This window comes from Hemicordylus capensis, chromosome 2, assembly GCF_027244095.1.
Source record: "Hemicordylus capensis ecotype Gifberg chromosome 2, rHemCap1.1.pri, whole genome shotgun sequence".
Taxonomy (NCBI): Eukaryota; Metazoa; Chordata; class Lepidosauria; order Squamata; family Cordylidae; genus Hemicordylus; species Hemicordylus capensis.
Window position 1 is genome coordinate 47088105 of NC_069658.1, and position 260969 is coordinate 47349073.

At 44.1% G+C, this 260969-nt stretch overlaps 3 protein-coding genes and 1 long non-coding RNA gene across 11 annotated transcripts; 3 read left to right on the forward strand and 1 right to left on the reverse strand.

The window, feature by feature from the left end:
* Positions 1-5797: 5797 nt before the first annotated feature.
* OTP (orthopedia homeobox) lies at positions 5798-17065 on the forward strand. 2 transcript variants are annotated; one of them, XR_008317777.1, is made up of 4 exons: positions 5798-5981; positions 6627-7036; positions 14965-16087; positions 16643-17065. XR_008317777.1 is itself a non-coding variant. In XM_053303036.1 (3 exons), exons 1-3 carry the CDS (start codon positions 5945-5947, stop codon positions 15493-15495), a joined length of 978 nt encoding a protein of 325 aa, XP_053159011.1. In that variant the 5' UTR covers positions 5798-5944; the 3' UTR covers positions 15496-17062. The 2 variants fall into 2 exon arrangements, 1 of the variants encoding a protein (XP_053159011.1); XM_053303036.1 differs by having other exon boundaries at positions 14965-17062.
* A 202-nt stretch (positions 17066-17267) lies between these two features.
* LOC128342245 (uncharacterized) lies at positions 17268-73418 on the forward strand. Its single transcript, XR_008314858.1, has 3 exons — positions 17268-17336; positions 69096-69181; positions 73201-73418. It is a non-coding gene; the product is annotated as an uncharacterized LOC128342245 (long non-coding RNA).
* A 20724-nt stretch (positions 73419-94142) lies between these two features.
* Positions 94143-136755, forward strand: WDR41 (WD repeat domain 41). 3 transcript variants are annotated; one of them, XM_053300018.1, is made up of 13 exons: positions 94143-94439; positions 101829-101941; positions 115509-115557; positions 116363-116494; positions 117084-117146; positions 119166-119277; positions 120113-120175; positions 122637-122744; positions 126670-126851; positions 127754-127875; positions 130047-130135; positions 130593-130726; positions 136476-136755. In XM_053300018.1, the coding sequence occupies exons 1-13, from the start codon at positions 94389-94391 to the stop codon at positions 136626-136628; spliced, it is 1371 nt and encodes a 456-aa protein (XP_053155993.1). In that variant the 5' UTR covers positions 94143-94388; the 3' UTR covers positions 136629-136755. The 3 variants fall into 3 exon arrangements, with proteins under 3 accessions (XP_053155993.1, XP_053155995.1, XP_053155994.1); XM_053300020.1 differs by lacking the exon at positions 94143-94439 and adding an exon at positions 96796-96878; XM_053300019.1 differs by lacking the exon at positions 94143-94439 and adding an exon at positions 97232-97279.
* Positions 136756-139676: 2921 nt separating this feature from the next.
* Positions 139677-235609, reverse strand: PDE8B (phosphodiesterase 8B). 5 transcript variants are annotated; one of them, XM_053299244.1, is made up of 23 exons: positions 234769-234884; positions 231236-231386; positions 199513-199569; positions 191229-191419; positions 189666-189725; positions 188399-188456; positions 180248-180336; positions 175473-175551; positions 175103-175243; positions 173771-173859; positions 171847-171907; positions 171283-171331; positions 167870-167947; positions 166086-166162; positions 164071-164235; positions 161322-161367; positions 160793-160916; positions 156467-156665; positions 154516-154733; positions 148653-148788; positions 145542-145709; positions 143789-143918; positions 139677-142430 (listed from the first exon to the last, which is right to left on the reverse strand). In XM_053299244.1, exons 3-23 carry the CDS (start codon positions 199537-199539, stop codon positions 142309-142311), a joined length of 2307 nt encoding a protein of 768 aa, XP_053155219.1. In that variant the 5' UTR covers positions 199540-199569; positions 231236-231386; positions 234769-234884; the 3' UTR covers positions 139677-142308. The 5 variants fall into 5 exon arrangements, 4 of the variants coding, with proteins under 4 accessions (XP_053155219.1, XP_053155217.1, XP_053155216.1 ...); XM_053299242.1 differs by lacking the exon at positions 231236-231386 and having other exon boundaries at positions 234769-235609; XM_053299241.1 differs by lacking the exon at positions 231236-231386 and having other exon boundaries at positions 199513-199572; positions 234769-235609.
* Between the last annotated feature and the right edge of the window lie 25360 nt (positions 235610-260969).

Consider the following 260969-nt stretch of genomic DNA (forward strand, 5'->3'; position numbering starts at 1 on the left):
CATACAAACAAAAATATGTATGTTTCTTATTATAGCCAACCCGGGTAATTGGCCAGATTAACAGGATGGTGTTCAAGGGAGAAGCGAGGGAAACTTAAACGCGCTCTGTCAAGCCGGAGATGGATATTTTTTTCATGGTTGCGTCTGATCGCCTATTTAGTCAGCCGGGCTGGGGTGGGATGGCTTCCTCTCCTTAAAACACGCACAGGAATGATGGTCCTTCTGCTGGGGTTCACACCTCACCGCCGCTCCAGAAAAATGCTGGCTTCATATTTGTATATCCAATGGCCTCCTATCACGCGCGATATCTGGTAGGAAAAGCATTTCTTGTGCAGTAAGCCAAGTGTCATTATTTGCTGCCAGTGGAGCTTCCAAAGAGGAATAATAATAACAGTAGTAATAGTAATAATAATAATAGTAATAATACTTTTTTAAAAATCGTATTGGCTGCAGCTTTGGCATCCCCTGTATTTTGTTGGGGGTGGTGGGGCGAGCGAGTGAGACGGTGGCTAATGCAATATGTCTCCTATTAAAACAGTTGGGGTCCCCCCCCCAAGTTAAAGAAACAATTGATGAGAAATTAATACTAGCCAGTCTCTTTTTTAAAAAATTACAACTGAGTCCAGATTTTGCACACACTCTGGCAAGCAAGTTGCAATTTTGGTACATATCCTATTCATTCAGGCGGAGGCGTCTGCAGAATAAGACGAGGGACTCAAAATACGAGTAGTTCGGAGAAAGAAAGAAAGAAAGAAAGAAAGAAAGAAAGAAAGAAAGAAAATCACGACCTCTCCCTTCTATGTGTATCCTTCCCTGACCCACCTTTACTTGGTGGGCGTTTCAACTCTAGAAAAAGTTTCACCCTCATAAGATGCTACAAGGTGCGCTGACTCCTACGGTTGCCCCAGGATCCCGCTCCTCCTCCTCCTCCCACCACTACTAGTGCTACTAGTAAGTACTACTAGTACTAATAATACTAGTACTAATAGTATTGAGCTGAAATTAAAACAAAGAAATCTGGGAGCCAGATTGGGGAGTTTCCAGTTTGGGAAATTTGGAGGAAGAGGCTTGTTGAAACCCACCAAGACCTGGCTTCACTCTCGAAGTGTTTCCCATGCGCACCTCCTTTTTCGCCATTTCTCGATTTGAGCTGGATTTGTCTGCAACTCCCCAGGCCAGAGGGGTGGAAGCCCGCAAGATCCTAAGAAGTGGCTTCATTTGTTTTCTGTAAGCGAGTGGACCCGCCGCCGCCGCGCGCGCGCAAACCCGCCGACCCCCCTTCCTCTTCCCCTCCCTCCCCAAAAGCGGGTTTGTAATTTACAAGGAATTAAAATTGATTCTTTTCATCAGGCAAAGAAAATAGGAAAATGTGAGATCGTTAATTATTGAGGGAGGCGCTTTCTCATTAGAGGCAGCAATGTTACAATTCACCATTTAAATAGCGGCAATGTGAATAATAATTATCGTAACAACCCATATTTCAGCCCTGGAAAGACGCACGAATACTTCCATCCCTTTACAAAATTTAAAAAAAAGGAAAAGAAAAGAAAAAACCACACACGTCAAAATATACTATAAAAACAAGGACACAGAGATGGTCCAAAGCTGGAGAGACACCCAAATCCGAAACACCTTTATTTCTAAGAGGAATTGCCTACACCTAAGTTTGCTTTAAGGGCAGAACTAAATGAAGGTGCAAAACCGAACACTCTTGATACACTTTCCTTTGGAAATCAGTTCCATGGACATCCGTGTATATTTGAATTGAACAACAACTTCTTCTTCTTCTTCTTCTTCTTCTTCTTCTTCTTCTTCTTCTTCTTCTTCTTCTTCTTCTTCTTCTTCTTCTTCTTCTTCTTCTTCTTCTTCTTCTTCTTCTTCTTCTTCTTCTTCTTCGCAATTATTCAGCCCCGCAGATTCATTGCCACTTTCTCTGCCCCCGCCCCCAGCCTGCCGCCAAAGGCAAAACCCCGAAGACACAAATGTGGAGCGATCAGATGCTTTCCACTGGTAGGATCGTGTCCTTCAAAAAACAGCGGATCGGGCCCAACATGGAACTCTTCTTCCTCCTGGCGCAGCAGCAGAATCGGTTCGGATCCTCTGGTGGCCTCTTCCCTTTCTCCTCCTCCTGGTGGGAGATTTTCGGCTCCTTTCTATTTCCAACAGTTTCTCTCTCTCTCTCTCTCTCTCTCTCTCTCTCTCTCTCTCTCTCTCTCTCTCTCTCTCCCTCTCTGACTCTGTCTCTCCCCCCCCCCCAAACTGCCCCCTTTCCATCCCCAGATCAAGGGCCTTGACCAAATGAGACCCCCAGGATCGCCCCCCGCGAGGCTGCTTGGCCGAATCGAAGGGGGGAATCAAGCGCGCGTGTGTGGGAGAGAAGGTGGAAATGATTTTCCGGCGCCCAGCCCTTTGGCAGGCGCTCTTGTACAAAATTCAATCTCTATTTTTTATGAGGAGTAAACCGTCTAAATAAATTTTATTAGGGGCAACCAATATATTCTCTGGTCGTTCCCTTTGTTCCAGCCCTACGTGTGTGTAACAATCTAAAACCTATTTATGGAGGGAAAATCGCCGGATCCGTCATAGAAAATCCTTTTACTTTCCTCTGAAGTGATTTTCTGGAGAACACCCTTGTCATGGCTGAGATTTGGGGGGCGGCCATTGTGCTAAGCCGGGCCTTGTTAGGAACTTCACTTTGCCTGATCAGGTGGGAAATACCTTCCATTATCCATGGAATGGGCCTGACTGGCACTTTTCGGGCTTGGGGGATGGGAGAAGGAGGAGGTGGGGGGAAGCGAGAGAGAGAGAGTAAAGGAGGGAGGCGAGCGATGGCAAAGATGACGAGGAGCTGAGATCTTTGGAAATACATCTTCGGCTCTGCCCAGGTGGAAGCAAAGTCTCCCCCAATTCACTTGGATCGGAGGAGGCCGAGGAGAGGAGAATACGCGCGCGGTCCACTTGTGTGTGTTTTACACAGGAAAAAAAAATCAAGAATGTTTTCGTTCCGACAAGTCTTTGGTCCCTGTGTGTCACCCCCACCCGGCTTTCCCCTCCATCCACTTTTTCCTTCTCCCCCGCCCTTCCTTTTCTTCCTTTTCTCTCTTAGCAAACCACCGCCCCCCCCCATGGCGCTTTGAAGTCTCGGAAGGAATGATTTAGTTTGTTTATCCTGCTATAAAAATCAAGAGCAATAGAAAAGTCATAAAAGGGAGCGCACCATCCATCACGCCGCAGCCTGTTTTTGCAGCGGCTCCTAAGCGAGATGGATACGCGGCGGGTTTTCAGCCCCTTGTTAGCGAGATGATGGGGCTGCCCATTAACTATTACGCCCCTTATTTATCGACTCGAACGTGTACAAGCCGAAGGCAGCCTAGGCGAGGAGGATCCGGAGGTGAGCAGGAAGGGGCGACGGGACACCCCTCGAACGCGAGCGAAGCCTCACTTGGAACCTTAGGCCCCCGAAAGTCAGTGGGGGGAACATAAAGCAGATGGCACGCCCCCCCCCCAATTAGCTGGGGAAGCGGCTGCAGTGCTTCAAGTCTTTCCGCTCCTCAGATGTACTGTCCTAAAAATGTCAGGTGATGCAAAACGAATCACACGGAACTCTAGGCGACTTGCTTCCCAGAGTGGCCACCTGTCGCTTACGCCAAGCAGGGACACCACACAACTCGCAGCCTTCCCCCCTCCGCTTCCTGCCAGGCTTTCCCTTCCTTTGACATCGCGGTTTTCCTAACCGGCTCCCCAACCTCTTGCAACGGCGGGTACCGTCTTGAGTTTGTATTCCCCGCCCCCTTTGAGAGAATCCTCTCTGCCTTCTAAAGGGGCGGAAGAGAGAACCCGAGAGCCAAACTGGAAAGCCACCTCTGCCCTCGCCTTGCCCTTGCTAGAATGGGGCCCGGCTGGGCTGTTCCCAGCGCCAGGATGAGCGGAGACGCCGTTTGGCTGGGATGTGTTGTGCAAGGCCCGCCTGCGAGACACCTGAACGGGAGCATCGACGCAGGAGCACCAGGGCCCCCATCTCGCTCGGCCGCCTCCTTTGTCTCCCCGCTCAGTGGCAGCCCGCGCCGTGGGGAGCAGAAAGTCTCTCGCATCTGCTCGCCGGGCCAGGTTTGGTGGGAGCCCTTTGACAGCACCGCCAGCAGCCGCCACCAAAGCCATTTGCCCGCTATTTAGCACAGATTTTCCCCAGTGAATCCCACACCCTTGGATTCCATGTGTATGTAAGCTTTATTTGCACTAAATGAATAATCTTAATTGCATCACTTTCGAATTAAAAATCAATGTTAATCAAGTTGGAAGGAGGAAATATCAGTTTTCATTCCGCCTGGCCTAGATGGTATCTCCCCCCTACCCCGCCTTATGCGAATGAAAGAGGGGGGAAAGTAGAACCAAATAACTTTAAAAGGCCGTTCTGTTCTGCTACAAATACAATTGAAACGGATTGTTTAGGAGCGGATCAGAAACGGTACAGAATTTTGCACTTAATTTCCTCCGTTATCATTTACAATAAGAACCTCTTGCCTTGACAGCCAAGTCTAAACAGTAGTAAATTAGTACAAATTTATACTGATTTTACTCTAATAATCGTAATAAAAGCTTATAGATTTGGCACTAATTACATAAATGCCTAATGATCTTGAAAATTACTCTGGTTAGAAATATATTACTAATCTAAACTTTGTTGTTGGCTGGCTTTGAAAAATCAGAACATTAGAAATGGTTCGCTTCCCTTGTGCAAAGCACTTGAAATTGTTGGGATAGTTTAACATATTCAAGAGGAAAATAAAAAAAAGAAGCATTTAGCTTTATTTACTGCCTTAAACTGAGTTTGGAGACAAGCTGAACTCGGAAACTTTCTCACGCACCCACGAGAATGGGTGGAGGTGGGGGGCGCCTAGGTTTTTCTCCAGCGTCCGGTCTTTCCTGAGTCAAGCCAACAGTTGGACGACTTTCAGCTTTAAACAAATATTTAATACAGCGGATTCAGATCCTTGGCAAGTGGGAGGGGGCGAGAGGAAAGCGTGGTAGAAGAACCCAGATTCGTGTTTAAATTTCATTAGGGTCAGGCTTCGCTTTCTGTACATTTATTTATTGCTGCCTTTCCCCATAAGTAGCTGGAATCAAGTTTGCCGACAGGATTAAATAAAGTCATCCAAAACGATCTGCCCCCTGCACAAGAGCAGAGCCCCCCCCCACCCGCTGCTGCAACTGCAGCTGTACAGAGCTGCCTCTTTCCCACACAAAGGCCGAACCTGTGGCCAAATCTACCACCACACCAGTCCAAGAGCATGAGAAAAGTGCTCGCAAATAAAGGGTGGGCGCGCGCCTGTAGGGAGGGGAAGCACCCTTCCCACGGGCTCAGCAGGCCAGCCATTCACTCCCCCGCCCCCCCCCCGCCCCCACCCCAATATTCCTCTCTGGGTTGGCTTGGTCCGTCATTTCCAACTAATTCGATCAGGAGGTCACTTTTGCTAAAAAGAAAAAGGAGGAGGAGGGTTGTGCGGAGCGGGGTGGGGGGGAGAGGTGGCTTCTAATGCAATCAGTCAGCTTGGAGGGAACCGAATTATAAAGGGGGCTTTAAAAGCCCAGCCCAGCCCAGCCGGGACTGCGCTGGGCTGCTGCTGCGGCGGCTGACGGTGCTGAGGCTGCGGGCGGGTGGAGCGGGGACTCTTTGGGTGCTGACATTTGCAGGCTGCCCTCCTGATTGGTCCCTTCGCTGAGCTGCTCACGGGTTCACTGAAGTGTTAAGCACCTCCCCGTCTCTCTAAAGGACATTATAATGCAAGAGACCCCCTTTTTAACCACACACCGAATTTTCTTTCATTTAAGCGATCTATATATATCTATAAGCTTTAGAGAGCTAGATCTATTTTAAATAACTTTTGGGGCCAACAAAATCGCTAAAATTTGGGGGGGTACAGCTTTCGCCCTGGAGCGGTGCGCGATGCTATCTCACGCCGACCTCCTGGACGCCCGGCTCGGTGAGTTGCCCCCCAAAGCCTCTTCCCCCACCGCTCTCTCTCGCTCTCGCTCTCTCTCTCGCTCGCTCTCCCTCTTTCTCGCCCCCAGCAGCATCTGCAGCCAAGGAAGAAGCCAAGGGCAGGAAATTGACAATTTGTGCCTGATTTTACCTTAATGCGATCTAAATGGGCTAATTTCTTTAAAATTAATTGTACTGTATTAAAGTTTAATTTGATTTAACATCGTCTCTAAAAAAAAAATCTATGGAATATGTAGATCCAAAGGCGAATGTGGGGCCATTTCGTTTGGGGTTTTTTTGCCCCCTTTCCTTCCTCCTGGTATTCTTTGTCTTTCTCCGTTTTGTTTTCTTGATTTTATTTAAGACATGGTTGGGTTTGGACAAGGGGCTGTCGGAGCCTTCCAAGCACAGGAGCCAGACTGAGGCGGGAAGCGGGCGGCCGGGGCCCCTATCCACCCCTCCACCCCGGGGCTACCCTTTAAGGGGGATGGCTCTCCAGGGCCGGGCAAAGTTGGCTGGCGCGGGTGTGCTTCCAGCCCCGGGGCAGAGGGCAGAAGCTGGGCTCCAGCGGTGCCAGGGCTGGGAGGCAGCCGGCTCTGGTGGATGCAACGCTGAAGCGCGGCGGGCCGCTGCTTTGCCTCCGCAGGGATGAAGGACGCCGCCGAGCTGCTGGGCCACCGGGAGGCGGTGAAGTGCCGCTTGGGCGTCGGAGGCTCGGAGCCGGGAGGCCACCCGGGCGACATGGCTCCCAACTCGGACTCGGTGGAAGGGGCCACGCTATTGCCCGGCGAGGACATCACCACGGTGGGCTCCACGCCCAGCGCGCTGGCCGTCGGCGCTAAAGACCCGGACAAGCAGCAGGGCCAGCCGGGAGGGCAGAACCCCAGCCAGGGCGGGCAGCAACAGGGCCAGCAGAAGCAGAAGCGCCACCGGACGCGCTTCACGCCGGCACAGCTCAACGAGCTGGAGAGGAGCTTCGCCAAGACCCACTACCCGGACATCTTCATGCGCGAGGAGCTGGCCCTGCGCATTGGCCTCACCGAGTCCAGGGTCCAGGTATGATGAGCCCAGCTCGCCCGCCACCTGCCACCCCTCCCTCCACCTCCTCACCTCCCAACTAACTTTCCTTCTTCCTCCCCTCCCCTTTCCCCCAACTACACAACATCTCTCTCCTGCTCATGGACACCAGGGGCCTTTCGGGCCAAGGCGGGGATCCCCCACCCCCACCCAAAACCCAAACGCAGGGTAATTGAAAAGCCGCGTGACGTCAAATTACTACCAAAGTAATAATGATAACTAATTCATCAGGATCGTTAACCTACTCAAGCAACGGGCAAAACAAGTCTTAATTCGACGGGATTTCCAAGCAGCAAAACCCATGGTAGACGGTGGTCTTTTTTTTAAATATTAAAAGTTATTTAAAGTGAGAAAAAAGATGTTTGCATAGAGGCGCGAATGCAGCCATTGAATCAAAAGGCACCGGCAAGAACAAATGTTTTCCACACCAAAGATGAAGCTATTCCATTATTATTATTCATTATTATTATTATTATTATTATTTGTTTTGTTTTAAGAAGGTGCCCTCCCCTCTCCATCACTGCATTGAACGGCACAGGCGCGGCTTTGCAAAAGCTGGTTTAGTTTTAGCAGGCGGGGAACTGGGCTACTGAACGTTCAATGAACACAGCAAGGCTTGGAGATCGATTTCGAAATGCAGCCGACGGGCAGTCGGATCCCAAACACCTTACTTGATTTCACCGCCATTGATTTCAACCGGACATGCCTCCAAGTAAGGCGTTTGGGAAAGCTGCGTGAAATATATTTTGAAAAAGTCTTAAACGCCGAAGGCAGACCAAGGCTTTACTAAAACTACGGCTTTATTTATCTTTTTGATTTAAAGGAGAGTTAGGAAGGAGATTTCCCTGTTTACGAATGAATGTGTTCATTGTATTTAATAACGGATAAAATAATTTAATTTTGGTATATTTGGAAACAATTCTTTTAAATTTGAGTCGGTGATACTGGATTTCTGTATCAGTTGTCCTGATATTTAAGAAAATGTATTCTTAATGATTAAGGAAAAAAATGTGTAATGTTCCGGTTTTCATACCGGCTGACTTGAACGGCTTTCAATCCAAGAATTGTTAAAGCGTTCATGTGCGCTGTCCTTAGTCCTGAAGTTTCCTAGGCTCTTTCATTTAGAACGATTCTATTTGAAAGTTCCACATCTCAATAGAACGCATTGGATCTATTTTTAAAGGGTGTATCGGAAGAAAATTTCCGTGTGAGCTTTTGTATTTTAGATCTTTATTCTTTTTTTAACAAAATAAAACTGTTCCTTGAACCAAAACTAATCACTTTACTTTGTTGTCATAAATATATTCATTTAATTATTTGGAAAACAATAGAATAATTTAATTAAATGAATCTATTTTCAAATAAATGTATCGAGGATCAGGGTTTAAAGTGCATTGTCTAACTTTGTGCAGTGGATTCCTGTTTAATTAATTTAGCCAAGAACGGGAGAATCCCAAACAGGTCAATCCAGAGGAATTTTTATATATCACTTTTAAACTCCCGGAAGGACTTTAACGGGTGTTTTCTATGGGTTCTCCTCCATCATATACCTGCTTATAAAAAGTTCTTAACACAATCTACTAAGATCACCATATACCTTAATAGAACTCTTCCCGAAAAATCGTCATACGAGTCCCAACCAACTCCAGTTAATCTAATCCTAACCAAGCCAAACCAATTTAAAAATAATAAAATTGAATCTAAAAACCGAAATCTACCGTTTTATGGACAACAGTAATTGTCCTTCTCTACAACAAAACACGCAGAGATTTATTTTACACAAGTAATACAGATTTACTCAACCCGTACACAATGATAATTATCTTAAATTAAACCAGAAATTAGGTTCTAAATAATATATAATTGGATAACTGACTTCAAGGTGGGGGGAGAGAAAATAAAACGAGGTCTATTAAACTCCATTGGGTTTCCCCAAAGGTTAATGATAGCAATTTCATTATCAGAAATTGGTGAAGGAAGTAAAATGAATAATACGGAATGGAAGTAGAGATTATTCTTTGGTTCTCCCCCCACCCCGAGGTGGCAAACCACTGGAAGTAAATAAGAGTGGAATCCCGCCCCTAAACATATTACTGATAATAAAAACAATTGGAGAGAACCCGCAGGTTTATAAGATTTTATTCTGGATTAATTAATTCAAAATGAGAGTCTCTGATTCACAATCACTAACACAAAATAAAACATACACATTACAAGACCATGCATTCAAAAACGTACCCCCTTTTACCGTTTTTCAACGACCCCAGTTGTGAATACAAAGCGTGATTAAAATGTGGTCGGAATTAGTAATCCATGTTAAGGAATCTTGACTATGCACCTTTACATCCAGGTAAGAGCGCGTTGGATCGCTACCGAAAGACATTTTCAGCCGGATCCTAACCATATTTACTAAGAAATATGTCTTACTGCTTTCAGGCTTAACCTGGAAATGAGTCCAGTTGATATCCAAAGGACTTGCCTCCAAGTTGAATATGCTGCGATCTACGAAAAGTATCTTAACGACCTCAGCATAATCCTACAGCCTGCTAATGGCTTCAGGCGGCTGAATAGAAACAGTTTAATCGAGTGGCAATTTAAATATTCTTTACAATAATGTTCTGCAGTTTAAAAAGTAATCAAATCAACATAAGCTTCTTAATTAACACTTCAGAATGATTAACATTGTGTAAGCTTGTGCAAAAATAAATTATGGGAAATGTATTTACTTCCCAGTTCATTGTATTCTTGCTACTTGACCAAATGGAAACGAAAGAGTAATGGATGGCTTTATGGTCTCGTTTACACAATCTTTTCGGCGAGTAGAGGCCTCCACATTGATCCAGGAATGCTCCACACGCCCGCCTTTAGAGCAGCCCTGTGCGTACCATTATATGCAAGAATAAATTATCTCCAATCCACTTTCCCCGATTCTACATTTTAAAAAGCGGCTCCTGCTTGTCAAGGCGGAGGCCTATTCCACGTCTAAGCAACCGCTCTGCTTCCCCCCTCCGCCTCTTTCCAGACCGGGTGTAATAAAACCAGTCTTTTTATAGCATGCCATTATTAGAAACCAATTTCAGTATTATTTATAACCTGGAATGGCTTATTAAGCAGCAATGCGAGAATCATGCAAATGACAGCGATCCAATGCAATATAATAAGCATAATCATTAGTCTCTGGCTCTGATTAATTAACTTTCAATATTTTATTTACATAAAAAGCAAATCAGTGGAATAACTTCTGCACAGCCAGGATTGCCTTTCAATATTTTACACCAACCTAAAAATAATGTGCTGGGACTCCATTGACCGTGTCCCCCGAGCTGGCCGCGTCAGCTGCCACATCTTAATAGGGGACAAGCTGAGAGTATTTTCTAGTTTTCTAATGGAATGAGAAATTGCATTTTCTTCCTCTCCCAGCAACTATTAAAGCGTAATGAATTCGGCCTAGAGTTCACGGCTGGCTGATCGAAATGAACCTGAGATCTGAGCTTTAATGCAGCTCCCCAGATTTCCTACTAAATCTTCGCATTAATCATCCGCAGGATTCCAATGAGATCTTCATAAAGCTGAGAGAGAGAGAGAGAGAGGGAGAGAGAGAGAGGTAATATCCTCTCCCCTCTTTCTCCCCCATTTATAGCTGGGGAATTAAACGGGCTATATATTTCCAAATACATTTACAGTATGTCTATATTACTGTAACAGCAGGTATCATGAAAGTAGAGTTTGAAATTGCAAACTCCATTAGACTCTCAGTGTTGTATTAATAATGCTGGGCGAGGGGGAAGCCGAGGGGGAGTCGCTGGGTATTCCGCTCGCGCGCCGTTGTTGCCCCAAAGCCTGTGGCTAATTTATTCCCAGCGCCGAGTTGTCATGTGTGCCTTTTCAAAGCTCCCCTCAGGTTTTCGCTCCCTTTTAATCTGTCATGCACCGGCTTCCAACTGGATACGTTCACATTTTCAAAAGCATATGTGCCGTCGCTCTGAAGTGAGGCGATGAAGACCTGATGGAGATTCTTTTACAACCCCAGTAAACCATGACACATAAAAAGATTTTGTGGCCGCCATTTAACTATTAACCCTAAAACATAATTGAACACGGCTGACTCTCCCCCTCCCCCCATCTTCCGATTACTATTCCTGTAACATTTAGGTCCTTATCAGCTGTTCTTTATCGCTAATGGCCAATCGCATTTCCCTGTATGAGTAGAAGAGATGGAAGGACTCAGTGAAATACTCCAGCGTCTGGTTCCCAAAATGGAGCAGAATCCAGAGTGGCTCTAATCATGGGCGGGGGTGTAGTGCGAATTCACCATTCTCCTCCACCCCGAAATTATTAAACTTTCAACCCAACCACCTTCTTACCTAAACAACAAAATCCGCTTCTTAAAACAAGAGGTGTTCAACCAATTCACGAACTGGAGCTGTTACGGAAGCTCCCAGTTTCAAGTCCTTTGGAATCCTGCGTTGGCCCTGGAACATTTGGCAGCGGGGGTGGGGGTGGGGGACAAGTGTGATGTGCAAAATTTGATTCTTTATCGGGCCGGGCAGACACTAGACTCCTCCTCCTCCTCTTTCTACTTTGTAAAATTGCCTGCTGTTTCATGAATCCGTCACGCAGTAAGTTGTGGGGTGCACGAGGAGCGCGGTGACTGACGTAAAAACTAGAGCAGATTGAGACAATAGGCAGAGATAAAGAGCCGGGCCAGAAGACAATAAAGTTGCAGCCGGGAAAGAGAACCCTAGAGGGAGGGAGGAAGACAAGGCCAACTCCCGTATTAGGGATCAGTAATATTTATTTATAAAAACGTTTTATACGCACACACGACAGATACATTTATTTAACTGGCCAACAAAACCGGAAGCAAAACCGATCAAGATTGTCTCGCAATGCAATCCTAAACTTGTTTATTCCGAAGTAAGCGCCACTGAGTTCAATGGAACTAACTACCGGGTAGGTCTTTAAGTACAGCCTTAGGGTGGGAATTAGCCCCATTTACTCACGGAGAGGCTTACTTCTGAGTAACCATGCTTAGGTGCCCGTTTCAGCGAACGCTGAGATCGAGCAAGGTCCTGCTTACTTCTCTGGGAAGACTCGATTAAAAAAAAAAGTTTGAGTTCAAGGGCTTAACGGCAATGAAAAGCCGGTGATGTGGGCTCAAATGACATCAGAGTTCATCAATAGCCGATACTGATAAAAACTCAGTCGATTAACTAAGGCATCAAAATGAGTACCTAAAACAAAATGCTTCTCGATTAATGCAATGCGGAAGCACACTTGAGGTAATGATTTAATGCGAGATCCCCTCCCTGCATCTCTTTAATGAGGTGCTTGTGCCTAGTCCCAACTTCACTACAAAATAAAATTTTTATCTATATAACTGCACACGCGCACACAAAACTGTGGTTCATTAGCTTTTTCGTTCGCGGTAATCTGCTGAGGGCTTAATTCTTCAGCTCCATTTCACTAAAAAAGGTTGGTTTCAGCCAATGGAAATTTGAAATGTATCACACCTGGTATATGCAAACGTTTAACTTGTTCTTCCCACTTGCAAATGTTGAGAAGACACTTCTACTTTTACTACGGCTGAGAAAAGTAGGACTTATACAAGGCAAATCAATGTGGCCCATATTAAGGAGGATTCTGCTGGAATCTCTTTCAAACAGGAGACTTGTGGATATCTGTTAAGCAATTCCTGCACTGATCTCCCTTTCTTTTCAAACCAATCTGAAGATTCATTTCAATGTAGTATACTGTTTCTAAATAGAATTGGGTGGATTCTCTGGTTAGACTGTATGTGTACCTGGGCACTTTCTTCAAGTATTTACTAATTAATCTGGTTTATTTCCAATTGCATTAATTTTTAACCCATTATCTTGGTCCTAAGTAAGGGAAATCCACACTCACAGAAGCATCATTCTGTAGATTCCCTTGGTGATCTGGCATGCATGCATGCAAAAGGATGTTATGTGTATGGACTCCTAACTGACTTGCATCCCCTGCCAGAAGTTGCATGTGTGAATCCTAATCTTGGATTGTGAACTATGCCCACAATGCCTAACAAACAAGCAATGCGGGTGGAATATGGATGTATAGTACAGATGACTATGCACCCATCTGTCTTTTGATGTGGGTTCAAATGCAAATCTGCAGAATGCTAAGCTAATGCAGCTGTCCCTGGTTCACCATGATATACATACATATGTAAAATATAATCTACAAGAGTAATTACAAAGGATGAACAAAGAATGCACTCAGGGTTCTCTGATTTATGTATTGACTGACCAGTTGCAGTATATGGAACGAATACAAATGACAAAAAGACATACTGGGCAGCATCCAGACTAGTCATGTCTATGCACCAGTTTTTATTTATTTTATTTATTTTTGCATTTATATACCGCCTTTCGTTAAAAAGACAACCCCAAGGCGGTTTAATGAATGGGACACATTAGTTATGACTAACTTAATTTCAATGGGGCATAGTAATGACTACTTAGTCTGGATGCTGTGTGCATTATATGAAACACATAGACATATTCTAGTACATTAATTAACATACATAACATATGCATCTTTTGCTCATCTTGCAAAGACATATTTTCCATACTGCAAACATAGGCTAGTGTATCAATGTGTTTGCATTTGTTATATTCCTTGCTCATCTTTCATGTCCTGTTAACCAGTAACTTAACAGTATTGTAGCCCCAGGGGTAAGCAAGCAGTTTTCTTACATTTATCCAAGAAGAAACTTAACCTGAATTCTTAAATTGCTTAAATGCAAGAGCCCACACTGAACTGGCTTGTGTATACAACTATTAGTGAAATCTTAGCCCATCTGAAATCAAGGGGAAGTCTTGCAATTGGCTTCAAGGAATAAATGAATTTGTATATTTGGGGTTCACCACCCCACCCTAAATACATTTACTTTAGCTACAATTATTTCAGTTAACCTCACTACCAAGTAAATGTGTTTATGAGTGGGGTTATACAACTATGAAACTCAGTGAGTTTTCCATAGATCTAAATCCCAAGTTTTTCTGCACAACTGGCTTAAGCATCAGGGTAATAGACAGCAAGCAGAGAGAGTATTACTGGATTCTTTTGTTGTTGCAATTGTATTTGTGCTTCACTTAGCATGGCCTCCTGAACCAAGTGGAATCCACAAGCAAATAAATAAAAAGGAATAACGAAAACAGAAAGGATAACAGCAATTGCAAAATCGTAACAATGAGAACAGATCATGTGATGAAATCCACAATAGTTACACATCAAGAACTTTGAGAGTTGTATTTCCCACCAATAGTTACATTTAAGGGCGTTGTAAATTTAATAATATGCTCTGGGATGTTCCAGAGTGTGTATCTATTTTATCTGTCAGGCCATCTGTGCCTAGAGTTGGCAGATGCCCCTTAAAAGGATTCTTTCTTCTTATACCAAGTCCCAATGGGAATAGAGCAGCCACCCTTTTCTCCCATCACTATGTTCCATAGTGCTTAAATGTCCCTTATTTGTTACTGAATTTTAGTCATCTGCACATCTGGTCGTTGTCAGGAGTAGAGAGATAAAGCAGCAGCACCGTAAACAACTGTAAGGCAGGTTGCAGATTCAAAGAGTTCGAGAGATGGTTACCATTTTGGTAACAGCTCATCACTGAGGCACAGCAGCAGCAGCCGCCTTAGAAGGAGGACTCCCATATTACAAAGGAAGCACATTTCCATCTGACATCTCCATCTCTGCCCTGATGGTGGAAGCGGGAGGCGGGGGGAGCGTTGAAGGACGCTTGGGGTACGACGGCTCTGCTGGGGCCACCGCAGCCCACCCTCGGCGCCGCTAACCCGCCTGTCTTCTTCTCTCTTTTCTCTCCCCGACCCCCTCCGGGTCCTCTGTTCCCGACGACCGGGCAGGTCTGGTTCCAGAACCGGCGGGCCAAGTGGAAGAAGCGCAAGAAGACGACCAACGTGTTCCGCGCCCCCGGCACCCTGCTGCCCACGCCGGGCCTGCCCCAGTTCCCTTCCGCCGCCGCGGCCGCCGCGGCCGCCATGGGCGACAGCCTGTGCTCCTTCCACGCCAACGACACGCGCTGGGCCGCGGCCGCCATGCCGGGGGTGTCCCAGCTGCCTCTGCCGCCGGCGCTGGGCAGGCAGCAGGCCATGGCGCAGTCGCTGTCGCAGTGCAGCCTGGCGGCGGGGCCTCCGCCCAACTCCATGGGCTTGTCCAACAGCCTGGCGGGCTCCAACGGCGCCGGCCTGCAGTCGCACCTCTACCAGCCCGCCTTCCCCGGCATGGTGCCCGCCTCCCTGCCCGGCCCCAGCAACGTGACGGGCTCGCCGCAGCTCTGCAGCTCGCCGGACAGCAGCGACGTGTGGCGGGGAACCAGCATCGCCTCCCTCCGCCGAAAGGCGCTCGAGCACACAGTCTCCATGAGCTTCTCCTAATGGCGCGTCTCTCTCTCTCTCTCTCGCCCGCCCGCCCGCCTGCCCCAGCCAGCAGCAGCAGCAGCCGCGCCTCCCGCTTTCCCGCCCTTTCCCTCACCTCGGCCCTGCCCCCTCGCCCCACCCGCCCCCCGGAGCGCATTGTTCCCGCCATTTTTTTTACTTAAAAGAGGAGGGGAAACAAAGCAAAGCCAAACGCTTACCAGGGAGTCGACTCAGGATCTGAAAAGCCAGTGGACTTGGTTTGTGGGCAGAGAAAAACACAACACAACAACACAAGCAACCGTGCGCGCACACACGCACAGACACACACAGAGAGAGTCACAGGCAAACAGCCCCCAAGCCTGCGGTGCTCCAAGGGCGGAGACACAACGACCAACGTGTGTCTAAATTAAGATTTAAGAAACACCTAACCTGACAAAGAACTCACTGGACCTCGTTTAATTTCTCCCGAAGATCCACCCCACTCCACTGCACACCAAAATTCACCCATGAATGATCCAGCCGTCTGTTGGGCTTTTTTTATTTTTGAAAGAAAGCACAACGAGAATCCACCATATATCGAGAGATAGTCTATATATAGATATATATATATGTATGTATACAAATAAAGATCCAAGTTTGTTGCAGGGGTTTTGATAGAAGGTTTTCTTAACGGGCATGTTTGGGCTTTGGGAGGCACGAAGGCAAGGGCCGTGGAAATTATGTGACCCGTCCAAGGGAAATGGAACCCATTTTGATAACGCATTTTTAAGCAATTGGGTGGGGGGGCGGGATTCAAACGAACGGTGTTTTTTAAATTATTATTATTATTATTATTATTATTATTATTATTATTATTATTATTATTATTATAAAAAAAACCCTTCCCCCCGCAAGGACTTCTCTTTTTGTCAGCGTTTTTATTTGGACAATTTAATTGGAAATTTGGCCGACTTTTTGCTTTCAATGTATTTGTTTCGGCCGCTGTCCTTATAGCATCTCCTGCTGCCCTCGCCCTCTCGGAGCAGGGGGCAGATAGACAGATGCCTGGCGCACGTGGAGGCATCTCCAACCTGGCAAAGACTTTGTACAGAAAAAAGACAAACAAAGAAAACCAATCGGCTATTTTTCTCTCTCTCCCTTTCTGCATGTGCTGGTCCAATCCCAGAGAACAGAAGCTATTTCGAAGAATGAACAAACAATGTGAAATAGGATGTTTTGTGTAGATAAAGCATTCTTGTTACCTACTGGTCGATTTGTGATATGTTAAAAAAAAAAGAAAGAAAACTTACTGTCTGTGCTTATTTATTATGGAATTTTGGGTTTCTTAATAAATGTTTGAGGCTACTCTAAAGCATATTATTTGACTTTTCCCGAAAAGTTTATATCAAGTTAATGTAAATGGATAAATAAAATCATTTTCGATATGTGCTAATGAGAATGATGGCGTGGCATGAGATGAGAGGCGTTTTAAAGAAGAGAGGGGATAAAAGGACACCTTTTTAATTTAGAATCCAGGAGGACTTGCCGTACCTTTGGAAATAGCTTGCTTGAACTTTGCGATGAAGCATTTCACTTCTTACAGTTTGGATACTTCCGATTAATAAACTTTTTCACCTCTCTGCGTAAATGACCCTTAAACTCTAAGAAAGAAGCGAGGTTATCAGGGGAGCAGCCGCCAGAGAGACGACTGAGGTGGAAGAAGCAGATCACTGTATGTGGGTGGGGAAGGGGAAGGCCTTGGAGAGAGTTACTGGGAAGGTGGTCAGAGCCCCAAAGCCAAGCGTCCCTTTGTGCGGGTGAAATGGTGTGAAAGGAACATGATTTTGGTTCTTAAATCAAGAGCGCCATCGATGTATCCGGTCAGTAGCTCCTTTCACGGGGGATGGAACGGCTCAGTGCAAGAAAATCTGCAGCTTCCTTTCGGCAAAAGTATTTTGTATTTTTGTCGAATGCAATGTCTGTGAACTTAAACGGGGCGGGGGGGGGGGAGCCCACATACACTCATAGAATCCTCATTTTCTAACTATATAAAGCCAAAGAAATCTGCGAACAAAATTCTGAGAGAGTGGGTGGGGTAAAATTGTGTCCGGGTGTTTTCTTTCATTTCAGCTAACTCAAGGTTGTAGGCAGGGTGAAATGAAATTGACATGTATTTGGAGAAAACAGAAGGTGGTCTTTGCAATAGATCTTTTTTTTTTTTTTTGCCGGCTCTGAAATAAGCGGCTGCTATTGTGGTGACTCACTAGGCTGATCTCTCGGCAGGGAGAACATTCGCTTCACTTGCCTGAGCTCTTTGCAAACTTGGGCTTGGGCGCAGTGCAGGGAGGTTGCCAAGCATCAGGCAGAAAAGGATTCTTTCCTTTTTTAATAGGATTCACTCAGTTCGTTTTTGTCTGCACATCAATTACACATCTTTTAATTACACACCTGAGAATGCCCGGCACCTTCCACAGAAGGGCTCTTGCTTGCTCCAAAGTGAATATTACAGATGCTTCTTTAATTTAAAACATATAAAAAGGGAGGCGATGATTAAGGATCCAGTCTGGGAAGGAAATCACTTTGGTGAGCTGGAGAAAGAGCGCTTTGGATAACTTTGCTACCCCAAATGCCATGTCAACGAAGCTCTCATTTAAAAGTGGTCACCCTCCGGGGTTACATGAGAGGAGGGTGCCATTCTTTAATAGCAGTCTTGAAATGCAGCGTCCACGCAGGAGGTAAACATAATCAGGCATTGCATGCAGATTACACTGATAATGCTCAAACATATGCAGCCATTTTGAAAATGAATTCTTAAAGCCCTCTTTGCGTCAGGCAAAAATATTAATCATCGCTCTTGATGGTACTCTAGAGCTCCACTGGCCCAGGAAATGACTACTCAAGAAAATTTTATTATACTATTTTGTAAGAATATTTGTTAGACTAGAATTCCATCTTCGCCCAAGCAGTGAATGGAATGTTTACTCATTGACTTAATTAAACATGCTGCATCACATTAGTTTCAGTCTTGGGTATACATGTAGGAGCACTTTCTGGTTCTCTGCTAAATTTTACATTCACTTCTAACTTCTGCAGTGCCAGGGTCCCATCCACTAATGCTCATGGCCTCTTTTGTAATCTCAGTTGGTTCTAGAGATATCAGATAGATTTTACAGGATGGTGCAGGGGCGTAACTATAACAGGGCAAGGGGAGACAGTTGTCTGGGGGCCCACTGCCTTGAGGGGCCCCCCAGAGGCAAGTCACATGACTGACTCCCCCAGCTGTGCACCCACCCGGGCTTCCTTCAGTTGTATTCATCCTCCGAAAGTGATGTGAGTGTTAAGACCTGGAGCTTCCAGAACAGCATGTCTTTCTGTAGTACCATTAAATGACTTGCTTCGTCCACAATTTACAAAACCTGTAAAAAAAAAATTTAGGATGATGTTCTATTGTGGCACATAGATTGTGTGTGTGTGTGTGTGTGTGTGTACATTTTACTATGCTTTTTGTTACCACTATTTAGCCTCATTTAAGATTTCTTTACTTCATGAACTGAACTTTAGTGAGGGGAGGCCCATTTTAAAATCTTGTCTCTGGGCTCACTCCAACTTGCTACGCCCCTGGGATGGTGTGTATTTGCTATTTAATCCAAAACATCATAGTAGCTTCAGAATATATAACAGAGGTCCCTTATTTTAAAATTCCCCGGTCTGGCATCCCTCTACACAGATATCATCCTTCCAGAGTGTCCTTTGGTTTATAGTACTTTTATGATGCATCTCATGGCATGCCTTTATTTCTAATTTTTTAATCTGCCTCATAGTGTATTTTGAAAATAATAATAATTCCTTCCTCTCCAAATCTTGTTCTTTGTTGCTGAGAACAATGAAGGCCATATCTCTGAGCATCTTTCTTCTCATTTGAGTTTTTTTTTTAAAGTACATACTCTGGCTTCTGAAAATTTTGCTGTGAAGGCCGATTTAGATGTTGGAGAGCTGGTGTAGTGTAGTGATCAAGAGCAAGGTGGTCCTTAGAGAGCCCTGGTGGGGTGTGGGGATGGGGGCAAATCAGCCAATGTGGGGCCCCCTTCCAGTTAATTCTAATGGGGGTTAAAAGAGTGGAGCCTCGGGTGGTCACCCTGCTTGCCATGCACTAAGGACAGTCCTTACCAAGAGTCCACTCCAGTTCTAACCATGTATACTCAAAATTAAGTCTCAGTTATTTCAGTGGGATTTGCTTCCTAGTAGAAACATTTAGGACTGCAGCCAAAGGCAAATTTTAGCACACTGACCTGGGAATAACCACACCATGGGACTTACTCCATTGGACTACACTTTACCAGAATTAGTTGGGAAGTCCCAGGTTCACTCCAGCTATGAATTCACTAGACTTACTTCCACAAACCATTGTTCCCTAATACATTTAGCCAAGGCAAACCCAGATATATTAAACAGAGAGCTGCGACAAGGAAGGCTCACTGATGAGTGTGTACTCATATATGAGCTCTGTTTGCAAAACATTTGTCACATTCACACTTTATATTTTAAATGTGTTCTTGAAACATAATAGGTGTACATCTAAAATGATATGTATCATGTATGAAATGTTCCCCTCAGTCCATCTATTCCCTCAAATTTGCAATATTTTATTTTATTTTTTTCAATTTATTTTCAAATTTGTAGACTGCCTCCGAAAGCCATCTCTGGGCAGTTTACAACAACATAAAACAGTTTAAAATGAAAACCTTAAAACAATTTAAAACCACTGTCCAGTTAAAAACTTTGGTGAAAAAATAAGTCTTTAGAGACTTTTAAAAAGTTGTCAGAGATGGGACAACTTATTTCTAATTTGGGGATAATAACATTAATTTACGTTGCAGAGCTATGTTAAATTACTTAAAGCATTGTTAAGAAATGCTTTTGAATACTCACATCTCTGCCTCCGTATCTATTGTTTGAACCACCCAATTTACAAGCCAGTTAATGCAAACACAGTGGGTTTTATTTTAGACAAAGTTAGGCTGCACTCATAAGTAAAGCCCACTGAAATGAATGGACATCTGCATGGATTGTACATCTGAGGATTGAAATGTTAGTGACATTGGAGTCAACTGGTTTACATTTGAATACTTAGTTTACCTAGGTCTGAAACTGATTTATCAACCAGCTAATCCCTTAGGTGGCCTTCTATGGAATAAAAAGGGTAATATGGCAGGTAGGCTGCAATGTTAAGTGCATTGATTCAAGAGTGTGTCCCATTGATATCAACAGATAACTAAATATTAAGTGAGTTTAACAGTGAAATGCTGATCTTTCTGTTCTCATTCTTATACCTTTCAAAGGGTGAGCCAACGACCACCAAATGCTGATGGTGTAATAATCCCATTACTGTAAATGCAGTCACAGTGGCATAAGGAGGTCCTTAAGTAACCCCATTTTGTCATTCTGTTTGGAACTATGGATAAGAGGCATGACTCACTTCACATTCAGGTGATTTGTGCAAATCCCTATTACTTCTTCCCAAAGTGCAGCAAAGGTTGTTTACAAGCATGTTAATTTTACAGCCCCTTTATATAGCTTTAAGTGAGACAGGTTTATGATGTAGGCATGTAATAAAATAGAGTCTACAAGAGCTTTGGCGGCGGGGGGCGGGGGGGGGCAGCCCATGTGCTTTAAAGAGTTAGGGGGAAATGGGCTTTTAGGTTGGAGAGGGGGAAAAACAGCAAGCCAAAAGATGCAACTCCTCTCACTAATGGAAAAATGGTAAAGCGCTGCAAGGACTCTTCCACTTAATTACCTTTCCCAAAATATCTATCATGTTCTCGAGGGTTTAATGAAAAATGTTGTCTCGATTCTGAACAAAGATTCTTGGCCTGGCTGAACCGGGATGTAACACTTGTTTCCATGGCGATAGATTTTTGCCTTATATGAAGGCTTGGAAATGTATGGACCCAGGTGGATCCAGAATACCTGGAGATTCTGCCAGCCACCTAGCAAGGGGGGATTGATGCACTTGCATCTGAAATGTGGTGAAGGAAACACATGTGAGTGCAACAGATTAGCAATCATGTCTAGAGCACTTAGATAGTGCAAAGTGCTTTACAAACTCTACCTCATCTATCCTCACAACAGCCTTGTGAGACCCTTGGTTGAGTGGTCATTAATCTCATTTTGCAGAGGGGGAACTGAAGCTGACAGAGGCTTGCTTAAGATCCCTCAGGGGGCATGGCTAGGAACTGGGTGACTGAATTTGAATCCAGGTCCAAATTCAACTGGCCATCTTGAAGGATGCATCACAGATTATAAAAAATCCTCCACATCAGGAAATGGGTACTTTCCTAACAGCTTATGCTGTTTTCATGTATTCATTGGCTTTTGATCTTTGTTGATGTAATTGTTGCAGTATGTGTTTTACTTTTGGATTTTGTTAGCTGACCAGATCCTTGGAAGGGCTGGTTGAAAATATTTTTAAATAAATACATGACATCTTTATTCAGGAATTGGTACATGCACAGATATATACATTGGATGAAATGGTATGGGTTTTTGGGGTGTGTGTGTGGGTTTGCTCACATAGATGCAGTGCAAATCACGACTGGCCTTGCCTTCTCACAGTGTGTGTACAATGCATGTGCATGCAGCAGAGACCCCATATATTACATTGTCATGCATGATCATTGGCAAATGTGTTTCACACATACTTTGTAATGTGTAAAGCGACCACGAGTTACAGGCTTAAAGAGTGTGATATACTTCCAGACTGGTGTCCCCATTAGACGTTCATAAACATGTTTTTTGCTGTACTGATATTAATCAAATAAATATATAAATATATAACCCTCACCTCTACCTTTAAAGGCTTGGATGTGGGAGACCTGAGTATACATCTCCAACCCATCCATGGACTTACTGGGTGGCACTGGGCAAATTGCATTCTATCAGCCTCAGTTCCCCATCTATAAAGTGGAGTATTGTGAAGGCAAGCAAGAGGAAGATTCTGACACAGTGCATAATTAATCTATTTTCACACAGCACATAATTAATCTATGGAATTCTTTGCCATGGAATGTGGTGATGGACACCAGCTTGTATAGCTTCAAAAAGGGCTTAGACAAATTCATAGAGGACAGATCTATCAATGGTTAATAGTCTGAGGGCTATAGGCCACCTTTAAGAGGCAAGACGCTTCTCAATACCAGTTGCAGGGGAGCAAAAGCAGGAGAGAGGGCATACCCTTGCCTGTGGGCTCCCCGGAGGCATCTGGTGGGCCACTGTGTGAAACAGGATGCTGGACTAGATGGGCCTTGGGTCTGATCCGGCAGGGCTGTCCATATGTGCAACAACTAGTGGCCTTGGATGGAGATGGGAACTCTTGTAAGATTTAAACCACACATCCAACACCATGTGTGTACATCAGCTTAAGGAGCATTGGTGTACAGATATGAATATATATTCTGATGCAAATATGCACCTACATCAGTTGCACATTTGGTAGCCTGACTTCACATGTATCAATCAATCAATCAATCAATCAATCAATCAATCTTTATTATGGTCACAGACCAGCATAAGCTCTGCATATAGATCCCCCTTGTTGGATTGGGTTGAAAGTTTAAAGCACATTGTCTATTAAAAGTGCAGTGAAAGTGACTTTGAATATTACAAAACTAATGGATGCATGCATTCACTACATGGCACTTATATTTAGTCTACGCTCAGCTTTTTCAAAGCTTTTAGCAGTGATGCTGTGTAATATTATTTGACTCAGCTTGCAAAAGCTGGACATATTTGCCTACTTGAGGTTTAATATTTGTAGAACTTTAATCAGATTCAGTTATTAGCAACTGGATATTGATTTACAGTATTTCCATGCCAACATGCCCACAAAATATGTTTATTCTCTTTTAAATATTGCCTCACTCCTAATACCTACAGATGGTGTATAATTAGGAAAATAATTTTATTTATTTTTATTAAAATGGTACATTACTTTATTTCTTCTCCTCTTCCTCAAGGGAATGCAAATATCCTGCTCTTTCTGTACCATGGAACTGGTTGTGATTTATTCATTACTATTGGCTGGTGTACTGTCCTGCTGTTCCTCTTGGTCTTTTCTTGGCAAATTATAATCCAGAGGATCAGCAAGGTAAAGCAGGGAGGATTGCACTAAATGAACTTCCTGTTCATCCTACTTCCTGTTTTATGTTCTGTAAGCCTTTGCTAAGCAATAATTAACAGTTCCAGAAACTTTGGGAAAGGGATACTGTAGACTAGATTATGCTACTTTAGTATCACCAGAAATCACCCTTGCAACTGGCAACAAAAAATGTGTATTAATTTGTGTTGTGCACTTTAAATTTTCATGTTCAGTATAAGAACCGCAGAACACAAAAATGTCTCTTGCGATAATGGAGTGATGGCAGTTAACCTGTCAGATGAGAGTGCGTAACCTTCCTTTTCTCCTTTTCATGACAAAGATAATCTCATCTGAGGACATTTATGGGAAGAAATAGAACCATGGCATGGGGAGACCCCTGGATCATTAATCCTTGCATCTACTTCCTGCAGAGTTCTTTCATTAGTTAGATTCATTCATTGGATTTTTCAGCAGGTTTTTCCTCCATTTGTCACTATTGGCTAAGTTCACCGAGTTCATGCGAAACTGAGACAGAAGCAATGTTTATTAGTAATTTGGTAATAGAGACTACCCTAATAACTCAGTACAAATATCTCATTGCGGGTGGGAGAAGCAGCAGCCATTTGCTCTTATAGCTAATCTGGGTTGCAGCCATATTCAGAGAAAATGGAAATAACACAAGTGACTATACATATATTAATATGACAGTTAACAACATAGCCATCTTTGTACCCAAAGAAGAATACACATATGTGTGTGTATGTACAAACACACACACACATCATGGATTGCCGTAAAAGATCCATCTTCTACATAAGAACACAAGAACAGCCCTGCTGGATCAGGCCCAAGGCCTATATAGACTAGCAACCTGTTTCACACAGTGGCCCACCCGAGGCCTCTGGGAAGCCCACAGACAAGAGGTGAGGGCATACCCTCTCTCCTGCTGTTGCTCCCCTGCAACTGGTATTGAGAGCCATTGTGCTTCTGAGGCTGGAGGTGGCCTATAGACACCAGACTAGAAACAATTGATAGACCATGAATTTGTCTAAGTCCCTTTTAAAGCCATCCAAACTAGTGGCCCTCACCATATTCCATGGCAAAGAATTCCATAGATTAATTATGTGCTGTGTGAAGCAGTACTTCCTCTTGTCAGTCCTAAATTTCCTGAGCTTCAGTTTCATGAGATGACCCCTGCTTCTAGTGTTGTGAGAGAGGGAGAAAAAATTCTCTCTGTCCACTCTATCTACTGCAGGCATAATTTTATATACCTCTATGATATCTCCCCTTAGTCACCTCTTTTCCAAACTAAGGAGCCCCAGATGCTGTAGCCTTGCCTCATAAGGAAAGTGCTCTAGGCCACTGATCATCTTGGTTGCCCTCTTCTGCACCTTTTCCAGTTCTACAATGTCCTTCTTAAGATATGATGACCAGAACTGTATGCAGTACTCCAAATGTGGCTGCACCGTAGATTTGTATAAGCGCATTATAACATTAGTAGTTTCATTTTCAATCCCTTTCCTAATGATTCCTAGCATGGAATTTGCCTTTTTAAAAAAACTGCTGTTGTGCACTGAATTGATAATTTCAATGAGTTGTTGACCACCACCCCAACATCTCTCTCTTGGTCAGTCTCAGATCCCATCAGCATATACGTGAAGTTGTGAAAACTGTCCATTTATTCCTACCCTCTGTTTCCTGTCCTTCAACTAGTTACCGATCCACACATGAACCTGTCCCCTTATCCCATAACTGCTAAATTTACTCAAGAGCCTTTGGTGGGGAACTTTTTCAAAAGCTTTTTGGAAGTTCTGCTTGGTATTAACTCATGTCCATGTAGGTTAGTGAAGGAAATGAGGCCTATTTAGTATTCATTTTTTTTAGCTGACAAAGGACACAATCCTCCAGGAAGTTCTACTGCACAAACCCATTGAAATGGGTTATACAAGTGCTCCCTTTAATTTCATTGGGACTTGCACTAAAGAACAATCTAAAGGATTGTGCCCAGAAAGAGGTTTTTGTTTTGCCTATCACGGTGAAAAATGTAACGCACATATGTCATGATAACAGAAATAATTACAGTATACCCAACTATACTTATTCATAGTCAACAATCTCTCTCAGTATTGTATTTAGGAGCTATAATTCATCCATTGAGCAGCTGACACACAACAAGAATAATATTAGGTTTCAATTCTGCATATACTTGCACAATGTTTATCCCCCCCTCTTCTTTTGATTAAATATCAAGCCCAACCCATTCTGGGGGCTCGAGGCTCAAGGTAACAATAAGTAGGATCCTGACTAGTGTTGTGCTTGTGTAATGAAAGAAAACACATGCTTCAAAGAGGTTTGTGCTACTTTACAGTGCTATGCTAAAGGTAAAGTGTGCCGTCGAGTCGGTGTTGACTCCTGGCGACCACAGAACCCTGTGGTTTGTCTTTGGTAGAATACAGGAGGGGTTTACCATTGCCTCCTCCTGTGCAGTATGAGATGATGCCTTTCAGCATCTTCCTGTATTGCTGCTGCCCGATGCAGATGTTTCCCATAGTCTGGGAAACATACCTGCACGGATCGAACTGGCAACCTCATGCTTGCTAGGCAAGTCATTTCCCGCTGTACTACTGCTAGTGAAAAACCTTTTCCAGGCTATGAAATGTGTTGGGCAGCAATTAGCAAGTGCCCAGTATTGCACTTCTAGGTCAACATCTTCTGCTCATGCAAGAACTAACCCAACAACAAAATTGGGGACTCATGTTTGAGAAACCTGAACTTACAATTATTTTTATTCTTATTTTTACATTTTGTATCCCGCTCTTCCTCCAAGGACCCCAGAGCGGTGTACTACATACTTGAGTTTCTCTTTCACAACAACCCTGTGAAGTAGGTTAGGCTGAGAGAGAAGTGACTGGCCCAGAGTCACCCAGCTAGTATCATGGCTGAATGGGGATTTGAATTCGGGTCTCCCCGGTCCTAGTCCAGCACTCTAACCACTACACCACAGTAATTTATTTGAGAATGGATATTTATTTAACATTTTCTTTTTTGAATAACAGTGCACCTCTTTCTCCAGCAACCACAGAAATGAGATCTGTATGTTCAAATGTGGTTGGTTACTAATTTTTAGATGCATTCTCTGGCACACCTGTGGCTGGATTGTAAGTTGTGCTGATGAGCTGCAGTTCCTATCGATCATAACTGGAGTCACAATGCCTGAAAGGAGGCCTGCGGTGCTTCAGTGGGACCTTTCCAAGTCCAGGCACCAAGTCTCAGCACCCTTGCTGAGTTGTAACACCTGATCCAAAAGATATCTGCAGTTCTTTGACTGTTTACGAATATGATGAATATTTATATATTTCAACAAAAGTTCCCAAAGTGGGATAGATAGATAGATAGATAGATAGATAGATAGGAATAAATGAATGAATAAGTAAGTAAGTAAGTAAGTAAGTAAGTAAGTAAGTAAAGCAAATAAATAAGTCCAGGAGGGGTTGCCTGAGAGTTTTTCAGCTGGAGCTATTTACAAGCTCAGTCTACCTCTGGCTACTCCTGGACCAGCTTAGCTTATCCCTCGGAGCTGTCTGTGGTACTGCAATCCAGCTTGCCTTGCCTTGCCTCACTTTGCCACCTTCCAGACTTTGTGGGCTCTTGTCTGCAGAATGGGACAAGACACTGACTAACATCAGACTTATGAAGCACTGGTGCTACAAGAGAACCAGTGCTTCTGAAGAGTTCCAAACTAATGCTGCACTAGTGCGTGTGTGTGTGAGTAAATTTTATGACCTCCCCTTCCCCTAGAAACATTCCAAGTTACCAAAACATATGTCCCTGAGGACTGTGCAACCCTCAAGAACATATCTTTGGGTGGCAAAGAGCTGTTCCAGGGGAGGTGGAGGTTGTCAGAATCTCACTCCCTTCTGCTGCATGAGATGTGGAGCTGAGTTAGTGGGATACTTCAGAAGCAATTGTGCTTCTCATGCAGCATCAGTAAATTGTTGTTAGTCTAGATGTCAGCCACTGTCTGTTGAGTCAGACCATTGGCCCACCTAGCCCCAAACTGTCTGATCAGCCCCTGCCCAGAGCCTCAGGCAGATAAATGGCTTTCCCCATCCTGTTTCCTGAGAGTTTTTCAGCTGGAGATGCCACGGACTGAATCAGGGAGCTCCTATAAGCATGTGCATGCTCTGCATGACAGTTTTTTCTTTGAACAGAGACTCTACCCCATGCTATCACACAGACTGCTTTTTAAACTCCTCTCAGCTTCAAAAGTGAACCTGTCCAAATCTTTGCTTTGGGTGCACAAGACAGTCATGCAGTTCTTTGAATCCTGGACTGTGTAGAATCCTGGACTCTATCCTGTGTATTTGATGGGAGGAAACATTTCCTTTGCTTATAAAGAAACACAAACATTTTATTTTCGCCAACTTAAGCATTATTAGAAAATAAGTGGTTTATCATTTTCACTTGTATTAGTCCTTTAATGTCTTTGGAATAAGGCCAGAGTTATACATTTAGCTTGCTTGGGGAGACATTTAGCTACAGATGCATACTAAAGGTGCAAAGTTCAGAAGCTGTTCTCTTACCCACTGCACAGTATGGTAATTGCACATTCTGAACAATCATACAACTTCTTTAATAAAATGAGGTAATATGAAATTGGCTAGTTTCCCCTCTCCCTACTTTCAACTTCAGTGAAAATACAATAATTAAACTCTCGGTACAATGATTTTCAAACCTCCCTGTACCTTCGCACCCACACACCCCTCCCCTTGCCTCTGCTCTCTGGATAATAAATCCTTATGAAAGCTGCCACCACAACCAAGATAGGTTGTGAAATTGTTTAATAATGTTGGCTTAGGTGGTGACATCACTTTGGAGCTGGTGCTTATTTATTTATTATCACACCATGCTTCTATATGGTGTCAGGATGGTTGAAATGAACTTCAGTGGCAGAGAAGTATTATGTGGAAGTCAGGAGAGTATCTTTACCCATGAGAAACCAACATCACGAAACAAACCGACAATAGCTTCCTTAAAGGTAAAGTTGTGCCATCGAGTCGGTGTCAACTCCTGGCAACCACAGAGCCATGTGGTTTTCTTTGACAGAATACAGGAAGGGTTTATTTTATTTATTTATTTATTTATTTATCACATTTATATACCGCCCAAACTTTTGTCTCTGGTTTACCAGTGCCACGTCCCATGCAGTATGAGATGCTGCCTTTCAGCATCTTCCTATATGGCTTCTGACTGATATAGGTGTTTCCCATAGTCTAGGAAACACACCAGTGGGGATTCGAACCGGCAGCCTCTTGCTCCCTAGGCAAGTTCCTTCTGTGCTATAAGCCCTATTCAGATATAGGGCTGTTCTCATGATGATCACCAGGGTAGGAGAACTGTAGAATTCTCACGATGGCCAATTGGGAGCACGCACAGCTCCTGAACTAGGAGAAACATTGAGTTCTGGAGCTGGGGGCACTCCTGATTGGCCATCATGAGAATTCTGTATCAAGGTAAGAAAGGGGGGAGATGCTCAGCTGCAAGCTGGGTATGGCAGCAGGTGGTGTGGGGAGAGCTTTTCCTCCATCCTCACTCTGGAGCTGAGTATGAGATCTAGGCTGGCTGCTGCTGCCTGCCTCTGTACCCAGCTCGCAGATGAGCATTCCCCCTCCTTCCACCTTGATTGTATAATTCTAACGATGGCCAATCGGAAGTCTGCACAGCTCCCAAACAAGGCTAGGAGGCTTCTCCTACCCTACTAATCATTCTGAGAACAGCCCTATAACGTTGTTTGTGCACACAGATGTCTGTATACATGGACATGTATTTGTGTGAATGACACACACGCAAAGTGAATTCGGGTACAGCCCGAGCCCCCACTTAAATACACAGTACAGATAGTAGGTATAATACTGGACATGCATTGAACATAAAGTGTTTGTCATCATACATATGTTCAGATCTGTATGTGCATTCACTGTAAACATATTGTACGTGTATTGAACATAATGTGTCAATAGGGATATAATCACATACTGTATATATATAAGATATAGTCACTTGTATAGTCACAGTAATAGTGTCTACTTTTCATAACTAGTCTACTTCTAATGCACGGAAATGGGGCTATAGCTCAGTCACAGAGCATCTGCTTTTCATGTAGAAGGCCCCAGATCCAATCCCTGGCATCTCCAGGTAGGACAGGGAGGACTCCTGCCTGAAGCTCTGGTGAGCTGCTGCCTGTCCGTGTAATACAGGAGCTGTCCGTGCAATACTGAGCTAGATGGACCAATTGTCTGACTTGGTATCAGGCAGCTTCCTATGCATTATAGTTCTTCTATAATGAGAAGGAGAGAGCTGGTCTTATGGCAGTAAGCATGACTTGTCCCCTTAGCTAAGCAGGGTCCACCCTGGTTGCATATGAAAGGGAGTCTAGAAGTGTGAGCACTGGAAGATATTCCTCTCAGGGGATGCAGCTGCTATTGGAAGAACATCTAGGTTCCAAGTTCCCTCCCTGGCAGCAACTCCAAGACAGGGCTGAGAGAGATGCCTGCCTGCAACCTTGGAGAAGCCGCTGCCAGTCTGTGTAGACAATACTGAGCAAGATAGACCTATGGTCTGACTCAGTATATGGCAGCTTCCTATGTCCCTATGTTCATTATTCTCTCTCTCTCTCTCTCTCTCTCTCTCTCTCTCTCTCTCTCTCTCTCTCTCTTCATGTGCCTTCTCCAATTGGGGCCTGGCACTGGCGGCCAGCAAATGCCATAGATTGCCGTCCCTAGAATCATGCATAATATCTTCTGGGTCCATTTATAGCCATTCTTTCAGGTCGGCTAATCCTATATGTCTATAGGTTGGCTACCACTATATGACTTTTTACCCAGGCTTTTATATGATTGTCTCCACTGCTGCTTCTTGTATTTTGTACAGTTTTTATGCTAGTGTTTTAATTTAATTTTTAAAAAATCAGATTTGTTTATATATTTTTAGCTCAATATTTTAATGTGTCTTTTTTATAATCTTGTTTTTAAATTTTATTGTGAGCCACCTTGGGATTTTCTTAATGAAAGGCGGGGTATAAATTTAATAATGAATGAATAAATAAATAAATAAATAAGTCTATAGTGGTATCTATTTTCCGGGCATTATTTTTGCTCCATCTTTACTGCAGTTTTTCATCACTGATACTTCAAGGATATAAGGTTGTTCTTCTTATTTATTATTATTTATTTGATTTCTATAACACCCTTCCAAAAATGGCTCAGGACGGTTTACACAGAGAAATAATAAATAAATAAGATGGATCCCTGTCCCCAAAAGGCTCACAATCTAAAAATAAACATCAGATAGACACCAGCAACTGTTGCTGGAGGTACTGTGCTGAGGGTGGATAGGGCCAGTTACTCTCCCCCTGCTAAATAAAGAGAATCACTATGTTAAAAGGTGCCTCTTTGCCCAGTTAGAAGGGGTTCTTTAATCAGAGGTGTTGGGTAAGTCTGAATACTTCAACCCTTGCCTTCCCACCAGTTCACACATTTCATTGTGAGTCCATATTCTTCTCGCTAGCTCCATGCACTCCCCAATACTTGCCCATATTCCAGTTGGGACTTGCCAATCGTTAAGCTGAGATGTGAACAGCCTAGTTTTGTGTCTTTTTTGTTTGTGTGATGAAAATCTACAGGGGCAGGGGCATAGCCAGGGGAGAGGAGGCCCATGTTCACCCCTCTGCTGGGCAGCCCGTCAGAGTGAGGGAGATAATGGAGAAAATAGGGAGGGGTCGAGCTAGAAGGCCCTCAGGAGCTGGGGCCCCCACAGTGGCAGAGCCAGACCATGAGCGGCCTGTGCCCGGCTGCCGCCCCATTCACCCAGCCCCCGGGTCTGATGTCAGACCCGGGGGCTAGCCACTCCCCACGTCAGACCTCAGACGCGGAGCCACTTCTGGCCACGCTGCGAATGCAGCATTGGTCATCCAACTCCCGAACGGGCCAGCGCTGCGTTCGTGGTGCGTCCAGGAGCAGCTCTTCCCTGTGAATGCAGCGCCGGCCATTTAACTCCCGAATGGGGCCGCGCGGCCCCGTTCGGGAACTAAATCAGCACCCCCCATGTCTGACATCAGATGCTAGACATGGGGTGTGTGTTGGGTTTGTGAGGCACGGCCCCTGAGGGGCGGTGGTCCGGGTTCTTTGAACCTGTTTGCCCAACAATGGTGGCTTTGCTCCTGGGCCCCTGGGTTCTTTGAACCTATCTGCTAATTTATAGCTACACCCCTGCCTTTGAGACAAAGGAGTACAGTGAAATCTTGTGTTGTGCCAGACATTTTCACATCCCTCACTGCTGAAATGGCAAAACAAAGGGCAGATGGACATTCTGTATTCTGACCAATTTATTAGCCCTTGAAAAAGAAATCAAGCCTCAGAATAAGGCTTTGCTTGACTGGTTAGCTCAGTTGGTTAGCTTCCTTGCTGTTGCCAGTAATGTGTGAATCAGTTCTCAGAGTCACTGGCTAATGAAGCACCGGGGCTATGGGAGAAGTGTAGCACCAGTGCTTCTGAAGAGACCCAGACTAATGTTGCACTGGAGCTTGCATGGGTATGAGGGGAATTTCTATGACCTTCCCTTCCTTCAGAAGCTTTCTATGACACTTGAAAATATCTCCCTGAGGGCTGTGGAATCTCAAGGATATAAAATTGAGTGGCACAGAGCATTTCTGGCGGAAGGGGAGGTTCTTGAAATGTGTCCCCTCGCCTAACTTAGTTGAAGTTTTCAGAAGCATCAGTGATTCTACCATACCACCCGTGCTTCATTAGTTTGGATGTAAGCCACTGATGGGACCTTTAATGGGACCTTTTTTTAGATAAGTGTGCTTAAGATCACATCTCTATTTAAACTATATTTATGAACCTGATCCGAACACCTACTTTTGCCCAAGAAGCACCTGGGAAGCACCATTTCCATTTCAGAATTAAGGGCACCTTTTTAGGCCTATTGATCTTCTTGTTTGTGTTAGGAAAATATATACAGTAACAGGTTCTGTTGACTGCAGCGACAACAAGAACTTTGTCTAAAAACCAGTCTTTCTAGGTTTTTCCTGGTGCAATTTTGTCATGATTAAACTGTAACCAGCATCTATTTTGTACTAGCTCACTCTTTAATATGTGTGTGTGTGTGTGTGTGTGTAAGAGAGAGAGACAGACAAACAGACAGACAGAGGCAAAAACATAGAATAGGTAAAGTGTATTATTCAATGATGGGTCATAGCTAAGAACCAACACAAATTACATGTGGCACTCAATTGGTCCCTATGTCCTGAATAACCCTTTCTCCTTGTGGTAGTATTCCCCCTCAGCTACTTTTTACCCTGCATAGAAAAAGGTAGAGTGTTGGACTAGGACTAGGGAGACCCGAGTTCAAATCCTCATTCAGCCATGAAACTCCTGGAGTTGACTCTGGGCCAGACACTTCTCTCTCAGCCTAACCTACCTTCCAGGGTTCTTCTGAGGCTAAACATAAATCATGAACATTACCTTGGGCTCCTTGAAGAAGGAGCAGGATGTCAATGTAAAAAATTAAAACAAACAAACAAAAACAAATAAATAAAAGCCATTTCTTTTGAGGGGCAAAAAGTAGCTTGGGGTAATTTTTAAGAATCCTGTTCCCGTGCTGGTCCTCACTTTAGTTTCTAGGCTCCGCAGATGCATTTTTGGCAACAACAAACCCACATTGGAGACAAATGACATGTGTAGCTAGCAACTCCAGTTAGTTGAGAAAAAGCACCTTTTAAAGTGGTGGCTCTCTTGTCTTTAGCAGAGGGATAGTAATTGTCCCTGTTCATCTCAGCATAGTGTCTCTGTAGTGGCTGATGCTTGTTACATAGGAACATAGGAAGCTGCCATATACTAAGTCAGACCATAGGTCCATCTCGCTCAGTATTGTCTACACAGACTGGCAGCGGCTTCTCCAAGGTTGCAGGCAGGAATCTCTCTCAGCCCTATCTTGGAGAAGCCAGGGAAGGAACTTGGAGCCTAGATGTTCATCTCAGAGCGGCTCTATCGCCTAAGGGGAATATCTTACAGTGCTCGCACTTCTAGTCTCCCTTTCGTATGCAACCAGGGTGGATCCTGCTTAGCTTAAGGGGACAAGTCATGCTTGCTACCACAAGACCAGCTCTCTTCCCTTTGTTTCTCCCTTGTGTTTCTTTTTTAAGATTATGAGCCCCTTTGGAAGAAAGAAATCCTTCTCATTCTTTGTGTAAATTCTTCTCATTCTTCTTATGTAAATTGAGTCAGGAACTTGTTTATTTAAGGAGAGCCCTTCAGGAGAGCCCTTAAAATGTATATTTTAACCCAGTTTCAGGGTTTTTAATTACTGCAGTTGTTTAATTCTTGTTTTAAAGTGTTTTAAAATTGTTAATTGTTGTTATATTGTTTTTAATTTTTGTTTTAGCTCTTTATTGTTTTAGTGGTTTGTTTTTAATTGTAAACCGCCCAGAGCCATTTTGGAAGGGTGGTATACAAGTCAAATCAAATCAAATCAAATCAAATCAATCAATAATAATAATAATAATAATATGGTGATGATAGCAATAGCACTTACATTTATATACCGCTCTATAGCCAGAGCTCTCTAAGCGGTTTAGAATGATTTAGCATATTGCCCCCAACATTCTGGGTACTCATTTTACCGACCTCGGAAGGATGGAAGGCTGAGTCAACCTTGAGCCCCTGGTCAGGATCGAACTTGTAACCTTCTGGTTACAGGGCGGCAGTTTTACCACTGCGCCACCAGGGGCACTGATGATAATGTTTGGTCTACAGTGGTAGGGCACATGCTTTGCTTATTTAGGGCCCCGAGTTCAATCCTGAGCATCTCCAGTTAGAGCAGGGTTGCACAACTTTGACCTCAATCAGTAGTTGATCTACAACTCCCATCATTCCTAGCCACAGTGGCCAATACTAAAGGATGATGGGAGTTGTAGTCCAACAACAGCTGGAGGTTCAAAGATGTGCAGCCCTGTAAGAAGATCCACGTTCTAAACAGGTGCTGGGAAATATATCTGCTTGGGGCCTTGAATAGATGCTGCCAGCCAGAGCAAAGAAGAAGACTAATGATCTGACTCTGTATAAGGCAACATCATATGTTCATATTACTTCGGTTAGTGTAGGTGTTTATGAGCTTTGATTTACACTGAACTGTCTGTCAGGCAGAAGCAAGGTAAAAAGCTATGACATTGCTCTATAAGTAGCTCAGATAATTAAACGGACACTACTGTTGCAATATTCAGAAAGCAAGATGTGTGGTACAAACACTGCTTAGTGGGCTTTTTTACATTACAGGGGCTTCAGCAATGTACAAGGATCTAATAAAGCTTTATCCTATTTTCCCAGATTAAAATTGCATTAAAAATAAATAAATGTGGCACATGCCTCATTTAAAACCTTATCTTGAAGCACATCATAAAAACTTAGTCCTAATTCTGAGAACACTAGGAGTGGAAAAAAAATTACTACCACTAGTAACAGATGTGAAATTACATTAGATAAATATAATCATTAGTTTCAGTCTCACCCTGGTTAATTTGTTTGTGGAAATGTGCAACCCATTATTCATTAGGTAATTTTTCACACATTGATTAGAAAGCCATGTCGAATTGTGATCCCAGCACATTTGGGTTTACCTATCTTGCAGTGAACTGTACCGTTTACAATAGTGGAAATAGGGGACAAAATGTTTATCTCAGGCTGATTTTGTGCCAATAAATAAAGTAAATCAATAGCCAGTGAAGTGTGAACGACATTTCTCTGCTGTATAATATGGTTTTGGGGGCAATTTGACATGCTACAAGGGGAAACAAGGGTCTTGAACAGAAAGGTAATAAAAGCAAATCATGCTGGTAACTGTTATTGAAGTCCTGTGTTTTTCTATACTTGGACAGCTTTAGGATGTGGAAAATAATGCACATAAAATTATGAAAACAATGAGACACTCCCCAAATTTATAAACTTGATGGATCTTATTCAGACATGTCATGTGCAGGTGCAATGAAAAGGATTTATATCCACTGGGACCAATGCAGAATCCTTTTTTCAATGAACCTATTTCTTGAAGAAGTATATTAAATCAGTCCCACCCCACCACCCCATAATATTTCATTCATAATTTTGCATACTCTAACGGAGGATCTCTGGAGGCAGTTGCTTGTTAGTTTGATCTTCTGTAAATTCTGAGGGAAGGTTGTTTTGGCTTTGGAAACATACCAGTGGATCCCAATATAGAGCTAAACAGAAGGCACTCAACTTAAACTTTCCATTCTGCATGTGTAAACTAACAAGATTTCTGTGATTTCATCCTCATAAGAACATAAGAACAGCCCTGCTGGATTGGGCCCAAGGTCCATCTAGTCCAGCATCCTGTTTCACACAGTGGCCCACCAGATGCCGCTGGAAGCCACAGGTAGGAGTTGAGGGCATGCCCTCTCTCCTGCTGTCACTCCCCTGCAACTGGTACTCAGAGGCATCCTGCTCCTGAGGTTGGAGGTGATTTTCAGCCCTCCAACTAGTAGCCAATGATAGACCTCTCCTCCATGAAGTTATCCAGACCCCTCTTAAACCCCACTTAAAGCCTGTTCCTCGTGGAACAGATTGACATTAGATGAGACAATGAAGCAGTAATCACACTACAGGTAATTTCAGAATGTGTTGTAGCATCTTGCCATTTATCTTTTGTGAGTTGTGGACTGGAGAGAAAAGGAGGCTATGGGTGGGTTCACCCAACCCACTGAAAATCATGAAGTCGTCTGGGAGAGGGAACCAGAGGTCCACACATTGCATGCGCACGCTCCCATTCATTTGTTTGTGTGGCCTTTGACATGTTTTTTTTGTACTTTTTCTGCTTCATGGTGGTAGCATGTGCTCATCAAGTGATGACCTACATGTGTGAAACAGCCATAACAGATTAAAACGCTATAGAGTCAGGCCTGCTCAACTTTGGCCCCTTAGCTGCTTTTGGACTACAACTGCCATAATCCCCAGCCACAGTGGCCAATAGCCAGGGATTATGGGAGTTGTAGGCCAACATCTGTAGGAAGGCCGAAGTTGAGAAGCCTTGATAGAGCTTTCTTATCACATCATATCAAATGCAGCACTTTACAATGGAAGGTACCCACACAGTCGGCTGTGACTCCTCAAGTGCTGTGACTCTAAATGGTGTGTTATAGAGTGATGCATGAGCATCAGAAGGTCAGTGTTTTGTCTCTAAAACTGGGTGCTATGATAATGTTTATTAATTTTTCTCCCTTTCACCATCTTTTCAAGAGTTAGCAGAACCAAGGCAGTGGACAATGGAAGAGAAGCAGAACATTCTGAGGTGCTGACATTTTCCTCAGAGTTTTGTAAAGCTTTAGTTTGTTTACATTTAAAAGAGCTTCAAAGAGCTTCAAAATGTTTACACCCCCCCACACACATACCCACCCACACACACCCCCCAGACAGGACTTAAATTTCTCATTTAGTTCTATTAGCATCCATTAGGATGTTATTTGTAAATAATAGAGACATGCAATCAAATGCCAGCAACCAAGACATTCACCTAATTGCTTTTTAAAAACACATTTCCCCCATACTCTTTTTATAGGATTGTTTTCCTCACATGAAAAAGAAAGAAAAGATCACAGCCATGTAAGATCTTGCTTGGGATGCTCAGGTGTCAAAGGCTTGCATAGTTAGAGCTGGTCTTGTGGGAGTAAGCATGAATTGTCCCCTTTGCTAAGCAGGTCCACCCTGGTTTGCATTTGAATGGGAGACCACATGTGAGCACTGTATGATATTCCCCTCAGGGATGGAGCTGCTCTGGGAAGAGCATCTGCATGTTTGCAAGCAGAAGGTTCCAAGTTTTATGCAGCTCTGTTGGGGCCCACCCTCGTAGGTGAGGCCTGTAGAGGACAATTAGCCAAGGAGCTGGCCCTGTCAGCATTCAAAGAATCATACTAGTAATCCTGTGTGTCTAAGCAGGGCTTGACCAACAGCTCCCAGTGTGCCACATGACAAACATCATTTTGACACTGAAGGGATTTTCAAAAACAGTTTAGAATATAAAGTGGGACAGATGGGGAATCAATACAGAACAGCCAGAATCTAAACACTGGCAAACTAATATGTTTAAAGGCATTTAATGGCATTAAATAATAGAACAAACTTTAATTTAATATTTAAAAAAAATAGTCAGTCATCCGTTGTCTCTATGCCTTGCGTTCATCAGTCAAGTAAAGGCACTGGAAGGTGGGAGAAAAGTTGCTTCTTATTGAGAATTGAGTGCAGAATTCTACCTGGACTCATTTCCGCAGAGCTCCACAAATAAAAGGGTCCAGAAACTTCTTATAAAAACAGAAACTAAAAATTCAGGGAAGGGATCTGGTATATCCTTACACAAGAACATAAGAGCAGCCCTGCTGGGTCAGGCTGCAGGTCTATCTAGTCCAGCATCCTGCTTCACACAGCAGCCCACCAGATGCCTCTGAGAAGCCCACAGGCAAGAGATGTGGGCATGGCCTCTCTCCTGCTGTTGCTCCCCTGCAACTGGTATTGAGAGGCATCTTGCCTTTGAGGCTGGAGGTGGCCTATAGCCACCAGGCTAGTAGCCATTTAGACCTCTCCTCTATGAATTTGTCTAAGCTCCTTTTAAAGCCATCCAGACTAGTGGCCATCATCACATCCCATGGCAGAGAATTCCATATATCAATTATGCACTGTGTGAAACAGTACTTTCTTTTGTTGGTCCTATATTTCCCAGCTTTCAGTTTCTTGGGATGGCGGGGTGGCTGGCCCATTGTTAAATAAGAACATCAGAACATTCTTGAATGGGCCAGTCCCCTAAAGTCTCCCCCTGTGGCTATGGCCCTGGGCATAGGGGTCTGAAACAGTGTTCCCACTAAGGTGTGCGCATGCGCATGCACAAACAACTTTTTAAATGTCAGCTCAGCTAATTTTAGATCTCATTTAGGCTGAATTGGGAAGACCCCACTCTGAACGCATGTGTCTTGATACTGCCTTGACACGGACACTGCCTTGATACTGATGCCCAGAACAAAACACATTCCACACACAAATGGGGGGGGGAAAGAAAGAGAAGAAACACTGATCCAAAGCTCATGGAATGGGGTGGGGAAGTCTAAAATCCCACTAAGCTTGAAGGTGCTTTAAAGTCGCTCTTTGGATTCTGGCTCTTATAAACTGCTTCCTGTGGTTGCTTGAGGCCTCAGATGTTTTCTTTTAAATCCAGATTAAAATAATTTGAGGTTTCCACATAATGCAGGCTGCATTAAAGCAATTAACATTTAATTAAAAACAGGTTTTCCTCAGCAGGTCAGATTGTGAAGGGCTCGGCGCTGTTGCCATAGAAAGTGGAGGCGGTGGGGGGCAGGGAGGGTTGCGTTGTTTGGTTTCCAGAGAAGGAGCAGCTGCATTGTAGCTTTGACAGGCTGAAATCACTGTTGGAAGGACCTGTGGATCCAAAGGATGAGAGGTTGTCATTGTCACAGAGACCATTTCATACTGCAGGAGAATGTCATTTTTTTCTTTACAAATTCTGTGCATTGATGTTAGAGGGTTTTTAATTGCCCTGACTGTAGAGATGTAAAATTCATTCTGGCACACAGAAAATTAATTTAACTCATTGATTTCTGAGTGGTAGAAATAAAGGTGTTATTTCTTAGGGAATTTATCTTTCACCTTTCATTTGCTTTTTTAACCTACATTTTCCACTCTTTCCTCTCCTGATGAGCTTTGAATATCATAATGTAAATGCTGTCATCCTCAGTTGCTTGTGGAGCTCATCATCAGGGTCAAACTAGATGTGATGAAATGCATGATTGCATTTCCAGGTTTTGTGTGTGTGTGTGTGTGTGACTGAACAACACCCAAAAAACAAGCTGTTATGGTGGCCTGATCTGGATTGGTGTGTGTTTAAGTCTTTTCGCCATGCTGTTTTCTGACAAAATTAACCCTACACCAAATGCTGAGTCTTGCATTTTGGGCGGTATATAAATTTAAAAGTGGGTGGGTGGGGGGAATTGCTATTTGTCTTAGCAATAAAACATGTGGGCATCTATATTATTTATCTAAATTTGTTGGTCTTTGAGGTTCCACCGGACTGTAACAGACTAACATGGCATTTTGTTCCAGGCAGGGGCACATAGGAGGTACTGATGAAAGAGCCCAGCATAGGTATCAGCAGCAGTTCAGACAGGTGAACAGGATCATGGAGTCGGCAGGTTTAAGCTTGATACAAGGCAGCCACAAGCAGCAAGTTAGGATTTTGTTCCAGCAATGATCTGGAGCCAACGGAGAGTTTAAATCAGGCCTGCTCAACTTGGGCCCCCCAGGTGTTTTTGGGCTACAACTCCCTTAATCTCTAGCCCTAGTAGCCAATAGCCAGGGATTATGGAAGTTGTAGGCCAACATCTGCAGGAGGGCCAAAGTTGAGCAGGCCTGGTTTAAATAGATCTGCTGTCACATTGGTGTTTTCAGCTTTGCTCCCTCTGAGAAAATTGTTGGAGCTGGGGCATAGCAAGATCAGCGGGCCACTGTGTTCAATAAACAAACATTAGGGGCCCTCCTTTAAATTATTTTTGCAGTGCCAGAGGCACCATGAAAAGTCTTTACTTCATTTTTTTACCTACTGCTGCCACCACCACCACCACCACTACCGCCACTCCTCCTCCTGCTCCCCACCCACTCCACTTGCCTTCTGCCCAACCACTCTTTGCCCCAGCTGCTCAGTATTTATTTTATTTTATTTTATTTTAATCCTACTTTTTCTCCAAGGAGCCCAGCGGTGTACCTGGTTATGTTTGTCCTCACAACAATAATAAGAACATAAGAACCCTGTGAAGTAGGTTAGGCTGAGAGATATGCGACTGGCCCAGAGTCACCCAGTGAGTTTCATGGCTGAATGGGGATTTGAACTTGGGTCTCCCTGGTCCTAGTGCAACACTCTAACCACAGCAGGGAAGAGAAGCCATAGAATCCCTTACTGCTGTGTGGCCAGCTAGAAAATGGGGCATACGCATGCACCTTGATTAGGCATGAGAGTACATGCACGCCTTCCATTTCTTAGTTGGTTTGGGCAGTGCTGAGGGGTTCTATGGCTCCTCTCCTTGTTCAAGTAGGAGAGAAGTCACGGAACACCCACCACCACTGTGTGAACCAGCTTCCGAGTGGCTGGGGTGAGGAGCAGCAGGGCAAGAGGCAAATAGCGTAGGCTAAGGGCAGCAGGGCAGAAGGCAAGTCACAGTGGCAAGCGGTAGGAATAGGGAGCGGGCAAGAAGCAGATGGCAGGGCCCTGGGGGCCTACCATCTTTAAACACTGATAGCTACACCCCTGGTTAAAAAGGGCTTAAAAGGCCCATGCCTTCCTTCAGAGGTACCTGCTCCGTCATTGGACATTTTGCGGATTCATAGGAACATAGGAAGCTGCCATATACTGAGTTGGACCATTGGTCTATCTAGCCCAGTATTATTCTTCACAGACTGGCAGTGGATTCTCTAAAGTTGCAGGCAGGAATCTCTCTCAGCCCTATCTTGGAGAAGCCAGGGAGGGAATTTGGAACCTTCTGCTCTTTCCAGAGCGGCTCCATCCCCTGGGGGGAATATCTTACAGTGCTCACAATTCTAGTCTCCCCTTCATATGCAGCCAGGGTGGACCCTGCTTAGCTAAGGGGGCAAGTCATGCTTGCTACCACAAGGCCAGCTTTCCTCCTGTCATTGCAGGATGGCAGGGAGATCTCTTCCATCCATGCTGGTGCAGGATCCTGGAGTGGCGCCTTCTGAGGCTCTTGCTGGGGCTTGTTCCTGGCTATCCTCTCTGCCCTCAGTCCCATCTTCTGATAATAGGGGTTTCCTGGTCCATCACACCTGGCTACTCCCATAGAAGCAGTACTGGAAGAGTTAGGAAGGAAAGGAACACAAGGTAGGGTGAAACATGGGAATGTCAGTGACCCTGAATGCACAACCTCTGAACTTCTCCTTACTGTCTCTTGCCTGATCTGTTTTCTGTGCCTGTGTGTCAGGTGGACAACTGAGCTAACTAGTTGATGACTCATTCATGTGGTGAATAGCTGTCATAAGTATATCATGTGTGAGCTTCCCTCCCAATGGGTAGAAGTTTTATTATTCCTGTTTAGATGTTTATGTGTCATCTAAGGCACAGGCTGTGGCCTGAAGTAAAGTTGTGCCATCGAGTTGGTGTCGACTCCTGGTGACCACAGAGCCCTGTGGTTGTCTTTGGTAGAATACAGGGTTTACCATTGCCATTTCCTGCGCAGTATGGGATGACGCATTTCAGCATCTTCCTACATCGCTGCTGCCCGATATAGGTGTTTCCTATATAGTCTGAGAAACGTACCACTGGGGATTCGAACCAGCAACCCTTGCTCCCTAGGCAAGTTACTTCCCCAGCTGGCCCCATCCACCCCCAGCACAGTACTTCCAGTGACTGTTGCTGGTGTGTGTCCTATGTTTCTTTTTAGAATGTGAGCCCTTTGGGGACAGGGAGCCATCTTATTTGTTTTATTTCTCTTTGTAAACCAACCTGAGCCATTTTTGGAAGGGCGGTACAGAAATCGAATTAATAATAATAATAATAATAATAATAATAATAATAATAATAATAAATAAGGTGGCTGGGGCCTCAAGTACCACAGGGAAATTTAAATATATTTTCAAAACCAAATTTTCAGATATTTAAGAGTCTAGAACAGGGAACTAAATTCAAAGAATCTCAGCTGACACACACCATCTAGTCTACCTTCCACCAGAAGGATATTGCTGGCATGTGGTGAACCAGCTCTATTCACGAGAGCTCCGAGTGATGGAGCGGTTAAGTGCCCAGCTTGTCATGTGACATTTATGATAATCATGTGGAAAAAAACATGCCTGTATGAATTTCTCCACCCACGTAGAACAATGCACTGTATATTTGTCCTAGTGAGATCTATTTCAAAGATGTCAAGAGTGCCCCAGGACATTTAATGTTGCTTGTAAACTGACTATGCTAGGCCCATATGCTGTAAATTGGCTACCATGGCTTTCCCTCCACACTTCCATTTTTCTTTTGTTTCAGCATTATTATAAAAAATTGGTAGACTGATAAGATTACAAGTCCAGGGCAAAACTAATCATACGTTTAGTGTAAGGACATTTAAATATTTAAACAGATGGTTCCCCGTGACCTTACACGTCTCCTTTATAAATGTATGTACTGTCTTATAGAACCATCTGCATCCTAATATGCAGGTCATATGTTTCCAAGTGTTTCCTCGTTAGCCAGCAGAAAACTCCAACTCCATCTCCTGCCTGCTACAGGTTCAAATATTACTCTCCATTATTTTGGTGTGACTTCGATTGACAGCATGTGGAAATGGACACTGTAAATTATCCCAAAGTGTCATATAGCTCACATATTTTATAACATTACTTATCCTTTATTTACCTGTGAGTCAATAACTGGTAGAATCCCATGTACATTATTTTCTGAAGATGATATGGGAACATTGTAAAATGAGAACAGATTTAACATTTCATTCTGAATTTGAGAAAAAATATTGGGCAAGATTTTCCAGATTTTCTGTTTGGAGGAACTATGTGGGGGGCAGTCACCTGCATATTTTACCTTTATTTTTGCTTCACAATAACATCACACATCTAAAAATGTGTAATGTTTTTAGAGACACACAGTGCTAAATTATCTTTTGCTAGAGCATTTTCACACTAGGCTTAAAGTGAATATTGCTTCAGTTAGGTTTGCAAAGTGAATGTAAATCCCAAATTGGCCAGAATGCTCATTCTTATTACAAATACCTTTTTTGAGATATGATCAGATACTTAAATATGATCTGACACCCATATAAAATAGCGTAAGAAAAGCTCAGAGGTAATTTAAACCTCCCATATGAAAACATGTCAGAGTCAGCACCTGATATGCAGCTAGTTCCAAACTTAAAGTTAAATTAAAATATTTGGATTTATTATATATTCACCAGTCCTATAATCTGAGGTGCCAATTCAGAGACACATAGGATTGTCCTAGCAATGGTATATTTGGCTGACATTGATGTACCATTAAGTTACTCTATAAGATAGATGCCATGGAAATTGAAGATAGAACAGCACTTATCCACTTATTTAGCATAGGATGCAGCTTAGGTTGCAGTTGCTCAAACCTCTTACATTTGAAATAAAGTAGACCCTTAAGAAGGTATGAAATGGCCATATACTTAGAGCAGTAAGTAGTAGCAGCTGTTTTAGACAGGGATCTATGCCTTCCCAGACCTACCTGGAGATACCAGGGAATGAATCTGGGACCTTTTCTATGCAAGCATGTGCTTTTCCATTAAGTTATGACTCTTCCTCTGGGCTATTATCTCAGGTAAAGTCTGGGCTGTGTATTTCTGTGTTTTAGACTGAATCACCATTGCTGAATGCTTAAGTGCATGCTTTGCATTCATATGGTTGCTAGTTCAGTTCCTTCTTAAAGGGTTGAGTAAATATGATAAATATACAGTTTGGTCTTTCTTTTTAAAAAGTTAGTCAGCAGTATTGGGGGTGGGGTGATCAGATTTGCACAGTGCACAGGGAGGGAATCTTAAACCCTTTCCTCCTGTGCCGCAATTTTGCTGCATTTTGCTGTAGATTTGATAGTGTCACACTTCTTTTACGATCACTGTACTGGTTGCCAGTTCGCTTCTGTGTCCAGTTCAAAGTGCTGGTTCTCACTTACAAAACCCTTATGGGCTTAGCACCTGTATATCTCTGGGATTGCCTCTCTCAGCTGGTTGTATCCCAGCCTGTGAGGTCTTCTCAGCTGGCCCTCCTTAGTGTCCCAGGCCCTGGTATAGTATGTGGTGCCTGGGCCCATAGGAGGGCCTTCTCTGTGGCCGCCCCTCTTCTTTGGAATACTCTTCCCTCCCAGATTTGTTCAGCTCCTTCCCTAGCTGCTTTTAAGGCCCTTCTTAAGACCCACCTGTTTCGCCAGGCGTTTGCCCTTTAATAATAACTGTTATTGTTATTGTTATTGGAATTCGAATTCTTGTTGTTCACTGCCTAGAGTCTTTGGAGGAAGCGGTATATAAGAAAATTTAAATAAACAAATAAATAAAAATGTTAATGTGACTAAAGTAAGTGTTGCAGTATCTCAGTATAGCTAATATTTCTGATGATATATAGTGAAGTTAACCATTTCTCATGACTAAATAATAGTTTTTAGATAGCTCACAGTTCAGGAAATCACCTTAAATGCATTGCCCAAATAAAGGCCTTGATGTGGGCGATTTACAATAACGCTATGGAAAAGCATTATAGTTGCAACTCTTCATTCTAAATCCCTAATTAGTTCAGGCTTTGCCCTTTGCTGCTCCTGTGCTCTTTCACATTTCTTCATGGTCTTCTTTATATCTTTCTTCCAACCTATCAGTGATGATGAGGGCAAATGACAATATGAAATTACCGTGAAGAACTGTCTGTAAAATATATGCATCTTCTGTGCCGAGTAAGGCTCTGAGACTAGGTGAGTGGAAATTGGCATACCACTAATTTATACTTCAATTAGAAACAAAATGCCAGAAATGTGTCACATGAGAAACTGCCAAGAGTTGTGCAGAATATTGTGTTTTAAGGCTGACTGTAGGTCTATGCTGGTGTCTGTGAAAGAGAGCATAATTAGCACCCATATTCTCAGTCATATCAGACTAAAGGTAATGGGGTGTAAGAAATGGTTCATTAGGCTCTCTCAAGTACTTTTACTGTGTCCATACTATTTATACCAGCAGGGGAAAAAAAATCAGTGTCTTTAAATATCAAGTGAAAGCATTTGCTTCTGGATTTTTTTTAGTTCAAGACCTAACACTGAATAACCAACTCTTTAAGTCAAATGGGGGGAATGCTCATTGTTGAAAATGTAAGCATTAAAAATATATATATTGCTACATGTCACTCAGGTAGAAAATACATGCGGATGCAAAACCTCTCTCCTTCGCTACTGCCTGCTTGTTTAATATGCACACACAAATTGGTGGACATTATTGGAATCTAGTTCATCAGCAGTCCTCATAATGCAAAATTATCTTTTTAGAAAGAGATGGTAACTGACATCCTAAATTTACAAGACGAAGTCCAACTGATATTTAGTCATCCTTTAGAGTAACTCCTGAGTACTAGTCCACTATCCTTTATTTCCTTGGGGTTGTCTTTTGTAGACAGCAATTATGGGAAGAGAAACTAAGAATGTCATGACGTTGATTAAGGCCTAGTTGTGACTAAGGTTTTGAACTTGGTCTGAGCTGTATCACCATAGACTGGGGGTGGGGGGGGGGGCAGGGCTCATGTGATTGAATGTTCCTTGCTACAAAAACATTTCTTCACACTGGAAACAAGTACACTAGAAACCTTCTTCCTAACCTCTAGTTTTGTGTGTGGAGGGTTTAAAAGGTCCCCCCCCCCGTAAAGAGAACACTCAGTTATGTGAACCCCTACCTATAATCTGGATTAGTGCAGCCTAGACACCAGTTTACCATCTGTGTGAGATGCAGGCCAAACATGCACACTCATAGCCAGAAATTCTGAAGAGTGGATGATGGTATTGGTAAGTCAATGTATATCAGGCAGAACTTTTTTAAAAAAAATGTCAGTGGCTTAAAGTGATTATTTATTCAACGGTATTAATATTACACACTGTTTTAATAAAGTGCTGTGCCCAGATACAATATTGTTCTAAGTAAAAGGGATAGTAAGTTACTTCAAAAAAACGGTAAAATGAAAATACTAAGTTGTGGCCTAGAATGTCTCTGAAGGAACAAGTTCTGCAGGCTCCCTTTGGCTTTGGACCCATTAAAATGATTGGTGATGGTCACAAGGACAGACAGCATATCACTTGACCAGGGTTGTAGCAAGACATTTTTTCACTGAGGGAGCAGAGAGAACCACCGAAGGGACTGGCGAGCTGGGGGAGGGGTTGTTATAAAGGAAGTTTTAAATTTTGGCAAAAGGTTTTGATAGGTCACAATGATGAAAATAAACACCCATTCATGTTATAATGCATTTTAATTAGGAGCTATGATTTGTGAAGTTTAGCAGAAAGCAAATCAGTTTAAAAAACAATAGGCTAGTTCACACATTCCTAATTAGGATAGGTGATGCGTCCAGCCCAAGTTCGGGAGCTGCATACACTCCCATTTTCTGTGAGTAAAAAACAAGTTTCCCATTGTCTGTGAGTAAAAAACAAGGTAAGATGGGGAGGAAGTGATCATCTGCTAAGCAACAGCTGTGTCAGAGGGCTCCCTCCTACCCAGCAGCTGTCTGTACCCACCTTTTTAACGAGATGCAATGAAGCTGCCGCTGGGCCAACGTTCACTTCCTTCCCTTCCTACCTTGCTTTTTACTCACATGATTGGAAAATGGGATTGCACACTGCACCCGAACTTGGATGTGTCTCCTGTCCACATTAGGATCATGAGAATAGCCCTACTGACTGACATCCAGACAAATGAAGTGCGTGTGCAAATACGTGGCACTAGTGCAAGGTCATTGTACGGACTGCTTGCGTACCAGTGTTGAACTATCACAAATGTTTGCCGTAGCACAACAAGCTGCACAAGTTGCGTCATGGTTCATGTTTTGCAGGGAACTTTTGTGCAAAAGCGGAGTTCCAAAAATGCCTGTGACTTTCTGCAGGTACATGATCATCTTGCGCAAGCACAACTTTGTTGCACAAGCACTTTATTAATCTGGATGTCAGCCAGTATTTTCTACATATGAAATAGCTGTGTATATGAAAAACACTGGCAAGGGGAAGCAATGGTACGGTGTGCGAGTTATCCTACCATAACAATCTGAACTGTTAATCAAATGTAATGTGCTGTGATTTCTTTGCAAACCAGGAAAGCATTTAAGAAGTTTCTCCTTAAAATTAAATTAATAGCTATAAACATTACCTTTCACAAGCAAATGCTTGATAGCATGTCACATAGGAACTATATCTCTCTCTGAATACAGTTCCTAGAATTAACTATACAAACACAACCAGCAGCACTACATCCCCACTCAGAGAGACTGCTCTTAACTCTGCCATGGACTTCCTGTGTCTTATGTCAGCAAAGTGCACGTAGGGGGAAGGGATTTTTGCTGCTCTCTCCTGCCTCTGAAAGTGCTCTTATGTCCCCGAAGGTCGAGCGTTACTGCTCTGGAAGTTAGCCACTGCTTCTCATTGGCTTCAGCAATAAACCTCACAGTTTAGACACTCTGCTTTGGTAACACACAACTTTGCATAAATACCACCAAGCCAGGAAGGCAAACCATTAATTTTTTTTGGTTGAGTTCCAGCTCAGCTTCAGCTGCAGCTGAAATTGTTCTGGTTTGATTCCAGTTCAGGCAAATAAAAGCTCAGTGACCAGTTTAGCATACATAAGCAATTGAATTAGGTGCACTATTTATAATGATCATTTGCGCAGTGGGGTAGAGATCTAAAACTGTTGCAACTAAGGCTTGACTCCTTACAATTGTTTTCAACTGGAACTAGCTTGAAAGTGCTCTGGGAATTGTAGTTCTATGAGAACAGGCTAGCGATTTTCAGTACCTTAGCCAGTTCCCAGAATTATTTTAAACTGGTTCATCTTCAAAACTATTTTCAAGAGTGGACTGTGGCTGGAGCCTGTGTATCAGTAATGAGTAGGGATGTGCATGGAACTGTGGCGGGGCGGTTCGAAGGTGGTGAGGGTGCCGCTTTAAGAGCAAGGGAGGGTGCATTTACCCCTCCTGCCGCTTTCCCCCTGCTGGCGTCCTTTGTTAAGAAAGCTGATCAGTGCGGCAGCGTACCTCCCTGCTGCCCCGTTGCCCCCCGTTGGCCGGATATGGCCAGAAGTCCCCTGTATGGGCCTCTGAACCAGTTCCATGCACATCCCTAGTAATGAGTGCTATGAAGCATGCATAGTACTTAACAAATACATGTTGATTTGATTTATATTGTTCAATTTTAATGTTACAATCAGCGACATGTGTAATAGGTCAGGAAGCAACCAATGCAATCTTAAAGAAGAGATTTGGGAGGACTAAAAGGAGGATTAAGTAAAATAAATAATTACAGTACTGGCCTAGTCTCAGAAAAGACTACCAATCCCATGAGTATCCTGGGTCACCAAAGGAAAAGGTTTTTTAAAAAGTCCCTTTTCAAGTAAAGCCCTTGAAGGCAGCTGATTGATCTCTCACGGCAGGGAGTGAAGACTAGTGGCATTTTTCCTTGCCCTTGCCAGTCCTGATAAGTAGTTTGAGGGGCATGGGGTGAGGAGGGAGAAGGGGGACTGAAGTGAAGCTTAAAGTTGCTAAATGGTTCAGTTCAAAGCAAAGAGGATCCCTTTGAAAGGGGACTGAAGTGGGAAAGTGGACAAACTGAAGACTCTTCGGAAGCCTGAAGTGACCCTGCCTTTGCACAGGTCTACTAAACACCAAAGATGCATTAATAACATCCACCACCTATAGGGCCTGGCTGAGGGTGATATTCTGCGTTACATAGCAATCGTTTCCTCTCCATTTTTGCTTCCTCCAGTTGCAAAGCCTTAGGTTTGTCAACTCCTCCATCCATCCATCCATCCATCCATCCATCAAGATTTGTCTTCAAACTTCATACTTATTCATTTAAATGGACTCTGTTTGATCCTACCTTACTCTGCTTTGCCTGTCTTTCTGAAATAATCTCCCCATTTTCCATCCTGCCCCCATTTTGGATTCACAGATTAACCCCTAGTTATTTGTTACAGTTAACTGTATGTTTTCATTGTGCTGTGTGTACACATAAAGACACAGGAGCACAGGGAATGGCCTTAGAGCAAGTTAGACCCTTGGTCCATCAAGTTCCGTATTGTCTATGCTGACTGGCTGCGGTTCTCCAAGGTTTCAGGCAGGAGTCCTCCCCAGCCCTACCTGGAGATGGCCGGGGTGAACCTGCACCCTTCTGCATGCAAACATGCAGATGCTCTTCCACTGAGCTATGACCCCATTCCCTAAGGGAATAACTGCAACAAATCTTACAGCAGAAAGCACTCACATGTAGTCACCCATCTAAATAAAAACTAGGGGAACCCTGCTTAGCAAAGAAAACAATTCATGCTCACTACTGCAAGACTGTCTCTTCTCCATATAAAAGAAACTTTCATATGCAAGGGGGGGGCATAATGGTCATATTGTCAGATTCCATAGGGGGGCACTGCCCTGATTTGCCCCCCTGTCGCTATACCCCTGTGCTTGGCTAAGGCATGTCTGGCTTCTCAGTCCAAAGTAGTGAGAAGTATATCCCATTGATGTAATTCACACAATAGCACTATTCACACGTTACGTTCAGCACTCATGCAATCTAGGTACAGAACACACACACGGAGAGATCTGAGCGTAGATACAGTTAATCACGTGTTATGTTGAATCTGAATGGAAGTACAGCACTACATTTCTTATCCGTATCCTGCATTTCAGGGGGTCTGTACACAGGTTCACTTTTAAAGTGAAGGCAGGTGCAGTCATTCACACAAAAACCAGTACATGTGTACAGATATCCGAACACAAGTACAACATAATGTATGAAAAGGGCTTCAGTTAAAATCTGTGTATAGATTTTGTTGTATTTGTACTCTCCCTTCCCACATGGAACTTGGGTGGCAAATATGGGGATTCTGGATTAGCTCGGATTCTGGACTAGCTCTGATTTCTTCTGTCAAGAGGTGAAAAGGTACTATATACATACACACACCTGAGTTTTCCCATCGGTTTCCTTTTTGGTGATCTCATGCCTTGCCTCACAGAGGTTGTATGTGCTCCAAGTTCATGCCCCGGGCAGTTATTTTGTCGGCCTTGTGCAGCCTGCTGTCCAATGGATTGGGGCTAATGCATTTAGGACTGGGACAGGAGAGAGAGGAGAACATGGAAACGGTCCACAGATGTATGAGAGGAATAAATAAAAAATACTGGAATAAAAAATGATAGGATTAATTATGCACAACAATTGGGCTCAAATATTTGGATTTAAGATGATTTGTTGTCAGTTGAGCCAGTGTGGTGTAGTGGTTAGAATGTTGGACTCAGACCGGGAAGACCCGAGTTCAAATCCCCATTCAGCCATGAAACTCACTGGGTGACTCTGGGCCTGTCACTTCTCTCTCAGCCTAACCTCCCTCACAGGGTTGTTGTGAGGATAAACATAACCATGAACACCGTTCTGGGCTCCTTGGAGGAAGAGCAGGATAGAAATATAATTAATTAATTAATTAATTAAATGGGGCAGTTTCCTCATTCTGAAAACCATGGTTTGGAGTCATGGGTGTCCAAAGGGCTTTTCTGGGGTGGCGTGAGGGACAAAATATACAGGTATTCTAACTACAAGTATATAGTTAGAAATCAAAATACAGCAGGGTTTTATTCTATCTATCTATCTATCTATCTATCTGTCTATCTGTCTATCTGTCTATCTGCCAAATGTATATACTGCCTTTCATTACAGAATCCCAAAATGGTTCATAGCATGTTAAAAACAATAAAATCTATAAAAAAATTAAAACAACCAATAAAACAGTAAAAAATACAGCACATAAAAAGCAGCATCAATAATAGCAAAGAAAACATAAGAACATAAGAACAGCACTGCTGGATCAGGCCCAAGGCCCATCTAGTCCAGCATCCTGTTTCTCACAGTGGCCCACCAGATGCTGCTGGAAGCCACAAGCAGGAGTTGAGGGCGTGCCCTCTCTCCTGCCATTTCTCCCCTGCAATTGGTTCTCAGATCCATCCTGCCTTTTGAGACTGGAGGTGGCCCACAGCCCTCCAACTAGTAGCCATTGATGGACCTCTCCTCCATGAAGTTATCCAAACCCCTCTTAAAGCCATCCAGGTTGTTGGCTGTCACCACGTCCTGTGGCAGAGAGTTCCACAAGTGGATCACACGTTGTGTGAAAAAGTACTTCCGTTTGTTGGTCCTAGACCTCTTGGCAATCAATTTCATGGAGTGACCCCTGGTTCTAGTGTTATGTGAGAGGGAAAAGAATGTATCTCTCTCCAAATTCTCCAAACCATGCATGATTTTGTAGACCTCTATCAGGTCTCCGCGCAGTCATCTTTTTTCTAAGCTAAAAAGCCCCAGGTGTTGTAGTCTTGCCTCATAAGAAAGGTGCTCTAAGCCCCAGATCATTTTGGTTGCCCTCTTCTGCACCTTTTCCAGTTCAACAATGTCCTTTTTAAGATGTAGTGACCAGAATTGTACGCAGTACTCCAAGTGTGGTCGCACCATAGTTTTGTATAAGGGCATTATAATATTAGCCGTTTTATTTTCCATCCCCTTTTGCCTTTTTCACAGCTGCCACACATTGAGTCGACACTTTCAACGAGCTGTCCACCACGACCCCAAGATCCCTCTCCTGGTCATTCACTGACAGCTCGGATCCTATCAGCATATACTTGAAGTTGGGGTTTTTCATCCCAATGTGCATCACTTTACACTTGCTAACATTGAACCGCATTTGCCATTTTGTCGCCCACTCCCCCAGTTTGGAGAGATCCTTTTGGAGCTCCTCACAATCCGTTTTGGATTTCACTACCCGGAAGAGTTTGGTATCATCTGCGAATTTGGCTACCTCGCCACTTATCCCTGCTTCTAGATCATTTATGAATAAATTAAAAAGCACCGGTCCCAGTACAGATCCCTGGGGGACCCCACATCTTACTTCCCTCCATTGTGAAAACTCTCTATTTATACCTACCCTCTGTTTCCTGTCTTTCAGCCAGGTAGCAATCCACACATGTATCTGTCCCCTTATCCCATGACTGCTAAGTTTCATCAGGAGTCGTTGATGAGGAACTTTGTCAAAAGCTTTTTGGAAGTCCAGGTATACTATGTCAACTGGATCATCTTGATTCACACACTCGTTGCTTTCCATCAATTTGCCTGGAACGGACGTTAGGCTAACTGGCCTGTAATTTCCCGGATCGCCCCATGGTCCCTTTTTGAAAATTGGTATTACATTTGCTACTCTCCAGTCCTCTGGTACAGAGCCCGATTTCAGGGATAAGTTGAAAATTTTAGCGAGGAGGTCGGCAATTTCACGTTTGAGTTCTTTGAGGACTCTTGGATGGATGCCATCCAGCCCTGGTGATTTGTTAGCTTTCAGTTTTTCCAGACAGTTTAGTACACCTTCTCTTGTCACTACTATCTGATTCAGCTCTCTAGCCTCCATCCCTAAAAAGCCTGGTTCAGGAACAGGTATATGCTCAGTATCCTCTGCCGTGAAGACAGATGCAAAGAACTCATTTAGCTTCTCTGTAACCTCCATATCCTCCTTAATAATCCCTTTCACTCCGTCATTGTCTAATGGCCCAACCGCCTCCCTGGCAGGTTTCCTGCTTCTGGTGTACTTAAATAAGTTTTTGTTATTCCCCTTGATACTTTTGGCTAAATGTTCCTCAAACTCTCTTTTTGCCTCCCTTATTGTCACCTTGCATTTCTTTTGCCAGAGTTTGTGTTCCTTGATGGAAATTCCTTGGAAGTTCCTTGATGCAAATTGATGGGAAGCAGCACCTCTTAAGATAAAAATGCCTGAGTAAAAAGCCAGGGCTTTACCTGCCTCTTAAAAGCTGTGAGGGAGACTGAGAAGTGGATGTCCATTGGGACAGCATTCCAAAGCCTGGGGCCATTATTGAGAAGGTCCTGCATATGACAATTGAGCCTACCTCATTTTCAGCACATGGCGCAGAGCCCCGGCTAATGACCTTTACAGATGGGCAGAAACCTTCAGGAGCAGATAGTCCTTCAGGTATGCAGGGCCCAAACTGTTAAGGATTTTAATTATCAAAACAGGCACCTTGAATTGGACCTGGAAACAAACTGTCAGTCCGTGCAGCTCGTGCAGAATGGGCATAATATGATCCTAGCAGGCAGCTCCGAACAAGCCCCTAGGTGCCGTCTTTTGCACGAGCTTCAGTTTCAAATATCCTTCAAGGTCAGCCCCATGAAGAGTAATTCATGAATTGCCCCCTCTCTAGATGCCCATGCCTGGAGGTAAGTCCCACTGATTTCTTTGGGATTTAGATTCAGGTACATGTATTTTGATCATGACCAAAATAAGTTTTTGGTTTTTAAAAAAATCAAGGGAATTCAGTATAGCAGCGTTGTGGATCAAAGTGTGCGCCTGGGGGAAAATGACCTAAGTAGGAGTAATGGCATAAAATTAAGAAAAGGAAAATTTAGGTTAAACATCATGAAAAGCTTCCTGACAGTCAAATCTATACAACTGTGGAGCCATGTCTCAAGGGAAAGTGTGAAGCCTCATCACTTAAGCTACTGAAAATGAGAGTGGACATAGCATTGGAAAAAAGAAGAAAGAAAGGAAACATACAGCACAGGCAAGATGGTGACTTCATGTGGTCTAATATATTTGTGCCTGAGCTTCCTCATATTCTGCTGCAGCTGTGATTTCTGGACCAGTAAACAAAATAACTAAACAAGGAACCTTGGCCCATTAGCACTAATAATGGTGCATCTCCATAAAGAGTATATTGTTAGGATTCATTTGAGCCGGGGAGTACCAGTGTTTCACCCTAGAACCATCTTTCCATCCTAAGATTCAGTCACAAACAGGTGAAGGCATAATACAAAGAGTGGCCAAGATACAGACTAACACAGCACTTGTGATACTAACACTGTGCTGGTCCTAGTGGGGAGGAGAAAAAAATCAATTTCCCCTTGCCTCTGAAGCCCACTGTGACTCCTGAAAATATAGGCTCATTTACATGATCCTCATCTGGGCAAGAAGAGCTCAGCCAGGGTAGAGAGCTGGGTGTGCTCCCGACTGGTGGTTGTGAAAACTCCAGAATCAAAATAGGAGGAGAGGAGAGTGCTCATGTGGGAGACAGGAGCTGGGTTGGACGGCTTTTCATCACCCTTGGTAAAATGCTGGCGGAAGAACCTGGGCAGGGCACACCCATCCAACCCAGGTCCCAAATGATCCTTCTCCCACTCTCATGCCTTGATTTTGGAGTTCTCATGACTGCCAATTGGGAGCGTGTCCAGCTCTCTTACTCTGGTTGGGAGCGCCACCTGCACAAATGAGGAACATGGGAACAAGCCTTATGTCACTGAGGGTTGCGTAGCCCATGGTTGAATTCCCCATGTCTGTATACATGTTACATAAGTGCACCTGCAAATACCCACAAACTCAGTTTCCAGCTGTATACATTGTTTACCCCAGCACCAGAGTCTAGGCTGAAAGCCAAAGAAGGCAGCTCGATTGGATGTACTATGTCAACAATGCAAGGATAAGGAATATAGTACAGTGCAATGTGATGTAGAAGACAGAACTTTATCATTGTGATTTTTTGGGTCAAGGGAGGGATCTACATCAATAATTCAAAACTCTTCTACGATAAGCTATTTTTCAATTGATCTGTCTAAGAGAGTCTCCGGGTGGTCATACTGTATGAGGAGAGGTAGGACAGCCAACTGTTTAACATACAGACAATGAATATCCTCAACCAGAATGAATACATAATTAAGGTATCCTGATTAATCTGATATTCCAGAATGGAGAGGTAATGGCAACACACACCTTCTGAAAGACGTACAGTGTGACCTAGCAAGACATAGAATAAAGATCAACCAGATCTCAAGGCTATTTCCAAAGTAACTCACGGGTTGGCTTTTTAGAAGGGTTGTGTGAGTTGCATACTAGGGAGATGTGCCAAACCAGTTCATGATTGAACCGGTTGGCTGCAAACTGGGCTGGTTTGAACAGTTCGGTCATGAACTAGTGTGAACCGTTTTGAGCTAGTTCATTGGTTCAACCAGCCAAGCTGTTCAGTCCAAATCTGGACCGAACTGCAGCATCTGTCCCATGCACACCTCTATTGCCTACTAGGGTTGCCAACTTTTAAATTGGTTTCAGCTCCTGTGCCTTTAACAGCAGCTTCCTCTGCAGACTTTAATAATTGATCATGCTTACCTCCATGTTGAGAAAAGTTTCACCTGCAGAAGAGAAAGACAAACCTTTTGGGGGGTTCATTTGAAAACTCTAGTACTTACATGAGGTATGAGAGTTAGTAATCCCAAATCATGTTTCCAAAGCTGATTCTGTTAATAGGAACCACAGTGGTGGATTAACGGAGAGGCAGAGTAGGCATTTGCCTATGGTGGCAAAATTTGAGGAGCAGCAAATTTTGCCCCTCCTCAAATTTTGCCGCCCCTCTCTGTGGGCAGCGGCGGCTGCAGCAAGGGTGGAGTGGACGAGGAGAAAGTCCCCCCTTTTACCTTTTTTAAAAAATGCAAACTTTTTAAAAAAACCAAAGTAAAAGGGCAGCAAAAGCCTTTTTGCCTATGGGTGGCAAAAAGCTTAATCTGCCCCTGAGGACCCATCAAGAATCTAGGATCTTGTTCACAAATCCATCTGGGACATGCAGTCTCCATGTAATATGCTAACCCGATTTCTTTGAAAAGCCAATACATGGGCACAAAATAGCATGTCAAAAATTATCTTGTCAGTTGTTTGAACGTGACTGTCACTTCTTTTGAAATTGTGCCAGATTGGACTCAAAGGCTTGCATGGCTTTGAGTCCAGTATGGCGCCTGACCACTCCACCTTGGAGGATAAAGGGTAGATGCTGGCCCAAGAGCATCTAGGAAGCAGTAAAAAGCTTCCATGGATCATCCATGAGTCCTGAAGTTATCTTGACCATGACAATTAGGACTTAGTTCTGCATAAGGTGGGATGACACTCTGGACTCTCCAGGCAGAGGGGAGAGATTGTTCCAGTCTGTGTCACCATGGAGGCCCAAAGGCCTGAAAGGAAGGTGCTAGAAAGGAAATACCCCTGGCAGGAACTGGATTTGTCAGGATCTAGCTTTAGCCGTAGCTACACAAACCACTGTTTGTGCCTCTGGAGTGAAAATTGCTTCATAGAATTGTGCTACCAGATAGTACTGGAAGTTGGGATTCTGATTCTCAGGAAGGAGGGACATCTGGGGTACCTACCAGAATATGCCTTAGAATTTCTGGGTGCTGTTCCTTAAATTTATTCCAAAAATATGCTTTTTCCTGATTTCCAGTGCATGGAGTAAAAATTGCCATATAGGAGCTTTCTCAATCATAAACCTTCTGGTCATTTTGACAGAATTTCTTAGGCAGTACACTTTGTGAATAAAAATCATTTTTATAAACTATTTCACAGCTTTTATTAGCTACACTTTCCTCCTCTTTTTCTTGTCTTTTCCAAAATTCAGGGGAATTCCAGCACATTTTGCAATTAGTTAAGGATTATATTTCCTTATTTTTATTAATTTTATGTAAAGTGGGATTTATCAGTGGAGCATTCATTGACACTGACTTCAATTTATTCTGATGAAACTGACTGACATCTGTGTGTGCTGTTCATCAGTCATAATTTAAACCATTCTTAATTGCATTAAATGTAAATTAAGACATTCAATTTCAGCCATTATTTTTCATAAAACACTGTGAACTGAATTTTAGTGGGTCATGAGATCTTACGTTCAAGATAAATAGGGTAAATTCAAAACTTACCATTGATGTTCATATTTCACCCTTTGTCGACTGTATTTTTTTCTGTAGCTTACTAGATTGGAACAATTAATTTTAGCTGTGATGGAAACATATTGGTAAAGAATGATGTAGCTGATTTTGTTTCCAAAACAAATGATTTTCCCATTCTTAAACCATGTTTGTTTCTGAAGAATGTTGCACATTTTAAGAGACAACAAAAATATTTTTAAAAGAAAAACATAAATTAAAGCAGAAATCATCATAGTCCATGATCTAGTTTGGAAGTAAAAGTGCTTTAAAGATAGGCTATTCAAGATAAAACAAACAAACAAAAAATACCACTATTTTGAGAAGAGGTGTAGGTCCTGGTAATATTATGTTTTAAAATGACAGTCAAGTATGTCCATGAATAGAATCCAAATTGGCTCAGATGACATTTTTTATTATTCAATATGAGTAGAACTGTGTTGCACAGGACTGTGTAATCCAAAAGCTCTTCACATTTAGTATCAGAACTTTTAACATGCTCTCAGCTGTGACCATTTCTTGTGCCCAAAATGGGGTGGGGTGTGGGGGGAGAAACCACTCAAAACCATATGGGAAGACAGATTTGTCCATAACTGCAAAATATGATTGACTTCAACAGAAGCATTGTATAGCCTTCAGTTTGCCCAGGAAGAACTGGGTACACAGAAGAGGTGTATTCCAGTAAAGTGGAAGAACAATTTTAAAAGCGATGCAAAATGGGCTGTTAAAAAGAGAGGATTGCTGGACATTGGTGGCATTAGTTCAGTATTTAATTTATCATGACTGTGGGCCAAATATTCTATAGCTTTGCCAGATTAGTCTTATGGGAATTTTACCTGAGAAAGAATTCACAGTCCTATCTGCATAGTGTACAATATTAACATGCACAAGAACTATCTGGGTCTTTAATGACAATTGGGATATCTTCATGCATGTGTTGTTGAACATGTTTGGGAATTATATTGAAAGCTGTCTGTGAAAAGTATGTGGATAACTCTACTGATTAGATGCAGGTAACTTGTTCAGTCCGGAATACCATATTAAAAACATATCCTGATCTGAAGGCTGACAGCTAATTTGCATATTTACTTACATGGCATAATATAATTTGCATGATTGTATTTCTTCTAAGGCACTGATGATGACCCTCAATGTTGCATTTAGTCTGTGGAATTTACGTTCTGGGATTTTAAAATCTAAATGGGGAAATCTTCAGACAGCTTTTTAGATCTTGAAATGGATTTACTAACCATAAATGTTGGAAAAATGAGTTTGAACATCTTTTTTTACTTGATTCCTTGTTTGTGCATTTGGAACATATTGTTGACTTTCACACCATCCAAATTATAAAATGCCAAAGACAGAAAACACCACACTAGAGGTACTTATAGACAAAGTTCTGTTCATTGATAGAAGTAATGCCCATGTGCAAAATGTGGTGGTGTAGCACAGTTTGGGATCCTGAAAGTATCAGCCACTTATTTCCAAAGCTGTTTTGATTATGGAGGAAGGCGTCAAAACATAGGAATATAGGAAGCTGCCATATACCGAGTCAGACCATCAGTCCATCTACCTTAATATTGTCTTCCCAGACTGGCAGTGGCTTCTCCAAGGTTGAAGGCAGGAATCTCTCTCAGACTCATCTTGCTAGTGCTAGGCAGGGAACTTGGAACCTTCTGCTCTTCCCAGAGCAGCCCCATCTCCTAAGGGGAATATCTTAAAGTGCTCACATATAGTGTCCCATTCAAATGCAACTAGGGTGGACCCTGCTTAGTAAAGGAGACAATTCATGCTTGCTACCACAAGACCAGCTCTTGATAATATTTCAGAATCCAGAGAGGGACTCAGCAGATTAGCAAACAGGGCATCAGGACCATGCACTCTACAGCTGTTTCTTCCTCCTTTGTAGCCACAATTCCTTATCCCTCACCCCAGCTGTTCAGCTGTCCCAAATCTTCATACACTTTCCTCTTTCCATTCTTTCAGTCTTGCTAGAAATGCTAAAATCATTGGAAATGAAGCTTACGTGCTTTGAAAACCTGGAACCAGGAGCAGAATAAATTTTGCAAAATAAACAAATATATGCAAATTTGCCACATCTTACTTGTACTTCTACCCTCCTTACTAGCAGGAGAAATCAGCATTGTGTTTCACTGGTAGCTCCAGTTCTGGGCCTGTAAAACAACATCTACAGGCCCATCTCCCATTTTCACTCATCCCCTGTTTTGTCCCTCTGTTGTTACTTGCATGGTACAGCCATTTTATGTAGAGGAAGTGGAGGAGTACAGAAAGACATTACTGCGCTTGGGCTTGATCCCTGTTGACTGGTAATGGGACCTGTACACTCCCTCCTATGAGCGGCACGCTCAGTGCAGTGCTCTGTAAGACTGGGTTGTTAGTTGCACACCCATAAACATATAGCTTTGGATCCCAAGGTTCCTTCTTCCAACAGAAACTCCATCAGTCAGAGGAAGTGAACCTTTGGATCCAACAGAGATATAGTCCAAGGAAGCAAGTCACACCATATGCTGTAGCAAAGGTCTTACTCCCTGCATCATAATCTGCCAGTCTGAATGGTGGAAAAAGATCGTCTCAGAACAATATAGAATGGTCCTCTTGACCTGAATGCATTCAAAATATGTCTCTCTTGGCCTTTTATCACAAGTCCATCCTGCCAACGTCCCATCTCCATTTGTGACCAATAAGACAGGCTGCTTTTTTAGCCAAACCTACTTTACAGTAAGTCCCATTGAACTCAGTGGGCTTTACTTCTAAGTAAACATGCATAGAATCATACTACATGAGGCACTTCACACACTGCCAAGTTCCAGTATGGAAAGCACACATAGAAAATAATGGGAATTCCACAGCCGCCCTAGAAGATAATGGGGAACCTGAGGTGAACTCACCTCGGGGTCACCCACCATGTTGATTGGAACCAACCATGGTTCTTATTTCGCTACCAAACCTCGGAATGAACCCTCCATCTGTAGTGAGTTTCACTCACCCATCTGAGGGCCCATTACCTCCTCTGTGTTGTCTGGATTGGGATTTTACCCCAAATCAAAGTTAATGGAAGAAGGTCTTCCCATGGGCTTCCTTCCCATTGTCCTTCCAGGGTTGGAGGAAGCCTGTGAAGCCAGTCCTGCTCCTGTTGCCAGCTCCCAAACTGGGATTGTGATCATATGGGATCGCGCAGGGGAGCGGGGGATGGAGGCAAGCTGCAGGTCCATAATGTGCCATTATGTGCAAAGGGCCCCACATGTAGATTGCCTTTTGTAATGATCAGACACTATACATTAGCTCCATGTTTGTACTTAAACAATTGACTGCATGTAACATGTAGTCTACAAATACTGTGGAACCAATGGCAAAACACGCCCCCAAAAAAGCTATTTACACACATGACAATCCACATATGTGACAACATACACCCAGGTTTCATGTTCGTCTTCCATGTAGGAATTTTGTAATGGGTGAGGGGTCCCTTATTCCAGGGCCTGTGTGTGAGATGGGTGTCTTGGACTAACTTGGGCCCCAAAATGTTGGAAATGATGCATCTTGGCTTCTTCCCTTCCTGTAGTAAAAATTTTATCTGACTATTATATACGACATTTACATTCCCATGTCAGTTGAACTGATGGAGAATGAAGTGTTGCAATAAGTCTGGAGATGGGTAGTGATGCAATCATCCTCCCCGTTTCTTGCTATTAATATATGTCTCTTACTCATTTTTAAAGATAGCCTAAATGAGAGTACTGAATATAAATGGCTTTTGTAAGTCATTCAGGTCAGTGAAGCATGTCATTGTTTGCATCTAGAGTTCTGCGAAAGCCCCGGCTGGATGATAGGCATGCTATATATTTTTCTCATAGATAACACACACACACACACACACACACACACTTCAGTGTGTTTAATGAAAATTAGAAGAGAATATTGTCTACAGTGAGTTTCCAAAGGCAGAACTAGTTGCAAATGTTTTCATGGTATGACCTTACTAGATCATCTTGCAAAGAGGCTGTGATGCCTATATGCCAGCAACGTATAAATTACTTCATTGCCTGTGCATTAGTAAATGTTTGATTATGATTTATTTTGGGGTTCCCTGAAAGATGAAGGAAGTTCTTCCTAATATTAGCATTACTAATGATTTTAATGAGGCATTAAAATGTTGCAGGATTCTAGGAACATTTTTCTTTTTAAATATTATTTCATTAATAGTTTACATGAACATTTGTGGAGAATTGATTAAGAAACCCAAAAGCATAATCCACAAACTGTCAGTGCCTTTAATAATAGTAATAATGACGATAATTTTAAAGGAATAGCCATGTTAGCCTTCTAGTAGCAAAAGCAAAGAGTTCTGTGGCAATTATAGACTAACAACTTAAGTCTATACTTGTTTATTTGAAAGTAAGTCCTGCTAAGTTCATTGGCATACATGGTGTGCAGCGTTATGGCTTTGTAATTCTGTGCCCCGAGGCTGCTGTGGACTTCAAAGCAAGCCCTGATGCTGTTCTGATGCTGTGGTTGCGAAAGCAGTGTTCCTGCAGGTTTCTTGATTTGTGACAATGGAGACATCTGTAGAAACATTGCTTCCACACTCGCTGCTTCAGAACAGCATCAGAGGGCAGCGTTACAAAACTGTGACCCTGCACATCATATAAGCCAATGGGACTTGCTCCCAAGTAAGTGTGCATAGCATGATTACTCGACAGGAAGTCCCACTGACTTCAGTGAGATTTACTTTCTGGTAGACATAATGGGGAATAATCCCCATTGAATTCAATGGAAGTTACTGCTGAGTAAACACGTGTAGGATTAGGTTGCACCAAGATGAACACAGGAACTGAGGCATAAGCTTTTGTGAGCTAGAGCCAACATAATCAGATATATTTCACATGAGAGCTTATGCCACAATCAACCAGTTCACCTTTAGGGTGGCTTTGGACTCTTCTGTTGTAGTAACAACAAAACTATCATCAAGTACCTACCCTAACCACCCTGAGCCATTTTGGAAGGGCAGTATAAAAATCGAATAAATAATTAATAAATACAGCAACTAGGTGCTGTACAAAGAAGTGATAGTGCTGGTAAGTTCTGACCTGTGGTGATAGTTTCTACATTGTGATAGTTTCTACATTGGTGATAGTTTCTACATTAGAAGACCTTTCTTGAGAGCTTGTCCACAGTTCTAGCTACAACCTAATAAAAACCATGCAAATATAGGGCTAGGATGTACACACCCAGGGATGAGCCTTTCATGGTGAGGCCGTTGCCTCAGGTAGATTACTGAGGCACTAGCCAGGCAGCAAAAATGGCCACAAAATGCCCTCCGCCCCCCGCTGTCATCAGAACAGCTCTTTGAGATCGATCTGTGCCTTGCAAGCCTTGCAAGGAATGCCTCTCCTCACACTCCTTGCTGCTAAGCGCATAAGAAGCCTGCTACTTGAGTGAAATGGCACCCTTTTCAAGTGGCAGTTCTCTTAAATTTAGCAGGAGCAGAGCAACTGCCCAATCCGACCATAGCACAGCACTGGCGGTTGCTGGTGTCTATCTTATGTTTTTGTTTTTAAGATTGTGAGCCCTTTGGGGACAGGGGGCCTTTTTATTTATGTTTGTTTTTCTGTGAGAACTGCTTTGAAAACTGTGGTTGAAAAATGGTATATAAACAAGCATAGTATTAGTAGTAGTAGTAGTAGAAGAAGAAGAGGAGGAAGAGAAAGCTGCTGGCAACCCTCCTTCTTCTCTACCCCCTGCATCACTTTCAAAGCTTGCAAGGCTTGGCTTTGGGAAAGGCAATATTTGATGCCTCCCTTCAGGCACTGCAAGACCTTGAGTAGCTTCACACGATTGGTGTGAAGTGCTGTCTTGGCACCGGTGGCCAGCCGGTGTCCAACAGGTTTCTTTGGGATCCGAAGACAATAAGCTCAAACCAGTGTAAATGCCAAAGAGGTTTTATTAGACAAAGCTGAACAATGTATTAAAGAGGATTGCAGAATAAAAGATAAAGCATACATCCCTGGTCTGACGCGATCTCTTTCATCAGAGAGCCCCCTTGATGACGAAAAAGGACATGGCCCCTGCCAGCTGGTGCCGCCGTAGCATCTTCCCGTATCTCGGTCTACACTGAAGCTCCAAATTTACTAAGGTGTCTCTGTGTGCCTTTCTTACACTGTTACAATTGTCACAAGCCACCACAAGAAAGGGGCTGTGGGCCCCGCTTATCGGCAGCCCATGTGAGAGACCAAGGGGCTCGGCCAGTAGCCAAGTACATTCCACTCCCAGGCAGTGCCTCTTTCCATCCTCCCTGCCCCAGGTGGATAATTAACGCATATGTTTTAAGTAAACCTTATCCGGGCCTAACGGTACTAATTGGCATAGTAATATCAACTCAAAATATGGGTACAGGAATGCAGCTGGTCACACAGTTTTCAATACAAAACAGTACAGGGTTATTAAAGTTTAACGCTAGATTGGCCTAAAATGAAGCCTTTAGATACATGGATACAAGCAGTGTATAGAAGTTTACATGGTAAAAGTGGATCACACCACTAGGCCTCCTTGCCAATATCTTCCGCAGTGCCACTACAAGTGCCAGACAGGGTTTGTGTGGGGTGAATGGGCTTAGCCCGCTCTTCCTGCACACCAAGCAGTCGCTTGTTGCTGGGCGGCTGGATCGGCCACCCGGATGAGCAGCTGCTCCAGTCGGGTGCTCCCGCACCCACCCGCAGCTCTGTTGGGAGCTTTGGGGGAAGGGGAGCGCTGCTGCGCGGCGCCCCAGTCCCCCGAACCCCAGGAAGGCACCGCATGCCTTCCTGAGGTCCCCCCTCCTTTCTCCCCCAGTGTGTCAGCCGCAGCTGCAAGCAGCCGCGGTTGACACACGATCAAATAAACAAGGTTAACGGAGCACTTGCTTATTAACCTCATTTAGGGTGAGGGGTAGTTAGGTGGGCTAGCTGCCAGAGAACCACCGGGCTCACCCGTGAGTCTGGTGGTTCTCTTGCTCGAAACTGGGCTAAGGGAGCCGGCCCAGTTTTGAGCAATCATGTGACTAGCTTCCTTGAGTCGCTCCTGCATATACCTGCCTACTGACAGTGCCAGCAACAGCACAGGTAAGATTCCTTTGCAGGACCCTGCTCTTATACATTTGCATTCAAGTAAGGAAAAGGCAAACACAAAGTTGGCTTTGTACAAAAGTCGGCTTTTGGCAAGGTAAAAGAAAAACACTAGTACCTGAAGGTCTGAAAAAACATTTATTGTTGCCATTCTTCAACAGATCATTTTCCAATGACAATTACAAGAGGATTTATCAGTTCAACTACTATAGTAAGAGAGGGCATGCCCTCAACTCCTGCCTGTGGCTTCCAGCGGCATCTGATGGGCCACTGTGCGAAACAGGATGCTGGACTAGATGGGCCTTGGCCTGATCCAGCAGGGCTGTTCTTATGTTCTTATTCTATTCATGTTTCATGGGGGATTTTTTTTCATGGGGGGCGAGGGAACCACCACCACCACAAGTTGCAAAGGTAGATTGAAATGTCTTTTCCGCAATTATTATTATTATTTATTATTTTTTTACATTTATATCCCGCTCTTCCTCAAAGGAGCCCAGAGCGGTGTACTACATACTTGAGTTTCTCTTTCACAACAACCCTGTGAAGTAGGTTAGGCTGAGAGAGAAGTGACTGGCCCAGAGTCACCCAGCAAGTATCATGGCTGAATGGGGATTTGAACTCGGGTCTCCCCGGTCCTAGTCCAGCACTCGAACCACTATACCACGCTGGCTCTCTCCAATGATAAGGGGGTATTCTGTTATTTGCTTGTATTACTGCATGCAGAAGGGACTGGGGAAGTCGTATTGGGAAATGTGACAGAATGCAATGACAGGCAGGCAGAAGCGGAGCCAACACAAACTTGCCCAGGTTTTACACCAGTTCACCAATATGAAAGGCAGAAATGTTTTCAGAGACTTTGTCCCACAGCAGCTTTAACCTAAGCAACTGGCACTTATGCAGGAGATCTGCCTGACCTTGGCAGCATTACAGAGAAGAAGTTAATGGGGGAAAAATGATCTTGAACAATTTCACCAATACATGCAAGGCAAAAGAAGCATTTCACTGTAATCTGTGCACATGCCTCAGTATTCCAATGATAGCCCTTGGTAGTCAGTGTTAGCAACTATCCCTGCCTCTCTTTTAATTGCCTCATATTTTTAGAAAGTTCTGCCAAGATATTTGAATCTCATAATTCTCTTCTTGACCCAATTCAGGATTTCATGGATAAAAAGTAGTTATCTGTTACAGGTGTTTTTGTCCTTGATTCTCCTATGTTCAGTTTTGATTCTGAATATTCTAAAATAGTATCTTGGAGAATATCAATAATGGAAAACATACTGCACTGTTTGTACTGGTGTATAGATTTCATTTCATAAATTACAGTTTCTTGTTAAAAAAAATTAGAATAAAAGACAATGGCTGCCATCCAGACTAAATTACTCATGATTGATTGATTGATTGATTAAGTGCCGTCAAGTCGGTGTCAACTCTTAGTGACCACATAGATAGATTCTCTCCAGGATTATCTGTCTTCAACTTGGCCTTTAAAGTCTCTCAGTGGTGCATTCATTGCTGTCGTAATCGAGTCCATGGGTAGTCCCACTGAAATTAATAGAAGTTGTCATTAATTTCACTGGGATTACTCATGAGTAATTTAATCTGGATTGTAGCCAAAGTTTTCAAGGATGTAACTTTACTTGAACACGAGACACCAGCAACAACCACTTTAGAGATGCTGTGATGGATCTGGTTAGGGGCAGTTACAGTTAGCACTTGAAATAGTATCTCTTCTTTGCCCAGTAGCAGGGGGAATTCATAACTTTTGAGCTGTTTGTTTGCCCATGATAGAAAGAAATGCTTCCTTTCTAGAAAAAGAGCAGAAAACTCTGGGATATCGTCATGACCTTACTTGTGGATGAAAACTGAAGAATGTACTCAGCACAGCCGAGAGTATGAACAGCACAGAAATAAATACTCACTCCCCAATAAACCCTGTGTGTATGCAGAGCTGTGTGAGTGGGAGGAGGCTCATTCAAGGGAACTTCTCGATGCCTTGCCACACATGGAAGACTCTGTGCCTCCCCCAAAACATCTGCTGAGGATTGGAGAAACCTTGGGAACAGGATGGCATGTGGCGTGGGGGCTGCAAGGGGAGCAGAGACCAGTAGAAACCAGGTAGAGGCACTTTAGGTGACATAGGAAGTTGCAGCAAAAGTTCTTCCACTGAGCTGTGGTTCTTTCCCCAGACTCACAGAAGAGGCTTCCACCTAATTTTAGGAGATCCTGACCTGTTGCTCTGAGGGCCAAACTATGCATTATGACACGTAGCTTGGCCATGTGTGTTTTCTGGTTTCTTTTTAGTAGCAGCTCTGTGTGTAGGGGCAAACAGGAAGAGAACTAGCTGAATTTTCCTCCTGTTCCAAAGCTGCAGTTTGCTTTGGGACAGAAGCTTCCATCAGCAGCTATACATGTTTCCCTGCAAATAGCAGCATTGGGGGAGGGATGTTCATTGGGACCATGGTGCGGTCTGAAGGGTTTAAAAACCTCTCCCACATTGCTGGGGTTCTAATCCTGATTAACACCAGCCTGCAGGTAGTACTCAGTCACCCCTGCTGTACAGCATTTAAGGGGATAGGAGCCCCAAGCCTTATGAGTGAATATGGTGAGGCAGCAGTGGAAGCAGTGGGTGACTGGGTGAGCAGTTGGGCTGATTGGCCAATTGCCTCTTCTGCCTTACAAAAATATGTTCCCGAGGATCACAGAGCCCTCAGGGATATATTTTCAGGGGACACAGGTGCCTGTAGAAGGAACGGGATGGTTAAAAAAAAATCACACCTCCCCTCAATGCATGTGCAGAAATGTTCCCCATGCACAACGTTTACTCAGTATGTTGGTCATAAACAGTTAAATGGTCCTTGGAAATAGCTGGCAAAGGTACAACTGCATTTGCTTTTTAAAAGGGGATGATTATTTGACCAGTGCTTCCTGAAAATATGTCCCTGAGGTGATAATATTGCTATATTTATTATGATTAATAGAAAGGATCAGCACCACTGCTCTTAAAACATGCTGTCATTATTGAAATTTAATCTTGAATATATCCAAGAGCTGCTCTTGGATATATGGCCATGAACCTTGGTCCACCTCACTGAGCTCTTTTCACCTTGCTCCCCTACTAAAATCTGAAATTAGTCCTGGGTGAGATTGCTTTATAATGTGTTTGGGCTTATCTGGAGATAGGGAGAGAGGGCACATATCCACTGATTATGGGGTGGCAATTCCAGTGGTGGTGAGGGACAGAAGAAATAACATTGGGGCTGAAGCGGCAAGCGAGCACAAGTGGAGAAAGACTTGACTCAAATCCGACAGATTGCAATGTAGAACACATTTGAAGATCTATGCTCAGGCAATACATATGGCAAAGAAGCGATTCCTTTCTGCCCATATTGCATCCAGATGCTCATGTCTGGCAGAGTTGTTCAAGCTTGTGAGAGGGCTAGTATGTGCCCCTCCTCCCTTGAATCAGAATTTGGAACCATCGATTACCTGCTGTGACATGTTTAATGAATTCTTTGTGGGGGGAAATCTCTCGTATTCAGGCCGACTTAGACTCATTCACCTCAGTTACTTCAGTGTCTGATGTGGAGGTGTCCAGCGACTCCTCTTGTGTGGTTAGGTTGGATCAGTTCCAGTTTGTGACTCCTGAGGATGTGAATGAGCTGCTTGGAGTGGTGCAGCCTACCACCTGTTCTCTTGCCCCTTGCCCGATATGGCTTGTACTATCTTACAGGGGGGTTGTTTTAGAAGGCCTGGTAGAGATAATAAATGCTTCTCTGAGGGAGGGCAGGATGCCTCCTTGTCTGAAGGAGGCAATTATTATACCACTTCTGAAGAAGCCTGCCTTGGATCCCTCAGAGTTGAGTAATTGCAGGCCTGTCTCCAACCTTCTGTGGATGGGCAAGGTAATTGAGAGGGTGGTGGCCTCCCAGCTCCAGACAGTCTTGGAGGAAACCAGTTATCTAGACCCATTTCAGACTGGCTTTCGGGTGGGCTATGGGGTGGAGACTGCCTTGGTCAGCCTGATGGATGATCTCCAATTGGAAATTGACAGTGAAGTATGACTCTGTTGGACCTTTTGGATCTCTTGGTGGCTTTTGATACTATTGACCATAGTATCTTTCTGGAACGTCTGAGGGAATTGGGAGTGGGGGGCACTGCTTTGCAGTGGTTCCGCTCCTACCTTTCGGGCAGGTTCCAGATAGTGTCCCTTGGAGACTGTTGTTCTTCAAAATCTGAACTTTGGTATGGTGTCCCTCAGGGCTCCGTATTGCCTCCAATGTTGTTTAACATCTACATGAAACCACTGGAAAAGATCATCAGGAGATTCGGTGCAGGGTGCTAGCAGTATGCTGATGACACCCAAATCTATTTCTCCATGTCAACATTATCGGGAGAAGGCATAACCTCCTTAAATGCCTGCCTGGAGGCGGGGATGGGCTGGATGCTGTCCTGAGACTTTGGAATGTGCTCCCTGTTGAAATAAGAGCCTCCCCATCTGTGACAACTTTTTAAAAGTTTCTAAATACATGTTTATTCGCCCAAACCTTTAAGCTAGACTTGTGATTTTAAATTGTTGAAAGGATTTAATTTATGTTCTAATTTGTTTATGTTGCTCTTTACTGCCCAGAGACAGAAGTTTGGGATGGTGTACAAACAGCCCTGCAAGGTAGGTTAGGCTGGGAGATAGTGATGTCCTCCAGTCCTCCAGTGAGATGCATAGCTCAGCAGGGATTTGAAACCAAGTCTCCAAAGCCCCGGTGCTGCATTCTAACCACTATGTCCCTTTGAGCCAGAAGCAGGTAGACGTGGATGGTGAGAGCCCAACACAACTTCAACTGATGTGCCAATTAGACTTCCAGATCAACTGACCTCAAGGAAGGTACTCTGGGTTTCATTCCCTATGGAGCTATGGAGTTCTCCTAAGAACAAAATTAAATTATTTGGGTGATCATAATGCAAATGTAGGTCTCTTTATGACTACAAAAGCATATCCTCGGCCAGTATCAAACACTGGGAAATACTAAGTCCGTTTGTAAAATTCATAGAGCACAGTCTGACATTTAAAATACTGCAAGGTGTATTTAGAATAATGTGACAACTCGTTTTAAAAATCATTTTGGCATTTTAAAAACACGTATTCCTTTATATTACTTTGGATTAATATGGTCTCATAGAAAAAAGCAGGATAATCTAATAAACAAACAGATACTTTATTTAGGGGAAAGCTCCTTTAAAAAAAGCTTTTATGGGTGTGTGTGTGTGTGTGTGTGTTAATTCCAGGAAATATCAGTATCTTGGCCATATTTTACATGAAGCATCACAACTACAATAAATATATATGCATTCCTAATTCTGGCTTGGCGTGGCATACAAAGTATAATCTAATGATTTCTTACAAGGCAAAATTTCTGGCTGAATTCACCCCCCCCCCCCACTATATCATTAAGGAACAAAATTGATTAGCAACTTTAGATGCATCGCTGGACACATAAGCACGAGCCCATCCCCAGCGTACTTCCCTTCACTTGAACGGTGCTTAATACAGCACCTTGCATGTATACTGCTCTCCCTCTCCTATTAAATGAAGATATATTATCAGTATTTGTCTTAAGCATTCTGTTTTAACTCTCTGCATATATATATTCATTAGTACCTGGAATAAGGAGCAGGTTTGCACTTTTAGCAATTGCAGCTATTTATTTCCCCACCCCAGCCCGGGTGCAAGAGCTCTGTGTTCCTTCCCATATGCAATTTCAGTGTCTGTCATTCACATGTAGAAAACTCAGCTCTCTATTTAACACATTGCTGGTGAGAGATAGACATTTACAGGGCCCCTCTGCCCTTGAGCTGTTCCATTAGTGCATGGAAAGCACCTTGCAGCCTGTGACAAGCGCAGCAGATCGGCACTAAATCAAAAATCAGTGCCAGCCAGGGATCTAAGCCACCATGAAGGTCACAGCCATCAACTGCATGCCATCTCAATCCAAACAAAACACATTGGATACAGGGGGATTTTCACAACTCACAATAGGAGGCAAACATGTCATGTTAGAATAATCCCCTATAGCAGCAAAAGGGGGTAAACTGACCTTTCTTTAAAACACCACTTTGGCGTATTTAATCAAACTTTGAAGAAGAATAGTGGTGATTTTGGGGTAATTTTTACACTGCCGCTGAAGCTCTGGCTCTTGGCCAGTGCCAGCCATAGTTTAAACAAAGGATCCCTCCCCCCCCACCCCACCTCGCCTCTTTTTAAAAATTGAGAGCTAATGTTGTTGTTAGTATATGTTTCCTTCAAAGCCCAGATGTATTAGGCTACAGAAGGTAATGCCTGTATATTTTTAAGAAGTCATGCAGCTAAGCATTTTGTTAATTTATTTTTATTTTGTTCTGTTTATTATTAAGTGGGGGGGGTTATGTGTGTGTGTGTAGACTATGTTAGCAGTCCAATCTGCAAGCTATTTAAGCAAGAGCATTTGGATATAATAAGCTGTTCGACTGTTCCGTGGCTATTCTAGCTCAAGGCAGAGGCCCGTGCATATTTAACTATAGGATATTCCTTTGCCATGGTATGTGGTAATGACCACTAGCTTGGATGGCTTTAAAAGCAGCTTAGACAAATTCATGGAGGACAGGTCTATCGATGGCTACTAGCCTGGTGGCTATAAGCCACCTCCAGCCTAAGAGGCAAGATGCTTCTCAATACCAGATGCAGGGGAGCAACCACAAGAGAGAGGGCATGCCCTCTCTTCTTGCCTGTGGGCTCCCCAGAGGCATCTGGTGGGCCACTGTGTGAAACAGGATGCTGGACTAGATAGGCCTTGGGCCTGATCCAGCAGGGCTGTTCTTATGTCCTTATATGTCACCTGAAGGCAAGAGGGTCAACTGGCTTTCTTTCAGTTGTATGATCCTATGCCTCACCAAAGGAGTCCTCTGAAGAACAGCAGTGCAACTTGTTGAGGTAGGAAGGAGGCATACAACAGCACCCCATGGTCAAACTTTCATATCTAAGAGACCTCTCAGACTCCAAGCCTATTTTATTGGTGTTTGTTCAACAAAGGGGCACCTTTTTAATGTGGTGATTCTCTTTATTTAGCAGGGGGAGAGTAACTGGCCCTATCCACCCACAGCACAGTACCTCCAGTGACTGTTGCTGGGGTCTATCCTATGTTTCTTTTTAGATTGTGAGCCCTTTGGGGACAGGGATCCATCTTATTTATTTATTATTTCTCTGTGTAAACCGCCCTTAGCCATTTTTTGGAAGGGCAGTATAGAAATCGAACAAACAAACAAACACACATTTCTATTTAAGCTGGTGCTGTGGGGGACAGACACAACTCCTATCATTTTCCTAAGGATGCACCACTCACTTCCTCCAGGGACCAGAGAGGGGCCTTGGCAGTCTTTCTGATGCTCCCATGGATGGAGTGGGTACTGTCAATAACCAGCTGACTGCCGGGAGTCTGCGAGTGAAGTAGTGCTATGCTAACATCTTAGAGCAAGGGTTCCCAGTCATGGAGCCACTAAAGATTGTGACTACAACTCCAATCATCTAGAGGGACACAACTCCCATCATGTAGAACTACAATTCTCAGCATCCTCAAGCACAATGGCCTTTGGCCAAGTGGAACCCAAGTTGGGGACCCCTGACCTAGAGGATCTGACTGATGTTTGATTTGACCACACCTAGGAAGAGATGGGGCCAGAAGTCCCAGGGGTATAGCAAGGTTAGGGTGGATCCTGGGATAAAAAGGTAAGATGGGCCCTTGCTCTCCTCCTCCTCTGGAACCCAGGGGAGTGAGTTTCTCCCACTTATTCAATTATAGCTACACCCCAGCCAGAACTCCATACCAGCTGCAGCTGACAGAAAGAGGATGCTGCTGCTGCTGCTAGTAGTGTGGGCACCTAAGCTTGGCCTCCCCAGTGTACAGCATCCCAATCAGCTGTGCTGCATTTCCCAGTGAAAGCAGAGTACCCAGAACCCTGCAAAGAAAGAGACTTTATACAGATGTTTTGTCCTCCCGAGCCTCTTCACCCAGGCTGTGCTTTTGCACGCCCAGAGCCGAGAGCATTAAGGATGCAATGTCTTAAAGAAGGGGTTCCCCCAATCTGTGGTACTCCAGATGCTGCTGAACTATAGCTCCCATAATTGCCAATGAACTGTAGCTGGGATGATGGGAGTTGTAGTTTAGCAACATCCAAAGTACTGAAGGTTGGGAACCCCTGCCTTAAAGGGACTGTGACAGCTGGCCTTTGGTGGCTGGGGTAAAGCTGACTGACAATTGGGTTTTGAATGTCTGTTAGAGCATAAGAAGAGCCCTGATGGATCAGACTAAGGCCCATCAAATCCAATATCTCATGTCCCACAGTGGGCAACCAGTTGCCTCTGGAAAGCCCACAAGCAGCACCTGAAGGCAATACATCTCCTTCACTATTGCTCATGCACAACTGCTATTTGGTGATTTATTACTTCTGCTCCTGGAAGTTCAGTTTAGGGATCATGGTGGTAGGGCCCATCACTGGTAGACCTATCTCCCATGGTTTTTGCCTATCCTCCCTTTAAAGATACGTATCTGTGGCATTTCTAGCTGGTTTTGTCTGTTTGTCTGCCTAATAAAGGGTTGCACAACTTTGGCCCTCCAGCTGTTGCACTACAACACCCATCATCCCTGACTGTTGGCCACTGTGGCTGGGGATGATGGGAGTTGTAGTCCAACAACAACTAATGGGTTGAAGCTGTGCAGCACTGGTAACAGATTAATTAAATTGTCTACTTGTGACATTTTTAAAATTGATAGTTTATTGAACATTCTTCTCATGTACAATGTATTCAGTTCCCCATTATCTTTGTATCCCACCCTCTTACCCACCCCCTACTCCCTTATTCATCCAATGAAGGAAGGAAGAAAAGGAAAGAAGAGGAAAGCAGAGAAAGAAAGAGAGTGAGAGAGGAAAGAAGAAATTACTGCAACATATGGGTTGCATTAGATTATTGTTAGCTGTCCTGAGTTGTTAAATGTCCTGCAATTCTTGTATTGTGTTGTTATTCCTACTTCTGAGACTCTGAGATAGAGACCTACACCTAAACAATTATCTGTTTATAAACTTTCATAGAGATTTTATCCAGGTGCCGTTGTTTTGTGGATCGGACTTCCAGTCTCTGACAAGTGCATTGCAACCATCTTACTGGAGACCATATTCTATGGTCTGGTTTCTCCCCTTGGATGGCCAGACAGCAGAAGCATAGAGACTCTTTGTGTCAGTTGCTCCAGAGCAGGGGTTCTCAACCTTAGGTCCCCAGATGTGGTTGAACTGGGGATTTTGGGAGTTGAAGTCCAATACCATCTGGGGACCAAAGACTGAGAATCCCTGCTCCAGAGGATGAACAGCTGCAATGACACGCAGTGCAGTGGCTACTGGCAAAGCTATATGATAGTGGCATACAATGTGAAGCAAGTGGAGAAGGCCTCTTTTGCTATTTTTTAGGAACATTGGAAGCCGTCTTATACCAAATCAGACCAGTTGTCCATCTAGCTCAGTATTGCCAACACTAATTCACCCCCAGCACAGTACCTCCAGTGACTCTTGCTCCATCTTATGTTTCTTTTAGATTGTGAGCCCTTTGGGGATAAGGATCCATCTTATTTATTTATTTATATCTCTGTGTAAACCGCTCTGAGCCATTTTTGGAAGGGTGGTGTAGAAATCGAATAAACAACAACAACAACAACAACAACAGGCAGTGGCTCTCCAAGGTTTCAGGCAGGAGTCTTTTGCTGCTCCGACAGGAGATGCCAGGGACTGAATCTGGGATGTTCTGCATGCCACGCAGATGCTCTCCCACTCCATCCTACGAACTCCATACTACCAATCTGAATCAATATCATATTTGCATCAAATATGAGTTGCAACAGTTTGCATCAGTTGTGCCTGCAGAGTTTCTGGAAGGTGCACAAAGACTCCTCTCTTGTCCTTCTCATAGACTCCTAGTTCCTATCCAGTTATGAAATGGGTTTCAACAGTGCTGGTTGGTCCTAGCATAGTAGTATCAATGATCCACTCTACTGCCATCACGATATGGATTAGAGGTAATGACAGCAAATCACAGGTTGTGATGTTGTGCTTGCATGCTGACGGACCACTCCCGCCATCCTGACCAGTCATTTTCTAGAGAAATTACAAAGAAGATATGTCATTTCAAAGGTCCAAATTAACTAGATAGCATGTTTGGGTGTAGTTCAGCTGTTATACAAAAACATATCTATATTGGTTTGTATCCTGTGTATTTATGTAGCACTGCTGTGATAAATGGATGTCTTTCCTATCAGTATAGAGAACTACAGTAAAGTTAAACTGGAAAAATGGTAGAGGGATGATGTGATGAAGGTGTTCAGGAGAGCAATTTTTAGCTGAAATTTAAAATGAGATGTCAAGAGATAAAAATAGCAACCTTTAATTTCATACAGATGCATGGTTGCTGGCTTTTGGTAGAGGAAGACTGAATATATTACTATGCTGTTGTATACTTAATATTCTGGAACGGTATGGCTAAATTTGGTGGGAGAGATCAGAGTCCCTGCACAGAGGTCTCCCTTTGTGTTACAGATCACTGGAGAAGGGGAGTTCTGTTCAAGGACTTGTCCTCTTGCCCTAGGCCCTATGAAGCAACACAAGGTTGGTAGCGGAAAAAGCGTCTTGGCCCTTTAGCAGTCAGCACTAAATCTGCCACAAAATTTGTGGTGCTTTGGCTAAAAGTATCCTGAACTTGTTATTGGAATGAAAGGGTAGCACTAACTTATTTGACCCCACTCCACCTGCCACACGCAGTGGCTGACCTACCATGCAGCAGAACATGGGCGCCCCACCCAGGCTGCTGTGCGTGTGTAACCACCACCAATGGGGTTGCAATTCCACCCTGACGTCGCGATTCCAACTCGTTGCACAAGTTGTTGTGCAATATGAGGTCCATTATTTCCAGTGGGTGTTGCCTTGCACAGCTGTTTGTGCAAATTTGAGCCAGAGCGGAACTGCTCTGTTCTGCAACACCGTCAGCAGTGGTTCATGCACACGCAGCAAGCAGCACGGGCAGTGTTCCAGCTGCCCATGTTTTGCTGCACAGTATGTCCATGTCAGCCATCGTATGTCTTTCCGTTGAGCATTGTAGTTTGAGTTCTGTGCCTCAGGGTGTGGAAGTTTCTTTTGAGAGCCAGTATGCTCCAGTGGATTTGAATGTGGGAAACTCAAATTCAAACTCATTTTCAGTCGCTGGGTAGCCCCAGATGAATAATTGTCCCTTTGTCCAGTTTACCTCATAGGACTATTGTGAGGACAAATGAGAGATTAATGGGAAAGTGCTCTGAACATTGATCAGTGCTATAGAATGAAGCCACTGAGAATGCCTTCAGCTCCGTGGCTTAACTGAAGTGGGACTTCCTTCTTGAAGGTGCAAATGTGGATAGCAATAACTGTCATGGTTACCGTATTTACACAAATCAAAGATGACTCTGAATTGAAGACAACCCTTCTAAAAAGTAGAGGTTAAATAAAGGATATACCTGCATTTACTCAACAGGCACAAGACTCTGAATTTAAGAGCACTCTCCCAATTTCTGATATCAAAAAACCATGAAAAAAACCTAGTCTTGGATTTAGGTAAATACAGTGGGCCAGGTCTCACGATCAGTGAGAACCGGTTCAGCAGGGTGCGCAGGGAGAGCGGGCTAAGCCCACTCTCCCCGCACACAAGCGGGGAGGGAGCTCTGGGCACCTGGATCAGCCACCCACATGATTGCCGGCTCCGTGATGGAGCCGGCAGGGGGTGGGGAGCTCGGGGGCCGCGCAGCCCCTGGAAGCCCCAGTATGCCCTGTGCAAGTGCGAGCCCGGTGGTTAACACGATCAACAAAAATCAGGCTAGGCTCTCCTAGCCCGACTTTTGTTGATCGTGAGAATAGCCCCAGTATGTATTGACGTTTCTAGGTCATAGGAACATAGGAAGCTGCCATATACTGAGTCAGACCATTGGTCCATCTAGCTCAGTATTGTCTACACAGACGGGCAGCAGCTTCTCCAAGGTTGCAGGCAGGAATCTCTCTCAGCTCTATATGGAGAAGCCAGAGCGGGAACTTGGGAACTTCTGCTCTTCCCAGAGCAGCTCCATCCCCTGAGGGGAATATCTTACAGTGCTCACACACATCTAGTCTCCCATTCATATGGAACCGGGGAGGACTCTGCTTAGCTAAGGGGACAAGTCATGCTTGCCACCACAAGACCAGCTCTCCAAGAAACTGCTTTATCCTAGTTCAGACAAGTGCTCCCTCTAGCAGGATGGTCTGTCTGCTATCTAGTCTTGTATGTCAACCTTGGCAGTGACTATCCAAAGTTTGAGGCTAAGGAATTTCCTAGCCTTGCTGCCTCAGATCCTCTAAGTAGAGATGCTGTGGACTGAATGTGGGACCAGATCCATGCAAAGCATTATATATGGCCCCTGCTGAGGTTTCTCACAAGGCATTCTTAATGTAAAATGGCCGCACACTCACAAGTATGTAAGCATATAGATACATTCTTGCTGCTGCAGGAAATTCTGCACACACACACCACCAAGCTCTTTAGTGTGTGAAGAGGAAGATCTCATGAATGTGCAGCGTAGCCCATGTTCAGATGTATGGTCCTGGCTGCCACAGTAATTCCTTCTCTCCAATCTGCTTCAATGGCATGAAATTGGAGCTCCTATAAGCCTAACATTTCATGCCTCTTGAACCTTGGCTGGCTCTTGGGTGGAGCTCCCGTCACTGCTATATGAGGCAGATTTCATGCCCTGGCATTGTGAAGGAGAAAGGTCATCAAGTCTCTTTTTCAGACTTTCCCTAGATAATAGGGTATGTTGGATTATGTGCGCCCCCCATTTTCAGCTTTCTATATGTTGCAGAAGAACTTTTTAATATACCCTGTTAGTGGCTGTCATCTGCATAGCTAGGTTAAAAACACAACACAACACAATACAATACAATACAATACAATACAATACAATACAATACAATACAATAATATTTATATACCGCTTTTCAACTCAAATTTCCAAAGTGGTTTACACAGATATACATACATACATACATACATACAATGGCTCCCTGTCCCCAAAGGGCTCACAATCTGAAGAAAACTGGAAAAATGGGAGCCAGCGTGGTGTAGTGGTTAGAGTGCTGGACTAGGACCGGGGAGACTCGAGTTCATATCCACATTCAGCCATGATACTAGCTGGGTGACTCTGGGCCAGTCACTTCTCTCTCAGCCTAACCTACTTCACAGGGTTGTTGCGAGGAGAAACTCAAGTATGTAGTACACCGCTCTGGGCTCCTTGGAGGAAGAGCGGGATATAAATAAATAAATAAATAAATAATTTTTTTTAAAAAAAACACCAGCAACAGCCACTGGAGGGATGCTGTGCCGGGGATGGAGAGGGCCAGTTGCTCTCCCCCTGCTAAATAAAGAGAATCGCCACTTTTAAAAGATGCCTCTTTGCTCAGTTAGCAGGGGGTTAATAATAAATACTGTAAGTTCCACCTCAAACTGTTCATGTGGGGTCAGTTTTATAATTATAATGTATTCTCAGTGAACTTGTGGTTAACTGCAGCACACTGACTGGAATAATTCAGGGACCTAAATAATTCACAATTCAGGACCTAAATCTATTCCACAGTCTCATCAGTTCAGGGAGCTCTGGTTCCAAAGACCCAGAAACTTCTTGGCTCCATCTTTTGGAAAGCCGTTTGTGAAATCTGCTACCAGGCAGTTAGTTGACAGAAGCAAGCCAGTTAATATTGCTGGTCCAAACTTGGAAAAAGTTGGCTGCTTAGAAAATGCTACTGGAATTGCTCATGCCTCTTGTAGTATTTTTTGCAATGCATGAAAGCACTCACCCTTTAGATTTCACAGGTTCTTGAATACCTTTGGGAAATAAATGGGAGTTGCACACACACATGTGAGTTATAAACACCTACATTTCTGGCTGCATCCATCTAACATCCACACACCCCTGATTAACTGGTTTGTGAACTGTCCTGAAACAGGTAGAGCCAGAGGCCGCCAGTTTTGGAGCCCCACAGATTCGAGATAAGGCAAATCATGTATCTTATAGTACAGTGCCATCTAGTGGTGAACCTCTAGACATCCTGCTTACAAGGCAAAAGACCAGGGAAATAGAATGGGAAGAAGGATGAAAGAAGTTTGTCAGATTTCTCTTCCCCCTCCCCGGGTTCTTCAGTTGCAATCTGCTGTCAGGATTTTGTCGTTTATCTGTGCTACAGCTTTCATTAAAGTGAAGCACACCTTTGAGCTACATTATTCATTTTAAATTAACTTTATTACCAGCTTCATAGAACCATTAGCAAGGAAAGCACTTGAAAAAGAAAGGGCCTGTCCTCTCCCCCTTCCCCTGTCAATTAACAAACTTTTTGTATTCATCAGTCATCAGTCGTCAGCCAGTGAGTTTGTTCTATTTAAATGTGCTGGCTTTTCTCTCTCTCCACTTAATGCATCCCATCTGTTTCTGAAATAAATTGCAATAATCCGTGTTTAATGTTAATCAATGTATTACTAAATATGCAAATTATATTAAAAGACGTGGTTTGAAAAAGCTTTCATTTGTAAATATGGTAGCTCAAAAGAAGAAGCATATCTAAAAGCCATTTAGCTACAGTAGCCTAACTCTAACACTGTGGCAGATTTATAAAGCGGTTCGCAAGTTGATCTTTCTCCCACAAGGGGATATGTAAAACTGTTGCATATCAGATGTTGTTAACATCTGATGGGCTAGTGCTAACAGTGTAAGAGTCTAATTTTCATTGGCATGTCTTTTATATTTAAATTAATCTTATTCCAGCTTTCTAATTTTTGTGTGTGCTCATTCTAACATCCAAATGTGCATGAGGAGTTTATGAATCACAAGGAAAGCAATCTGAGCAAGCTTTCCAGTCAGTGATAAAAATGAAGTACTTGAGATCATCCCCACAGTGGAGAGTTCTTGCTATCTTGTGTTTCTCAGGGTTACTATCCACCCATATAGCTCCAGAAGGTCAGAGTGCATGTCAGCCTTTCATTCATTTACAGAGCAGTCATGCCATTTCTATCCAGTAGAAGTAAAGTAAAGTAAAGTAAAGTGTGCCGTTGAGTTGGTGTCGACTCCTGGCAACCACAGAGCCCTATGGTTGTCTTTGGTAGAATACAGGAGGGGTTTACCATTGCCTCCTCCTACACAGTATGAGATGATGCCTTTCAGCATCTTCCTATACCGCTGCTGCCCGATATAGGTGTTTCCCATAGTCTGGGAAACATACCAGTGGGGATTCAAACCGGCAACCTCTGGCTTGCTAATCAAGTCATTTCCTTGCTGCGCCCATTTGGTGTAGCATTCAGTAGAAAGCAATGCTCAAAGAAAACATGGAATATAACATATCCTTTCCTTCCGAGACTGTTTCCTTCTGTTGAAAAACGGTGAAGTGAAAGGCTGTGGCAGGAAGCTGAGCTTCTTTGGGGCCACTATGCTGTGTAGTGGTTGTAGTGTTGGACTAGAAGCAGGGAGACCAGGGTTCAAATCCCCATTAGCCAAGAAACTCACTGGGGGGCTCTGGGCCAGTCACATCTCTCTCAGCCTAACCTACCTCAGAGGGTTGTTGTGAGGAGAAACATAATCATGTACACTGCTCTGGACTTTTCAGAGGAAGAACAGAATATAAATATGAAAATAAAAAACCTATACTGTATCCTAAGCTGTTGCCAAGGGTGTCAAGCTCCGGTTCACCATTCCAGCAGTCACCTGTGCCTCACCTCTGCTTTTCAAGCACCTGCTAGTTTTGCAGACATTCCTGGCTATCGTGTATAGGGAAAGGAGTGAGGAGGCAAATAAGGCCAAAACGAGGCCTTAGTGAGAACAAGAGAGAAATTACTGATGTCCAAGGTATGCATCAGTTGACCTCAGGATGTTTCAGAGTTCAGGTTTGCTATGCCATTATATTTCCTATTAGTGGTCAATATAGGGTCAATATTAAATATTAAAATGTAGGCACCCAAGATTTAATTCAAGTTGAGACTCACTTTATGTGTAAGCCATTGTCAGATGGACCATTGTCAGACCGTTGGTCCATCTAGCTCAGGAACATAGGAAGCTGCTTTATACTGAGTCAGACCATTGGTCCATCTAGCTCAGTACTGTCTTCCTACCCAGACTGGCAGCAGCTTCTCCAAGGTTGCAGGCAGGAGACCTTCCCAGCCCTAGCTGGGGATGTGAGGGAGGGAACTTGGAATCTTCTGCTTACAGGCATGCAGATGCTCTTCCCAGAGCTGCCACATCCCTAGATATCTTACAGTGCTCACATGTAGTCTCCCATTCAAATGCAAACCAGGGCAGACCCTGCTTAGCAAAGGGGACAATTCATACTTGCTACTACAAGACCAGCTCTTAGTTTAGTCTATTCTGACTGGCAGGTGCTCTTCAGGGCTTCAGGGAGGAATTTTTCTTAGCCCTACCTGGAGATGCTGGGGTGGACCTTGGACCTTCTATATGCTAAGCCGATGTCATACTGAGCTATATCATGTATCATGGACACCAGGCTGGATAAGGCATCTGGGTCTGTACTTACCCAGGTAGTTCTGGCATGGTACTATATGTAGCACCAAAGACTGTGAAAGGGGGGAAGTGCTGATGGACACTGTCCCTGTCCTGACTGCTCTGATCATGGCAATTTAAATGGGACAATGACAATACTCACAACTTTAACATGTGCTTGCATGGCAACCACTGGGGCTATTTGTCTGAAATTTGGGAGATATCATGGCTTCAGAAGGTTCTATCACAGAACAACAACAACAACAACAACAATTTATATACTGCTTTTTAACAAAAGTGTCCAAAGTGGTTTACATAGAGAAATAAGTAAGTAAGATGGATCCCAAAGTGCTCACAATCTAAAAAGAAATGTAAGTTAGACACCAGCAACCGTCACTGGAGGTGTACTGTGCTGGGGGTGGATAGGGTGCTTCTGAAAACAGAAGCAGTTTTCATCTAATTCTGAAAGAAATGAAAACAAGGTGGGCTTGGGTGACCCCAAACATTAAAGTATACATGCAGAGAAATCCCCACATTTATCTGCCTGTAATTTTGGTGGCATCGTGCTCCCCCAAGAAAACAACATGTCAGCAACTTTTGTCCAGTTCTAACAAGAAACAAGGAGAAGGAGAAATCTCAAGAGTTTAATGGTTATAGTACCTTTACAGAAGCCTCAGCACCTCCGTACCTGAAACTTGGGTGGAAATAACACTTTCAGAAGGGGCTACCATACTTGCAATTTTCATCGCATTCTGTCAAGAAGTAAAAAGTTACAAGCATGTTAGGGATTTCTTATTATACCTGTAGTTTGGAGAATCATTTTAGCAATAGCCTAGAGAATTGTTTTAGTGAATAATCATTTTATTCCTATTATGATCTTGCGCTATCTCACATTCTCCCCACCCAGTAATTGAAAGAGTGCAAGAGTGGCAATTTAATTTGATTTTTTAAAAAGGAGGAAATAGTGGCTTCAACAACACAATGCTTATATGGAAGCAAGTCCCACTAAATTTAATAGGGCTTACTCACAGGAAAATGTGCATAGGATTGCAGCCAAGGGTGTAGTTAAAATTGAATAGGACACAAGCACAAATGTTCCTGGGCCCGGTGGGGGAGGCTACTGGCTGGATGATGATGATGATGATGATGATGATGATGATGATGATGATGATTACATTTCTATCCCGCTCTTCCTCCAAGGAGCCCAGAGCGGTGTACTACATACTTAAATTTCTCTTTCACAACAACCCTGTGAAGTAGGCTAGGCTGAGAGAGAAGTGACTGGCCCAGAGTCACCCAGCAAGTCTAATGGCTGAATGGGGATTTGAACTCGGGTCTCCCCGGTCCTAGTCCAGCACTCTAACCACTTGATCTCTGTTCTCCCCACCTTGTGCCTCTAAGAAGAAAGCGGGGGGGGGGGGGCTTCACTTTTTGCCCCAAGACCCACTTCTACCATACTATGCCCCTGATTGTAGCCAAGCCATTAAAGGGGAATAGTTAGCGGTATTTCAGCAAGTGATTCATGAAGGGTCAGCAACAATATCCAGAGAATCAGGAGACACTGAAAACCACATCAGATAGTGGTTCTTTTTGTTTCTTCCACTCCAGGCTCCATAGGAGTCTCAGCAGAAAGTGGGGATGGGGGTGGGGTGGGATGCTGCAGAAGTGTGCTAAAACAGAAGTGCATGACAATGCAATTTACATTTTTTTAAAAAAAATTGGCAGAGAAGTGGGGTGGTGGGAGTCACAGGGGGAGGTACAGACAATCAACTGGTACCCCTAGTGGTCACGGAAGTAGTGACATGAGTACACAGAAGAAACCTGCAAGAACTGCCACATAGGGAAGTTTCCTGTCCTTGCCACACGAAGTTCAGTTCAGAAAACTATAGAAGCACAAAAAATACCTTCGGTCCAGAAGGGTCCTAAGTCATGGCTGTATATAACTACCTGCCAATTTTCCTGGCTTTATTTATTTAATAATAATAATAATAATAACAACAACAACAACAACAACCACGACTCCAAAGGCTCTAGGCGGATCACAGAAATAAGCACCAGAAAAAGAAAGCAAACTGTTGAAAATAGCAATTTAAAAATTTAAAACATTCAGAGATTACTAAAAGCCTGGCTGAAAAATGTGTCTTAGGGGCCCTTTTGAAGGCTGGCGAAGATGTTAAACCATGAATGTGTATAGGGAGAGCATTCCACAGCCCAGGAGCGACTCCAGAGAAGGCCCACTCTCGAATCACTGCTAGATGAGCCGGCGGCATACAGAGATGGACCTCTCTCGGTGATCTCAGTGTGCGGTGGGGAGAATGCAGAAGGTGCTCTCCTAGGGAACCCAGTCCTAAGCCATTTAGGGCTTTAAAGGTAATCTCCAGCACTTTGTATTTTGCCTGGAAACATATTGGCAGCCAATGCAATTGCTTTAAAACAGGCATAATATGGTCTCTCTGAGACACTCCAGAGACCAATCTAGCCACTGCATTTTGAAACAACTGAAATTTCCAAACTACATACAAAAGCATCCCCTTTGGGGCAGTGTACAAATTTGATAGATAATTAGATAAATACAAAGGCAGCCCCACACAGTGCGTATTGCGGTAGTCAAGCCCACAGTTCTGAGATCACCACAGTTCTGAGATCACTATCTTCAAATTTAGGTGGCTTTACTAGATGTTTGGGGTTTGAAAACTACCATTGTTAAAAGAAATATTCACACACGTGATTGGTTTTTTCAAAAATAATAACTTGCTGTTTCCTCACATGCTTAAAGATTTCCCCTCAGTTGCTTCATATTCCTTTACAATAGGCCTTGTATAATACAACTCATATGTTCAAGGTGCATGTGAGGCTGCTGTATTCTGTGGTTTTTGTTCTGTGCTTTTAGGCAGAATAGAGTCTAGATCAGTAATAAGAGAGACTTCACATCTGTACCTCAAAGGATATACTGGCAGAAAGAAGGAGAGACTAAACATGGATTTGAGATCAAAGCATTAACTGTAATAGGGTGAAGAGTCAGACTGATTTCACATGTGCCACATAAAATACTTTGAGCCTCTCTACCTCTGTTAGCATGCATGTGTGAAAGACAGAAAGACAGCTTTCAATGCAGTTGCATCAGGTTTTTAAATCAATTTATGCCCCTGCAGGACAGTGACAGTACCAGGGGGTGGGGAATTGAGGTGAGCACTGAAGGGGTAAAGTGCATTTCTGGGCGGAGAAGCTGTGTCCCACATGTTAGATTTCTGAAACAGAAATATGGAGGTATCTGGAAGGCAACTACTACTTTTTTGAGGGGGCGCTTCTCCCTCACTCCTTTTTTGGAGCCTTGCTGCAGGAAGGCAGATTTACAATTGCAACACCTGCAGTGTTTGTATCACCTGTGAACTGAATGGTTCGGAAAGCTCAGTTTTAGTCCATTATGTTTTCCACAAAGTGTTTCACACATTTCAGAATGGTTTTTAAAAGTAGCTTAATCTCTTCTCCTTGTCTGGAAGTATCTCTTTGGTCACCAATAACAGGCATGATATTTTAAAAGAAAATTGTGCCATTGCATGTATTGCCTCCTGAATGAAGGACTTCACTGCAACAACTCGAGCTTGTGGAGTGCTGAATTCCTTTGCTAAAAAAAATACTGCATCTACCAGCAACACACAGGAGAGAGCGAGAGCGAGAGCGAGAGAGAGAGTCCAAGTGACTTTGAACATATGAATCTGCCTTCATAACCGAGTCAGACTATTGGTTCACCTGACTCAGGTGAACAGAGTTAGGCAGTTCACTGGCAGCAGCTCACCAGGGATTCAGTCAGAGGTCTTTCCCCACTTAGCCTTGCCTTGTCCCCCGGAATTTAGGGTAGCCCCTGCATTTTGGCTCCTCCCCCCAGGCTGCTAAATTCCACCCGGATTTACATGGATTTCAAATGTGCTGCCCGGATTTTACTCTGGATCCGATCACATGGGAGGACAGAGAAGGAGGGGGAAAGTATACAAATCTGCAAAATAAATAAATAAATAAATAAATAAATAAATAATCCAAATTAGTTGTCACATAATTTGCATAATATGCAAATTAGGCCACTCAGATTTGGGAAGCTTGCCTATGGCAACCATATCCCCACTCTACCTTGCAATGTCAGGAACTGAACCCTGAGACGCAGGTACTCCATCACTGAGCATGGCCTCTTTAGTCTACAAACTCAGCCACCTCCCTATGGCCATTCTGTCCCACTAACTCCTGTATACGCTTTGCTTGCCCTGGATTTTCCTCTACTGAAGGGGCCCTGATATTTAAGAAGCTGCCTTTACTCTGAGTGAAATTACTGCACCACCTTGCCTACCATTGACTATTCAACTAGTAACACCTCTCCAGGGTCTCAGACAGAGAGTTTCCCCCTAGGTCTATTACCTAAGTCCCTTTTCTCTGACTGCAAATGGCAGAGATTGAATTTGGAATCTTCTAAATGAAAGTAATTTGCTTTGCATTCAGCCAGAAAGTAGACAATGTATAACAGCAAAGAAGGGAACCAGTTTTGTCTTCAAAATAATTGACATTTTCCATGAAAGCATGAACTACCCTGGGTTTGCCTCCCCCACATCGCAATATCCAGTTGTCCAATATACAATAATCCTATATGGATTCCATTATAACACAACATCAGCTTAATATTCATGTGCAATAAAACCTTAGTCATAATTGAATTCACACTTTTCTCATAAAGCTGTTGGAATGTAACTAATTTGACTATAGTTATGATCTTTACAATTTGAATGGCACCTTTTACTGAAGAGTTGCTGCAGGACCTCATTATCCTGTGGACTTTAATATGCAGAATACAGTTAAGGGACATGATTTCATTTCTCATGGATGAGTTCACAGCCGTTGCACTGGAGTACCAGGATGTGTACAAATTGGATTTTAAAAAAATAAACAGAAGAGAGTGGAGCTGTAATTCCTTTGTTCAAATCTACCATGAGGGCGAGGAAAATTTATTTTCAAATCAAAGAATGAGAGAACTCCATTATGAAAACAAACACATTAGAAAAACAAGGTTATAATGCCATCTGTGGGTGTGCAAGAATATCACAGCTCTTCTGCTTTGGAATTTGTTACTTAGTCCCTGATCCAACAGCCTCTCTGACAGCAGAAAGTAACCTGCTCTGAACTCCATTAATCAACCTGCACATGACAGTATGAACAGCTTCATATTATTAATCATTGTTTTATGAATAACATGGTGAGAAAATAAAATGCAACCCTCATATTGAATAGACAGTGAACCTTTTTATGGTTCACTATTGTCAATGTGCAGCTGGTGCCAAGAAGCCATTAACTAAAAAGCATGCATTGGAATGAGGCAACAGATAATATGTGGAATATTCTGTCATCACCAAAACACTCATTAGAAATACTGTAATTATGAATGAAAAGTTATTAGAGATACTGTGGGATAGATCAGCTGTATATTATATTACGACATGTCTCCTGACTCCCATTAAGCAATCCACAAGTTCTTCCTCAAATAAAAAAATGACGACAAAAGAAGGGCTCAATTAAGTCACAAGACTTATGCCAACAAAAGCTCCTTTTAGCTTGTTTCCATTAAGAGCCTTCCCATCAATAGCCGTTTTCTTTACACTCAGGGGACGGAGCAGAGATTTTGCTTGCCGGCACACTTCAGTTCCCTTTGCTGCTTTTTACTCGGCACTAAAGTGTGTGTACCTTGGCCAATTTGTATGCAGAGTCTAAACTAGGATTTTCAATGTTTATATTAAACATTCTGGCACTGTGGTCTGAGTGCCTTTGAGCACGTGCCAAAACCCTTTGTGGGAGGGTTGTTTTGTTTTTTAAAGGCAAAGTTTCCCTGTACAAGGGCAGACTGACTTCCCTTTATTATTTTATTTATTTATTTATTTATTTATATCCCACTTTTCCTCCGAAGAGCTCAGAGTACATGGTTATGTTTATCCTCACAACAACCCTGTGAGGTAGGTTAGGCTGAGAGATACATGACTGGCCCAGAGTCACCCAGTGAGTTTCATGAATGAATGGGGATTCGAACTCCGGTCTTCCTGGTCCTAGTCCAACACTCTAACCACTACACAATGCTGGCTCAAGGAATACTGTTAAAGGAATGCTCTCTAAAAACATTTGTCTCCAAATCTACTTTGCTGTTAGCCCCTAATTATACCTTGGCAGAAAAAGAGGTTGCATATGTATGTGTCAAGCATTCATTTCTGTGTGTGAGCCTTTTGCGAGTTCTTGAGCCATTTGATCAGTTTACAAATGGCATTTATGCTTTTGGACAGTTTTCTCACTGTATGCCTCAAGGAAGATTATGACAAATTTTTACTTCCTTTTATCTTCACAGCAACCCTGTGACATTTGGCTGAGAAATAAGGCAACTTCAGACATTGCATGGAACCTCGGTTGCAGCTAAGCTCTGTGCAACCTCCTCTCAGCCATGTGAGTGTATACTCCCCGCTCCTATCCCTGCACAAGTGCTTACTTCCTTTCTAGATTAGGATACACCAAGATTGATTGTGACATCCGAACCCACCAATCATGGCTTATTCTAATTTACTTGCTTCAGAAAACCTGAGCACCAAAACTCACTTGAACTCAAGGTTCCGTGTGACATCTGAACCCACTCATAATGCCTGGATTCAAAGGTCTTTTGTTTAGCGAAACCATATCTGTACCCAAGCTTGCCCACAAAGCAAAGTTTGTCTGAGACCACAAAGCAGGATCTAAAACCATGGTTTGAAACTGGTCCTAACTGTGGGCTGCTGTTGTGTCTGAATGCCCAGTCCATTGACAATTAGGGCCATAGCTCCATCTCATCAGGGTTGCTGCACTATGGAGACAAGATTGAACTTATGATGCTGTGACAGGATGGGGGTTACTCTATGCTTTCCTGGGATCTACCCTCAGTAGAGAAGGTGCTCTGATTGCAATTTCAGAAGCACTCCACTCCTGGTGAAAGAGGTAGGCTGTCACCAGTTGAAGACTGATCTAAAGCCACCAACCAGGCTCAGACATGGCTCCAACAACCTAGAACTGCCCAGCTTGGGACAAAGGCATTGTTCATCCAGAGTCCTAACAACTCAACTTTAGACAAACACTATATTAATCTAAAAACAACTCATCAGTCGCACATGACCTTATGACACACATGGGGAAGTGTTTTGCAAGGAACCCTCCAGAACCTTTTAAACCAAACTAAAGCCACTTCTAAGTATATGAAATGTATTAAGAATTAAGGGTTGCCCATGGAGTAAGGCATTGAGGAGAATAGGGGAGTAAAGAAAGGCACATAGGGATGCAAAAGAAAATGCAAAAACATTAACTAACCAGCCAGCACAGATTTTTACCTTAGTCTAGCAGTAGGCAGGTCCTTGGCTGAGAGAGCACTGATCTCTGCAGTGTCTCCCTTAGAGCACCAGTTGCAGCAAGTGGCATGGTGCTTGGTTACTGGCAATTCATGACTGTACCGGTGCCACAATGGTGGGGATACTTGGCCCCTATTTTATAGTGATCAAAGAGGGGGGAAGGCTTTCCCACTCTTCCAGAGAGAAACAATTCTGGGATAAGCATATTTCTAGTGTAATGCTGGTATTGGGCCAATCCAGGGTTAAGGTTTTCCCTTCAAAATGGAAGTTCCTCCTCCTTAATGCACATAAACCTACATGTCTAACTATCCTGGAAAAGGGTTTAGGCCTGTGCTTTGATGGCTTTATCCCTTCGATGACAAAAGCAAGGATTGTCCTCATTCAGTAACAAAAGGGAGGAATGTGTGTGTCCCCCCCCCCCCCCCCGCCATTCAGAGCACTCAGGGTGGAGTGGAAGTATCAAGCATTCTTAAGCTAAGATGATTTGCATTTCGTTAGGAAGCTGAGTCCTGAGCAGATGGGAAACTAAAGCAGATAAATGTATTTATTATATTTGTATATTGCCAAATCATAAAATCTCAAAGAAGTTTACAAACCAAAAACAGAACAATTAAAAATAAAATTAAATTAAAAGCAAGTACCAAACGCCTGATGTTAAAAAAAACGTTTTAAAGGCTTTCTTGAATGTTAAACCCTGTATCTCAACAGGGAGCATGTTCCAAAGTTCAAGGGTGGCTACAAAGGAGGACTGATCCCAAATCATCCCCCAAGATGAGTCAGAAGTAATGGCAGGCGGACCTCCCTAGATGACCTTAGTAAGTGGAGGCAATCATGCAGAAGAAAGTGTTCTCTTGGGCAACTCAGGCCCAAGCCATTTATGACTCCATACAAATATTTATGGCTCTAAACATTTCCAAATGGCTCTAAATCATAGTTTGCCTGTTGAATTTCTGGAAGCTCAAACCATGGTGTGTGTTCTTTATAGTGTGATGAAATGAGATGAAAGAATGAGCCTCTTCTAAGGAACTGTGAGATGGGCTAGAGGGCAGTCTTTGGGGAGAGAGGGTTAATCCTATCCTCCCTGCAAACAATCTCAGCGCCATTGCTGGACGTGCTTTCTGCATGCCCAGACAATTCCCTGCGCACCAAGGCAGAGGGGAGGGTTGGGATGTGTCGTTCCGGCCCCTGGAACTACCAGGATGCACTGCACAAGTGCGCGGTGCATCTTGGGGATCTCCCCTCTCATCCCTGGGCTCCCTGCAGGGTGGCAGCTGTGGCTGCAAGCAGCCACAGCTGCCATACAAGCCAAAAAATGAGGTTAAGGGAATGCTTCATTTTGAAAGGTGGCTAATTAGGCAGGTTTGCATCGTGGAGCTGCCGGGTTCGAGCCCAATCCTGGCGGTTCACATGTGAGTGTAAAACTGGGCTGGGTTCCCTGCAGGCTTCTATGGTGCAGAGAAGAGTGATGCAGAGAAGAGAGCATGCTACGTGGAGCAGAGAGGTAAAGGGAGCAGTATTCTAATTTTTTTCATCGGTGTGCGGAATGAGTTTTGTTCTGGGTGGCAGTATCAAGGCAGTGTGCACGCACATGCATTCAGAATGGGAGCTTCTTGAGTAAACCTGAGTGGGATCCAAAATTGACTGAGCCCACATAAAAAAACGTGTGAGCACGCACACACCTTCAAGCAGGCCTGCTCAACTTAGGCCCCCCAGCTGTTTTTGAACTAGAACTCCCATAATTCCCAGCCACAGTGGTCAATAGCTAGGGATTATGGGAATTGTAGGCCAACATCGGCAGGCGGGCCAAAGTTGAGCAGGCCTGCCTTAAAAGGAAGACTGAAAGGGAGTTAACAAAGAATTGATTAAAAAAGCAAGCACAACGTTAAAATGGTAATAACAAAAATGCTTTTCCGTGGTTAATTTAAAAAAACCTAAATTAAAACCAACAAAATATCAGCAACTTGAATGGTTTCTGGAAGCAAACAGAGAGCTAGTGAAGATCTTGAGTACTGTTGAAATGCGTACACTTTGGTAGCTCCTGGTTGGACTAGTTGAAGCTTCCAAACATTTTTCAAAGTTAGCTCCATGAACAAGGTACTGCCAGAGACTTACCAGGCGTTGTCCTCTACACACTACAGAATCAATCCTGAGCCCTCAGGTGTCGGGTGAGAGGAGATTATTTGGGGGAATGGGGAATTATTACTGCTTGTATAGGATCTGAGGATCTTTCTCCTCCTCAGTTGTCCTGTTCATTTTCAGGCTCTCTTACAGATAATATATGACCCTTCTCCAGGTCAGAAAACGACAATTTACTCTGCCTGAATTCTAGCTAAATCATAAGACCCAAACCTCTCTCTTATACCTCAAGTGGAGGTGGAGGCCAGGAGTGCTTTCTATCGGTTTTGACTGGTTCGCCAACTGTGCCTTCCTGGAAATGAGTGGCCTTAAGACTGTGGTGCACATGCTGGTAACCTCCAGGCTTGACTACTGCAATACACTCTACATGGGGCTGCCTTTGTACATCGTCTGGAAGCTGCAATTGGTGCTGCCAGACTGGTCTCTGGGATGTCCCGCAGAGACTATATTACGGCCGTTCTAAAAGATCTACACAGACTACCAGTTTCCAGGCAAAAAATACAAAGTGCAGGTTATTACCTATAAAAAGCCCGTAATGGCTCGGGCCCACAGTATTTAAGAGAATGCCTTCTTTGTTATGAACCCCACCACCTATTAAGATCTTCAGGGGAGGTCCGTCTGAGGGTGCCGCCAGCTCATCTGGTGGAGACTCAAAGGCGGGCCTTCAAGGGGAGTGCAATCCCACCCAGGACCGGTAAAATCTCCTCATCCCGATTGGCTCTCCTACTGACCAACATTACCTCCATCTTGTCCAGATTCAATTTATTAGCCCACATCCAACCCATCATGGCCTCCAGCTCCCAATTCAGGACATCCACCACTTCCCTTGGATCAAGTGACAAAGAGAGATAGAGCTGAGCATCACCTGCATATTGCTGACAACTCAGTTCAAGTCCCCGGATGACCTCTCCCAGCAGTTTCATGTAGATGTTAAACAGCATGGGGGACAAGACTGAACCCTGCAGGACCCCACAGGCCAATGGCCACAGAGCAGAGCAATAGTCCTCCAGCACCACCTTCTAGACCCTCCCCCCAAGAAAGGACTGGAACCACAACAACGCAGTGCCTCCGATTCCCATACTCAAGAGGTGGCCCAGAAGGATATCATGTTTGATGGTTTCAAAAACAGCCGAGAGGTCCAGCAGAACCAACAGGGACACACTCCCCCTGTCTAGTTCCCGGTGTAGGTCATACACTAGACCAAGGCAGTCTCAGTTCCATATCCGGGGCGGAAGCCAGATTGAAAGGGGTCCAGTTAATCATGAGGGAATAATAATGCTTATTAAGGTGGATGAAGTGGAGGTGGAGCGTTGCTTCATACCAAAAAAGTTTAGAGAGGCAGTCTATATAGATAAACTCAAACCCAGTATAAATGACAGGATAGAGTTAAGGGAGACCATGAAGTATATTGGCTACTAAGGAGTATGTAATGTAGCAACACAGACACACAGCTGTATGACCTTGGTTCCCTTTCTTTTTCCCCCTCCTGCAACTTTTTACCTAATTTGTTGATTGAAATTACTGCCAGAGTATGTGTAATTAAATTTGTGAATAATATAAGCTGGTGATACAGTACAGTACAATGAATATTTATATACCACTTTTCAACTAAAGTTTCCAAAGTGGTTTACACAGATATAAATAAAATGGCTCCCTGCTCCCAAAGGGCTCACAAAGTGAAAAGAAAAGGAAACATGTTCTAGTAAGAACTAATCAGCCTACTTTCCTTTCAATGTCTCTACAATGGGACTAAATCTGGTTCAAATCGAGGTCCACAAGTTAGATCTCTTGCACCTCAAATGTTCATGCATCCGCTATCTTGGATCAGGGTGGATGACCATTACAAACTACACCACTGAGGTGTCCCTGTGTGTCACTCACTACAACTGTATCAAATTCAGTTCAAATTGGTTAGACAGTCCTCAAGTTATTATTTATTTATTCTATTTCTATGCACTAACTTCTATTGCAAGTTAGTGCACTTGCACCTCAAAAGTTCACACGTCCACCATCTTGAATCGGGGTGGATGACATCATCACAAACTACACCATTGGGGAATCCCTACATGTCATAAGAACATAAGAACAGTCCTGCTGGATCCATCTAGTCAAGCATCCTGTTTCACACAGTAGCCCACCAAATGCCACTGGAAGCCTACAGCAGGAGTTGAGGGCATGCACTCTCCCCTGCTGTTACTCCCCTGCAACTGGTACGCAGAGGCATCCTGCCTTTGAGGCTGGAGGTAGCCCTCCGACTAGTAGCCCTTGATAGACCTCTCCTCCATGGTTATCCTAGCCCCTCTTAAAGCCATCCAGGTCCATACAGCTGTAGCAAATTTGGTTCAAATTGGTAAGATTGTCCACAAGTTAGTGCACTTGCACCTCAAAAGTTTACATGTCCGCCATCTTGAATTGGGTTGGATGACATTGTCACAATCTATGCTGTTGAGGTGCCCCTATGTGTCCCTACAGTTGTAGCAAATATGGTTCAAATCAGTTAAGCGGTTCACAAGTTAGCCCACTTGCACCTCCAAAGTTTATGCATCCGCCATCTTGAATTGCTGTGGATGACATCATCCGCTGTTGAGGTGTCCCTGTGTGTCACTCACTGCAACTGTACGTAATTAGGTTTAAATTGGTTAGGCAGTCCACAAATTAGCACACTCGCACCTCAGATATTCATGTGGCCACCATCTTGAATTGGGGTAGATGACATCAACACACATGATGCCATTTGGGCATCCCTATGTGTCTCTGCAGCTGTAGCAAATTTGGTTCAAATTGGTTAAGCAGTTCACAAGTTAGTCCACTTGCACCTCAAAAATTTATGGGTCTGCCATCTTGGATCAGGGTCAACTGAGGGGGCTTTGCTCCAGGTGCAGACAATGAGAGAGGCTCAGTTGTCATGCATGCTGGACAGGGCCTTCTCTGTTGCTGCCCCCAGACTCCGAAATGCTCTCCCAGGGGCTATTCGCTCCTTCGTCTCCATCACAGTTTTTAGAAAGCATGTTACATCTTGGCTTTTTACCCAGGCTTTTATACAATTGTCTCTGCTGCTGCTCTTTGTACTTCGTATTTTGTACTATTTTTATGCGTGTGTTTTAAATTTTTTTATCAGATTTGTTTTATATTTTTAGCTTAATATTTTAATTGTGTCATTTTTACAATCTTGTTTTTAAATTCTGTGTAAACCCTCTTGGGGTTGTTTTTAATGAAAGGCGGTATATAAATTTAACAATAAATAAAATATTTGGTCATATGTACTGACCATGGCCTCTCTCTCAATTGTATTTATTAATAAATAATAAATACAATAAAAAGCCAGGAACTGAACCAAGGGCTCCCACTTTGCTTTTAACAGTGACCACTGCATTTCAGGCAGAAAATCAACACGAGCTTTTCCTAGCATAGAAATAAAGTGCCGAAGAAAGCTGCTTCTGCTCTTCTGCAGTCCCTGAAGGCACAGAGATTCTGTCCATATAAAAGACGGCAATCTTAACTGTACCACGTATGTCTCCTAAATAAACACAGATAATAAAATATGGGTTCGCGCGTATTTAAAGAGACAGGACGGAGATCGATATGTCGGTATTCGAGTCATTCAGCCTAGCTCAGCAGAGAGCGCGGCGGCCTTTATGGGTGCTAAGGCAAGCGGCGGAAGCCTCGTCGGTTTTTTTTTTGGCCACTCTGCAGATTCGGAAATCGATTAGCCTCGGAGCCTTTTCCTGAGCTCGCGCCGGTTCCTTTTCGAAAAATCAAACAAAGCAAGCCACTCCCAGCCGACCTAACCGACCTCGCGCGCACGCAACCGACGAGTCGAAGACGGACAGAGCGGCGCGAGACGCTTCTCGGGTGTCGGGTGGGTTAGGGTGGCAGCGGCTCAGCAACAGCGGTTGACACTTCAGCGCGCGAGCCAAGGGGCGAGCCCGTCCCGGCTGCTTGGACTCCTCCTCTCGCGATGCTGCGGTGGCTGATAGGCGGGGGACGCGAGCCCCAGGGATTGGTCGAGGTAAAAGTCGGCGGCGAGCGCTATTTGCGGTCTCGGGGGGTGCTCTTGGCCTCCCTCTCACAAGATCGGGGCAGGCGCCCCATTAAAATAATAACAATGTATATTTATTACGTAAACAATAATCTTATTCTATAAAAATAATAAAGGAAGAGGCGCTTCTTTAATGACGAAATCAAAAGGCTACTGTTGGGCGGTTTCTTTTCGGGAAGCCTTTGCCAGCCTCCGCCTAGAGCCGGCGACGTCTAGGGAGGGCGGGATCCCGGACTAAGTTAGTCGTGATTAGCTGGTCTCATCGCGTCTTGCCCGGTGCTGAGTCATGACTAACTTAGTCTGGCTGCTACCCACGGGGCGTCTGTGGGCGACACCTGCGCCTCTTAAGCGGAAGGGAGCCGAGTGGCCTTGCTGTGTTAGGAGTCTGAGGAAACAAATACAAGGGAGGAGGAGAAGGAGAGGACTGAGCTGCTGTGGGTCCAAGTGTCCTGCTCACGAAGTCACTTCTTGCTCTTTATCGCTGAGTTGGATGCTTGTCTAGTCAAGGGAGACTGAGAAGTCTCAGGTTTGTGGCTGAGAAGGGACCCCTTCCATTCCAACCCCCATCAACTAAGAGGAGTTGTTGGAGAGGAGAGCTGGTCTTGTGGTAGCAAGCATGGCTCTTAGCTAAGCAGGGTCCGCCCTGGTTGCATGTGAATGGGAGACTAGAAGTGTGAGCACTGTAAGGTATTCCCCTCGGGGAATGGAGCTGCTCTGGGGCGAACAGAAGGTCCCAAGTTCCCTCCCTGGCAGCATCTCCAAGATAGGGCTGAGAGAGATTCCTGCCTGCAACCTTGGAGAAGCCGCTGCCAGTCTGTGTAGACCAGGGCTGCTCAACATTGGCCCTCCTGCAGATGATGGCCTGCAACACCCATAATCCCTGGCTATTGGCCACTGTGGCTGGGGATTATGGGAGCTGTAGTCCAAAAACAGCTGGGGTGCCTAAATTGAGCAGGCCTGATGTAGACAATACTGAGCTAGATGGACCTATGGTCTGACTGGGTATATGTCAGCTTTCTATGTAACTGAAACAATGCCATGGTTTCAGCGTGTGGTGGTTGCAGCCAGGTATACATACTGCTTTTCAGCAACAACCATTCTTAAAGTGGGATACACAGCAAAAGGAAGGAGGAAGTGATTTCCTATCCCAAAGGGTTTCACAATCTAAAAAAGACAAAGGAGGAACCTTTGCTGGAAAAAATATGGATAGTTTCTCTCCCCACCACTACATATAGGAGAGTCTTTAGGGCAGGGCTGCTCACCCTCAGCCCTCCTGCAGCTATTTGCCTACAACTCCCATAATCCAATTTTGGAAGGGTGGTATAAAAATCAAATAAATAAATAAATAAATAAATAATCCCTGGTTATTGGCTGCTGTGGTTGGGGATTATGGGAGTTGTAGGCAAATAGCTGGAGGGCTGAAGCTGAGCAGACCTGCTTTAGGAGAACATAGGAATCTGCCATATACTGAGTCAGACCATTGGTCTGTTTAGCTCAGTATTGTCTTGGCAGTGGCTTCTCCAAGGTTGCAGGCAGGAATCTCTCAGCCATCCCCTGAGGGGAAAATCTTTCAGTGTTCCCACTTCTAGTCTCCCTTTCATATGCAACCAGGGAGGTCCCTGCTTAGCTAAGGGGACAAGTCATTCTTGCTACCACAAGACCAGCTCTCCTCTCCTTGAACCCTAGCTCAGTGGAGGAGCATCTGCTTTGCACGCCCAAAGTCGGAGATTCAGTCTCTGTTATCTCCAAGTAGGGCTGGGATACCTGGGAAGTATCTGTCTGCAACCTTGGGGGGGCTGCTGCAAGTTAGCGTAGTGGTTCCCAACCTGCGGTCCTCCAGATGTTGCTGAACTACAACTCCCAGCATCCCCAACTAGGATAAATTTTGGGGATGCTGGGAGTTGTAGTTCAGCAACATCAGGCCTTCTCCCTTGCTGCCCCAAGGCTTTGGAACACACTTTAAATAAGAGCCTTCCCATCTTTTACAACTTTTTAAAGGGCAGTCAAGACGCATTTGTTCACCCAGGCTTTTAATTAGATACTGTTTTAATTGTGTTTAATAGTTTTAACTTTTTAATTTTAATTGTTGAAATGTTTTAATCTTTTATTGGGTGTTTTTATTGTTTTGTAAACAGCCCAGAGAACTTGCGTTTCGGGCGGTATAGAAATGTATTAAATAAATAAATAATAAATCTGGAGGACCCCAGCTTTGGAACAGCTGGTGTAGAGCAGGGATTCTCAGTGTTCGGCCCCCAGATGTTATTGGACTTCAACTCCCATAATCCCCAACCAAAGGCCACTGGGCCTGGGGATTATGGGAGTTCAAGTCCAATAACATCTGGGGACCCAACGTTGAGAATCCCTGGTGTAGAGAATGCTGAGCTAGATGGACCAATGGTACAACTCAGTGTAAGGCAGCTTTATGTGTATTTTTAAAATGTGCCTGTTTGCTTAGCAAAAGTAATTTGTTTAAAATATGTGTATTCTGTTTTTAACACCAAGGCATTTCAAGTTGGCCAACATAAAAAATCAGAAATATCTGTTTTAAAACATAAAATGAAGCAATGGGAAACAATGATAGAGGAACGATATAGCCAATTGCAAAAGACAGTCATTGGCACAGCAGGTCAGAAGGTGCCCAATGCCTTCTGAAATAACGTAGTCTTTACTTGCTAACTGAAGACTTCTAGCAAAGGGTTGAAAGTTCTGAAGCCTGGAAAAAGGCCATATCCCAATTAATCTCCTACTACAGAGTTTCCCAACCAGCAGTACTCCAGATGTTGCTAAACTTCAACTTCCATCATCACCAGGTAAAATTTGTTGTGATTGGGGATGATGCGAGTTGTAATTCAGCAACATCTGTAGTACCACATGTTGGGAACCCATGCCGTACTGTAGCTGAAGAAGGTCTTAAATTTATTTATTTATTTGTCAAATTTATACACCGCCCCAAATGTTTGTCTCTGGGTGGTTAAATACCAGATTTATGGATGAAATGTAGATTTTACAGAGCCCTTACATTCATTGATACATTTATTGTGTCTGTGAACTTTCTTCATTTCATGCCCATTTCTCCTTCAGTGTTGCACTTGTGTATACACACACACACCCTATTCACACTACTAAACAGATAATCTCAACCAGCAGGTCCTGGCAATGGTAACTCATGCCCTCGTCATCTCTCATTTGGATTACTGTAATGCACTCTACCTGGGGTTGCCTTTGAAGATGACCCAGAAGCTTCAGTTTGTCCAGAATGCGGTGACCCACCACATATGACAGTGTTACACCTCTCCTGCGGTTGCTGCACTGGTTACGTATTTGCTCCCGGGTCCAATTCAGATGCTGGTTCTTACCTTTAAAACCCTTCAAGGCTTAGTGTCTGTTTACCTTCAGGACCACCTCTCCTGGCCAGTCCTGTCCTGTCCTGTGAGATCATCTCAGGTTGCCCTTCTTTTGGTCCCTGGTCTTAAGAGAGGTCCATGGTACTAGGGCCAGTGGAAGGGCTTTTTCTGTTGCTGCCCCTTCACTCTGGAACTCGCTTGCCCCGCAGATTCAGTCTGCCTCCTCCCTATCAACCTTTAAAACCTTATTGAAGATGTCTCTTTTCCGCCAGGTGTTTGCCCTTTAAGGTTGTGGGTTTAAAAAAAAATTAAAATACAAAAATCTCGGATGCTATTCTTGGTTTGTACACCGCCCTGAATCTGTGGATTGGGTGGTATATTAAATCTCTTAATAAATAAATAATATATATGCACACTGCCCTCTTACATACACCTATACCGTCGCTTACACCTGTGCAACATTCATACTTAACCGTTGATTAACCTATAACAATGGTTCCTGTTTCCTTCTCTGTGGAATCCTTTCCTATTAAATGTTCCAACCTTTGTCCCTAATACAAATAGTTCTTTAAATTTCCGAATAGTTGGAATGATGATAAATATTCCATAATACCTCAGTACTTAAGTCTATGGCTATGGAGCACTTGTTCAGTCACCTAAAGCCAGAGCTTTCATTGCCAATAGCTCCAGAAGTTTCAAAGGTAGCAGCTTGTGTGTGTTTAGGTTTTGGGGGTTTGGGGTTTCTTTTGCTTATTATTTAACTTATCTGATTTTGGGGGTAAGTGGGCAAAACCATTATTTTTCTGAAAATTGCTTTGCGCTTTAGCTGTTATGTGTATGGATTAGTGATGTAGCCTTCTGGAAATTATAAATTGGAAAATGTTCCCGACACTAGAGAGATTGTGATGTCATTTGGCATGTTTATTGTATATTTAGTACTGTCATAGCTCCTACTAGAGAAGTGCACAAAACAGTTTGGAGGTCTGGCAGTGGGGGTGTGTGTACCTTTAAGGAGCAGGGAGGGTGCCTTTACCCCCTTCCCCCACTGCATTTCCTCCACCAGCGCTGCTGCCAAGACTGCTGGCGCAGGTCTGCTGCTTACCTTCTTGCAGCCCTGGTCAGTGTCAGACCGGAAGTGCCTGTTGCGCGGCACTTGCGCTGATGATGAATTAGCTCCTGCCAGAGCCAGAGGGGAGTTCACTGGGTGAATCTTTGACTGTAAGGGATTCACAGTAGGCTGCCAACATCTACTTTATTTTAATGTGGGAAAACCCATTATCCATATCAGATTTGTGTGTGTGTGTGGGGGGGAGTGTAAAGTGGCAAAAAGTGGAAAAAGTTGAAGGCAAGAGAAGAAGACGACCAGCAGCAAGGTGGATGGACTCGATCACAACAGCAATGAATGCACCCCTGAGAGACCTTAAAGGCCAAGTTGAAGACAGATTATCCTGGAGAGAATCTTTCTATGTGGTCGCTAAGAGTCAACACTGACTTGACGGCACTTAATCAATCCATCAAAGTGGCAAAACCCTCCCTAGAAGGGCTGAGCAGTCCTAGGCCTCCAGACGCGTGTGACTAAGGCACACCCAAAATAAAGAGTAGTACACTTCACCAACAAGGGTTTATTATTATTAGATTAAAATAAAACAAGAGTATGCAATAGGAGCAGTTGTCTCTTCATAAAGCAGATTGTAAGAGAGAGAAGTTTTCATTAACCAAGCAACTCAGAATCAAACAATACAATGAAGGAGGATAACTTCCCTCGCATGTCTATCTGAACTGGTCTGTATCTTATTACTCACAGGCAGGGATCTTCCTGCTGTCTCCAGCCTCCAGGCTTGTGGCCTCCCGTTCCCCCAGGAGCTTTTCAACTCTGGGAGAGAATTTAAGCCCCTGCAGTCCTATTTTGCAAGAACTGCAGTCCTCCTTTCTGCAGCCATTTCCATGGCCACACATCCTGTTGCAAGCCCAGCCCAGCTTCTTTCCAACAAGAGAACCCTTCTCTTCCTCCTCATGGTCCCCTAAGACCCACCCATCTAGTATGCTGATTGGTTGATCCCTGGACTTTACCAGCCTGTCAGTCAGGACAGGGTTCACTTCTAGTTCACTCTTTAGGGGAAAGGAGGGGCTAATCAGAGGCTGATCATTACACCCCGGCAGACAGGCTCTCTATGTGCCTGACTCTGTCTCCCCTTGGGCTGAACTTGGCCCGAGGAGACACAATACCCGGCAGCTGGTTACAGGCGCACTTGAACCCTTAACATCAGCGAGCAGCAGTGTTCCCCTATTTTTTTTTTTTTTTAATCATCAGTGAGCGGAAAGAGTTTTGTTTTGGGCGGGCAGTATCAAGTCAGTGTGCGCACATCACACACACACACACACGCCCTCTGTTACCTTGGTGGCTCCCAAGAAAGTCACTCTGCCACCACCATACGAAGGCTATATTATGGGCACAAAGGGGAATCCTTAGTGGGCCCTGCTGCCCAATGTTGCTGACCCTAGAGATAATCATTTGAAAAAAAGGTAAAATACAACTTTGAAACTGCTAAATTTTGCTTGGTATTTATTGGTATCCATTCATTATATTGCATTGTTTCATAAAATTAATATTTTTAGAAACGGAACATTTTCTGTAGAAAGATACAGCAGTGAATATTTTCCATGATATTGATATGGATTAATAAAGTGACCATTCACCATGGGTTCAGGCTAGCAATCTATTTTAAGCAGAGTATTTTGTGAAGATATAACTGGTTTCATAACCTGTTTTGTTAACTAACTATGGTTTGTGCAAACTACAATTTCCCAATTTTTAGTAAAATGTGAATCTGCAGTCTTTTACAAACTGTAACTGGAAGCTTTCATAATGGGTGCCCCAGGACTTTTTCTGGGGGGACGGGGTGGGGGACGGGGTAAAGTCAGCAATCTAGTACCCCCTCTCTTGGGTGTATGCCCATTGAATTCAATGGGACACACACACCCTTGCCCTGCCTCCAGATGCCTGTGGTGTCTAATCTCCTTTCCTGGTGTGTGAAGGAGGGAGAAAGGTAACATGTGAACCCAGAGTTCACCACCACTCGTGTACTGTAGATTTTTGTCAGTGACTCACATACATTAATTTTGTGTTATGAGAAAAAGATCCCCTCCGTTAGCTCTGTTGGAATCTCCTAGGCAGTGTGGTGGATGGTATACTAGGAGAATCCTTAATTAACTTCTAGAAATAGCTTAATGCATAAGAAACAAAACAATAAAACTATATGGTGTCTTCACACTCTGTATTGATGGTCTTCAGCAAACCAAACCCGATATACAGAGTAGGACATCCTTCCTCATCCAGCCAGGTTTCTGTAGCACATACATGCCTGCTATTTTAGACCATAGCGTTGTGCAACCTTATTTTGGAATAATTACTATTCGCTGATATGTTGAGCAATGTCACTCCAGATTGTCCTGTTGAAATTAAAATGCCTAACCTGGCCTTTTAATTTAACTGGGACTACTTTGAGTAATTTTCCTCATGTCAGCCAATGTAAATAGGTCTTCATTTCCAAATAAACGTGTATTATCAGGCTAAATGAATGTTCTAATAATGTTAGTGTTAAAACCTATTCTGTTCATGTGAGACTAGAAACTATCTCTCTTTACAGTTAAGGGCTGGTCCCTGGTCAAAATTATACCAAAGAAATACACCACATTTTGAGTTTAGAGTCTATCTATCTATCTATCTATCTATCTATCTATCTATCTATCTATCTATCTGTCTAAAATTTCAAGGTTCTAGACACAGGCTGAAAAATGTTGCAGCCCCTGCCTGCAGGCTTGCAATCTAAATATTATAAGGTTAGTTTCTTAAATCATGGGTTCACAAATGCATTGTCTACACACAGACTGAGTTATTTCTGGGTGCTATACAAACTACCATATAAGAATTGGCAACATTTATTGATTGTAGAGAGATTCAGATAACACATTTGGCGATTTACAGTTTTATTTTTCTGACTTTATGGATTTCTAGAAATCTGTGCAGACCATAGGCGAGGAACAAACACAAAATCCCTACACTGAGCTCCTTGTGCTGAAAGGTCACCATGATATAGTGCGGTTTCTAGTGGCAATAGATGATTACAGGTAAGACATTACTTTTATAATCCCCCTTTTGCCCCATAGGGATGACTTCAGTAGAAGTCTTTAAAAACAAATCTTCTATTTTCCTCCCTAAAATTGAAGAAAAAAGTGACAGGTAGTTTAGCTCTAAAATGTAAGTTGGGATAAGAAAGCCTTACAACTGTTTTTTAGATGAAATCAAATTAAAATGTGCTTTTCACAGGTTTTCATTTAAATTGAATCCTTTAATGGAACGTTGGCAATTCAAAGACTAGTGCTTAGTTCAGATGTGAACAATTTTATTTTGAAAACCGTGATACTGTATTTTCTCCCAATGTAGTTCTGAGCCAGTTGTTATGTCCAGTGGCTGACATGCTGTGTGGCCTTGTGAGGGTGGAGGGTAGAGGGGGGAAGCAATTTTTGTTTCTCTTCCCTCCCTTTCCTTGGTCAGGAATATATCTATGAGGACTGTGGAATATATCAGGAATATATCTGTGAGGGATATATTCCTGGACACACAAAGGGCTTTTGTAGGGAGGTGAGAGAAGCAAAAATTGATTACCCCCTCTCCCAACACTGCGAAGCAAACCTTGCATGCTGTTAAGTCACTCCTTGTGAGGACTGAACTCTTGTTTTGCCCTTATAAAGCTGCACATCATGTTAGCCATTATCTCTAGTGATCTGCCTACTTTGGGCTGTAAGCTCCTCCCAGTTGATGTTGTGATATTGCTTAACTACCATGTAAGTTTTTGGAGGCTGATACATTTGCTTAAGTACATTTCCTTTAATAGAGTTTTACATAGAGCTGACTATACAATGAAAACTAATGAACTGAAGCAGAATTAGGCATTTGTCTGGGTTATCTACCAGGAAGTTTTTCATACGAGGCTTTTATAGCCCTTTAACTTGCATCTCCTCCGGAATGGAGGGTGTGTGTGTGTTCACATATCAGTCAGATTTACCCTGAAGTCCCTGCGAGTTATTGGGGAGCAGTTCACACACAATCCAGTTTTTTCACAGTGCGTTTGAGTGTAGCCTGATTTATATCCAGGGTAAAAAAAATCCACTATTTGTGTTGGGTTTTGGGGATGACATCCAGTTCACAGTAAAGGCTTCCAATAAAGTAGTGGTAAAGCTTGCTGTGTGTAAAAGTCTCTGGTGTACTTGCTGGCTACCAGCTCCTTTCTGGTAGGGATGTGTAAATGGATTCGGGTACAAATCAATTTGTACCCGAATCTAGCAGATTCGGGTAATTTGGAGACAAAACAAATCACCCCTGTGGTCCATTGGGTAGATTCAGGTACAAATCTAATCGCACCTGATTTGATTCAAATCGATTCGAGATTCTGATCCCTCCTATTAATTTCCCCAGATTTCCAACTTTAGTTTTTAAAAAAAGCTAAGCTCTAGCCCTTGTAGAAGTGGAGTTATGGAGCAAAATGTGTGGTCATTATTTTTCAAGTGTTTGGATTCTTTGGTGTATAATAACTTTCCCTCAATCCCTATGAGGATTCATTACACACTTTCATTTCTTCTATTCATTTTGACTGTCTTTCCAACAGTGCCAACTGTTAACTGCCATGTGCCAACTAAACTACACTCCCACCTGCAAGGCAGTGGGGACTACGCAGTTTATGTTCTAGGATTTTTTTCCAAGTGTTTAAGCTCTTTGGTGTCTAATAACCTTTCCTCATAATGAAACCCTATGAGGATTCATTACACACCAAAAAGTCTAAACACCTCAAAAATTCCTAAAATATAAACTGAGTACCCAGTGGCTTGTGGGTTGCAGGGTAGTCGGAACATGGGATGCCACTAATTCCCTACCCCCACCTGCAAAGCACTGGGGTCAAAATGAACAGAAGAAATGAAGGTGTGTAATGAAGACACAAAAGAATCTAAACACTTCAAAAATACCTAAAAAACAAACTGAGTACCCCAGTGTGTGTGTGTGTGGGGGGAGGGTGTAGTTGACACATGGCAGTTGACAGTTGGCACTGTCTAGTGATAGTCAAAATGAACAGAAGAAACGAAGGGTATAATGAATCCTCATAGGGATTCATTATGAGGAAAAGTTATTAGACACCAAAGAATTTAAACATTTCAATATTCCTATAAATTAAAATGAGTACCCCATTGCCTTGCAGGTGTGGGGAGGGGGTGGGTGTAGTTGGCACATGGCAGTTGACAGTTGGCACTGTCCAGTGACAGTCAAAAATGAACAGAAGAAATGAGGGTGTGCAATGAATCCTCATAGTGATTCATGATGAGGAAAAGTTATTATAGACCAAAGAATCCAAACCCTTGAAAAATGATGACTGCATGTTTTGCTCCATGACTCCACTTCTACAAGGGCTAGAGCTTAGCTTTTTTTTTTTTTTAATGAAAGCTGGAGGTCTTAGGGTTAGAATATGGCAATTTCGAATCTCCATTGTTTCCTATGGTGGAAATGTTCAAAATAAGTAAAAGCTAAAATAATTCATTAAAAATCAACCAAGTGTCCCACTACCTTGAAATTTAGGTGGTAGGTGGCATCCATGGGGACCTACCCACCATCAAAATGTGGTGCCCTTAGGATATTGTTAAGTGTTCTGAATTGGTCTGAATCCAAATCAAATCAAAGCAAATACAAATTGAATCTGGGGTGATTTGGAGGGGGTAGATTTGGATACAAAACCAATCAGGGGTGATTTGTTTTGCGCACAAATTGAATTTAAAAAATTGTTTTGTGCACACCCCTACTTTCTAGATCCTCTAGCCTCCTCCTTGTGCCTCAGGACATGGGGAGGAGATTCAGAAAACACCCTATTTTTTCTCCTGTAAGGTCTCGCCCCACTAGCTGAGTCCTGATCTGGGAAGTAGCTGTTTCTCTCTCTCCTTGAAGTTGTGCTGTTGAGTTGGTGTCAACTCCTGGTGACCACAGAGCCCTGTGGTTGTCTTTGGTAGAATACAGGAGGGGTTTACCATTGCCTCCTCCTGTGCAGTGTGAGATGATGCCTTTCAGCATCTTCCTATATCGCTGTTGCCCGATATAGGTGTTTGCAAGTGGGGATTCGAACTGGCAACCTCTTGCTCACTAGGCAAGTTACTTCTCCACTGCTCCATTAGGTGGCTAGTCTCTCTCTCTCCTTGTGCATGTTTATTCTACGCTAAACAGCTCGGTGTATGGAGGGCAGGCCTGTGAAAGGATGCCAATGCCATGCTCCTTCAAGAGCACCTGATACCTGATCGTCTCCGGGAATTCCAGCTCTGCAGTTGTTAATTCTGAGAGTCCCACTGTGTCTGCTGTGCTGGACTATTTCTTGTTTGCTTCCTCCCTTGATCCCTGCAGCCAATTGTCCTCCAGGCGCCCACCAGCTCTCCGTTAGTGCCCCCCTTCACAAGGCCTGTTAACTCCATCTCCCCTTGGGTGTCCCCTGGAGTCCCAACAGTCTGCTTTAAATGATTTGGTCAATTGACTGATCAGTATTGTCAAATAATATCAAGGCACGTTTAGATAGAAAGTGGAACCAGGGGTGGTGCCCCCTTTAGGCAAAATGAGGCAATGGTCTCATGTGGCAGCAAATGTGGGCCTTGCCTCACCTCCCTGTCGTGGATATCGCTCTGCATGCCTGCCTGCTGCTGGTCCTGTGGCTCCCCAGAGGCATCTGGTGGACCACTTTGTGAAACAGGATGCTGGACTAGATAGGCCTTGGGTCTAATCCAGCAGGGTTGTTCTTATGTTCTTGCTGCTGTCTCAGCTCCTCACCGCTGCTACCTCTTTTTCTGCTCTTGTGCTTTGCTGCCCTAACCCCTCGGCTGGAGCCTGCTGATGTGTTGCATGCTGTCTTTTGCTCTCTTTCCTCCCACCTCCCAGAGCATGCTCTGCTAGGCTTGCCCTCTGCTGCTGTCTCTTTTTCTATTTTCCTCTCACCAGTGTCTCCTCCCAGAATGTGCTCTGCCAGACAGACACATCCAGTTTTTCCTTGCCCGACCCTCTTTTGGTTCCACTATTGCTTACACATCTGTTGCTCGAGTGGGCTGCAGCCTAGGGCTGCACTTTGTGTCTGCGGTGAAGGACATCAAGGCACCACTTTGTGGAACCATAGTTTATTTTAACTAAGGTTTATATAATCTGAAGTGGCAGTACAGACAATCATCGTATCTTGTTTTGTGTTGTCACATTTTAGTTTGTTCAGATCCTGTCATTCTCCTTCCCTTCCCTATGCAAGAGCCCTGTGAGGGCAGAGCTATTGAATAAACCACTCAGATATTAGGGATGTGCACGGAACCAGGCAGGGGAAGTTCAAAGGTGTGTGTGGGGGGGTTGACTTTAGGGGCGGGGGAGGGAGCACTTACCCAATGTGTGTTTGTATGCCGGGCATGTGCATGCAAGCAAACGTGATGTGCCTGACATGTGCACGTGTGCTGGGTACTTCTGCTTACTTCTGGTCCGACGAGACGGGGCAGGGGCATGCACGTGCCTGGCGTGTGCACACACGCCAGGTACTTCTGCTTACTTCCAGTCTGACGAGGAGATGGGGCGGCAGGGAGGTACGCTGCCGCCCCGTCAGACTGGTTTTCAGTGGAGCACCATTGGGGGGAAAGTGGAGAAGGGGTAAGTGCACCCTCCTCCTCCCTTAAAGTCACTCCCTCACCTTTGAACTGGTGGAAATGCCGGTTGCTCGAACAATTCAGAGGTCCAAACTGGTTCCTTGCACATTCCTATCAGATATCACACGAGACCATAGTTAGACAAACAAATCAACTTCAACCCTTGGGTTCAGATCATCATTTGACTGCCAAAAATAAACCATGGTTTGTCTGTTACAAGTTCAAACATACAAACTAACCACAAATAGGTGAAATAAACCATGGTTTCACCTGATACCTTGCCCCACCTTAATTATCTTTGATTGTATCCTGAAAACCACTGTCAGCCTATAGTTATAATAATTAAACAGAAATAAATATGAAATTAAACCCAAAATGCTTGTGTACAAACTCTCAGAATTCTCCCTTGAAGCAAACTGAAGAGCTGCAGGTTGAGAGTGGGATAGTTAGGAGGCACATATCACTGAAAGCAATAGTTGAGGGTTTTTGAACATTGCTTTCAGTGGATCGTAGTCATGGCTATCTTTGTCTGGACGGGGTCTTTGTCCAGCAGAGTACTTGCTATATCTACTCTTGTAAACTGGCTTTTTCACAACAACCACAGAAAAATAGCATTTGTTGTGTAAATCAATCTAGTTTTTCCATGCTGGTGTGTGTGTGTGTGTGTGTGTGTGTGTGTGTGTGTGTGTGTGTGTGTGAGAGACATACTCAAGGTGATTCACCACCCTGTGAATAGGAGCATCTGGTAATTCTATCTTGAAGTCCTCAGATAAAGGTTTGACTTTATTTAGTATAATCAGGCTGCTTAAGACATGTAATAAACATGGAGGAAAATTTAATAGTCATTAATTGCGTCATAGCAGACACCACTGTCTTATTAGATTGTTTCCAATAAAATTAGCATTGTTACTTGGTTTCTGAAATGGTTTTATTTCGTTTTCATAGTTTTTTCATTGCATTTTTTGTCAACTGTTGTAAGCCAGGTTTCACGCTTCAGCTCTTTAGATAATATCATCTTATTGAGAATTTTGCAGAAGGATTTTCTTGTTTTCTCGGTGGCTCAGCTAAAACCAGTGAGTGGAAAATTTTCTCAGATTGGTTTCTGAAGATACTAAATAAATCCTGTATCAACCTAACAGACAGCTGCTTTTCACTTCTTTTCTTTTCTGTTTTTGAACATGAAGAGAGGGTCATATTGATTGCAAGAGCACTAAAGAAGGCTAAGCCTCAGCAAGAGTCTTCCAAAAAATGGAATGAGATAAAATTGCAAGTAATACTCTAGCATTTGACACATTAAACAAGACTGAATTCATAACACATTTTAAGAATAGCTTTTTCTGTTGCTTGTTTGACCATTCCTTGCTCCTCCAGGAAACCGACAAGGTTATAGAGGATGGTGATCATGACTGGAAAAGAATCAGGTGACCCATGAAACACCGGCTTGGTGAAAAGAATCCATCTGTAGGACTGGCATTTCTTCCATGAGCCCTTCACATGAAATTCTGTGCTTCATTTTTCTAATCATTCTTAAGAAACTCTAGTTTGTTGTATATGTTAAGATATACATACCATAATTCTATAATATTTCAGAAGTAATTAAGACTGTAATATAACATACTATGGCTAACGGAATATAATCTTTCAGGTTTGAAGTCCTCTTGTGAGAGCTCCTCAAATAACTTAGTTACTTTTCCCCATTTGGATTGAATGTGGTGCCACTTTACATGTTATGTTTTACATGTGTACATCTAAGATGTTTTGAGTGATAACACTTATTAACAAATGTGTATTGTTCAGGGAGCTGAAAGGAACCCAGAAAGTGATTCAGAGGTTTTTTTTCTTCAGTGAGCCAGATCTGAACCCAAACTACAATCTCTTGGTTGCTTGAATGGAACTGAACTCATAAACACAAACAGTGGTGACCGGTTAAAAACCAATCCTGTAATAATTGATAAAACCACATAAAAAGTATTGGGCATTCAGATACTTTTGAGGGGTGATGAGGGCTCTTCTCTGCTCCAGCAGTATTGGACAAACTATGGGTCGCTTTGTATGATACATTTGCTTGCCCATCCTAATCACATGGGGGAGGAGTTTGGATGTGCATGTCTCCCCCCAGTTTGGTGTCCTGCCTAATTCCTTCAGAGCAACACTACGTCTTAGGGCAGGGCATTGTGGGGAAATTAAAATGGCACCTCCCACTGCACCAGTGCTGACAGAAACACTGCTAGCCATCAGTACTACTGTTGCCACCACTACCTTGCAAGTTGGCCAGGCCTACCACATTGAGGGCTCACTTGGTGGCATTAGTTATTTGACACTGGTGGGAAGCAGTTGTGGCAATTTTGGACTCCCCACAAACCTTTCTCCAGGGAGCCATCTGTGCCACCTGAAAATATGTCCCTGACAGTTGTGCAGCCTTCAGAGGGCTTCCTGGGGAAGGGGAGATTGTCAAAATTGCTGTTAGGCTTGTATTTCACTGCAGCACTGCATCCTCGCTCTGTATGTCAGCCACTATCTGAATTGGAGCTGAACTAGAGATTTTTTAAAAAAAGTATTGATGAATGTGAACCCACATTGTAAATGGTTGAGCTCCCTGGTGTCATACACACATGCAATTGATTGACTACAACACTTTGCTGAGTGTACACTCACTGACAAATATGGGTTTGTCTCCCAACAATTTGTGAAATGGCCTTTAAACTACATATTCTGCTGTAACATAGGCCCAGAGGTGCTCTTACCCCTGGACTTTGGGGCAGAAGTCCAGGGCCTCCACACTCCCTGGGGGCTCCCAAACCCTCTTTAGTATATTATGGGTGGTGTGGTCGCTGTGCTGTGCCACTGGCCTGTGCTGCACCGGGTAGTCACCAGGTGACCTCTGCTTTAGAGACAGAGGAGGGGAAAGAAATATGTAGGATGGGAATATGTTGCGAGTTGAAATATTTCTGTTAATGCATAATTACATAAATATACCTGTTTTATATTTTTACATTCTTGTGAGCTCAGCTGTTTGTGCCCTCAAGAACCCACATATTAAAAATTCTCTCTGTAGGGGGATGATGCTTAACTTGCAGCAGGGGTGGGGCTCTAGTGGGGGTGGGCGGGCTCCAAAGGCCTTTAGGTCCAGGCTCCAAAATTACCTAGGTGCACTCTTCATAGGCCAATTCATGTGTTACATACAATCATTTATTTGTCCTTTTATCAGCTCATGCAAGGGTTCTAGTTGTTTGGCCAGTATAATATGCTATGAGGGAACTTTTACCACATGGCAGCAAGAATCTCATTTGAATAGGAGAGCCAAATATATGCTTCCCTATTGCTGTAATAGAGTGTGAGTTCTGGCCTTGCTCATTGCCTGGCTCATGTAAAAAGATAGTTCTCGTGAGCTGATTTTTAAAAAGTGCAAATAACTTGATCAGCACCATAGTAGATAATGTTTTTTCCAGCTATTTGGAGGTCATCCTCACGATGGGCTAATATCCATTACATGCTCCGAGACAGGACCAATGAAACTTTGTCAGGCTAGTCACACGTCATACAGCTATCCCTTAAGCCCCAGTTCCGGTCCTGTCTGCTCCGTAGACAGATCTCTTCACAGAGCTCTCAGTTTCGTATCAATCAATCAATCAATCAACGTTTATTACGGTCAGAGAGCAACATAAAATTTCATATACAGATTAGTGTTAAAGGGACTGATAGTAATTACGGATTGCAAATCATAGAATTCATAAAAAGTCCAAAACTAAGAATGATTATGTTTATAAAATAGATAAAATAATCACATATAATATACGCGTTAATACTAAAAGGGCTTTTAAAACTTTTAAAAGGGTTTTTAAATACTAAAAGGGCTTTTAAAAAGGATAATAATTAACTAATACTATTTCTATTATAGAAGATTTTAAAACCTGAGAAAATGTTTAGTGGGGTGGCATAAAATATTAATATAACGGAGCAAACCAGTTTAAAAATTACAAAAAGCAATAAAAGCAAAAATTATAAAAGGCATTAAGAACAATACAATTGCGGAAAAGGGAGACGTGAGCAAATACAAAGTCTATCTAGAGTCACCGGGATTCAAATTGGGGCTAAAAGGGTTCACAGCCCATCAACCTCCAACGGATGCCAATCGCAGCCGCACAAAATCTGGCAACACTGTATGTAATGGGAGGCTTAGAATCAGAGAGCAGCAGGAAACTATAGAATTGGCTTGGACGACCAGGATACTTGTTCAACAATGGGATGATAAGCGAGACTTGGATCTCTTTATAGAACAAGCAGTATAGAAGGACATGCTCAGTAGTTTCGATCTGTCCAGAGCCACAGGGGCATAGTCTCTCTGCGAAAGGGATCCTTCTATAGCAGCCTTCTAGCACTGCTGAGGGGAGGCCATGACAGCGAGCCAAAGTGAACGCCTTTTTATGGTTTAGGGTCTCCAGTTGATTGAGATATGTTGCAGGAGAAGCAGAATATCTGAGCCTGTCACTGATGTAAAATTTTGGAACTCTGCTGAGATCAGCTTGTTGCTCAATGTCTGTAATGTGCTGTTTGATGGTTGCTTTTGCCTGATCATAACCCATGCGACGCAAAGACTGCGGGGAGATGCCCAAGGTAGCGATTTTGGCCTCAATTGTCTGTATCCAACTAGATTGATAATCATCGTGCAGGGTTAGACGGGCAAGACCAGTTGGGCGAGAGAATAATATAAGCCAATAACAGAGAGTGGTTGCCCATACCCTAGCCTCAGGCTAGTTTTTTCCTGGAATACTTTCTTCTTTTTCCTTTCCTTTCCTCCGTGTGCCAGGGTAGGAAGGGAGTCTGTTTATATTTATTTAAAGAAAAATACCTTTTTGAGTTTATTTGGCTATTTAAAATGTTTATTTCCCTTTAACTGTGTTTGTGTTGGTTTCTGTTTGAGTTGACCCCGCCCCCCTTCAGCCTTGAGTTGAGCCCGCCCCCTGGAAGCTTCTCAGTTGGGTGATGTTTTGGTTCATTCCCTCTCCGAGGGACCACCATTTAAAGCCAGGGGCACAGACCCCATTAAAAGACCCCCCTGGGGTCTGAGCTATCCCGTGTGACTCTGCTGCAGCATCAAGATCCCGCTGCTCTGCTCTCTCTGCGGCCGGGTCTCCTGATCTCTCTTTCCCTCTCAGGGTCCATCCCTGAAACTTCCGACAAGCCGTGCAAAAAGGCGGCAAAGAAGTCTAAGCACCTTAAGGAGGCAGAGTCTTCAAAAAAGAAAAAATGGGCAAAACTGGTCTCTTCGGGGGTGCGTCTCAGCAAGTGCCTTCTTATTCAAGCTGTCTGCAGACAGCATAAGCCGTGCCGCTTTCCGCCTGAAGTTCCCGCCATTTCCCTGGCCCCTCAGGGGATGGCAGCCATTTTAAATGCCTTTACCAGCCCGATTATACAGGGCTCTATATTGGGGGCTGATATACCAGATCAAAAGTCTAGCTTGCTAGCCCCTGATGTGGTAATAATGGCAGCAATGGCCTCTCCTATGGGCTCGATCCTCCCACCCACCGTGAGCCCGAACCTGCAAGAAATATGGCCTGAAAGGCCCGTTTCTGCTGCCATCACAGGACCCGATCCTGCCATTGATTCCTGAATATAATCCTGGCACAGTTCCAGCCAGGGGCGTAACTATAATAGGGCAAGGGGAGACAGTTGTCTGGGGGCCCCCCAGCAGAGGCGTATCTAGGGAAAATAGCGCCTAGGGCAAGCACTGAAATTGCGCCCCCTGTCCAAACATCTGACACCCATCTTTTAGCTAACTTTACTATAATATCAGCTGAAAAATATAAGTCAAGCTCGTTAATCTTTTAAAATTTCAAAAACTATTTAGCAGTGGATGTAGCCAGACCAAAAAATGCTGGAAAACTACAAATTTCAGTATGCTGGGGCTCATGAAATACCCAAATACTATTTGGAGGTGTACTTGGAAAACTAAACAGAAGGGCCTATCTAATTCTCTACTATGCATTGTAGCATCACTATTACATCAGTTTTAAAAAATAAATGGAGAATTTGGCTTTTCCCAGATACTCTGAAAATAATTAAAGGATATGCAGAGTAAACTGTGTCACTGCTTGGAATATATTCTAATATTTCAGAAAGACAGTTAAAATGAGAGAAAGAGAGCAAGAAATTCCCAGTGGGCCTTAATACTAAGGATTTCACACTGATTCAAAGACAAACTCACCATTAATAGTCATATTGTTAAGACACCACATTTAACTCACTTATCATAAGAAGCAAAGTAAGAGCAAATGAATACAATCCTAGCTCATAAACTTCAGCTCTGTATTCACAAGCCATATAAGTACAGTGACTTATATATATTTTTTAACCTGTAGCCCCTTCGGGGCACTTCCTATAGGCCGTGGGAAGGGGGCATCTGCAAAGGTTACCCCTCCCACCGCTGGCCTCTTGGGCCTCGCAGATACCATTTGAGCATGTGCTGTGGCCATTTTTTAAAATAATTGTTGTTTTTTTTAAAAAATGGCTGCTGAAAACAAAATGGCTACCGTGCATGCTCAAATGGCCTCTGTGAGGCCTGGCCTGGCCTAGGGCCTCACAGAGGCCATTTGAGCATGTGCAGTGGCCATTTTGTTTTTGGTGGCCATTTTTTTTTTAATTAATTTTAAGAATTTGCGCCCCCCTTCAAGTGGCGCCCAGGGCACGTGCCCTGCCTGCCCTACCCTAGATACGCCCCTGCCCCCCAGAGGTTAGACACATGACTGACTCCCCCAGCCGCGCACCCACACAGGCTTCCTTCAGTTGTATTCATCCTCCGAAATTGATGTGAGTATTAAGACCTGGAGCTACCAGAACATTATGTCTTTCTCTAGTACCATTCAATGACTTGCATCGTCCACAATTTACAAAGCTTAAAAAATAATAATTTAGGATGATGTTCTATTGTGGCACATAGGTTATATTTTACTATGCTTTTGTTACCACTATTCAGCCTCATTTAAGATTTCTTTACTTCATGAGCTGAGCTTCCGTTGGGGTGGTGGGATTTTAAAATCTTGTCTTTGGGCCCACTCCAACCTTGCTACGCCCCTGGATCCAGCAGTACCAGCAATGCCACCATGTGCCAGGCGGGCCACCTGAAAAATGATATCTGTTATTGAAACCTAAGAGCAATGGCCCACATGTTGTGCAGCGTAACGTGGGTGGTTCTAAGATGCCTGCACTGCTGTGGCCTCCTAAAGAATCACTGGCTCTCTTGCTCTTTTGTGCAAGAGAACAAATACTGAAAGTACCATGCCTGCACTCTGGGAATGCTACTGACATTTGGAAATTTTTTAATATTTTAACTGCTTTATAAATGTTGTAAGCTGCCCTGAGCAGTAATGTACTGGAGGGACGGGGTATAAATGTTTTAAATAAAATAGAAATGTAAGTTGTAATTCACAGATTACAATGTGCTACTTTAAGTATTTGCGCTTGTGGAGGAATAGCTATCCCACCACTGCGAGCATGTGTGGAGGGACCGCCCCGCTGTGCTGCTACGGGTGACAGATCCCACCTCCACCGCCACATGTGGAAGAACAGCTTTCTATCCCTCCTAACCCTTTTCCGCTGCCACCAAGTAGACATCTTTGATATGGCTGAGTCGACTGCAACAGCCCTTCAAGAATTATCCAAACACCAAACTCTAGTAGTGTGGAAAGGCTTTATAGGTGTGGGATGGAGACATATCAACATGCCTCTGATTTGCGTATAACAAGAAAGTTTACTTTTCAAAAAATCAGTTCAATTAAAATATTACTTTTGTAGCAAAAAATACAAATTCAAAACAGTTATTAACAGAGGAGGTCAGGGAAAAATAAAAAACTGGGGAAACACAATCACTACCTGACTCTATACTGGCCCCTACTCAGAGTCCTCTGTGCTTTCTTTTCCACTTCTGACTTGCTGAGTAATCTCTTAATTACAAGAGTAATTGTTCAGACTCTCTTGTTCTGGGGCTCAATCACTGTTCCCTCTAACAGGGACTCCCAGATGTTGTTCACTACAACTCCCAGCAACTCCAGCTGCAATGGTCTTTGGCTGGGGATGATGGGAGCTATATATACTCAACAACATCTGGGAATCCATGTTAGAGGGAACACTGGGCTCAGTCCAGCCTGGCTCTTCCTTTTCTTCTAGTGATTTCAGCTAGGCTTCTCTTCTTGCTGGCTGCTCACTCTCTGCTTTCCTGGACTTACTCTAGCAGAATTCCAGACTCTCTTCTTTTTCTGCAACCTCTTGCTCTCTCCCCCCACCCACAGATTTGACTCTGACTCTCTCTCTCTCTCTCTCTCTCTCTCTCTCTCTCTCATCCCTCTCAAAACTCTCTCAATATATACAGTTTTTCTGGCCCAAAAGTTTTTTAAGCCATCCAATTAGAAAAAACAAAGATTTCCTCCATTAAAAAAAGAAAATCTCTTTCCCTTCCAAAAACCAACTGTCAAACCACAGAAAAACAAGTTTGGACCTTTGACCCTGCCAGCCATCTCCATGCACCGGGATTTGCAACCACAGCATCCTATTTACAATAATGCAGTGTTGGGAATATGATACAATTTATAATTCATTCATAATACAAGGGCTATTTACAAAAAGCAGTTTGGGAATATTAACAACAATACAGGGGCTTATTTACAGAAACCCAGGAGAGTTTCTAGGCCTCATTCCTCCGCAGCACTCTTGCCCAAAGAACAAGACAACCAGCAATTCCTTAGGCGCCTGCAACAATGCAGATGGCCCAGAACCACCTGCGTTGTGCTGTTGTGTTTATGTGTTCCAGTAACAAAGAGGTCCTTAGCTTGAAAAATGGGGTAAGAATTATATTATTGTCTTATTTCTCTTTCCCTTTACATTTCACAGTGCACTAATTTAAAGAGTGACTGTTGTATGCTTTTTGATGCTGTAGAAATATACGTAAAATTTCCTTAAAATATGTTGATCTAATGCTCTGATCTCTTGATTTGTTGTTTACCAGGTTTGCTTCTGCAGGAGATGATGGAATTGTATGTTTGTGGAATGCTCAGGTGTGTTTCTATTTAGAAATATATTGCACACAGATATGGTTGGATGATGTTTAAATATTAAATGTTCTGTTGAAGCAGATGACTTCCTAAATGTAAAATTGGCACAAAAGTATCTAGAATAGTAAGACTGGATAATATTTATTTATTTACTTACTTACTTATTTAATTAACATATTTTTATAGCACCCAAAATGAAGCAGCAGTACAAATTAAGGACTGTATAATGCTGGGAAAAGTTGAAGGAAAGATTAATCCTTGCTTAATATGTTGTGTTTCTGCTTGTCATGGGAATGAACAAATGCTATGCTTGGCCCTTGACCACTGGAAATTTTGCTTAGCCCTGCCCTCCCACCCACACCTGCCTGTATGACTTCTGGCATGAGGACTGAAATGCTTACTAGCTTTAAAAAACAACAACACCTGAACCCTAAATATACTATACAGTTTAACTATACTATACAATTTATACTATACAGTTTAACTTCTGTAGCTGTTTAAGTTATAGACAAGAGCTGCCCTGTGCGCCTCCTGCATTGACTCAGCTGAGAAGACTCCCTTGGCTGGTTTCCTCTATCATCCTAGTAGAGTTCCTGCCCCCAAGTCTTTGCCACCTGTTGGAAAACATGCCCCACACATAGACAAGTGTCTCACACACCCACACATCCTACCCATGTGTACGTCGAGCATGGGGCAAAAGTAGCCAGGGGTCCTGCCAATCACATAGTTCCATTGATAGTCCTTCGAAGTATTTTCTGTCGTTCACACTTCGCATATTGGTTAAGATGGTTTTTGTTTTGTTTTTCAGACTGGAGAGAAACTATTTGACCTACATGCACACACGCAAAAAATTACAGCTCTTGCAGCGTTCCCACTGTCTGAGGCTTGTGAAGAAAAATGTCACATGATTTTAACAGCAGGTGCAGATAGGGCTGTTATTGTATCCTTCAATCTGAACATAAAGGTGCAAAGTTGAAGGCACGGGCTAGGCAGTACAATGGCTGGTTTCTGTTTGTTAATGGTTCTTTTTGTGGAGGAAGATGCTTTGGGTATCCTCCCACTATAAAGTGAAATGTACAGATTCCCCCTCCAGTGTACAGTATTTGCATAGGAGGCAGGAGCTCCACAAGTATTATTATTTTTATTATTATTTTTTTTACATTTATATCCCGCTCTTCCTCCAAGGAGCCCAGAGCGGTGTACTACATACTTGAGTTTCTCGTTCACAACAACCCTGTGAAGCAGGTTAGGCTGAGAGAGAAGTGACTGGCCCAGAGTCACCCAGCTAGTTTCATGGCTGAATGGGGATTTGAACTCTGGTCTCCCCGGTCCTAGTCCAGCACTCTAACCACTACACTACGCTGGCTTGTACTTCTGCAGTGGATCAAAGTACTGCTGCAGTGGATCAAAGTGACAGAAAACAGACGAAAATACTCAGTTGTGTCTCCTTGTTTTTATAGTCCTAACTGAATACAAATCCATCTAGTAAATGCTGTAGCTATTCTTTTGCTCCTTAATAATAAAACCAGGTTTGGGATTGTGACAATGGCAGGCAAATTCACAAAGTATCCTGCTTTCATTCAACTGTAAAGGTAAGTGAAAATGGAAGCGACTTTGATTTTGTATATTGTTTTAAGCTTTGGCGGCAGCCACATAAGTTGAACCCCCACCCCCCTACTCCCATGTAATTTGAAGTATTCATGGCCTGCTGGGGTTCTCAAGGCACTAGTGCTGCTTTGGGGAGCTAGATGAGGTTGCCCAGATATTTTTTTCTGTCCTCTTCTTGCTAAGGGCTGATTCTAATGTTACACTCAACTGCATTCAATCACTTTGTTCCCTCACTACAATAGTTACTCATTGACATGAACAGTTTAATAGGAGTTTGGCAGTCCACAGGCCGAAACCACAGCAACTTCCATGATCTTTCTGAAACTCTGAAGTTGTATATTTGAGATCGTTAAAGTAGCTACTGTTGAAATCATAAGTTCTCAGTTCTTATGTTGTTTTACTCACCATTCCCACAAGTGAAGAAAGCCGCTGAAAGTAACTTCTTAGCTGCCTGTTAATACAGCCTCCTCCCATCTGCTTCTCACACACTGGGGTCTTGCACATGACCTTGCTGGGGAGGGAGGGTGGGCTGTGGGGAGATCAGGAGCTCGCTTGCCTTCCCCGGGAGATGAGCAGCCACCTTCCTCTCCTCTGCCACACCATGTGCCCACACGAGTGGTGATGTGTTGAAGGGAGATTCTGGGAGTGGGAGGACTCCCCCCCACAAGCATCCCATGGTGCCCCAGGGCACAAGTGTGGCAGCTGCTCTTGTTATAGCAGCTCCCACACTCTGCACGACCCCCACCTGCTCACTGCCGAAAATGGTGGCAGAATGGGCGGGGAACCATTTAACCCGGCAGTAATCGCCCAGACAATCACCAGCCAAGGTTAAGCAAATCATAGGTTCACTTAACCTTGGCTAAATGCCGGGTTAAAAACTCAGGCTTGACACAGGGGTGGTGCTGGGATCAGGCTTAATCCCAGCATTTCACACACACAGCCTATTACAGGTTGGGCTGCCTTTTTAAAGATCTAAATTCATATTGATACATTTTGGAAAACTGGAGTATCTCAAGAGATGAAGCTTTTCTGATGGTGCTTGAGTAGAGTGCTCTGCTTGACAGAACTCTTGATATAACATTTATTTTATTTATTTATATTTATTTTATTGTTTACATTTATATCCTGCTCTTCCTTCAAGGAGCTCAGAGCAGTGTACATGGTTATTTTTTATCCTCACAACAACCCTGTGAGGTAGGTTAGGCAACATGGGAATGACATGAAAAGAAAAATCTGATACCTGTTAAGTATTGATTTTTGTTGACAAAAAAGACTTTTTAAAAAAGACTTGTAAAAATCTCTTACTGTAAGAGTTGTACTAATTAATTAATTAATTGATTGATTTGTATGCTGCCTTTCCTAAAGTGGATCAGGGCAGTTTCAATTAAAAACAGATGATAAAACAATTAAAATCACAAAACATTTAAAACAGATTAAAACTCCATAAACCTCAATGTAGAGAGCATTAAAAGGCACTGTTCAACAGTGTCTGCCTCTCACAGTGGTGGGCTGCCTTACGCTGAAAGTTTTCAAATAGAGGCTGGAAAGCTGTCTGTCAGCATTACTGGAGCAGATTTCTGTACTGAACAAAGGATTGAACTAGACTTCCAAGGTCCCTTCCAACTCTAAACTCTGTTGTTCTAAGTTTGCAGGGCAATCCTATGCATGATTACTCAGAAGTAAGTCTTGTTAAGTTCATAGGGACTTAATCATTAATGAATGTGCTTAGGATTGTAGACAGTTATGAAATGACAAAGCTTGTTTTTGCCTTGTACCCTCTTCTGTGAGATCTTGCAGTATTTCCATATCTGTTATCAATCTTCCGATTTGCTTCAGAAGAAAGACATAATGAATTAAGAATGTTGATGGCAAATAATATTTCAAGTTGTATTTTATGAGGTCTGAAGTCTTACTAAGTGAAACTGATAATAATTTCATTGAAAAAATTCCCTAAAGAACTTTGTTAAGGGATGTGCATTTGATCATCTAATTTGACCCTACAGTGTTTGACAGTTCTTCAAAGACTGGATGTATGGTTGTCTGGAGGGAGCGATCTGTGTGTTTGGAACCGCAAATTAGATCTCTTGTGTAAAACAAGTCATCTTACTGATGCAGGTAAAAATGTAAATGACTCATTATAGCAGATAAAGTGTAAGTAAAATGAATCTATATGATGATACAAAACCAACTTGGCAAAGTCTCGTTAATTCTAAAGATAACATCTATTAAAGCTGACCTCTATTTTTAAAATGTCAACGTAATCATTTTTGAATTAAGAGTATTCAGGGCCTCCTGTGTCTTATGAATTTTAGAATATGTCAAACTTAAGTAACTGTATGTTAAGTTAACTGAGCTAGGTCCATGTGTATAAATCACTAAAAGAATATATATCCCTGTAGAAAAGAAATTAGACTTTTCCAAGTGTGCTACATGCTGTAAGGGTATGATGCACTTTAAATGTAGGATGCTACCTGGCCCGACTAAGCAAAAAACGGTAAAGTAAATACTGAATTGAAATACAAGAAAGAAGCATGTTGCTCTTACAGTATTCTCTTAGGAGAATTTTGGTATGTTCTGCAAAATTTGTTTGGATTTTAAACTTACAAAAGCAGCTAAGAGTTTGAGCTCTGAAGAATCTGAGCACTATCCAGCCTATAGTTACAAGTAGAGTGAACATGACATTTTGCTGCCCTGCAAGCAGAGAGAGGCATTTGTGTCTTTTGTGCATAAAAGGACATTTCATGTAGCTTAATCTTCTATTTCATGTTTTGATGTTCTGTGTTTAAATTTTCAAGGCAAGAACTGAAAACTTGGAAATAAAGGTAATTTCATAGATGCTTTAAGTAGCCCTCTTGTGTGCTGGTCAGATAAGGCTCTGTAACTTTATAGGAGAATAGCAGGTAGGCTATCTATCCATATAACAAAATATATCTTTGTATTTGCAATAAAGATATCAGTGCTGTGATTGAATTGCCGAAAAATTGTGTGGCAGCAGCAGCTGGCAAAGAATTAAGTGAGTATTGCTATGAATAGTGAATGCATGTTATTTACAGCGATATATGTCAAGTGTTTCAATTTTATTTTAAAACAATAAAAAGCATTTGCTATGCCTAATTCTAGCCATGGACCAGGATCCAAAGATCTGAAAAAGTAGTTTTGCTTGCCTAAGGAGGCTCTTAAATGGGTGCATTTCTCAAGCATTAGACTCCCGTGCTGAATAGCAAGCGGCTGTTGAAAGTTTCAAAAGCAGCTTGCGATATGTCTCATTTCCTGTGATCAGGGTCTGCTGTTCAAAGAAAAGTCAAAAGCCTGGGCATGCCCAAGGGTGCACCCAAGTTATTTGACTCCTACTCATTATCATTACTTTTTCAGTATTGTTGGTTGATCCCAATTAGTTCTGGACTGATGAAGAAATATAATCCTCTTTTTATAAAATGCCCGACCACACTTCCAGAGTGTGTATTATTCTGGTAGTCTTGTCTTTTGGTTCACAGACCCTTAATAGATATTTAGTGCTTGATCCAGTAGTCTGTTAGAGATGCTCCTGATTTGACTTGGTATCACTTGGTATCATTCCTTGCCTCCAGTGGAACTTCTGTGTTTTGCTGTTGAAAAGAGTCAGCACAGCTGTGGCTCCCATGCGGCACATGGCAAAACTGGCTGACTGTACCACTGCCCTCTGGGACATCCTGCTTCTTAGCTGATGGCATGCTGAGGCATTGGCCTGGACAACTAGACATGGCAACTAGGACTTGCCTGGATTTTGCTCCTGGAATATTTAAGTTGGATAGTAGAGCATGATTACTCTCCCATCCACCTGCCCTGAACTATGGCCGGCTATACTCTGGTGGATTGCATATTGCTATATGTCATTCATTGCAAGGCCAGGAGCCAGTGACAACCCCCTGTAGTGCTCTATTGGGAAACTATACTTTGCAGCAGTTCTAAGATGGCACTGTGGCTTGACAGAGCTCTGGGTATCTTAAAAGTTCAGCCCACCCTGGTGCTGGGGAGCTTTAAGATAATTAGAGCCCTTTCAAGCCCCAGTGCCATCTTAGAAGGTGCACACAGATTTCTGGGAAATATAGTTCTTCCCAGCGCTTTCCTGGTGCTGGGGAAAGTGCAGCACTTACAGAGGTCAGCATAGTGGGAAATGGCTCTCAATCTGAAAGTTTTTGCCAAAGTGACCCATGCTTGAAAAATAATGAAGGTCATTTCTGTAAACTTTGGCTAACATCCAGATTAATGCAGCGCTGCTGCTGTGAAGGAGGAATGATTCTCGGGGACATATTTGTTAGAGGCACAGTGGGCTTCAGCGGGAAGGGGAGAAAAATGAAAATCACCCCCTCCCCCAAATAGTGTCAGCACTGTTAGTTTGGATGTGAGCCTTCGATTGGCTATCAGATCTAGAGAGGGATTTTTACCAGGACCCCTGGTTGACTATATGGTTACAAGTTTTTCATTTTCTCCATAATGATTTCAATGAAAAATGTAGGTTTTATTGCTTGGTTGTAGTCTGATTGTTGCAAGTTATACTTTTGTCTTGGGAAGAGATCCAGGCACAAAGAGGTCAGTGTTCCCTCTAACAGGGATTAATAGATGTTGACTATAACTCCCATAATCCCCAAGCAAAGGCTGGGGACACTGGGAGTTGTAGTCAACATCATCTGGGAATCTCTGTTAGAGGGAACACTGAAAGGGGTGGAGGTGAACAGGTGTGTACTTTTTGTACACAATTCCATGGGTATTGGAGTAGAGTGAAACAGCCGTAGGTAGGTTGCATGTCTTGATTTGTCAACTGTGCTTCTCTGCTACATCTTCGATATGCCTGATGCTGGGCTATGGCTGTTCTCCAACCTGCATTGTTCCATGTGTATGTGTATTCTCTGGAGCTATAATGGTGTGATTTTGCTTGTCATTCATGTTTGGACTGCAGTGTTGCTTCAATAAAAGGAGTAAACTGAGATCTGCCTTTCTTCCCTCCTGCTCCCTACCTCTCTTCTGCCCAGTTGTTTGCAGTATCAAGCCCTACACTGTGTGATCGTGTGGCCCAGTCCCTTGTGATGCTACAGTGCAAGGATTAGCAGCCTGCAGATTTGCAGAGCGGTTCCATCAGTGTAACACCCTTAGTTGCAATCTTTTTTGCTTTACAACCTCTTAGCTACATCCCCTTCTAAGGGGTCAAACCTTTAGGCAAAGGTTTAAAAGATTTCCAAACCCTGATTTCTAAAATTTTCATCCCAGAACACCCTCTTCTTGGTTTACAAGTCTTGCAGAGTTAAGGAATGCAGCTTTTTACCACCTCCCCTCCCCTCCACCCCTTAGGTGATCCAGCGTCATCTGAGATGACAGTGCTGATCAGCCCGTGAGGACCTCTGCATCAGGAGGTCCTCTTTTTGCTTGCTGATAAATAGAATGTACTCTCACATGTATCAAGATGTTTTTAGAAACGTTGTCTACCTTTTTCTTCTAAGTAATTCTTAGGCTGAAAACTTCCAGAGATGGAACTGAATGGGATGTCTGTGAAGTGAAACGCCTTCTTGATCATCAAGATAATATCCTGTCGTTGGTCAGTGTCAGTGGTAAGACTGTTGCCAGTTTTATCCCTTGTCAGTCGCAAAGTTGATTTGTTGCTTCCCAAGCATAACTAAAATGTTTAGTTAGAAGGTTTTGCTTGAAAAGCTGCCAGTCCACTTGTATCACAGACTTGGCAGCCCCTCAGAATGTTTTAAATGCATCTGCATTTGCCTTGAATAAATCTGCTATGGAACCATTCATGCACATGGTTCAGCTTACTGATTTCAACTTAATGTACACGTGCCTATATAAAAAATCACAGTTCTGCATAGTAACTCTCTTGATTGAGAATCTGTAACACCTTCCTTGTTTAATTTTGAAAACCAAGTCCTTGCGGTAGAATTCATAACCAGAGTCCAGAGAAGATAGCAGTCCAGGTGTAGAGTAAGAATTCTGTGCATTGATTGTCTCCAACACCGGTATGAAAGACTGCGATGGGCTGAACAGCATTTACCATACTTACCCAGAAGATGGGGGATGGGGCTGTAGCTCAGTGGTTGAGCATCTGTTTTGTATAAGAACAGCCCTGCTGGATCAGGCCCAAAGCCTATCTAGTCCAGCATCTTGTTTCACACAGTGGCCCACCAGATGCTTCTGGGGAGCCCACAGGCACGAGGTGAGGGCATGCCCTCTCTCCTGCTGTTGCTCCCCTGCAACTGGTATTGAGACCATCGTGCCTCTGAGGCTGGAAGTGGCCCACAACAATCAGACTAGTAGCCATTGATAGACTTGTCCTCCATGAATCTGTCTAAGACCCTTTTAAAGCCATCCAAGCTGGTGGCCATCACCACTTCCCATGGCAAAGAATTCCATAGATTAATTATGTGCTGTGTGAAAAAGTACTTCCTCTTGTCGGTCCTAAATTTCCTGACCTTCAGTTTCATGGGATGACCCCTGATTCTAGTGGTGTGTGTGTGTGTGTGTGTGTGTGTGTGTGTGTGTGTGTGTGAGAGAGAGAGAGAGAGAGAGAGAGAGAGAGAGAGAAATTTTTCTCTCTGGCCACCCTTTCCTCTCCATGCATAATTTTATACATCTTGAGCATGTCTCCCCTTAGTTGCCTCTTTTCCAAGATAAAGAGCCCCAGTTGCTGTAGCCTAGCCTCTTAAGGAAGGTTCTCCTGGCCCCTGATCATCTTGGTTGCCCTCTTCTGCACCTATTCCAGTTCTACAATATCTTTCTTAAGATATGGTGACCAAAGCTGTATGCAGTACTCCAGATGTGGCCGCACCATAGATATGTATAAGGGCATTATAATATTAGCATTTTTATTTTCTATCCCCTTCCTAATGACCCTTAGCATGGAATTAGCCTTTTTCACAGCTGCTGCACACTGCGACAACACTTTCAATGAGCTGTCCACTACGACCCCAAGATTCCTCTCCTTGTCAGTCACTGATAGCTCAGATCCCATCAGTGTATATGTGAAGTTGGAGTTTTTGGCCCCAATATGCATCATTTTTGTCGCCTACTCCCCCAGTTTGGAGAGATCTTTTTGCAGCTCCTCACATTGCAGCTCCTCACAATCTGTTGTGGATTTCACTACCCTAAATAGTTTAGTGTCATCTGCAAATTTGACCACTTCACTGCTTACCCCAACTTCTAGATTATTTATGAACAAGTTAAAGAGCACTGGTCCCAGTACTGATCCCTGTGGGACCCCACTTCCTACCTACCTCCATTTAGTGAACTGTCCATTTATTCCTACCCTTTGTTTCCTGTCCTTCAACCAGTTACTGATCCACACGTGATCCTGCCCCCTTGTCCCATGACTGTTAAGTTTACTCAAGAGCCTTTGGTGGGGAATTTTGCCAAAAGCTTTTTTGGAAGTCCAAGTATACTATGTAAGTCGGATCACCTTTATCCATATACCTGTTGACACTCTCAAAGAACTCCAGAAGGTTAGTGAGGCAAGACTTGCCCTTGCAGAAGCCCAGCTTTCAGTCCCCAGCATCTCCAGGTAGGTCTGGAAAAGACTCCTGCCTGTAACCTTGGAGAGCTGCTGCCAGTCAGTGTAGACCAGGCCTACTCAACTTAGGCCCCCCAGCTGTTTTTGGACTGCAACTCCCATTATCCCCAGCCACAGTGGCCAATAGCCAGGGATTATGGGAGTTATAGGCCAACATCTGCAGGACGGCCGGAGTTGAGCAGCCCTGGTGTAGACCAGGGATTCTCAACGTGTGGGTCCCCAGATGTAATTGGACTTCAACTCCCAGAATTCCCAACCAAAGGCCACTGGGGCTGGGGATTATGGGAGTTGAAGTCCAATAACATCTGGGGACCCACACGTTGAGAAACCCTAGTGTAGACAATAGTGAGCTAGATGGGCCAATGGTCTGACTCCATATAAAGCAGCTTCCTATGTTCCTACCTCACACATAACATGTACAATATGATCAGTGCTGTCAATTCTGGCAGTGCTGATAAGCTTTTGGGAAGGTGGAGGGCGGAGGGAGAGCGCCTGCTTCTGCATGATCCCCACCGCACATTAAGATCATCAAGAGAGGTCCGTCTCCATATACTGCCAGCTCATCTGGCGGTAACTCGGGAGCAGGCCTTCTCTAGTCATTCCTAGGCTGTGGAATGCGCTCCCTATAGACATTCGTAGTTTAACATCTTTACCAAAAGAGCCCTTAAGACACATTTTTTAGCCAGGCTTTTAGTAATTTCTGAGTTTTAAATTTTTAATTGTTGTAATTTCTCAATGAGACTTCTTTTAATTCTTGTTTTAATAGCTGGTCTTGTTTGTCTTTGTTTTTGTGAACCGCCTGGAGCCTCTGAAGTCAGGCAGTATATAACTCAAATACATACATACATACATACAAACTGTGGCTTGTAGTTGGTGGAGATGTCCCTTCCTCCTCTCCCATGCATCATCCGAGGCAGTGGATGGCTCTGCAGTGCAGCAGAAAGTGTGCAGTCTTCTGCTGTGCTGGTGTTTTCTTGGATGTGTTCTTGTATATTTGGCTCTCTTCTGCAGTTGCCAGCTACAAGCTAGCTGGTGTTTATGCAGGCTTGTAAATAGTTGTTTGCCTGTCCTCTGTGGTGAGAAAGAATGGCCGCCAGGCACTCAGGCAGGGAAGTTTCGCATTTCTTCCAGGCCACAAATGGCTTCCATAGGAATGCTCAGGCAGGTTTACAAATGTTTCTGTAGCTAGTCCATTTTATGTAGACTTTTAAAAAAGGCTGGTGTAATGTTCTTATCTGGTTGGGAGGCCTGTTTCTTGGCCTTTGTATTCTTCTGAGAGAATGTGGGGCTTTTGCATCCAGTAATTTTCCCCGCTTCAGAGACCAGGAGGGGGAAGCAAGGGAGGAAAGACAAAGTGGTGAATCAACAGCAAAGGAGTCAAGGAAGCAACACCAGGAGAGGCTGAGGTTGCTTCCACGGTTTCCCATCAGCAGGCCATGGGTGGCCCGAGCATTGCCAGTTTTCAGCCACTAACCTGCAGTAACCAAATGATTTTTGCTTCTCTCTGCTCCTCACAAAAGCCATTTTTTGTATCCAGGAATACACAACAATTGTGCTGCACTCATGGACCTGCAAAAAGGACTTTTGTTGAGAGGGGAGCAAAGTGAGAATTGCTTCCCCCTCTGCCTGGGCTGTGAGCTAAGCTTCATCACAGTTGGTTGACTGGCTCCTTGCAAGGCCAGAGCTCTTGCTTGGCCCTTGTAAGACTGTGTAGGATGTCAGCCTGTGCTTCTAGCACAGTCCATTAGGAAGGTCTCTTGCTGATGCCCCTTAACATGAAAGAGAACTCTGAAATGCTGTTTATTTAAACAAGACATGCACGCAGCTTTTTGATAAATTAGCATCATATATACTGTATACGAAGTGGTTTTAAAGTGTGCAATAGTTTTTCTTATGCTCAACTTTAGAAACCTGTTTTAAGTTGGAGTAGGTTGTTGTTTATGGGATAATATTTTGGTGTCTAGATCTGACTTTTGCAACTGGCTCTCATGTGGGTGAGCTGATAGTCTGGGATGCATTGGACTGGACAATACAGGCATATGAATGCAACTGGGATGCATCTCTTCATGTGGACCCGCAACAAGAAATAAAACTATCACACAGCCAACAAGAAGTTTCAATTCAACATTTAGCTTCAGATGATGAGGTAAAAAAACTTTTAAATTGTATAAAAAGATCTGCCAAACTACCATTGTGCCCTTTGATCTTTATTCATACATGGTTATTTATCATGCTCTTGAGTTTTTATATTGTAGCTAATTGTATTCAGTTCTCTAGTAATTTTTTGTATTTACAGACTGCTTATTTGCCTACAAGGTCGTCCACCACATTAAAAGTAAAGTGTGCCGTTGAGTTGGTGTCAACTCTTGGCGACCACAGAACCCAGTGGTTTTCTTTGGTAGAATACAGGAGGGGTTTACCATTGCCATCTCCCGTGCAGTATGAGATGATGCCTTTCAGCATCTTCCTATATTGCTGCTGCCCGATAAAGGTGTTTCCCATAGTCTTGGAAACATACCAGTGGGGGATTTGAACTGGCAACCTCTGGCTTGCTAATCAAGTCATTTCACCACATTATGACGCCATAAAAACTCTATCATAAATACACAGTATACACCTAAACTACCAGAAAACATAACAAAAAACCATTGACATTAAGAAGATATTAAAATTCAGTCTGTGGAGGATGATCAACATATTGTAAAACTTGCCACATTCAACAACCAAAGCTTGGCAAAACAAAAGGGGTTTTACAAATTTCCTGAAGGACTGAAAAGGGTTTGGGATGAAAATAAGTGTCTTAGTTGGTGTCTTATCAGATATCCTGGCCGTTGGATTGTAGTATTTATATGAACTGAGGCATAACAAAAGAAATGTTTTAGTGATTATAGTAGTAATTATAGTTTAAGTAAAAGTGCACCTCTTACTTTCCAGTCATTTGGTTTAGATTGAAAGGTAACAGTGTCACAGTCTTACTGGAAATCCATTACACAAAATAATAGTGTTATGTCTGTTTTGTTAAGATGTTCTATTGAATTTTCTTTCCAGTGTGTGTTTGCTGCTGTTGGAAAGGGCATATACGTGTATAACCTTCAAATGAAGCGTGTGATTGCCTTCCAGAAGACTGCTCATGACTCCACTGTCCTGCACATTACAAAAGTTCCAAACAGGTGCAAGTTACACTACATTTTTCATGCACTAAAAACGTGTGTGTGTGTGCGTGCGCACGCACACACACATCGGGGGGGGAAACCTGTAAAGCCTTACCTAAATGTTGTTTAATGCTTGTTCATCTCTCCCACCACACCCTTTCAGCCTTTCTATACAAAACATTTCAACCACGCCATACCTTTGCCATATGTAATTTCCTTGGCAGTGTGGTATGTCTGATCTTTAGCCTGAATTGTCCTTTTTGAGGGTAATATTGTGATTTTGATGTAGAATTAGCAAAGAAATCCAACCATTCTGAGTAAAGTACATTCAACAGAAATAACTTCTTTCCCCCCTTTTCTTTAAAAAGAAATTTATTAATTCTGTACCAACTGCAGCTTCTGGACTATGTACAAAAGCAGCCCCACATAGGGCACATTGCAGTAGTCAAGTCTGGAGGTTACCAGCATATGTACCACAGTTCTGAGGTAGTTCATCTCAAGAAACGGATGCAGCTGGTGTATCAGCCAAAGCTGATATGAAGCACCTCTGGCTATGGCCTCAGCCTGGACACCAGGGAGAGGTGTGGTTCCAGAAGCACCCCCAGACTGTGTACCTGTTCCTTCTGGGGAAGTGCGACCCCATCCAGAACTTGCAGATCAAAATCATCTCCTGAGTTCTGACTCTGCACAAGAAGTGCCTCCTTCTTATCTGGATTCAGTCTCAGTTTGTTATCCCTCATCCACCCCATCACATACAAGAGGAGGCCATTATGTACCTGTGGCCCTTGCAGGAACTGTTCGTTGCCAAACCATTAGCCCAGCTTCTCTATGGCACCCAGCTGGGTCCTTTCCACTGGAACGCATGCAATCCAAATTCCTGTGGGCAGTCCTCCAAGTACCAAGATGTGTGTCTAATGCCACTCTGCGCTTGGAGACAGGCCTGATCAAAGTGGAGTGGCCATGCTCAGCTGTTAGCTCAGACTATCCTTTCTGGTCTCTCCCCCCCCCCACCTTATGTGATGATTACCAATCTAAATGGAAGCAGTCAGTTGAGAAAAAATAGCATCCTTGGGCCTCTCCCGCTTGATTCTACTTAACATGGGCTACGACCAGGCCAAAGCTTCTATCAAACAGTGTATAATGGACATACAGCACCAAACCGATCTAAGCAGGGTCCCGAACTTTTTCATCAGTGAAGGTCTTACACATTTACCCTGCCTGGCAGCCTATCTTATTCAATTGGAAGTCCCAAAACATAGGAGGGTGTCACCTTGGCACGTTGTCATGCCTTCCCTTCAGCTGTGCTTGAAGGCTGTTTCAGAAAGATTCCACTCGCAGAGCGACAATGCCCTTGTGGCTCCGGGCAGATTGAAACAACTGAGCACGTCCTACTTCACTGTTTGTATTACAGAGACATTAGCTCCTCCTTCATGCATCCATTGCTAGGCAAGTACCCAGGACATTTGAGCCATATCTATGTATCTATGCTGCTCTCTGACTCCAAGCCCACGATTACAGTGTTGCCAGGTTCTGCGTGGTCCAAAATCCGTCGGATGCTGATCGGCAGTTTTTCCAATCAGCTTTAGTGTGTCCTCGAGTTTGGCTCCTACGTGCTACAATGCGCTCATCCAACAGCTCACCACCTGAAGGACATATGCTCCTCCCACCTTTTTGTTTGTTTGTTTTGCTACAGCCTCACACTTTTCCTATATAAATATATAGTCCCACTGGAACATGGCCTTATCACTTAGCCTTTTATCCCTTTTTATGCCTTATGTACCTTTTATGTATGCCTTTTTAAATGCTATTTTATGCCCTTTTATGCTTTTTAATGTTTCCCTATGCCTTTTAATGTATCGTTATAGACTATGCTTTGCACTGTATCACCCCCTGTACTTTGTTCTGGTCTGTGTCCATAATAAAAATGATTTTTTGATTTAGTCTTAAAAACAAGAAAGTCACATTAAAATGTCCGGCAAGGTGCCTGGGAAATTGGTTGTGGCCTGGAGCCAAAAAGATGTAAGAGGAGGTGCTGAACTGTGATGCTCTCACTCCATTCTGGCTTCTGCCAACTGTCCTTATTAAAAGTGTCCAAAGTGGCTTAAACAGAAGATGTCCCATGAAAAGCAGTTCTAGAGGAAACCTACATTATGTTCTGTTAATGTGAACATTGTTTGTGTATTTAATAGGCAATTAATCTCCTGTTCAGAAGATGGCAGTGTTCGCATATGGGAGTTACGAGAAAAACAGCAACTTACAGCTGAGCCTGTTCCATCAGGTCTGTATCTCTAAAGGACGAATGAGTTGTATAAACACTGCAGCAGAAGAATGGAACAGTTGGCAATCTCCATAGCCTGTCCTAAGCACTTTTTTCTGTACACAACACTAAAATGCCCCTCCTGCTGTATGCTTCATATGTGTGAAAGTTTCAAATGAGACAGAAAGCAAAAGGAAGCTTTTCAGTTTGCGTAGGCAGCCAAGCAAATTTTTTATATGCAAATTACTGAACCCGCTAGAGGAAAAAAGCACTTTACGATATAGCCTCCTCCAGACTATATAGCCTGGTTTCGATGCTGCTGTGGCTCATGTGTTGATAACCGGCGGAGTTTGTGTAATGACAGTATCTTTTCCTTGCACGTAAGCTGCTATAGGCAAGGTCATTTTACTCTTCTGTTTAGGCGGACACTGCAAAACAAGATCTCAGGGCGTGTGATTTTCTTCTTTTTGTGTTCTAGGTTTTTTTAGTATTTGGGGATTTGGAAGGGCAAACAAGCAAGCCAACCACACAGCTAAGAAGGCACCAGAGAGCACCACTATTTACTCCTTGGAACTTACTGGAGATTTGATTGGGCACTCTTCAGCTGTGCAGGTGTGTTAGGTTTTGCAATAGAAAATTATTTATATGATTGTTTCTGTAAATGGGTGATGCTTCTATATATATATTTTTAAACAGCTATAATTTAAAACTGCAGTAGCAGAAACTGGACTTTTAAAAGACTGTATGAGAAAACGAAGCTTTTGCCCTGTTCTTAAAGAATGCAGTTATAGTACTGTGAGGAAATTGAAGACTGAGGCCAAGAAAAGCACAGACTTCTAGGAAATTAGAAGCGGGGAAGGAAATGCTTGCTTTGGCTCAGGTGCCCTGTACTTGAAGCTTCTGGTTTTCCTAGGGTCGTTTTCCAGCACCCATGTAGGGATAATATGACATTATTCCTACATGGGTCTTGGGGAAAACATTGTACCCAAGGTTTGTGATATGCAAAAGCCACATGAGTGTCTAGTTTGCTATGATGACACATTTGAAAGACGTAGTGAAAAGCTGTAAGAGAAGAGACCATTGGAATGATTTTCACACATGATGGTGCCACAGTTTTCCTTGCAGTTGAATAGGAGAAATAGCATGCATGACCTTTAGAATATGGAGACCAGATATGACCCTTGATTTTCTCCACTGGGAATATACCATTGCATTAAATGCAGTGGCTGACATCCTGACCAATGAAGCAAGGGACTGCAGGGGTCTGATGGGAGTCCTTGTTTAACTCTCCCTTTCCCTCTGCTTGCACACTGTTGTGCAAGAGCCGTTAGAGTTCCAAGTGCTCCCCAGGAACTGGAAGAGTTCTGCAAGATTAGAAACCCAGTGAAGTGTTTCTGATCTTGGGCAGCCATTCTTCCATGCAGGGAGCACTTGGAACTCCAATTAGGGATGTGCCCAAAATGTTCAACTGATGTTTCAGTGGTGGTGGTGGGGAGGGTGGGTTTACCTTTAAGGGACCGGGAGGGTACCCTTACACCCCACCTCACCCCGCTGCTGCATTTCCCCTGCCTTGGTGCTGTGCCCAAAATTGCTGCACAGGGTGGCAGTGTACCTCCTTGCTGCCCCGGTCAGCGTCAGACCGGAAGTGGCCGGTGTGCGTGCGCATGTGACAAGAAGGTACGCTGCCGCCCTGTGCAGCGATTTTGGGAACAGCACTGGCAGGGCTAACCCCCGTGGCCCCAGACTTCCAAACCAGTTCGGCAGTCTGAAAAAGGACTGCCGTACTGGTTTGGGCACATCCCTAATTATGTTGAGTTAGTGTGCATTCAGAGGACAAGGGGGAGCTGTGTGAGGGCTTCCATCATGTTCCCGCAGGTCTTTGACGTGACTAGGGGTGTGCATGGAAATAGTCCAGGCAGTTTGGTTTGAATTCAAACTGAACCGCAGGTCTGTGAGCTGGTTCAAGGGCTATGCTTGTAAATGGGAATCTGGTGAGGATTCTCCTTTATGAGTAAAGGGGTGGGGGAATCCTTTAAGAGTGTTCTAAGGGCTGGGGTTGAGGGACACCTTAGCGGCTTCTGCAGTGGTGGCGACTCCACTAAGCTCCGCAAGCACTCCCCCCCCCAGCTGTCCGGTGGTGGCCCAGTTCTGGCCTCTGTGGATGCACAGAGGCCATTTGCATGGTCTCGCAAATGGCCTCCTCGCATGCACAGAGGTCACACAAATGGCCTCCACACAACCATGGAGGCCGGAACCTGCTGCCAGCTTCTAACACTGCTGGGAAGGAGAGCTTAGAGGATCTGCTGTCACAGAGGATCTGCTGTGCTCTCTCACCACTGCCCCCCCCCCACGGCTGCCTTTAGAACACTCTTAAAGGATTCCCCCACCCCTTTGCTTATAAAGGCCAGTCCTCACTAGGGATATGCAAACCAGTTCGATGTCGAACCAGTTCGATTCGAAGGTTCGGGGTTGAGCCGACCAGCCCTGGTTTGGCTTGACTTTGGACCGAAACCACCACCCCACCCCGCCGGCTTATGGGGGCGGCGGTTGCGGACCTTTTACTAAAAATGTTCTTTAAATTAATTTTAAAAAAAAAAAACAACTTACCCCCTCCAGGGTACTTCTCCGAGGCAGTGTGTGTGTGTCCTGCAGAGGTTCCCCCTCCCCCTGCCAGCCTTCTCTCAAAAATGGCTCCGTTCAGGCATTCTTCAGCCTGTTCTGGCCTTTTCCCCCGGTGTGGCAGCCATTTTAGAGGCAGCCACGCCTGCACAATGGTCCTCTGCATGGCCTGGGCATGACCTATGCCATGCAGATGCTGGTTCAAACAAAACTCAGTTAGATTTGAACTGGTTCTGCACACCCCAACGTGTACATGCTTTGTTAGTAACGATGTCAGCAGATCTCTTCAGCCATCTTCTAGTTTATTTATTTTATTTAGTACATTTATATACCGCCCCATACAAAAAGTCCCTGGGCGGTTCACAAAATAAAACCATGAAAACATTAAAATAATTAAAACAATTTAAAACACAATAAAAATGAAAACAGAAGCTTTAAAACTATAAACTAAAAGCCTGACTAAACAGGAATGTTTTTAAGGACCAAGGACCAAAGCCAAAGATGTTTAGGGCTTTATTGGGAATAACTAGCACCAAGTGGTCATTTCGCCCGGAAACTTCTTGGCAGCCAGTGTAGTTCTTTTAAAATGGGTGTAATATGATCTCTTCGGGCAACCCCGGAGACCAACCTGGCTGCTACATTCTGTACTAACTGCAGTTTCCAAACTGCGTACAAAGGCAGCCCAACGTAGAGTGCATTGCAGCATATGCACTTCTGTTTTAAGATTGTTTATCTCCAGAAATGGACGTAGCTGGTGAATTAACCGAAGCTGATAGAAAGCACTCCTGGCCACTACCTCAACTTGAGAGATCAGGGAGAGGTTTGGGTGCCAGAAGTGTGAGCACTGTAAGATATTCCGCTTAGGGGATGGAACCGCTCTGGGAAGAGCAGAAGGTTCCAAGTTCCCTCCCTGGCATCTCCAAGGTGGGGCTGAGAGAGACTCCTGCCTGCAACCTTGGAGAACCTGCTGCCAGTCTGTGAAGACAATACTGAGCTAGATAGACCAATGGTCTGACTCAGTATATTGCAGCTCCCTATGTTCCTATGACTACATACCTGCTCTTTCTGGGGGAGTGCAGCCCCATCCAGAACAGGCAGATCTAAACTACTTCCTAAGACTCGACCTCCCACAATGAGTACCTCCATCTTGCTTGGATTCAGCCTCAGTTTGTTCTCCCTCATCCAGCCCATTACCGCCTCCAGGCAGGCATTTAGGGAAGTTAGGCCATTTCCTGATGAAGTTGACATGGAGAAATAGATTTGGGTATTATCAGCATATGTTATCAGCATATGAGCTTATCAGCATACTGATAACACCCTGCACCAAATCTCCAGATGATCTCTCCCAGCAGTTTCATGTTAAAAAGTATTGGAGACAGTATGGAGCCTTGTGGGACTCCAAACCGGAGCTCTTGTTTTGAAGACCAACAGTCTCCAAGCGACATCATCTGGAACCTACCTGAGAGGTAGGAGCGGAACCACTGCAAAGCCATGCCTCCCACTCCCAACCCCTTCAGGCGTCCCAGAAAAACACCATGCTTGATGGTATTGAAAGCTGCTGAGAGATCCCAAAGTTATCTGATGCTTGAAGTTCTGTAGAATTTTACTGTCCATTTGTCCATAAATTGTGCTGGTTGCACAGAATTCACCAGCTAAGGTATTGCTAGGGTCTATGGCTGTCCATTGACTGGTTTTATTGCTAAATGCAAATTTTTTCCAAGCAGGCATGTGTACTGGTAAATGTTAAAAACGACACCACTGCTAACTAAAGTTAATCAAAGTGCACAAATGAAACTAATGATGTATTATTATTTTTGTTAAGAGTGAATATAAATAGCAAACCTTCCTGATTAAAACATAGAACTGTTCATACGACATATAAAAGTACTTAAGCATGCTCGTATCCTTACTTGCATATTTTTGCATATAATTTGAACAATTTGGCTGGTATGTACAGAACAGTGCAACTAGTTCCATATGCCCATCGAAGCGTTGAGCTTGAGTTCTATGAGCAGGAGTCCCCTGGGTCACATGGCAATCTCCCTTCAAACTGAGGGGACTTTTGAGAGCGGTATGTGATGTGGCCTAGCTGTCTTCTGTTCAGAGAAAAAGATCAAACAAAATTTTCAAAAACTGGGTGTGCCAGTGGTGGCCCAAGGCCTTGGTACACCTGAGGCAGGTAACCAAATGTCACCTCCCTCCCCCCTCACACACCTTGTGTGCCTTTCTGCCTCTACCACTGATTCAATAGTGCAGGTGGACCTCGTTATCCACAGGGGTTCCATTCTCCACTACAACTGTGGATAACGGAACCGTGGATAATGAGGCATTGTGGCAATGGCAGGGTGGGGGGGCGCGTTAGGTTCTTGGAGGCTGGAGGAAAGTGCCAAAACCGGCCCCAAAATTGAACTAAAGTGCGCTTCTGTGCTTTGTGGGTCTCCAGCTGTCCAGCAATGTCCCCCCAGTCCCAAATCCACCATTTCCCCGCAAAAAATCATGGGAAACCTTTTGTTTGTACAAATGAGCCACAAAATGGCTCCTTTTCTCAAAATGGTTGCCAGAAATGACCTCTGAGGATATTTCTGGCCACCCCCAAAATGCAGATACATAGGTTTTAACCCTTTTGTATCCTCTGATATTGAGGTTGCATGCCTAATTCCCGACCACGAATAAGCAGAACCAGAAATATCAGTACCGCGATTAACAAGGCCTTCCTGTAAGATGTGTGGAGACACACATGAGCACTCACTTCCTTCTCCTCCTCAGCACACACCCCCCCACCAGGTTAATAATAAAAAGAAGGAAGCAGAAAAGGAAATGATGAAAGGGCAGTAGAGTATAGGAGACACTTGAGGAGTCTGGGAGGTGGTCTGCAAAGAGCCCCTCTGATGATAGGTGGCAGGTGGTAAAGGGAAGCTGGTGAGGTGGTGGGCATTTTGCCATCCTGCTGGTGCCTCAAAATGCTGCCACTTGAGTCAGCTGCCTCACTTCATGTCATGGAAGGCTCACCCCAGGATATGCTCACATTCCTCGCACACACTTAAAGCAGTTCTTTGATCCAGGCTTTTATGTTGACATCTTGAGTCTGTCATCATTCTATGATCCACCAGGTATTAGGAGCACAAAGAGTTGGTTCAGTAATTCTTTCCGCTCTAATTTATGATTGTACCTGTTGGTATCTGCCACTTTATTTTGGCTTTCTTGTATATACAATTAAGGCAAGGGCAGCACTTTAGAAACCCAAGTACAATAGAAGTGCAACTGCAGTAACTGCTATAAAACCACATAGGAGGAAAATACTTTAATCCACTGGTTACCAATTTTGAAAAATGCAATGTAAATTACAAATAGGTAAAATGTAGATAAACAGTACAATGTAATCTAAACAAATGTAAACATGTTCTGGTGTGCCTATGAAGAAACATGATGAAGCTGAAGATTCACAAAATGTGAAATAATTAGCATTACATATCATTTACATTTGTTTATATTACATTTTAGTGTTTATTGACATTTTACCTATTTGTAATTTACATTTTTTCAAAACTGGTAACCAGTGGGTTGAGGTACTTCTATAGCATTTTTTTAAATCCTAGCCAGATTGTGATAATGTTTTGGGTGCTTCCATTAATGTTTCTGTGTGTGAATTGCATCCTTTGACCAACTTTACATTGTACTGAAAAAGTCAACTGACCCACATCTGACAGTTAAATACATTATGTTGACATGGTTTTCACTGCAGATGTTCCTGTACTTCATTGAGCATGGCCTGGCAACGTGTTCTGCTGATCACTTGATTATTTTGTGGAAAGATGGAGAACGGGAATCAAGACTGCGCAGCTTAACGTTATTTCAGAAATTAGAACAAAGTGAAGATTTGCAACTTCGGATCTAAGATAATTTAAATGTGTGTTTGGATATGAATAATGGCTATTTAATGTCTCAAGTGTTAAAATAACTTTCTGTGTATAATTTTCTTGGTTTTCAAACTCTTATCTATTAAATGTCTTGCTCTCATTGAATATATAGTTGTTATTACTTTACAAAGATGAGATGCTTTGCATGTACGAGACCAAAACAGCCTGCGTTTCTAGCAGAAGTTTATTTTCTTTAAATAATGGTGTTAAAACCATCCATGGTAGAATATCTAGAGCTTTTCCAAGAAAAGAGTGGTTATGGGAAAAGTCAGATGCCATTATATTATACCTATCTCATATAAAGCAAAGCCAGAGCAAAATACTGCAAAGCCAACTCAGAAATCCACAATATCAATTTCTCAATTCTGTTGGTCTTTTCTGTTGATCAATATTTTGGATCAGCTCCCAACAGCATTTTTGCATTTCACTTTTGTAACAGTCTTCAACATCTTGATTGTAACTACTGCCAAATTTGGGCAAAACTTGGAATTCTTTCCAAAACCTGCAGCAGAGGTTCTCCATACAGCCTGCTTACAGAAGCTACCCTCCCTCCTGCCAGGAAGCCTCTGCAAAGATTGTGGGCTGCAAAGGGCAGATAGCATATATATGCTGTGTTCACACTATCACAAGGATCCTGGGCCTTTCTCAGACGGCAGGCTTAGCTGCGGGATTAAGAGGGGTATTCTGGAGCGAGTTATGAAGTTATCTATTAGCTGCATATAATCACAAAATTAATTTGAAGAAACATTGCAGCTATTCACATAGGGCTGCTTTGTTGCTCGTTCTCTCAGTTCCTTCCGAATTTTTCCTGTGCACTGTTCATACCAGTAGCTCCTGAGTCACCATTCACAAATTGGAAGGAAAGCCTTTCAATCCTGGGCATTGGGGCAATCCACCCCCGTCCCCCCCCCCCATGGCCCGGAGAGGGATTCTCCCAACATTCTCACTGAGCACCCACCTGCCTATCTTCTCTTTCTGCTCCCCACTCCACCCCGCAAAGCAAGTCTGGTACAGCAAAGTGGAGTCTGCATATAAATAAGCAGCAGCCAGGCGTTGTGCAAGAGCAGCCCTCCTGTCCAAGGCATGCATACCCTTCTTGCTCTGTATTTACCTCTCTAGCAGCAAGAGGGCCTTCCCATCGTTGCTGCTACAGGGGCAGCTCCACATGTCCCAGCACCAGGCTTTGCTTCTCACAGACTCCTTGCTGACTGGGTAGCCCCAATAGCTGTTGCTACCACCAAAAGTCCTGGCTGTAGCCCCAGCTGCTTCCCCTTCCTCCTAGGTGAAGGGTTGCTACTTTTTTTTTGTGGGGGTGGGTGGGGAGGGCGACTTCCATAAGACCAGCAACTTGGCCAAACAAACCTCTCTCTCTCATTCCCCCACCCTTCAGGGAGTAAGCCTTGCAGAAACTCGGCAAGATGAGCTGCTGAATTGCTCCCTCTTCTGGCAGCTGAAGTTCTGCAAGATCACCAAGTAATTTTTTTTTTTAAATAAAGTTTTTTAAAGCAAGGCTTTAAGAAAAGACAGTTTATCAACATGGCCTCTCCATACATCTCGGAAGAAACATCGGGGTATATTGGATATTTTGAATCACCCCCCCCCAACTGACATAAAAAGTGGAATTTGTTACCACAGACATAATGCAGGCCAATGTGCAAGGAAAAACCTGAAGCATGTATGGAGTGCTCCCTGATGTCTCGCATGGACTTTGAAGTAAATCTGGCTGATAGGTGAAGACACATCCGCCCTCCCCACGGTGAGGCAAAGTAAAGCCACCTTCTGGGAAAGACCCTGGTTTAAAAAGATAATCAGGATTATTGAGCCTTGTGGAGTCAACTGTGAGAACTCAGAATTTCGGGGTAATCCTGGTCAAACCACTCTGGTTAGCCAGCATTTAACCAAGACAGATAACCACGCTGAATGGAATGGTTTGACCAGGATTGCCCTGAAATCCTGGGTTTTCACAATCGGCTCCACAATGCTCACTAATCCTGATCAATTTTTAAACCAGGATCCTTGTGATTGTTAGTTAACATGTCCAGCATCTCATGGAACTGAACTAAGGAAGGCAGAATTTGAGGAGAGCTAGCAGCCACTGAGACAGTTCACACATGGACCTTAGCCCAGGCTGGGCTAGGCTGCATGTCAGTGTGAAGTGTCGAGATCGAGCCTGATCCCGGTGCTGCCCCTGTGCCTAGCCCTGCTTTTGAATTCAGTGTTTAGCTGAGGTTAAGTGAACCTGTGGTTCGCTTAACCTCGGTAGGCAATTGTCTGGCTGATCGGCAGGTTATTAGGCTTCCCCCGGCCCTGCTGCCATTTCTGGTAGCAAGTCGTGGGGGGGGGGGGCTGAGCTAAGCGTGGCAGCTGCTCTAAGGTGAGCAGCCGCTGTGCTTGTGGTGTGGGGCACCCTGGGGCGCAGGACAGGGGAAACCATCCTGCTCTCAGCTCCTGCTGCGCCACCGCTTGTGGTGTGGCAGATGGCGTCTGCTGCCCTTTGCAGTGGCCACCGGATGTCATGTGAAAGACCCCACTGAAAGGTCTGTCTAGGTCAGGCCTGCTCAACTTAGGCCCCGTAGCTGTTCTGAGACTTCAACTCCTATAATCTTCAGTCACAACAGCCAATAGCCAGGGATTATGGGAGTTGTAGGCCAACATCTGCAGGAGGGCCGAAGTTGGGCAGATCTGGTCTAGGTAGAGATGTTTTGACAAAACAGTCTCCATTTATTTTTGACAGGCTACATTTACATGGGGTCATTTCTGAGTGTAAAAAAATGGTGGAGTCAGTAGTTCTCAAACATGCAAGTGCTAATCCGCTAAGAGAAGAGTCAGAAATGCTGGGCTTATCTGCAAATGCAGTCCTGCAAATAGGCAAAACATATGAATTTAAGTTATACTCCTACTCTCCAAAGCTGCAATGTCCTTAGTGTTTCAATCTCCATCACTGCTTTCTGTGACGTGAAAAATTGGATGAATATATAAAGAAAAAGGCAACATAATGTCTATATATAAAACTGAAACAAAGGGTATGTGAATAAAAATTAATTAAAATTTAATCAGCTGAGATTTTGGTAGTAATACATAATGGAAATGATGAATATTGCAGCAAAAACACCAATTGTTAAAACGACACAATGTAACTTTATAATACACAGCAACAGAAATTAGGTTCTGTTAGACTTCTAACAAAAATATAGCTTATATACATTTCTCTGCATGGAAATTATATGAATGTTGTACATTATTTTACATAACTTGATACAAAACATTGAAAAAATGTTGGCACATTAAGCTACAATCATTGTCATGTTTCATCAGTAGTAATACTCTATTTACTTAATCTGATTTATCTTCCTGAACTCGGCACAAAGCCTGGGTAGAAATCAGTCAAAGCTTTTTTCTTTTTTAAAAGGGCAGTGTAATACTTTGCATGAAATCATATGCATTTCAGTCTTTAAAGATCATCTTGTAATGGAGAGTTAGCAGAATAACTAGAAGTATATTGTTAGCCAAATAACTGGATGATTGTCTAAGCCAGTAGAGCATCAGGAATGGTTCAAAATTAGAAATCATGGTATTTGGGAGCAGGAAGAGAATAGCACAGTATGCCAGGAATGTCTCCCACATCAGGCCCATTGAAATGAAATGCACAAAAGCACAGTTGTGTGCTTGCACAACTCCCATTAGTTGTAATGGGGCTTACACAAGAGACTCTCCCAATGTGATTAAAAGGAATACAAGGCCGCATTCGCATGTAATGTGAAACTGGAGTTGAAGGGGCCAAAGGTTGCCAAGTCTGTATGACCAAATGCCAGAAACTCCAGTTCCGGGTGGACAATTTGAACCCTCGGACTGTAGTGAGTTTTGCTGCCCCAACCCAAGGTTAACAGCCACCTGCATTACATGCAAATGCTGAACTGCATGCATGGCTGTCTCAAACTAGAGATGAGGGAGGAAGCTCCTCCCTCTCTCTGGCTATGATTGGCTGTGCAGGCTATCCTTCATGCAAGAAGGAAGCCCACACAGCCAGTTGCCCCTCCTCTCTGCAGCCTCCCTGAGACTTCCTGACTGCAGAGACACTGCTCTCTGTTACATTCGGATTTGGACAGGAGAATGGGGTGGATGGAGTGGAACCCCGGGTCCATTGGCCCTGCAGTTCCGCACTATGTGCGAATGCGGCCTAAAAGTATTTGTGCTTGGCAGCAGAAGCATAAACTTCATACTGTACAATTTACATTCTGTTTCTTAATTCTTACCACAGTTAAAATTAATCCTATCTTATGAAGGAATACATTGTTTATTTTACTTTACTTTGGAAAAGTTTATCCTGCTCAACTAGGCTTACTGGACTCTTGAAGCAGCTAACATAAAAGAAAACAACAACTTGAAAATTGGTTTGTTTTTTAATGTTATACGATTTCATTGTATGGTCTTTCCTAACTGACAAGGTTTATAGACATTTATGGTCAATGTCATTGCTATGGCTGCAATCCAGAACCGCAAGGCACAGGGGGTTCCTTGTTCTCTGTGAGGGAGATACTTTTGTTTGTGCAGCCATTTCCCTTCTCCTAGAGTGAAGACAGGAGACCTCTGCTTGGTTATGGAGACCTTTCTGAATATGGCTCATGTGTATAAGCATCTGTCACATTCTGGCCTAAACTTCACTGCACCGGCAAATTGCCCATTCTAAGCATGTACATATAAAACTGGAACTATACAACATCACAAATCATGATCTGTTGTTGCAGCTGCTGCAGGCAGATGTTTTAGAACAGAGGTGTCAGTCTCTCACTACGTTTGCTTCACAATATGGCTCACTATCAATTATTTGAAGGCAGAAAAAAGTATGGATTGGATCTGTAAACTAGTATCTCCATCTATGATTTCATGAAAATTTAGTTTAAGTAGTAAAATACATTCAGCGGCTCCTTTATGTATGTATAAGCCCCAGTGTGCACACAAACTGCTCCCTGACATTGAAATCTACAGGGTCCCTGGCATTGGAATCTACAGGGAAACCTGTTTATGCTGAAAACCAGTATGCACAGACAGGTTTGAATCTCAGCGCAACAGTGCACCTGTGAAAGAAAACAAAGTTGACAGTATTGTCTGATAGAACTGAAGTTGCACTATTTAAAATGTAGATGTTTCACAAGAATGTGCTGCTGTTCTCCTAAAATTACTTGTGCTCCCCCACCCGCACTTCTTGCATCAAATTTCATATAAGGATATTTGCTGTATCCTAAAATGACAATAATTTGACAAGGTTGAAGAAATACTATTGGTATTCCAGAGAAGCTTATTTTTAATAGCATGATGTCCCTCTTTTATGGGATTCATACGTATAGTAGATTTTTTTTGGCCTGTAAACAAAAATTATACCAATGATAAAATTTGACAATTAACAATTTTATAAAACTATCTTGAAAAGGACCTGTTGTGCCACAAAAAGAGGATAGCTCTATAAAGCATTTATTGGTCTTTCGATTATCATCTTTATAAAAAATGTTTTATAGAATTTAGAACTATTGAGAAACAATATTTCTCTCCTTGCTGCCCAGTTGGTTACTTCATTGTGAAGGAAATTCTGTCCCTCGTGGGTCCATACCAGTCGATGGTTCACAGTGTGAGTGGTCGGCCATGATGTTCCGCTGCCTCCCTTCAGCTTCCATTGTTGTTCTCTGAAGGCAGCCGGAGGCTCCGACACTTGGACTCATCTAATGTTTTCCAGTGTTTGTAGTTATTTGCCAAGTGCTGCATCAGAACAGGCAAATGTGCAAATGCTAAGAAAGAGAGAGAGAGAAACAGTGCTGTACTGTACTGAAATGCACACACACACACACGCATACACACATACATATTTAGAATGAATGGTGTTTCAGTTGTTGCACTGAATCACTGAGAAAATCAGCTGTAGGGAAGGCCCGCCCAAGGATTTCTGACGCCCCCCCCCGCCCACCATAGCCTGGCTGCTGCTGCTGCCCCTGCCACTCCTGCCCCCAACACACACAGCCCCGGTCTCTCTTGCTGCTGCTCCTGCCACCCTGTCCCCGTCTCCTTTTCTGCCTGCTGCAGCCAGAAAAGTCTCAAATTGCGGCAGCGCATGGTAATCACATTCTTACCATGCACAAGAGCAGTGAGAGGCCTCTGGCAGCAAAAGCAGCCGGCAGGCGGGAGAGGAGGTGGCAGCAGCAGTGGGCGTGAGGGTGCAGTGGGGCACACAGAGTTGAGCACGGAGTCGACGGGGACAAGCAATGGGCAAAACGCACCCCCCCACCTCCACCCCCGCAACAGGCTTCTGCTCCAGGCAGCCATCTAGGTCTGCCTAGCGGGTGGGTCAGCCTTGTGCTCTCCACACACAGATGAATGGATGGGCTTGCTCCGCACGCCACTCCAGTGAATTGCACCGTGGCAGTTGGGCTGGAGCGCTCCCTCCCTCCCCGTCTGGACTGCAGCTCATGCCTTCCAGGTGCTGAGAGGCATTGCACATGGCTGCCTCAGCAGGGTCTGAGGGAGAGAAAGCTGTGCAGCAGGCAGACACAGCCAGCGGTGGGCGGGCGTGGGGCCAGTGGATTCAGGCCGCACCCTCCGTCTCTGCTGCATTGGTTTGCTCTGCTCATCATCCTTGTTGCTGTGACAGTCAGCGGTAGGGCAGCAGCCAAGCACCTGAGCCACAATGGACTATGATAGCCAGGGCAGTGGCATGTGATCCGGGCCGTCGGTGCCCCAAGTGAACTACCTAGTTCGTCTGGCTATTTTGTTTTTTTACAAAGATGTCATAACCAGCAGCAAATTTAGGCAATTTTAAAAATGTATTTTCAGGAAAATCTACTGGAAAATAAGATGAAATAATCAAAGCCATGGCAATCTCCTAAGCCAGTACACAATTTGGTGAGGCTCTTTTCACCTGTATTCAGCCTCAACATTACACAGCCTCCAGGAGTGAGTAATTCCCAGAGTATTTTCCTGCTCCCCAGCAGAGTTCTCCCTGTTAGGAAAGGTTCTTCAGGTGTTAGTGACAGAGAGATCCAGAGTGTGTGTTCTTTAACATACAATTCCTGATCAGATAGATTTTCACTCGCAGAAAATTAGTCTTCTGTGTGAAATAGTAAAAAATAATTGAAAAAGCGGAATTTCTTACCGTCCCAAGCATCAAACATATCCATTATGAAGTAATCGATGAAGGATATCTGAGATTTGGGGATGCTACAGGTGTTTCTGTCAAATACTGGCATAACAACTGGTAGACCCTGTCTCTTTTCTTCATCAGTCTGAAGAAAACAAAACTAGTTTTAGCTTAACTGCATAACTAAAGCAAAGGTTAGGAAATTAGGGGGGAATTCTATGACTATTTCATTGTCTAGTTCACCACCTGACTACAAACTGGCCTAACAACTGTGCACTGCAATATCTCGGAGGAAAAGAGTTGCTTTCACTGTGGCACATATTTGGCAATTTAAAAAACTACCCTAAATGAAAGTGGAACAGGGCAAAGGCTGGCATTTCATTTTTTATGGGGGGGGGGGAATGAAACGGGATCCTTGGATGAGAGTTTCTGCTTAAAATAAAGCATGGTAGAAGCTAAACACATCATATGTCCCGGAAGCACTGGCCAACGTCCAGAGCAACAAGCCCCTTTCGGAAAGATGTTGCACTAGCACAAAACTGTTGCATTTGCTAGCTGTGCGAAGCCTGTAGCTAGCGCTCGACTCGTGTTGTGCTACCACAAGTATGCTAGCGCAACCATTTTGGAACTGTGGCACACCTCAGATTTTTTTAATGGGGACATTTGCACAAGAGTTCTGTAGCACTACGGTGCAACTGCACAATTCTGCAAATCCTCATTTGGGGGGCAACTAAGCTGACTCCTTGCGCTAGCACAAGTGTGTTCGCTCTGCAAGCGGTTCACTGCTCTGGATGTCAGCCAGTGTTTCCCAAAGTCTTATTTAGCATTCCAGGCCCTGGGGGGTGGGGGAGGCTGAATTAGGTGGAGTCTATGACTTGACATGTTTCTGATTTTAGTGCTGCTGCTGCTACTACTATACTACAAATAGTTATATAGCCCTTCAACCTAAGTTATCAAAGCAGTTTACATAGAAAAATAAATAATACATAAATAAGATGGTCCCCTGTCCCCAAAGGGGTCACGATCTGAAAAGAAACATAAGGCAGATACCAGCAACAGCCACTGGAGGGATGCGGTGCTGGGCTTGGAGAGGGCCAGTTGCTCTCCACCTGCTAAATATCAGAGAGTCACCACTTTAAAAGGTGCCTCTTTGCTCAGTTAGCAGGGGTTAGGGTGCTTCCTGAGTGCGGATAGGCTACTTGGACTATTTGCCCTCATGCACAAATGCCCAACATTGGAAGTGTGCAGCAGCGCAAGTGGCACCATTATCAGCCTACAGCCACATGGGTGGATTGCCACCATTGCAGGTGGAGAGCCAGCGTGGTGTAGTGGTTAGAGTGCTGGACTAGGACCGGGGAGACCCGAGTTCAAATCTCCATTCAGCCATGATACTAGCTGGGTGACTCTGGGCCAGTCACTTCTCTCTCAGCCTAACCTACTTCACAGGGTTGTTGTGAAGAGAAACCCAAGTATGTAGTGGTTCCTACATACTTGGGCATCTCTGGGCTCCTTGGAGGAAGAGCAGGATATAAAATGTTTTTAAAAAATCCACATCGGACTGCGACTTGTGGGCTAGTGCGACGGATTATGCTGTCTTTAGCTATCATTTATGACACAAATATAATTTTTTTCAACTAGTCCATACTTTCTAGTAGCCTGAAGACCTAAAAGGACAGGTTAAGTAGTAAAAAAGTAGTTTATCTGCCTTTTGTTTTACTGAGTACATACTCATTTTAGTATGAGGAATTATTTTTTATAAAATCCATACCTGTGCAAAATATTCTTCTGAAATCCTCCCAGCCCATTCAATACACAACTCTAGAGGGCGACATGGATTTGAAACATCTGCACATTTGATCATCATGCGCTTGATCAGGGTCTGGTTATCTGGAAAGTTCTTGAGATTGGTTGTACATTCACAGTCACTACCCTCATTCTGGGAGGGAAAACAGATACACAGTTAAAGTGCAGGTCAACATCACTGTCCACAGCCACTAGGAACGAAGGCTGACCGACATCCGGACTAAGTTACTCATGACTAACGTGTCCCATTAAACTCAATTGGATTACTCATGACTAGCTTAATCTAAATTACTCTATGGTACTACTCAGGAGTTACACCAAAGGACCAGATCTTCCTGTGAACTGGTAGAAATCTTTTCATGTGGGCTTCATCTTTTCTCCAAGGCATAGTTATACAGTCACTTAGCCTTTAGAGATATAAAACAGTTATTTCACCTGAAAATACAGGGTTGTATCTGGACTAGTTAGTCATGTCTAAGTTAGTCATGACTAAGAACCTTGCAATCAATGAGACAAGTTAGTCATGACTAATGTAAGTTGCATTAATTTCTATGGGGCTTTGTAGTGACTAGCTTAGTCTGAATGCTGCACATAATACCTAGAGAAGTAATTGGCCAGTATGTTAATAAGATCCCATTCTGGGAGTACAAAGTTTTTGGATAACAGTATATGCAAATATTAGTTGCACACAGAATTATACCAAAATGGGTTGAGAAAGGCCTCTGATTAACAATTTGACTTAAAGAGTTGCTTGCTGCCAGTGAGAGAGGACAATACTGGGTGGGGGCACCAACAAGTATGATCCCCATCGCATGTTGAGGTCATCTGAGGAGGTCTGTCTCCATTTACCACCGGCATGTCTGGTAGTAACTTGGAGATGGGCCTTCTCTGTAGCTGCTCCTGGCCTATGGAATGCACTCCCAGTAGATATCCGTAATTTAGGCTCGTTGTCGGCCTTTAAGAGAGCCCTAAAAACTTACTTGTTTGGCCTGGCCTTCCAAGGTTTTCAAATTGGTTTTTTTTGAGTCTTTTAATTGGTTTTAAATGGCTCTGAATTGTTTTAAAATGGTGTTTATATTGTTTTAAGCAGTGTGTTTTTTAAATGGTGTTTTTATGTTTTTAACACTTGTTGTGCACCTCCCAGAGCCGTTGGATGGGGAGGTCTAGAAATGCAATAAGTTAAGTTAAGTAAGTAAGTAAGTAAGTCTCATGCTGTTATTGTATCAGGCCGTTTCACATGGTCTCACATATCATTAAACATATATGAGCAAATTTTGAAATTGCCTTATACTGAGTCAGGATCCACGGGTCTACTTAGGCCAGTATTGACTGCACTGGCTGGCAGCAGCACCTCAGGGTTTCAGATGGGGTGTTTCTCTGCCCTATCTGGAGATGTATTTATTTATTGTTCAATTTTTATACTGCCTTTCATAAGACACTCCAAGGAGGTTTACAAAAGTTAAAATACAATAAAACTGTATGGAGATGAAGGGGTTGAATGTTGGGTCTTCTGCAGGCAAATTGGATGCTCTGTCATTAAGCAATGGATGTTCCCAGTGAACATACAAAGCTGCCTTTGTATGAGAGGAGAGCTGGTCTTGTGGTAGCAAGCATGTCTTGGTCCCTTAGCTAAGCAGGGTCTGCCCTGGTTGCATATGAATGGGAGACTTGATGTGTGAGCACTGCAAGATATTCCCCTCAGGGGATGAAGCCGCTCTGGGAAGAGCAGAAAGTTCCAAGTTCCCTCCCTGGCATCTCCAAGATAGGGCTGAGAGAAATTCCTGCCTGCAGCCTTGGAGAAGCTACTGCAGCCAGTCTGTGTAGACAATACTGAGCGAGATGAACCAAGGGTCTGACTCAGTAAATGGCAGCTTCCTCTGTCCCTATGCCTTGCGGACCTATTAGTTTACTAGTCCCAGATTATTTATTATTATTATTATTATTTATTATTAAAAACTTTTATACTGCCCTTCCAAAAGGCTCAGGGCAGTTTACATTAAAACACCGTTAAAATCAGTAAATAATTAAAACAAAAATTATAAAGCATAAAACAATAATTAACAATTAGAAACATCGTAAAACAGCAATTAAATAATCAGAACAATTTAAAACAAGTTTTAAAAAGCTGAGAAAGCCTGGTTGAAGAGATGTGTTTTCAGAAGTTTTTAAAAAATTGCCAGAGATGGGGAGGCTCGTATTCCAGCAGGGAGTGCATTCCACAATCTCGGAGCGGCAGCCGAGAAGGTCCATCTCTGTGTAGCCACCAAATGAGTTGGCAGCAACTGGAGACGGACCTCCTCAATGGGCGGTGGGGCTCATAGTGAAGAAGACGCTCTCTTAAATACCCAGGGCCTAAGCCGTTTAGGGCTTTATAAGTTATAACTAGAACTTTGTATTTTGCCCTGAAACCTATTGGCAGCCAGTGTAGCTCCATCAACAGAGAACAAGTAATGTGGTCTCTCTGAGATGACCCAGAGACCAACCTGGCTGCTGCATTCTGAACCAACGGAAGTTTCCGGACTACGTACAAAGGCAGCCCCCACATAGAGCGCATTACGGAAGTCAAGTCTGGAGGTTACCAACAAATGTATTATCTGCACTGGTTGGCCTTCCATGGTTTCAGGACTGAACTTGGGGCCTTCTGTATGCAAAATTTATGTTCTGCCACTGAGCCATGGCTGCTCGTCAGAAAGGCCATGAAACATTTTCACCCGTAACTTTCAAAGTGTTGATTTTTTCATCTCTTACAATGAAAAACAAGAAAAAATTAAAGCCACAGTAATCCCCTATGCCAGTATAAGATTTGGTGAGGCTCTTGAGCGAAGGTGAACTGCCCAGAGAAGTAAGTTCTGGGCGGTATACCAGTGTGTTAAATAAAATAAATAAATAAATAAATAAATGTTTTCTGCCAAGACTATGGATCATTATCTACTACATGTTTGGACTTTGCACAACCACACAAAACACAAATTGTAGTTGCAGGTAAGTGAATGACTTAACAAAACATATGACAAATGACCATAGTAATTCATAGGGAAACACACCTCCTTAAGCTTGTTAGCTTCTTCAAACTTACATTGGAGTTGGTTTCCTCAGAGGCCATGGGCTTGGTGATACTATTCACAAACTTGTTCACATGCTCAAAGTGCTTTGTCATTTCTGTTGCTAGAACCATATCAATAATTGCCTGGCGAAGAGTTCGATAATGATTTCTGGAAACAGAAGCAGCAAGCCAAGAATTCATTCACAGGATATCCATTTACAGAACCGATTATCATTTCTAACCCCCCACCCCCATTACTGTTCAAAAGGAGGATCAACCATCCTTTCTCATGGCCGTTGTGTGACTGCACAAAGGTCCACTTGAAGAACAGCAGTTCATAGCTAAGTGCAACCTTATAGTACATTCAAACACACCGCCTACTTGCACCACCACTGTATTTTTCTGTTTGTGATATATGCAGCAAGGGTTGTAAAGGTCAATAGCATTTGGTGTGGTCAAAAACTCTAAATCTTCAAACTTCTCTATCAGAATGATACAAGAAAGCTTTTATGCAACACACAAGAGATGTGAATCAATAAAAAGTGCCACTTTTCCTACTTGATGACTCTCACAGACTTTTAGAAATAAGTATTAGTACCAGTACTGCTAACTTAATATTTTGTAAATGTCAATGGTGAGGACATTGTGGAAGAGTCATTGGTCAACATGGTAGATAGGCAAGGTGGGAAGATAACAGAGAGAAAGTAGAAGGGGAAATGGAGCAAGGGAAGGCTAAGTGGCAAAGTCACAGAAAAAATTTGGGTGGGTGGGTTCAGGATAGGCTTTGAAGGGGGACTTGGCGTAGAGGGCTGAACCAGATGGCTTTTGGGATACTTTCAGGTATGTTACTGTGATGTTCCAGAGAAGAGAAAACTGGCTAGAGAGAGTGAGAAAGAGTTTCATATGTAAGAAGCAGCACAGGACAAGGAATGGAGATGAGAGGTGGCAGAAGGCGTTACGGAGCCCCAAGAGCAGATGAACCTGAGCAGAGCAGAAGGAACAAAAAAGGAGGGCATAGGGAGAGATGTTAGCAATAGCAATAGCAATAGCAATAGCACATTTATATACCGCTCTATAGCCGAAGCTCTCTAAGCGGTTTACAATGATTTAGCATATTGCCCCCAACATTCTGGGTACTCATTTTACCGACCTCGGAAGGATGGAAGGCTGAGTCAACCTTGAGCCCCTGGTCAGGATCGAACCTGTAACCTTCTGGTTACAGGGCGGCAGTTAGAGCAGAGACCATGTTGTAGAGACTTAGGGCCAAAGATGGTGAGAGATTTTTCACTGGATTTCCCACGGTTTTCTTCTTTAGTTCAAAGCAGTCATGGAAGGAGGAATCAGACTGGGGAAGCGGTGCTCTTTTCCTGATCTGAATGGCCCCCTCTTCCAAAGCTGCTATTTGTCCTGCAGGGCTAAACAACAACTCTGGGGTACTATTTAGCTTAGAAAAATGGTACCGGGAAAGGATTAACCCAAAGCTGCTCAACTTCAGCCCTTCTGCAGATGTTGGCCTACAGTTCCCATAACCCTTGGCTATTGACTGCTGTGGCTGGGAATTATGGGAGTTGAAGTCCAAAAACAGATGGAGGGCCAAAGTTGAGCAGCCCTGGGTTAAACCTCCCAACTCCCCCAGTATTGCTGCATCATGTCTAGCTTGGCCCTTAAATGTATGGATCAGAAGCGTGCAGAAAGCAACAAAGAACCTTCACAGAGGCCGCATTTGCATGTAACAGGAAACTGGAGTTGAAGGAGCCAGAGGCTGCCAAAACTGAACGTCCGGATGCCTGAAACTCCAGTTCCGTACGAAAAGTGAGTTGAGGTTTTCCTTGCAAAACTCCAATTTGAAACCTCAAGTTGTAGTGAGTTTCACCGTTCATACCCAAGGTTTCCAGCAGCCTGATGTACATCCAAATGTGGAACTGCAGGCTGGGCTGGCTGAAATGGGAGTTGAGGAAGGAAGCTCCTCCCTCTCTTCAGCTGTGATTGGCCGTCAGGGCTTCCTTCATGCAAGAAGGAAGCCCACACAGCCAGCTCCCCCTCCTCCCTTCAGTCTCCCTGACTATAGCTTGCCTCCCGTCTGTTTCATCTCAATGCAAACAGGTAAGGGTGGTAGTGGTGGTGAGTGGAAACACAGTTCCACTCCACCCTCAGTTCCACGTTATGTGAGAATGAGGCCTGTGACTTTCGCTGGTGACAGATCACTTTTGCAGAGAGCCAAAACTGGTATGACAGAGCTCTTGTTGAAATGTGACGCACACATTTCCTTTGTCTCACCATCATCTCTGGTTAAGCAGGCTTTTGAGCTGTTTCAAAACCCAACAAAACAATGGAGAGACAAAATAAATGAGTGTGTACAGAACAGGGACCGATGGTCCTGTTTCAATGGCTGACTTACAGAGCAAGAATGCACCGGCAAAGTTATTTTGGAAGTTTCTGTTAGGCTGCTCTCCAGCAAATCTTTCTTCTGTATTATTATTATTACTAGTATCTTTAAGCCCGTTAAATAAACGGGCGCTAGTAGAGCTTTGGGGCCACACTCCTCCTCCTCCATAACTCCCCCTCCTGCCCTTCCCCCTCCCCCTCCATTTTGTAAGTTCTACTTACCAGGAAAGTCCCGCTGCCTGGTTCCCTCCCACATAGTCCTTAGGCCCGTCACCTTAACGGGCGGTAAAAGAGTGCCAGTGCCGCCGCTGCGGGCGGCCGGGCGGCCCGAGAGTGCCGCCGTCTCTGTGGGCGGCTGGGCGGGGAGTTCCGCCGCCGCTGCCAAGAGTGCCGCCCGCCGACGCCGCTGCCGGCCTCCGTGGCCAGTCCGTGCTCTTGGATGGCTGGCCCCGGCGGCCACCGCCGCCTCGCGGCCTGGCCCTCCGCTGCCTAGCGGCATGGCCCTCCGACTGCTCTGGCTGAGGCAGCGGCTCTGCCGCCGCCTCTGCTGGCTTCCCTTGCCGCCACCTCCTCCCGCCCGTCTCTTTCTTTTCTGCGGCCAGACCGGACCTGCCGCTGCCGCATTTCCCTTTCCTGAGGTCGGCCCGGACCCCCCGCCGCCGTTTTTTCCCTCCCTGCGGCCGGTGCAGCCGGTGCTGCCTCTGCCCTCCCCGGGTCCCTCGGCCGCCATCTCCGGCCTTCCCGTGGCCGGGCTGATCATCCAGCCAACATGGCCGCCTGGTGCCTGCGGCCGTAGCTCCCTCGGACGTTCTGGGCATGTGCTCTGCGCATGCCCAGAACGGCCGAGGGAGACACGGCCGCAGAGACATGGGCACACACCCTGCCATCTTATTATATAGGATTATTTATTATTATTTTACACAGTCAGACATCATCATCATCATCATCATCATCATCATCATTATTATTATTATTATTATTTTACACAGTCAGACAGGTGTTATTGACTGGTTTGTTTTATCCAAACATCGAGTCCTTCCCAAGGAACTGGGATGCCTGAATTTTATTGTCAATGTTGTTGCTGTTGTTATAGATATCATCGCAGAATATAGGCTGTTCCCAGTAAAGCTGCATTTTGTAATTGGTTATTTCTGTGGCCCCTATGGTGTTGATGTGCTCTTCAAGGTCTTTTGGAACTGCACCCAGGGCGCCAATGACCACTGGGATTATTTCTGCCACAGCCTTTCAATTTCTATTTGTAGATCTTTGTATTTGGTGGTTTTTTTCTATTTCTTTTTCTTCTATTCTGCTATCCCCTGGTATTGCTATGTTGATTATTTTGACTTGCTTTTCTTTCTTCTTGACTACAGTTATATCTGGTGTATTGTGTGGCAGATGTATTATTATTATTATTTTACATTTATATCCCGCTCTTCCTCCAAGGAGCCCAGAGCGGTGTACTACATACTTGAGTTTCTCTTTCACAACAACCCTGTGAAGTAGGTTAGGCTGAGAGAGAAGTGACTGGCCCAGAGTCACCCAGCTAGTATCATGGCTGAATGGGGATTTGAACTCGGGTCTCCCCAGTCCTAGCCCAGCACTCTAACCACTACACCACACTGGCTCACTGTATGTTAGTGACTATTTCCTTCTCTAGTTAGAAGAAGAGGAGTGACTCACAGCATTGGATGAGGCTAATCATTTTAGCAGAGGCATTTTAATTTCACAGTAGAGGGGGAAAATAACAAGTGAAGAATAGCAAGGAGGCTAACAGGAGCCAAGTGAAGACTCTAGCTAGCAGGTGCAGGCATGTCTTGGAGATGCTGAAGAGGAAGAAGCAGCATTTCCTGCAAGCCAGGACAGCTCAATGCTGGCACTGCCCGAGGTGATGCCAACACACTGTTGGTCACACCCCGGCACCAATGTGTCGGCATCAGGGGGCAGGGCCTGCAGCAGGGCATGGACATGCCAGCATCTCCCAGCCAGTGAGTGCTTTGCTGGCTGGCTGGATTCCTTCTCTCGCTTGTAGAGAGAGACAGGAAGCCAGACAACTGGCTAGTGAAGTGCTCACCAGGTGGGAGGTGCGGATGGGCAGCATATCCATGCCCTGATGCCAGCTTGCAAACTGGGGGGCAACAGGGAGTAGCAAGGCAACACCTGTGGGCGGTAGGAGCAGCAAGGGATACCTGCACTCTCTGCTCCAGGGTGCAGGCACTGCCTGAAGCCACTGCCTCACCTTGCTTCCTTAATGGTACAGGATGGGGAATGGCAGAAGTCAAAAATGCACTCAAGACGGTACAGAATCCATGAAGGGGGAAACAAGAAGTCCAGATTGAAGGGGAAGTACGCAAGAGAGAAGGGGCTGGTGGAAACCTGGAGAGAGAGCAGGCCCGAGTCCTGGACGGAGAAGACTCCGTCATCTACCAGCCTTGCTGCTCTCCTGGCACTTTAAGCGAATTTAAGATTGCATAAGCAACGTGAGTCGTGTGCTCTTGCTAAAAGGAGGGACAAGTCACTTGCCCAAAGGCTCACAGACCCCGCAAAGCAGGAAAACAGCTAGAGACATTATAGTGGACAGTGGGGGAGATTTATGGGGCAGAAAAATAGCCTGGGGAGTAATCAGAGATTGTCACTGAAGCTATGAGAATAACTTAAAAACAACGATTTCTAAGAGCCTGGACATTTGAGTTTCCCCACAGAATAGAGATTAATAGAGAAAAATGTAAGTTTGGGGCGGTACAGAAATGTGCTAAATAAATAAATGAATAAGAGGGAGAATAACACAAATAGACAGTGGGAGTGGAGAAAAAAATCTGTAAGGCAAACCATCACAGTTCCCAAATGTTTGTTGTTTTTTAATGGGGAAATCCAACCATGCTATAGTATGACTCACTAACCTCACCCACTGGTTCCCTGGTAGAGCTGGGTTATGAGAGCAGGACTCCAAACCCACATTCTAGCCATAGACTTGCACTGTGAATACATATGTGTATGTGCCATTTGCAGGCACATACACATACCCACAAAGTGAATACATGTAACCCCAAAGTACAGGCACTACCATTTCCCCCCTAAAATACAATAAATGGAAATCCCAAACTCCAGGAGCAGAGAGAAATACAGTTTCAAAGCACCTTATTGATGTGAAACATATATAGTATATACACAGAGGATAGCTAGAGCCAAGGTCCAAAATTTGGTAAAAACTGATGTTCTCATGAGAACACTTGTCATACCCAGATACAGTTTGTGACTGTCTGAAAATACATATATTTCTCCACTTCTTAGACAATCACCAGTGGATGCTGGCAATTACATTCAGATGACAGCCAACGCTTAGGGCTTATCTCTGAGTTTGGGGGCACTACTGTGAATATTGGCAATCACATAATTTCAGACCTACAACTTAACATACATGTTCTACAAAATTTTGGAGGTGACAGATATCGCCCTCATCACATGTGTAAGGTCTTCACATGGTCAAAACAAAGAGGACTCTAAAGAAGCTAACCTGTTGAGATTTTTGAAAATGTTGCACTTGTTGTCTTTTGCTGTAAGCTGGAACGCTAGAGCAGTGTGATGGCTTTCCAGCACAGCAGTGTCATTGTAGAGAACAGCTAGTTCACTGCCTGCATTGCACAGGAAAGAGTTGGTCCGCCCTGGGTGGTCCACATCGTGAACTGTTGCTGCTATTAAGGCGGCCACTTCATCTAAATGGTCAAGGCTTGCCTGCAAGAAAGAGCAAGTCTAATTCATTAATATTTATCAGAATAAAATGAACCCATTGTCAGAAGACCTTGGCTGGAGTATGTATCGGTGGTTGAGATCCAGACTAAACTCCTATGGATGTGCCGACGTTTTCCACTGCATGAGTGGGAAGGCTCAATGTATGGTGAGCTCCCCTTCCCTCTGCAGCTGCCTATACTTCTTGAACTATCTCTCTGAGGGTCCCCCAGCCCAAAGGGAGATAATTTCAGGAAGCAGAAGCGGCTGCAGAGGGATTGCTGAAAATTGTCTCCTCTCCTTATGCAACAGAAACACCTGGCACATCCCAGAAGATTAGTCTGGATGATGGCCCATTTTTCATTTCAACATAAAGTGGCACTTCCTTGTAATTCAACCAGTTACTTATTCTTGGAAATGTATCAGATGAAATCTAAGAACATCTATAGGAACAGAAATGCAATTTTAGTTTTTCAGTGATGGCATTTCTAATGTTCACAACTCATTTTCATCATCTAAGAATGCATTTACAATAATGAGCATCCCCAGAAAAACTGCTAGGAAATGACACCTCATGGTATTAGTTAGTTATATCAGTTTCCTCCTTTGTGTTACTTTTATCGTGGCTAACTCCTAGTAGGTTTGGTTTAGGGCAGTCGATAGTCAATTTTCAAACTAAGTGCAATTCCAAAATGTTTGAGTGTAAGGTACCCTGACACCCACAATCCATGCAGAGATAATGGCAATTTGTGTGCTCAGCCAAGTATACCAGCAGAATCGACATGGCCTACTGAAACTGTGGTGCAAAACCAGCAATGGTACAGCCAAATTTCCAGGCTAATGTGCCCCTCATTGAGAAAACTCCTTACCCTGCCTTCTGTTTTGATGCTACCAGAGGAGAAGCAGACTCTATAAAGTGTATGTATGGGGCCAGCAAACAGAATTGTGGAGAACTCCCCTTCAGTACAGAACTGAAACATTCTGGGGCACTAAGTTACAAGTTTTTGGTGGATCACTCACCCACAAACCTCCTGTGGCCTGCTGGAGGTTGTGACCTACAATTTGGGAATCAACTTGCCGTGCTAACCCCTCAAACGGCCATTGCACATGCACATCAGCAAGCTGAATAGCAGGGGCAAGGTGTGTGGCGCGGGCTGGCCATGCGAGATGCTGAGCAGTGGCAGGGGGAGAGTTTAATGGCTCTTAAAGGGATAATCTGCCTTTCTCTCTTCTTTCCCCACCCTCCTGAGCACCAGCCACCACTGTCAAGGGGCAGGTTTTCAACTGGAAAATGGTGCAGGAGAAAGTATGAACCCCACCGGATGCCATAATCCCGATTCACATCCCCCCAGTGGCTTCTGGCTTCTTTTTGTGAAAAAAAGAGACACTTTGCCTTTAAACCTGTCTCTTAATGATGGGCTTAACATACCATGCAATTTGGCTCTCATTCAAGCCAACATTGTATCCTGACAGCTTGTTTTAATTTTGTTTACAGGAAGCAAGCTTGACAAGGGTCCCCCTGCCACCCTACACAACCTTTCTTTAAAAAGCTTCTAAGGTAGAAAACTGCACACCCTCTCTTCACATCTTATTTTCCATTGGTGGACTGCTTGTTTAGTTATGGTTTTCCCTAGACTTGGACCTGAACTTTTCTTCCTGTAGTTTAAAACCACTGCTTCTGGCATTGTCTTCTTTCCAATGACCTTTTAAGCATTCAAAAAGCTCAACAGAAATTATACCTTAACTCTCTCTTTCCCCAGAAAAAACGCTGTTGCATGCAAGACATCAGCCGCATGAGTGGAGTTATGGTAGGAATTGGAGGAGTGGTAGTTGGCTTCAATCACCTGGAACCAGGCTCGTAGGGTGGCTTCTGAGCAGTTTAAAAATTCACAGACACCAAACCGGGCAAAGATTTTCAAACCCAAATAAACCAATGGCCTGGAAAGGGAGAAGAAGGTTAAACGTGACAGAAAATGAAGCTTTAGTTTTCTTGTGCTTGTATGTCTTTGGCTAGGAACAACCTCAATGTATTAAAGCTGGATTCACACAATCACAAGGATCCTGGTCATTGTTCCCTCTAAGGCGTGCGCATGTCTGCACGCTCACAAGTTTTCTGATGTCCACTCAGTTTATTCTAGATCCCACTCAAGTTGAATCAGGAAGGCCCCACTCTGAATGCATATGCGCACACACTGCCTTGATACTGCCACCTAGAACAAAATTCATTCCACACACAGATGAAAAAAATTAGAGAGAACACTGGGTTATCTGTCTTTCTTAAATGTTGATTAACCAAAGAAGCTTGACCCAGGATTGCCCCAAAATTCTGGGTTCACACAATCAGCTCCACTGGGCTTACTAATTCTGATTAACCTTTTGACCAGGATCTTTATGACTGAGTGAAGCCATTAAATAAATTATATTGCATTGCACATGCTTCTTTATCATGAGCAAAGATCCCTGTTCTGAAAAGTTTACAATCTAAATTTCAACAGTGGGGTGACAACAGAGAAAGATTAGGGAAGGAAGAAGAGCAAGAGGCAACAACAGGGAATAATAGGAACAAATTCAGGTTCAAGGCACAAGGGGAACGGAAGGAAGGAAGGAAGGAAGGAAGGAAGGAAGGAAGGAAGGAAGGGTAGAACCATATATAAATGTATTATCTTGCTCCTGCTAAAACCAGACACCAACAAACTGAATATGGAATTAAAAATGGGTTGTAGTAGTTCTGTCAACTTCACACTTTGCAAGCAACACAAGGAAGCACAGAAAAGGGGAGTATGAGTTACTGATGCTTCTTATCTCAAAACTTACAACTAAAAAGGAAATGATGCAAAAAACAAACAAAAAACAAAGCAGGCTTTATTCATGTCACAGCTTGCTCAGCAACTGCCTTCAGCTTCTTCTTCTAGTATGGGTTTTCAACCTTTTAAAAAAACACCTTTTGAAGCATGTACCCCTTCAAGATAGAAGGGGTACACTTTTTAAGAGCCCTTTTATCTTGAAGCTTCAGTTCAGGTACCCCAGATAAGCAGCCAAGAATTGTGATCACTCCCCCCACCCCTCACAGTGAAGTAAATCTTTCCAAAGTTGGAGGGAAATAAAATACAATCTAAGTGAATCTGCCCTGGAATCAGGCAAAACAACCCCAAACACATATGCTGTGGCTTCCTTCCTCCTCCCATCCTCTGGAGCCTCATGGGCAGAGTTCCACAATGCAACCATGACCTGTCTCTGCTCCTCCCTCCTCCTCTCTGACTGGCGGGCTAGATGCTCAGGCTCAGTCCACGCCGTCCTCAGCCTGACTGGCAGGCTTGGCAGCAAGGAAAAAGCTGACATAAGAAGAGTCCTGCTGGATCATGCCCAAGGTCTATCTAGTCCAGCATCCTGTTTCACACAGTGACACACCAGATGCCTCTGAGAAGCCCACAGGCAAGAGGTGAGGGCATGCCCTCTCTCCTGCTGTTACTCCCCTGCTACTGGTATTTAGAGGCATCTTGAGTCTGAGGCTGGAGGTGGCCTATTCTTTGAAATGTTTAACAATTTTGTCCTTAAGTATGCTTTCCATCAATTTACCCACCACAGAAGTTAAGCTAACTGGCCTGTAATTTCCTGGATCCCCTCTGGGTACATTTTTAAAAATCAGAGTTACATTGGCTACTTTCCAGTCCTCTGGTACAGAGCTTGATCATAGGGACAAGTTATATATTTTTGCTAGGAGATCAGCAATTTCACATATGAGTTCCTTCAGAACTCTTGGGTGGATGCCATCTGGCCCTGGCGATTTGTTCATTTTTAGTTTTTCAAGACAGTTTAGAACATCCTCTCTTGTCACCTCTAATTGGCCAAATTCTTCAGCCTTCAAGCCTGAGAAGCTCAGTTCCGGAGTGGGTTTATGGTCATTATCCTCCATCGTGAAGACAGATGCAAAGAACTCATTCAGTTTCTCTGCAATCTCCTTATCCTCCTTAATAATCCCTTTCACACCCTCATCATCTAAGGGTCCAACCACCTCCCTAGCAGGTTTTCTGCTTCTGATATATTTAAATAAGTTTTTTGTTATTCCCCTTGACACTTCCAGCTATATGCTCCTCAAACTCTCTTTTTGTATCTTTGCATTTCTTTTGCCAGAGTTGATGTTCCTTTCTGTTCTCTTCATTTGGGCAGGGCTTCCATTTTCTGAAGGAGGTCTTCTTCCCTTTAATAGCTTCCCTGACTCTACTTGTTAGCCACGCTGGTGTCCTCCTGAACTTGGTGGCACCTTTCTTACTTCTTGGTATGCATTCCAACTGAGCTTCTATTATAGTGGTTTGAAATAAGTTCCATGCTTTCTGGAGTGGTTTGACCCTCCTGACTTATCTTTTAAGCTTCCTTTTTTCCAGTCCCCTCATTTCTGAGAAATTTCCTCTTCTCAAGACAAATGCATCTGTGTTGGACTTCCTTGGCAATGCTCCACTCACATACAAGCTGAATTGCATCACACTATGGTCACTGCTAACCAATGGTTCTACAACTCTGACAGCTCGCACCAGGTCCTGGGCACCACTCAGGATTAAGTCCAAGGTCACCTTCTCTCTGGTTTGTTCTGGGACCAACTGTTCTAAGGCACAATCTCTGGTTTTCTTCTCCAACTCCAGGTCACTCTCTTTGATCTGGAGGGCGATAGCATGTCCCTAGGAACACATTTCCTTTCAGTCCTCGTGTTGTCACCCATAATGATTCTGTGGAGGACTCCAGTTCTCCTAGGTTTTCTAGCATGTTGGATTCTATCTCTTCTTTAATATACAGTGCAACTCCACCCCCAACTCACCCCTCTTTGTCCTTTCTGTAGAGTTTGTAACCAGGAATAACAGTGTCCCACTGGTTCTCATCATTCTACCAGGTTTCTATTATGCCCACTATATCTATGTTTTCATTAACAACCAAGCACTCCAGTTCACCCATCTTGGCTCAGAGGCTTCTGCCATTGGTATATAAACACCTATACACCGAGTCTCTTATTTGGCACTGGCATGTGCTATCTCCCTTACTGTCATCTGACCAGCTGTCATGTGTTTCCGTCTGCTGTACTCCTGGTTCTACTCTGTCCCCTTCTGGCTTATCCCCTCGCATCTTAGGGGATTTTTCCCCTTGTGTGCCTCCCCACACACTTCCCCACTAAACTCAACACAAAACTCCTTGGATATCTGCAAGCTCCCCAGTCCTAGTCTTGTCTTCTCAAGAGCTGATTCCAAACCAAGCCACATCAGAAATGTGGCCCCTCCCACAAGCTGCGTGACTCAACTGCAGCTAATCCCCACCCACTGTCTCTCTAGACACAACTGAAACTGAAACCATCCTGTTGAAATCAAACCCCTAGCCATCTAGAAACCAAAACCTTTAAAAATCTAGCTCTAACAAACTTACCTTGTTGTTTCCCCCTTGTTTACTTTATTTACATATTTGCTTGCTTGCTTCTTTAGCTGACACTGAGCATCAGCCAGCATTTCCCTCACCCCCGAACCTGTCAGTCAGACTGAGGGAGGGGTGGGCTGAGCCTGAACAGATAGTCAGCCAGTCACATACAGAAGATATTGCTTGGCACTCTTCTCCTTCTCTTCCTGGGTGCTTTCTAGATTAGACCCTGCAATGGGGTCAGGACGTATTTCTGAAGTGTGCTTCTACACCTCCTGTGATGTGACCGCGCAGTCCCTACGTTGACAGCAGGGTGCCGTTCATATTTCCAATGCCTTGTTTTGAATTTAATCGCTGCAGTAAAGTGCTATGACATTGTATACCCGGCATAAAGAAGTTGCTGCTTTTTGGGGTTGTTAGTTTTCTCGAGACTGCTCCTCCTGCTGTTTACGTTTTGAATGTGATTTGCCTGAAAGGAAGCACTTTGCTGCTGTTGCGTGGCTAATCTGGCTGAGCTCCCTTGAGAGGGAGCCAACAGTGTAAGATGCTAAGGGAGGCAGGAGGGTTCTGTGTACCTCATGTACCCCCTATGATGCTTCAAAGTGCCCCCATGGGTTCAAGTACCCCTGGTTGAAAACCTCTGATGTAGTATATACAAAGAGAAAGCTTACCTTTTATTTGTAACAGCTTCCAGTTCAAAAATATTGAAATCCCAGCTCTCTTCATTATCAAGTAAGTGTGCAATACTTGGTGGAACATCATTGATGGTAATTGGCACTGAAAGGTGGTTTGTATCTGTCCAAATGATAAACAAACTAGTTATGACAATTTTGCTCCATTTGACAAATTCTTAGTAAACATGAAATCTTAGTGTCAAACTAGATAAGTTGGCAACAAGTCCATGTGTTTCAACATGAAATGTACAGCAAAGCTCCATGGAAAATATGTTACTGCATCTTTTCTGTAATGAGGCCTTTTTGGGGACAGGAAATGATATTTTAAAAATCTCAAATGCAGTATGAGAACTATCTTTTTGTATACAAAATTCAATAAATTATTAATTTTTAAAGGTATAGAATGTATGGGATTCTAATTTCTGGGATTCTCTGGACCTGTGGTTTTGAGTAAAGCTAATTGCTCTGTAATATTAACAACAAATGAAGCAGGAATACATAAAGACAGTTTGACATGAGAACTTACTTTTAGAAAATACATACTCATTTCCCGACAGCCTTCTCAAGCCATCCTGAAACAAAACAAAAACAAGTTGTGCAATGCAGGATTATACATAACAAAGCAAAAAGGAGGAAAGCACTCTCAGTAAGTACTACAGTTAAACAACAAATTGACGGTTGGGGTACTATCATAAATAAATAAATAAATATCAAATGTAAGCACAATACATCATAAACAATATGCTCACAAAACAATATTATCACAAAATAATATACAATAAAGCATTATTGTGCTTTCTGTATAAATACTGGCCAATATCCAAACTAACATCATGCATGGCGAAGAATGTCCCACTCAAGCAAGGAAGAAGAGGCATTTTTTTTGACAATCCTGCCTTCACTTGATGCCCACCAAATATATGTCCCTGATGGTTGGGGGACTCTTAGGGACATATCTGGGGGAGCATTGAGGAAGGGGGATCACCAAAAATTACCCCTCTCCACTTGTATGAGAAGGATAGTCTTCTACTCACGTGACTTTAATTTTGATGTAGGCCTTTTATATAACTCTGTAACTTAAGAACATAAGAACAGCCCTGCTGGATGAGGCACAAGGCCCATCTAGTCCAGCATCCTGTTTCACACAGTGGCCCACCAGATGCCTCTGGGGAGCCCACAGGCAAGAGGTATATGCATGCCCTCTCTCCTGTTGTTGCTCCCCTGCAACTAGTATTGAAAGGCATCTTGCCTCTGAGGCTGGAGATGTCCCACAGCCATCAAACTAGTAGCCATTGATAGACCTGTCCTTCATGAATCTGTCTAAACTCCTTTTAAAACCATCCAAGCTGGTGGCCATCACCACATCCCATGGCAAGGAATTCCATAGATTAATTATGCACTGTGTGAAAAAGTACTTCCTCTTGTTGGTCCTAAATTTCCCAACCTTCAGTTTCATAGGGTGACCCCTGGTTCTAGTGTTGTGAGAGAGGGAGAAAAACTTCTCTCTGTCTACCCTCTCCACTCCATGCATAATTTTATACACTTTGATCATGTCTCCCCTTAGTTGCCTCTTTTCCAAGGTAAAGACCCCAGATGCTATAGCCTAGCCTCACAAGGAAGGTGTTCCAGGCCCCTGATCATTTTGGTTGCCCTCTTCTGCTCCTTTTCCAGTTCTATAATGTCCTTCTTAAGATACGGTGACCAAAGGTGTACGCAGTACTCCAGATGTGGCCACACCATAGTTTTGTATAATGGCATTATAATATCATCATTTTTTATTTTAAATCCCCCTCTTAATTATTCCTAGCGTGGAATTAGCATTTTTCACAGGTGTCCTGCACTGAGACGACACTTTCAATGAGCTGTCCACCACAACCCCAAGATCTCTCTCCTGGTCAGTCACCGACAGCTGATTGTTTAAAACTGTTTACTCAAGTAATAGCTATGGCCATCTGTCTTAATGCACTGCTCATTAACATGTGTTTTATGCTTTGTAGGCACCCAGATCCACTTTGGCAATCCAGGATCAGTATTACTACTAGAAAAGAGTTTACGCTGTTCAGTTGGGGATGTGCTATAGCTCAATAGCAGAGCAGATGTTCTGCATGCAGATGGTCCCAGTTCAATCTCAGGTATCTTTAAGCAGGGCTAAGAAAGGCCCTTGTCTGAAATCCTGGAAAGCTACTGCCAGTCAGTGTTAATGACACTGATCTAGATGGACCAATGGTCTGATTCAGCATAAAACAGCTTCGTATGTTCATATCGTCTGTAGTTGCCACTGGCTTGTTTGGTGGCTACTTGGGGACGGGCCTTTTCCATTGCTGTCCCGAGGCTTTGGAACATGCTCCCTGCTGAAATAAGAGCCTCCCCATCTCTTACAACTTTTAAAAAGGCAGTCAAGACACATTTGTTCACCCAGACTTTGAATTAGATATTGTTTTAATAGTTTGATGATTTTTAATAGTTTTAATGTTTTAAATTTTTGTAATGTTTTAACCTTTTTATTTATTGTTTTTATTGTTTTATTGTAAACCACCCAGAGACTTGCGTTTTGGGAGGTATACAAATATATTAAATAAAATTTAAAATATATATTATTGCTACTGTACATTTTGCATTTCTTAAGTTGCTAGTATAAAATGCATCATAAGATGGAAACAGACCTCAAGGTTCTGTTTTACAGTTCTCACCTATTTAAAGAATTTATTATGATTTTATTTTTCTGTGATTGCCATGATTTTTCTGTATAACTATGTTCAAATGTGCCCAAGAATATCACTAGAAAATATGGGAAGATCAGGTTCATCACCATCTGTGAAAGTCGCATGAACGTCTATTTAGCTATGCTGATAGCTTCTAAATGTGTGCCATCTGGAGGTGCTAAATCTAAATAAACATGGATCACAATCTGTGGGGAAGTTCTCCTATGTAAGCACTATGAAAATGAACTGGAGCTCTGCAAGAGAATTGTACTCTTGTGCCACTACAGTTTATTTCCCCAAGCCTTGTGCAGAAGATATTTCCTGTAGATTCTGGCCAGATCTTCTTGTCTCTCATGCTAGCACTTGAGGTGGCTGAGGTGGCCAGCTTCTTTTGCCTCATCAGCTACCTCTGGTCTGGAATCTCCTTCTTGAAAAAGGGGGAGGTGATCATGCCAGTTATTGGATTTTTATGGATGTTAGCTTCTGAGAGATACAGGATACATAGATCTATGTATGAATTTAATTATGTCATTTAGAAATAGGTTACTTGATTTATTTAGTCTTTGTACTCACAGTCATCAGACCTCCAACAAGGTCACTAGTGTGAGGATCTTCATCTTTGGTACCTAGCTGAGGGGAGTATAGTTCTGTTGTCCGTAAAATTTCCAAAACTCTGTCCAAGGCCTCTGCTACAGTCACTGGACTGTTCTCTTGTGCGGAATTTATTATATTAATGACCTGCAGAGAGGGAAAACATACTGGTACCATAATAAAGCCAACGCTGCTTTCAAACCATTGTAGATTTTATAACGCTATTTAAGAATTTGCATGTAAAAGGCTTACAGGATGCTTAATTAGTTTATTAAACTGAAGTAAATTTGCATATTATCAAAACATCATTGGAGGTTTTGAGGGTACTGAAAGAAGTGTGAGATAATTTAGAATTTAATAAGCAAAAGCTTACTGCTGATTGTGAAGGGAGAGGCCACCTTTAATATTTTATTTTCTATTTCTTGATATAATGAAAAGCAAAAAGAGCCATGAAACAAACCAACAAAAAAACCTGCCCTTAACTCTCAGCCCCACTGATTGCAACTTGCCTACACAATTAAAATGAGCTGATTGATTACTGATTCAAGCTTGCAGCCCTAGTATGTAATAGTTAATATTTGCTATTTGAGAAAATCATCATTTGTAAATGTGTAGCTGCATTTTTACATACAATTGTTGGGAACATTGTAATGACTGAATAGCAATAACTCTATGCATGTATCTGGTAAGCAGCAACATAAAATTGGCTTAGCTTAACTGTCTCACTCCTTTCACTCCTCTGTGGAACCACAACTTTGCACATTTAGTGAGATGAAGTGACACATACTGGGCTGATTCGGATGATTACAGCAATGTCTAGAAATCTGAGGTTGTTGTGGTATGTGCATGTCTGTGGAGCATGTCATGAGAACCCAGAAAGCGTTGGTGATCTCCAGATGGCAGCATGCCAACCTGACATTCACCCAGAATCAATAGCCAGAGTTCAAATCTAAAATTACCAATCCTGAGTTGCCAACCGGAGATCGTGAGCTTTTTCCGGGTTCTCATGATATGCTCTGCGGGAGAGTGCACACCGCAAGGTTCTCAGATTTCAACGGTTACCAGACATTGCTGTAATCATGTGAACTGGCCCACTGCCACATTGGAGATGCAGCTCTTGATGGCATCGACATTTAGCACCAGCAACCCTATTAGCCACCAGGGACACTAGGGGTTGAGACAGTGAGCATGAGAATCCCCTCTCTGACTACATTTCCTCTGCTCTACTTCCCCTTTTGTTAGGGATTTGATAGTCTCAGGTTTCATTCTCTCACCTGGAGAGACTTCCTTCTTCTCCCTCTCCTCTTCCTGATTTATTTATTTATTTATTCGATGTCTATACCGTCCTTCTAAAAATGGCTCAAGGTGGTAGAAGTATGTATGTAGAAGGCATGGAGACTTTATTGAGCTCCCTGATGGATTTCCTAAATAAACTACTTTATTTAGAACTTTCTCCATGTCTCTGGACAATATTAATTAGGAGTGCTCTCCTTACCTGCGCACTTCTGCTGCAGCTGGGTAGATAAAGAAATCTCCCCTCCAAGCTCTCTAACATATCATTCAAAAGATATGTGAATGGCTCACTAGGATGTCATTGTATATACTGTTATTAACAGTTAGTACAATTAGAAATCATCTGTCTACATGGCTGATACAGCAGAAGCTACTCTGTGCTCATACAAGTTTATTTAAGATAGCAGCATCCATGTCTACATTCTCAATGCCATGTCTATATATACACATGCTGTGTTATACACATTTAAAAATGACAAACCTATATCCAAAAAGATGGAAGCATCATCTGAAACATTCTTCACATGCTTTTTCTTGTATCCAAAAGTGGACAGCATGGAAGCACAACATGCTTCAGAAGGCTGAAATATGCAAGACCTTTCCCCCTGTCCCCATCAAGTAGTATGATGTGCCCTACTATGCTCCTTTCTTGAAAAAGATGCTTCATGAGTACAAAATACAACCAGGAAGCATTTCACTCTTACCTTTGTAATTGGGGCTTCTATTGTCATTGAGTGGATTCTTGCGACTGACGAATACCGACGATTCTGTAAACTTGGGGCTGCCAATAAATATAAGCATTTGGACTTTTAAAACAATTTAAAAAACAACAACACCACCAAACACCTACATTCCCACAGACCATGGATTTTGATCAGGCCTGCACAACATTTGGTCCATGGGCACGTTTTTGCTGGCCTTCTGCCCTCTGTCACTGTTTCTCCCCTCCGCCTCCACCGCCATTGACCGTGCTGCTGCACATCCAGTCGACTCCTGGGCAGCAGGAAGGAGGGAGCTCCCACCTGAGACTGTCCTCCTTCCCACCACCCAAGAGTCACTTGGATATGTCATAGCGTGGAGGTAAGCCCAAATGGCAGCTTTGTCCTTCTGCCCAGCTGGAACTGCCTACCAATGAAGGATGGCCACATCCATCTTTCACGTGTAGGCAGTTGCAGCCTGGGTGAAAGGAGGAAGCTACCATTTGGGCTTTTCTCCCTCCTGCTGCCTGGGAGTCACCAAGCGGTGGCGGGGGAGGGGGCCAGTGATGAGAGGCATTTCCACCACCCTGGGAGGCTGCCCGAGTGGTGGCTGAGGGACAGCCAATGGAAAGGCGGGGGCTGCCGGGGAGGGGGGCGAACTCAGACTCAACCTGCCCTAGTTATGCTGGGACCTCCTTCTGCATGCATCCTGGTACCTTCTGCATACAAAGCAGGGGCACTGTCACAACTACAGCCCTGTCAATGAACGACTGCAATATGTGTATGTCCACAGATGTGCACAAACCACGACAACCTTAGAGTTCTAGCCAACTTTTGTAATCTCTTAAGCATACGAGACCAACTCAGAGTCAACCAATTCTTAAGCACATGCGTTGTGCACCCCTGTCTTAGATGAATGGCTCCACATTCCAAGTTATAGAGGCTATTCACATGAGCGTGCAAAACTGGGCGAAGAGAGCAAGGTGGCAAACCCACCTATTGGGCCACTCAGTTCGAGCGCTTCCTTACCCTCAGTTTCAAATTGTGTGCTGGCACACTCGGTGGGTGGGTGGGTGGATCCCAGTAATGCACTGTGCACTCACGTGGTGCATTATTGGGGCTCTGGGGGCTGGGGCAATGCGCGGCGGCGTGTCCCAGCGGCGTGTCCGCGGCGGCATGTCCCGGCACAGGAGCTGCTGCTCGTCTGGGCACAGGGGCGTTGCTATAATTGAGCAGATAGGTTCAAAGAACCCAGACCCACCCCGCCAGCTCCCGAGAGCCTGCAAGCTCCATCCCTCCCTATTTTCTTCATTATCTCCCTCACTCCGAGTGGCCACCAGGGAGAGGAGTGAACATGGGCCCCTTCTCCCCTAGCTACGCCCATCTGGGTGGGCGATCCACCCACCCAGGGACTACAAGCCAATCATTTGTGGGGAAGGTACATTTAACCCTCCTTCCCTTCAGACCGCCCGCAAGCTCTTCTCTCTCTGTAGAAGAGCTCTTCTCACTATAGGGAAGAGCTCTATAGTGTTGTGCAACCAGGTGGTGAGAAAAGGTTGCCACTAATAGATAGTAGCATGAGAGAGCATCACTAATGATCCTGCTTCCTTTTCTTCTTGTTCAGCCCAGAGAATTGGAAGCTGGTTGTCAGAAAAACCTTAATGCCACTTCAAACCTTCAGCAGAAAAAAGGTTGCTGCTGCTGTTCTTTTTATAAAACACACACACACACACACACACACACACACACAGAACTTCTCGCAATGTTCTTCTACACACTGATTTTCTTACCATCGCTGCTTTGAGAGGTTATTGATTTGACATCAATGGATTCTTTCCTCCTGTTCTTGCATCTGAAGGAGTGAGAGTCTATAAATAGATATTTGAAAAGCAGTCAGAATTTATCTTCACAACCTCACATGTCCCTTCATTAAGAATGTACATTTTATCTCTCTCTCATCCTCTCTAATAAAACGCTTGGTGTCCGTCCGTGGACGGGCACCAAGCGTGTGTTCGTGCCTCCCTGCCCTGTTCTGCGCCTGCGCGAAGCGCAGGCGCAGAACAGGGCAAGGGAGACACGCTTGCTGGTACCAGGGAAAAAGCAGGAAAACACCAACGAGGAAAACGAGCCAGAAACACGAGCACCGGGAAAACGAACACCAACGAGGCCACCGGGAAAACGAGGACCAACCAGCAGGACCTGAACGAGACAAACCCCGAAGCAAACTCCGGGGGCCGAGTGGAGGCTGTTCCGAAAAAGCCTGACAGGGAGAATGCTGCCCCCGCCGCCGCCGCCAAACTCCCAGCCTCCCTCCCAACTTCCAAAACCACCTTACCCTGTCCCATGTAAGCTGGATGATGAAATACCGGCATTGAAGAGGAAGTGAGGAGCACGCAGGCAGAGCTCCTCTCTCTGCACAGACTCTGCCCGAACTGCCGCTTTGGGCGGAAAGGACGCAAGAGGCGTCCTTTCCGTCCAAATCGCCAGTTCAGAAAGAGGCATTGCAGAGAGAGAAGCACTGCTTGCAATCTTCTCTCTCCCTCTTCTATGCCAGTTTTCCTTCAGCCAGCTGAAAAGGGCCAGGGTGAGGTGGTCACTGAAGCTGGGAGGAAGGGTGGGAGTTTCGCTGCAACGGCGGGGGCAGCTTTAACCCTTTCAGGCTTTAACGGAACAGCCTCCGCTCGGCCCCCGGAGTATGGTCCCTGTCTCCCCGGTGCCGTCTCTGTCGCTCCTGCTCTCTTTCCCCCACCGCCTCGCCCCCCCGATCAGAACCACAACAACATAAAAGTAACACTAAGCACTACAACAGCCACAAAAAGTAACACAAAGCACAACACACTACATTAATTTAAAAAATAAAAAACTGAGGCAGTGGCCACAAGCGAGACCAGCACACTCCCCCCCCCAACAGCACAGCATAAAAACCCCCACCCACACACACACATACACACACACAATGCATGAAAAGAGGGAGAATAGTCTAGCACCCGTTATTCTAACGGGCTTAAAAACACTAGTTTACAAATAAGTGTGGAGCTGAACATTTCATTCACAACCTAAGGTCAGAAAGAGAAAACAAGGAAGTGGAACAATTTTCCTTTCCTTCCTAACTTCAGAGCTTGTCTGTGTGACCAACCTTATCACACACTAGGCTTGATTTGATATGAAGGTCATGTGTTGACCAGCCTGCTGCGATTGCATGAGGACTAACTGGAAATTAGGTAAGCCCAAGCGCAGGGGTGGCCTGTGATGAGGCCAAGTGAGGCAGCCGCACCAGCAGGTAGGAAAGATGCTCCTCCGTCACCATGGGAGTCGTTCTTTGGAACCAATCCGACCCTTGCAAACAGCGTCACTCCTCACACTCCTTGCAAAGCTTGCGAGAAGCATCAGGAGAAAAGAGGAAGCTACTGGCAACCTTCTCTCCTCTCTGTGCCCCTAATACACTTCCAAAGCTCGAAAGGGTTGGTTTTGAAAGGGGGCTACCATGGGATGTGGAGCAAGGCAGCCTTCTGCACCCTGCCTCAGGTGTCACAATACCCTGTACTGCACCTGCCCATCTGCTTTAAGCCCAGGGCCTGGCCCGTGACATTTTGCTGCCTAAAGTGGCCCACCACATGGCACCACTACCTTTATCCCCCCACCCCCAATTAAAACTACCCCCTTCCCATTCCTTCCTTCTTTCAAGTCTTTCCCCCTTCCTAACAGAAAAGAAAGGAAGGGGGGATGAGGACAAACAGCATGAAGCCATTTCACCTTCCTTCCTCTGCAAACCATCCATGGAGAAAGTGCCACCTATAGGGAGCTAGATGGGCTGCTGTGCTGCCCTCAAACTGGCCCATAATCTGCCGCCTGAAGCAGCTTGCACCACCCTGATTCATGGTAGGGCTGGCCTTGCTGAAGCTATCATGAAAAGGAGTCAGATCTCATAGAATAACCAAAATGCAAAGGAAGACAGGGCTCCTGTACCTTTTATAATTGTGTAAAAGAGGGAGTTCAGCTGGTATAGTGGTCATGCAGGTATAAGAAAAACTGCACGTGCCAACATTTCCTCGTCTAGGGAAGGAGAAACCCTATCCTTCTTCGCATATGGTTGCCTAACCAATTGTCAACCATTCCAGTTGCACATGTATATACATACTTTAATTCCCGCACCATGATCAATGATCACAAGATAACTGATCCTTAGGATCATGCTATGAAATGACTCCTCTCTTTCATTCTGCTCAGATGATGCAAAATGTACCGGTCAACAGGGGCGGAGCCACACCACAATTGGGCGAACGGGTTCAAAGAATCCGGGTTGCCGCCCCCAGGGCTTGCAAGTATGGCCCCAGACACACAACCCGCATATGATTTCAGACACAGGGGGCGTTATTTCACTCCTAAATGGGGTTGCACAGCCCAGTTTGGGACCAAAATTCGCCTGCGCTGCATTGGCAGCATGACCAGAGAGATTCTCCTCACCTTTTAAAGGCCTTCTCCTGGCCTTGCTGCCAACACAGCAGGGCCAATCTCCCTTCCAAACAGGGCCACATGGCCCCACTTGGGAGAGACCATGCTCCCTCATCTGACGTCTGACACGGAGGTGTGGCTAGCTGCCCCCTGCGTCTGACTTCAGATGCAGTGGGCGGGGCCAGGGGGCCGTGGCAGCGACCAAACACAGGCTGCCGCCAGCCTTCCTACGCGCCTGCTGGCCAACATGATGAGCAGCCCTACATTAGTGTCGGGGACCTGCTGGGGCTGCTGCACAAATCAAAAGACAGCCTCAATGGTGTTGTGTGATGGGCTGCTGCGGAATGACTTAAAACCAGTTTTGCACAGCACTCCTTCCATTGACAGCAACCCCAGCGGGTCCCTAACACTGACAGAGGGCTGCCTGTCATGTTAGCCAGCAATTGAGTAAACTGAAATAATGCTGATGGCGGAGGGCCTCTTCATACAGTACGGAAGTCTCAAAAAGGTCTTCTGCATGGATGCAGTTTCACACAGTGTCCATAATATAAATAAGCAACTTGCCAAGCAACAGGGTTGATCCATGTCGCAAACTGCTCTCACACACTACAGAGCTACTGCCACCACACAGAATGGTTTCTCAGTTGCCTCAATGCAGTTGTCGTAATGTATGAAGCACTCCTTAGATTGACAGCACGATTGGTTCTGCATTTTCAAATGATGCCATTTAAAGAAAATAGCCTTTTCTAACCTGGATGAAACTGATCTGCACACTTTTCATCACGAGGAGTCTTGTAAGGCTGGTGTTACATGGGGGAAAAGGGAAACAGATACATAAATCTCTGTTAAAATTGAACTGTACAGACATATATAATATATACTGTGCGTTTCTACTCTCCTTTCAACACTTCCATTTGTACTTCTAAACAATTTAGCTCTCTGTATGGCCAAGACATAGCTAATATTCTGCACAATGATGATCTGTGTAACTTGAAAGGGTTCATAACTTTCACCAGCAAAATCTGGTTTGACACAACATATTTTGTTTATCTCTCTTCACTGTGTCAGATACAACAAAGGAATTCCTCTGTAGTTCAGGACAAAAGTGGCAAAAGTTTGACAAAATCCATGCTTGAAATATGTTCCAGGCATCTTGCTTGATAACTAAAAGGGCACCTGCTGAATTTTTCAGGATGAATCTGACTTGACACTGATATTTTAGATACGATATAATTACGAACAGGATGGGGCGAAAAGATGAATTGTTAATAAGAGGGCAACAAACAGACAAGTTATATACTACAAAGAGAAATACCTGTTTGTTGCCATCATTAGTGCAACACAGTTTCTTGAGAGACACAAAATGTCGGATTTTTCTGCCAATATAAAACAATCCAGTGTTACTAAATAAAATAATTGTGATAGACACAGAGATTAATTAATTCATTGCTGACCATTTCTAAATAAAAAATCTAGACTTGACCAGTTAAAACAAATCATGTAATTGTTTTTATTTGTTGAGCTTATCATATGAAGTAGGTCAACAACATTTCATTCATTCACTGACTCATTCATTTCTGTTTTACAGCAAGGTTAACAAGACTGAGAGATAAAATTTACTTAAGGTCACTCTGTGAAGCCATGGATGAGGAGAGGTTCAAATCCAAAGCTTCCATGTCCGAGTCCAACACCTGTGCTCATTAGACCACACTGCCTCTTAAGCTGCACTTTCATTGCATTTCATTTCACTTTGGTAATGCTCCTTGTTCATGCATATCTGCTTCTTCCTCCCAGAATTGCAGACTTTTTTCCTTAATAAGAATGATACCAATATAGCCATATACACACCAATATATCTGATGTGGTTTGCCAATAATAGGAGGGTGGGTGGAAGGGAGCTTGGTATTAGCTCTGGTTAAAGATCTTCCAACATAAATTAGGAGACAAAATTAACAAGCTGACCAGCTATATGTTTGCCATGGCAGAAATCCACAATTTAAATCAATCAATCAATGAAACAAATAAGGGCAGGTTCACAAATCATGCAGCAAGTAAGGGTGCTGTGAACTGCCAGCTTCCAATGTGTTCTCAGTGCTGGAGATGGAGTTCCAGTGCATTGACCATTTGCACCAGCTATCCTAATGACCACTAGGGGAATTGGGAGTAGAGTTAGTTAGTGAGGGTCTCCTTACCTGTCCCTGCTTTACCTCTACTCTATGACCCCTGCCGTGACTCCTCAGGTACTTCCTGTAGTGAGTCAGTCCTTTTCCTTTCCTCTTAGAGAGGAGATGAAAACATCTCTCTCTATTATGCCCTCCTCCTCAGATAGCGAAGAAGAACAGGAGGATGGCAACCCTCCAGCAGGGGCAGAGACATCTGAAGGGGAGAGCTCGGCTGCTGGGCCATAGGAGGGAGCTGAAACTGGTCCAGACGAAGCTTCTGGACAAGAAGGCCCATCTGGGACAGAGGAGATGGGAGAATGGAAGGCCTGAGGATGAACCACCATTAACCCACCAAGAGCAGAGGCATGCAAAACACCGACAGCAGCTGCAGGCACTCAGCTGAAGTCAACGGCTCCTCGGCAAGCACCAAGATAAATAGTGAATCTCTAACAGCTGGCGGGGGGAGGAGAGCAATTAGGCCAAGTACTATAAATCAGTCAACAGGCAGTGACCAAGTTGCTGGAAGCAATGCATCGTTTGAGCTTGCTATATCTCTGGCCAGTTTTAGCAATGATTCTTTTAATAATTACTAGCACAGTAGTGTGTTTATTTATTTTATTTAATGATATATTTTATAAAATTTCATAAAATTCTCATTAAAAACTTTAAAATCAGTAAAAACCATGAGAGAGAGAGAGAGAGAGAGAGAGAGAACAGAACACACAAACAGAAGCAGGAAAGTTGAGAACCTGACAGCCCTAAGGAGTAAAAGTGTGAACAAATAAAAAGGTCTTTAGTTGTTTTTTTTTAAAGCCACAGATGTCAAAGAGCAGACATTCACTGAGAGAGCATATCAGAGCCCGGGGCAACAACAGAGAAGGCCCTGTCCAATGTGCACAACAATCTAGCCTCTCTCAGCGTCAGCACATGGAACAAAGGTCCCCCTGATGACCTTGCTGGGCGGGCGAAAATTTTTGCGGCAATACTGACAGTTAACTAGTTAGCCAGCTACACACATACCCATGCAAAACCAGACTCTGTACATACAACAAAGGCATAATTAAAATGGAGTTTTACCCGCCTTGGCCGGTTACAGGTGTTATCTTCACATGCTGTTGAATACTGTCTCCCGATTTCCTCCGTGCATAATAAACACCTTGCCATTCCTAAACAAGTAAAGTAAAAGCTCACAATCTCCTTTTTTCCAACAAAGAATGCAAAGTAGATAGCATTTCATGATGACACTAGGCCCTCATAGAAGTTTTATGTGGAAGAAACAAACAAACAAACCATTGTTCACTATTGTGAAATTGACTGTTTAAGCCTCTCTTCCACTTCTTGGTCCTATTCTAGAGATACTCCTGCACAAAACATTTACCATGCATGATCAACGACTGCCTTCCACATCTAAGATCAGATGTGGACAGTTCATATGGGTGGACTGCTTATTGTTGTTTTAATTATACTCTGCTTCACAGCCGAAATTGGCTCTCAAAATATCTTAAAAATAAAATCCATACAAAGGGCACAATATCCCTGCTGCCACCAATCCATACAAAAGGTACTTAGTCCCCACCACTACCCCTGCCCACTCCCATGGTCGCCGCAAGCACCACTGGCACCACAGTCACTGTCGGCAGCAGCTTCAAGGTAAAATTTAATTCCCCTCCTGCCCCAACTTTCTTTAGCTAAGGCCCCTGGAATCCTTACCGGATTCCCCTTTGCCAGTATGTTCTGAGTCGGTTCGAGCTGAACCGAGCCTGGTGCGGCTTGAATTCGAATCAAACTGGGCCCAGTTCGGCTCGACCCAAACCCTGTTGAGCCAAACACCTCAATATCAAGCCAGCTCGACCTTGAGCCAGCTCGCCACTCCTATATGCTGGTGGGTGAGGCCACTGCTTCATTCAAGAAGCTTCATTCTCACTGCCACTGCTGTCATCACTAGTGAGCTACAGTTTCAAGCCATGCCACACCTGGAAGGTAAGGCAACTTGACAAGGGGAAAGAGGGCGGGGTTGGCATCACAGGGCAGGCAGGCAGCTCACTGTCTTTCATCTCAAGCGGCAAAAGGCAATTTTGCTTGAGCTAGCACTGGCTGGGGACATTTCTGGCGCGGCTGCCCTTGTCTGTATCCCCACCCCCGCAGGCTCTTATTTTCCCCTTCCCTCTTGTGCTGAACTGATATAGGATCTTGACTGCTTTAGGCAAGCATAATCAGAATGCTGGCCTAACTGAAGTATAGGATTACCTAATGAGTTACCCATATTCTCCAACAGAGAAAAGCTAAAATGGGGCTCGTCCTAAGTTTGTAATTTTATCAAAAGAGACATTGAGGGGGAATAGTTTTAATTCCAAAGGAAACTCAATACAATAATGTAAATATGCAAATAGAGTTAAGGTAGTCACCTACTTTCCCTCTTTTGATACATGTATTGATTGTGTCCAGGAGGTCTGCATGGTTTTTGTCACTTTTTGGAAGTTCTGTAAGCTCCTTTCCTATTAATTCTCCCTTTTGATAGCCCATCATTCGTTCAAAGGCTGGGTTAACATACTGTGAAACAGTGAAAATATATGAACAACCAAGCAAAGTTAAAAGTGCATGTAGCACACTTGTGCTATGTTCAGTATCCAGTACACACACCATCACCCATAGTCTAAACCCTTCCCAACTGCTAATTAAGTAGGAAGGCAAAAATAAAGCAAAAAACTATACAGGCTGCTGAAAGGGATTTTGTTCTGAGACTGGTAGAAACATGACAGAGTGTGTGCTTTTCCCATACCTGAATTATATGATCATCACTAGTTATTTCTATAGCTTCATTACAGTGTTCTAGTGCTGTGAACATCGAATTGCATGCCCTAAAAATAACAAATTATTATACACATTTAATATCTGAAGTATACAGGACAGAGTTACATCAGTACATGAATCACACACAAAAATGATTAAAACATGCAAACTTTCTGTTAAAAAAAATCTTAGAAGATGTTGATTCAATGTCTTATGATATACTGGTATTGTATACCAGTATAACACTAGAAGATGATACACTGGTACACAGAACACGAGAACACCAGAAGGAAATCAGTGATTCCATTTCCAAAATAAACATTAAAATAGCAACAGCTGCTGCCTTCTGAAATAAAGAGGAAAGAAAGAAAACAGTCTAGAAGTTGTGGACCCAATATAGTTCCATTGCATAGAAAATTTCCCTAGATGCTCCCTTAATTAATCTGCTCAAACTTTGTTTTCATATGAAGTCTTTAGAACATTGGGACACATTGATTGATTGATTGATTGTTTCATTTATACACCGCCTTTCATTAAAATAATCCCAAAGTGTTTTACAATATCATTATAATGTACAATTAAAACAATACACAATTAAATGTACAAATATTAAATTTAAATATAAAAATAATACATCTCTATTTAAAAGTTTAAAAACCTATATAAAACATAGCAGCAACAGCGAAGAACAGTTCTCTCATATAAAAGCAAAAGCAAAACATAGTTCTTTCATATAAAAGCTTGGGTGAAGAGCCATGTTTTTACTTATTTCCTAAAAACTGTGATGGAGATTGAGGAGCAGATGCCATCCAGGAGAGCATTCCAAAGCCTGGGGGCAATGACTGAGAAGGCCCTGTCCTGCATGCTTGACAGTAGGGGTGTACACGGAACTGTCTGGCCCAGTTCAGGTCGAGGCTGGACCGGCCTCGAACAGAACCGGGCCAGTTCGGTCCGGCCCCCCCATCGAAACCCCCCCGGTCCAGTCCACGAATTCTTTAAAAAAAATTTAAGTAGATGATAAGTACCTTTAGCCCCTTCGGGGGGCTTGATGAAGCCGCGGGGGTGGGGGTCCACACAGGTTCCCTCTCCCACCGCCGGCCTTCCTCATCATCGCTGTGGCCCGCCGTGGCAGGCCTCACAGAGGGCATTTACGCATGCGTGGCAGCTGCCAAAATGGCGGCCGCGCACTTGTACGGAGGCCTGAAAGGGCCAAAAATGCTCCAGATACCCGGCGCAGCAGATCGACCAGACCGGACCCAGCAGTCTGGTTCCGGTCCGACGGAACCAGGGTGGTGGTGGTTCGGTTCGACTCCGAACCCCTGAACCCCCGGACCGGACTGCCGGAATGGTCTGCACATCCCTACTTGACAGCTGAGCTCCTCACTGTACATGCAGCAGAACCCCCTCCAAGTGGGTAGAAATCTTTGGGAGCAGGCAGTCCTTCAGATATTCAGGGCCCAAACCATTAAGGGCTTTAAAGGTCAAAACCAGCAGCTTGAATTGGACCCAGAAACAAATTGGTCGCCAGTGCAGCTCTTTCAGAATGACTATAATTTGCCCCCAATGGGCCACTCTAGGTAAAATCCTAGTTGCTGCCTTTTGCACTAGCTGTAGTTTCAGAATATTCTTCAAGGGCCGTCCCACGTACAGTGTGCTACAGTAATCCAGCTGTGACGTGACTAAGGCATGGGTAACTAGCCAGATCTGCCTTCTCGAGAGAGGGACACAGAGGGTGCACTAGCCAAAGCTGTGCAATGGCACTTCTGGCCACTGCCTCCACTTGAGCATCCAAAAGCAGAGACTGATCCAGCAGTACTCCCAAGCTGTGCACATGCTCTTTCCAGGGGACTACAACCCCATCCAGAACTGGCCGAATCCATTCATCCTGACTGGCTTTCCTGCTGACTAACAGCACCTCTCAGTTTAATAGCCTACATCCAGCCCCACACTGCCTCCAGCCCCTGGTTCAGGACATTCACTGCCTCCCTAGGATCAGGTGATAAGGAAAGATAGAGCTGAGTGTCATCTGCATATTGACTCCTCCCAGCGGTTTCAGGTTAAACAGCATGAGGGACAAAACCAAGCCCTGTGGGACCCCACAGACCAATGGCCAAGGAGCCAAGCATGGTACCTGCTTCTGGACCCTCCCCCCAAGAAAGGACCAAAGCCACTCCAAAGCAGTGCCTCTAATCCCCACACTTGAGAAGCAGTCCAGAAGGATACCATGATCAATGGTATCAAAAGCTGTTGAGAGATCCAGCAGAACCAACAGGGACACATCGCTCCTGTCAAGCTCCCATTGTAGGTTATCCACTAGAGCAACCAAGGCAGTTTCAGTCCCATACCCAGGATGGAAGCCAGAATGAAAAGGATCTAGATAATCCATATCATCCAAGGCTCTCTGCAGCTGAGACACCACCACATGCTCTATCACCTTGCATGGGATAAGGGAAGGTTAGAGGGAAGGTTAGAAACAAGACTGTAGTTGTTCAGGTTGGAGGGGTCAAGGGAGGGCTCCTTGAAGCATGATGGCATGAAGCATTGATTATAGCCTCCAACCCCCTGCCTGCACCCTTCCTGGCAGATTTTATTAGCCATGAAGGGCAAGGGTCTACAGTGTACAACGTTGCCCATAGACTGTCCAGGATCTTGTCCACATCCTCAGGCTGCACTAACTGAAAATAATCCAACACAACAGGCCCAGATTGTACCTGAGGCACATCTGCAGGAACTGCCAAAACCCTGGAGTCCAAATCAGCATGGATGCAAGCGACTATATCCGCAAAGTGGCATGCAAACTAGTCATGTGCACGGACCGGTTCGGAGGCCATTCTAAAGGCCTCCAGACCGGTCCGGACACGGGGCGGTTTTGGTTCGGGTGGGGGGTTCCACAGGAGTATGGGGGAGGCTTTACTCACCCTCCCAAGAACGGCGCCGTATTTATGTGAGTAAGCGGGCGGCATGCCTCCCTGCCGCCCGCTTCATTCCCCCTCTCGGCGTTCCCTCTGTTCAAATTCTGAATCGGGCGGCAGGGTATCTCCCAGTCCCTGCCGCCCTCTTTAATGCCCCCCGCTCGGCTTGCGGCCGCCCCATTCAAGCCTTCAAGACCCCTGCTGGCCCGGCCCTTCCCTTCCCTTCCCATCCCATCGCAAGGGGGACGAGCGGCAGAACTCCCTGCCTTCCCCCTTGCCAGCTGCGCTGCAAATGGCTTCTAAGAAAAGATCAGAAAGAAACTTGTGTATTTGGAACCTTATATTGAGAAAGCTTCTGGACAACTTTTATACAAGTTTTTGAATTAAAAGAAGGATGATATTTATCCACCGAAGCAATATTCATTGACTTTATGGATTTCAGTGAGTTACATTCATGTAGGTTTTATTTTTTGCCGGGTTTGAATCTTTTTTTCTGGGCTAATCATAATATTTTATTGATATAATATTAATTAATAATATGTTTATTAATATTTTTGAGTTTGTGGGTATGGGATGGGACCTTTGCTGTGGAAATTTTGCTTTTGCCTGAATTAATCATAATATTCATGTATATGCTGTTTCTTTTTTCTTTTTTGTTGCTGTTCGTTTTGGCTCTCCCCTCTTTATTTTGTTTAACTACTAGATTCATAATTTCACTGATGGGAAGACTGAGTCCTATGTCAACATTTCTTATTCTATAATTATATACACAGAGATATATAAATATATATAATTACTATTTGTATCTTGCATATACGGGAGGTTTTTATGATGGATATGCTCTTGTGTGTAATCATGTATACTCTCACAGATGTAACCTTTTCTGTTTTTACTTATACTACTAATAAATGCATTACAAAATCTTAAAAAAGAAAAGAAATGACCGTGTCAATAGTCCGGGCCTTCTCCACATTCCAGAGATTCACCATATCTTCAACAGAGTCACCAGCAATGGACACTGTAAACTCCCCGAGGACTGTCTGTAAGCCAGGTGGATCCATAAGCCTCTGAGGGTGGACTGTTCTAATTGGTCTATCACCCTTGCAGAGGCTAGATGGAGCAGTCAAACTAAACCCCATCAGTTGATTAGCTGTCCATAACAAGGGAGTAACATCAGATTCTCCCACTTCAGAATCATTTATTCACTGATCAGCAAAAACCAGATCCTCAGCATGGACATTGAAGTACCCTAAGACAATAAGTCTTGGAGAACCCAGTGCCTACTTTGAGACCATCCCCGTCAGCTCATGTAGGGAGACTGAAGCGCAGCAGGGTGGTCGGTACACCAACAGAATCCCCAGCCTATCTCAGAGGCCCGCTCAAAATTCTGAGATTGTCTAACTGGGCACCTGGAAAGGGGAAAGGTCTCAGGATAGTCGACTGCAACACCCCTCCCTGACCTTGCCCTGGTTTTCCAGGGTTTTTAACTGTTTCAATGCTTAATTGGTTTTATTCTGTTTTTATAGTTTTGAGTTTGTTAACTGGTTTTAATTGTTTTTATTTTGTTGTAAACCGCCCTGAGCCCTTTTTGGAAGGGCGGTATATAAATCAAATCAAATCAAATCAAATCAAATCAAATCAAATCAATCAATCATGACAGGTCAGCTCTACAACTTTAGCTCCAGGTCTCTGAACAGATATTGTTGTGCACAGCCTTGGAGATATGTCAAACTGAAGCCAATGCACAACTACCAAAAACAAAAACAATCTGTGCATAGTCACCCCAATACACTATGATGAGTCTGGTGCTTTTATGAGGAGATGAACAATTTTTGCAAATATGTTTACATACCGTAGCTTGAACTGTGATCTCACCTCACCGTGTTCTATTTGAATTAATTCATTGTAACAAGCAATGATGCTGCTATTCTCCAAAAACCTCTAAGAAAAAAAGAAACATGCAGTTGGTTTTAACAAAGTATACTATTACTTATGACACTCACTGTGAACATAAGAAGCTGCCTTATGGTGGGGGAGGGGGGGAAGGAAAATACAAAAAAACCCCAAGCAGAAGTAGAAAACAGCAGTGAGGAACAGATAGCTGTATCAAGCACACTTCGCTTTAGCAAAATGCTTATTTCAATCTACTATCTGTCAATCTGTCCTTAAACTGGTAGAATACACTGCATTTAATTAATTAATTAAATAAATTTGTATACCACCCAACCCAAATGCCCTCAGGACAGATTACAGTCGGGGGGGGGGGGAATCAACATTACAACCAAATCAAAAACTATACCAGAAGTTTAAAAAAAAACACATAACCCACCCCTCTAAACACCAGTAAAGCTGATAAAAGCAATCAAGAGCCAGCAGGAACCAATATAAACAACAGGATTACAGGCCAAATGCTTGACGGGAAAAGGAGGCTTAATAAATAACAACAGCAGCAGCAGCAACAACAACTAGCTGGGCCGGGCACAGAGCATTTGCGCCTGCAGCCAGCCCATCCACCACTGCAGCTTCTGCCCTGCCTCCGCCAGCATGCCCGGCTTTCTGGCCGACTGGCTGCTTCCCCCACTGCCCGCTTCTCCCCTACCCCGTGTTTTCTGGCAGGCCGGCCGGCTCGCTTCTTCTCCCCCCACCTGTTTCTCAGGCCCACTCTGGCTTGCGGTCCAGCTTGAAAGCTGCCAGCCACCTCTTCCCACCCACTCCTGGTAGCGGCTGCAGGAGGAAGCAGCCGGGCCGGCCTGCTGCTGCCTCTTGCTCCCTCTGGCCGGGCCACCCGCCACCACCTCCTGCTCCCGCCGGCCAGGTCAGCCCGCCCCACCTCCTCCGGCCGACCAGCTGCTTATTGTCTCCCCGTCCCCATCGCTATCCCCCAGGCAGCGGCTCACAAACTCTCGCGAGAGCTGCCACACATGGGATTAGCGACAGGTACGTTTAGGAGAATTGCATATATAGATAATAATAATAAATATATTATTTAATAATAATAATGATAATTATTATTATTATTATAAGTTTATTTGTTAACTGCTCTGTAACAAATTGTTTTCTGGGTGGTTCACAACACAGCATTAAAACATCGAGTAAAAACACATAAAGACCTTGGGTTGGGCGGTATAAAAATGCACTAAATAAATAAATACATACATACATACATAAAACACATGAAATCACAACAATTTAAAAAACACACCCCAGATCCAAAATACAGTACAAAACAATTTCAAAACTTTTTAAAAGTCAGTTTTAAAAATCAAATTTAATAAGCAAATTTAAAAGGCCTGAGTCTTAACCTGGCATCTAAACCAGGTTTAGAAAGGTCTTGACCTGGCATCTAAAAGAACATAGTGATGATGCCAGGCAAACCTCACTGGTGAGGCTGTTCCATAAACAGGATACAACCACAAAAAGGCCCTCTCCCTAGTAGCCACCCGCCTCATCTCATTTGGCATGGGCACTCGGAGCAGGGCCTTCGAAGATCTTAAGATCTGAGTCGGGACATATGGGTCAAGGCGCTCTCTCAGGTAACCCAGTCCCAAGCCATAGAGGGCTTTAAAGGTTAAAATCAGCACTTTGAATTGGGCCTGGAAACAGTCTGAGAGCCAGTGCTGCTGACAAAGCACTGGCGTGATATGATCAAAATGCCCAGTTCCAGTTAATAACCTTGCAGCTCTATTTTGTACCAACAATGCATTTACAACAATGCATTGCAGTAATCTAAGCGAGAGGTTACCAGAGCATGAGTAACTATGGCCAAGCTACCTCTATTCAGGTATGGTTGCAGTTGGTGTATCGGCAGAAGCTGATAAAAGGTGCTCCAAGCCACAGAGGCCAATTGAGCCTCTAGCAGAAGTACTGGATCGATGCACACCCCCAGACTGTGAACCTGGTCCTTCGGGGGAGTGCAACCCCATCTAGAACAGGCTGGACATTATTCACCCAGGGAGAAGAACCACCGACTAACAGTACTTCTGTCTTGTCTGGACTGAGTCTCAACTTGTTCACTCTCATCCATGATCTGAACAACGGAGCATGTTTCCTGTTCCGTTTGAAAGTATGAATCATCAGCTGAACTTCAGGCATTTATGACATCTTCCTGAGCACATCGGTCCCTTCTTCTGGATTTGAGTATTTACCATTTGTTCTGTACATACTCTTTGCAGTTTCACATACGAAGACATTTTGGACCCTATCTGGCATATCTGCACATATGGTTTTGTGTATTTTGTTACTGCATTTTGTATTTTTATATGGCCTTATGTTTATCTATGTTTACACTTGTGATACCAATGTGGCTGTTTGCTGTCATGTGTGTTGATAGCTGGTTTTTCATTTTCTCATAATACACATATATATCATACTTTATTTATATATATTTATTATTTCCTTTGTCCATGGGTTTTTTTTGCCATTGTTCTTGCTTTTCCATTCCGTGGACCCCGTTTCCGTTCTCATTACTGCATCTAAGCACTAATTCAGGACAGTCGCTGCCTCAACTGTGTCAGATGAAAAAGCAAGATACAACTGAGTGCCACCTGCATCCTGATGACACCTCAGGCCAAATCTCCAGATGACCTCTCTCAGCGGTTTCATGTGGAGGTTAAGTACATCCAGTGACTATACTTCAAGTGACTGTTGCTGGTGTCTGTCATGTTTCTTTTTAGATTGTGAGCCCTTTGTGGGCAGCGATCCATCTTACTTTTTTGTCTGTCTATCTATCTATCTATCTATCTATCTATCTATCTATCTATCTATCTATCTATCTATCTCTGTAAACCGTTTTGGAACCATTTGTTGAAAAGCAGTATATAAATATTTGTTGTTGTTAAACAACATAGGGGAAAGAATGGAACCCTGCAGAACCCCAAAGCATAACTGCCAAGAGGTTGAGCAGTAATCCCCCAGCACCACCTTTTGGAAATGGGCCTCGAGGTAGGAGTACAACCACCTCCAAGCAGTGCCTCCCACACCCAACTCAGCCAGCCTATCCAAAAGGATTCTATGGTCAATGGTGTTGAAGGCTGTTGAGGGGTCAAAGAGAATTAAAAGGGCTGCACTCTCCCCCGGCCCCACACTCTCTATACACAGCTCATCCCGCAGGGCAACCAAAGCAGTTTCTGTTCGAAAGCCAGGCCTGAAGCCTGACTGAAATGGATCTAGATAATCCATTTCCTCCAAGAGTGTCTGGAGCTAGTTAAATACCTACATGCATATAAATGTATATGATTTATATACCTAAATGTATCTAAAGAGGTTGCCAGGAGGGTCTCCCTAGGGAGGGCCACTACTGAAAAGGCTCTCTCCCTGGTAGTCACCAGTTGCACCATTGTCGGTGGCAGCACCCAAAGAAAACTGTCTGAATATGACCTTAAAGGATAGGTAGGAATATATTGGAGAAGATGCTCCTTCAAATGTTCCTTCATGATGCACATTTAAAAATAACCCCTGTACATACTAATCCTAAACCACATTATTTGAAAGTAAGCCTCTAAATGGTAGCTTACTAAAAGGCTTACAATCAATACTGATAGTGAATGTGCTTTGAATTAAAGTCTCAGTTTCTGGGTGTTCTTTCTCTGTGAACAAACTGCAGTCCAGGAGGTAACCACTGAAGCATAGAAAGCGCCTGTGTTTCCCTCTCAGTATTATGAGGAAGCCAGCTCTTTGGTATGTTCATCCTTTTCTGTAGCTTGAAAACAATGCCAACAAGAAATAGTTGCAATACACAAACTAATGACAACAGGCAGAAATTCAATGGGAGCCTGTCTGAACAAGTTAATTGTAATCATTGCTACGTTGATGGACTACAAATATGTAGAGATATGAGGAAGAAGGGCAGTGACAGGTTATTGGTAAATCATGCTAATGGAAGATGTGGATGTAGCTTAGAGCAGATTCATAAGGACAAACTGATGTGCCCATGTGATTAGATCTATACTGCGCATCAGGTGCTATAATGGCTGTTTGACTGCTTCAAGATGCACCCAGGTCAAAATTCAACTCACATAAAATGCCACTGCACAAATTTCAGATGTGGACTACTAATTGTACTATAGATGTGTGGTCAGTTTTAAGCTGGGTGCATGCTCGCACAGGGGTTTCTAATCTTGGGTCCCCATAGGTGCCCCCCATTCTTTTTTCCCTTATTGGAACATAGGAAGCTGCCATACACTGAGTTTGGTCCATCTTGCTCAGTATTGTCTACAGTACACAGACTGGCAGCAGCAGCTTATCCGAGGTTGCAGGTAGGAATCTCTCCCAGCCCTATCTTGCAGAAGCCAGAGAGGGAACTGGAAACCTTCTGCTCTTCCCAGAACGGCTCCATCCCCTGAGGGGAATATTTTACAGTGCTCACACATCGTCTCCCATTTGCAGATCCAAGCAGCCCACAACTGAACACATACTTGTTATGAATAGCCCCTTAAAAGACAAGGGGTATCATCAGAACATCTATATAATTATTTCACTAAACTGAACAGGCCAGATGTGTGCCGGGCGGAAATGTGTGGGGATGTGGGGATGCGTGGGGATGTTTGGTGGAGCGCGAGAGAGAAAGGCAGAAAGGGAGGCAGCCGGCAGGAAGAAGTGTGAAGGCATTGGCAGCATCAGGGAGAAAGTGGAAAAGAGGAAGGAGTCAGGGGAAGGGGAAAGGAGGAAAATGGCCCCCGAATAGCCAAACGGAGTCGGGGAAAGGAGGAAGGAGGAAAACAGACCCAAAGGACTTTCCTCGATAGGCTGGCAGTGAGACAGCGGACACATGCCCTCAGGGAGTGGTACGAACTTCAGCAACTGGGGGCAGCTGGGAGGGAGCAGCTGGGGCCGGCTGGACACATGAGGGTGGCCAAAACAAGAGAAGCAGGTCTACTTCACAAAAAAAGAAAATGGTGGTGGGAGGTGGCAGCGGGCAGTGGCAGTGGATCACAAAACAACTGGCCACTGGGAGGAGGAGGCAGGAGGCAGCAGCGCTGGGAGAATGAGGCGGCAGCAGCCCGGCCTGGCTGCAGTCAAGAGGCGGTGGCAGCAGGCCAGGCCGTAGTAATGGAGGCAGGGTGAGGAGAAGGCTGGGCCACCAAGAAGAGGAGGTGGTGGGCGGCAGAGCCGCACTGCTGAGAGCAGCCCGGCTGGGCAGGTATCTGAGTCATGCCACACCCCGCAGGGAGGGAAAAGTGAGAAGGCGCAGATGCTGTGTGCTGGGTCTGCAGGCAGAAGATGAGACTGGGGTGAGGTGGGGGAAGGGCAGGAGAGACTGGAGCAGAAGGTGGGAGGGAGGGCAGGAGGGACAGGGGCAGTAGGTGGAGGGAGGGCAGGAGAGACTGGGGCAGAAGGTGGGAGGGAGGGCAGGAGGGACTGGGGCAGTAGGTGGAGGGAGGGCAGGAGGGACTGGGGCAGAAGGTGGAAGGGAGGGCAGGAGGGACTGGGGCACTAGGTGGAGGGAGGGAAGGAGAGACTGGGGCAGAAGGTGGGAGGGAGGGCAGGAGGGACTGGGGCAGTAGGTGGAGGGAGGGAAGGAGAGACTGGGGCAGAAGGTAGGGGGGAGGGCAGGGGAGACTGGGGCAGAAGATGGGGGGAGGGCAGGGGAGACTGGGGCAGAAGATGGGGGGAGGGGGGAACCACCGGCCCCAAAGAGTGCACAGATGCTCTGTGCGGGGTCAGCTAGTTCCATTACAATACAATACAATACCATACAATACAACTAATATTTATATACTGCTTTTCAACACAAGTCTCCAAAGCAGTCTACATAGATATAAATAAACAAAGAAACAAATACATAATTTTAAAAAATGGATTCCTGTCCCCAAAGAGCCCACAATCTAAAAAAGCAACATAAGCTAGACACCATCAACAGCTATGGCTATTAAACATGAATTTAATACAGACAACAGCCAGCATTCACACTAATGTTGTACTCACAGAAGGGCAATTTTTTTTGTCATCTCTCCTTTCCTCTGTAGCCTCCTGTGCCTCTCAAAAATATGTCCCAGAGGCTCCCACAACTCTCAGGGACATATTTTTGGGAGACATAGGATAGTTAAAAATTGCCCTCCCCACTGGGAATGCAATGTTACTCTGGAAGTTTCACAATTAGTTCAGTATTTGTCCAGAGGCAAATGATGATGATGATGAGAAGATGAAGAAATAGCAGCAGTATTACTTATTGGGCACCTATACCTAGGTGATATATAAAAAATACAAGCAGACAATCATGTCCATAGGCTCACAGTCTAATAACACAACATAACGCGTTAAAAAAAAAGACTTATAGTTGGAGGAGGAGCAGATAATAGATGTTAGGGAAAGGTTAACTGAAACAAACAGGTCTTTTAAAAAAAGAAGTGAGAGTCAACTGAACAAATGTCAGCTGACAGCAATAGAACAACTTTAAAAAATGTAAGTGGAGATTATGGATATTTAAATACCATTTTTCAACAAAAAAGTTCTCAAAGCAGTTTATATAGAAAAAGAAATAAGATGGTTTCCTGTCCCCAAAGGGGCTCACAGACTAAAGATGGGAAATCAGTAAGGTATCTGAGGCTTAACCTGTTTGTAACACTACCAAAGAGGAGTGCATGTCTTCTGTGGTTAACAAAAGTAACATCTTTCTGAAATCACAGGCTGGTGGGACTAACAAAGTGCTATTGCAGCACTGGTGCACACATACTTCAGGGGAGGGGTGATTTTTATCTATCTCCCTCTGAAGTCAACTGAGACTCCCAAAAGTATGTCACAGAGCCTTCAGGGACATATTTTTGGAAATCATAGGCAGCTTCGGAGGGAAAGGGAAACTGACAAAAATCACCCCTCCTCTGAAGTGTTCATGCAGGGTTATCTGCACCAGCACTTTGTTGGTCTAGATGTAGGCCAGAGTTTTCAAGTGATGGGAATTACATCTTCAGGGTCTCTGTGTACTGAAGCTTAAGTCTCTCCAATGGAGCATAAGTGGTTGGTAATGGAGGCTTAAGCTTCTTTTCTAACTTAGTCCCATTTTGTATTTAGTACACAGAGACCCTGAAGACATAATCCCCATTCCTTAAGGGTTAAAAAATGAGATTTTATAGGCTTGTCCAATAGGGGGCTGCAAAGCTGAGTAGGGACTACCATATATAGGGGGGAAAGATGCGCTCCTTAATAAGCCTGGACTTCATGATTTCAAGAAACTGCAGTTGTAAAAAGGGAAGACGTTAATAAAAGTCTGTGTCTCAATGCAATCCTGGAAAGATTAGAAATCAAAGAACAGTGAGATACCTGCTTTGGCTGGACATTTCAGGGATAAATTCCCATTTTGGGACACATGAGTCTAAACAAGCCTCTATAATTGTGTCTCGCTGAATTCTGTTTGAATTCTGAATTCTGTCTGAATTCTGTTTGTGTCTCGCTAAATTCTGTTTTCTTTCAAAGAGAAAACTAAATTCTGAAGTGCATATCCATTGTCTAATAGTTATATTTGTAGGAAAATCATAAAAAATTACAAAGAAAAAAAACCACAAGGCAGAATCCCACTGCCATTATAGAAGAACCCCTCCACATTTCATGGTACATGGTTATAAAGGCAGAATGCCATTGAGTTCCCCCAGTTCTCTTCTGATCAGTGTTGACTGCTCCAGCAAGCAAAGAGCATCCGGCCGTTATGGAGGTTTGTTACAATACCATTCTCTAACCCTCATTTTAAAAAGAAAACACATTTTTCTTGGCAACTGTCACAGGGAATCATGCCCAGGCTTGCAGAATTTTATTTGCCAGTATTCTTTCAACTGCTGAAGCACTGACCAGCAATAGTCTCTGTAACAGATTTACCTCAGCCAGTTTTCTTCTCAGCTGTTAAAATGTGGAGGGGCTGAGGGAGTCTCAGAGCTAGCATGTGACACAAATAGGTGGCAGATAACATGAATCGCTGAGAGCAAATAACTGCTGAAAACTGATGAATGAGTTGTTTACAACAGGATAGCTTCCTGGATAACTTCCCAGGACAACCATCAGGATAACTCTTACATACCCTGTTGAAACCTGCACGGAGAATGGGGAGGACAGAAGTTTCTTCTTGGGCAGCAGACCTACGGCAAAGCAGAACCAACAATCACCAGAGAGACTTGAAAATTTTTGATACTTCCGTCCAACAGAAATGCTTAAATGAATAATAAAATCATAAAATGTATATTTAGTAACACAGAAAGTTATGTTATACGAAGTCAGACCATTGGTCTATCTACCTGGGTACTGTCTAGGCCGAATGGCAGCAGTTTCCCAAGGTTTCAGGCTGGAGTCCTTCCCAGCCCTACCAGGAGATGCCAAGGAGGGAATCTGGGCTCTTCAGCATACAAAGATGCTCTACCCCTGAGCTACAGTCCTGTTTATTGTCATTATTTCAGTTTTCCAGTGAATATCAGATTCGCAGGTGTAGTAGCCTTTAATTATTTGCTATCTGTGGTGCTCAGAAAGGCTTAAAGATCCAGGATATGGTGGCTAAAGAGGTGAACAAAAGAGGAGAACTGGTCTTGTAGTAGCAAGGATAACTTATCCCTTTAGCTAAGTAGGGTCCACTCTGGTTGCATTTGAATGGGAGACTACATGTGAGCACTGTAAGATATTCCCCTCAGGGAATGGAGCCACTATAGGAAGGGCATCTGAGGTTCCAAGTTCCCTCCCCGGCATCTCCAGAGAGGGCTGAGAGAGATTGCTGCCTGCAGCCCTGGAGAAGCAGCTGCCAGTCAGTGTAGACAATACTGGACTAGATGGACCAATGGTCTGACTCAGTATATGGCAGCTTCCTATGTTCCAAGAGTTTCCCCACACCCTCAGTCACAGTGTGCCTCTTTAGCATTTTGGCCTTTGCACAATATTCCTGTTAGTCTCTTTTCAATGACAATAGCACACATCCTATGCGCAGTGAGTTTTTGAAGTGGGGGACATTTCAACCATGTGGTGATCCATCCACATTTTGAAGTAGATTCATCTTCTGAATATATAATCATCTGTATGACCTTCATGAGAGTCTTCTATTTATTTCCTATTATTAGTACATTATATTATGGTGCTTTTCAGGGAGGAAATTCAGCTACTGTTAGGGCAATATGTGAACACTGTAATTTGGACCACACACAAAATTCCACAGTGTAATCATAGAACCTTATTCAACAGTTATAATAAAAGCTTTATGGTTATTAAGCCCAGCCTTTGCCAAGGTACCTTATTCATTAGCTAGCCATATCAATTTAAAGGAAAAAGTTTATCAGGCAGGATTTGAAAAAAACAAACAAACTTACTTTTGTGGAACAACAGCTAGTATCACAGTATGTTCTGCAGGTTTTGTAGCACGGATTGACCTGAAATTAGGAAATTCCATGTCACACCTGATGAAACCATTCCCAGCAAAAGAAACAGGTCAAACATCATATCTGAACACAAGTGGGATCATGAGTGCATTGGGAAGAACACACACAGCCAGGTAAATAAACACCAATGAAGCCATAATTTCATTAATTGTTTTCTCTACAACAGTTAGTGCTAACTGTTGTGGCTTGTCTCTTCAGCAGTGCTGCTGAAGAGACAAGCTACTTTTTAAGCAAAGTAGTGTCCTCAGCAGAAGAAGTACTGTAAAAGACAGAAGTTATTGATACATGGGTATTTCTTCCCCAAGTGTACATACGTATTGTGCCTTTGGATCATGGCCCATAAAATGGAAGCTGGAAAACTATAATTGATAGAATCTGTAATTTCTAGAAACAGAGATCAAGGAAAGAGCTATCAGCTTCACTCATACAAAAACTTGATTTTGACACATTTCTTTTATGAATGGACTTTGGAGGATAAGATCATTTAATTGCTCCATCAGCTGCAATGTGCATCTAATTGACACATAAGCAGAGGACTGATAAACTGGCTTTGAGATGAGTTGCCTACTACCTTTCCATTCTTAGCCGCCAATGCAAGATATTGATTTTGGTTTGTATAGCATTTATAGAAAGCAGTCAAACCCACTGTATGTCTCTTATTCCTCTGGAGCATTCCCAGACTTAGCTTTTAGATTACAACTCCACAGGAATGGAGGGTGTGAGTTCACATATTGGCCAGATTCACCCCGAAGTCCATGCGACATATCAGAGAGCACTCCATACACGATACGGGTTTGTCCCTGCATATTGGAGCCTAGCCTGATTTATGTCTGGGGTTAAAAAAAAAAATCAACTTTTTGCGTCGGAGTATCTGATATGCCCCAAACTCACAGTAAAGCCTCACAGCCTCACAGTAAAGCCTGCTGTCTGGGAAAGCTCCTGATAATAAGCCTAGTTCTCAATGAGGTGGTAAAGCTGTGTGTGTACTGTACCACTTCAGATTCACATCTGTGGGCATTTACATTTATTTATTTGATTGATTGATTGATTGATTGATTGATGTACCGCCCTTCCAAAATGGCTCAGGGCGGTTCTTGATTGATTGATTGATTGATTGATTGATTGATTGATTGATATACCGCCCTTCCAAAATGGCTCAGGGCGGTTCAGTCAAGAGTGTACATGACTGAACACTCTTCCACACAAAAAACAAAATCCCTCCACACAGAAAACTAGGAATCAGGGGAAAGCGTCCATCAGATCACTGACCAAGAGGAGACCCAATCAGAGGTCTACAGCCTCCAGCATCCCCAGACACAATGGCCAATAGTCAAGGATGATGGGAGTTGCAGGCCAACATCTGCATGAGGGTTGAAGCTGAGTGGCCCAGAACTAGGCCATGAACTTGGTACCATTGTACAATGATTTTCCTATACTGCAGAATTATATAACATAAAGACAATTAATTACCTACAGATAAAGACAATTAATTACCTACAGATGGCTTCTGCATCAAAATATCTGCAGTTTCTTTGATCAATGACAATTATTTCATGGTGTTTATCAAGAAAACATTCAAGTGCAGACTCTGGTGTCCGAGCAAGGTTACATCTATATCCAGCTCTATCACAAGCCCACCAGAACCCATCGCTCTGCTTGTCTTCTTTCGCAAAGATCAACAACACCTATAAAAAAATGCAGAAGGCAGTCTAGCATTATGCTTAATGTAAGTCTTTATATGACATATTTTAACCCAATAGTGCTTGGCATCAAAAGCTTGCAATTTCTGTTTTAACAATTACTATGAGCACCCTGTCCGCTTCCCAGAAGAAAGCAGAATTTAAACTAGCCTTTTGAATGGTGACATCTTGTACATTCATACAGTTAAAAGTAGGTATGTGCACGGAACGGGATTTATGTTCCGTTCCTAGCTTGGAACAGAATGCAAATGCCTGGAGCGTTTCATCAGAACAACTGGTCAAACTGGTTGTTCTGGTGGAATGAGCTCAGAATGTTTCAAGTGTTCTGAGCACCATTTTGTACTCCCGGTGATGGGTGGCGGGATGTACCTTTAAAAACCATTACCTGGTTACCGCATACACCTGTGAATCCCCATGAGCAGCAGGGCCCTGCCCAGCATCTCGCACTACGGTTGCCCCGCCTACAACACTCTTCTGACTTCTGCACATGCATGGCAGCCATTTGCATGTTGACCATGCAAATGGCTGCCGCGCCAATCTCTGAGTAGGGATGTGTATGGATCCAGATCGGACCGATGGCGTTTGAGCCAATTTGAAGGATGGGGGGTTTGCTTTAAGGGACAGAGAAGGCGTTTCCTACCTGTCAGCCTCCGCCCCACCACTTTGCCTCCACCAGTGCTCTCAAAAAAAGTGGGTGTGCTGGGCTGCAGCGTTCCTGCCTGTAGCCCTGATCAGTGTCACCATGCTCATGGCTGACACGTGTGTGAGTGCATGCCATGGGCATGTGCGTTGGCCATGAGCGTGGCAACGCTGATTGGGGATGCAAGCAGGAATGCTGCAGCCCAGTGTGCCCGATTTTTTGGAGAGCACTGGTGAGGAAAAAGTGGTGGGACGGGGGCTGACATGTAGGCAGCATCTTCCCTGTCCTTTAAAGCAGGGATCCTCAACGTTGGGCCCCCAGATGTTCTTGGACTTCATCTCCCATAATCCCCAGCCAAAGGCCACTGGGCCTGGGGATTATGGGAGTTGAAGTCCAAGAACATCTGGGGGCCCAACGTTGAGGATCCCTGCTTTAAAGCACCCCCCACCCTCCTGTGTGAACTAGTTCGTGCACATCCCTAGCTCTAAATACAAGTGAAAAATCAGAACTTATTCTCTTAATCTGGGGCCTATTAAAAATATTTAAACTAAACTATAGTAAAGTTTTGGAAAGAATAAAAGACAATATGGATAGTCAAGACATCTGAAGCTTCCCCGCTTTGCAGATGTTACTGCTAGTAAGAACGTTGTTTTGCCCCAACTCTAGTTCCTATTTACAACTGACTACCAAAAGACTGTAAATTGGGAAAAGATTCTGATGAAGCATATACAGGTGGACCTTGATATCCACGGATTCACATATCCACGGCCAGGAAAAAGACACCCAATCTCGGCATACGCAGGGTCAGGGGAATGCCAACCTTGCATATCTCCATTTTCTTCAATGGAGCCACAAAACAGAGAAAAATAGAGGAAAATATATATGCTGATTTCCTACCGATTTAGGGCCACAGCACAACTCAGGGGGAGCAGCAAAGAAAGGTATGAAGCTCCCCCTTCCATGAAATTTGGCCAACTTTTGGCCGTTTTCAGCCGACCATGGACCTAACCCCCACGTAATGCATTACCCTTAACACGATATTCACGGTTTCCATATCCACAGTTGCAGCCTGGAATGGAGCCCCAGCAAATATCGAAGTCTACCTGTATAGAATAGGAAGCAACTGAAAGTTCAATTAACGACTATGCAGAATTAAACTAATAATAGTGAGTTTTATGCTACTACTAGACTGTGGAATTCAACAGGTTAAGACTTTGAATACTGCAAAACAAGAAGGATGCATGTGTTTGCTAGTACAGGCATTAATCACAATTTGTATAGAAGCTTTAGCCTAGATTGAAGAAACTAGGCCAGGGAAGGTTTGAGAGACAAGTGATCATAGAATAATACATAAAACTAAATTAAGCTCAGATTAACATATTACACTTAACATGTTCCATTTTGCCTGTAGGGCCTCTCTTAAGGTGTTATTTTAATGTTACTTTAAATGTTACTTCAAATGTCTCTGTTCACCCTGCACCCCCAGATTAGAACTGCATGGGTACAGAGCTTTAACACTTTGCCCTCACTGTGGACACAATTCTGTGTGCACTCCTGATTGTGCTAGTCACCTTAGAAAACAAGCTTCAACTGACACCAATGGAAGCTTTTTAGCTTTCCCCTCCCCGCAAAGGAAATAGGATGCACAGGAGTGCACAGTCTGGACTGAGGCCATAGTAGGAGCAAAGAACCCTTACCACCCCATGATTCTGATCTGGTTTACATGTCTGAACAGGTTATTTACCAAAAACAAACCGAACAGAAAACAGCTGGATTAACAAGTCACGTTTAAAGTAACTTCTAGTTTTATCTTTACAGTCTCTTCCGGGCAGAAAAAATGGCTAAAGCACCATGCCAGGGATTGAAGCACTAAAGGATATCAGAGATCTCAACCTAGCAGCAGGACCCAAGCACCTTATGCCCTGCACCACCAGGGTAGCTTGCAAGCAAACAACCAGGCGTTTTTCATACAGCAGGCTTTACCGTGAGTTTACTGCGAGACTTTACTGCAAGCTCCAAGTTGCCCCCCAAAAAACCTGACACCAAAAGTGGATTTTTTCACCCTGGATATAAATTGGGCTACACTCTAATGCACAAAGAAAAATCTGAATCCTGTGTGAAGTGCTCCCCAATAGCTCACAGGGACTTTGGGGTAAATCTGGCCAATATGTGAATGCACATCCTCTATTCCTGAGGAGATGTGAGCTAAAAGCCCTGGGTGAAAAACACCCTGGTTTGATCTTTGCTGCTCTGCACCACCATCCTGCAGATGGCCAGAGATGGCATTGCAGCTTTTCAGTCCAAGAAGTTCAGGTGATCTAAGGAGCTAAGAAAGTATCATCTGGCTTTCTTCCTTTCTACATTCTATCCTGCTCTTCCTCCAAAGTGCCCAAAGTGGTTTATATGGTAAAGTTGATCCTCACAACAACCCTAAGAGACAAGTGACTGCCCCAGAGTCACCCAGTGAGTTACATGACTGAATGGGGATCTATATTTGTGTCTCCCTGGTCATAGCCCAACACCCCAACCACTACATCATGCTGGCTTACGGATGTGCAAACAGGTTCGATGTCGAACCGGTTTGGTTTGACAGTTTGAGGTTGAGCTGAACCACCCCCTCCCCCCGGCTGTCCAGGGTGTTCACGAGTCAAATTTTTAAAAATGTTGTTTTTAATTGACTCACAAAGCACCCTGAACCAAACCTGGGGGGTTCGATGGGGGGCAAAACTGAACTGGCCTGGTCCTGTTTGGGTCCTGTTTGGACTTGAACTGAACTAGGCCAGCCAGTTTTGTTCACACCCTAATGCTGGCTCTCTCCTCTATCTGAGCAGCATTCAGTACAGTCTGAGCTGGGACAGACAGCCTTGAAATCCACTGACCCTCCCAGCTGCCAGTCCTGTAACACTCATTTAGTGAGCAATACCCCACCTATCTGGTTCTCAGGGACCAGTCACATAAAGTGAAATACATATTGGCTGACATAATGAGGAAAATTACTCATAGTTGTCCCATTGAAATTAAATAAGCAAGTTAGGCACTACTAACTTGTCCTTTATTTGCAGTGGAACTACTTTAAGTAATTTTCCTCATGCTATCAACCACTGTTTTCATGTAACTTGCAAACCATATTGGCATCAGCTCAATAGCCAACATTTGGGACAATTGTATAGACCTGTGATTCTGTGAAGTACATGGCAGCTGTTAGGGAACGTCTGAGTACTCCCCTGACACCTCCCAATTCACTTTAAGTAATGTATTTCTAAGTCTAGGAAATAAGACTCCAAACTACACTGCCAGCTTTCCACCTCCATGCACAAACAATGCCAAAAGGGCCATGTTAGGGGTGTGTGCATGCGCGTAGAGATGTGCTCGAACAGTTCATGCACAGGCTGGCAGGGCAGGGAGCGGTTCGCTTAAGGAACTGGTAAGCAGGTCCTTCGCTGCTCATCCCCACCCCGCTGCTTTTCTTCCAGCAGCGCTTGCCCTATCAAGGGCTGCGCGGAGGCTGCAGGGAACAGTGCCACAGCCTTGCGCAGCCATTGCTAGGGCAAGCACCGCCGGCGGAAATGCAGTGGAGCAGGCATGAGCAGGTAAGGACCTGCTTACCCGCTCCTTAAGGGAATTGCTCCCCACCCTGTCAAATCGGTTCAAACGCCTGAGCCGGTTCGCTGCTTCCCAGAGGATGCACCGAACCGGCTCATGCACGTGTATGTATGTATGTATTTGTCGGGGGGTTCTGCTTATAGGAAATACCTCCAGGCATTTAAAAAGAATTCTGGAGGCTCAAATACCCCTATATTTTGTTTCTTCTTTGAGCTGTTTCAGGTGTGGTAAGAGGGAGTGCTGCTTTCTGATGTGCTGAGTTAGGCTCTAATTAGTGCATGCTTTTTAATGAGAGCTCTTTAGGAAGGGAAAATGTTTGTCAGCTGTATTATAACATTTATTAGAATTTTCAAATTATACAGCCAGCAGCACAGGTCATCCAACTGCTTTGTTCTGAAATTTACACAAATGAATCACAGCAATCCATCACTAGCTGTGTCAGCCTGTGTTGCAGATTAATAAAGAGAGAGCTTGCTTTAGGGTAAATATCATCATACAAAGAAAAAGTTCAGTGTTTTTAAGGTTTGCCAAGAATTGTTCAAACTAGCTAGCCAGAACTCCTGCAGCATGAAATATCAAAGTCCTGTTTATTTCATATGAATAGATTGTCCTGTTGGTTTCACTGGGACATCCTGTGTTGGTAAGGTAAGAAAGATTTGTTCTAAAATACATGATGCTAGAGGTCTCCTCCGTATTACTGTGTATAGCTATGGTGTTATCACGTGAAAGTCAATGCATTGAGTCCTGAGGCTTGGCAAGGTGACCCTGATTTTGTGTTATCTGAAGCTATCTGAAGTGCTGACTTCCCAACAATACGTGATATCATGATTAATACTACTATTGCACACACTGCATACGTCAGCATGTGACTAATCTAGTAAGAAAGCTAAGTGCTTGTGGCTGTACATAATCAATGTGCTTCAAAGTTCTGACTCAAAACAACACCTATGACATAACTAACCAAAAGTTAATGGAGAGTTCTGTTTAATAAACTTTGCTGCAAGTTTATTAAACAGAACACTAGTTGCCAGAGCACTAGTCTGCACAGATCAGCCACTCCTGGGAAGGTGTCGCTCCTCATGCTCTGGAACTGTGAAATTCTTTTAGAAAGCTGCGGCCATTGGTTAGAACCATGTATAATACAATGTCATGGTACCAAATGCTCAGGCTTGAGATGGCCAAAATCTTCCCTGGTTCTTTCTTTCTAAATATAGTTATATCTAGCTAGAAATGTTTCAACTGCTAGCCATATGCACTGTAACGCCACAACTCTAAGGGTAGGATGGATCTCTTGAAGGAAACAGAGGCTGTTCTCACCATCAGCCAAGCCCAGGCATAAACAGCCAAGGATCGTGTGTCAATGCGGGCTACTTGTAGCTCACGGTGACACAGAGACGGGCACCTAGAACACCCGTCCCCTGGGGGAATCCCCTAGTGCACTGCACTCAGCATGCGGTGCACTGTGGGATATCCGGAGGCCGGGACAATGAGTCTCTGACTCAGAGCGATCCGCCCTGCTCCACTCTGCACGGAGCAGTGGGGATTGTGTGGGAGCATGGAGTGTGCTCCCACCAGGCTCAGAATGCTTGTCAGGGGCAGGGGGGGGAGGCAAGTTTTGTGAAGCCTTCCCATCTGCTGACCCACCTGGTAGGCTGTGTGCATGGCCCCAGGATGTTGTTATAGGGAAGCATTAACATGATCCCTCCCCACAACCCAGTTTGTATAGAATGCTGATCTGGCTAAGTGGTTAAGGTTTGGTGCACTGTGTCCTCTTCCATAGTAACTGATGGTACTACTGAAGCTAAATAGGACATCTCCCTATATTTCAGTGTCAACTTCTCCACATGTATGTGCAGTCCAGGTTCCTCTGCTTTTCTTTTGGTTTGGCCGAGAATTAAAGGAAATTAAACCATGAGGTCATTCACACAATCAAAAACTGGAGCTCTTCACACGATCTGTGTGAAGAGCTAGCAGGCGGGCTCTCTGTAAGGAAGGAGAGTTTTACTTACCTTCCGTAGACAATCAGAAGCAGATACCTGGGTAGGTAGATCGCCCACCCAGATGAGAGGCGGCTCTCCTGTGGGTCGCCTACGCCTCTCTCAGCTGTTCCAGGGGTCGGGCTCAGGGAAGCACCACTGTGCGGCACCCCCTGGAGCCCTCATAATGCACCGTGCAAGTGCGCGGTGCATTATTGGTTACCCCCTCTCCCCGAGTGTGCCAGCCATACGATCAAATAAATGAGGGTAAGGGAGCGCTAGCTCCCTTAACCTCGTTTAAGAGGGTGGCTACGTAGGTGGGCTTGCTGCCATAGAGCCACTGGGCTCGCCCGCAAGCCAGGTGGTTCTCACAAACATGCAAAAATGGGCGGGGCTCCCTTAGCCCAGTTTTGCACGCTCGTGAGAATAGCCTGTTTGTGTTCTATCCAGGTTTGGGAGCTGTGTGTGTGGAAACAGGGTAAGAGGAAAACCTGGGTAGAAGTAATTGTGTGGAAGCAAGGTAGGAGGAAAAGCTACCCTCGTTTTCCTTCTACCTTGCTTCCATACAATCACTTCTACCCAGGTTGTCCTCTTACCTTGCTTCCACGCAACTAAAATCAGGGAGCTCCGTTTAAGTGTAAACGCAGCCGGTGTTCTGTGCCGCCCAGCAGCCCCCATGGCGGGGAATCACCTCCGCCACTCTCCTGGCCACTGGCGGGGGCTCGCCTCTGTGGGAGCCAGGTGAGTGGCGGAGGCGATTCCCCGCCACGGGGGCTGCTGGGCGGCATGGAGCACCGGCTCAGTTTACACTTAAAGAAGCTGCCCCCCGCCGCCCCGCCCCCCCGCCAGGCACGTTCACGGCCCGCGCCTGAGCACACAGCTCACAAGCCCGGTTAGGACACAGTTTTTTTAATTTTGTGAATGACCTGCATGTATTTTTCCTAGATGTATAAACTGACTTTCACATTTTTGTTTTCCTTGACCTTTCTTTTAGGCTTAAGGGAATTAATTAAACAAAATGTGATAACTTTGCTTGGGAGAAGGGGGGAAAGCAATTTCTCTCTCCGAATATGAAGATATCAAAATTCTCTATTGACACTGACAGGCAGACAGTTTAAGAGTGTAAGTAATTGTGATGTTGATAGATTCGTGAGAGCATCTCCCACTTCCTCTCCCCCTGCCCAGAAGAAGCAGAAGGAGGAGGAGGAAGCAGAGGAGGAGGAGGAGGAGGAGGATAAATGTCAGCTGCTGGGGGCCCTGATCTGGATCAGAAATGCAGTGAACTAACAAAGTATATTAGAGAGATCCATGAAGGTGATAGGTCAGTATTTGAGTATTAGTCCTGATAGCTCGAAAGGCAATCTCCCAGCTTAGAGACAGCATCCCTCTGGCCAGTGTTCTAAGAACTAGAGATGGGAGGCAGTACAAAGTCACAGTCGTGTAAACTCTAATGCCACACTATTGGGCATTAATTTCAGTTTATACTTCTAGAGCAGGCCTGCTCAGATTTGCCCCCCACCCAAGCTGTTTTTGGACTACATCTCCCATAATCCCCAGGCACAGTGGCCAATAGCCAGGTGTTATGGGAGCTGTGCACCAAGCCCTGTTCTAGAGTGATACAAATTTACTCAGCATTTGCATTTTACCGTTTCTTGAATGGGGCACCTTTCAGATGCTGTAATGCTAGCTATTAACACAGCCATCATCACAATACTCTTGCTTCAAATGTTCACCCCTTCTTTCCTTACATATGCAAACCCTTCTATAAACCTGTATATTGTACTTGAGGTGAAGAATTTTAGAGGCTGAACTTCAACATTGAATTTAATAGTTATTGCTAAAATCAAAGAAAGTCCTACCTGAATAGGATCTTGTGTCAGTCTCATGGGCCCAATTTCTATCTCAGTAGTTGAAGCCTGCTAAATGAGAGCAGTGCATAAGATGTTTTTCATTGTCAGGCCATGTTAACAGCATTTTGCTACAGAGATTAAACCAAACAGTTAAAACATTATTTATACACAAATATTTACAAAACAAGTTTGACACTATGGCCGGTTCATACATGGCCTGAGTCAGGTACACCCATCATCTATGAAGCAGGACACCGCAGTGAGCCTGGAGCACATGCTCCCTCCTACACCACACATACAACTAGCATTGAGAACTGGAGCCTGTACATATGGACTCAGCTTCACATTACAGGATAGAGGCTTTGTGGAGGAGGGTGCACAAGCCCACAGCTTGCCATATAAGATTCTGAAGTGGTTCCCAGTGACAGTCAGAACAAATGCACAACCTGATCCCTACAACTGTCTATCTTACAAAGCCAACACTAGCTGCTCCTTCCTGAAGAGATGAACTCTCTCTAGTCTAGTTCCATTATGATCCTGATGGCAGCAAAAGTGAATGAATGTTTAAAGGACAGTTTCATGAGCCACACTGCGGACTAGGCTGCAGTCTATCCATACATATTTGGGAGTAAGCCCCATTGTGTAGGACTTATTACTGCTTCTTTTCTTACTCCCACTCCTTTTCTTGGAAGGAGTGAGATGTCCTTCCAAGAAAACTTGTGTATGATTGGGCTGCATGTATTAATTCCAAACAAATGCAGTTTGGATGTCTTTGTATTTCAGATAATGGCATTTTAATATGGTCGTGCACATGACCTTCTATTGTGGCTGGGAGGGCAGGTGGGGGGGGCAGTGGAGAGGCAGGCTAGCACCTACGTTCCCCCCAGATGATCCAGAGAGGATCCAAGCCGCATGGCTCGAGTGTCCTCATGACGGGCACTGCCGCGAGCTGTGTCCTGGAGACTGGGAAAATTAGTCTACCTACGTAAATGCGTCTACACTATTATTATTTATAATTATTATTTAAAATATTTATACCCCGCCCCTCCAGTGCACTACTGTTCGGGGAGGCTCACAACAATAAGACAGACACAAGTTACAATAAAAGTAATAAAATTAACTAAATTAAACAAGAAAAGGGGAAAAAAAGAAGAAAAAAGTTTTCAGATTAAAAACCACAAGCATTAGGTTCAAATTAAAACTAAAAATTATAAAAAAGCTAGACAAGCTAAAGAACCTACTATATATAACAAAATAATAATAATGGAGCATTAAAAAGCCTCCTTAAAAGGTGTGTTTTAAGATGTTTTTTAAAAACACTGAGGGAGGGAACATGGCGAAGCTCTTCAGGGAGGGTGTTCCAAAGCCGAGGGGACACAACTGAAAAGGCCCTGTCCGCCAACTGGATCTCTGTTAGTGGCAGGGTCATGAGCAGGGCCTAAGACGATGAGTGGAGGGCCCTGGCAGATACGTATGGGCAAATGTGGGCCGACAGGTACCCCGGCCCCAAGCCATGTAGGGTACTATATACAATATAGTATACTACCATACTACCCCACTGCAACTAAGCCTAAGTGTGTGTTCAATACATAATCACATATTCTTCCCTTATTCACACTTTCTCCACTTTCTTCCATTCCTTTGTTATTCCCTTGAGTCTATTTTCAGATTTACCCCTGAGGGTAAGGACCTATCTTCTCACCTGCTCTAAAGTGCCATGCACATGGATGGCATTATATAAACAATGATAAAAGAACAACAGTGCAATTGTCTGTGAAAGGGAGTGTTGAAATTGCTTTGAAAGTAACCAACATGGAGACTTGGAGCCTTTCTAAGGGTTTCATTCATGCATTCATTTGTTTATCCTATGTATATACTGCCTGACTGGGGGGGGGGGAGAGAGAGATTGAGATTGAGATTGAGATTGAGAATGAGAGAGAGAGAGAGAGAGAGAGAGAGAGAGATGGCTGCTGTGTTGGGAACTGAAGTGCTTCAGCATTCAGCTGACATAACCGAGAAATTATTAGCCGGTTGCTGTGGTGGGAGACCTGTGCCTGGACTATGGTTGAACGCTGAGGCACTTTACAAAGACCAGCAAGAGAAGTGGTGAAGCACTCCACATTAGAAAAGATGGTGGGAAACTAAAAGGATGGAGGGAGCACATTGTCGGCAACTGGAAGAGTTGGCAACCCAAGAGGAAAGAAAGTGCATGCAAAGGTGGGAGGTGGAAATTCCTCCTCCCCCTCCTCCCTTCCCCTCCCTCCTCAGAAGGGGTATCACCCCACCCAAGCTTTCTGTGGAAGCCCATCAAAACTGTATACACAGTACAATGTAATCCACACAAAGCAGTCCTCACACATTCAGCACTGACAAGAAGTGGTATTTCTTCCTCCAGTTTTAACATGGGTTTGGGGGCCATTTGTGGCAGAAAAATACGGAGTGCCATGTGCATCATTTATATGGGTAGCAACATCATCCATTGAAATCAGCAATGAAGCGGATTCAAACTGCCATATAGAAAGGTTCTTAAATTGTTCCCACTATGCTCAGAGGAAGAGAAACTGGTCACTTTTGTTTCCAGGACTACAAACTCCTGGCATAACAACGCCTTCTAGAAAAAACTCCCAAGCACATACATCCAGGATGATCACTCAACATTTGACCCACAGCCTGACTCCTGACCCATAGCTTGCCTCAGCTTTGCTCCATGAATGGAATTCAGGCATTAATTATATTATTTATTCATTCTAGTATTTATTTCCTACTTGATTAGCTCAACACAGGTTCTCAAAGCAAGTTACAGCATAAACACAATGCAGATAATTTCCATGGGACTTGAGTGCACTTGATCAACACTGTCAACAATACACAGGAAGGCATTTACAATAACTACAGCTCCCTAGAATTGAACTTCAAAGGACTGTGCTTGTGCTACAGGCAGGAATGATACATAATTATAATGCTGCCAATTTTATGTTGACTTTTGACTAACCTATTAAATTAGGGTTTTTTAAAGATTACCTTTGCCTGATTTTCTTCTTAGAGGCAGCCTTCACATACTTGTAGATAAAAGCATGTGTACCCTAACAAATCAGAAGCATTGTACACCATAACATGACTCTAAATTTAAAAAATCTCATGCTCTTAAACAAGTGTGTGTGATTTTATGTTAATGTTCGGCACTGCAAAATAACAGTTTATCTGAACAAATAAATTTTTAATCTCCAGCAGCGAAACAGACGTTTCTCCCGAGGTCAATTATGAATTGAAAGGGAGGATGAATATCACTCATCTTCTCAGAACTCTTACTCTGCCTCAAGACTTCAGACACAAACGTGATCCACCAGATGTTCAACTCAACACTTGTAACTCAACATCCATCCCATACACATAAGCAAGGGGAGGGGAAGTTGTAAGGGTGGGTTACAACTATATATGGAATGAGTTTATATGGACTGAGTTCTTTGTATGGAACTCATTCTTATACGGAATGAGTTCCATATAAAGCAGGACTTCCTGAATCTTCCAGCCCGTAGGGATGGCTCCCCCATGAGGTCATGTGAAGTGATGCCTTCAGGAGGCAAGTACAGCCACTATGCCCCACTGTGGGCACCAACCACCTGCCTGCTGATTCCTCCACCTCACTTGCCCTGCCACCTCTGTTCTTCTCTTGTGTTTCCCCTCCCAGCTGCCCCCCAGACCAGAGGCCGGTACTGACATCAACCCTCTCCCTGACCCCCATCAGGTGCATGCTCTGTCCTGGGACCAGTACCAATGCTTGCTGTATCAGTCAGCATGTATGCATCCATGTCCATTCTTATCACCACAGCTGCACCAGCACCAGCAACTGGCACTCTCTCCCTTCTAGCACCAGGCTTGTCTGTTTTTGTTGCTAGAACAGAGAGACAGTGGGAGAGGGCAAGCTAGTTGCTGGTGCTGGTACAGCAGTGGTGAGCTATAAGGGCTGGCAAAACTGGATGCATACTGCCTACTTCCACCACCGCTGCTGTGCCAGCACCAGTGACCAGCTCACCAGGGACATAGCAAGGTTCCCGGCAGCCAGGCGACAAAGTTAGGCAGGGGGCCCCCCAGTGCTGAAACCACAGCACCTTCATCTGTGAGGCCCACCCCAATTAATTTCCTCTGGGGCTGGGGGGCCTCACCACTGCAGTGCCATCACCATTACTTCACATCTTCACCATCAGGAGAGTGGCGGTGGGCGGGCTTCTCCCTGGCTTCCCCCCACCCTTCTACCCCCGGCGCATGGGCTTCACTACTTCCGAACAGCATGCCTGCGCTGTTTGAGTATGGAGACGGTCGCGTGCTGTAACATCACGTTTGCATTTCTTTCTACAATTAGTCTTGTGCTTTTGATTTTGTTGTTGATGGGGCACAGGACTGTGACTATGGTACACCAACATCAGTCGGAGCAGTCGCTGCCCAAGAAAGGGTCACCTTGCCCATCATTTTCGTTCTCCCTGAATTTATACCAAGTGGGGCAGGGAGGCAACTGATATCTCAAACCATTTTTTCTAAACATAGATAATTCCTTTAGAATGGAAAGCACGCATTCATTTCAAAAGCGGGGGAAAGCTAGCAAACTGGCCTCAAGAAAAGTTAGTTTATCAGAAGAGATATCTTTTGTCCATCCTTTACCAAATTAGAATCTTTTGCAGTAGGCATTTGAGAGGGGTCACTTATCCTGGAAATTATCCTATTACTTTGCAATTACCTTTAACTAGAGACTGGGCCCATTTGCAGCTTTCACTAGTGTGTCTGAAGACATTTTTTGACATGAGCTGAAGCTGAATTTAGAACACATAATCGAGTCTAAAGATATGTATATTTTAAGAACTCTTTGTCTTACAGTTCTTGCATCACTCTTTAATCTTCCTTAGTATATTATAGAATCAGATTCCCTATGTTTCCCATACTCTCTTCTGTAAAGAAAACTGATTCTATGAAGGTCATTTACAAGAGAAGAGAGAGAGGGAGAAAACCAGGAACAATGGTTCTTAATAAATTTATCTGTACTATCAGAAAACCACAGCGATAATACAATTACGAACCACTGAATATGTATCACTTTTGCAACACAGCAGGAGTCTTAGAAGCTACTCTCATAAGGAAAGGAAGTGCATTGCACAGTCTCGTTGCAGCAACAGAGAAGGCCCATCCCCATGTGGACACCAGACAAGCTGTGGTAACTGGAGATGAACCTCTCCAGATGATCTCAATGGGCGATGGGGCTCATAATGAAGAAGATGTTCTCTTAAATACCCAGGGCCTAGGCAGTTTAGGACTTTATAGGTTATAACCAGCGCTTTGTATTTTGCCCGGAAACTTAACTGCAGCCAGTGTAGCTCTTTCAACACAGGAATAATGTGATCTCTCTCTGAGATGACCCAGAGACCAACCTGGCTGCTGCATTCTGTACCAACTGCAGTTTCCGGACTACGTACAAAGGCAGCCCCACATAGAACGCATTGCAGAAGTCAAGTCTGGAGCTTACCAGCATATGGACGACCATTCTAAAGTCGTTCATTTCAAGAAATGGACACAGCCAAAGCTGATAGAAAGCTCCTCTGGCCACCGCCTCAACCTGAGATACCAGGGAGAGGTGTGGATCCAGAAGCACTCTCAGACTGCTTCTCAGTCAGAAGTCTTTTAAACATGCATCATGTTTCTATAATGTTAAAGAACAGTATTTGGAGAGGTCTCAAGTTATAAAGTTAACAGAACCAATTAAGAAAGGTAGGTTTACCGGAGGAGGAGGAGAGGTGGATTTTAGGGATATAGAATTTGCAATTTAAAACACCAGTGATCATTTAATTGGTCATAGATGGGGATCATTTATTTGATTAAAATGAATGTATTTCCCAGGCTCAATTCTTTTTTGGTACTGATCTATTGAAATACCAAAGACTCAACTGGAAGAATGGAACAAGATGATTGGTTTTTGCCTGGAGCTTTCCCGGACAGCAGGTTTTACTGCAGATTTACTGTGAGGCTTTACTGTGAGTTCAAATCCCCCTCCCCCTGCTCCAAATGGTGGGAGGGCCCTTTAAGAAAAACAGAGCCCTCTTTTAAGAGCTCTGTGGTGGGGAAAGTACTGGGAAGAGCTAGAAATCCCAGCACTCTGTGCACCCCTTGATGGTGCAAGGGTTCAAGAGGCTCTGTTTCCCATGAAGGAGCCCCCTGGTACTGGGCAAAGTGCAGCACTGCACGGAGAGAATGGTTGCCTTTGCATCGTGCCAGAGTATTCAGCTTCACAGAGGCTCAACAGACAATTAGTCAGGGAGCTGCAGTTAGGGATGATGGGAGCTGCCACTGGCCCCCAGTCCCTACAATGAGGAACACTGGTCTACAGAAAAATCCATTGGTCTACTGGAACGGGATCCCCTCCCACACTGGTCTCCTGTCCCATGCACCCATGTTTGTCATGTTTTATGATAGGTTGCATCCTATCTGAAAAATTACTAAATTAAAAAAATTACAAATATAGATCAATACAATTATTAAAAGGAACATTTGTGCATACTTGGTGAGACTGACAAGTTAAACCATGTTCGGTAAATCTCTTTGGTGAAACTGATGAAGCTAGAATTACTTTTAGAAATAATAGATGGTTGAGGGTTTTTTTACTTAACTGTTGGAGGGTTTGTGGCTGTGATCATGAGCTTATGAATATAAACTAATAACAGAGTTTGAATTAAACAGGGTTTTTTATGTTGGTATGGTTTGATGATTGAATAATAAAATTTTCACATTGCCTGTAGATCTTTATGGATTGGATATGGTTTAGATTTTTTAAAATAATATTTTTTTCAAAGGATGATATTATTTTCAGTTTATCTTGACAATATGACAATGAGAAAACTGAAATTTGATTTTCATTCTAATCAACGCTTGGTTTACTTGGATTTAGCTATGGATAGTGAACAGATTTGAATTTGTGTGCAATTAAATAAATTGACATAAGGAAAGGAAAGGAAAGGAAAAGAAAGGAAGGGAAGGGAAAGGAAAGGATTATGCCACTGAGTCAGTGTCAACTCCTAGTGATCACATTCTATGTGATTCTCTTGGTATAATACAGGAGTGGTTTACCAGTGCAGCCTCCTGCGCAGAATGAAATAATGCCTTTCAGCACCTCCCTATATCGCTGCTGCCCAATCAGATGACTACAAATGTATTTACTAGGCACAGTCTGGGAAGCACACCAGTGGGGATTTGACCTAACAGCCTTTTGCACTCTAGGCAAGCTGCTTCCTCGCTGCACCACTATCAGTAAATGAATCATAAAGGAGTTATCTCTCTGGAGAAGGTGGCTCATTTGATAAGAACCTTCTGTTTTAGCCAAAGTAATGGACAGATCTTATCTAGAATGTCATTTTTTGTCTCAAAACTAAGAAAATAAACCTAGTACCGACAATGCTAATCCTAATGAGACTAATAGGTTTTTCCACCATGGGAGATGTCTAGGTGCTATTATGATAATGCATTTCTTATACATTTTACCTCTTGTTTGAATTTAACACAAAAGCCCTTAATTCAGTACTGTGTTCTTTCTTCTTTCATTTTATTCTAGATGTGGAAAAGGAGCACATCAGATCCATTAGAGCTGGCTTGCAGATATTCACTTGCTATTTTGAGATTTTGCCTTAAATTGCCAGCAATTTAGTGTAGATGTTCTTTGCCTGTTCTAAATTCCCTTTTTATTTTAGACAAGCTTTTAAACTTTGGACAGATGTACACCTCAGCACTGGGGAGTGGGAGCACACTGAGAGAAAAAAAATAGAAAACTTAATGAAATTGAGGGGAAATGGTGGCAGGATTTGCTTTGCTCTTATACTTCAAAAAAGCAGGACAAAAACATAAATAGTACTATCTAGTGTTTCACAAGGGAGAGATGGGCTACAGGGCAGTAAACTGTGAGCAGGGGGAAGTTTCGAGCTCTTTACTTGTGCTTCTCTTTTGATGTTAAAATTGAAGCCTCCTCTTTCCATGTGATTTGTACAGATTCCTGTTTAGACACACAAAACTGCCATTTTCACATCTCTTTTGGCCTCTGAAGTTCACCAAATGACTTGGGAATGAGGTGAAGGTGAGAATGCTCATCACCAGTGATGTCACAGACAATATGCATGATGTGTTCAGGACGTGCATGCAACAACATTCAACAGAGCAGCGGTCAATAGTAATGCATGTGCTTTCTCTGGGAAAAGCATCCAGTTTCTCAGATACAACCGTAGTGCATCCAGTGCTTAGCAGACTGCAGTCTTAGAGAAAGATATATGACACTCTCAACAAACAAGTAACAAGGGGGCAATTACTGCACTAAAAACGGATTCTGCAGAAAGGTCCTAAGTCAAAGTTATGCTCCCCTCAGCCATTCCTGTAGTGTTTTATGGTCCCTACTGGGAGGAGACAGCAAAAGGCCTTAGCCAACCTGTAAGAGGTGTATTAAGAACTGTTTACAAGAACTGGCTCACTGTCTGCAAGTAGTTCCCAAGAGCCTGCCTCTTCACTCAGAGAACAGAAATGCTCTTATGTGCACAATCACGTTTGCCCTGTAACCTAGTATGGGCTATGATTCCCATTACTAAAAGGATGGTTGGTGTTGCACCTGTAACTTTGTCTTATTTCTCCCAGTCTACACACCAGAGACCAATACTGAAATAGGTTTAGAGGCAAGTTTAATCATTAAAATGATTTAACATAATCAGCTTAAACGAAGGCACATTTTACACATATAATACACATATGTAATCCTTAATCTCACTCCTCAATATCTCTTCCTCCTCCTCCTCCTCCTCCTCCTCCTCCTCCTCCTCCCCCCCACAAAGTCTCTCCCTCAGAATTCTCTCCCACTCAGACACTTCCCTCCAACAACCCACCACAGCCAAAAGTAATTCAATACACTCCCATTCAACTACACACTCTCAGAGTTACACTACCCCAGAGAAAGGCTGGATATATTGTCCAGGTTCTAGAACAGACTTGCAGTTCCAGAATCTTTCAGAAGCAATAACAGGCATTAATCCTTCAGCTCCGAGAATGTCCTGAAGGCATATGATACTTGCTGATTCACCTGCTGATGCTAACAGGGCCTGATTCTGACCAGTTCCACCAGAAGGCCACCTGGAAGCCATATGTGAGCCACTGTGAGCTCCTTAGAGGAAGAAAGGGATCCAAATTTAAGAAACAAGAAATGCTAACTACTTGGGGCAGCTGCAGAACTGTGTGCTAGAATGGTGTAGTGTGGCATAGTGGTTAGAGTGCTGGACTAGGACTGGGGAGACCCGAGTTCAAATCCCCATTCAGCCACGATACTAGCTGGGTGACTCTGAGTCAGTCACTTCTCTCTCAGCCTAACCTACTTCACAGGGTTGTTGTGAGGAGAAACTTAAGTATGTAGTACACCGCTCTGGGCTCCTTGGAGAAAGAGCGGGATATAAAATGTAAAATAATAATAATAATAATAATAATAATAATAAACACTGTCCGTATATTCAGTAGCGATATAGCAATGGAGTTTGGACTAGACAAGTGTGCTGCATGAATAATGAACAGAGGAAAAATAACAAAAACAGAAGGAATAGAACTGCCCAATGGAAGCAACATCAAGAACCTGGAAGAGAAAGAACATTACAAATACTTGGGAATTCTCAAGGCTGATAACACTGCATACACTGAAGTTAAAAGAAAAATTGGAAGTGAATACATCAGGAGAGTTAGAAAAATCCTCAAGTCCAAACTCAACGGCAGGAACACCATACAAGCCATAAACACCTGGGCTATACCTGTTATCAGACACACTGCAGGAATAATAGACTGGACCCAGGCAGAGCTAGAGATGCTAGATCGTCAGACCAGGAAAATAATGACCATCAATAATGCTCTGCACCCCCACAGTGATGTAGATAGGCTATACCTCCCTCGCAGCTCAGGTGGAAGAGGAATGCTGCAAGTCCATCAAACAGTAGAGGAGGAGAAAAGAGGCCTTGAAGAATATATCAAGGACAGTGAATAAGATGCATTTCAAATGATCAATAATGAGAAACTATTCAACACCAATGAAACAAAGCAGGCCTACAAGAAAGAACAAGTAAAGAACCGAGAAGAAAAATGGAAAGAGAAGCCCCTGCATGGTCAATATTTGCACAATATAAGTGGAAAATCAGACATCACCAAGACCTGGCAATGGCTTAAGAATGGCAACCTGAAGAAAGAAACAAAGGGTTTAATACTGGCTGCACAAGAACAAGCACTAAGAACAAATACAATAAGAGCAAAAGGAAAAAAAATCAACAACAAACAGCAAGTGCTGCCTTTGTAAAGAAGCAGATGAAACAGTGGACCACCTGATCAGCTGTTGTAAAAAGATCGCACAGACTGACTACAAACAAAGGCATGACAAGGTAGCAGGGATGATACACTGGAACATCTGCAAAAAATACAAGCTTCCTGTAGCCAAACATTGGTGGGACCATAAAATTGAAAAAGTTGAAGAAAATGAAGATGTAAAAATATTATGGGACTTCCCACTACAAACAGACAAACATCTGCCACACAATACACCAGATAAAACTGGAGTCGAGAAGAAAGAAAAACAAGTCAAAATAATCGACATAGCAATAGCAGGGGATAGCAGAATAGAAGAAAAAGAAATAGAAAAAATCACAAAATACAAAGATCTACAAATTGAAATTGAAAGGCTGTGGCAGAAAAAGACCAAAGTAATCCCAGTGGTAATTGGCACCCTAGGTGCAATTCCAAAACAACCTGAAGAGCACCTCAACACCATAGGGGCCACAGAAATCACCATCAGCCAATTACAAAAAGCAACTTTACTGGGAACAGCCTATATTCTGCGATGATATCTATAACAGCAACAACATTGATAATAAAATTCAGCCATCTCAGGTCCCTGGGAATGACTCGATGTCTGGATAAAACAAACCAGTCAATAACACCTGTCTGACTGTGTAAATAAATAAATATTCTGCTGCTCTAAAGCAATGATGGGGCTTTTAAAAACAGAGAAGTGGTGTGTGGCAAGAGGGGAGCTGAATCTTACCCTCACCCACTGCTTTTGACCCTCCACCTGCCATGTTTTTCCCAGCCAGGCTCAGAGGTGAAAAGTAAACCTCTGGATGAAACACAGTTGGGTGGATTTGGCGGCAAAGATAGTAGACCGGGAAAGGAATCAGCACTCCTTCCCACTTGCTGTTCCCCTCCTTGCCCACAACCCCACTCCATTTTAAGTGACACAGCAGCATGCCTTGCATTCTAAGATCCAGATCAGGGTTTGGCTGTTGCTGTTTCTTAAGTTCTCCTCAGGCATTCGGGGCATTCAGGATCTGGGTACTCTGCACTCAGGTTCTGGGGGGTGGGGAACAGGAGCTCAAGTCATTGGCCCAATGCCTCTACAGCACACAGCTGGGCTCCTTCTCCAACTTTGCCCTTCAGGAACGTGTCCAGTCCTAGTTCCTACGAGGAACATTTCAAGCACTCTGTTGTGTGTCAAATACTGGTCTACAACTGGAGGCAGGCCTGGTGAAAGTGGAGGCCAATGTATGGATGTCTATACGCAGTTACTGACTAAGAATATCCCTCTTCCCAATGAACCTAGCTCACCCCCCAGGCCCCCCTACAAGACGATTATCAATCCACATAGAAATGAACTCTGGTGGTGAAAACAGCATCACTTGGGCTATCCCCTGCCCACCTCCTCTCCATGGGCCATGAGTAGGCCAGAACACCCCTCAAACAGCACATGATGGACACAGAGTGCCTAGCTGACCTAGGCAGAGTCCCAAACTTCCTTATCTCAGAAAGTCTAAGATACACAATATGTATCCCAATCACAGAAGGTCCCCAATCACAGAAGAGCCTTCACTTGGGGCCTCCCTTTGGTGCCCTCCCCTCAACTGTACTAGACAGAAGATACAGGAAGATCGCTTTCTTGGAACTCCTGTGACCATGCAACATCAGGTAAGTCGAAACCACAGAGCATGTCCTTCTTCATTGCCCATTCTACAGAGACTCCCGCAATAACCTCATTCTCCCACAACTGGCTAGGTTACCTGGCTGCCCCGATCAATTCTGCACCTCCATATTACTCTCTGACTGCAACTTCTGTGCTAATGTGTGCAAATTACAGCTGTCTAAAACGTCTAAAAGTTCTATAGCTTTTTACTTATAGATTTTAGCTATCCCACAATTTAACCCATACAGTTTTAATCTCTTTTAAGTTGTAAACCTTTTGGTCTCCTATAGTGTAACACTGCAACTGCTGATTCATGGTGCTTAGTTTCTGTGCTCTGGTTGCCTTACAACAGCCAAAGACCATAATACAGTCTTTATAAACCTTATAGGTTCTAACTATTTGGCAATTTTATAGCCTTCTTACTGTTTATACTCCTCAATCTTAATAGGCTTCAGTATCTGCCAATGTTATATTTTCTTATGCTGGTCAAAGACGATAATAAAGTTATTGAACATACCTGGGGAATCAAATATGGGGCCAGAAGCTAGAGTTATCAATTTTTTAATACTGGCAATATGAATGGGGGATGGTTTAGTACTATCATTTTGCCTGGAGCTCTAACAAGAGATGACCAACTGTGCATATAGTTACAAGGTTTATGTTATACTCCACTGTCATGCTACCAATTTTGATAAAGGTTTACATAGGAGCTGGACTTTATTTTAAGGATTTAAATAGTACCCTAAGCAGTGCATTCTCTTTATGTTTCTCTTTTATGAAGAAGTGAATCTAGAAGGTTTTTTTAAAAAAAATTAAAGACAATTCTTCAGGGAGAGATACTAATTACAGTAGTGTACAATATATAATTCTAAATATACAGTTCTGTATACAGGAGACCCTAGATTGTTATGCGTTCTCCGTTTGCTGTTTCAGGGGTTCACGGTTTGGCTTTATATACATAGTTTCCATTATTTGGGATGGGTGGTGGTGAATTTCAGCCATTTGCAGTTCCTGTGTGCTCATTTTACATTTCCGGTGTCATTTCTGGCTTAGAGGCACTTCTGGAGGCAGTATGGAGCCATTGTGTGTGTGTGTGTGTGTGTGTGTGTGTGTGTGTGTGTGTGTGAGAGAGAGAGAGAGAGAGAGAGAGAGAGAGCGGTATTTGGAGGATTTGGGGGGGTATTACTAAAAGAGCTGGAGTACTGTGTTATACTCTGTTATTTCTGTTTTTCAGGATTTCTATTTTTTATTTTTAGCACTTTTTAATATAATGAGGAACCTAACCACAGCATTCCCATAGGAACAAGGTTTCAATTATTGTGGTTTCACAGCAGTAGCTGAGAACATAACCCCACAATAATAGAGGACTTCCTGTTTTGCATACTACAGATTGCAATTTTGTAAAGGTAGCGATTTCTGTTTCTGGGAGGAGAGCTGGTCTTGTGGTAGCAAGCACAAATTGTCCCCTTTGCTAAGCAGGGTTGCATTTGAATGGGAGACTACATGTGATAATGTAAGATATTCCCCTGGGATGGGGCCACTCTGAGAAGAACACCATCATACTTGCATGCAGAAGGTTCCAAATTTCCCCCCAACCTGGCATCTCCAACATAGAGCTGGGAGAGACTCCTGCCTGTAACCTTAGAGAAGCCCCTGCTAGTCTGTGTAGACCAGCCTGCTCAACTTAGGCTCCCCAGCAGTTTTTGGACTACAGTACAACTCTCATAATCCCCATCCACAGTGGTCAATAGCCAGGGATTATGGGAATTATAGGCCAACATTTGCAGGAGGGCCAAAGCTGATCAATTCTAGTGTAGACAATACTGAGCTAGATAGACCAACGGTCTCACTCCATATATGGCAGCTTCCTAGGTTTGGAGGAGAAGTCAGCAAAGCAAAGTGTTACCATTGCTATTTCCACTTGCTTCCGCTTCTCCAGCTGGAACTGGGCCCCTCTTTCCTTCACGGAAGCCAGAGCAATGATCAACTGCCTCAGTTGAGCAAGAGGAAGAGGAGGAGCAGAAGCAGCAGACATAATGGCAGAATAATACACCACCCCTTTTACTGTTTTGCTATTTTTATTGGCTGACATGATGCACAGTGCTAACCACAGCATTCCTGCTTCTTTTGGGTCTTCAGCAGCAGCAGTGTTGGTGTCTTCTGTACTGTGCTGTGCATCATGTCAGCCATTGATTCTATGTGGGCCTCTCTGAGAACCTTGTTTGTTTATTTAGTACATCTATATACCGCCATTTATGAGATCTCAAGATGGCTTACAAACAGACAAAACAAATAAAAACAAAACAAATTAGTAGCAATTAGAACAATTAAACGTCATCTAAAAGCCCTTCTTAAAGGCCACTAAAGATGTTAACCCTCATATCTTGGCAGGAAGCACATTCCAAAGTCCAAAGCCCAGGGGCAGCTGCAGAGAAGACCTGACCCCAAGTCTTAACCAGACACGTTGATGGCAACTGCAGGTGGACCTCCCAGACAACCTCAGTGGATCATATGGAGACTGGCTGAAGAACAAAAATACTTATAATATGTTGCAATAAATACATACAATAAATGAGGCCTGTGTTTATGATAAAGTTCTTGTAATTTATTCTCTTCAAGTAAAGAAGGAAACCGTGACCTCATGAAAGCAGAGAAAACTGCTTCCCAGAACCTGCAGTGTGTATGTAATATATATAAATAATTTAGTCCTATTCATGACATTTTTATTAACACCATTAGAACATTATTCAGATCATTCCCAAAGTGATACTGAAGGGAATAGTCACCACCTAAGTAATGGATTTCAAGCTAAAGATGGCACACACACTGCCAAGGAGAATGGCTGGTTGAAAGCAACATTACTTCAGCAGAATATCAGTGATTAATTGTGAGCTGTCGAATGCACAGAACACACAGCTCTGATGGCAGGAAGAAAAAACAGATTTGGAAGTATTTTTTAAGTATGTTTTAAGCAAACTACTGCCCTACAAGAGAATTATGTTGAGTCTAAATTATTATATTGAGCCTAAAGCTGCTGTGGCTATAATAATCCTCTAGGAGGATTTGGTCCTGTAATGCGGGCTCTAAATATTTTAAATAAATCAATGAAATTATTTTACCTACAAAACAGAAAGTTTCAACTGCCTGTCTGAGGTCCACAGCTTTTCATTACAAGGCTCCAAAATACTGGATTTGTATCCAACCCTTCATCCACTGAACTCAAGGTAGTGTCCATGGACATGGGTTCCCCACTTTCCCCCCATAACAATGCTGTACGATAGGTTATAGGCTAAGAATGTATGACTGGCCCAAGATCCCCCAATGAGCTTCATGGCTGAATGGGGATTTGACCTCTGATCTTTCTGGCACACAGGCTTCCATACATGGTTGTAGATTACCTACGTTATCCTCACAGCAATCCTGAGACTGTGCCTGAGATTGTGACTGGCCCACAGTAATCCAGTCTCTTTGCACCACCGTGGTTTCATTCAAAAGCCTAACTGTAGGCAATATTTATGTGGTTTAATTTAACAAAGGTCACATATTAACATTAACTGTGCCCTTATGCAACTCCCCTGGTCCTCCTGTGCATACTCAGTTACATGTTTCTGGAGTTGGAGCAGTGCTGGAAATGTTAGCCCTCGTGCAACAGCATGAGGGCCTTGGGGAGTTGTGCAAAGACTGCCAACACGTCATCACAGAGCCTCATTACACACATGCTTTGTTATAACATTAGCCATTATAATTAAAACCCTAAGGTCCCCAATCACTTTTGCTTTCCTATTCCTCTGTGATCGAATTACCAGAGCCAATGGATAAAGGGCAACAGTCCTCCTCTACCTGTACCCCAGACCCACCTGTCCCATCCCACGTCAGGGTAAATTTGGCCGATATGTGAATACACACCTCCATTCCAGAGGAAATGTGAACTAAAGGCCAGGTGTGGAAAACTTCATGGGTTGAGCAATAACTACAGTATAGTCAGCAAGCAAAGGAAAACACATTTCTCTATTTCTTGATTCACGGTATAGCTTCTCTTTGATTACATTCTTGCCTTGGTAGAATTCTTGCTGTCTTTTCTTTTCCTGTTAATTTTTAATTGCTTTATCAAAGCTTAGTGCAGCATAGACCATGTACTATTTGTTTTTAAAGCTGTTATCATTTCCCAGAAACTAGGGAGTATTTCTTGAGTAATTCAAATGTCACATTGCATACATTTGGTAAATTAACATTCTCTTGCTATGAAAAAATATTACAGAACCCAATCAAACACAAATATTAATAGCATGATCTAGTCAAAGATAAGCACTTTTAAATCCCATTGGATTTTGACAGGAGAGGTTTAGCCATCTGTACTGAATTTTCCCATTGAAATAAAATGAGCTTAAAGTGCTTAACTTTGGCTGGATTGCCCCCTAAGGGGACACTCAAATAAAAGTATTGTATCTGATTCAGTCTGACTCAGTTACTGCCTCTATGCTCCTATACAGATCTTCAAATTACATATGTATTATTATTTGCCATAAATAGTGAAATGTGGAATAAATATTCATTTGTTATGCATAATTCTAGGAATGGATAAAGTGAGCAGATGTATATTTAAAAGGCCCATGTATTAGGAGAGAAATATTGAAACTATATTTCTGTGATTTGCAGTTGTTTGTTAGCTAAATAATATGCAGAACAAATTTAAATGGAGGTAGTACAACATGTAACAATGTACCAAACTTTAAATGTTCCACCTGTTCTATCACTATTATTTTATAATTCCATGTCCTGAAATAGCTTTCTTAGAGCTCAAGCAAGCTAGTTTGCTGAAAATTCCACGTTTTAAAAGCCCTAGTATAATTGTTTCTAAGAGAAAGCTCCTAGAAACTATCAAAAGCTTAAATTGACAAAATTCAGAAGCTAGAAAAGCAACTGATTATTTTTTTGTTTGAATTGTTATTCTGCATCTGTGCTCTGCCATGATCTAAAGATACAGAAACCTGCACTTGCTAAATATATATTATGAATTTTGGAAAGGGAGACAGAGGTTTTAGCTAGCCCCCAGAATCTATCCAAGGGTTTTCTGAGACAAATGTGTATAGCTCTTTGGGGTGTCAGAAACCAAGGTATTACTATGCTTGGGGCAGAACAATAACCAGGAGTGTAACTATAATAGGGCAAGGGGCAACAGTTGTCTGGGGGCCCACTGCCTGGGGGGCCCCCCCGGAGGCAAGTCACATGACTGACTTCCCCCAGCCGCGCACCCGCCCAGGCTTCCTTCAGTTGTATTCATCCTCCAGAATTGATGTGCGTGTTAAGACCTGGAGCTACCAGAACAGTGTGTCTTTCTCTAGTACCATTCAATGACTTGCATCGTCCATAATTTACAAAACCTTTAAAAAAATAATTTAGGGTGATGTTCTATTATGGCACATAGGTTTATATCTATATCTATGTCTATATCTATAAATATAGATAGATATCTACGGATATATAGATATATATCTAGATATCTATAGATATATAGATATAGATATATAAAATACATTTTACTATGCTTTTTGTTACCACTATTCACTATGCCTCATTTAAGATTTCTTTCCTTCATGAGCTGAGTTTCAGTGAGGGGGCCCATTTTAAAATCTTCTCTCTGGGCCCACTCCAGCCTTGCTATGCCCCTGACAATAACCAATAACCAAAACAATAGCTACTAAGCCAATGCTAGAGCAGACTGAGTGTGAAAAACTTCTCATTTGGTTACGTGGACTTCAGATGGAATTAGGCAATGGCTATGAATGCTGTTCTAGTCTGACGACATGCACAAGAGTCCTGTTTTTAAATAGATCCTGTCCATTAAAAACTTCCATAAATACAGAGAGTTTCTACTCACTTCATGAAGTGAAACAGTATAGGGATGAGGGAAAATAAATAAATGTGGCATGAGGAGGTGAGTAGTAGGCAAGTGCTGTTGGGTGGGTGTAGCTAGGAGTGTGCATGAATGGTTTGAAACGAACCAGTTCACCACAAACTGGTTGGTTCGTCCAGCTCGATTGTGAATCAGACCAGCCCTCAAGAAAGGCAGCAAATTCACTCTAAGATGCAACAAATTTTAAATATAAACTTTCCCTATTCACTTGAGCATTTTTTGTTAAATATGACTAAACCTTATATACCTACTAAACATACAGAGTTGTCCTTATACATGATTACTGCCGCCAGGATTCTCTATGCTGCCAATTGGAGATCACAGGCAACCCAGACCTTGGACGAATGGCTACTAAAACTATGGGAATAAGCCTTGATGGCTAAGATCACTGCTTATTTACGGAATACCTCAGATGAAATATTTGCATTAACTTGGAACCTTTCATACATTACAATCTAGCACACGGGCAACATCCACACCCAAGATTTGGGTTGGGGTTTTTTTAATACTGAGGGTTGATTAACTCATTACTTATATCTTTCTGTAATATCTGCTGTGAGGAGGAAGGTTGACAAAGGATGGAAGCGGAATCCCAGATTGTTATATGTAACTGTTGGAAGTTCAAGAGATGATAATATAATCATGTTATTTCTTTTTCTTTTCTTATTAAATAAAAATATTATATTATGTTTTTTTAATAAAGGAAAGGCACTAACTTTGTGATCGAACCAAATCAAACCCAGTTTGATGCAAACTGGTTTGAAGGTTTGAGCAGCTATGGCAGCCGCCATTTTGTCTGCTTGTTTACTTGTTTCTCTCCCTTGCTGATTGGTTTTCTGCCACTGCCTTCCAATTGGCTTGCGATCTCCCTTCCTCTGGCTGACTTGTTATCATTCCAAATCAAGTGTTGTCAGGGCAACTCTGCCTGGTAGAGTGGTGACGCTTCTTCCCCCTACTCCAACAGAGCTAGGGCTTTAATTTAAAACCCACAAGATGTCCTCCAGAAGAGTGCAGGATAGAGCTAGGAGCAGAGTGGTAGCGAGAGGGAGAGGTGATGCTGCTGGTCATGGGGGGCGAGGGCAGTGAGAGAGGCCTACTCACCAAGTCGCTGCCATCCCCTTAGAGGTTAGACCATGCAGGCTCACCTATCTGGAGGTGCCACCTGCTCCTGCAGTGCAGCCACCTGTGGCGGCTGAGGTAGAGGTGGAGAGGTTCCTCTGTCAGAGAAGAAGCTCTTTCTGTGGCAGTAGAAGGGAAGGTGTGGGCGACTGCTAACCCCGTAGCCAGATCACTCTCTCCATCCTTCTCCCCAATCCCCCCACCCCCGTTTGAGGCTGAAGAGGAACAGGATAGTCTAACAGCAGCTGTACAGGTGGACCTTGATATTTGTGGTGGTTCTGTTCCGCGACTGTACCATGGATATGGAAACTGCAAACATTGGATCATTGATCCCTATGGGATCGTGGGGGTTAGGTTCCCGGCCAGCTATCTTTGGCCAAAAATGGCCGAAAACCAGTCGATCTTCAGGGGGGAGCTACATGCCTGTCTCTGCTGCTTCCCTCAAGTTGCACTGCACCCCTCAAATGCCCCCAAATTGGCGGAAAATGGCCCAAAAATCACAGGGTTTTTTGTTTCTTGTTTTTGACAAGAGCCATTTTGTGGCTCTGATTCCTAACATGGTGGCCAGAAATGACCTCTGTGGTCATTTCCAGTCACCCCCAACCCATGGTTGACATGTGTTCCCCCTCCCCCGTGTGTATGCCTTGGTCGGGTGTCGACCGTGGATATACGAAACAGCGGATAATGAATCCACGAGTAAGGAGGTCTACCTGTATAACAGTGTAAAGCTTTTAGCCTCTGTACTCACAGTCCCGGGCATAGCCTGTTTTAATGCCATTTTAATGCTGCTCTAATGTAATCTACTTTATGATGGTCAAAGACCATAATAAAGATAGATAGATAGATAGATAGATAGATAGATAGATAGATAGACAGACTGTGTGTAATATTTTCTTGTTGATTGCTATGTGATGAGCTCCATGTCTGTCCTTGAGACTAACTTGTGCTTCACTCAGTGCTCTGGTCTGTTCTGCAATCTGCATTGCAAGGTATACTCAGTCGAAATGTGGCTGAAGAGGATGTTGTTCTAGCTGAGCTTATGGCTATGATTGTTAAGGGTGCATGCTGCTGCTGTTGCAGCTGAGTCATAATTCTGTGTCAGTGTGTGAGAGAGCAACTTGTGCCAATGATGCCATGCAGGCACCTGGCACTGTGGCTGGCAGTGGATTCTGGGTCTGGCAGTGGATTCTGGGTCAGTGATTCTTTATTGGACTGTTTGAAATGTGCTGTGGTTCTTTGTGGGAGGGACAGATTGAGATGATGGTGGGAACTCGAACCACCCCATTAATCCCCATGGGTAGCTCCTAGGAACACCAAAGTGGGTTGGGTGGTAGGGCATGATGGGTGCTACCTACCACCCAACCCACAAAACAATTGGACAATCAGGTTTTTAATGAATTTTTGAATTTTTCTAGGTCAGTAGGTCAACCCAAATGGTTAGGGTTGACCTACTGACCCAGAAAAAAAATCAATTTATTTAAAAATGCCTGATTGCCTGGTTATTTTGCAGGTTGGGTGGTAGGTAGCACCCATCATGCCCTACTACCCAACCCATTTTGGTATCCCTAGGACCTACCCATGGGGAATAATGGGCGTGGTTAATGTGCCCCATTATTCCCTATGAGCGAACCAATCTGAATTGGTTCAAGTTGGTTCGTGAATGGACTGGACCAGCTGGTCGGTCAACCGAACCAATTCACGAACCCATGGTCTGGTCAAATTCAAACTGAACAGCAGAAAACAGTTCTGCAAACACCCCTTGATGTAGCTGGTACAGCACTGCAATTCATACCAATGTCTGCCATGGTAAAGATGAAAGTGTGAAGGGGAAACAATAATCCCAAAATACACAGTGTATGGTGTATCCAAGTGAGTGTTTGTTGGACTCCATGTCTCCAAATGTTTGAGCGTGTGTCTGTTTGCCCTTCACACTTTACGTGTAATACCATGGCAAACACAAGGCAAACACTGATGTGCCTGTGAAGGCATATGAAGTGGATCTAGCAGAGATTAGGTATGCCTTCATGCTGGATAGGCAATGCTTATCTCACTTTCCTGTGGGTTGCCCTGACTTTGTGAAAGCTACTTAAAGTTATGAGAGAATGAAAAAATAAAAATGGAATGGGAACCGTGATAATAAAGGCAATAATAATGGTGGCTATTTCTAGGTGTTTCTAGGTGTGAATTATTTATATTTCAGCTTGGGAGCAAGTATTGCATATGACGCTGCTAAAATCCAATAAAGCTATACTTGGTTCCAAACAATATACCACACAACACAAGGAGAGTCAGAGTATTTTCGCAAGACTTTGGAATGCGCTCCCTGCTGAAATAAGAGCATCACCTTCTCTGTTTGCTTTTAGGAGGACCCTGAAGACGTGCCTGTTTTCCCAGGCTTTTAATTGAAATTGAAATTTTAATATGTTTTTATTCATTGAGATTTTTATCTGTTTTATGAATTTTAATTTTTTTATATTGTTTTTATATTATGCTTTAACTGTAGATAGATAGATAGATAGATAGATAGATAGATAGATAGATAGATAGATAGATACTGGTGAAAATGCAGAAAAATTATGCAATACAGTTGTAAAAATATATAAATGAGCCTTTCATTTTGCTTTTAAAAAAAAACACCCTCAAAAACGGAAGATATATTCACGCGTTTGTCACCTAAGATGAACAGGCTTGATGTATTTTATGCTTCTGTTGGAAGAAAACTTTAATAGAGCACAGCTCCACTAAGTTATTACTGCACACAGAAATGCACTTGATATGAAAGTATAAAAGAGCCTCAGTGTATTTAGTGAAACTGTCATGCTCCAAGGGGGAGGAGGTGTGTTCCTGGCCCTTTTGGACTCCAAAATCCTGGGTGAGAACAGCAACGGTCAGCTTCAGAGAGAGCCAGGGGAGGAAGTTACTTCATCACCTTAGTCCTCCTCCTGGCTTGCTACGTCTAGCTGGTTCTTGGCTCCAACGCTCAAGAGCCACCCTCATCATGGGCTACCTTGGCTTTAAATGCCCTAGTACAGAGCAGACAAGGCTTAAAGCCTACCCAAGCCCTGCCCCCTCCCTGGTCTCATTTCCTGCTTCTCCTAACATGGGGGCCCCACCACAGCTGTTCCCTGCAGCTCTACCTGCCTCACCTGCTCAACTCCACCGGGACCCAACAGCCCTGGAACCATCTCACCCCCACTCCCTTCGGGGAAGACAAAAGCCTCAAAAGAGAGACACTGTGCTCAAGTGATGCCACATCAAGCCACTTCTAATATCTGTTTCTTTAATAATCCATGTCCCAGTCTAAATGAAATGGTATATATTCAGAGACTGGGATGCTCCATTTTTTGCCAGAGTGTTTATTTTTTACCTTTGCAGAAAAGGAAAATTATTTCAGACATCTCAATGAACCCATAATGAGTTATAAAACATGGGTGTCATTGCCAAATTATTAGAGAAGAGATACTGTAAATATGTGTTTTTTAACGATTAAGACTCTCTACCTTAAGAGGGACAATCCAGAAATTCTGTTGTGCCTTATCACATTTTTCAGTAGTTTGCAACATAATGCTTCATGTAAGCACTGCTTGAGTTCAAGCAGGGTTTTGGGTTTTTTTTGCAATTTTGCACCTCTTTTTGAGAACTCAGTTAGTATACACACTACTTTTAGGCAGTCGTTGGTGCTATATTATCATTTCAGTGACATAGGAAGGAGCTGATATTAAGGCTGTTCTCACGACCAGAGTACCTGCGTTAATTCTCTTCTAGCTCGGGTCATCTGTGGCAGCGGGAGCCTCTGCTAAATCTGCATTTCTGAAGAGAGCATGTTCTTATCCTGCTAATGATACCCCTGCTAACTTGGCAAAGAGGCACCTTTTAATGTGGTGATTCTCTTTATTTAGCAGGGGGAGAGTAACTGGCCCTACCCACCCCCAGCACAGGACCTCCAGTGACTGTGGCTGGTGTCTATCTGATGTTTCTTTTTAGCCTTTTGGGGACCGGGATCCATCTTATCTTATTATTTATTATTTCTCTGTGTAAACTGCCCTGAGCCATTTTTGGAAGGGCGGTATAGAAATCAAATCAAATCAAATCAATAAATAATTTGTTATTCTGATCAGAGACAGATGGAGCAAGCAGAACACACACACAACACCCTATGATAAACAAACACATTGAGGTCATTCTCATGAGCTCACGCTGCTGCTGGGGAGGTCTGTGGGGAAGATGAGAGCTTGCCTGCCCTCCCAAGCAGACGAGCATCATTCTCTTTGTCTTTGCCACAGCCCAGCAAAGATAAAAGCTGGGAGTGGGAGGACTTCCACACCCTGCACCCCAGAGCACCCCATGCCACGAGCAGGGCAGCTGTTCTTATGCTTATTAGAGCAGCTGCCATGCTCGGCGCAGCTGATCTTTCCCTCCAGCTCGCTGCTGGAAATGGCGGTGGGCCAGGTGGAAGCCTTTTTACCTTGGGGCAACAGTTTACACGATCTCCTACCGAGGTAAAATGAGCCACAGGTTAGTTTCACCTTGGTAAAATGCCGGGTTAAAAAGCCAGGCTACCCTCTTCTGGGGCAGCTGGGAACCCTCCACTCCTGGCGCTCTAGACAACATGGCAGGAAGCTCAAGTTGTGAGAACAGCCTCATTGAGAGTTACATTCTTGTACAGTGACAGTTTTGTTTCATAAGATACCTCTTGAACATATGTCTATAATACACATATATGTCCATATTTAGACCAGATCAGTTGCTTTATGCTAAGTTTCTAATAAATAATTATTTTCAAAATATCATGAAAGACAAGCTAATGACTAGGATGCCTTTTCCTGGGCCCACAGACTACCTGGCTTCTTTGAACTATTTGCTGTGGTGCATCTCATTAGGGCCTTACTATGCACTGGATTAAATTCTGGGGGATCTTGCCAGGAGGCTATACACACAGGGCTTCTGCCCCGAATCTCCTTCGGGAGAGAGTGTGTGTGTTCATACACCAGCCAAACTTACCCCGAAGTCCCATGGAGATTCTTGGACCCACTCCACACACAAGAGAGGCTTTGTCTTGCGAATTCTAGCTTATCTTGAGGTATTTCTGGATTTTTAAAATGCTGGTTTTAAGCTACTTTTTCTGAAAACAATGGCGCAAACAGGGAGAGGTGCTGATGTAGAATATTTATTTATTTATTTATCTGATTTCTATACCGCCCTTCCAAAAATGGCTCAGGGTGGTTTACATCGAGAAATAACAAATAAATAAGATGGATCCCTGTCCCCAAAGGGCTCACCATCTAAAAAGAAACATCAGATAGACACCAGCCACAGTCACTGGAGGTACTGTGCTGGGGGTGGATAGGGCCAGTTACTCTCCCCCTGCTCAATAAAGAGAATCACCACATTAAAAGGTGCCTCTTTGCCAAGTTAGCAGAGGTATCATTAGCATGAGAAGAACATGCTCTCTTCAGAAATGCAGATTTATCTCTGTAGAAAGCTCTCTCCCCCACTCCCATTGGCTAGAAGGAAAACACTGACGCCTGCATGTGTACTGGTTTCAAAAGAAAACAGGGAGCAGAGGGGAGGGGCTGCTTCCCTCAATGCCACGAGTGTAGTTCGAAGTGGCTTCGCTCAACATTTACCCTGAAGCCTGAAGCCAAGTGCGAATAACTCCCAGGGGTGGGGAGAGGTATGGAATAGTCTTTTTGGTCTCTCACAGTGTTACAATTCTGTAATCCAGGGGTCCTCACACTGAGCTCCCCACATGTTGTTGTACTACAGCACCCGTCATTCCCAGCCACAGTGGCCAAAGGCCCACTTAGTCATATTTTTGTTCCTGCTTAGGCATATTTTTACTAAAATAAAAGCCCCTTGCTCTGTTAGGAATGTGGGCCATACCTTTCTTTACTTCATTGCTCTTTTCTGTGCCTTTCCTCACTCTGATGGATCACTTTTGAAATGGTACAACCAAACCTGCACACATTATTATAATATTATTATTCTAAGGAATATTTATATGTCACTTTTGAACATACGTTACTGCTAGCAGCTAGAGAGCAAACAGCATTCCTAAAATTATGTGTCAACAAGACATTCTTAAAGATTTGGCAACAATATTTATCCCTTTCACTAACTGAAGTTCCTATCTTAAGATTTCAACTCGCATAAGACCCAGTAGCCACTATACACATGACATGGAACGGGAAGGTTTTGCTTTGTTTGGGTTTTTTTTGCTCTTGTTTTGGGGTGAGGAAGGGAGTAGGGGAGGGTTATGAGAAAGGATTAAGGGTGAACTATAATCTGTATGTTCTTTTCTTTTTGAATATTGTTACTCGCTATGGAGAAGCCATTCAATAAACTTTTTTTTTAAAGTTCTGAAGTGGTTTACATAGCAAAAGAATGAGAAAATGGTTCTCTGTCCCAAAGAAGCACATGATCCAAAATCAAAGATACAAAGGAGACCAGCGAACAGTCACTAGAGAAGACATTGCTCTGAGATGAATATGGACAATAGTTCTTTCCCTGCTGAATATATGGGAGCCACCACTCGAAAGGTGCCTTTTTGTCTAATTAGCAAGGTTTTACAGAATTCATGCAGAATGTATATTATATGCTTATATTATTTTCAAGCCATGCAGTACAATGCTATGCATACTTGGAAGTAAGCCCGACTTTGTTCAATGGAACTTACTTCTGTATAAGTGTAAAGGATATAAGTTTGAAGAGTCAAAGCTGAATCTTTGCAAAGGCCTAACTGCAGCCCAAGCCTAATAATCCGGGATTATTATTAATCCCAACAAAGTGGTATACTGACCAGTATTATGAAACATTTAATGCAGGAGTTCTCAGATTGGGTCCCCAGATGTTGATGGTCACTGTGGCTGGGGATGATGGAAGTTGTACTCCAACATCTGGGAACCCAAATTTGAGAATACCTGATTTAATTTAAGAGATTTTTCTTGATCTATCAAAAGTCTCATTTCAGCGAGGGTTTTAGCACAAAAGGGCTAGAAGTGCATTGGTGTTGTTCTCAATTTCTCCTAGCAAACCCTAGTTTGCACTACGATGTGGCAAACATTCAGATTGCTCCCAGCTATATTGTTATATAAATGACTTTAATGTAAGAACAGAAGAGAGTTTGTCTTTTAAAAAATGTTTTTCCTCAAGAATACTATAATTCTAATCAAGTTATATAACTGGTGGCTAGATGTGTTCAAATGAAAATAATTGACAATAGTTAAGTTCAGCTAGCAGCCTTACTTATAAAAATCCTACACAATGCCTTCTATCCTCAAGCTACAAATGGTGTGTTACCAAAAAAAGGGTGTGGGGTGTGGTTGGGGGTGGGGGGAGGACAAATCTGGCTATTTCAGGGAAAGTCCTTTTTGGGAAATTGGCTAGAAGAATCCATTTCACTGAGGTTGCATCTGGGACAAGGCTGCCATGCGTCTCTTGCCAACATGATATTTTGGGCCCAGTCCAATGTATGTGGATTGCAACCCTCCCCAATCTATTTGCAAGAGATGCATGGTGGGCTGTTTCCCCCACACTCGGTTCAGAAAGCATGTCAAGCAGCTTTTTCTGCCACTGTCCCCATCTCCCTGTCCTGGACCTCCTTCCCAAACTGTTTTCCAGCTATCTTTGTCCCCCCACCCTCACCAGCAACGCAGATCACTGCTTGCCCTGCCTTCTCTGGCAGCAGCAGCAGCATCCTCTGCTCCAGCCTCCTGCTCTTCCTTTAATTTGAAAAGGAGAGGAAAGGAGTGGAAGTGCAGCAGAGACAGCAAGAAGGGGCAGTGATGAGCAGGCAGTCACAGAAAGGAGGAGTGAGCCATCCCCAGCCAGGCCCCCTTTTGCCTCCGGATCCAGTATGGGAGGTCCTGTTCTACCCCTCTACAGGTGGTCGTGCTCAGGGGTCAGCATCATAGGGCAAGCACTGAAGGCCCAGGACCTTCAGAAGGGCCTGCTGCTAATCTCTGAGACCAGCTATGTGTCCATGGCTGATGTGTGGTGGTGGTGGGCAGAGCAAATCTCTCAGGACCCTGAGAGGGAAACTAAAAGGGAAAGTCAGGAGGTTCCAATCACTCCAGAAAGCATGGAACTTATTTAAAACCACAATACTAGAAGCTAAGTTGGAATGTATACCCAGAAGGAGGGAAGGTACCACCAAGCTCAGGAAGACACCAGTGTGGCTAACACGTAGAGTCAGGGGAGTTATTAAAGGGAAGGAGATTTCCTTCAGAAAATGGAAATCCCGCCCAAATGAAGAAAACAGAAAGGAAAATAAACTCTGGTAAAAGAAATGCAAGGATATAAAAAGAGAGTTTGAGGAGCATATAGCTAGAAGTGTCAAGGGGAATAACAAGAACTTCTTTAACTATATCAGAAGCAGAAAACCTGCCAGGGAGGAGGTTGGTCTCTTAGATGAAGTGGGCATAAAAGAGGTTATTAAGGGGGATAAGGAGATTGCAGAGAAGCTGAATGAGTTCTTTGCATCTGTCTTCATAGCAGAGAATACTGATCATATACTCGCTCCAGAACTGAGCTTCTCAGGCTTGGAGGCTGAAGAACTGGGCCATTTTGAGGTGATCAGAGAGGATGTTCTAAACTGTCTTGAAAAACTAAAAATTAACAAATAACTAGGGCCAGATGGCATCCACCCAAGAGTTCTAAAGGAACTCAAATGAGAAATTGTTGATCTCCTAGCAAAAATATGTATCTTGTTAGGGATGTGCAAGCCAACTTGCTTAGAGCGGGCTCACCATTGAATCAGCCTGGTTTGGGTGGTTCAAGGTCGAACCAGTCAAGCCCACCAAAAGTGGGGTGCTGGTCTGAGTTTGAACCAGACCGCCCCTGGTTCCAAGAACCAGTTCATGGACCAGCTCAGGTATATTTGTAAAGGAGAATCTTTGAGGATTCCCCTTTACAAGTATGGGGGCATCTCTAAACTTAAATGTAAAGGTACAGGCAGGGGTTGAGAGAAAAAGTGGCCTCCACCTGCCTCTGTATCTTTAGCGGAGGCAGCAGCAGGGGCTCTTCCAACCCCCGCTTCAGCCTCCCAAATCACAGCCCGGTTCGGATTTGTATGTGTGCAGAGGCCAGAACTGGGCTGCAGATGGCCCGGGCTGTCATTTGGGAGGCTGCCAGGGGCTTGAGGAGCCCCCACTGCCTCCACTGCTTCTTTACCACCTCGGCCACCTCCGCTAAAGGTACGGAGTCCAACAGAGGCCGCTTTTTCTCTCAACCCCCACCCGTGCCTTTACCATTAAGTTTAGGGATGCCCTCTTACTTGTGAAGGGGAATCCTCAAGGATTCCCCTTTACAAATCTATTCGAGCCAGCCTGCAAACCAGTCAGCCCAGTTTGATGGCCGGACTGGACCTGTTTTGAACAATCCCAAAGCCGGGCCGGGCCAGGTTGCACAGCCCTATAACTTGTCCCTACAATCAGGCTCTGCACCAGAGGACTAGAAAATAACTAATGTAACTCCAATTTTCAAAAAGGGATGCAGGGATCCGGGAAACTACAGGCCAGTTAGCTTAACTTCTGTGCCGGGTGAATTGGTGGAAAGCATACTTAAGGCCAAATTGTTAAACATTTAGAAGAACAGGCCTGGCTACGGGCCACCTCCAGCCTCAGAGGCAAGATGCCTCTCAATACCAGTTGCCAGGGAGCGACAGCAAGAGAGAGGGCATGCCCTCACCTCTTGCCTGTGGGCTCCCCAGAGGCTTCTGGTCACCCACTGTGTGAAACAGGATGCTAGACTAGATAGGCCTTGGGCCTAATCCAGCAGGGCTGTTCTTATGACCCACCCAAGTAGGGAGGGAACCCATTGTGGATTTGCTGAGGGCCCCCTGAAAACTGGAGCCCATCCTGCTTTCACTTCAGAGTTATCTTTTCACTTCAGAGTTATATATCCAAGTCATTCTGCATGCTGATGTTTTATTTCAGCCTAACCATAAAAGTTGTAATTAACCTATCACTGAATAGGAACAACAAATCACCATTATGTATATATTATTCCTACAGCTGCTGACACACCTCCATGATATAAAGGGTTGCACCCAGACAGGCCTATTTTTCTAGGTAGTTATGAATTTCCTTGCAGCAGCCTCAGAGGAGTCAGATGGCATTTCAGTTGTGAGTCTGTTACAACAAGGAGAATCTCACTGGTGCAATGTCTAATAGACTGACACACCTTATTTCTGCATGGAGCAGATTGGGGGAGGATGACGCTATCGCAGGATCTTCCTACACCTCATTATTTCTTTTAAAGAAGATACTAAGAAACAGTGTACTCCTTCCCCCAGTTCTTGCCACAATGCAGTGTCAGTAGAAGGAGGGGAAAATACAGGATAGAATCCAAACTATATCAAGGTACCATAGGTTACAACTTAACATTGCTGCTTTGTCGGTGATGGTATACATCCACCTGGCCAGCATTTTCATGCTTACAAAAAGTAACCCAGATTAAGCTAATAAAGGGCTGCACAATTTTGTTGGACTACAAGTCCCATCATTTCTGACTACTGATCACTGTGGTGGGGGATTATGGGAGTTGTAGTCCAGCAACACCTGAAGGGTCAAAGCTGTGCAGTCCTGAGCTAATGTAAGCTGTATCCTTGAGCACAAGAGCTTCCTGCTGATCTGTATTCTATGCCAGATCACCAGACTGCTCCGTAATAATAGTCATACTTAGCATTAGTATCGTGCTTTTGAGTGTTCAAAGTGCTTCATGTGTACTATCTTGTTATCCTTACAACAACCCTGTACGGTAACTATTATTATCCCCATACACAGTTAGGGCTGAAAAGGAGTGACATGCCTAAGGCTACTTAGCGAATTCATGGCAGAGATGAGTTTGGAAGGAACCAGACAGTGTCTGAGTCACAGCTCAACCTCTTAGCCACTATGCAACACCAGAGGACAAGTACTTATACTCACTTACCAACACGGTGGGGAAACACTATGAGGCTATTCACATGCATGTGCCAAACCGGGCTAAGAGAGGCCAGCAGTGGTCCCACTAATTTTTTTCATCTCTGTGTGGAATGAGTTTTGTTCTGGGCAGCAGTATCAAGGCGGTGTGTGTGCACGTGCATTCAGAATGGGGCCTTCCTGATTCAACCTGAGCGGGATCTAAAATGAACTGAGCGGACATCCAAAAACTTGTGAGCGCGCGCACATGTGCACACCAGAGGGAACAGTGGAGCCCAGCCTGGTTTTGCACACATGTGTGAACCGCCAGGATCGGGCCTGAAAAAACCCGGCAGCTACACGGCAGCAAACCCACCTAGGTAGCCTCCCTCTAAAATGAAGTTTAGGAAGCAAGCTCTCCCTTGCTTCCAGCCTTGGAAAACACATTCGGGGTGGGGGGAGGGGATGCCAATAATGCACTGCACACTTGCGTGGTGCGTTATTGGAGCTCCAGTGGGCGGGGCAACATCCGGCAGTGTATCCCAGCACCCCAACCCCTGGAGCTTCAGAGGGGCCGTTGCTCATCTGGGTGGGCGATCATTTGCGGGGAAAATAAGTTAAACCCACCTTCCCTGCAGACCGCCCCAGAGTTCTTCTCACTGATCGTGAGAGGAGCTCATATGTCTCTGTGTGGTGTATTTGGTTAATCCATTCCTTGATCCTGGCCAGCTTTTGAATGGGGCTTTAGTGACTTGTATTCCAGTCCTAGAGTAGAGGCGAGGCTAACAAACAGCCAGCAGCAAGAGCACTGAAAAGCAGTCTGCACTTGCCTCTCTGTACACAATATCTATTTCATTAAACTATTAATATTCCTGATTTCACTCCACTGCCTTGTCCTTGCACACCACAACTCTTTCCCTTGGATTCTACACTTTGGGACAAAAATGTGAAGATGGCCCCCTATCCCTCCCTTCTTCCCCTCCAACTTGTCTTTGCTGCGGAAGAACTGTGAGGTCATGGTGAAAAACAAAATATTATTGGCACGCCCTTTCGCTTGTTCTTTTGTAGATATCACACGCTCCTTACACCACTTATGTGAGTTCATTGCCCTGGCTCAGAAACATTTTGAACGTATTTACCAGTGATCTTCACTATTTTTCAGGCAGGGGACACTTGGGCAAAAATTTCCAATGTGAGAACCATTTCCCACTGTCCTGACCTCCGCAGAGTACTGTGCTTTTCTCTGTGCTGGGAGGGCCCTTTCAGAAAGACAGAACCCTCTCTTAAGAGCTCTAGGAGAAAAACACTGGGAAGGGTTACACTTCCCAGCGCTCTGGGCATGCCCCCCAAGATGCTGCAGGGCCTCAAGAAGGCTCCGTTTCCCTTGAAGAAGCTCTGCCCCCACTCCCTGCCGCTGGGCAATATGCAGCACCAAGCGTGAGAATGGGAGTCTCTTCATGGTGCCAGGGGGACAGTGCAGAGTATTCAGCTTCAGCCAAAGCTCCACCACAGGCCCAATCAACCAGCCAGCCAGCCAGCCACACATAGGGTTGATGGGGGATTCTACTGGCACCCAGGCCTTACAGTGAAGAACACGGAAATATACAATCACCGCATACTACACCAACAATGCTTGGGGGAGAGCAAAGAGCAAGCTGTTGCACAGCCAGTGCCCCCCAGTCAATGTAAATTGTGTAATTTGTCCCCCCGCCACACACACACACACACACACACACACCCCTTGTTCATTTATAGTTATGCCCTTACTATATCTAGAAACATAAGCAGAGACAAAAGTTGACATACCAGGTTGCAACATGTGTGTTCAGGATCCGACAAGCTTGTGATTCTGGGGGGCTGTGTGTGGCCATGCCCACAGAGCTGTCAGGACCCTCTTGATGTAGCAGTCTGCATCCAGGGGCTGGAGGCAGCCACATCATCATCCGATGGGCAAATCCTAACAGGTGGGAATGCTGGTGTCAAGAAGGTGATGGAGCCACGCACACAAAGTTCCCAGAGTCAGGGACTCTTGCAAGCTGAGAGTGCCTCCTCTCTGGAAACTTGTAGTAGCTGCGAAGCATTTTTTTTTTTTTAAGCCTGAGGCTAATGAGGAAAGGGGCTTGAGAACTGAGTGGCTGGAAGGGGCAACGGATGAGAAGCAGCCCTCATATATTCCCCATCACTACCAAGCACAAGTGCTGCTGAGCTCACCGGGGTGATGGGAATAAAGGTACCCTTCTGGCACACCCTGTGGCCAAAAGGAACAAAGGGAAAGGAACAAAGCCCACCAGAGGGCAGGGAGCAAGGCATGATCATCAGTTAGCTTGCCCAGATAGTTCTCCTTTGATATGAAGAAATTTGGTGTTTTTCAAGAAACGCCTTAAGTGGCTCAGCAGGGAAATGCTTGCCAGTTGCCGGTTTGAATCCCCGCTGCTCTGTTTCCCAGACTATGGGAAACACCTATATCAGGCAGCAGCAATTTAGGAAGATGCTGAGCAGGAGGAGGCAATGGTAAACCCCTCCTGTATTCTACCAAAAAAACTCCACAGGGCTCTGCCAAACAGGGACGGCCCTTTCATAAGTCAAGCTGAGGCAGTCACCTTATTTATTTATTTATTTATTTATTTATTTATTTATTTATTTATTTCATTTAATAAATGTGTATACCACCCACCAGTGTTCCCTGTAAGAGGGATTCCCAGACATTGTCGACTACAACTTCCAGAATCCCCAGCTGCAGTGGCCTTTGGCTGGGGATTCTGGGAGTTGTAGTCAGCAACATCTGGGAATCTCTCTGACAGGGAACACTGCCGCCCACTACTGAACTCTCTAGGTTGTTTACAGCATACAGGCTTAGGTGGAAGATTATTGGGGCACCAGCCAGGTAGCGAGATGCCCCCCTGCTGCCACCACCTTTGGGGCCAATCTGACCCTTGCAAGTCTTGCAAAGAGTGCCCCTCCTCACACTTCTTGAAAAGCTTGCAAGAAGCATAAGGGAAGAAGAGGAGGCTGCTAACAACCTCCTCTCCTCCCAGCTCCCCCATCACTTTCAGTTTGCAAGGGTTGGTTTGGAAATGGAACTGGCCTCCATCAAGGTGGGTTGTCCCTGATGCCAGATACAGCACTGGGTTGACCTTATACTCGGAGAGGAGAGCCGGTCTTGTGGGAGCAAGCATGACTTGTCCCCTTAACTAAGCAGGGTCCACCCTGATTGCATTTCAATGGGAGATCACATGTGAGAACTGTAAGATATTCCCCTCAGGGGATGGAGCCGCTCTGGGAAGAGCATCTTTGTTCCAAGTTCGCTCCCTGGCTTCTCCAAGATAGGGCTGAGAGAGATTCCTGCCTGCAACCTTGGAGAAGCCACTGCCAGTCTGTGTAGACAATACTGAGCTAGATAGACCAGTGGTCTGATTCAGTATACGGCAGCTTCCTATGTTCCTATGTTCAGACCAATATGAAACCCTGTTCATCACTTTGAATCCTAGCCATTCCATTCATGCCAGGCCACACAGAGGCCCATTGTGCAGGCGTGGCAGCCTCCAAAATGGCTGCTGCGCTGGGGAGAAAGGCCCAAATGGGCCGAAGAACAGCTGAATGGACCAGTTTTGGAAGTGAGGGAGGCCGGGAAGGGGAACCTCCACGGACCACCACACACCTCGGAGAACACCCCCCCCCCAAAACAGGGTAAGTTAATTTAAATTAAAAAAATTCAAAAAAGCTCATGAACTTAAACTGGACCGATAAACCGACCGAACTGAATGGTGGGGGGAGTTCGAGGGGGTGCTGGACCAAACTGGCCTGTTCTGGTTCGGGTCTGGTTCGTACTCGAACCAGACCAGCCAGTTCCGTGCACACCCCTAGCTCCTATATGGATGGCCGTGCCAAACTGCACAGGTTTTCAATCTTGCAGGGACTCTATAATAGTCCTGACGTCCCAGGATCTAATCACCTACTAACAAGAGTAGTTACCATGAAACTGACAAATTTTCAGGAACAGTCTAAGCTCTGCCTATCATTTATTCAGGCTTTTTAAAAAATGGGAGGGGGTAGATATAAACTATCCTTTAAATTAGCTTGTATTATTTGTCATGAAAGTTGAAATAATCAGTCTCATAAGGTCACCTGGAGGATTTCATTTAAGTAAACATGGACACCTTGGGGGTGCATTCTCATGGGTAAATGAAGTTGAATGTAACGGAAAATTAAATCTCCCTGATGAACAGAACCTTGTCCCTGAGCTTCAGTCCTGTTGCTGCTTGCCAATGTACGTGAGCGTGGTGGCCGATGTGCATGTACCAGAGCTTGGCCAGAATGGGAGGGACCTGAAGCCGAAGTGAGTCACTGGGCGTCATGGCAACAGTTCCTTTCAGCTGCATCCCATGTGCATCTGCAGCAGCATCTCTGCTTAGCTCCAGCCGTAGCTTTTTCAGCTGCACGCTCCCTCCCCCATCCCCTTCTGTTGAGCACAGGAGGCTCTGCCAGCCAAAACAGCACCATGCGAGAGACAAAACATACAGCTTGCTATTGACACTGCCTTTTCCTTAGTCCCTCATCCCTTTGTGTCTCTTGCTGGCTGCTCATCTCCCGGGTAACAGAAGAGGCAGTCCTCCGATGCCAAAACTGTCCTTTTGAAGCAGCCATCTCTGTGCACTTTCTCCCCATTACCTTCCCTCTTGGGACTCCAGTAGAGGAAGTCTCAGAGTCCTAGGATGGAACTTGGTGGTAAAATGGTAAAGACCGTCCCTTCAAGAAGCCCAGCGGGACCTTTGGTGAGGGAGTCCAGGTTGGGCATTTGCCTGGACCCAAATGTGCAACATTTGCAGATGGGGCTATAGCTCTGTGCTTGATGGAGTTGGCATGTAGAGGTCCCAGGTGCAACCCCCAAGCATCTCCAGGTAGGGCTGGGAAAGACCCCTGCCTGAGACCTTGGAGACCTGCTGCCAGTCAGTGTGGACAAGGCTGAGCAAGGTGGTAGGCCAGCGGTCTGACTCAGTAGAGGGCAGCTTCATATGTTCAACAAATGCTCAGTATGTCCCATTAGGTGGTGGGAAGCTCTTTCAAGGGACTGCCTTGTTCCAAGGTCTGGGTCCCACTGGGGTGATGAATCCTACAAAGGACTGTCTTGACCCAGAGGGCCAAGTCCCAACTTCAAGAGGGGGCTTACTAACTCAAAGCCCTAATGAGAGGCTCCGGGTGTCCTGCCTGGAAGCAAAACTCCCTCAGGCCAGGCTCCTTTTTAGCCAGAGCCTTTTCCTCCCAAGGCTGCCCGCGCCTGCTCCTCTTGCTGCCTGAGGAGGCTGTGCGCTGCTGCCGCCCGCCACCAACCCTTTCTTTACCTTGACGCTGCTCTGGCTAGTCTGGGTCTCCGCCTCGACGCCACAGCAGTGGGGCACTCCGGTCCTGCTTTCTCGGCCAGCCGGCTCTCTGCGCTGGTGGGCCGCGCACTTTTCCTGCTGCGGCGGCGGCGGCGGCGGCTGGCGGCTCTGGTAGGCGAGCACCGAAGGGATGGTGTCGGCCGCGTCGGTCTTGATGAAAAGGCCGTGCAAGGTGGCGGCGGTGCCCTGCGAGATGGTGGTGGTGGTCTGGTGCGGGGAGTTGGACTCGTCCGAGTCGCGGCAGTAGATCACGCCGCTCTGCGAGACGTGGATGCTGGGGGCGCAGCCCATCCCTCCGCCGCGCCAGCGCCTCGCCCCCTCCTCCCCTCGCCAGCCCTTGCACCAAGCAAGCCGGCGGGGCCACAGAGGCTGCTGCCCTTGCGACCTGTGAGCTCCGGAGGACGCCGAGCTGCCGATGATGGCCCCCTTCCTGCACAGCCCGGCCCGGCTAGGGGGCCGCCGCCGGCCTGCTGCCGCTGCTGCTAGAAAGCATCGCCTCCTCGCCTCTCCTCTCCGGCGGCAGGAGCCACGCGCGCTGCTTGCCTCACGGCGCGAGGAGCTGCCCTCTAGGGAACCCCATGGCCCCCCTGCATTGCCTGCTGCTGCTGCCTCCTCCTGCGGCGGGAGCCCCCTCCTGCCATGTCCTCCTGCCCAGCGGAGAGCAGCCTGAGCCCGCTGAGCTCCACCGGGGCATCCTTTTCACACACCCGTCAGGAGGAGGAGGAGGAACCCGGAAGGCTGCTCTCCTGGGGGAACTTTGCGCGCCGCTGCCTGGAGCAGAGCGTGCGTCTGCCTGCCTGCCTGTCTTGTCTGTGCGGCAGCCTCACACGACTCAGGCTCAGGGGTTGTCGTGCCGCCTCTTGGTTGCTTCCTCTGCCCTTTGGGCTGCCATATGCAAGCTCTCCAAATCTGGACATCCTATTTTGCATGTTATGCAAACTAGCTTGCGAAGAAGTTGCATGTTATGCATATTATGCAAATTAACTGATGTACTGTCCAATGTGCTCTGGGTATCTACCAACAATAGATGCGGAGGATCTCTTTACTTGTAAACACACAGACTTTATATCCCAACACTTTCTAATATACAGGTTCAGATTTTAACCTTGGCTGTTTAGCTGTCTGCAGTGTGTGCCTGTCGTGGATTCCTCACCAACGGCAGACTACCCCCCCACTCCATGTTCCAATACCTGAATGTCCTATTTATTGGTGGATAAATATGCTATTTATTGGTTTGAATATGCTGGTTTAAATCTCCTATTCATTGGTGAAGGCAGGGGCGTAACGAGGCTGGAGTGGGCCCAGAGACAAAATTTTAAAATTGGCCCCTCGCTGATACACACACTCACTTCACATGTGACTTGCCTCTGGGGGACCCCTCGAGGCGTGGGGGGCCCCAGGCAGCCGCCTCCCCTTGCCTAATGGTAGTTACGCCCCTGGGTGAAGGTGAAGATACCAGATAAGATTGGTGCAGACACCAAATCAAAGCTCATGCTGAGGAGCAGTGCTGCGCATACTTTCATCAGCACTAAATTCTGCAATTGACCTTACAGAACTGGCACTAGAGATTAAGGCTTTCATGCTTGAGTGTTGTCACGGTCAACATCTATAACCTGAGATAAGTAGATAAAATGTAACACCCAGTGGCTGGTGGTGACTAGTGGGGGGCAGCAGCGGCAGTGAGAGGTAGCTTTAACATTAAATTAGAAAGTGCTGACCATCAGTACCGCCAGCACCTATTGGCTGCTTCAAGCAGCAGTGCTCCTCCCGCATCCTGGGCCACGGTGCCACGGATCTGGCACTCACTCATTTGCGTGGTCATCATGGTGTTGCTAATTTAATGCTAAAGGTACCTCTCATTACCCTCCCCCCCAGTGCCGCCTCACTGGCTGTCACTAGTAACACCAAAATGACTCCTTTTAATTATTATTATTTTATTATTTTTACATTTATATCCCGCTCTTCCTCCAAGGAGCCCAGAGCAGTGTACTACATACTTGAGTTTCTCTTTCACAACAACCCTGTGAAGTAGGTTAGGCTGAGAGAGAAGTGACTGGCCCAGAGTCACCCAGCTAGTTTTATGGCTGAATGGGGATTTGAACTCTGGTCTCCCCGGTCCTAGTCCAGCACTCTAACCACTACACCATGCTGGCTCTCTTTTGATTTCGAATACTAGTATAGGCTGGAAAAGAGCATTAGAGATGTGCATGAATTGTATTTTGCGATTTGATTCAAGCTCTAATTATGCTTGCCGGCTGTTTTGACTAATTAACTCAAATCAATTCGAGTGCTTCAGCCATAGGGAACAATGGGGAACTCAAATCACCCCCTTGATCCCCATGGGTAGGCCCTAGGGACATCAAAGTGGTGGTAGGGCATGATGGGTGCGACCTACCACCCAACCCACAAACAAAATGGGCAAGAGAGCAGTTTTTAATTTAATTTTTTAACCTTTCCCAAAACTCTCATAAGATCCTTCGGGGGTTTGGGGGAAAAGTATAAAAAAAATTAAAAATGTGTGGGTTGTGTAGTAGGTAGCACCCATCATGCCGTGCCACTCAACCCACTTTGGTGTCCCTAAGACCTACTCATGGGGAACATTTGAGTGTTTCAAGATCCCCATTGTTCCCTATGGCCAAAACAAGCAGAATATGCACAGTCCCTCTCAACACAGGACACCACATCAGGCGCGTAACAATGATAGGGCAAGGGGAGACAGTTGTCTGGGGGCCCCACTGCCTGGAGGGGCACCCCAGGGGCACCTCATGTGACTCCCCATTGCCCCTGCCCAGCCCCATAGCCTCTCAGCCACTTGCCCTCTTCGCCGTCTCTCCTGCTTGTTCTGCTGGCCGAAATCGAAGCACCAGCAAGCTGCAAAGAGCTCCTTTTCTCCCGCCTCTCAGCTGATCGGCGGGTAGGAGGGGCTTCCACGGAGGCCTCCGTGTAGGCCGCAGTGAAGCCTGAACTCGAGTAGGGCCCAAGCCAGCCAGGAAGGAGGAGGCAGCCAGAGTGTTCTCTGCAGCAGAAGACCCCTTGCTGCCCTGCTTAACCCAGACCAGCATTTGCCAGGTAGAGTGTGAACTCCTTTTTGTGGTTACCTTTCCCGCCCCCCCCCCATATATAGGGATCTGCTTGCCATAGGGCTTGGATATGGGGGGGGGGAAGGGACCGAGAAGTCTCTGAATATTTATTTTGAAACAGCTTGGAAAATTTGCTGACTTAAAAAAAACTATCTAAAAAGTCCTATAAGTGGCTTGTTTCATGGCAGAAAATTGCAAAAACTTCTGGAACAGTATTTTATTAATTTTATTTATTCATTCATTCATTTATAAATGCACTTATGTTCAAGTTGTTTTGCAACCCAGAAGGTCTGAGTGAGAACTGTGAAGCATGTGTGGTGCTTTTATTTTATTTTTCTTGTGTGTGAACTGCTCCCCAATAACTTGCAGGGACTTCAGGGTCAATCTGGCCAACATGTGAATGCAGCACCTCCATTCCAGAGGAGATGTGTCTTAAAGGGCTTTAAAAGCCTCCTGTGAAAAACCTCCTGCAATCAAACTTGACTGAATTTGTTCAGAATTCTGAGAAAACAAACATAGGTTCACCCTGCATGGTTGAAAGTCTCCTTTGCTAATCTGCAGCGAGGGGCCCATTTTAATAATTCATCTTTCCAGTGTGTTCTAGGCATTAAAAGTAATACAAATGTATAGTACTCAATGTATATCACTATATATTGTGATGTGTGTGTGTGTATTCAGTGAAATGTATTTGCAGGCAGCATACTTATTTTGGAATATCAGACTTAAATCCTTGGGGGCCTGGGGTGTGCGGAGGCCCTGGACTTTGAGGGGGGGGCCCATTTTAAAATCTTGTCTCTGGGCCCACTCCAACCTTGCTACGCCCCTGCACCACATATTCCAACACAGACCAAAAATGGCCAAAAAAGAATCACTGACCTAGAATCCACTGCCAGCCGCAGCCACAGTGCCTGTGCTGCAGTAACATCATTGGCACAAGTTGCTTTCTCACACACAATTTGACTCCTTACTTCAGCATTGCAACAGCTGCCGTAGCAGCCAGCAAGCATAGCCATAAGCTCAACTAGATCATCTTCTGCCACATTTTGACTGAGTACACCTTGCAATGCAGATTGCAGAGCAGAGCAGTGAGTGAAGCAAAAGTTAGTCTCAAGGTCACATATAGGGCTCATCACAGCAATCACCAATAAATATTATGCACACGCACACCTGAGCTGCCACTGCCCATTTCTCACCACAACACCATCTCATAAACAGACCAAATCACAACTCAAGGAAGGCAGGCACCCCAGTTCTGTCTTTGTCAATCTGAGATCCAGCAAAACCAGATAGTTAATAATATAGCAGCAATAGCACAGCATATTATACTCAGTGCTGAGAAAAGAAAATCACAATATATACCTTCCTTGATTCCTTCCTTCCTCCTCCTGATGTATCCTCTTCAAGGGCACACTAAGGGATCTCTCTGCCTCCCCTCCCCAGGCCCTTTGGAAACATTTTGAAATTCCCTCCTTTTGTGCCCCCCCCAATCCACCCAGCCAATGGGGGCACAGTTGCCTATGCCAACACTTGATTTGAATGATAACAAAGGAGATCTCAAGCCAATCAGAAGCCAGTACCAGAAAACCAATCAGCAAGGGGGATGGGAGCCCAACGGAATGGTGATCAAATCGATTTGAGCTCAAATCACGGTCAATTTGATTCAAATTCGAATCAGGCCCTTTATTCTAAGAGTTATTCGATTTGAGTTCAAATTACTTAAATTTGCCCAATTCAAGCTCAAATCGATTTGCACATCTCTAAAGAGCAGGGGCAGGGAGAATTCATGGTGGCTTAAAGCAAAATTTTAAAACACACAAAAAACAAATAATATCTATTTTAAAAAATGAAGACTACCCTAAGTTTCAGATATTAATAGAAGCAATAGAACAAAAAATACACTGAGCTTTTCAGTTAAGGCTGCAATCCGATACACAATTACTTGGGAGAAAGTCTGATTGAAACCAATTGCACTTACTTCTAAGTAGGTGTGCACAGAATGGATTGCACTATAAAGTCAAAAATCTTAAACATTACAATACACAGGTAGGCAGTGATCTACCTCAAAATCACGCTATCCTCCCAACTGCCCTATAGAGATCCCCTGCTGGCAAAAAACAAAGGTCATATTCCTTAGGAGATCACTTATTGTGCACATCTCCCAGTCAGCCGCCTGTGCTTCACTTGCCTTTGTCTAAGTCTAGCGGTTGAACAGAATAGTGACCGCATGTTTTGCTCCTTATCTCCTCTTCTACAAGGGCTAGAGCTTAGCTTCTGCCCCCCCCCCGCCCCGCCCATGATTGCTGGGAATCCAGGCAAGCTAATAGGCCAGCCGGGTGCCAGGGAATATGCTTGGAATCCAGGAACTACCCAGAAATCCGGGGAGATGGCAATCTTAGCTAGCCTCATCCATATCATGGTCATTAATATCAGTCCCTGAGAGTCTGCCTTTCTCCTCATCTCTTGATACACCACCTCCCCCCCCCCCACACACACACCAACTACCCAAACATAGCCGTATCCCTCACACATACTTACCTCAGCCTCAGGCTGGAGCTCAAGCTCCAAAGAACACAAGGAAATGGCAAGCAAGATATCTGTGGGTGAGGGAAACATGCAGCGCTTTACTTTTCCCTGTAGGAATGAATTTCAGCCATTCCCTTGTAGGAGAAAGTAAGGTCTGAACTGCACTTTGAGGGTTACATGCAGGCTTCCCTCTAAGGTGCGCATGCCCCCATGTGAGGCTCCCCAAAACTTCCTTTGCGGGGCCCGCCCCACCAAAGCTCCATTTTGTTTTGTTTAAAAACTCTTACCGCGGCCGAGGGGTGGCTGCCGGGTGGGGAAGCAGAGCAGTCCTTCTCCCTTCTCCCCCCCTCCCCTCCTTCTCCCCCCCCTCCCAGCGGCAGTGGGGTGTGAGCAGGAATGACGGTGAGCCCATCAATTCGGGCCAGCGTCTTGAAGCAACTGTGAGGTGTGCCTGTGGAGTTGAGATCATTGCAAGCCCGTCATGTGGCATTTTTGGAAGGGCGATATATGAATCAAATCAAATCAAATCAAATCAATCAATAATAAAACCTGTTGAAGTGGGGCCCTGGGGGTGTGGGGAGTCCTGTCTCTGCCACTGCCACTGGTAAGATGAGGGTGAGGAAAATTGTTCAGGGATGGGGCTGTGAAGGGAAGAAAAAGTTTGGGGTCAAAATGCTGTCTCTCTCCCCTGCTGCAAGTTAATGTATTGGATGATATCAAAGTTGGTCAGCACACTCCTGTGGGTGGGCTCTGTAAAAAGCTTAAACACATGGAATTATGGCTTTCTTAAACTGCTTTGGTTCTGAGCCTTTCACATTTTCAAATGTACATATATGATTTTGAAGCCTAGAAAATTGTTTGGATTCTGTGGATGCTAAAAGAAGCCTGCAAGTTGTGCAAAAATCTCCCAGGCACTGGTTTTGACATTTAAAGTCCTTAACTTGGCCCTAAGCACTTAGCTGAAGGACTGCCTACTCGCTTTATTTATTTACCACCAAACTGGAATGTCTCAAGGTGGTTTATTCCCAACAAAAACAGTTGAAAACTATTTATAAAAATTATTTTTAAAATTATATAATTTATAAAAATGTATATAATGTACAAAACTATATAAAATTTATTTTAAAAATTTGCACACCACGCCTTGCACGGCACTTTAATTATTTCCGTGTGTATTTGTGTGTGTGTGTGTGTGTGTGTGTGTGTGAGTTACATGTGCACACTGCCTTGATACTGCCGCCCAGAACAAAACTCTTTCCGTTCACTGATGATAAAAATTAGAGGGAACGCTGGTTACATGTGATCAGATCTCCTGACGCCAGTTTTAATTTTACTTAAGCAGCAATAAAACTACCAAATTGCGCTCAAGCACTGATGCTGGAGAAGGGCTTTTAGCCTTCATGTTGTTTTCCCAATATAACCCCCAGGTTACCACACTTCCCTATGCTATTTGTCCCCTTCTATACTAGACATATAAATCCAGTAGGATTGCCAGCTCTAAGCCCTATTCACATTTTATGTTCAATCTGTGTGCAGTGTACACAGGTACAGTAATTCACATGCTATCTTGAACACATAACGCCATGCATTGAGGGGCCTTGCTCAGGTTCACTTTTAAAATGAACTTGGGTACTGTACAGTCATTCACACAAACACATGCACATGTGTCCAGACATCTGAATGCAGGTACAATATAATGTCTGAATAAGGCTTCTGATTGCAACTATTCCTAGAAATCTTTTCTCTCTCTTCAATATCAAACTACATAAAGCTTCTAGGGTTACTTTCAACAGTCACCTGGAGATTGATGCCAATTGCTGGAGACTCCAAGACAGTCTGGAGGATTGGCAGCTCTATCTAATATTTCGTTTGGCCCTTCAGTTCTGTCCCGCTTGTCCATGCCTCTAGAACACTGGAATATTCTACTGGAATCCCAATAGAACACTGGAATGTTCTATTGGAATGTGGACCAAACTCTAGTGCCTGGGGAAAGGGATAGGTTTCCTGCTCCCCCATCTATGCCCATAATTGCAGCTTGTTTACTTTGACCCATGGGACAGCACGACCATCAGATCAGACCTGTCTGTACAGCCCTACCCTTCCCCTGTTTCTAGGCCATGCTACAGTGTGACTGAACCCAGAGAACTAGTTTTTGGATAGGGAGATAATAGGACAGTATCATGCAATGTGCGACATGAAGCAAAGCATACATCCCACCCCTGCTGTGGGCATGCTGTCTCATGGCCTCATAATCATGGAGGGGGATCAATTTGGAGGATTTCTACTGGTACTTTACACACAATTTAAATCATGCTTGAATGCATGAGGTGCTTGTGAAGCTGAGAGAGGACACACAGAGAGGGGAGGTGGGGCATGCACATTCACATCCCTTGTTGCATGTGGGTGGGGCCAGTTAAGATTATGAGGCCGGTTTCATCTGAACTTAACCAGCTTTACCTTGCTGAAGCTAAGCAGGTCTTGTCTGTCCAGTGGCTGGACAGGTGACTACCTGGGAATCTCTTTTATGCTGCCTTGAATTCCACAATGTAAAAAAGGTGGAAAATAACTGAATGTATCATGTTATAAGTTATGATAGGAAGTGTGTGTTTTTTTTTCTGACACCATGGCCAGAGGAAAGGTCATATCCTCACTGTTGGCATATCTATATCTGGATCAATGCAAAATTTTAATCCCACCACACAGCTGAGCAGTGATGGACATCCAGACTAAGTGACTCAATAGGAGACTACTCTAAAAGACTGCTTATTTCAGTGGGACTACTCAGGAGTAATTTAATCTGGATATCACTCTTCCTGGTAATCAAAATCTCATATAAACAACTCGGTTGCATTTCTTCCATACCAATATGGAAAGGCAAGATGCCTCTAAACATGCCTTTTGTTACAAGATGCCTTTTGTTATCGTGGATAACAAAACTGAACCAGATTATTTCAGAGGAGCAACAGCAGGAGAGAGGGCATGCACATACCTCTTGCCTGTGGGCTCCCCAGAGGCATCTGGTGGGCCACTGTGTGAAACAGCATGCTGGACTAATAGGCCTTTGGCCTGATCCAGCAGGGCTGTACTTATGTAAGGCAACTCCAGGGTAAACAACCTAGACCAAACTTCATAGACCGTGCATAGATTCAATGCTCATCCAGATGCAGGAGTCCTGTACAATTTCCCAGTAGTGATCCTGGGAACTCAGTGACACTAAATGAATCCCTCAAAATAATCATATCTGGCAACAATACCTCCAAGTGTCTTCTTCCATTGCTCCCTTCACTTAGCTTTGTACAATAGGCACATCTCTGTTCTTCTTTTATAAACATTTTAAAACCACTTAGATAGAAGTGCTACAGAAGTACAATGTGTTCCTAATGAATGCATAATGAAGGAAGTCCAGACATACAAGTGCAATAACTGACGTTACTGCACTTGTAATAAGCCTTTCCAAGAAAGATGTAGGTGTTATTGTGGATAACAAAACTGAACCAAAGGCATGAAAGTAAAGTAGCCTTAAAGACCAATCTTGCATTTACCGAAGTTATTTAATGGTATTTACTGGAGTTACAGTTATTCTCCGGAACCAAAAAAGACAATAGAACAGTGCTGGAAAGACCACACGTGGAATACTGTAGTTTGTTTAAGATGTATGTTGAAAAGATAGAAAGAGCTGAAAGGGAAACTGGAAGACAAATATAAGAAAACACTGGAAGGACTGAAAAGGATTACGAGAGGGAGAAAGCAAGGGTAAATCTGTAGATTATTTCAGTTATTTAAAGATGCACTTATTCACCCTGTTTCTGAGGCCTGGAAATAATGGTTTTAAATATTAAGAAGACAAATTTGGATTAAACAATAGGAGGAGCTTCCAAATTATACAAATAATTTTACAGTACCTACCCAGAGCAAGGTTTGGTGATGTGCCGTTCAAGAGGAGTGAATGGAGCAACTGGTGTGAATCAACTGGTTTAGGAAATCCTGTCTTAGAACAGGGCCGTAGACTAGATACCCAGCACTGAGACCTCTTCCAGTGCTATGATTCTGTAATGATACTTTACGCTGGAGCCTCATTAAACTGAGGCCTGAACACTGAGCAAGACACTGAACTTGTATTTTCATCACCACCACATTCTGCAATTGTGTAGAGCCAGTGTGGTGTAGTGGTTAGAGTGCTGGACTAGGACCGGGGAGACTCGAGTTCAAATCCCCATTCAGCCATAAAACTAGCTGGGTGACTCTGGGCCAGTCACTTCTCTCTCAGCCTAACCTACTTCACAGGGTTGTTGTGAAAGAGAAACTCAAGTATGTAGTACCTCTGGGCTCCTTGGAGGAAGAGTGGGATATAAATGTAATAATAATAATAATAATAATAATAATAATTGGCCCTACAAAACTGGCACTAGGAATATAGGCTTTCATGCTTGAGCCTTCTCATGGCCACCATATATATCCTGAGATACGTACATAAAATTTAACACCAAAATGACTCCTTTTGATTAAGAATACAAGGATAGGGTGGAAAAGAGCAGGGGGCAGGGAGAATTCATGGGGGCAGGGAGAATTAATTTAAAAGCAAAAAAAACGCACAAAATAATATCTATACAAAATAAATGAAGACTACACTAAGTTTGAGATATTAATAGTAGCAACAGAACAAAAAATACACAGAGCTTTTCAGTTAAGGCTGCAATCCTATAAACAATTACTTGGGAGAAAGTCTGATTGAAACCAATGCTACTTCTATATAGGTATGCATATGATGGATTGCACTGCAAAGTCAAAAATTAAACATTACAATACACAGGTAGGCAGTGATTTACCTCATAATCAAGCTGCAACAAATACTACAAATATTTATATGCCGCTTTTCAATAAAAGTTCCCAAAGCAGTTTAGATAGATATAAGTAAATAAATAAAATGGCTCCCTGTGCCCAAAGGACTCACGGTCTAAAAGGAAATGTAAGACAGACACCACTAACAGCCACTGGAGGGATGCTGTGGGGATGATTAGGGCTAATTGCTCTGCCCCTGCTAAATAAAGAGAATAAAAAGGTGCAAGGGATATCCTCTCAGCTGCGCCATAGAAATCCCCTGCTGACAAAAAAACCCACAAAGGCAGCATTCCTCAGAGAGATTACTTGCTGTGAACCTCTCCCAGCCAGCCTCCTGTGCTTCACCCGCCATTCTCCAGGTCCAGCAGCTGAACACAATAGTGACTGCACATTTTGCTCCTTAACTCCGCTTCTACAAGGGCTAGAGCTTAGATGTATTTTTTTTTTAAATGAAAGCTGGAAATCCGGGCAAGCTAATGAGCTACCTGGGCACCGGGGAATATGCTTAAAATCCAGTAAATACCCACCAACCTTTCCTACTGAAATTAAGTAGCCCTTTAAAGTAACTCCTGAGTAGTATTACTGAGAAACTTAGACTGAATGTCAGCCGTTGTCATTTCAGAACACAAAAATGATATTGGCTGACATGATGCACAGCCTCTAGGGCAGGCCTGCTCAACTTAGGCCCTCCCCCCAGCTGTTTTTGAACTACAACACCCATAATCCCCAGACACAATGGCCAATCACTGGGAATTATGGTAGTTGTAGGCCAACATTTGCAGGAGGGCCAAAGTTGAGCAGCCCTGCTCTAGGAGGATGGGAGTAACTTGTGGTGCCATTATAGGGGAACAGGAAGCAGCAGCACCGCGGTGGAGAACCCTGGTTGCGCTACAAGTGTTACTGTATTTCTTCCCATTCTAGCGAATGGGGAAAACTCCAGTAATGCTTGTAGCACGATCACAGACTCTGCAGCGGGGCAGCTGCTTCTGGGTCCATAGCAGGGGCACTACAAGTCACTCCCATCTGCCAGGGCTCCCCTTAGGCCCCCACTGTCCTTAGGACCCACTCAGGGCCCCAGTTTGCAGGGGGGCCACACACGTTGCCACCATTACAATTAGTTGGAAGGGGGCCCCACACTAGCTGATTTGCCCTGGACCTTGCATCCCACCAGGGCTCTCTAGGGACAACCTGCCCATCCTTCTAGAGGCTGTACATTATTATGTCAGTCTTTGTCGCTGCCCAGAGCATTGAATGAATATGGCTTTGGACATTAGTTTGTCAAGATGGAAAGGAAGACAATGCATAAGTTTCTCTTACTTCTTGAGACAGCATCAAATGCAAAATAAATACAACCTTTGTCTCTCCCCCACCAGAAAGAGATGCAAGTATTTGATGTGGAGAAATCCTGCTTTTTCTTGGGTAGGAGAGATGCAAGGGCTATATTTCAGACAATACATGGTGGCAGCGGAATGGGAAACATGGGGGACTCAGTACTTCCTGTTCATGTTTGGCAAGGTAATATCTGAAGCCACTTTGGACAAGTGAACAGGACTAGCAAAGAGAGCTGAGGGGATAAGTGGCGAGTGAAAGGATTTTTACAAAAGTGGCATCTGGTGATCCAGAAGAGGCACTGCAGTTGAAGTGGGCTTTGAGGGGGGAACTGAAGGAGAAGGAAAGGAGCTAGACTGATTAAGAGATGGAGAAAAGGATGCACATGAGGCTCTGCATGGCAGGAAGTGGGAGAGGAAGACACTAGTAGGTTTTTTAAAGGGAGAAGTCGGGTTGACAGGTCCTAACTAGAGACCATGCCTATATATAGTGGAAGGCATCTAGACTAACGCAGCACTAGTGCAAACATACTGCACTGGTGCAAAGATGTTGCATTAACTAGTTCCGCTAAGTCAGATGCCTGAATTACAGACTAGTGTTGCCCCTACTGCAGAACCTCTTCCTCAGTCCATATATGTTGCAGGGAATGTAACAAAATTATCCACTACCCCTGTTGGCCAAGCAGACTGAGGGCTTTTTCAGATGCTTCTTTATTCCAGCGTCAGATATTTGTAAAGAAAGCAAATTTTACCACCACCCTACAAAGCAAATATCAAAGCAAATATTACAAAAGTGTGGTAAATCTCCAGTGCCAGCGGTGGCCCAAGGTATTGCTGCCTTGACCCTGGCGAGGGCCAGGCCCCTCTCAAAACCAACCCTTGCAAGCTTTAAAAATGTATGGGGAACAGGGAGGACAGAAGGTTGCCGGCAGCCTCCTCTTCTCTCCTTGGGCTTCTTGCAAGCATTGCGAGGAACATGAGCAACGGTGCTCCTTGCAAGGGTCAGATCGGCTCCAAAGAGCTGCTCCTATGGTGACAGCAGGGGCTATGTTGCTGACACCCCAATAATCTGCCCCCTGAGATGACTGCCTCACCTGGCCTCATGAAAGGGCTGCCCCTGTCCTGAGCCCTCTCACACAAAATATACAAAACTCAGTAGCACGGCTTCTGGAGCGTCTTCTCACCACTTGGCAAAGCGGGGAGTAGTACATAACAACCAGAGGTGCATCTAGGTAATTTTGGAGCCTGGACCAAAAGGCCTTTGGAGGCCCCCTCTCCCCTGCAAATCAAGCATCATTATGATCCGTGAGGTGATCACACCATCCAGGACAGATTTGGGGGGCCCCAAAGGCTGTGGAGGCCCTGGACTTCAGCCCCAAAGTCCAAAGGTAAGAGGAATTCTGATAACAATAATAGATATAGAAGAGTTTTGTATATTTTGGGCAGATTAAAAATATAGTTTTACAAAAATTAAGTCACAGCAGCACGTTAAATCATCTATCCAACTTTAAAGCCCATAGAAATCTTCTAATTAAAGTCGAATCTGTGTCAACTAAAATTCTTTTTATTTTGGGTGCTTACACATCTGTGCCAATACTATCTGAGTACTAAAATATTGTCTATACAATTATCTTGAATTGGCAGAGACTGAAAAGGCCTACAAATTATTTAGGGGTCATTATACTGGAATGACCCTAGCTCTAGCTAAAAAAACCAACCCCATTAATGTGCAGTAAACAAAGCATTAAAATAGTGTCATTGTTCTTTTTAAGAGGTTTGTTTATTGTTGGTCTTACAAAAAGCTGGAACCACAATACAGAGGACAGATCAAATGACAGAAGCAAAAATTAAATTAAACTAAATTAAAATAGCAGATTCTCCCAAAGTCTAGTGCTATTTATAGGGGGGAATCTAAGAACATAAGAACAGCCCTGCTGGATCGGTTCTACGGCCCATCTAGTCCAGCATCCTATTTCACACTGTGGCCCACCAGATGCTGCTAGAAGCCACAGGCAGGAGTTGAGGGCATGCCCTCCCTCCTGTTGTCACTCCCCTGCAACTGGTACTCAGAGGCATCCTGCCTTTGAGGCTGGAGGTGGCCCACAGCCCTCCGACTAGTAGCTGTTGATAGACCTCTCCTCCATGAAGTTATCCAAACCCTTCTTAAAGCCATCCAGGTTTTAATCTCTTCTTTACTTGAGCTGTGTTATTCCTAGACATATTTGTGTTGACAGCTGACAAATTCTAACAGTTGAAATAGATACCAATATTAGCTTTTTCTAGTAAAAAACCACCACCACTATAATAAAACCCTATATTTGAGTGATACAGAATCAACCCTGAATGTAATCCCTGGGGCCCCTTAATTCCATTCAGTATTTGAGTCTTCCATGAATTGCATAGCAAAATAAAAAGAATTCCTATTAATATATTTATCCTCAAAATTCTGAATCTGAAGATTTTATACAGCCTTTTTGCCAACACACCCAACTGTCTGTCACTTTAGTTTTCCTTCCTGTTTAACATATCTCTAGTAGCTTTTTGCCATTTCTTTACCTTCTTTTGTGGCCCATTCCACTTCTTGCAGCTACGTCTGTTCATTTTAAAGTGATTCCTATGGTGGCACGGTGCTCCGAGCAAAATTACAAGACCAATGGAAGTCAGGTCACAGTTCAAGTCAAGCTGTGTTGACTTTTCTTTCAATGTTGATTGGTTTTAGAGTTGGTTTCCGCAAATCAGCCTCATTTCACGCAACAGTTTCTAATCTTGGGTAATGGAGAAGAACCTTCTATGCTACTTTTCTAGCCAGGGTCAACTACCTCTGCACGCCCCCTGCCACCTTCCCTACTTTCCCCCCTCAATGGGACTGCTGCTTCTCAAAGCCCTTGCTACTCATGCTGAAGCTATACTAAGAGAAACCTTTTCTATCATCATTGTTTCCTAGAGATCCCGTAGTGCTCAGCAACATTTTATCAAACAATAATACAGGGCAGTTCCAGTACATTTTCCCCATAAATTAAAAACTGTCCAGGAAAAGCAATCTGTTCAAAGTCATATTATGCCTCACAGGCAAAGATCCTCCTGATGAGCTTGTGAGAACACGTGTTGCTGTTCAGAGTGGCTCAGCCACTGGATAACTGCTGTTTCCCCATCCCATGCTGCTCTAGTAACATGAAAAGGCATTTAGCTCTTAGGGCTAAGGGCTGTTGATAGATCTTTTCTGTACAGGGGAGGGACAGTAGCTAGGTGGTGGAACACATGCTTAGCATGGAGAGGTCCCAGCTTTGATCTCTGGCATTTCCAGGTAGGGCTAGAAAAGACCCCTGTCTGAAACTCTGAAGAGCCTTCATGTGGATGAGGGGTACACAAGTTTGGCCCTCAAGGAGGCTTTACAGACAGGGCTTCTAACCCAAATCTCCTCCGGAAGAGAGTGTGTGTGCATTCACACACCAGCCAAACTTACCCCAAAGTCCCTTCGAGATCATTGGACCCATTCCATGCACAAATCAGGCTTTGTCTTGTGAATTCTAGCTTATCTCGACTTATTTCCAGGTTTTTAAAATGCTGGTTTTAAGCTACTTTTTCTGAAAATGCTGGAGCAAATAGGGAAAGGCACTGATGTAGAATCATTAGCATGATAAGAGGGATACTCCCTTTAGAAATGCAGATGTAGCTCTTTAGTAATCTCCCTCGTCCACGCATTGGCTAGAAGGAAAACATGGAGGCTCCACATGCCATGTGAACTTGCATCAAAACGAAACCCAAGAGCAGAGGGGAGAGGCTGCTTCCCCCAGTGCTGCGAGTGTGATTCAAAGTGGCTTCACTCAACATTAACCCCGCAGCATGAAGCCATGTGTGAATAACTCCCAGCCAGGGGTGTAGCTTAAATCGAGTGGATGGGTTCAAAGAACCCAGGTCACCAAGCTCCTGAGGGCCCTTCAGGTCCACCCTTCCCTATTTTCTTCATTATCGCCCTCACTCTGAAGGGCCACTGGAGAGAATGGTGAACAAGGGCCCCCTGCCCCTTAGCTATGCCCCTGCCTCCAGCTATTGTTGAACTACAACTCCCACAGTTCCCAGCCACAATGGTTGAAAGTCTGACCCCTTTGCCATTAGGATCAATGACTGTAAGGTGGCTGATGTAAGGAAGACTTGCCAGTCAAAGGGCACCACTAGGCAGACTGGGACAGCATCTGGGGCCTTTGGGGGAGGCCAAGCCAGGGGTCGTACCTCTGGCTCATCTCAGTTACTTCCAACATATCGAGATATTTGATCGTCTGCGGTGCCAATTTCAGGTTCCTTCAATGTCTCTGGTGGGAGGAACCTCAGGTTCCAACTTATGTGTGAACCCACCCAGAAACTCACTCAGAGTAAGACTGCTCCATTTTCTCCAGTCCCTTTAAAAACCCATCTAAGCAAGTGGTCATCACCACATCATATGGCAGCAATTCCATATGTCAATTGCATGTAGAGGTACTACTTTTTGTCAGCCCAGAAGCTGCCGCGAACTAGTTTCACTGACTTTCCAACTTCTAATAGAAAAAGAAAAATATTGTGGAATTCCTTCCCTTAGGAAGTCCCACAGAGTCTATTATAGCAAGTTGGTGGAAAGTACCAAAACACTGCTCTTTTTGGTGGTGCCTTTGGATGTTTTATTATTTATTTATTAAGTTTTTATTCCACATACAGTAGCCCACGTGGTTCTAGGCAGTTCACACAAATAAAAACAGATAAAAACAAAATAAATAACCCAATAAAACAATTAGAAATTAAAACCATTTAAAAATAACTGAAGGCCGGGCTAAAAAGATGTGTCTTTAAGGCTATTTTAAAGTCTGGTAAAGATCTAAACATCACTCTTATCACTTTTCTTTGTAATTAGTGAGATGGCTCTGAGTGACCTGTATGAATCTGTCCCTGCTGTCTCTCCTTTTGCAGTCCCCAGATTTGTTGATCTGCTGGAGTTTGGGTCGAGTAAGAACTTTTAGGAGCATTGCATAGTTTTGTCTAAGAGTCACTTGGTATTTTTATTTTAAATTTCTAACTTGCCCCGTGTCCAAAAAAAGGCTTACGCATGTGAAAAGTTTCTGTGGTGGGTCATATTTATGCTATTCATCTGCCTTTGTTAAATGATAGCATTTGTATCCTGCTGCTGCAGCCATGCATGAATAAACTGTACGAAGGGCAGCAACTATCAATAAAAGCTGTCTGCGTAAGCCGTTAATATTTGTAATGCTCACTGAGATCACAGAGTGGGGAGGGAGCCCTGAGTAACTGCAAGGCACTGTTGTTAACAAAGCTTACAACTGAAACTTTGTGCGTAGGTAAGAAATGTCAACAGAAAAAAGCGGCAGACATTTAATGGCGATGCTTAATATCTAGGCATTGCTATAACTCAGAGAGACCAGTACACAGCTCCACTGAGGAGGCATCATGTAGGTCTCTGAACTGGCTCCCAGAACACCTGTTTGATACCTCCTCAATAGCCCCATTCAGACCTTGTGTTGAACACTTGTACGAGTGTACTATGAGCACAGGTACAAATCTGTACGCAGGTACAGTTATTTTACATATTATGTTGAACACAGATACAGGAGTACAGGCAGTGCAGGAAGACCTCAGTATTTGTGGGGGTTGTGTTAGCCGCAATTACTATGGATAATGGAACCCCGAATACTGAATCATTATGTCTACGGTATTGCAGGGGTTAGGTTCCTGGAGGTCACCAAAAAGAGGAAAAAACTGAAAATGACCCTAGAAACATGGGGGGAAGTGGTGTACTGTGCTCCACAGGTCCCCAGCAATCCAGCAATACCCCTGCCCATGAGTTTCCATTCTGCCATTTTGGGGCCCAAAAGATCATTAAAAAAAAAATCTTTTAAAACAAGCCTCAAAATGGCTTCTGAGCTCAAAATGGCGGCCGGAAATGACCTCTGAGGTCATATCTGCCCCCCCCATTTGCATATTTAACCCTCCCCCCAGCTGCCGCCCCCATGCATTCTGAGGTTGGGTGTCAGTTACCTGACCATGGATACGTGAAACTGCAGATGCTGGATACACGAGTAACACTTCCAATCTGTACCATTCATTTGAGGCACCTGTATGTAGGCTCGTTTTTAAAATGAATGCAGGTACAGTCATTCACATAAAAACATGTGCAAGTGTATGGACATCTGCACACTCTTACAACATAATGTCTGAATAGGGCTTTTTTTTAAACTTCTTTTTAAATCTCTCCTCCATGCCCATCTTTGAATGCAGAAGGTTCACTCCCAGGTTCCCTCTCTGGCATTTCCAGGTAGGGCTGGGAGAAACTCCTGCCTGAAACCCTGGAGAGCCACTGCCAGTCAGTGTCGACAAGATCAAGCTAGCTGGACCAATGGTCTGATTTGGTATAAAGCAGTTTCCTATGTAACATATGGTTACAGAAAAGTGGCATCAAAACATTCTGTATTTGCCCAGGACTGTATTTGGACAGCTGTAGATAGTCCAGCCCGGTGGATAGACTTTTAAAAGGATAATTTGTAGGGTTGTACAGGATGTTCAAGGAGAGCAATTTTGGCATGAGAAAGGAGCCGAGGGCTAAAATTAATTAATTAATTAGCTATTTGTATACTGCCTACTACCGAAGTCTCTAGGTGGTTTACAGCAATAAAACAAACCAAGAACTTTAAAAACAGTTAAAACATATAAAAGTTCAAATGCATTCATTCATTCGATTTCTATACCGTCCTTCCAAAAATGGCTCAGGGTGGTTTACACAATGGAATAACAATTAAATAAGATGGATCCCTGTCCCCAAAGGGCTCATAATCTGAAAAGAAACATAAGATAGACACCAGCAACAGTCACTGGGGTGGATAGGGCCAGTTACCCTCCCCCTGCTAAATAAAGAGAATCACCACATTAAAAGGTGCCTCTTTGCCAAGTTAGCAGGGGTTAAAATAACTAAACCATAAAAACTGCTAAACAGCTAAAAAAAGCTTGGCTGAAGAGATGTGTCATTAATTGTTTCCTAAAAGCCAGCAGGGATGGACAGCTCCAATCTCAGTAGGAAGTGCATTCCTCAGCTCTTGGGCAACTACAGAGAAGGCCCACGTTTGAGATCCGTTTCACTCTGTTTTGCTGCTGTTGGCTACAGCTTTGGCACAATTTTTCAGTTGTTCAAAATTAGCCTTCTTCACATGGGTGTCTGCAGGAAAGGCTGCAATCTATATCCACTTACCTGGGAGTAAGCTCCATTGAATTCAGTAGGACTGCCTCAATCCAGGGTGGGGGCCAACTTCCCCCTCTTGCCCTCCCGGATGTCTATGCTTCTTCATTCTATTAGCAGCAGCTCCCTGCCTTGTCACTGCTCTGATTTCATTGACGGAACACTGCCCGCCATGTTGGCCCGTGATGTCGACATGCAGCCAATCAGATTTGGCAACATGACTACTAGAGATGTTACTGAAGTTTGAAAATTATCACTTGCAGCTTAGAAATGGCAAATCCATTTAAAACTCAGCAAAACAAAAAACAAAAAACAAAAACCCTACCAACCCTCTGGTCCTGCTTGTAAAGGACTCAACCTGGTCCTAGACTACCCTAACACAGTCCTTTCTTTCATTCAAGTGGTTGGGATGGGAGGGTGTAAGACACTGGGTGTGTATCTCCCCACAGCCAGTCATTGGAACTTCCCAAACCTTGGCCAGGGGCGGTCCTTTAATGAGGTGAGGTGAAGCAGTCACCTCAGGTGGCAGACTGCAAAATATCCCCTCTCCATTGCCATCAGAGCAGCTCTTTGGGGCTGACCAGACCCTTCCAAACTTCACAAGGAGTCCCTCTCCTTGCGTTCTTTGCAAAGCTTGCAAGATGAGAGAAAATGAGACTGCTGGCAACACATGCAGTGCCTCACATGTGAAAGAAATGGCTCAAATCTGAAACTTGCCAAAAGCTGGGGGGGGGGTTCACGGGGGGGATATTAAGAACATAAGAACAGCCCTGCTGGATCAGGCACAAGGCCTATCTAGTCCAGCATCCTGTTTCACACAGTGGCCCACCAGATGCCTCTGGGGAAGGAACCCACAGGCAAGTGGTATGTACATGCCCTCTCTCCTGCTGTTGCTCCCCTGCAACTGGTATTGAGAGGCATCACGCCTCTGAGGCTGGAGGTGGCCCACAGCCACCAGACTAGTAGCCATTGATAAACCTGTCCACCCTGGATCTGTCTAAGCCCCTTTTAATCCACCCAAGCTGGTGGCCCTCACCACATCCCATGGCAAGGAATTCCATTGTGAAAAAGTACTTCCTCTTGTCAGTCCTAAATTTCCCAACCTTCAGTTTCATGGAGTGACCCCTGGTTGGTTCTAGTGGTGTGAGAGATTCATGAAAAGCACCCCTTCTTTCAGCCCAGCCACACTATATAAGGAAACAGTTGAGTTTTCTCATTTGTAATATCCTTCCTACTCTAACAGGAGGTCAACAGATCCATTTTAAAATAGATACTTCATTGCGGAGATGCTTATTCCCTCTTATCTCCTCCAGGGTGTAGTGGAGGGGGGCATACAGGGACAGAGTGCCGGTATTTCTCAGCTTTTCTGGCTGTTGGGATGGGCGTGGCCATGGGGGCTGTCAGGGAGAGCACCTGCACTGCTGAATTTGCAACTACATCACTGGTCCCCTCATCAGCTTGTTTCTTGGCACCACATAACTGGGGCCCGAGGGGCAAGCAAGTGGCTCAAGCAAGCTAGCCAAAGTACATATTACAGAGAAAGGCAAATCATACTGCAAAGGTCATCACTCAATCTAAGCTAGCAGGGAAACACCTATAATGTTTGGTCAGCCTCTGAATATAAACAACATACACAGGGTTCCCCCCAAAGAAACATTACTGGGAGCTTTTATTATATCACCGTTAGCTCTTCTAAAACTAACTCCAGTGAAAGAGAAGCAAGCTTCAGAGGCCAGAAATGTAACAATACTTGGCCATCAAAGCTATGCACACAGTCAGCCATCGTGCTCTGCAAACTCTCAGATGAGGTCATTTGGGAAGTGCCAGCTGGTGACCGAATGGCTGGAGTGCAGATGTAAATGTCAACAAGCAACAGCCCTGGGTGCCCCTAGCAAAAATGAAAGCAAACATTTTTAAAAGTGCAGTTAATGCCACATGTCCAGAGGGAGGGGGCATTGTGTTTCTGCATTCATTCTGCATTGTGTTTCTTAGCAGCCTTCCCTATACCACAGGACACACTGCTTTTGAAAAAGGGGGAAATCTCAAAGGCCACTTTTGATGTAGGACAGAAGCCTGCTGTTCAGTGGAAAACTCAAAAAGCTTCAGCTGGGCATGCGCAGGTTCTGCTGAGTATCTTAGCACACAACTAGGCATGCTTTTCGGAGGCCTGTGATGAGAGTTCACACTATTTTCAAAAAATTTAATAACAGCTTTCCGGGGGTTGGGAGTGGGAGGAGTGTTTGAATCTGGAACTGCTGTGCTGTGCTCTGTTCTGCATGCAGAAGGTCCTGAGTTCAGTTCCTGGCATCTCCAGGTAGGGCTGGAAAAGACTCCTGCTCGAAACCTTGGAAAGCTGCTGCCAGTCAGTGTAGACAATGCTGAGCTAGAAGACGGGCCAATGGTCTGACTCTGTGTAAGGAAGCTTCCTATGTTCTGAAAGGTTAAAACCCTTTATCCTGTTCCGTTTTTTTCAACAAACTGTCCTCAAAAGCTGCTATCTGCTCTGCAGCGCAAAACATAATGGTACCAGCCACTCCCCCCAGTAGCATAGGGAGGCCAGCAGTGGCCCTGGTTTAGCCTGCTGCCAGCGACTGCCCCCTAGCCACACCCCCTGCATCCGACATCAGATGTCAGCATCTGACGTCAGACGCATGGGGTATGGTTTTGCTTGCAAACGGGGCTGCACACTTCTTTTGCAAGCAAAATCCAGCCGGTGCCATGTTTATTTATTTTTATTTATGGTTACATTTATACCCCGCCTTTCATTAAGAAAATCCCAAGGCAGCTCACAATAAAATTTAAAAACAAGATTATAAAAAAGATACATTAAAACATTGAGCTAAATATATATATATATAAACAAATCTGATTTTTTTAAAAAAATTAAAATACAAGCATAAAAACAGTACAAAATACAAGAAGCAGCATTGGAGACAATCATATAAAAGCCTGGGTAAAAAGCCATGATTTGACATGCTTTCTAAAAACTGTGATGGAGACTGAGGACCAAATAGCCATCGGGAGAGCATTCCAGAGTCTGGGGGCAGCAACAGAGAAGGCCCTGTCCCGAGTGTACGACAACCCAGCCTCCCTCATTGTCGGCACCAGGAGCAGAGCCCCCTCAGATGACCTTGTCAAGTGGGCAGCAACCCTTGGGAGCAGGCGGTCCCTCAAGTATCCCAGTCCCAAACCATTAAGGGCTTTACAGGTCAAAACCAGCACCTTGAAATTGGACCCGGAAACGAACTGGCAGTGTACTGGTGTTCATAGTGTGGCTCGGAGTAGCTCTCCCTGCCTTTTAAAAGGCAGGGAGAGCCGTTCCTGGCCACACTGCGCATGTGGTGCTATCCAGATTTTACTCACAAATGGGGCTCGTGACCCCGTTTGCAAAACCACACCCCCTGCGTCTGATATCAGGTGCAGGGGGCATGGCTGGGGCACAAGGTGCAGCCCCTGAGTGTGGCGGCCCGGATTCTTTGAACCCATTCGCGCTATGGTGGCTCCACCCCAACTCCCCCTTATTACTGCTATAAGCTTTTAAAAAAACAGTGGGATGTCTAATCACAGATCTCCTGATGTCACGTCTAGTTAGGACAGGGGAGGGGGCATTCAACGATGAGCTTCATTTTTTCTTATGAGTCTTCAGACCTTCAGTATGAAATCCTCTGTGTTGTTGAAGCCCCCACCCCTTTCAAGTTCTTCAGCTCAGCTCCTGCTTCACTGGTTACAAGGAGGATGCAACATGAAGGGGCACAAGGGTGCTACTTCAAGGGTGTAATAACTGTTCCTCACAAAGCAAACCAAGGATTTGCACATAAACATCTAATATAGGGCCTGGACAGCAGTATGCTAGATGCACAAAGCAGAGATTAGATGGGGAAAGAATTGTTACTATTCTGTTAAGAGTCTTTAAGTAGTAGAATTAGGATCATTGGTTACTGCAGGAATGAGGATGATTTCCTAAGGGAGAAAGGATGCCTAATGGGAAACTGCTAACACTGCAGTATGAGCACCCTCTAGTGGTAAAGATGTGTTAATGAACCCAGTCCCACTTTATCAAAATCAGGAGCATTTCACAATTTACATTTTATATCCCGCTCTTCCTTCAAGGAGCCCAGAGCGGTGTACTACACACTTAAGTTTCTCCTCACAACAACCCTGTGAAGTAGGTTAGCCTGAGAGAGAAGTGACAGGCCCAGAGTCACCCAGCGAGTATCATGGCTGAATGGGGATTCAAACTCAGGTCTCCCTGGTCCTAGTCCAGCACTCTAGCCACTGCACCAGTAGGCTTTGAGGTTTACTGTGAGGCTTTACTGTGAGTTTGGATTTGCCCCCCAATGCGACGCAAAAAGTGGATTTTTTACCCTGGACATAAATCGAGCTATGCTCTAACTTGCAATGAATAACCCAAATAGTGGCTGGAGGACTGCCCAATAGCTTGCAGGGACTCCGGGGTAAATCTGGTTGATATGTGGACGCACACCCTCTATTCTGGAGGATAAGTGAGCTAAAAGCCCCATCTGGAAATGCTCCAGGGGCATTTTCAGATGGCAGGCTTTACTGTGAGTTTACTGAGAGGCTTTACTGCAAGTTTGAATTTGCCCCCCCCAAAAATAGATGCAAAAATTGGGGTTTTTTTTACCCCAGATATGTTGGAAGTGAAGGACTCTGCAGTGTCTCATGTCTCAGTAACAGAGAGGGACAGATGAGTGAGTCAGAGGGCTAGAGGGGTCAAGACACTGGTCATCCCTTCTCTACTGCTCTGACACTATCCCTTTGATATGTAGATTGCTACTCTCAGGGACTTCCTGCCTGCCTTGCCACTTCTTCTTCCTCTTCCCTTTCTTCCCCCTTGCAACACCCACACTTCTCTCTCCCTGTACCAGGTGTGCAGAGATGCAGAAACCATCCCTCTGCATCCAGCTAGCTAGCTATATTAGAGATCCTATCTCTCCACTTTACTATCTAGAATGGAGTTCACTAATAAAGACTTCTTATATTGATTTGAAACTATGAACTGGCTCCAAGTTTCTTTTAGTCTCAGCAAACATGCATGCCTAGGCAGACTGTGCTGTGCTGTGCTGTGCCTCTGTGCACTCTGCTGTAACAGAAGGGTATCTCTTGCCAGAGAGAATTCCCAACAGGATATAAATTGGGCAACACTCTAACGCACAATGAAAAACCTGAATCGTGTGTGAAGTGCTCCCCAGTAGTGTCGGGGTCAATCTGGCCGATATGTGAACGTACACCATCCATTCTGGAGGAGATGCAAACTAAAAGCCCTGTGTGCAAAAGCTCCAGGTAGTTACACCTTTTCTAATCAGAAAAATAATACTTGTAAAAGGACCAATGTCCACAACACAGTATACAGGTTTCATGGCTATACAGGACACCTCCTCAGTATGAATGTTCAAGAGAAAAACATGGGGCTATCGATGTTTCTAAATAGGGACTTGAAGTGAAGCCAAGCTTTTTCTTCTTCTTTTCCGTATTTCTTTACAAAGAAATACTTACTGTTGAATGTTTACTGAAAATGTGCAAGCAGAACTGCAGACTGCTCTTCCATTCCATTACAGGATATTTAACATGACCAAGGGTTAAATATAGGTAAATAAACAAGTAAATTAAAATGCTTGAGTTTGCCATTTTATTTTGAAATTCAATTAACCTCAGGCTTTTAATTCATTGTGATGGTCATATCAACTTTCCCCACCAACACTGCCCCACCCCGCCCCCACTCAGTGGGTGATCTTCATTTGCAGTGGAGGAGGTTCTTGCAGACTAAGTTAAATTAGAACTGTGTTGTGTTAAATTCTCAGGCTATACAGAAACACACAGGGATAGAAACACAATTGAGAAGTTCCCCATAATAATATAAGGGAAGAGTAGTAAGCTAACTTGGATTCTGCCACTGACTTGAAGAACACTTGTCTCTCCATTCTTCTTTCTTTAGAGTGCTGGACCTTATGAAGAACTCTGTGTAACTCAAAAGCTTGTGTACTGCATTGCAATATTGAATATGAGCTAAAAGTTATAAAATTCACCCTCAAAGCAGTATCTGCCAAAAAAAAATCACTCTACTCCTGTAAATAATTTATTGCCCTTTCTTCCTGCATCATTTTCAAAAGAATCTGCAAACAGCTCAGCTGCTCTTATATAGCTAATTTGCCTGATATCCCCTAGCAATCAGGAGATTGTACAATCTGCCCTGGGAAGATCTTGCATGGTTTTAAGGAGGCATTTTCAAATATGGATCCTAATGGATTCCTGATGGCTCTGGGGGAGTCTCCTGCTGAGAGAGTGGACGACCCTGTTGATGGCCTGCTCTCCCTCTGGTATGAGGAGATGGGTCAGGGGACTGACATGGTTGCACCTATGCATCCTCTCCTGACCCGCCAAGCCCAAGTGACTCCCTGGTTCATTGTGAGTTGTGGACAATGAAGCAGGCTGGTAGACAGCTTGAGCATGATTGGCAGAAAACTCAGAATGAATGTGACCGAACACAGGCTAAAGCTCATATTAGGGCCTACTCTGTGGGGGTGAAGAAAACTTGCTTTCCCACCACCATCACATCTGCTCGATGTCATCCAATGGAGCTTTTTCGAGTGGTTCAGGGTCTCATAGGTGAGGACCCCCAAAGATCATCAAACAGAACCCTCAGCAGCCTGCTGTGACCAATTTGTGTTACATTTTGCGGATAAAATTGTTTGCGTCCAGTCTGACTTGGATGCTAAGATTTTTGCGGTGCTAGAACTAGATGTTGCTGATGCACTGTCTGGTCTCGTTATATTGGATGGTTTTCCAACTGTGTTGCCTGAGGAGGTGGACAGGCTGCTTGGAAGGCTGAGGCCTACCATGTGCATGCTCGACCCTTGCCCTTCATGGTTGGTGAAGGCTTCTAAGGAGGGACTGGGTCCATGGGTTGCAGGGGGTGTGTGAATGCCTATCTAAGGCAGGGGGACCCTCCTCAGTTGTGACCAATTTGCAGTCATTGGGCCCCTCCTAAAAAAGTCCTCATTGGACCCAGATGACCTGAATAACTTTCAACCAGTTTCTAACCTCCCCTTCTTGAGCAAGGTGTTGGAGAGCATGGTGGCATCTCAGCTCCAGTCTGCCCCGGATGCATCTGTTTATTTAGATCCTTTCCAGTCTGGCTTCCGACCTGGATATGGGGTGGAA

Excerpts from the sequence above, each read along its gene's own strand:
- OTP (XM_053303036.1), top strand. The coding sequence starts at position 5,945 with ATGCTATCTCACGCCGACCTCCTGGACGCCCGGCTCG. Across the intron at positions 5,982-6,626 it reads CCTCCTGGACGCCCGGCTCG|GGATGAAGGACGCCGCCGAG; the intron begins GTGAGTTGCCCC and ends TTGCCTCCGCAG. Across the intron at positions 7,037-14,964 it reads TCACCGAGTCCAGGGTCCAG|GTCTGGTTCCAGAACCGGCG; the intron begins GTATGATGAGCC and ends ACGACCGGGCAG.
- PDE8B (XM_053299241.1), bottom strand. The coding sequence starts at position 235,098 with ATGGGCTGCGCCCCCAGCATCCACGTCTCGCAGAGCGGCGTGATCTAC. Across the intron at positions 164,236-166,085 it reads TAGAAGCCCCAATTACAAAG|GTCATTAATATAATAAATTC; the intron begins GTAAGAGTGAAA and ends CCCTCTCTGCAG. Across the intron at positions 160,917-161,321 it reads TGAGTATGTATTTTCTAAAA|ATACAAACCACCTTTCAGTG; the intron begins GTAAGTTCTCAT and ends TCATTTGGACAG.
- WDR41 (XM_053300018.1), top strand. The coding sequence starts at position 94,389 with ATGCTGCGGTGGCTGATAGGCGGGGGACGCGAGCCCCAGGGATTGGTC. Across the intron at positions 119,278-120,112 it reads AAGTCATCTTACTGATGCAG|ATATCAGTGCTGTGATTGAA; the intron begins GTAAAAATGTAA and ends TTTGCAATAAAG. Across the intron at positions 130,136-130,592 it reads AGCTGAGCCTGTTCCATCAG|GTTTTTTTAGTATTTGGGGA; the intron begins GTCTGTATCTCT and ends TTTGTGTTCTAG.